The sequence below is a fragment of the Delphinus delphis genome, chromosome 1 (assembly GCF_949987515.2).
Source record: "Delphinus delphis chromosome 1, mDelDel1.2, whole genome shotgun sequence".
Classification (NCBI taxonomy): Eukaryota; Metazoa; Chordata; class Mammalia; order Artiodactyla; family Delphinidae; genus Delphinus; species Delphinus delphis.
In genome coordinates, this window is record NC_082683.1 from 38,988,832 (window position 1) to 39,274,892 (window position 286,061).

Sequence of the window (286,061 nt, forward strand, 5' to 3'; positions counted from 1 at the left end):
CTGGGAACAGGGGCTTAGGTTCCGGTCCAGCCCTCCCCCACTGCCTAGAAGTCCCCCTGCCCCAGGGCAGCAGGCAAGCCTGCCAATTCTCGTCAGGCCCGGCTGGGCTGTTGAAGAAAGCGGGTGGGGGGGGCGGGGAGGTGAGGCTGGACTGATTTCTGGAACGTACTGGCTTAGACAGCCAGGCCGGGTGATTTTTTTGGCTGCTTAGATGAATTTTTGGAAACATAACAATGTTCAAAGAACCTGAGCATTCAAGAGCCGGGAGGGACCGTACCCCACTCCCTTGCCGAGACTTCAGCTCTCCTAGCACATCTCCAGCCAGTGTGCCTACTGCCCCTGTTCATACGCTGCTCCTGACGGGAAACTCAACACTTCTAGGGGCACCTGCCGTCTTCCGACAGCTTTGCCTTTGCGAAGACTATTCCACTAGCAGAGTTAAGGTCTGCCTCTCTTCTTCTTTCTTTCCTTCATTCCTTTCTTCCTCCGTCCCTCTCTACACATCTCTTGAGTGCCATCTTTATGTCTGATGAGGACACAAAGATGAATTCACACGATCCTTGCCATAGAGGAGCTCACGGTATGATAGGAGAACAGAGGCATAGACGGTCTCAACGCAGAAGGCTTCCTGTAGGAGGTGCTATCTGAGTTGATCTTCAAAGTACGAGCAATTAAGGGTAATAGAAGGGCGTTTCCAGGCCTAGGAAGCAGCATGTGTGAAACATCCTGTCTATTCTGGAAATGACAAATATGCTTCAGTCTGGCCAGGCACAGGGTGGGAGAGATGAGAAGCGAGGCTGGCATGGTCAGCAGGGTCTGATTGTGGAGGGTGTAGAAAGCCAGGCTGAGGAACACGTCACCAGCCCCAGTTCTGTTCTCTGCCACACAGAGTACCAGCAAAACTGCAATTCCCAGGTAGAACCTCTCTTGTCCTTCGTGGCATTTTCCTATACTTTCCCTTTGGTGGAGGACCTTTCTTTGGGACCCCTTGTGATCATGGCCCCAGGATGGAGACTGGGCAGGTGGGACAAGGATCCTGAGTCCCTAGGCTAGCCCCAATCCAGCTGAGGCCAGGAATTGGGTGACAGAGCATTTACTGTGAGGAAAATCCGGTCATGGTTTTTCTGTGCAAAGGCAAACTTGCCAGTCGGCACAAGCTTCCATGCTTCACAGACTCTAGATCTTTGACTGTCAGAGCTGGGGGGCCCTCAGGGGCCCTCTGCAGCTCCCTGCAGCTTGACTTATACACCTTTACTGTCCCTGCCTTCACCGGGCTGCTGGTGCTCAGAACAGCCCAGAGGGAGATTAGGAGACAGGGCCATTCTGAGCTGACCCAGAAAACCCCTTGGTCATTTCGTCAGCCATCCTGAGAGACGGGACCCAGGGCCACCACTCACATGCTCGCTCTCAGTCCCTGATCTTCTCTGCCTGCCTCAAGGTCAAATGTAAAAGTCTTAAGACATGGACACGATGCTCTCAGAGCAACAGGGGCATTTTATGAGGCGAGGCACACAGAATGTGCTGGAAAAAATGTCAGCAGTGGTGGATAGATCATCCAAAGCACATGAGTGGCTGTGGATGGGATGACGGTTCCCGGGCCCAGGAAGAGAGAATTCAAGGGCCCCAGCCATGCAGATTTTTGTACATGTGCCTCGGGTCTTCTGCAACATACGTCAGCAAGTTCAGTTCATTTCAAACCCTGGCCAGCGGCTGGTCCTCAGGGACCAGTGAACTTAGGCTGCAGATGTCTGTCTAACTCACACCGTCTCTGGCTGTCCCATCAGCACATGTCTACCTGATCAATTGGCCCATCCACCGGCTGCCCACGTGGTTTTCTTTAAACACTCGAGTGCTTGGTGGAGGGAGCGTTTGAGATCTCCCAACCTGCCCAGAGGAGGGATCTGGGGGCTCTGCCTGTGATCATGGACCTGGACAGAATGACCTTTAAAGTTCCTTCTAAGAACCTGGGATTGGGCTGCTTGTTGCATCTCGATGAGTTCCTCTAGGCCAAGGAAGGTGGCTGTATTTGGCCCCAACGCAGAGCCTGGCACTGTGTGTGTTTGATAATCACACACTACATTAATTTACCTCTTTGGCCCCGTGCCTGGTACAGATCTGGGCATGCGGTCAGATGCGTGGACTGTTTACCAAATGCTTCATCTTTAATTAACCTCAAGCTCCATCTCAATACGTCTCATGCCACCCTCTGCCCTGAACAGTGGGGAATCTGGCCTGTGTGTTTCTAATTCCTTTACACTTATCTCATCCAAATAGCACTCTGCACGATGTATTTGATGTCCAGCAGGCCTTCTGAGTCTGCTTTGTAAGTCAGCTAAGCCCCTTCCTGCTCGGAAATAGGAAGTCACATTTCTGCCAAGGATAAACGGACTCCAGCCTTGGCTGGGGTCAAGTTCAGTTTACAGTGTGGTACCCATGGGGCTGGCTGGACCCTCTGAAGCAGAGCTCAGGGCTCCTGCCAGATCTCAAGTTCAAACACATCCATCTGGGTCAGAGCTAAAAAGAATTCAGCTGCCTGCCAAGATGCCTGTGGGACTTCTGACCATCCAACGAGCTGCCCAGAATTCTACTGTCTCAGAAGGGAGACCGCTGCCAAGCTGGGCACAATGGCCCTGATTCTAATCAGACGCTACCAGGCCTGCCAGGGAAGCCCATGGCGCAATCACGCCGGGGAGCACTGAGCTGGGAGTCAGCAGACCTGCTCAGCTGTGCAGCCTTGGGGAAATGCCTCACCTCTCTGGGCCTTATTTTTACTCTCACTGTTATTATTTGTCAAACAAGGGGCCCTTTCTGCTCTTGGGTTCCAGGACTCTGTAACTGATGAGCTGCCAGCCCAGTGAGGGTTCAGGGCTGGGAGGCAACCAACCTGGGTCCTGTGGCTTCTCAGCCACCACCTTGAGGACAGAGGAGCTGGTCAGTTTCTCTGAGTCTCCCTGGCCTGCTTGCCCCCCCTTTGGCTGCTCTGCCTTACCAGGCCCATCACAGCTATCCTTCAGCCTCTCTGATTTGGCAAGAAAGCCTCTCACCGGCTTCAAGATAAGACAAGTTGGGACATGGGACACGTGGGAGAGCCCGTTGCCAGAGCCCGTTGGCTAGAGGGACCAACATGATCACTGTAACCAAGTGGTCTCTTGGGCTGGAGTAAGAAGCGTGAGCTGGCCCATTTGGGTGAGACCTGCCTCCCTTGGAGATTCCCTGTGCAAAGAGACCACAACAGACTATGGTCTAGGAGACAAGCATTGCTTTTGAATCACACTGATCTAGGGCCACGTCCGGGCTGGGTGACGTTGAACAAGTCTCTTTGTCTCTTATGGGGGTTCAGTTTCCTCACCTGTGGAACGGGGCCAATTGTATCTCACAGAACTGGCGTGAGGATCTGTGATAAAGTGAAAGTGCAAAATGCCTGCCACACTGCAGGCTCCGGACAAATGGCAGCTCTCATTACAAGTATCATTACCGTGGGACTCCTAGAGGCCCTGTCTCTGAAACTGCCCTTCAGTGCCCACTCCTGCCCTTCGGTTCAGCTCACCCCACTTGGCCGTGACTTCAACAGCCTCTCCTGTAAGCCAGGCTGGATTAACGATACCAGAACAGGGAGGTCTGGACTCATGGCCCGGATCTCCCACTTGCTTTGTGACCTGGGGCAACAACCTTACTCTCTTTGGCGAGTTTAACCATCTGTCACGTGGGGCTGTGGGACCACTTCCTTCAGCACCAACATCCCTTCCCCCACCCAAGAGCTTTGGCTGGAACACATACCAAGAGGTCTGGAGGGCCAGTTCACAGACACTCAGGGTGTTCAAAATAGCAGCATTCTCTTTCCTAAAGTACCTTCCCAGCCCTAGGATGCATCCAGGGGAAGGAAGGACCGATAGCGTTCACATCTCTGGCTCCCAAATCCAGCTTCACAAAAGCTAAGCCTGTCTGCCTGCCCCTCCCTCTGAGGTCCCTACAGTGGGAGAAGCCAAACCCGGACGCTGGAGGCTTCTGCTGACCCAGAAGCAAGCCCGTTCAAAGCCACGGTCCCCATGAGGTGGCAGACGCCCTGGCAACGTGGGTTCACCTCCTGGGTTGGCGATGGGGCTAGTTAAAGTGTTATTAACATTGGCCACATAAAAATAGTTTTATCAGTAGAATAAATACATTTTCCTTTTTTAATATGGACACATATTTTACAAAACAGCCCCATAGCACTATGGGAAATTAAGATCCTTCTACAAAAAAGAAGATGTAACTCGGGTACAATAAAGCTCTAGTGTTCTAACAGATCCCGTCTGGACTACCCATGAGGTGTCCGGCACCCCTGGAGGTGGTGGCAGGGGCCGTGGGTGTGGCCGCAGACCCTCCCATCGGTTTCTCTGGCTTCTTTCTCTGCACCCGGCAGGGAGGTGGGCGGCCGAGGTGAGGTCAGGAGAGCCCGAGGGTGTGCAGCAGGAAGGGGGCTGTGATGCCGGCAGCGATGGCGGGGAGGAGGCCCAGGGCGGGCTGTGAGCGGCTGGGCGCTGAGCTGCTGGCCAGCCCCGGCTCTTCCTGCTGCTGCCGCGGGTCAGAGAGCTGGAAGGGGGGCTTGGCTGTTCCGGAGCTGTGCGTGGTCTGGAAGGGCAGTGGTGGTGGCGAGGCGGTGGTGCTGGAGGGAGAAAAATACGTGGAACGTGGAACAGCCTCTCAGCAGCCTTGTCCTGGGCTGTGGTCTTAGGGTTCAGATCCAACTTTTTATTGAATCTGTTTTTTTCCGCATAAAATGGAGAAGGAAACAAAGGGCTCAGACAGGGAAAGTGAGCAGCCCAGAGCCACACAGTCGACCTCAAGGGTGACCACTCAAGAGCACTGGGTCCCAGGCAGAGAGAAGTGAAGTGTTTCAGAGGAGATCCATCTGGGGTCACGCTGCAGCAGGCAGCCCTCTCACCTCTGTATGCAGGTGCCCCTGGCCTCCTGCTGCCCTCCCCTCCCCAGTCTGAAATAAACAGAAAACAAAACGAAACACACAAACAACCGCCCCGTCTCACCCTCATTATCACGGCTATCGTTTACTGAGAGCCCACTGGGAATCCGCACTTTATAAGTAGCATCTCTGGTCCTCAAAACAAACGTTCAATGCGCACTAGCCCCTTTCACCGGATGAGAAAATGGAAGCTCAGCGAGGCTCCCTGGGCCAGGTCACAGAGCGGGTGGGGTGGCGCCTCGGGGGGCAGGCGCCTCTGGGGGCAGGCGCCCTGGTGGCCTCACTCTGCCTAATCACAGGGAGTGTCAGTGAAGGTGGTCCCTCATGAACTTATAAAAATAGAAGCCAATTTGGAGGTCATGGGTGAGGTTCTTGGCTCAAGGAAGCCTACGTGAAAGAGAGGGAAGTACCGAGACAGAGAAATAAAAAGAGATGAAGTGCAGAAGGAATTGGCGGGTCAAGGCCAGCACTTGGTGGCATCGGGAAGTCGAGGGGAGGGCGGGGGCCAGGACCAGGTTACTGGCTCAGGTCCTGGACAGAGAGATAGGAAATGATGAACAAAGAGAGGGGCAGAGGGCAGGACAGGGACTGGGGAAGAGAGCTGACAATGACGGAGGCATAACAAAGAGAGACCAAGGGGAAGGCTCTGGGCTGAAGGAAAGGGCTGGGCCCCAGAAGCGATGGGCTCATGCCTGCCCTGTGCAGCCCCGGGGGGCAGGAGGCAGAGGGAGATGCAGGGGGAGGACCCGACAAAGCCCATCACCCCAGAGGGTCAAAGATGGGAGGGGAAGGCCAGGGGCAGGGGGCGCACAGAGGGGCCCCAACCCAGTGTGGAGCCTGGATGGCCTCCAGGAAGAGGTGACACTGCAGTCAGCTGTGAAGGCCACGAGTCCAGCTTGCACATGGCTGAGGGCGCTCCCGGCGGCGTCTGCGCCCGGCACGTAGGACCCATTAACATCTAATCCTCACGACAACACTACGAGGCAGGTAAGACTATTATCCCATTTTACTTGTGAAGAAACCAAGGCACAAAGAGGGTAAGTAACTTGCTCCAGGACACATGGCAGGGACAGGATCTGAACCGGGCACCCAGGGGGTGCTCACCAGCAGTTGATGGCGGGGCAGGAAGCTTGCCTCTCCCTGAGCATCTGCAGAGTGGGCAGCCTCCTCCACGTGGGACACTGCCTGCTCTGCAGTGCTTACCCTCCCTCCCTGATGGGCTGTTCACTCCCCAGGTCAGCTGGGATCCCCCCGTCCCCGGTCCCACACTGGCCACGTTTCCACATGCTGGGCATGAGGCCCCGACAACTGGCCATATCACCGCGGTGAGCTCTGTAATCATCACCACTGCAGCCCAGCCCCACCTCTGTCCCGGCTGGACCCTCTCACACAGCCTGGTTCAGCCTCGGGCGGTGGTGGGCAGGGCAGCCCGGGGGTCACAAGCACATCCCTGCCTGCATGGGGTCTGGGACACCTGCTCTGGCATCCGTGTCCGTGTGCCCTCAGAGAAGGAGGGGCTTGTCACTCCCTGCCCTGTCCCTCCCCCTCTCCTCTAGTCCTGGTCACGCTGTGGCCACAGGAACCCACACAACCTTGTGTGAGGTCCTTCTCACCCTGGACTCTACAGTTGTGGTGTGTGTGTTCCTCTGTCTATAGAAATTCCCAGAGAACTAATCAGGAGAGGAGGGAGCAGATGCTTGTCACACACCATGGGTGGCAGGAAGGTGTCCCTGAACAGAGATTGTGTGGGAAGCACCGGAAAGGAGGGGGCAGACCAGGCAGCTTCGAACGCCCCTTATGACTCCCCCAAATCCGGCCCGTTGTACCTCCCACCCCACGCTGGCCTTCAGAGCACCCGAGACCTCTCACATGGCCTGCTGCGGGCTGACCTCACCTTTCTGGCCTCTCCCAGCACACACCACCATCCCCAGTCACACCTAATGTCCTGCTGCCATTTTCTGACTCACCTTTGAAGGCCTGATTCAACAGTCTCCTCACCTGGAGGCCTCTTTGATTTGTCCTCCTGCCCCTAAGGCCACCTGGGAGAGTTGAGTCTCCCATGAAGCCTTGCGCATTTCTCACTGATCACACTGTGTCACTGACACCTACTTATGCGCACGAGGTTTGAATGGGTTTCATATGTAAGGTGCAGAACATTGCCAGGCGCACCGGAAGTGCTGTATGGTGTTGGCTATTTTTAGCACTATTATTATGTGTGTGTCCTTGTCTCTCTCACTAAAAGAGAGCACTTTATGGAGCACTTCCTGTGTGCCGGCAGACACGTGTCATCTTATCATTATTCCCATTTTCAAGATGGGGAAACTGAGCCTGAAGACGTGCACCAGGCTGTCTGCCTCCCCGGCCCCAGCTGGGCTGTGGTACCATCCCTAACTGCGCAGACGGAGAGCACGGGAGTGAAGCATGGTTCTTCCCGCCGAGACCTCGCACACCCGTGGGTGGAGGCTTGCCCGGGTCAGAGAGGAGGCCCCCAGTGGCCTCAGTCCCTGGAGGGTATTGTGCCCACGCCCAGCAGGATCACTACCACAGTCCCTTCCCTCCCCTTCTTTTCTAATGAAGGGTTCCTCCCAGCTGCTGCCCCCATCTTTCCAGCCCGAGCAGCTGGGAGGCCAGGAAGGCTGGCCTCAGGAGAGGAGGCTGAGCTGCCACTTGGGGTGCCCAGAGAGGGGCCCAGCAGCCCCCGCCGTCAGAAGCAGGACCAAGTAGGAATCATGAAAACCATGTCTCACAAGGCGCCCAAAGGCATTTGCTTTCACACTTTGAAAACCAAAGATGCAAACTCCCCCTTGGAGCCCGAGTGGGGGAATTATTGCTTGGAAGGAGTCCCAGGAAAACGGGGTGAGGTTAGTGGGGTGTGGACAGAAAGCCCCCCCAAATGCCCCCACCTCTTGGGCCCACTCTGCTCGCAAAGCCCAGTCCAGATCCCAGCCCCACCCCCCAGGCCCTCGCTGGGGAACAGCGTCTCATGGCAAAGTGGCCTCGAAGCCAAACCAAACACTGAGTGTTCCCAGGCTCCGCAGACGGCTGGCACCAGGGGCCGAGTGCGCTCGCAGCCAACAGGGCCCCTTGGTGGGAAGGGGCCCTCTGCCTGGGCGGAAGGCGGAAGCCCGATGTCCCCGTCTGTTGCGTGACTTTGGGCAGGTCCTGCCCTCTAGGCCTCAGTTTCCCCGTGTGTACAACGAAGGAACAGCATCAGACCCTCGGACTTGAAAATGTTTTCTAGCAGCGGAAGCCAGAAGTGAGATCTTAGGCAGAAGCCCAGGTATAAAGCCCAGGAAAGCAGGGCTGGTGCCTAAGACGTGTCAGCTGGCTGCCCCAAGGCTCATCTGTAGGGCTTCCTGGAGTAGGGCCCCAATCCTGGCACTAGGGGGTCTCTAGGAGCCATCAGGGCTGGGGCTGGGGAGTCCTGGAGCTGTGGCTTTCTTGCGATACAAAGGTGGTGGGCTCCTCAGCGGAGTCCGAGGAGACAAAGTGGAGATGGAGCTGGGGGCACGAGGGCCTGGCTGACGGGTGGCCCTGCTGGCCGGGGTGGAGCTCGCGATATGACCCAGCTGGAACTGTCTGGGCAGACGGGTCAGACGCAGGCAGAGATCTAAAGTGACCGGCTTGCCCACAGCTCCCTGTCCTGGTACCTAAGGCCCACACCAGCCTCCAGGCCTTTGGCCACATGGTCTTCTCTGCTGGGAATGCCTTCACTCTCCCCTCACTGGGTCACTTCGACTCTCGGGGCCCCCAGCCCTCCAGCCCCCGCTGGCCGGCTTCCTCGCCAGGCAGAGGCAGAGTGGCCGTGACTCCAGGGCTCTTTCGGCTGCACCGCAGCAGGGAGCCGTCCCTGTCCAGCCATGACCCACGACTCTTGCTGCTCTATCCCCACCAGCACTGGACACGGGCTGGGCACCCGGCATGTAGCCAACTCGCTTCTGTTTAATGATGTGCTCACCCAGGGGCTCATTTAAGCCTAATATGCACTGAAGGCCCAGGAGCCGCTTTCTGCTGGGAGATGGGGCGTGTGGCATCCTAGACCAGACTCAGAGTCAGCCACCAACACTGGGGACAGCTGTTACTGAGCGCCACCGGTGGTCTGAGGCCAGCTCACCGCCTTACAAGCACCATCTTTTTATTCTAAGCCTCCGAGTGAGTACGAGGAGGAGCCGGGGATTCTGCCTGAATGCCTCTGTGCTTTTATCCACTGAGTGACCCTGTTCCCCATTTCTCCTGGGGGCATCGTCCTCTAATCAGACGAGGTCCTGGCCTCATGCAGAGATGCTGAGCACCCTGTATGGTACCAGCAGAAAGCCTGGCTGTGCTGGGGGAAAGGTGAGCTGGAGAAACTCAGGGCAGGATGGTAGGTCAGCGGGAGGCGGGCAGAGCCCTCCCAGGGGCCCAGGGGGAGGGGAAACGGTTCTCTTCCCCTCTGCGGGGGCTCGGGCCATCTGCTCAACCTCTGGAGAAACCAAGGCCCAGGAGGACAATGACCCCCCGTGCACGTGCGTCCTGAGCCCCCGTCCCTGCATGGTGGCATCTACAGGGCTCTGCAGCCCCCACATATAGATGCCCACCTCTGCACCTGGCTTCCGGCCATGCCCGGAGCCCGGGAAACGCTCTCTTCCCTGCACCTGCCCCCTCATGACTGTCCTTCCCGATGGCCCAGTGCTCTGCTCCCTTGTTTATCCAACCCACTGGGGGACTGGGGGAACAACAGAGCTGGCAGGACCCCCAGAGGCCAGTCAAGGCCCTAGCTGTGCAAAAGTACAAACCAAGGATTGTCACAGATCCGACTGATGGGGGCAGTGCCCTGCACACAGTTAGCGTGGCAATGGTCTCCTCCCTGGCGTGCCCCCTGGCCACAGCCCGGGTGCCTCCTCCTGGCTCTCAGATGTGGGGGTTCCCTGAGACCATTCTGCCGCTGCTGCATAGCCATCTGTGGACACATGCTGGGCCCCTTTCACAGGTCCCCATAAATCATCCTGCCACGGGCTGCTGCTTCTCTAAACTTCCTTCGCTGTGTTTACATCTGGAGTAATGAGGGGCGAGGCAAGGCCAGCCTGCTCCAGGTGGCATTTAGGCCCTCTCCCCACTCGCTCCCCCTCTTCTCTCACTCATGCATGCAGTCGACAAACCCTCAGCGAGGCCTCCGGTGACCCAGAGAAGTCCACCCCAGCTCTGGTCCCCAGGGCCTCCCGGCCTAGAAACACAAGCAAGCGACTGCCATCTGTGGACCTGTGCCAGGACAGGGGCACCCACGGGATACCCACGGTCGGCGGGGGGGAGGCTATGGGATGCAGGGGAGAGGGGCACAGGGAACACGCTGTGGGGAGGATGGGGAGAAGGGAGGAGACGCTTGCCAGGCGAGGGCAGCAGGGGCGTCTGCGTGGTGCTGGACGAATGTGACCCTCGCATCAGACAGCCCTGATTCTGTAGGTTCTGACTCCATACCTGACTTGCTACAAGGTCTTGGGCAAGTTACCTGACCTCGCTGAGCCTCAGTTTCCTCCTTGGTCAAGCGAAGCCTACTTCCTGGACTCTTGAAAGGGCTGGGGGATGTGAGGGATGTCAGTGGCTGGCACAGCAGGAGCTCAGCAAGTGTCCACTCACATCCACCCCCCGCAGAGAAAGAAGCAAGGACAAAGGTGGGCGTGGGCCACTGCAGGGCAGCACACAGCTTGGCCAGGACGGGGCCCAGGTATCCCGCAGGAGGAGGGCCAGCAGGTGAGGCGGGAAGGAGGCAAAGGCTCTGCATCCAGGCTGAGCAGCAGGAAGTTTACCTGGTGGGGCGGGGCGAGGGAAAGCACTGGGAATCTCAGGCTGGGGAGGGTAATGTGCTGGGACACGGCTAGGAGCCAGAGACCCGTTAGGGCCCCGCCGTAAGATCACAGGTGGAAGATGAGCTGGGAGAGGGGATGGAGAGCAGGGGATGCATCCGGTGGGATTGAGGGGGAAGCAAATGAGAAAACTCTGAACGGAATTAAAGCTCCAAGGAAAACAATATTGTCAGAAGGGCTACAAATGGGCCCCAGGTCTCCCTCCAGAGAGCTCGCCTCTGCTCCCTCTCGGAGAACCGGAAACTTGGGATTGCTAGGAGGATGGGTGGGCTGAGACCCAGGAGTGACGGAAGCTGTGCCCTGCACCTGGGCCCCTCTGGGACCTCAGGGCCGGCTTCCCTGCGACGCAGAGAAACTTTCAACAAATAGGCTGCCGGTTGGTGGAAATTTCCTTCTCCAGCCCAACCAGACAGAAGAAAGTTATCCAGCCACAGTTTACCTGTTGGGACTGAAAAGGGGTTCCCTCTTGCCAAAGAAAAGCTGTTTTCTTCTCCTGAAACCAGGTTCTGTGTTCCAGAGAGACGTGTTGCGAAAAGGAAACCGTGTGGAGTCATTTGCCGAAATTTACCTTTCAGACGCGGTTAGGGGTTGGGGGTCCGTGGCTGGAGCTGGCAGCCCAGCCTCCTGTCACCCTGTGCGCTGGGCCCACTGCTGGCCGGGTCTGGTTGCCCGGCGGGTTGATCGGGGCCCTGGGGGAACGGTCTGACTGCAGTTCTTTATGGGCTGCCAGTGCCTCCCTGGCAGCCTGCGAGCCTCCCCAGGGCTGAGAAGTGGCTCTTGGTAACTCTGTGCCCTCGCTCCCGGTGGGAAAGAAGCAGCCCATGCAGGCCACACGAGCCAACTGTGTTGAGGCCAGTATAGCCACAGCAGCGCCTCCACCTCGGGCAGGCTGGGCCACTGGGGCCTCTGCAGAAGCACGTGTCCTGGGAACCCAAGTTAGGCGCTTTGAAGCCAACACAGGCCCGAAGGAGGAATGGACTCTTACTTCACTTGCTGGAAGTCTTTTTAAGACAGCGCACACCCTGCACTTTAAGACAGTGGGTTGGACTCTGTCAACTTTTTGTCTATGACTCAGAGACCTGGCTGAGGGAAGGTCATGAAGGGGGTTCCTGTACGACCCTGGACAAGCCCCGATCCCGGGCCTTGGTTCACCATCTATAAATGCAGAGCTGGGTCCGCGTTTCCCCAAGCTGCTCGGAAGACTCCAGTGCACGTTCAGCACGTGGCTTTCCCCAGCCCCTGTGCCACACATTCCAATACACGAGGTCTGTGGGGGGGCCTGGGGTATTATTTAACAAGTACCCGAGGTGATTCTTTCTGGGGATGCTGAGGAAATCCCAGATGATGATTTTTAGGGTCCACGTGGAGACTCTGAGTCTCCGAAGGCCCAGTGCTGGATCACAATATCCAGGGCAGGGCTACTGCAGTGGGCAGGACTCTGTCCTTCCCTGACGGTCACTCCCTGGGTGCTCTGGTGATGCTGTTCACCAGATGTGGAGATTTCTGCCCAAAAGTGGAATCAAGGGAGACCGCTCTGTGCTGAGCCTGCAGGTGGAGGTTGGAAGACGGCATCTGGGTTACAGCAGGGGCTTTGGTGACACACAGGCCAAGGGAGTGGTGCAGGCAGATACACAGGCAGAGGACAGACAGGTAGCAGTACAGTAGGATGATTTCTGCACCTGCCCGTCTCCAGCAAGGTTTTATCGCAAACCCCCCAGCCCCTCCCAAGACAGAGCCCACGCCATCATCTGCCACATCCCTCTTGCACGCAGGATACCTCTTGCAGCCTCCCTGCCAGCGGGTCGGCTGCTCAGGCCGTCCAGGCCCAGAGAGCTCACAGCTTTCTGGCCGGCCTGTTCCATTTCCTCCTGCCTTCACCTTCTGGCCCATGGGACAAACGGGGTCCGCTTCGCACCCATCACGCATCCAAGAAAGCTAAGGGCAAAGCAGACTTTTGTCTACTGCACCTGAAGGAAGCTTCTATTCCTTCACCTTCAAATGGAGAAAACTGAAAAGTCAGGTGTAAGCGTGCTCTACAAACCCCGAAGCATGAACAGAAGGACCCTCTGGGAATGGGGACAAGCCAGTTTCCGACCGAGTACCCAGCTCCACGCTTCCTCAGAGCCAGGCTCGCGGATAACAGAGCGTGTCCGGCCCTGGGTGGGTCTCAGGTAGGCTGACCAGAGAGAGGCCAGCTCCCGGTAGACCTGCCCCTCCCAGCTCACCTGTCCTCGATGCGGACCCAGAGGTCATTGAACTGCCGCGGCCGCTGGGGTTTGTTCTGTCTCTTGTGCCATTTCTTCTGTCGCCCGAACTCCTCCAGCTGGCTGAGGCTGTCAGGTAGCAGGAGGTGCGGGGACAGGGCTGGGTCCTCCTCCTCAGGCGGGGCAGTGGGGGCTGCCGAGGGGACCGCAGGGATGGCAGCAGCTGGGGTCGCCTGGGCGGGGCTCGCCGAGGTCCCCTCGGGTGGAGGTGCCGGGCTCCGGGCAACAGGGCTGGAAAGGGGCGACCGCATGTGAGGCACGCGTGTTGGGGCGTGTCATTCAGGTGCGACGGGGCACGCAATTCAGTGGGAAAGTTGTCACGGCAGGAGAAGATGCCAGGGTGCCCGGCTGAGGGTCACCCAGGAAAAGCATCTCCTGGTGCTGCGAGATAGAGCTTTGGTTCGTCCTTTCATTTATTGATTCAGTAGATATTTATGCAGCATCTACCTGGCACCAGGAACTTTTTAGGTAATGGGTGTTAATAGCGATCAAAATAGACAAAGCCCCTGTCCTCTTAGCGCTTACATTCCGAAGCGGGAGACAGAGAGTAAGGTGGGGGCCGGATGTCAGATGGTGATAACTGCTGAGGAGAAAAATAAAGCAGGGCAGGAGGGAGAGCGTGGGCCGTGGGGGGAGGGGGCGTCGTTGGCAGGGAGGACAGTCTGGTCCCTGTTGGTGACGTGAGCCCAGACTAGCAGGAGTGAGGGGGTGAGCCCTGGGCAGGTTTCTGGGAGCATATCTGATCTTGGTCAGGGCCTCGTTCATTCAACAAGCTCTGGCTGAGGGACTTGAGGCGAGTTACCCAGCTTCCCTGTGTTGTTCCTCAGTCTCCCGCTCTGGAAAATGGGGACATTACAGCTGGTACTTCCTAGCGGCATCACGGTGATTTTGTGAGTTAACACAGGCAAAGCACTCAGAATGGTGGCTGGCAAAGAGCAGCTGAAACATTTCAGTAATTAACTGGTTTAAATATGATATATTAACATTATTGCTGTGCCATGCGTCCAAGCGTCCACTCGTGCATTCAACGCTGGCCTCCTGAGCAGCTTTCCAGGGGAGGCAGGACTGTGTTGAGCAGCGTAGAACTCAAGGTGGAGGCAGACGGACACGGGTTCACATCCTGGCTCTGCACCTTCCAGGCTATGTGACTAAGGGCAGGGACACAAGTGTCCAAGAAACAGCTGGCTATAAACGGAGTTAATACTACTCACTTCATAGGGTTGTCACGAGGATGAAAGAGACGAGGTCTTAACATAGTGCCTGGCACAGAACCGGCCTCTCTTTAATGTCACCCTCGAGCAAACAGAGCTGTCTGCAGCAGGCACTGACGTGCGATTAAGTGTGTGGCGTGGACTCCACATGCCACACGGTGGTGCGCAGACACCCCTCAGCCTGGGAACACCCTCTGCTCCTCTCCCTTTTATTCCTCCCTCTCTGTGGTCCAAACGGAATTCCTTCTGGGGACATCTGACCCTGGGGGAAGTTGGTTCTGGTCCCGAGAATTGTAAAGGCAAACCGGCACCCAAGGGAGGCTGTCCCCCAACTCCGCTCCCGCATGCACGATGGGGTGAGGGGCTTCTCTCTCCTTGAAGGACAGAAGGCCATCAGCTCAGCCTGTCCTCCTCCAGCCCCCACGGCAACCCCAGATTCCCAGGGTCCAGGAGATGCCGCAGCTGCTGGGGAGATAATTCAAAACAGGCAGACAAAAAGACGGATCCAGGAAGCACCTGTGGCTGCTGATGGCTTTTATTGTTGGGGCCTCCTCGGCATCCCGCCCCCCTCACCCCACCCACAGGACTTCAGCCTGCACTCAGAGACTCAGGCTGAGAGCGGGGCCCGCGGGGAGTGGGGGGATACCTGTTCTAATGCCTGGGCTCTGAGATGAATAGGAGCGGAGGCAGCCCCGCCCGCCTGCCCCCCCCGCCCCCCCCCCCTCCCCCCCGCAAGCAACCCGCGCTGTCCGGACCCACACAATGAGCTTTGAGGTGGAGGTCCTTGGGGCTGTGAGGAGGAGCTTGAGGAAGGCCTTGTCCCCGAGGCTACCTTGGGTCCCTCATCCCTCCAACTGACGCCTACCCTTGGCCCAGTACAAACTGATCTGTGCTGGGCTCCAGTGGTCAGGAAGGGCGGTCTGGTCAGGCTGACTCAGGAGATGAGAAGAGGGAGGAGTCCGAGGTGAGAGCGTTTAAGTTCCTCCAGAAGTGTCATAGAGACGGGGGAGGGCATCAGCCTGGAGCTGGGAGACCAGAGGCTCAAGGCCCCAGGCCTCATCTTTGCAGAGTGAATAGTAAGGCTGCAATCATTCCTGAGCGCTCCCACCCCTGAGCCTCGCCCCCAGCCCCTGAGGCAGTACAGGTTGTGGTGAGGACCTTAGGAAGGCCCTAGAGCTAGACTGCCATTAACATGAGCTGTGTGTCCTTCTCCAAGTGGCTTCGCCTCCCTGGGCCTCAGGTTCCTCAATTTTAAGGTGGGGCTACTCATAGTTCCTGCCTCACGGGGTTGTTGTGAGGATTTAACGTGTTAAAAGTGCTTAGAGCCCAACACACAGTGAATGGTCAATAAACATTAGCTAGGATTATTCAAGCTTCTTTTGGACGTTGGATTTTATAACGTCATGGACAGGGGCCGAAATCCCACTCTGGCCATCCCTGTGAGGAAGGTTTCTGCACAGGCTGGTGCACACGTTGCATGGAAGCCCCGGGTTTCAGGATCCTGTTGCTGTCTTCTAGGGCTGCCCAGCACGTGCCAACACCTCTCCGTGCCCGGCCTGGTGCTGGCACTGTGGACCACGGGTGAACCCAGCTGGCCTCTGCCTGCCTGAGGGGGACAGAAAGCCCACACAGGAAGCGAGGATGGCCACTGTATGCAGTCTGTGGCTCTTTGGGCGGAGCGAGTGTGCCCTGGCAAGAAAGTCAGGTGAGGGAATTGCTACCAGGAGGCAGCAGTGAGGAGGCGTGGCCAGAGGAAGGTGAGGACCAGGTGTGGGCAGGGCTGGGACACAGGGAAGAGGCCTGGCCAGGGCTCGTCCTAAACATGGCCCCATCTCGATTCAGGGCCTGGGCATCCACCAGGTCCTCTAGGCAGCAACCCGGGAGTCCTACAGAGTCCTTGCACCCCACCGATCGCCAGTCTCTAAATCTTGAACATCTCTCAAAACTTAACGCTCCTCCCACTCCCACCTTCACTGCTTTCCCACCGCCCTGACCTCCTGCCACTACTGCACACCAAGCTCCTTCCCGGTCTCCCCACCTCCAGCCTAGTCCCCACTCTTGGGTGCCTGGCGAAGGCCAGTCGCTAGGAGGCCCCATCTCACCAGAGGCTCCTTCAAGACTCTGCCCCGCAGGCCTGAGCGGGAAGGCGGGGTGCAGCCTGCCATACAGCACGTGGTCAGCAGGGCCCGTGGACCAGCGTCAGTGGGCCAGCAAGTCCCACGCCCCCAGGTGTCCCAGCTGCTTACCTGTGGATGGTCTGTCCTGCGGGCGTGTGCTCCACCTCCAGCCCTGCCTGCCGAAGGACGTCGATGACTGTGTTGTTCCCCAGAAAGTGACCTGGAACACAAGAGACAAAGTGGGCTCAGCCACATGGCAGGTCAGCAGCAACTGGGGACAGCCTCAGGCCAACGACCTACACCAAAGTCAAGGGCAGGCCTCCCTGAAAGGCAGTATGGTGTAGCTGGAAGATGGGCTGGTGCCACCCTGCCTGGGTCCAAATCCTGGCTCTGCTGCTCATTGGTTGTACCACCCTGTGCCTCAGTTTCCCCATCTGTAAAGTGGGAATGCCTGTATTAGCAGTCTCTAGGGCTGTTGTGAGGACTCCGGAAACAGTGGCTGGCATGCAGCAAAGGCTCACACTGTTTATTTACTGTTGCATCACTGTGCCCCACACCATCAGACTGACCCCAGCCCTGGACTGTCCAGGCAGGGACAACCTCCAGTAGTCAGACAAGGTCCAGCTCTGAGGTCTATGGCTCATCCTTGTCAGTTCCACCAGCAACTTGAGGCGCCCTGCCTTAGCATGGGAATGGGGTTCTGTGTGGGCACGTCTATCTCCTCACCAGGCTCCATGGGGCAGAGACCGCATGGCTACTGCCCCACACGTGCTCAGTATGTGTTGGCTGGATCTAAGACTTCAAAGATTCATTTGCTCACCATCTATCCAACATTTATGGATCACACACTTGACCCAGGCCCTGGGGCGGGCCCTGAGGACACAATGAGGTGTAAGATTCTGGGGAAGGAGTAATAGAACCCTGTGTGGGGCGCAGACGGGGCTGGTCTCCATCTCACTCTCCACCCTTAACCATTCATTCAACAGACATTTATGATGCCTTTGCTCTGCGGCCAGCCCTGGGCTAGACACTGAGAATATAGAAATGAATCATTTGGTCCACAGCCCCAGATGAGACCAGGCACGCCCTCTGGCTGGATGCAGGCTCGAGGTCTGAGAACACGGTGGAGGCTCTCCCAGGCTCCGGTTAGGGGAGGCCAGTCGCTGTTGGGAGTCAGCCCTGGGCAAGCCCCTCCTCCTCGCTGGGCCTGTCTCCCCACTCGTTCAATGCAGGCAGAGTGGTGGTGGCCCCTGCGCCCTCCCAGCCCGTGTCCTTCCCCCGAAGCCCCACTTCCACAGGCAGTTCACTCCCCTCCTGCTCACCATTCATCCCAGAACCTGGGGGGAAATTCCTGCACTATTATTCTAATTGCCTGTGACAGGTGGTGACAGGTGGGAAGCTGGAAGGTCAGCATGTTGACAACCCCAGGGAGGTGGACGAGCTTTTGGGGAGTGGAGAGGCTCCGGCGCAGGGGAAGTGAGGCTGGGAGTGCACAGTGGCTGGAACAGGGGGGTGAACCCCACAGCCCACTGCCGCCCAGCCCTGCACACCTCTGGGCTGGTTTCAAGACTCCCCAACAAGTCCCCCACCCAACAGTCTCTCTCTCGGTGGCCTGCCACAGTCCCTGAAATCCCACTTGTGGATCACTGCAAAAAAAAAAATCACAGGTCTGGGAATGGGAGACTTGGACTAGAACCCACCACACTCGCTCTGAGACCTTGGGCAAACCCACCAAGAGCCTGTATGCTCTTGGTGTCTCTGTGTACAGGGAGGGATTGGGCTGCACCATGGGCTCCCCTCGCTCTCACATTCATGGGGAAGGCATTCGTTTGACTCCAGAGACCCTTATGAAATTGTACTCTCCCTCCCTCCCTCCCTCCTCCTTTCCCTCCCTCCCTCCCTCCCTCCTCCTCTCCCTCCTTTTCTCTACCTATTTATTGCATTTATCTGACGAACACTGATTGAGTGCATATCCAGTGCTGGATGGTGATGAACAGGTAGGGGCTTGTTCTAGGCACTCACGGTCTTGAGAATCAAGGTCTTTTGATCCAGGGTAAGTACTATGCCGAGGGAAGCACACAAGGTGGTGAGCGTGCACAGGAGGCCGCTAATCTAACCTGGGGGCAGGGTGGACTCCCTGGAGGAGGCATCCCTAGCTGAGGGATGGGATCAGAGTTAACTAGGTGAGGATGAGAGTGGGGTGGCACAGGGTGGGGCGGGGGAACAGCATGTGCAGAGACTATGAGGTCAGTGAGGCTCACCTGGGGAGCCAGCTGCAGAAGACACACGGACAACGCCCTCGCAGCTCTGGCCCTGACCCAGTGCTGGCTGTAGAGGACAGAAGACCTAGGCTTCTGCCAAGGCTCTGAGTCTCCCGTACGTGATCCTGAGCAATCAGCTGCCCCGCTGCCAGCCTCAGTTTCCCTGTGTGTCAGATGGGCCTGGATCCCTGTGGCTGCCTCCCTGGGGAGGCTGTAAGGTCCCAACGAGGCAGGAGGAGTGAACGTCCTTTGGAAAAGCCCAGCATGCACACTTGAGTGAGGGGCTGAGCCATCCCTGGCTGTGGCCACGGAGTCGACCCCACTCTTGCCTGCCCCCCGAACTGATCAGGCTGGAACTGGGCGTGGTGGCCTCCAGCGCACAGGCTGCAGGAACTCCCTGCCCACAGCTCTTGGAATGCACTCCTGGCAGCAAAGCAATTCCTTCCCTGCCTCCATGGAGACCCATTTAAAGACAGGGGCCTCCAGGCCCAGCAGTGGTCCGTGCAGATTTCAAGAGCCGTAGGGAAAACAGGCCACCTCAGGCTATACCGGAGTAGCACGAATGTTTACTGATGGCCGTGCGGCCGTTCTAAAAGGAGCATTCCTGGAGCTGGCAGAGGGGGCATTCGGAGGAGCCCAAGCCTTACAGGATGCTGGCCGGACCCTGAGCACTGCCTGGCAACGTTTCAGCGTCTGGTCTGCACCCTGCCCGTTCACTCAACCTCAGTGGTTCCGGGCCCTTACTGTGTATTTTAAGACCCTAAACAGAAGACTTCAGATACTTGGAGAAATGAGAAGCAATCAGCAATGATTTTTCCAAATTCCTATCCCCTCCTTCTCTAAGCCACACTGGCCTTCACCTCTTTCCTTCCAGGGTGGGGAGGTGTCCGCCCCCTGCCAGGGGCAGCTCCTGCAGGAGGTCCCTCCCACGGGGTTCCTGCCCCAGGACTGTCCAGAGCAAGCCCTCACTCCCGAGACCAGGTTCCCATCGCGACCCCCTCTTTGCCCTCTTTGGGACTTGTTTTTCTCAGGACCCCACGACACCGTTCTGTCCTGTTTGCTTCGTACTCCTCTCGGCTCCCTCTCTGTCCTCCTCGTAGGTTCCCCTTTCCCTTGCCCGATGAATGTGGGTGTCCCTGGAAACCCTTTCCACAGCCTTCTTTTCTTCTCACTCTTCTCACAATCCGTGGAATGTGAATCCCTCCATTCATACGGCTTCAGTTACCACTCTGGACCTGCTGCCCCAGCCCAGACCCATTTGTCCAGCAGCCTCCTGGGCATCTCCACCCAACATCCTCCAGAGCCTCCCCCTCCCCTCCTGGATGTGTCTCAGCTGAGTTCCACCATCCAAGTCAGATGGGCGCGTCTTCACTCCTCCTTCCCTCTCCTCATCCTCATCCATTCGGTCACCAGAATACCCTGGATTTTGCCTTCTAACCATGCTTGACCCTGGCCCAGGTCACCATCACCTTCTGCCTGAATCACTGCAGACAGCAGCCTCCTTGCTCTCTCCAGTTCACCCTCTTCACCATGGCTGGAATGAGCTCCCCACACCCTGGAGCTGCCTCTGTCAGAATGTGTCCCCAGCAAGCCACTTGAGGAGAGACCAACAGCTTTTCGAGGGCGGGGGCCACGCCTGATCCAGCTTTGTCCCCAGGGCTAAGATCAAGGCTGGCACAGGGTGGTAGCTTCATGAATGTTTGTTGAATGAATGAATGACAGAATCCGTTACTCCCTGTCCTTTCCATGATCTCGTCTTATCCCCAGGAGACCTGAGCTTGAGGATCCCTTCCCCTCACAGCTGTGGCCCAGCCCCTTGGTGATCCTCCTGCAGGTCCCACCAATCCCAGGAGCTTGGCTGTCAGAGCAGCCCCGCAGTCAGGGCCCAGTGCATGTCGTCCCCAGGGGCTGGCAGACAGGGCTTGGGCTTGCCTCCAAGGTCACAAATCCCGAAAAAGGCACCACATCCATCCTGGAACCTGCAGGGAAGGTGTGGAAAGTTTCCAAAGGGGCCCCTCGCTGTCACAGCTTAGCCTACATGGCTCGCCCAGGCTCCCGGCGTCTCCTGGCCACTGTTCAGCAGCTCCTTCCAGCATTGACGGCTGCCCTCTGGCCAGCTGTCTTCAGGAAGGAACATCCCATTTCATCTGCTGAGGCCGTGTGGACCAGGAGAGGAGGGAAGAGAGGGAGGACAGTGGGGGCGGGGCACACAGAGCCACAGAGTGGGAGAGAGGGACACACGGAGAGAGGCAGAGAAAGAAGAGACGCTCAGAGACAGACAGGGAGGAGGAGAGAGCTCCAGAACACAGGGAGACAGAGAGAAGAAAGAAGAGAGGAGGTGACAGGGGCTGGGAGACAGGCTGCAACAGACAGAGACACAGAGGCAACAGTAAGGAGAGAAGGAAAAGGAGAGATGTCGGGACAGAGAGAAAGAGATACAAGGAGACAGAGATAGAGAGGGAAGGAGAGGAGGGAGAAAGAGAACCCAGAAACAAAAACAAAGGGCACGGGGGCTTCCCTGGTGGCGCAGTGGGTGAGAGTCCGCCTACCGATGCAGGGGACATGGATTCGTGCCCCGGTCTGGGAACGTCCCACATGGCGCGGAGCAGCTGAGCCCGTGAGCCATGGCCGCTGAGCCTGTGCTCCGCGACGGGAGAGGCCACAACAGTGAGAGGTCCGCGTACCGCTAAAAAACCCAAAAAACAAAAAACAAAGGGCACGGAGGAGAGATTCATACACCAAAGACACCAAGGAAGGCTTCCTGGAAGAGGGGCCCAGAAAGGGTGGATTCAAGCAGATAGATTGGAGGGGGCGGAGTTGGGAAACAGGCAAGGGGAGGAGCAAGGGCCTGGAGGAGGATTATAGGTTTGACAAATTGTAAGGCTGGTTTGGTGACTGTGTCCCCTGACCACGCAAGCCAGAGTGCCACTTAAGGGACATCATATACAGGCAGGGAAGGTGTCCTGATCTGAGTGGGCGGAGCCCCATGATGTTGTAGTGCAGAGACAAAGGCTCCCCTTCTTCCAGGCACAAGCAGGCCTGTGCTAGGGCACAGGCTCATCGGCTGGGCGTAGCCCCACAGCCCCCATGTACCCTCCGACATGACAGGTGGGGTAGGACAGAGCTACGAATCCCGTCCTGAGGTTAGGATAGAAAACCTGGCTCGACAGCCAACCAGCTGTGTGACCTCAGGCAGTCTCCTTCCCCTCTCTGTCCCAGTTTCCCTACAAAGGTCTCATGGGTCCTCCCACCTCTGTGATTCCATCATGTGATGACCTGAAGGCAAACTCCTCCTCAGTGAGTCTCCTGGGCACAAGATGCTTTTCAAATATTATTTCATCTCATCTTCACAGAAGTATTTCCAGGTACTGCCAGTTGACAGATGAGGGAACTGGAGCTCAGTGAGAGGACGGGACTTGCTGAAGGTCACACAGCCGGTAAAAGGCAAAGCTTGGGCTTCCATCCAGAGATGTCCTAGTTGGCTGCGTGGCCGGTACATCTGCTCTGAAGTACTGGCAGCTGCGAGTGATCCTGAGCTCACGTTCTGGGGGCAGCGAATCGTCAGAAACGTGTGTCCCCTCCAGCTTTCACCAGATCAGAGAGGAAAGCGTGTGAGTATTCAGCTCAAAGAGCATGCCAGTTAACAGGGCAATTTCAAGACAGTACTGGGGGGCTTAGTGGAGGGGAGGAGGGGAGAACCAGATGTTCCCACAAAAGCTCCAAAGTAACACGGGCTCCCCTTGGCCAGCACACGTTTTCTCTCCAGTGAGTCCAATGGGTTTCCAGTTTTCTCTTCCTGGAAGAGGGAGTCCAAGCCCATATTTATGTTCCGTCTGAAATTAATGCAAGGGGAACTATCAAGTGTTACTCTAGCTGCCAGGTTCAGCCGCTGGGTATCAAGCAACAGCGGTGTTTGTTTACCCGAGGAAGTGTGACGGGAGAGCTAGACAGATGGACAGGTGGATGGAGAATTGGGGGTACCTCGGGGCTTCGAACTCCCAAGGAGGGTCCGTCTGGGAAACTGGCAGAGCCAAGCTTGCTTTCTCCTGCTCTGCCGGCGAGGCAGGGCTGGACTGGGGCTTTTTCAGTTCAGCAAGGACTGAGATGATGTCTCCCCTGTACCCAGTTTTGTGCCGGGAGCTGAGACACATGGTCCCCACCCTGGAGGACATCACAGGGTGGAGGCGAGACAGACATGCAAACAATTACAGGGCAGTGTGAGCTATGCAGTGAGGGAGGGATGCCGGGGCTACGGGGCTGAAGAGGAAGGGACAGGACACAGACTAGGGGTCAGCCTCCTCCTTGGGCCCTGCCCTTGTCCCACAGTGAGGACATAAGCCCTGGGGGTTTTGAGGAACCTATACCCCAGAGGGGTACAGGCCTGAAGCCACAGAGCCTTCCCCACAAGCCTTCACTGGGACCTCCTACATGTCAGGCACGTGCCAAGCCCTGGGGACCCTGAGATAGGTTAGACGTGGGGCCTTTCCCTCCTGGGGTCTGACACCACGCCAGACTCAGGCAATGACTGTGCAGAGTGATTTGAGGTCAGCATGAGGCACTGTGGGGAGAGCCCTGCAGACGGAGCCTGTGATGGGTTCTGTGAACTGCAGGGGGCAGCGCCCAGTGCAGGGCTCGCTGCGGTCATGGTTACCACTCTTTATAACACCCAGAGGCTCCCTTCCCAGAATGTCAGCACCCAGCACCCCAGGAGAGCACCCTGTTGGCCAACCATGCAGGCAGGGACGGGGCCCAACGTCCTGAGCCTCACTGTGTCTTGGAGCTGAGACCAGCCGTGAGGGTCTCCCTGCAGGGTCCCAGCTGGGTCCTCAGAGGCCACCGAGCACTTCTGCCTCATCCCCCGGACAGCCCTGCTCTCCCCTGGGTGGGAGTCCTGTTCTTGGAGGACCGTGGGCTCTGAAATAATACTGACAGCGCAAGAGCTCACGTGCGCCAGGCCTGAGCTGCACGTGTGCTGCCCACTGACACCAGGCTCCTCTTAGAGGGACACTGAGGGCCGAGAGAAGCCAAGTACCTGGTCTGCCCAGGCTCCTTCCTACGAGGACAGGCGCTGAGGTCCTCACGCAGGCAGTCAGGCTCTGAAGCCCATGCCCTCCACCTAGGACACTCTCTCCTCCCCCTGCTTTCCCCACATGCCCAGCAAGAGTGCTGAGCCCTTAGCTGACATTCCAGGTGCCCTAGCTCACAGAGGTCCAGCCTGGTCCAGAGGGCAGGGCTGGCTCCAGTTAGGGACAAGCTAGCAGATGGGACGTTCCTCTGGCTGGCTGGATGCTCTGGGCTGAAACAGGAAGGGTGACGCTGGCCAAGGATCTCAGCCTGGAGCAGGCATGCCAGCTGCCAGATGTGTACATGGTGGGGCGGCCGGGCCCTTTGAAACACCGTCGGAAAACTCTGAAACACTTCTGGACGCTGTGGCCTCATGCCCCAGAGTGGGGAGAATGGCAGGCCATGGGCATTTGGCCGGGAGGAGAGAAAGTGGCTGGGCGTGTGCTATTTGCTGGGTCCCTCGTTTCTAAGGTTACCAGGGCCCTACATGGGCTGTGGTTGCTCTTCTGTGCTCAGCCATGAGCTCTGAGGAGTTTTTGTTCCTGAGGCCCCTGAGTGGAGAACCAGGGCGGGGGAAGGAGGTGGCTGGGGTCTTGCCCTGAGGACTGTGGGGATGAGGAGAGGAATTGGAAGGCAGCTGGACATGCATCAGGGAAATTTCAACCAATCAATTCTCACCTCCTCCAGGAAGTCTTCTCTGACCTCCCCTCCCCTTCCTAGACTAGGAGATGACAGATGTGCTCAGCACGAGCAGAGCTGTGATAGGGAAATCCTGTGGGACTGTGGGATCCCAGAGAAGAGGTCCCAGAAGGCCCAGTCAGGAGAGGGGAAGGTCATTCGCAGGAGAACAGAGGGCCCAAGTAGCAGCTGGATGGCTTTTTAGGGAGACGGGCATCAGAAAGAATGGCCTAGTCAGTGTTGACCATTGTTCCACTCCAGTTCTAAGATTCTCTCACTTCTCATCTCCACCTTGATTTACCCATCTGCCAAATGGAATAATAATACAATCCTGTCTCCCTCCAGGAGGCAATGAGGACGTGAAAGCCGCGTAAGCTGACGGATATGGGTGTTCTTCAAGCAGGATGGTGCCCACTCTCCAAGGAGCAGTCGCTGCTGTTATTCATTTTTAAATGTTACTGGTGTTCCATGTGTCGGGCTTCTATCTCGCCCTTCTCTCAAGTCCGGGTCTTCGCCATGAGTCGACTCCTGTGTCCCAGCCTCACAGGCCTGTTCCTGATTATGGGCCTGTGGCACTTCAGCTGGGGCTCAAGAGGGGCTGGCGCAGCCTGGCTTTTAACTTGTCAAATCCTGCTTTCTGCTTGGACTTCTGCTTACTGCGGGTGGGTGGTGTGGGGGACGGGTGGCAGCAGTCCTATGTGGAGGAATTTCCAGGTCCTAGCGGGCTCTTAGCTCCATACTCCTCCCAAGGAACCCAAGAGAGACTGAAGCAAACTCTGCTAGAGGGTTAGAATTCTGTGATGAGGGAAGGCTGGGATATCAGAACCACACAGTCTTAGAACAGCAGGCTGTTAGGGTCAGAGGACTTTGTAAGGTCAGAAGTTAGAATTATATTCAGGCTGTAGCACACTGGGGTTACGGAACATACCAGTGGCTCTCAGAGTTCAGAATGAATGGGCCCTGCAGGCTAACTGGTCTACCCTTGAGTCTGGCTCGTGTCTCCAGCCCAGCTCAGCCAGCTCCCGCATTATGCCTTCTGTTCCAGGTCTCAGGATGGCTGAACAAGTGAACACAACCTGAGGAAGCCCCAGTTCCCTAGAGCTAGGGACAAAACTGTAATTTTCTTCTAGTGCCTGGGGCTGAGAGCCCCTCTCCCTCCACCCCAGAGGCCTGGAGCCCAAGAGATACCATGTGACTGAATGGAGGGAACTTGTTTCTGGGTGATTTGGTCTAGTACGTCTTTATAGAACATCTCCTGGGTGTTGGCAGTTCTGCGGAGATATGGGCCTGCCCTGGAGTAGTTCACAGTCAGCGGGATGCTTATTGAGCAGTGGCTTCTAGGATGAAATCAGGAAAAGGCCTGGAGTGTAGGTGCATCTGCCTTTACACCCTAGATGTCCAGTGTTGCTGCAGAAAATCTTACAAGCTGGGATTTGGGACCGCTGCAGGTTCACAGGCCCTCAATCACCAATCAGTATGGTCTCTGCTCCCAGCAATCAGAGCAGATATGGGGCAGGAATGTGGCCTAATCCAGGTCCACAGCAGACACCACTAATCAATCAGACCTCTTCTCTGCTGAGCTTCGATCTGGTCTTGTCGTCCTTTATACCGCACTCCAGGTCACCATACCAATCAGTCACAGCTGGCTCATGATATGAAATTCATTTAACTTCCTGTCAATGTCAGTTCTTGTGGCCAATCTCTCTTACATTTACGTCAAATGTTCTCCTGTCTTCAAACCAAGAACCAGCCCCCAGGCCCCTCTTTCTCTGCACATGACTTCAACCTCTACAGAGTGGAGCTCTGATTAGAAGCCAACAGGTCACCTTTCCACCACCAACTTACCATCCTGCCAGCCTTCTCCCTTCTCCAAGTGCCCTTTTCTATCCAAGGCCATATCCTCTACCTGAGCTCTGGCCCCCAGCTTTCCTGCTTTCTTGGAAACTTGGGCGAGTCATTTTCCCCAATTTCTCTCCTGTATCATTGGCCTCACCCCTCCTATTGTATGCTTTTCAGCATGTTTTAGGCTTGCTCGATTCTCTCCTATCTGAAGAGAAGGCGGGTGGGTGGGAGAAACAATACAGTTATCAACTTTTAATTTTGCCAAGTAAGGGCTCTGAAAGCCCAGTTTGTCTCATTTCACCACTATTTTCTTTCTAAAGAGGAAGCTATTTAACTTCAAACACAGTAGAAGGAAGATCATTTCAGAATATAAGCCTGTAAATTTAATACACTTCATTAATAAAAAAATTCACCATCTTCTACTTATTTTTCTCCATTATTTGTAGGCCAGAGGAAATCCGAGGACACACTTAAGATCTGTGAGGACACGTAGGCTCAGCTTGTCAAACTGCATGGGCCTGGCAGTCTGGAATCAGCCCTCCCCTAACCCTGGGCCGGTGCACCCCTCCATGGCAGTGGCCTGGCTCCTTCCAGAACATCCAGGTTTGCACACTGGCCACAGTCACCTCCCAAGGAGGTGGGGCTTCCATCTGGGTCCCCAGCTGTCACCCAGGCCTGCTCAGAGTTGTCACACGTGTCCACACCCCAACTGCCCTGGAACCTGCTGAATAACTTCCAGAAGAGGTCAAACAGCTCCTGAATACAGAAACAGCCCAAACGCTAAGGAGAGTACTCTTCTGTGGGATGTACCAGCTAAAAAGACACTCTCCTGCAAAATCGTCAACCTTTCTGGAAGTATACAGCAAGGGCACCATGTACGGGGGGAAATGGCCAAGACCAGGACCCAAGGGGCCAGGATTCAAGTTGAAGGTCTGCCTGCAAGGCCTTGAGGAAGCCATTCATCTGCTCTGGGCCTTAGTTTTCATCTGCAAAATGAGTATAATAACCCCCTTCTCGTGGGCTTATTGTGAAGATCAGAGGTAATGTAATCTAAGAGCCTGGAATGGTGGCTGGCCCACAGGAGGGTCTCTGTGATAAGGATCCCTCCACCACAGTAGAGAGTGTAATGCTATTATCTAAAGTACGTCTAGCACAGTCTGATGAGGCAGGTGTATGATCCCCATTTTACAGATGAGAGACTGAGGTCCTTGGAGGTGAAATGGTTTTCCCAAACTCTCTTAATTAACAGTGATGGAACCCGGCTTTATGCCCAGGCATCCTGACTGCAAAGCTCTGACCCTTTGCATCAAATCTCCCTGTAGAGCAGAGCAGAGGAGGGGCCGGTCGGCCTGAAGCACTGGGAATCCCAGTCTGTGCTTGTGGACTCTCAGGAAGGGGTTCTGGAGCCGGGGTGGGCTGGGGAAAGATCTGGATGGGCACGGGGGGTGGCTAGGCAGGTGGAGGCTCTTCCTCTCCCTCACCCTAGTGAGCCTGAGGCTGGTCTCAGGCCGGTCTGTTGTAAAGTGGCAGAGCCTCAGGCTATAGAATGACAGGATGGGCAAGGCCAGGCTGTGGGCGGCTGGGAGTCTTATAATCATATTTCTGTCCTAAGCTATTTCCTAGAGACATTCATGAAACTGGATCTGAGAGACTGTTGCACGAACAGACACCCTCTGGGGGATGGCGAGGTGTATTTCCAGGGGCACAGACCCTCCCTCCCTCCCTCCCACAGTGCCTTCTTTGAGGGCCGGACAGGGGATGGGCAACGAGTGAGGCTGACTCAGGTCCCCAGTGCTCGGGGGTCTGGGAAGGCCTGAGTTGGAAAAGGCACCCAGACGGGAACGTGTGCCATGGAGCCTGTGCGTCTGTAGGTCGCATGCTGCCGAAGAGTGCTGGGCCTGTCCCTGCACGTACGTCCTCAGCCTGCCTTTGGATGTGGGACTCAGGAGCTATGTGGCCATAAGGACACAGCGAGGCAGGCGTGGACTTCTGTCACCACGAGTTGTGTGTGGACGTGTCCCATGCTGACACACTGTTACAGGTCCTCTCAGCTGGCTCCCTGACCGCACGTGAGAACAGAGCCCCTGACCACGGCTCTGGGCCCCGGGGACCAGTCCCGGCTCTGTCCCCATCTCGCCATGAGCTTCACCCACGTCCTGGCGTCTGTGGAACTCAGTCTGCCCGTGGCTATGATGAGGTGGGCAGGCTCGAGCTTGGAGGCTGAGTCCAGCTCTGAAATGCTCAGGTCGAGCGTAGATGTGCAGCACCGAGCAGGCCATTTGCTCCAGGTGCTGCTGAGCCAGAAGTGGCATCTGCCGGCAGGATGTGCCCACAGCCCCGGGCCTGTTGCCATAGGACAGACGGTCTCTAAGAGCCAAGGTGGGGCTCCCATTGCCCTCACTTTACTGCTGGGCTGTTCTAAGCTCTCCAGGCCAGGAGACCAGGATTGGAGGATCCGGTCAACATTCATTCATCTGTTCCTTCCTTCACTCATTCATTCTTTCATACCTTCACTGAGCTCAAAACATATTACACATGACTGAAAAACACAGGCATGATGAAGTGAAGCCTGCCTTCCTGGAGCTCAGGACGCTGGCAGGAGACAGAGCCAGCACCCTGCACTGGCTCCACCATGGGGAGCAGCCTGGAAGTGGGGAGAGGACCAGGAGGCTGGAGCTGATGGAGGCTTTGGACCAGGACAGTGGCAGTGGGGATGGACAGAGTAGACAGCGGTGAGGTCTTTTTGGTGGTCTGTCAAAAAAACTGACCAGGCCCGTGCTCTCCGACTGCCAGTGATGGCGGGTCTGGGCCCCACGCTCCAGCGCCATCCATTTTCAGGGCTAGTTGATTCGGCAGAACCTCCAGAACGAACATGATCCTGCCAACATCTTGATTTCAGCCCAGTGAAATCCATTTCGGAGTTCTGAGCTCCAGGACGCCGTGTGGCTGACAGGGTCTTGGTGCTCCAGCCTGGTGTCAGACCTGAGCCTCTGAGGTGGGAGAGCCGAGTTCAGAACATTGGACCACCAGAGACCTCCCGGCCCCACGTAATATCAATCTGCGAGAGCTCTCCCAGAGATCTCTGTCTCAACGCTAAGACCCAGCTCCATCCAACGTCCAGCTAACCACCAGTGCTGGACACCCCATGCCAAACAACTAGTAAGACAGGGACACAACCCCACCCATTAGCAGAGAGGCTGCCTAAAATCATAATAAGTTCACAGACACTCCAAAACACACCACCGGACGTGACCCTGCCCACCAGAAAGACAAGATCCAGCCCCACCCACCAGAACACAGGCACCAGTCTCCCCCCACCGGGAAGCCTACACAAGCCACTGAACCAACCTCACCCACTGGGGGCAGACACCAAAAACAACAGGAACTATGAACCTGCAGCCTGTGAAAAGGAGACCCCAAACACAGTAAGTTAAGCAAAATGAGAAGACAGAGAAATACGCAGCAGATGAAGGAGCAAGGTAAAAACCCACCAGACCAAACAAATGAAGAGGAAATAGGCAGTCTACCTGAAAAAGAATTCAGAGTAATGATAGTAAAGATGATCCAAAATCTTGGAGATAGAACAGAGAAAACACAAGAAACATTTAACAAGGCCTTAGAAGAACTAAAGAGTAAACAAACAATTATGAACAACATAATAAATGAAATTAAAAATTCTCTAGAAGGAATCAATAGCAGAATAACTGAGGCAGAAGAACGGATAAGTGACCTGGAAAATAAAATAGTGGAAGTAACTACTGCTGAGCAGAATAAAGAAAAAAGAATGAAAAGAATTGAGGACAGTCTCAGAGACCTCTGGGACAACATTAAACACACCAACATTGAATTATAGGGGTCCCAGAAGCAGAATAGAAAAAGAAAGGGTCTGAGAAAATATTTGAAGAGATTATAGTTGAAAACTTCCCTAACATGGGAAAGGAAATAGTCAATCAAGTCCAGGAAGTGCAGAGAGTCCCATACAGGATAAATCCAAGGAGAAACACGCCAAGACACATATTAATCAAACGATCAAAAATTAAATACAAAGAAAAAATATTGGAAGCAGCAAGGGAAAAGCAACCAATAACATACAAGGGAACCCCTGTGAGGATAACAGCTGATCTTTCAGCAGAAACTCTGCAAGCCAGAAGGGAGTGGCAGGACATATTTAAAGTGATGAAAGGGAAAAACCTACAACCAAGATTACTCTACTCAGCAAGGATCTCATTCAGATTTTTTTTTTTTTTTTTTTTTGGCGGTACATGGGCCTCTCACTGCCGCGGCCTCTCCCGCCGCGGAGCACAGGCTCCGGACGCGCAGGTCCAGCAGCCATGGCCCATGGGCCCAGCTGCTCCGCGGCACACGGGACCTCCCCGGACCGGGGCACGAACCCACAACCCCTGCATCGGCAGGTGGACTCTCAATCACTGTGCCACCTGGGAAGCCCTCTCATTCAGATTTGACGAAGAAATTAAAACCTTTACAGACAGGCAAAAGATAAGAGAATTCAGCACCACCAAACCAGCTTTACAACAAATGCTAAAGGAACTTCTCTAGGGGGAAACACAAGAGAAGGAAAAGACCTACAAAAACAAACCCAAAACAATTAAGAAAATGGTAATAGGAACATACATATCAATAATTACCTTAAATGTAAATGGATTAAAGCTCTAACCAAAAGACATAGACTGGCTGAATGGATATAAAAACAAGACTCGTATATATGCTGTCTACAAGAGACCCACTTCAGACCTAGGGACACATACAGCCTGAAAGCGAGGGGTTGGAAAAAGATATTCCATGCAAATGGAAATCAAAAGAAAGCTGGAGTAGCAATTCTCATATCAGACAAAATAGACTTTAACATAAAGACTATTACAAGAGACAAAGAAGGACACTACATAATGATCAAGGGATCAATCCAAGAAGAAGATATAACAATTGTAAATAATTATGCACCCAACACAGGAGCACTTCAATACGTAAGGCAAACGTTAACAGTCATAAAAGGGGAAATTGACAGTAGCACAATAATAGTAGGGGAATTTAACACCCCACTTTCACCAATGGACAGATAATGCAAAATGAAAATAAATAAGGAAACACAAGCTTTAAATGACACATTAAACAAGATGGACTTAATTGATATTTATAGGACATTCCATCCAAAAACAACAGAATACACTTTCTTCTCAAGTGCTCATGGAACATTCTCCAGGATAGATCATACTTTGGGTCACAAATCAAGCCTTGGTAAATTTAAGAAAATTGAAATCATATAAGGTATCTTTTCCAACCACAATGCTATGAGACTAGATATCAATTACAGGAAAAAAAACTGTAAAAAATACAAACACAAGGAGGCTAAATAATATGCTACTAAACAACCAAGAGATCATTGAAGAAATCAAAGAGGAAACCAAAACATACCTAGAAACAAATGACAATGAAAACACGATGACCCAACACCTATGGGATGCAGCAAAAGCAGTTCCAAGAGGGAAGTTTATAGCAATATAATCCCACCTTAAGAAACAAGAAAAATCTCAAAAAAACAACCTAACCTTATACCTAAAGCAATTAGAGAAAAAAAAAAACAAAAAAACCCCACAAAGTTAGAAGAAGGAAAGACATCATAAAGATCAAATCAGAAATAAATGAAAAAGAAATGAAGGAAACAATAGCAAAGATAAATAAAACTAAAAGCTGGTTCTCTGAGAAGACAAAAAAAATCATAAACCATTAGCCAGACTCAGCAGGAAAAAAAGGGAGAAGACTCAAAACAACAGAAATAGAAATGAAAAAGGAGAAGTAACAACTGACACTGCAGAAATACAAAGGATCATGAGAGATTACTACAAGCAACTCTATTCCATAAAATGGACAACCTGGAAGTAATGGACCAATTCTTAGAAAAGCACAACCTTCCGAGATTGAACCAGAAAGAAATAGAAAATATAAACAGACCAATCACAAGCACTGAAATTGAAACTGTGATTAAAAATCTTCCAGTAGGGGCTTCCCTGGTGGCGCAGTGGTTGAGAGTCTGCCTGCCGATGCAGGGGACACGGGTTCATGTCCCGGTCCGGGAAGATCCCACATGTCGTGGAGTGGCTAGGCCTGTGAGCCATGGCTGCTGAGCCTGTGCGTCTGGAGCCTGTGCTCCACAACGGGAGAGGCCCGCGTACCGCAAAAAAAAATAAAAAATCTTCCAACAAACAAAAGCCCAGGACTAGATAGCTTCATAGGCAAATTCTATCAAACATTTAGAGAAGAGCTAACACCTATCCTTCTTCTAAAATATAGCAGAGAGAGGAACACTCCCGAACTCATTCCACGAGGCCACCATCGCTCTGATACTAAAACCAGATGAAGATGTCACAAAAAAAGAAAATTACAGGCCAATATCACTGATGAACATAGATGCAAAAATTCTCAAAAAACTGCTAGCAAACAGAATCCAACAGCACATTAAAAGGATCATACACCATGATCAAGTGGGGTTTATCCCAGGAATGCAAGGATTCTTCAATATATGCAAATCAATCAATGTGATAAACCATATTAACAAATTGAAGGAGAAAAACCATATGAGCATCTCAATAGATGCAGAAAAAGCTTTTGACAATTTCAACACCCATTTATGATAAAAACTGTCCATAAAGTAGGCATAGAGGGAACCTACTTCAACATAATAAAGGCCATATATGACAAACCCACAGGCAACATCATTCTCAATGGTGAAAACTGAAACCATTTCCTTTAAGATCAGGAACAAGACAAGGTTGCCCACTCCCACCATGATTATTCAACATAGTTTTGGAAGTTTTAGCCACAGCAATTAGAGAAGAAAAAGAAAAAAAGGAATCCAAATCAGAAAAGAAGAAGTAAAGCTGTCACTGTTTGCAGATGACATGATACTATACATAGAGAATCCTGAAGGTGCTACCAGAAAACTACTAGAGCTAATCAGTGCATTTGGTAGTGTAGAAGGATACAAAATTAATGCACAGAAATCTCTTGCATTCCTATAGACCAATGATGAAAAATCTGAAAGAGAAATTAAGGAAACACTCCCATTTACCATTACAACAAAAAGAATAAAATACCTAGGAATCAACCTACCTAAAGAGAAAAAAGACCTGTATATGGAAAACTATAAGACACTGATGAAAGAAATTAAAGATGATACAAACAGATGGAGAGATATAGCATGTTCTTGGATTGGAAGAATCAACATTGGTAAAATGAGTCTACTACCCAAAGCAATCTACAGATTCAGTGCAATCCCTATCAAACGACCACTGGCATTTTTCACAGAACTAGAACAAACAATTTCACAATTTGTATGGAAACACAAAAGACCCCGAATAGCCAAAGCAATCTTGAGAAAGAAAAAAGGAGCTGGAGGAATCAGGTTCCTGGACTTCAGACTGTATTACAAAGCTGCAGTAATGAAGGCAATATGGTACTGGCAAAAAACAGAAATATGGATCAATGGAACAGGATAGAAAGCCCAGAGATAAACCCACGCACATATGGTCACCTTATTTTTGATAAAGGAGGCAAGAATATACAAAGGAGAAAAGACAGCCTCTTCAATAAGTGGTGCTGGGAAAATTGGACGGCTACATGTAAAAGAATGAAATTAGAACACGCCCTAACACCATACACAAAAATAAACTCAAGATGGTTAAAGACCTAAATGTAAGGCCAGACACTATCAAACTCTTAGAGGAAAACATAGGCAGAACACTCTATGATATAAATCACAGCAAGATCCTTTTTGACCCACCTCCTAGAGAAATGGAAATAAAAACAAAAATAAACAAGTGGGACTTAATGAAACTTAAAAGCTTTTGCACAGTAAAGGAAACCATAAACAAGATGAAAAGACAACCCTCAGAATGGGAGAAAATATTTGCAAACAAAGCAACTGACAAAGGATTAATCTCCAAAATTTACAAGCAGCTCATGCAGCTCAATAACAAGAAAACAAACAACCCAATCCAAAAATGGGCAGAAGACCTAAATAGACATTTCTCTAAAGAAGATATACAGATGGCCAACAAACACATGAAAGAATGCTCAACATCATTAATCATTAGAGAAATGCAAATCAAAACTACAATGAGATATCATCTCACACCAGTCAGAATGGCCATCATCAAAAAATCTAGAAACAGTAAATGCTGGAGAGGGTGTGGAGAAAAGGGAACACTCTTGCACTGCTGGTGGGAATGTGAATTGGTACAGCCACTATGGAGAACAGTAAGGAGGTTCCTTAAAAATCTACAAAGAGAACTACCATATGACCCAGCAATCCCACTACTGGGTATATACCCTGAGAAAACCATAATTCAAAAAGAGTCATGTACCAAAATATTCATTGCAGCTCTATTTACAATAGCCCGGAGATGGAAACAACCTAAGTGTCCATCATCGGATGAATGGATAAAGAAGATGTGGCACATATAGGAATATTACTCAGCCATAAAAAGAAACGAAATTGAGCTATTTTTAATGAGGTGGATGGACCTAGAGTCTGTCATACAGAGTGAAGTAAGTCAGAAAGAGAAAGACAAATACCATATGCTGACACATATATATGGAATTTAAGAAAAAAAAATGTCATGAAGTACCTGGGGGTAAGACAGGAATAAAGACACAGACCTACTAGAGAATGAACTTGAGGATATGGGGAGGGGGAAGGGTAAGCTGTGACAAAGTGAGAGAGTGGCATGGACATATATACACTACCAAACGTAAAATAGATAGCTAGTGGGAAGCAGCCGCATAGCACAGGGAGATCAGTTCGGTGCTTTGTGACCACCTAGAGGGGTGGGATAGGGAGGGTGGGAGACGCAAGAGGGAGGGGATATGGGGATATATGTATACATATAGCTGATTCACTTTGTTATACAGCAGAAAGTAACACAACATTGTAAAGTAATTATACTCCAATAAAGACGTAAAAAAAAAACCCAGAAAAAAACAAAACAAAACTGACCAGGAATCAGCTGGATTTCAGAGATGGGGAAGAAAGTGGAGGTGGTAGGGAGCCTGCGTGCTGGCCTGGTGCCTGAGTGGACATTTGTGCTGCAGTGGACTTGGGGTTTCAGTGTCAGTGGTTGCCTGGGCCATTGTGATTTTCGTCTCTAGGCTCTCCTGTTTCCACACCCACAGGAAGAAGCAGGTATTAGCTACCCCCAGCCCCTGAGTGACTGGTCCTGAGCCCTGCAGCAGGTGGGGCAGGTAGAGCATGCAGAATGCTGGATCCCTTACCGGCCTCTCTCAGTGACCGGGCTCTCTAGGGGCTCACATTAGGGGAGGAGCCTGAGGGCCAGTTGAGTTCCCAGTGGTGCCCCTTTTGTGGTCAGCTGTGGGCCGGTTTAGCACAGGATACACTGCCCAGATGCCCACAGGAGGGAGGGCTGGGGAGCCTGCTGGGATGGTGAGTGAGGGAGAGTGCGTGTTGGGGAGCACTTGCTTCCCTGCATGGTCCCCAGATCTGTTCTGACTCAAGCCAGGTCCCCAGCAGGTGTCCTGCTGTCGAAGTCCTGCTTCTACTGGCTCCTTCAGGCAGCCCCTCCCACCGCCACAGGAACCCCACTCTTCTCAGAAATCTGTTTGAAGAGCTCCTAGAATCACAGATGGCCCAAGTGAGTCCTGGGTCTTTCTGCTCAGATGAGTGAACTGAGGCTGCCAGAGGGGAGGGAAGAGGCCACATCAGGCCGTGGCACAGCTGCAGCGTTAGCCCAGACGTCTCCGTCCAGCTGCAGGTGTGGTCTTATAGAGGCTGTCCCAGAGGTCCCGCGTTTCTGAGGCCCTCCCATACGCCTCTGCCGTGCTGAGGGCCGAAGGGGAGGGAAGACAGGTGCAGACACACACAAACCCTTGAAGTATTTGGGGTTGAACAGTGGGGGGTGGGTGAGGCAGACCTCCAGCAGTGGACACGCCCTGTTATGAATCAGGATGTCCACACAGGCCCTTCTGTGTTAGACAGGCTGCTCGGCTTGATCCAACTCCGCCTGACGCAGGCAGGCAGCGTGTGGGTAGCGGGGCAGGGAAGGGAGGGGAGAGAGAGGACAGCGCCAGGGAGCACAACGCCCACGAGCACGACGCCCACCAGCCACCTCAAGGGGAATTCGTTCAGCCCAAATTGCAAGCAGTGTGAGCAAGAAATACGTTTGTCCTTGTAGCACCGGAGCAAGAGCTGATAAATAAAGGAGGCAAATGCAGTATCTTTGTCCCAAGGTGGACAGCACTGTCATCAGGAGAGACAGTCATGGAGAAAGGAAGACAGAGTGAGGGAGAAGAAGCAGGAGAGGAACAGGGAGAGAGACGCTGAGCAAGTCCTGTACCTGTACCTGCGTGTCTGGACTTCCCAGAGCCCCAGAAGGAGCATCAAGGTCATGGTCCATATGGTGGTGATAAAATTGGTATTAATTGTCACCGTCATAACGATGCCAATCGTTGTGGCTGCCATTTTGAGTTCCAGCTAGGTGGTACTAATCTTTGCAACTATTCTACAAGGTAGGTCTTTTCAATTCATCACATAATTACTGTTATCACTGCCCATTCATAGAAGAGGGACTTGAGCCCTTGAGAAGGTCCCCTCCGAAGCCAGGCAGTCTGGAGGGGGTTGGGCTGGGATTTAGAGCCAGGGCTGTGGGATGCCAGAGCCGCCTTCTCCCCACTGGGCCACGTGGCCCTCACTGACTTGGCCTTGGCTCTGAGGGGTGGGCCCAAGCCTGGGCTGGACACTGGGAGCTGGCTTCAGTTCTGGGCTCTCAGCATGGCCTCCTGGGGCATGAAGGAGCCACAGAAGTTATCCTGGTTTTGGCAGTGGTCCCTGCCCTTGTCCATGGGGACTGTCACAAAAGAAGCCTTGACCGGAAGCAGGGGACCTGTGTTGGATTCCAGCTCTGCTGAACACTGTGTGGCTTTCCCTGCTCATTCAGGGCCTCAACTTTTCCCTTTACGAAGTAGAGGTCAGAAGAGGGTCCAGCAGCCCTCCCAGCCCTTAAGGATCTGGCAAACAATCCCTTCCCCACTCCGGTCCAAACCTGCTCCGAAGGCAAAGAAGCAGATCTTGTCTTCGTTCTCCTGCAGAAGAGTCATGACCCTCTTCCCCATCCGCTCATTCCTCTTGTAGATGAGCTCCTGGCGGAAGTAGCTGTCGATCTCCTGGGCCGTGACCTGCTCGTGCGGCGGAAGGGTGGTGTTGATAAAGTTGGGTAGCTGTAAAGGCAAGACAGAGACTGCTGCCTTCAGTTCTTCCTGGAGCAGAGTGGCTTTCAATAAACACACACAGCCCAGCGTGGGGCTGGGTAACTTACCTTTATTCAGGTAATTGATGCTTTTCATCAGTTCCCAGATGCTTTGAGATGACTGTTGTTATCCCAGTTTCACAAATAAAGAAAGAAGAGCGAAAGATCCAGAGATAGGTGGAGAGCCACACAGCTAAGTAAATGGCAGAGCCAGGCTGGAGCCCTTGGACGCCACCCTCACACACGTATCACTCCCGCGTCTCTGCCTTGTTGAACCTCAGCTTCCGGACACAGAGGTCCTGGGAGGCTCTCACTGTAGCACTGACCCTGTCACTGGCACATACAGGGAATCTGGTTCAGCAAGCAGGTGTGGAGGGTCTGCCTGGTGTAGCGAAAAGGCTGACCTGGGCTTCAGGCCCTGTTCTGATGCTGTGTGACTTTGGCCAAATTACTTAACTTTTCTGAGCCCAGGTTTCCTCATTTATAAGTTGGGGCTGATGGTATTGAGGGGGATTGCATGAGATGATGGGTGTTGTCGTGGACACCTTTCAGCCCACCCCACCCTACAGAGGTCAGAGGAGCGGTCATAACCTTTGATTCTCCCAGTGTATCAGCCCTGGTTGGCCACTTTCTGTTGCCACCACTATCTCTGCATCCCCAGCTCCACCGCTGCTCAGGACGTAACCCAAACCCTCCCTCCCTTCTTGAAAATTTCAACTCCAGGACCAAGGCTTCCTTGCATAACAATGGTTTGTTCAACAACCTGGCTTGGAGCTATCCATATTTCCCAGCTCTCGGCCCCATGTCCACACTCAGCCGCATGGCCTGGGGCCAGCATTTCTGACATGTCTTTGAACGAGGCAGAGAGCTCCCTGAGTACAGGGACAGCACCTCTGTCATTCCTGGGCCCCTGCTGCCTGGCACAAAGTAGGTGCCCAGCACAGGTTTCTGGAGCCTTGAACATAAAGATGTGCCGTCCCTCCTCACCACATCGCCTCTTCCTGTTCTTCTGTTCCCGACACATTACCTCTCTAACCTGCTCCAGTGCTGTGGCCTTCAGCATGTGGGTGGGGTGGGAGAGGAAGCCATGGACCACGGAGGACCCTGAGGCCATGAGTAAGAATACCTGCTCTTTCCCCACAATCCACCGGTGTGATTCTAACCTCCAAGCCCTTGCTCACAAGGGGTGCCGCCTTCATCACTCTGTCTTCACCAACCCAGGCCCAAAGCACAGGACACAAGGCCTAGCTGACTTCTGAACTGGCCAGATGGCGAGTCCAGCATGAGGAGACTAATTTCCTGCAGGTTTTAACCCAGCCACATGGATTCTAGAGCCGCTGACGAGTTGTCAGCCCTCCTTCTGAGGAGAATGGAGGCATCAATGGAGGCTGAACCCAGAGGGACTCTGGGGAGGCTGGGACATCTGCCTCTGCTATCTGTTGGCCAAGGACCAGGGCATTCCCTGAGTGAGAGGGGCTTCTCTGCCAGAAATGCCTGATACGCTGTTCTGGGAGGAGCAAGACATTGATATGACTGGTATGCCCTAAACTTGAGCAGTGCACAACCTAGATAGCTGTATGCAGCAGCTCTGCCAGTGCCCAATCAGGGCCAGCACAGAGTTGGTGCTTGGGGACTGTTTGGCAAATGGATATATAGAGGAAGGAATAGAGTTCTTACTCCCTCCCCTAACCATGGAGGGGATGCTTGGCAGCCCTGATAAAACAGGCCACACGTGGACTTGACGCCACCATAGGAAACACTGCAGGCTTCTGAGTGGGGGAGGAGCACAAGAGAGGCTGTGACTCAGAAGGGTTATATCTGGAAACCTGGCCCTCGCAGGCTTCTCTCCGTTCCTTGGGTGTGGAAGGAACGTGGGACGATGCTGCACTGACAGATAAACATTTGTTCAATGAGTGGACGCACTGATGAATGGGTGGCCCGCAGGCAGCAGCTCTGGAGGTTGTGAATGTGAGTCCTGAACAGCTGGGTCAGCTCGGGTTGGAATCCTCCTTTTGCCACTTACCAGCTGGGTGGCCTCTAACTCACAGGTTACTTGGCCCCTCTGAGACTCAGTTTCCCAATTGGTCATATAGGGGCTATATATATTGTTATAGGAATTAAACAAGGTCAGTTTTGGAAAGCGCTTAGCACAGCACGTGGCACAAAGGAAGTCTTGATGAAACGTCAGCTTTGTACAACGAGCCTGGAGGATGGGGCTGGCTGCGTCATCTTTCCCCTCTGACGGCAGGGGCTACAGTGAAGGGTGGCCTTGGACAGGGGATAGAGATGGAGATGACAGAGAGGCGGCCTTCAGAACCATCAGAGAGCCTGAAGGCAGCATTCTGCTTCCCTTCCCCTCTTCCGAGGGTCCAGGCAGAGGCCTTCTCCCTGGGATGTGTCCAGCCCGCCCTCCTCAGTCCCCTGACCATGAGTGTGCATTTGTGGGTGATGAATCTCCATTCAATATGTAGGGAGCTTGAAAAAAAAAACAAGAACTAGAAAGTTCCATGTCAAAGCCACAAAGAAGCTGGGCTAGCCACTGGGTTCCGTGGGCTGCCCTGCAGCTGGCTGACATTCTCTGCATGTTTCATGCTGATGGGTCCTGGCTCCATGCCAAGGACGAGGCCTGGCTGGATGGAAGCAAATTAATGATGTGATTAGACTTGTTGGGAGTCTTAAATCTCTTGCAACAAGTTCAAGTGCAGGATGTACGATAACATTTTAAAGAGGATACGTTAAGTCCCCAGGACCCTAAAGTGATAGGTCCAAGATGGAGTGATGAGAAGATGGGCCAGGCAGAGCTGGAGTGGGGCCGTGAGGCTCCCCTGACCCCCGACTAGGACTGGGTCAGGTCTAGTGGTCAAGGGCTCAGGTCTGCTGATGTCACAACCTCAATGTCCTCACCCCTTCTCTTTATCCTGTCCATCCAACAGACACCTTCTGAGAACTTCCATGGGTCCAGCCCTGTGTCCAGCTAGGAGGCCCACAGATAACCCAGGGTCTGCTGCCCTGGACGAGGCTCACACCAGTGGGGATCAGGACACTGGGGCACACATGTTTTAGAGGGCAGTGAGGGATGTGGGAGCCTGGAGGAGGCTGCTAATAGGGTGACAACGTGTCTCGGCTTGTTGAAGACAATCCAGGTTCATGGCTATGGTAGATTGCTGCATGGCTATTCATTATTCTGACTCAATTACATTTGACCTTTTACTCTCAATAGTGTCTGAGTGTGGACAATAAATATATGCATTTCTATTCTCCACCTAACACAGGCTGGGGGCTCAGAGGAGTCTTCCCAGGGGAGGGGCCTTTGGATCACCCTGCTGATTTGGGGGCACCGACAGTGCTAGTGACCGGAGAGCTGCAGGAGGCCAGGGCCTCAGCCATTTCTGAAGGTGTGATGGAGGGGGGGTGAGGTGAAGCCGACCAAGGGTGGGGTGTGCCTGGCCCCTGTCCGCCAGTATGATCATCCTGCGCCCTGCATCTGTCCAGCCCCGGCCTCCAGAGGCCGCTCCAGCAGCCTCGGCACTGCAGCCAGAGGCATCTTTCTGACCACGTCCCTGTCTGGCTTAAACACCCCAGGGTTTCGGCCCCTCAGTGAACATTCTCACCCCCATATGGTCTGCCGTCTGCTTTGCAGATCATTCCTCAGGACCTCCCACTTTCCTGTGCCCCTGCCACGCAGCTCGCTCTGCCTGCCAGCCCCTGGCTTTGTCCACACCTGGCCAGACTCTACTCTCAAGCCTGGTCCAATACCACCTTCACCTGAAGCCCTCCCCGGCTGCAGGCGGTGACTGCCCCCTCCAGCCCCTGTGACATCAAGACCTCCAGCCGCAGACCCCTTCTCTGTTAGCACGCGGGCACTGGATTTAGCCTTGCTGCCCTGACACTAGGCTTGTCTGTGTCTGGGGGCGGGGCTGCCTAGTCCCTCCCTCGAGGGCTAGACTCTGCCTGTGCACCCCTGGGCTGCTATTCTAACCTGGGTGGGCCAATCTACCCGTGCCCTCTGCTCTACTTCAAGTACAGGCACTGCCGGGAGACCCCCGACGTAGATCACCTGTCAGAGACACGCCAGTGGTTCTGGACACCGCGCAAAGAAAATCTGAACTTGTCATCCCCCGGGGTCACCCCCTTCTTCCCTCTCTCAGTTTAGTGTCCTACTCTCTGTGGCCAGGGCCCTGTCCGGCACACCACTCTCCCCAGCCTGGCCATTTCATGGCCAAGCCATCCTGAGTGGTGACCGGGTACCCCTCAGGCACACAGCTCCCTGGCTGCTCAGGGCTCACCAGCCTCTGCCCAGCGGAGGATGCAGTGCTAGGCTCTGTCACAGGGTGGGTGGATGGCTGGTGAAACGCCTGTGAGCCTCGTGCTGCCAGGGTTCTCCTCCCTCTCTCCTCTACCAGAGAGAGTCAGGGCACCCAGAATCCCAGCCTTCTGTGCAGGGCCTCCGCACCCTTCCTCTCCCTCACTCTCTGCTCTGCACCGAGCACAGCACACGCCTGCATTTGCCCGTGCAGCATTGCTCACTGATACTCGCTCTGTGCCACGCCCTGCACTGGGCAGCACGACGAGAGTGGACAGCACACCCTTGCCCTCGAGGAGCTTGGGGTCTAGCGGTGTCCCTGGCTATGCCTCCAGCCCAAACTCTCAGCCCTCCTCCTGCTGTCTCTTGCCTCCGCTCGTCTGCGTGGTTTCCTCTGCTGGAATGTTCTTCTGCCTCCTGTCTGTGGCCAATTCAGGTTCTTCTCTGACCTCTCTTATTTCAGGAATCTTTCCTTCTCTCTCCAGCCCTTCCCCACCCCTACCCCAAGCCCACCTAAATTCCTGCTCCTGTCACAGGCTCCAAGGGCATCCTCTACTTCCCCTCGTAGCAAGGACCATGCTTCGGTGCAGTTGCTTGTTGAATCTCTCCTTTCTTCCTATGAGACCCTCAGCCCCATGAGGGCAGCTCTCTCTGGCGCCCCGCCATATCCCTTTCCATAGCACTGTACCTGGCATTTATACACTATTTCCTTCATTCATCCAATATCTACTGAGTCGTGCTCTGTGCCAGGCACTGCTCTAGCCAAGTATCAGTGAATAAAACAGACTCAAAACCCTGCCCTCAGGGAGTTTATGCTGTAATGGGAAAGGACAGACAATAAATAATGACTGATCAATGAATCAAGATATATAAGTGTGTGAGAAGATGATAAAGGCCATGAGGAAAAGTGGAGCTTCATAAAGGGGACAGGTTGGGGGGGAGGGGCGTCAGGTTGCAATTCTAGACCCGATCGGGGCCCGCCTCACTGAGACGATGATACTTGCATTATGTCTTGAAGGCAGAGACGGGGTAAGCCACGGTAATACCTGGGGAAAGGCCTTCCTGGCAGAGGGAACAGCCAGTGCAAAGGCGAAGTGTGTGGGTGGGCTCATGGGTCAGCAGGGAGGCCTGCGCAGCTGGAGTGGCATGTGGCGGGCAACGGGGGAGGCAGAGGACATGGGGTGGAGACTGGGGAAAGACCACGGGACCACGCAGGCCATCACAGAGACCCTGGCTTTATCCTGAGAAAAATCGGGAGCCTTTCAGTGTCCTGAGCGGGGAGGTGGCGTGTTCTGACTAATTCAGCTGCCTCTTGAATCAATGAATAATCAAGCATCAGAAACAGAAAGCACAGGGGGCCTAGAGGTGCCCGGGAGAACATCTAACCCCACCAAGGGTGTCAGGGCGGTTTCGCAGGTGAGATGACACTGGACCACGGCCCGAGTGGGAGGAAACTGGGAGGGAGGAACCTGAACAAAGGCAGAGCTGTGGGAAAGGGCAAGGTGCATGGGGGAAGCGCTACAAGTGGCAGAGGTCAGCAAAATGAGGTCTTTGTGGCAGGGGACCTGGGCTGTGATGAGGTCCATGGAGGGTAGGACATGGAGAGGGGGCCGTGGCTACCTACGAAGTACCTTGGAATTTATCCCGAGGGCAACGGGAGGCCTGGTGGAGCCATGCTCAGCTCCTGGGCTCCCACTCACTGTCTGCCCAGCCTGGGGTAATCTTTCCTCTAGGACTAGAATCGAGGCAGAGAGCCCTGGACTGGACTCAAGCCCAAGCTCTGAGCACCTGTGAGCTTTCCCTTTCCTGGGCTTTAATCTCCCCAGATGCTGGACTAAACCTCAACGAGGCCTCCCTGTTCTTACAGGCAAAGCTTCCAGGGTCTAGGCCCCAGAGTCGCACACACCAGGCTCAAGCACTGCTCTTGACAACTTGATAACAACTAATAAGTGGTGTGGCCTTGGGCAAGTCTCTTCCCCTCCTTGAGCCTCAGTTTCCCCCATCTATAAAACGGGGGTGCCCAAGCTCCTGCTTACCGTGGCTGGAGAGAAGACTGCCTGCGCCTGGCACACAGTAGGTGTCTAATAAATGCCTTCCTATGGGCCTGGCCTTGGGAGCTAGTGTCCTGGAGCCTGCCTGGGCTGGGGGAGGGGAGCCTCACCTGGGATGTGTCGTGGTTGAAGATGACGGCGTTGAGGTCCCCACAGTTGTAGTGCTTGATGAGGTCCTCGGTGGTGTAGGGTGCCTGCAAGCTCCCGGCCCGCACACTCTCGTGCTGCAGCAGGGTCTGGTTCAGGGCAAACAGCACCTGCGCAGAGGGAGGAGAGGCGTCAGGACTGTGCTCAGGGACCCTGGCTGAGGCCCCTGACCCCTCCAGGACCGGCCCTCCTCCCGCTGGACTTTGGGGCAACAGGCCTGAAACGGGGTGTGTGAAAAGATGGGAGGGGCCTGACACCAGCTGGTACCACCCGAATGTTCCATGTCTCCCAGCCTTCACTCACTGGGCTCTCATCACGTGCAGCCTGCTCTCATCTCCAGCCCTTTGCCCTCACAGGTCCCCAGTCCTGCTCTGGGCATCAGTGTCTTATCTAATAATGTGGCAAAGAGAACCTAGCTGTGTCCAGGTTTTGGAATGATGGGCGAGTTTTTCTTTTGATTCCTTTCTTCTCCAGTGCCTAGATGAGTTCTAGAAGGAGCACAGACTCATTTTGGAATCAAGAGCGCCCCCAAACAAAGCAAAACAAACAAATGAACAAAAAACCAGAAAGCCCATTAGATGTCAAGGCTCAACCCAAATGCCACGTCCTCCAGAAGCCATCCTCACACCAGGCAAAGGCCTTAGGAGCTGAGCCCCCAAGTCAGATCCGTGCTGCCAGTCAGCACGCGTTTCCTCCAGCCCCTCTGTGCTCTGGGCCACCGTGCCAGGCCCTGGGGACACAGCTGTGCCCAGCCAGACCTGCCAGGCATCAGGATCACTTGGAGTGCTACACAAAAATCGCAGAGATTCCAGAACTGGAGTCTCTGAGGTGGAGCCCAGGATGTGTATTTTTAACAGGCTCCCTGGGAACTCTTTAGCGGTCCAATTGCTTCTGGCATTTGAGGACCGTGCCTCTCACGGAACGTGCCCTGCCCAAGGCACAAGGCCCTGAGAGATGATCTAAAGTGTCCCATTTTAGATGGGGAAACTGAAGCCCAGGAGGGGAGGGGAAGTGGCCAATTCTGCACGGCTGGGACTAGAGCCAGCTTCACACAGCTGTGCATCTCAGACTCCTTTGGCCAACAAAAGGGAGGAGCTTGACCAGTCAGTCGGTTGTTGAGCACAGATAGAGGGAAAAATGGTTGCAATTCTTGTGCAAAACGCCAGGAGGTGGTCTCGGGCCACCTGTCCTCGTTGTTTTCCCAGCTCCAGCCTCCCTGGCAGTCCTCAGGCCCTGTTCATCCTGTCTGCACACTGTCTTGGACAACACACCCCCAGCCTTAGTCCGCCTGCACCAGTTCAGGCCCAAGCCTCTCTCATTGGGTCCACTGCAACCCATGCTCCTCTCTGCAGACTCCCCGCCCCTTCCCACCTATCCCATATTCTTCTGCCACAGCTATCCTTTAAAAACACAAAGCTGATGGACTTTCTTTTTTTTGCTCAAAACTTTCATGGATGCCTCCTGCCCAGGGGATAAAAGTCTAGCTCTTCACTGGAGCCTGCAAGGCAGCGGCCTGGCCGCTGCTGTGGTCAGTGACCTTGTTTCCAGCCCCTGTGTCTCCAAATGCTAAACTACTCAGCAGTCTTCTGTCTCTGTGCTTTGTACATGCTGTTCCCTGTGCACAAGAAACCTCCCGCCTCCGCTTTCCACTTGCAAATCGAGACTTGGCCTTCCAGGGTCCGCTCAGATGTCTCCTCCATGAAGCTTCTCTGACCACCTGGGGGCTGGGTGAGGCCCCTCCCCAGAGCTCCCACTGTCTCCCTGTGTGGCAGAGTGATATAGTAATGGCCCCAGACCTTAACCCCTCCCTATATACATACCCTTGGCCATGGAACTCTGTAGCTCCTTCACATTCTGACTCTGGACTTGCTGCATTACAAATGGAGGCCAGCATTACAATCCTCCAGAGCCAAATGGGGGCAGCGTTACACACGTGCTGCTGTCTTTTACGCAACCACATTGCCTTGAGAGTAGCCCAGGCTGGCCTGCTGGAGGGAGGGCGAGAGGCGTGCACGGCAGAGCCCAGTTGCTTCCGTTCTCCCACCAAGGCTGTCCCAGTCCGGCAGACAGCCAGCCGGCTCCCAGACAAGCAAGTGAGCCCATCTGAGCCCACTGAGCCTGCCTGCCTGCCTGCAGCTGGGCCCAGACATGTGACGAAATGCTTCACAGCACAGCTGTGGTGAGAGATGAGCTACCCACCCTGCTTCCCTCCAGCAGGGCGTGAACAATAGATTGTAACTGCAGTTTAGCTACCTGTCTCCGCCCTTAGGCGATGAGCCGCTTGAAGACAGGAATTGCATCCTATTTATTTTTGCATTGGCAGAACTCAGCACTGTGCCTGGTAGAGGGTGTCACCCATCCTTCCTTTAGCGCTTTGACACCTGCTGTGGTCAATTCATAGTTCGACGTTGCTCAGTAAGCCCTTCAGACTAGCCCCTAGAACTCTGGCATTCTGTCTGCACTTGGGGCACGCTGCCACCACGTGGCAGAAGTTTCCTCCAAGTGGCATTAGCCACGTGGTTCCAGAGCACATAATCTGAACAAAAAAGCTCAGGCAATAGGTACACAAAGTCTGGCTTAAAATACTGTCTTGGGCGACGGGGCCAAGCTTGTGCTTGTGAGATCGCCTCCACCCATCCCCTTCTACTTTTGTTTCTGGTCGGGCAGGAGAGCTGGATTGCACTGAGCTCTGGCAGCCCAGCCTGCTTCCCATAATGAGCTGGCTGGAGATGAGGTCAGACCCCACCACCCCGACTCTGGGCCTTCTCCAGGCTTCCAGGTTCTAGCCACCACCCCTGAAATCCAATCTGCAGCCACCTGGTACAGGGTGTCGATGGCAGCAGGGTGGCTGGGGATGGATCGCAGCAGGCAGCGGCCTTGTTGCCGTGGACATTGCTAAGGCAAAAGGCACTTCCTCCTGCATAGCAGATGCCTGGGATGAAAGCGTCCAGGCGCGCTGGAGCGCGCTCCTCCTCTGGGGGCTGGGACACACAGACTTCCTGTGTCCACACCCTGTGCTGCACACACCTGCCCTGCTGCTTCTCAGCGCTGGCTCCACCTGGCCTGTGCTGAGGTCATCGGCTCGGGCGCCCAGAAGCCCCGGCTGGGGGGTGGGGAATGGCCCCCCGGACCCTCTTAGACACATGGAGTCACTTCTGCAGTCATGTGGCCCTCATGGAGCTGGGAGGTGTTCTAGTGAATAAAGCACGTCTCAGCCTGCAGGGCGCTCAGAACAGTCCTGGCATGTAGTGAGTGTGGAATAGATGCTTGGAAGAAAAGAGTTAGACCTAAACCTTCTCTGTGGAGCTAGAAGGGCCCAGCAGTTTTTCAAACCTTTTGTAGCCATGGAGTCCTTTTCTGTTGTTATTTTTTCCAGAGGAAACTTACTTGGAAATCAAACTGTGCAGCAGATAGAAACGGGAATTGCCCTCATTGAGGTAAAGGAGGCAGGCCGTCTACCTGAAGTCCCCCGGCTCAATGCCACCCCCGCGACAGGCTCCCAGCGCTTCTCTGTGGGACCCCACAGGTGCCCTGGAGCCTCGTTTGAGAACCACTCATCTCTTCATATGCCCTCTTCACATGGAAGGGGAGAAAAGACAGGGGTCCGGAACAGGCAGGATGAAGCTTGCCCCAAGGCCACACGGCGAGCTGCGGGCAGAGCGGGCTCCCTGTTCCCGGACCCCCAGCCTAGGACCTTTGGCTGTGCTCTGGACCATGTCTGGGGCTGGATTTCCCGAGGTCCACTGGCACAGTCCACGTTCATCCCCCACACCTTGCCATTTTCTTTCAGGAGCCTTGTGAAATAGCCAGAAAACAGCTAGGGAGAATTTATTATTAACATGCTTAGAGGTAGAACACTGAGATCAGATTCTTCAAGAAGCACCTCTAGTGTGGCACAGCTGGGGTGTGTTGGAGCCTGGACTGAAACCCAGCCCGTCCCTCTAGACTCCCCTCAACCCCCATCACAGACCCCGGAGCTTCCCTTGGTTGTGGCACTTATCCCACTGAGATGTCCATTTCAGGTAATTCCCTGTTCCCTGCCTGTCTAGACTGAGAGATTGGTGAGGGCGGGTAGCCTGCCTCTCTGGTCACTGCTGAATAGCAGACATTCAAGAACTGTGAGAGGGAAGGATGCTGACCCTGAATCCCATGACCTTCCCCCTCCACGTCCTGCCTCGTATCCATCCTCTGCAATTTGTGAAGCAGTCCTCATCCATTGATTATTAGGGTCACTATGTTTATTGAGCACTTACTATGCATCAGAAACTCTCTAAGCCCATATTAATTTATCTAACCTTTACAGCAACTCTAAGGTAGGGCTAGTATTAGCTCCATTTCATAGATTGGGGTGGTGGGAGGGGGCAGTCGCAGCAAAGAGATATTAAGTAAACCACTGAAGGTGACAAGGCTGGAGAGGGGTGGATGTGCATTCAAACCTGGGCCATCCAGCCCTGGAACCTATCCTCTTAGTTCACCACTGCCCTCCTTGGGAGAGAGCCAGCAGGGAGGTGTCCCTATTCACAGATGGGAAAACAAAGAAGCAGAGGGGAAGGGGACCCAAGGCCACATGGTTTGTAAAGGACAGAGCTGGGCTATGAAATTACTTTTGTCCAGCTCCAACCAGGTTCCCGTGACCAGGACCTCAAAGTAATATGTGCTTCTTCATGTGCATTCTTGGTGCTTCCAACAGACATAGGGAAGTGACACTCATTCATTCATTCAACAAACATTTACTTTCTGTTGATTCTCTGCCGGCATCTGGGGTTGTTGGATTAATTGGACTTGGTTTCCATCCACACGGAGCACCTTTTAGAGGCAGATATGCCAACGGGCCTTTATAGTAGAGGATGGTTGGCAAGTGGGGCCTTCAAAGCCCAGTGCACGGGCGCGAATAAGTGCCTTGCTCTGATTCCTGTTTCCCTGACATTCACCCTGAATCCTCAAGCCTGGCCCTGCTCAGACTCCCAGGCTTCAATGCCTTCTGCTCCCGGCCACTTCAGAATAACAAACCCTCCTCGCCCGTAGCCTCGGTGGCCCACTCTAGGATAATGTTTATGATAAGGCTTTGACATGAAATAACAAACACGGGGTGAAGGCGAGAGCTACCTCACTTCCCCTGGACGGCCGTGTGTGGAGGCCCGGCCACCAAGAGCCCCTGAGCATCCTGGTGACAGCCCCCCTCACCGGTACTCGCAGGCCCGCAGCGTCTGCTGAGTGTAGGCCTGGAATTTAAACACATCTTCAAACACGGGCCTTGGATGGAGGGAGGCAGGCGCCAGGAGGGTGGGTACAGGTTTATTGTTCCAGATCCGTCTAGTAAACAGTCCTGGATGGGCTGGAAGGGTGAACACCGAGGCCTGTGTTCACTTGTCGGCCCAGCAGCGTCATCGTGAGGAGAAGGCCGGACCCGCTTAGTCAGGAAGGATGTTTGAGACAGGCCTGGCTCTCAGGCTGGGACTGTCACTTCTCACCCACCCCGAACTATGGGGAAGTCACAGCAAAGGCCCCAACCCACTCGGCGGTGCTTACCGAGCACCTGGCATGGGCCACACACTGTTCTAGGTCAGGGGATTTAGTCAGGGACAAAGCAGACCCAGATCCCGCTCTCACTGAGCTTATCTGCTGGGGAGGAAACAGAGAATTAATGAAATAATTAGTAAAATGTTAATATTTAGTATGTGAAAGACACAACAGGAGTTCCACTGAACTGGAAGTTCAGACTGCCCTCTGTCACTTTGGGGTCCTCATGTCTCTAAACCAACAGGCAAAGCTGGGAGTTACTGGGCTGGTTGGGGGCCTGGTCCTGACGACCAAGGGGGAATTGGAGGTGAGGGAGAGCGTGTCTGCGGCGTACGATATCCCTTAGGGCCTCTCAGTATTACCAGGCCCTGTGGGTAACTAATGTCAGTGGGAAACTACAACGACCCAGTGTAGGCAGCCTAATGGCCCAGACCCTTCAGGAATGAAGGTTTGGGTCATCCCACCAGGTAAAGAACCACAACTAGCTGAGGAGCTTGCAGAAGGCAAAGGGAATAGGTAGTGATGGGGGTAATAGAAGAAGGTAGTTATAAATACCAGCTCCGACCACGTGACCAGTTACAGAAACAAGGACTCTCCTTGTCTGGAGTATTTCTTCCTTAATTTGTTAAGAATGTGTGTGTGTTTGTGTATAAAATCTTTGTTTTCTCCTGTCTCTTCTTTTCCGTTTCTTCTCTCCTATCAGGTAACATAAGACATACTGACTTTATATTATAGTGCTTAAGTATTGTTAACTCAAGTACTCTTAAGTATTGCATTTAAGTTATGGTACCTCAAGGAGAAAAGTAAATAAATACCGCCCAAAGACTTTGCATCCTCTTTTGGGGAAGGCACTAGCGCGTTTTGGTTGCAGGCAGACTTGTAATTGTTAGGCATAAGTGTGACCTTGTTATTATCTACTTGGAGATTAAGTGTGATTTAAGGAGATACAGTATGAACGCCAACTTGACAAGGGGTGGACTTGTGATGGTTAATTTTGCCGACCTGACTAGGCCATGGTACCCAGATACTTGGTCAAACATTCTAGATGTTCTTGTGAAGATAGTTTTTAGATAAGATTCACATTTAAATCAGAAGACTTTGAGTCAAGCAGATTATGCTGTATAATAATTGGATGAGGTGGGTCTTATCCAATAAGGTGAAGCCCTTAATAGATAAGACCAACCTCCCTGATGAAGGGAATCTGCCAGCAGAGTGACTTTGGACTTGAACAGCAGCGTCAGCACTTCTTCCCTGGATTGCCAGCCTGCCAGCTCACCCTGTAGATTTTGGACTTGCCAGCCTCCACAATGCATGAGCCAATTCCTCAAAATAAATCAATCTGTACATATATATGTATACGTCTGTCTATCTATCTATCTACACAAGCTATTGGTTCTGTTTCTCTGGAGAACCCTAACAAATACAGTATGTTACAAAGAAAAAAAGAAGCAGAAAAGGAGGGCGGAGGTGATGAGACAAGGGGCAACAGCAGGTGCAAAGGCCCTGCGCATACGCAAAGAGGAGCAGAGGTCAGGGCGGCTGGAGCCGAGTAAATAAGGAGAGTGATAGGAGATGAGGTCAGAGCTCATTGGCATGCCAGGTTCCATGGGCCACAGTAGGGATGTTGAGAAACCATCCCACACCTTTCAGAGAACGGATTGTTATTCCCACATGACATATGAAGAACCTGAGGTCTTGAGGATGGTGAAAGTACTTGCACAAGGTCTCACATTGAAGAACTGGAGCTGGAATTCAAACTCAGGTCCAGCTGACAGGTGCTGGGTTCTTTCTGCTGCCCCTGGGCCTGGCCCACCAAGCTGCCTCCACCCAGCCACTGGTAGGAAGAACAGACAAACAGACAAGTAGGGGCCAGTGTGTGAAGCCCAAATTCTGAGTGGTCAGCTGGGAAGGAGGAGGGGTGCTAGGGCCTCAGTCATGGGGCCTGCCTGGAGCTGACATATGAGGAGAGGAAAGAGGCCGCCTGGCCAAGGAACCCCACCTGGAACATGGCCTCCTGCGCTGTTTCTTCTCTTTGCCCTGCCTCATCGTTTGGCTCCAGGCTCGTGCCGAACTCATCCTCCCAGCCTCAGGACCACCTCCCTTGCTCCCCCTTCTGCCTGGAACCCTCTTCCACCCACCAGCTCCCACTCCCCTTTCTGCAGAGGTTCCCCTCTCAGGAGGACTTCCCTGGACCATGGGCCGGGCAGGTCCCCCAGAGCACTGTCACTTCCTGGACCGTTGCGCTCACCCTGCTTCATTGCTATCTAATGCTCGTTCTTCCTGCTTGATGGTGAACCCTCCAAGGGCAGGCAAATTGCCTTTCTTGGTCGTGGCTGTTTCTCCAGCAGAGGGCACAGTGCCTGATACTTACACAGTAGATGCTTGAGAAATACTTGTAGAATGAGGGAATGGATGGATGGGTGAAAAGCTGGACCACTTATCCCAGGACCCCATCCTGAGCAGCTCCCTGCTGGGACCCAATACCTCCAGGGCACAGAGGTGGCAGCTGAGCCCCCTGGACCCTGGGCCACATGTCTGTCATTCCCGAGGTGGGCTGGGGTGAACGGCAGCTCTGCTTCACAGGAAGGTTTCTCCAGCCTGGGGGAGATTTCCTCAAAGGTTAGAGCCTGCCAGGCTCTGGCTGAGGTTTATTTATTCATCCATTCTCCTTGTTCCATTGACAGCACCAAAGCAGTGCTGACGACTTCCCCGCTTCCTTCTCAGTATGTTGAGTCCCCCCGTCCCCGGCCCAGAATCCTGTCTCCGGACACTGCACCACTGAGTAGCAGGCCACCAAATAAACACAAGGTTTCCTGGAGCCGGGGACTGCCTCTGTGCTGGCAGGTAGGACCAGAGCTCCCATCTCCAACTGAATCTCCACCACAAAGCCCTGGGCAAGCCATTTTCCTTCCCTGGGCCTTGGTTTACCCACCTGCGAAAAGGACCAACTCACACATTCATTGAATAAATACTTATTGACCACGTCTGTACCAGATACTCTTCTACACCCTGAAGGGACAGCAGTAAACACAGCAAATAAAGATCCTTGTCCTAATGGAGCTTTCATTCCAGTAGGAGGAAGCTGACAATAAACAAAAATAACCGGTAAAATATGTTAGAAAGTGATGGCTGTTAAGGAGAAAATAAGGCAAGGGACATAGGAAGTGTCTGTGTGTGTGTTGGGGGTTGACATTTTATATAAGATGCCCGGGAAAGGCACAATGAGAAGTGACATTCGAGAAGAGATCTGAAGGAGATGCGGGAGGTGGTCATGTGAATATCTGAGAGAAGGAAGGATGTTCTGGGCAGAAGGAACAGCAAGTGCAAAGGCCCTGAGGCAGAAGCGAGCCTGATGGGTGTGAGGAGCAGGAAAGAGGCCAGTGTGGTTGGGGAGGAGTGAGCTAAGGGGAACTAGTCGATGAGATCTGTCTCAGGCAGAGACCCAGCAGCAAACAGCTGGTGCACTGCCAGTGCAGTGAGCTCCAATGAGGTAAGTTCAACTGAAAGGGTGATTGAAGCACACTGAATGATGGGAATATTCACAGAGGTGTGGACAGGGCACGGTGGAGCGTGGCAGTGGGAAGCTTTCCTGCCCCTAAGCCTTAAAGGGAAAGGGTGGGGGGGTCAGGGACCTGAACCCAGCCAGAGCCATGGCCGTCAGAGGGGACCACAGCTACCGCTCCACGGCCTGGACCATGGTGGCCAGCAGGGAGGAGGGCGTGGGTGGGGGGCAAGAAATATCCCAGCTTCCTTGCCCTCCTGCCTGTTCATCCCCTGCAGCTTTCCACTGAAATCAGGATAAGGGAGGCAAGGTGACGTTGTATCACTGCAGGGCTCAGAGCTGGAGGAACAGAGGGTCGGTCTGGAAAGGCAAGGGGGATTTCCAGGACGCAGTCAGAAAGGTAGGGCGGGGCTGGTGGGGAGCACGTCCCGTGGGGCCTGTGGGCCTCAAAGGCCTCTGGCTTCCCCCAGGGGGGATGGAAAGTCCCAGAGAGGCTGAGCAGAGGTGGCTGCAGTAGCTATGCTGACATGGAATCCGGGGAGAGAGGCGTGAAGCAAGGAGATGAGACTGAAGATGAGAAGGCAGCTGTCTTCCTCCTAAAGGGGAATCTCTGAGCGCGCTCCTCCTCCCCTCCCCTTACCCTGTCCCCAACCCCAGCCACAACCCAAGAACTTGGACTTGGCTTCTAGCGCAGATGCTGCCTGCTCCGTGGACGCCTACCAGTTGGACGTCGGCGATGCGGCCACATCCTCCAGCTGCCGTGCAGTGTGGGCTGGCTGGCCTTCCGTGCTTTCCTGGGCGGGCAGCGCAGGCTGACTCACCCTAGCTTTCTTTCCTTCTTTTCTCTGGATGCCTAGTTTCTCCACCCAAAGACCACCCTTAAAGATCCCAGCATTCCTCTTCTGTCCTTCAAGTCATGCCAGGAAAGGCTCATAAATCCGGAGCCACCCACAGGAGGAGATTAGCATTCTGCTGGGTAGGGAGGCTAACAGCCGGGCTGAGGCAGGGGCTGGGCTGGGGGTGGGGACAGGCCCAGAGGCTTGGGGTCTCCAGAAAGGGACTTTGTATGGGGTCTGCCCTGTTGGACGGCAAAAGGGTCCCTTGCTCTTCAGTTTTAGGCACAGGTAAGACCCAGGGAGGCTGGAGACCTAGATTCTGGTGCCGCGGGCTCTGACTCCAGACCAGTTGTGGGCCCACGTTCCGGTCACAGGTTCCCCCTCTGAGACACGAGGATGCGGGAGTACTTCTCAGCTCTGCTTGTCATGTTCTATGAGCCCAACATTTTGGGACGGTGACACTCCACCATGTCATAATTTAAACTGTCTACGGTTCTAGGCACTTGGCACATGGAAGCTCACTTATTCTTTTCTTTTTTTTTTTTGGCGGTACGCGGGCCTCTCACTGCTGTGGCCTCTCCCGTTGCGGAGCACAGGCTCCGGACGCGCAGGCTCAGCGGCCATGGCTCACGGGCCCAGCCGCCCCGCGGCACGTGGGATCTTCCCGGACTGGGGCACGAACCCGCGTCCCCTGCATCAGCAGGCAGATTCTCAACCACTGTGCCACCAGGGAAGCCCTCTCATTTATTCTTTATAACAGCCCTGTGAGGCCAACATTACTGACCCCATTTTACAGACAGGGAAACCAAGGCTCAGAGAAGTAGGTAACATCACATGCTCCCCCACTGTTAGGGCTACGTGGCCCCAGCCTTAGGGTGCCAAGCCCTCCCTGACCCTGGGGTCAGCTATCTGTCATGAATTTTTCTTTTGCTCCCCAATAATCACTTCTGATCTCCTAAGTTGAATATACACCGTGAATAGAGGAAAAAACCAAAATGTATCAGAAAGTCCCACAGAATCATCTAGGCTGGCCTATTTCCAGTTATAAAGCTTTGAGGAACTTCAAGGTGGTGGATGAGTTGAAGAGAGAAACAGGTAATTATAAAACCCAGGGGTAAGTTAATGATAAAAGGGAAAACCAGGGGTCTTTGGGGTCGCAGAGGGGGTTTGTGATGCAGCCTGGGAGTTGGTGAAGGAATCAGGCTTTAAGCTGGACTGTGCAGGATGAGTGGGGTTGAGAGAAAAGCGTGTTCAAGGCAGAAGGGCTCGGAAGTGCATGATGTGTTTAAGGGCGTGTCAGGAGTTAGGCCCAGAGGGGACCTGGTGGCGAAGGGCCTTCGGTCTCAGGGGGAGGGCTCCATGCTCCACCCAACCCTTCTCTACTGGATGTTCTGACAGTGGGCCGGTCACCTGTGGAGGCGGAAATAGCTGGGGAACCACAGATGAGCAGACTGAGACTCTCAGAGGGACAACGGTCTACTCGGCAGGCAATCAGTTGGCGGTGCCCATGGTTACCATTATCATCATCATTATTGTGAAGCGGCTGCATGCATTGGTTGGCAGGATGTAGTTTTTATTTTTCCTGCTGTCTCAGACCTGCCTGCTGACACAGCTGCCTAGACTTCAAAAGGCAAGTCTCCATTTTCATTTGCAAAATCAGTATGAAATTCCTAGAGGGCTTGTCTAATTCCTTCTGGTCTGACCACACAGCAATTACCAATTTGCAAGGAGTTGGGGGGGAGCCTCCCAAGCCCTAGCAGGGAGGGGACCTCTGTTCTGCCTGGGGCCTGGGCAGCAGCTAGGGACAACGGATTTGGGGTGGGCAGTTCCAGGTGGCCTGGGGTGGGAGGTCGGGGGCGCCGGCTCCGTGAGCACTCCGTGCCGATGAGTGAAATTGTTTCTCCGCTAAGTCACAGGCTACGAGTGCCTCGGAGGCCAACCACATAGAGCAGCAGAAGGGGCAGGGCTCTGACCCTGACTCAACTCTGGGTCCTGCTACATGCAGGCTGTGTGAGGTTCCCATTCTGGTGATGTGCTGCCTCGGGAACATGGGCTCCTCTCCAGGCCTCCGTTCACCCATCTGTCAAGTGGGGAGAATTGTACTTGTCCGCCCCGCCTAGGGAGCTAGCACTCTAAAAACCTTGGAAAACGTTCCTGTCCTTCCTCAGGGAATTTTAAGAAGCTTCTGTTCCCTAAGCGGCAGTGGGGCAGCTCTGAAGGGGGCAGGAGCCAGTGTATGTGGATTATTCCCATTCACCCCTCAGTGATGAATACGGATTTGTGCCAGGCCCAGTGCTGGGTGCTGGGGCCATGCAGCCACATCAGCACCACTTCTAAACTCAAGGAGCTCAAGGTCAAGGGTAGGGTGGAGCGCGGCAGGAGGCACCCAAGGAAGGCTTGCAACCAGATGCTAACATCACTTGTGAAGCTGGGCACAGGGACGGACACAGGGCGGTGGGAGCCCAGCGGAAGCGGGGCTCAGCCAGCCAGGGGAGGGCCGCACACGGGACTCCTGGAGGAGGTGCTCTGCAGTGATACCTTGTGGGAGCACACGTCTACCACTCAGAAGAGAAAGAAGAGGAATTCCAGGCAGTGTCAAAGCCCACGTAAAGGCTGGGTGGAGCTGGCCAGTTCGGGGAAGTGCCGAGGACCCCCTGGTCCAAGCGCAGCGTGTGTGGCTGGTGAAGGGCGTGAGCTGGGATGGCAGCAGGGAGCTGGGGTGAGATCCGGAGCTCAGGCTTTATCAGGACTATGGGAAGCCATGGAAGTTACACAGAAGGGAGCGACCAGTCAGACTTTCGATTTCGAAGCTGCCCTCTGGCTCCTTCACTGAGAAAGCATCAGAGGAGCACAGGTTACAGGCAGGAGACAGTCTTAGCCCTCTTGGGGCTGGGGGAGGTGAGGGGGCCCCACCTGGGCCTGGGGGGCTTTGGGGATGCATGGAGGAAGTGAAAGCGGGCTAGAATTCCAACTCCTTTCTGGCTTGGTTGTTCTGGAAGCCTACAACTCAGGACTCTGAGTCTCTCCCCTTGCCCACCACTGGCCCATCTCCCCTGCCCTGAATTTTGGGGCTGGGTCCTCACTCTCTCTTCTTCCACTCCAGGAAGCCTCGAGCCCCACTTGGGGGAGCAGCTGGACAGAGGAGGAGCCGGCCCTGAATGGCAGGAGGAAAAGCCTGGGACTGGCACGGGACCTGCAGCCTGGAGGGCCCAGGGAATGGACACTCTTGCTAGAGTACATCAAAGGCAAAGCTGCATAGAACTTGGCCTCACGGACAGAACTACAATACAGTCCCCACCGCTCCGGCTTCTTGCCTGTTTAGTCACAGGAGGCAATTCTTGGCAGCAGGACGGGAGCGTTGGAGACTCTGGCTCTGCCAAGGGAATGTCGGTTGAGGGAGGGTCTTTAGATCCTGCATGGGATCTCATTGTCTAGAGAGGATGCTGTGGCCCAGAGAGGGCAGGAAGGTGCCCAAGGCCACACAGCAAGCAGGGGGATGCAGACTAAGACAGGAATGAGGCTTTACTTGAGCACTTTGGGTCTCTTATGCCCCCTTATCCCTTCCTTCCCCCCGCCACAGAAAAGGAAAATGTTTTTAGACCGGAGGCAAAAGAATGTGAAGTTGAAATCTGAGCCTTGGGTCTTGGGTAAAGAATACAGAGAAGTCAGACATATTCTGGATGAGCAGAGATCTGCTTACCCTGCAGACGGGAAACACTCGGGGCTGTCCAAGGCCTCCTTCTGCGCAGGTCTGACCTGGGAGGGCAGGCCGAGTGTGAGCCGATGGGAACAGAGAATGCCTGCCAACACTGCTAGGTAAAGGGCCGATCTACCACGGGCAGAGGAGGAGTGCTCTGCCTCATAGCTCCCTGCCTGCAACCTTCTCTTGGGGCCTCAGGTCCATGCTGGCATATTCCACTGCCTGGCCTGGACCTGCCACCAGGGCCCTGACCGACCAGGGGCAGGGGTTCTTGCTGGCCCCTGCTTGTCCTCACCCACACCCTTCCTGCCCCGCCTAGAAGCTCACCTCCTCTAAGAAGGCCTCCCTTCAGCTCCAGTCTATGTCTTCTCCTTCTGCGTGCTTCTGCAGTTGAGAAGGGCAGCAATAGGCCAGAGTTTCTTTCTGCCTTGTGGTGTCTGGGGCTCTAAGAGACCGTGGGCTGTGTAAGAATGTGTGTGTGCATGTGTGTGTGAAAGGGAGAGATCAGATGGAGACAGAGATTGATAGATGATCGACAGATTCAGGACAGGTGTATGGACCGCCCTGCGCACTGTGCACGTCAGTAAGCGTCCTAACCTGACTTACGTTCACACGTGTAACAAAAGTCCCCTCTATGCCAGGCACTGTGCAGGACTCCCAGGAAGACTCAAATACATGTGATTTAGTTCTACTCCTTCCTGACACCAAGGCGCCCCGTCAATCATTCTCCACGGTTCAGTCTTAATGCTGGTCCACCAAGGTCCTCTGGGATCTGGCCCTTGCCATTTTGGGGGCTGCACCCTCACCCCCCTGCACTCTCTTCCTGTTGCTTTTATTTCCGCTTGCTGTTGGAGGGCACTGCAGAGGACGATCTTGGACCTTGAGGCTCAGGATCCGGGCCGTACCTGGTACGTTGAGCATCCCTGACCTGACGCGTGCCCACTGGTTCTGGGCCTAACGGGGAAAGGGGATGCTGTGTGTGGGCGTGATCTTTGATAACCATAAATGAGGTCACAGCTCTCCCAGGCTCAAATCCTCCTTGGCTCTGCTCTGCTCTAGGCATAACCTCTGACTCCTTCAACAAGCCTCCCAGCTCTGCATGGTGGTCCTGCCTGCCTCCTCGGACTCACCTGGCTTCCTGCCCTCCCCGCTCTGTGTTTTCCATATGCTGCCTTGACAGGTTTTATTTGAATGTGTTCTTTTGTTCCCCCTTCAGGGCCTTTGCACAGGCTGGTCCCTCTGCCGGGTGTGCTATTCCTGTCGTCCCTCTCTTTTTTGCCCCATTAACTCCTACTTATCTTTCAGAGAGTGGTTCAAGTGTCACGTCCTGAAAATGTCTTCCCTGATGCCCAGATCAGTCCAGGGGCCCCCATTCAAGTCTCTGCTACGCCCTGTACTCTTTCTTCAGCATACGCATAACAGTCTGCTTCATATATTGACATATATAATCATTTGCTTAATGTCTGCTTCTCCTAATAATAATTTTAACTACCACTGATTAGCCACTTGTTCAATACCAGACACTGTACAAAGCTCTTTACAAATATGATTTCATTTACGTCCCCAACAACCCTCGGAAGTAGTTACCATTTTTATCACATTTTACAGATGAGGCAAAGGAGGCACAGAGTTGCTAAGTGACTTGCCTGAGGTCACACAGCCAGTAAGTGGTGGATGAATCAAGACAGTCTGGCCATTTTAGCCACGTGCCAGTCTCCCGCCTGCTGCTGTGGAGACATGATGAGGGTGAGGACCATGTCTTCTCTGATCATCTTCACATCCTCAGCACCTAATCTGGGACCTGGACTCGCAGCCACCCACGAAAGGGAAGGAAGGAAGGAGAGGCTGGGGTGCCAGCTGTTGGAAAGCCAGCCAGGAGCAGCCTCCAGAGGCCACGTCTTCCCTGCCTCCTGGCTCCTGAATCAGGGAGAGCTAGTGTTCAAAACCAGTAAGTGCGTTTTTGCAAAAGAGATGGGGCAGGCAGAGAATGGAGACGTGGAGCCAGAGCTGGGCAAAAGCCCAAATGTGGACCAGAGCCTTGGGGTTTGGAGGGGCCTCAGAAATCGTGCAGCCCCGGGCTTCTCAGCTGCGGGGTTTCTTTTCAAAGTCCACTCCCTCCAGGGAGTGTCTCCCTGGGGATGTGCCGCAGGTCCAGGCAGAGGGCTTGTCGGTGTAGTGGCAGCGGCTCATCTCCCGCCCACAGGCCAGGCCATCGCAGGGCGCCGACATGGACCGTGGAAAGGGCTCTCTTCTACAGTCCTAACGTCTGTCTCCTGGAGGCTTTCCCTTCCGCTGGAGGAGCTGAACTGCTTCTGAGACTGGCATCTGTTCTGGAGATGAGGGCTCAGTCCCTTCAGGGGACACAAAGGGGGCCCCTCGCCATCCCCCCTTTGGCCGCACCCAGGCCCTAGCAGCCCGCAGCCCAGGAGCAGGCCTGGGAGGTCAGTAAGCCTGGGAAGCTTCCCCCCAGCTCCCCGGCCCCCCTTTGAAGGGGATCAGGTTCCCCCACAAACATAATTGAACAAAAATATGAGAGAAAAGGTCTTTGTTCTCCCATTTACAGCGTCAGAAAATATGTAACAAATTAGCTGTTTATGAGGTAAGAGAACGGGGTTGTGCGCTGTGGCCAGGAGGCATGGCTGCCACACAAGGGGCCCTTTCAGCACACTGAGTGCAGGCGGCAGCCCAGCTGGGAAGGACAGCTCACCGGGCCTGGCACCGGCAGGGCAGACGGAGGCCCCACCTGACCCCTGGCTTGGACGGGTGAAGCTTGGTGAGTGGGCACAGGGTGCCAACCAGTCAACAAAGAATGTGGCCCTGGGAAGGGCCGGGCAGCCGGGAACCCTGGGGAGGCCTGGCTTCCCAACCCACCTCTGACCGGCTCCCCCGAGTGACCCCGCTGACTCCCTCCCCAGCTGGGGACCTGCGTCTCCACCCTGAACAGGAGGGCCTGTCCGATGCTCTCGGGGCACACGTCCACCTGCAGAAAAGCCTGGCTGATGGCTTCCCTGCCCGTTCCTCTGAACCTTAGCGGTGGGGAGGTGGCTCTTGGCAATGTGCAGGAACTAAAAAATCAAAATATCTTTGATTTTTCTTCCGGGGTTGGATCAAAAATTCCATCTGAAGCACCAAACAGAGGATGTCATTGAGGCCAAGGAGAACCAGTGAAGGGGTGGTTGGTGGAGCTGGAAGCAGCCTCCTCAGCGGGGAGAGGGGAGAGGGGAGAGCGCTTCTCTCTTCAACCTTGCCTTGGCCGTTATTTGCTTCACCAGCGTGTGGAGAACAGCAAGGGGTGGGCTGAGAGCATCTGGAAAGAGCTTCTCCGGGCTCTCCTGCTTGGTGATTCTTGGAGTTGCGATTTCACACGCCTTACTTGTCCTACTGTGGTCTGATGCCCTATGACCTTGGCTTTGGCATCTCCATCTCACGATTCGGTATTTCTGATTCTGTAGTTACCATGTGTTCCTGGGGCCTGTGTTTCCCCCATGTCCTTCACGCTGCTGCAGGGCTAGGCACATGGCGGGCCAGTAAACACCCTGCAGGAGTGCGGGGCTGGCGTCTCCCCTGCTGCAACCCGTGTCTGGGACCCTCAGTCACACTGTCTGTGCTCACGCTGGCCTGTACTTTCCTCTCCAGCCTCACAGGGGTGGGAGGCTCATGACGGCCCCAAGCCTCTAAGAGCACATGCCAGTGAGATCATGGGTCCATGCCAGTCTGGTGTAAGGAATCCCCGCGAAAAGCGGGGTGCTAATCTCCGGCATGAATATCCTGCGTGTTTTGTCTGCAGGCACAAACACATCGCCTTCCTGGATCTGATTTTATTTATTTTGATTGGATCTTAACAGTTCTTCACAAGGCTGAAACCGAAGCTGCCTGAAGTCCCTGGGAGACTTGCTAAAACTTCAACTGCACCCAGTTTAGCAGAGCAACTTGAAAGTCAATCAGCGGTGAGGGACAATCTGCCTCATTATTTCCAGCCCTGGAATCCGGCAGCAGATGGAATTCTGGGTCTGGTGTGGACGCGGCCCAGGGCGAGGAACACGGCAGGGTCTGTCGCCTCCGGCTATGTCTGTGCAGGGTCTGGGGCTGGCTGGGCTGACCTTCTCTCTGAGTGTGGGTGGTGCCAGGAAGGATTTCCCACTTGGGGAAACAAGGGCCATAAGCCTCCCAGACTCCAGGTTCAAGGCTGCTCCTCCGGACCTGGGTGGATCAGTCCTGTAGATACAGGATTCTGAGTACCCATGTGGGCTGAGCCCTTGCTTGGGTTCTGAGGAAGGATGGATGGAACTGGACTAGTTGCTGTCCTCCAGGAAGCAGCTGGGAGACACTGGGGCAGATTCTTATAGAAGGGAGCCAAGGGGCCTGGGAGCACCCAGGAGGGAACACCTGGGGCTGACGCCTTCTCCATCAGGCCTCACTTTCTCTGTGAGGTCCACGCCACTCCCGACTTAAAGAGGTCACCGCCCCCCCCACGCGCTACCATTTTCTCCACTCGCCACCTTTGAACACATGACGTTAGTCACTCACTTATCACATCTCCTCCCACTAGAAGGTAAGATGCTCCATGAGGGCTGGGATATTTGTTTTGGTCACTAATAGCTCTCCAGCCCCAGTACAGAAAATGTGCTCAGTAAATGTCGGCACATGAATGAATGAATGAACCTGGTGGCATTTTAATACCAGTGACCGTTCCTGGGGACTCCTGTGCAAGTCCAGTGCCCCAAATCTCTATCCCTTCAGCAGCAGGGTGCTGGTGCCGAGGAGAAGGGAAGATGGGGCTTATATACCACCGCATCCAGCTGTTCACTTGACGGACAAAGCTCAGAGAGGGGTGGGGGCCTGTCCAAGGTCATACGGCACAGGAGCACACGTTTGGACAGACCTTAGGATGTGCCGGTGGTTCCTTCTGCTTCCTTGCCGGCCCGTGAGGGCCTGGCCCACTCCAAGCTCACCAGGGCACCAGGAGAGAGCCCGTGCAGGGAAGGAGGACCAGAGACTCTTGGCAAGGCCGGCAGCGTGGGCCCCACCTTGCTTCCTGACCATCCTCCCCTGTCGGTCTCACTTCCTGCCCTCCCTCCCTCCCAGCGTGGGAATAACAGCAAGTCAACTGACGCCGTGTATCACACACTGAGAACTTTGTACACGTGCGTATAAAATCTCAATGAATCCTCTCCCCAGTTCTGTAACAATGACTATTTCAGCTTGAAAAATAACAAAACTAGGCTCAGGGAGGTTGAACAACTTGCCAAGGTCACACAGGGAGCGGGGGAAGTTTTGACCCAGGGCTGTTGGGAGTCGTCGTGGGTGACCCGTGGGAGCCTGATCCTGCACAGGACTCGGCTTTGGGAGCAGGAACCACGCATGGCTCCAGCTCTCGGGACGGGAAGGAGCCCGCCTGTCTCCCAGGCCTGGAGGTCCTGGCGGTGCTGCTGCCCGGCCAGCAAGGGGCTGGGGGGGCCGTGGCAGTGTGCCATGCCTCTGCGCAAGAGTGAGGGCTCCTGAGCAGCTGCAACCCACCCCAGACCACCGCAGCTTCTAGAAAGTGCTTTTCACACTGAACTGGACCCTGCCCGCCCATCTCAGTGCAGCCTACCAGCCCCCAGAACCAGTCTATGCTCTGTGACCTTGGAAAGGCTGCAGAGGTTTGGGGTGGTAACCACCCCCTGTGTGGTCAGCCTCCTCCAGATGGATGCCTGGCCTTGAGAGCTTGTCCCCTCCGGGCCAGCACGGACTGCAGACCCCCCGACCCCGGGCACCCTCTCTGTACACCCTCCAGGCTGTCAGCATCCCACCCAAAAGCAGATGCAGACATCTGAGGAAGAAAATATTCTACAGGGGTGGGAACAATGAGGCGCTGCTGATTAACTCTCAGCCAGCCAGAAAACGTAATTAACCTCACTGCCAACCCCAGCGCTGGGCAACATGCTCTCTCTCTCTCTCTCAGACTTTCACACGGAGACGCACGCGCACACACACACACACGCACGCTCCCACTCACGTCCATACTCCAAAGCACACCACAAGATCCTGTGTAAAGTCTCCCATAGACACACACCTAGATGGACACAGGTCCCCAGGCACACAGAAACAGAGTCTCACACACACACACACACACACACACACACACACAGTCACACACACACACAGACACACAGTCACACACACACAGACACACAGTCACACACACTTATACACACACACATGGTCACACTCATACACACAGTCTCACACACATGGTCACAAACACACACAGTCACACACACACCCCTCGGGGAAGATGCTGCCTGACCCTAGGCCTGACCCTAGGCCTACTATGCATTGTTGTGGCTTCTCCTCCTCCCACACACCTGTGGGCTTGCCCTGGGGAGAAATCTCTGTCTCTCTCTGCTCTGGGCATCTCTGATCTCCCAAACGAGGTCGCTGCTTAGGTGTTCAGGTTGTGGCGTGAAGGGCAGATCCCAAGTCAGCTCTCTTGAGCTCGAATAGCCCCCTTCTGGTACACGCCCCACCGAGCTTCCTCATCACAGGCAGGATGTCGGGACAGGATGCACAGACAGACTCCTACTCACTCAGTGATCTTGGGCTGGCCCCGCCAAGGCGTTTCCTCATCTGTTTCCTCATCTCCCCTCCCAGACCAGCAGTGCCCCTGCTCCCTCTGTACTAGCAAACACACGCTTTCGTTCTCAAGAACCAAGCACGTGCACCGGAGACCCATCCTCCCTGAAGCCCTAGGCCTTAGTGAGCCCCCCGTCACAAGGGGAATGCAAGCAGAGGACATCTTTCTTGCAGGGTTGCTGTGAAAGTTAGAGATAATGTACAGACTACACTTTGCGTTTAATTCTTTTAATTCCCTTGATGATCTTATGAGATGGGTGCTATTATTATCAGCGTTTTAAGGTGAGGAACCTGAGGCACACACACCTTAAAAAGCAGACACGCTTGTGACCATTATCGCAGCATTACCCGTCCCCGAGATGCCTTTACGGTTTTGTTCTGGCGCCGAGGGTCAGGAAACCAGTAAGAACACGCTAGTGGGCACTGTTTACCCCTGACCCAGGTGGTCTTGCAGGAGAAGCCTGTGGCCCCTTCAAGCACATCAGACAGAGGGAGCGCCACCCTGGGCTACACCCTTAGGTCCTGGAGTTGGTCCCCTGGGGCCCTGGCTTCCCCGGTGTGGGTCCCAGCCTCATTTCCCTATGCTGCCGTTAGGGCCATGTGAGGGACCAGGGTGGGTCTGGTTGTGGACGAGCAACGCCGGTGAGGTCTGTGCTGTGCTGTCAGCTTATCAGCAGAGACGGTCCTGGGGCACAGGGTCTGGGGACACCTGTGACATCAGATCCTGGGGCTGGGACACTTGGCCCTCCCTGAGTATCTCCAGGGTGTCTTCTGCCCTGAAGCCCCTCATCCTATGGGCGGAGTCCTCCATCCTGAGGGAACAGTGACTGAGGGGACACAACGCTGGGAAGGTTTTCAGGAGTGAAGTGAGAGCCGGGGCTGGCCTGGCAGAGCCATCACTGTATGGGTCTCGTGCTGTTCTCGCATCTCCTGGGGTACAGGGTTCTCCCTGGGGCCTGCTCTCTGCCAGCTTGCTGCAGGCGGGCAAGCAGAAGTCCTGGACGCGTAGCTGCATGGAAGAAGCAGGCGGTGGAAAGCTGGCCAAGTTGGTGCAGCGTCAGCACATTCTTGGACCAAGGCACTGAAACTCTCATCTTCTGACTTCACTTCCAAGCGGGAATGGAGGCCTAGCTGCCCCAGAAGGGTCATGCCCAGTCACCGCTTGGGGCTGGAGGCTTTGCGGGGTAGGGAGAGCCTTGGTGGCCCCTTCTGATCTCCCTGACCCGGAGCACCAGCCTCTGCTTGCATTCCTCTTGTGACGGGGGGCTCACTAAGGCCTAGGGCTTCAGGGAGGATGGGTCTCCGGTGGACGTGCTTGGTTCTTGAGAACGGAAGTGTGTGTTTGCTGGTACAGAGGGAGCAGGGGCACTGCTGGTCTGGGAGGAGAGAGGGAGGCCTTGCTGCAGCCTGAGAACAGGGTGGTGGGAGAGCCCTTTAGCCCGGCTGGAGCAGCATCAAAGCTGCAGAGCCCTGTGAAGATCTTCCTTCTGTCCAGCCCTCTGGGTTTTCACAGGGTGGGATGGACGTCCAGAACCGAAGCCGCTGAGTTCCTGTTCAGAACTCCTTCTGCTGGGAAGCCACGTAAAGGGTGAGATCAGAGGGGCACCAAGATTCGCCACCCCCCCCGCCCCAAGGAGGGCTGCCCAGAGCTGACTGAAATGTAACGTTGATCCCTCTTGGGAGGATGGCTGGTGTCAATTCATGTGGGCAGCTCCCTAGGCTGCCCCCTTGGGTGGGCAAGTCCTGTCCTGAGGGCCTGGTCCCTGCCCCGGGCCCTGGGAGGGATGTTGGCAACTCTCTCGTCCTTCTTGCACCTGGCTTTCCTCACCCGTGAAGTGGAGGCTGTTAAACTGCCTCACCGTGAGCGTCAGCGGCACACAGGGAATCAGCCGGCGTGGGATCCGACGTGCACGACCGGGTGTGGGTCAAGGACCGAGAGCAAGGGGGCCGCCCCACAGGGTTTGCTGTAACTGGGAGAGAAGGGGCTCCAGGCCCGGTCATTCTTGGTCCTCTTGCCTCAGTCTTCCTGTCCACCTGCCCAGGCAGGAGGCCTCCTTAGGCAACACAGATCTGTTAGGTCCAAATCCCGCCAGTGCCGCAGAGGCAGGGCTGGTGGGGGATCCTCCAGCCATGAGGATTATCAGCTCTGCTCAACATTCCGCAAATTCAGTCCTGGATTCTGGTGAGCACCTACTGACCACCCACTTTGTGGGGTGTGTGTTCTCCAGCCCATGATCTTGTTGGTCATCCCTGGATCCTATGGGTGGACAGGGTTGCCTCCCCATTTCACAGATAATGAAACTGAGGACCAAAGAAGTGCAGTGATGCGCCCAGGCATACAGCTCACCAATAGGTGGGGGAAGTGGCACTTAAACTCACGTCCAGAGCCCAGGCCCTATTCACTCCCTCCTCCAAATTGCTGGAAGCAAGGACAAAGGTGAAGGGCTGTGTAGCAGAGAGGTCCCTGAAACTAAGAGGGACAGCGCAGGTGCAAGGGACAGGATGAATTCCTGCAGGCGACATTCGAGGCTCCTGGACCTTTAGTAGTTTCTTCCCTTCCACTCTGATCCATCATCCCCAGGCCCTGGAGCTGCCTGTGGAGTGGCTAATCATGGGCAGTTACCACACCGGCACATCGTAAACAGTCTGTAAAAGGCCTGGGAGCTCAGCTCACACCACACAGAGCCACAGAGCACCCACCCCCCCGCCCCGCCACCACACACACACACACACACACACACACACACACACACACACACGGCTGCCCATGGGAGGAGGCCAGCCCGGCCAGCACCGGCCCTGGACTTGCCGTGTCCTCACCTCGGAATAAGGCCCCGTGAGGAAGATGGATGGCTGGCCCAATTTTTCCTCTGGGGGTCTCAGGCTCAGAGAAAGGGGGTAACTTTTACAAGGTTACAGAGTGGGCTATGGGCGGAGTAGGACTAGATGTCTTCGTTTCAAAACAAATGAGAAGGAATAAAGACTGACCCCACTGGTCATTTCCAAAGCACTTCCAAATCTGGGTTCTCATGAATTCCCAAAGTAGCTGTCTTGGAAATGCAGAAAGTGAGGCTCAGAGAAGGAAAGCCATAGTCCATCCCCAGCCCAGTCACTGGAGTGACCTTCCCACAGGACAGGTCTGACCACACTGCCTCGCTCCAAAGCCCAGCGTGGCTCCCCACTGCCCCCTTACCCACACACCTGACACTTCCTGCTTTAGATTCACCTCCCACTCACCCGCATTATGGTTCTGAAGAGTCAACTAACTGCTCATGAGTCCCCAAGACACCATTCTCTTTCACACCTCCACACTTTTGCTTAAGCTATGCCCTTTGCCTGGAAAATCCTCCTGCCACTCCTCCGGCTGGCTGGCCCCATATGGATTGAGCATCTCATCTATTCTTTACGAGTTTCCACTGAAGAATTCTTGGATCTCTGGGACTGGACGCTGAGATCTGCAAGGCCAGGAACACCCAGCCTGGTACAAAGCAGGTGTATAGAAGGGCTCTCATTTCTGGGAGCTCTGTCTATCCTCCCAGGAAGCGCCCAGCCCCTCAGCCCCTACGAGAGGACTCCCCATGGGCTCAGGGAACCCTCTGGGGGCACTAAGTGGGAAGAAGCTGCTGAGTTCCCAGCATGTATCTCCACCCCTTCAAGGGAAGCCCTCGGTCTGAGGCTGCAGTGGTGGGCGGGGCCTTGGGCTGGGAGACAGGAGGCTAGTTCATGTTCTGCCTCCACCACTGACTTCCTGTGTGGCACTGGGCCTTGGTTTTCTCGTCTGTTCCATGGGGAGAGGTCTGAGGCTCCCAGAGAACAGAGATTAGGTCTGTGTGCCCCTCAGCGTACGCTTGGCGCCCGGTGGGTGGCAGAGTTCAGCAAAGACCTGGTAACCCACCAGCTGGGATTCTCAGTGGGGTCGGGGGCGGGGGTGGTGGTGTCGGGCTCTTGCTGGGGGTTGGGTGGAAGGTCGCATGTACTTAGGGTGTTAAGCAGTCCACCTGGCTTCAAGCGGCCTCCGGTGGGCTTCATCCATCACGCACAGGACACGGCAGAAGGGCAGCTGGAGCTGAGCCCAGCTGACTTAACTGTGGTTGACGGAAAAGTACTTGTCTTTCTAGATGAAAAGACATTCTTAATTTTACAATTGCTTTTGGTTGTGGTTGAACTCATGATATATAATTTAATATAAAATGTATTTAACTCACGATATAGAATGTAGTTTACAAATGTCATTTATTTCAAAATATATATTTAGCTTGAGTAAATAAAAGAGGGTCTGAGATGGTCGTGTTGCGTTAGAAGGAGGCATGGTGTTCAAACTGCAAAGAGTTGAGCGACACTGTCCTGGATGAAGGGATGCTTCTAGGAGGACCTTCCAGTAGAAGGTGCTCAGGAAGCCACCAGGAAGCGTTTGGGCAGGGTCGCTGAGTTATGTCTCTGGCGTGACCTCATACGCTGGGAGTCCCTGGGCAAAGCTGGGAAAACCTTGGGGCCTCATCGTCTCACTCACGGGTCCAAGCTCCACGCAAGACCTGGCAGGATGGGTGTGTGACTACAGGGTGGGGAGGGAGAGGGTGGGGCTGCCCAGGCTTCTCGTCCCCCTTTATCCTCCCAGGAGGCTCCCCAAAGTCAGCCTCGTGATGGGAGAGGCAGCCAGCGGATTCTTCAACCTACTACCTCGGGACTCGGAAACCATGAAGGGATCAGGGAAACCTGCTTGGTTTCTCCAATCGGCAGGCATATTTGGAGCCTCTGTCTGTGCTCCACAGCCAGACCTCTGGGTTCAGATGCCCACGTCACCTCCTCTGTCTATGTGGCCCTTGGCAAGTCCCTTGGCCTCTGTGCTCTGCATGCATGGCCCTTAAGTTGCCTGAACAAGAAGCAGAGGGGGTGGAGGTGGCTGACGGCATTCCCAGGGGGTCCGGAGCCTGAAAGAAGCATTTCCCTCTCCTCAGATTCCTGAGGCACCTGACTTGTCCTGTGGTGGGGAGGTCAAGGCCTCTCGCAGCCCAGAGGAGACAAAGGGCAGATGGAGAAGGGGCCTGTTAGGGAAAAATCATCCCAAAAGCCACTTATCATAGTTCAGAATGGGAGCTGAGGCCCCAGCAGGGGGATAGCCATCAGCACTTTGGCCCGCAGACTGGTCCCCTCCTTTTATAATAGGAGGAATTTATTTATTTTAAAATTAGTTAATTAATTTATTTTTGGCCGCGTTGGGTCTTCGTTGCTGCATGCGGGCTTTCTCTAGTTGCGGCGAGCGGGGGCTACTCTTTGTTGCGGTGCACGGGCTTCTCACTGCGGTGGCTTCTCTTGTTGCGGAGCACGGGCTCTAGGCGCGAGGGCTTCAGTGGTTGTGGTTCGCGGGTTCAGTAGTTGTGGCTCATGGGCTCTAGAGCGCAGGCTCAGTAGTTGTGGAGCACAGGCTTAGTTGCTCTGCGGCATGTGAGATCTTCCCAGACCAGAGCTTGAACCCGTGTCCCCTGCATTGGCAGGCAGATTCTTAACCACTGCGCCACCAGGGAAGTCCAATAGGAGGGATTTAAATAAGTGATTTACTCAAGCTGGGGTCATCACTACCTCGGACAGTCACTCCAAAGGTGCCACTTCAAGGCTTCATCAAGACAGGTGGCGTGCTGGGGCTTAAGGAGGTGGAGTCCCAGCAGGGTCAGTCGGGCTGTGACCCAGCACAGGGCCTCTCTGGGTCACCTTGAGCCAGTCGTTCTCTCTCCAGGCCCCGGCTTCCTCAGCTGTAATGACCCTTATGCTCAGACATCAGGACTGACGTGGCCTTGACTTTCCAAATTCTTATAAGAAGCTAATTTTAAATATCCCGGGGCGGGGCAAGACACGAGGAATGTGCTGGCTTCTCAGACCTCGAGGCTGTCCATAGAGCCCTATTTGGCCTCGAGGAGAAGCGTCCGGTTCCAGGCGGAGCTCTAGGCATCACTCACGCCCTCCCTGGGAGAGAGGCCCAGCTTGGGCAGGCTGGGAGGGGAGTGGGAGGAGCTCAGGGGCTGCGGCTCCAGGGACTGGGGTCTGCAGCTCAGATCCTGCCCCAACTCGTAGGGGGATGTTGGTGTATCGCTCCTCTGTGCCTCAGAGCCCTTAGCTGTCACACGGGGCTCACGATCCCAATCTACCTGCAGGAACAGATGCCCTGGTCTGGGGGTCAGCCTGGTCACCAACCCCCACTGGATCCCCAAGTCCACCTTCCAACTCTTCAACCCACCCCTCCTCTCGGCCTCTGCTCCCCCGTTCAGGCCACCTCTTGGGTCCTCCCTCCCTCATCCCTATCTGCTTCACTTCATTCTCCATCAGTTCTAAGATCCTAATCAGAACACAAACACTGATGGTACAGTCCATGAATATTCTATGAATGAAACCCTATATGACACTTAAGACACTCCTAAAACACACTGACAACAAAAAGTCATTTGCTGTACCCCATCTTTCTTAGGACAAAGTCAAGTTGTCACCCAGCGTCAGGGACCCCGGCCTCTCCCTTCTCGTGTCTCGCCGCTGCTCACCCCACGGTTATGATCTGCTGCTCTTTTGAAACCTCAGGCCCTCTCTGGCCTCTGGCCTGTGAACCTGCTTTCCTCTTCTATGCCTTCTGCTTAACTTATGACCATCCTTAGAAATCCCAGCTGAGCATCAGGCCTGAGGCCTTTCCCTGCCTGGTCAGAAGTCCTCCTGTGCGCTCAGGAGGACTGGTCTTTCCGGGGTCTCACTGGTTCACCCCGGGCCAGCCCTCTCCCTGGACCGGACCTCCTGAAGGCAGCCGTGTGCCTCCCTCATTCACCCCGACCTTGTTCCCAGCCCCAGGGATGGGCCTGGACCAGAGCATGCCCTCAATGCATCTTAGAGGAACAAGTGAAAAGATAGATCTCTTCAATGACATCAAATACGACACTCTTGGTGGACAGCAGGGACCAGGGAGCTCAGGCGTTCACACACACCAGGCATTTGCTTTACTACTGATAAATGAAGCGGCTGAACACACTCTCTTGGATGAGAAAACCCTCCAGGCTGGCAATCAGAAGGTGCTGGGTTCGAATCCCAGATCTGCCTCAAAGCCAAATCGCCTCCTTCCTCCAGGGCCTCAGTTTCCCCACCTAACATAAAGGACATGACCCCGCTTTGCACTTTCTTGAGGATCAGACAAGATAATGGTGGTGAAAGGGGCTTTGACAAGTACAAAGCTCTAGCTAGACGTATAGGGTGATGGACATTAGTCAGGCACAAAGACAGGGTTCTCTAAGGCCTGTTATCTCGTCTTTATTTTCTTTCAAGGAAATCAGACCAGCCCGCCTGCATTATTGTTGGCACTGTGCACCAGGGGAGAGGGAAGCAGAGAGGGAGAAGGAATCTTTAAGAGAGACTCTCTGGGGGACACTAATATTTTTAATAGCGTGTGGGTTCTGAAGCAAATCTCTGTTCTCCGTATTATATATCTCGGCCGAGCCTGAAGAATGTTTCCAGAGTCTTTAATGAAACTGAAGCAGTAACCCAGCAGAGAGAGAGAAAGGAAGAAAGAGGAGATTTATTTGCAGAGATGTTTGCTCAGAGAGAGGAGAAAGCAGCCGGAGGCAGGGGCCCCACCTCAGCCACATGCCCCCACCGTCCAGTGCCCCTATCCTGTCCCTGGCCGCCGCCAGATCACCTGTCCTCACCTTTGAAGAGCATAGGCGGCGGCCGCGAGCATGGTCTCCTCTCTCCAGGGCTGGGGGTGGGGGGGGCGCCTTGCTTTCCCCTCTAATCTCTGGAGACGAGGGTGAGCAGTGGGGGTATTGGCTTCTACTGCACGTAAGAGAGCCGGCTGCTGCAGAGCCTCGGTGGGAGAGCGGAATTATTAATAGGTCCTACCGAGGCCTCGGGAAAAATGCAGGACTGTGTGGAGTTTAAAAGGTCAGCGTGAATAACAAAAACAGACTTTCTGGGGAGTCAGAATGGATTTAAAATACACTCAGAGGAGCCTGGGGCTCCTCTGCCACAGCGGGCGCAGCCTGACCGGCTTTGTGTGTTTGCAGGCGTGTGTGCACACCTCTGGGTTCTTGGAGACGTTTGTCAGCTCCCAGGGCGCTGGCTGGAGGTTTCTCGCTCACAGGGTGTGTGCTCTGGGCAACTTCTGAGTGCCAAGAATGGCCGCTCGGCGGCTGGGGTGGCCGCTCACCTCTCTATAAAGTGAGGAGAGTGGATTAGCTGGGCCTGAGAACATTCCGCACATGGATAGTCAAAGCTGTGGAGGACGGTAAGGACCTGGTCCCGGCACTGCATGGACCAGGGTTCAAATCCTCAGCTGTCACCTAACTGGTTAGGGGACCTGGGCAAGTTGGTTCCTTCCCTTTGGCCTCTGTGTGTCCTTCCCACCCACAGGGCTGCGGTGGGGATGAAGTGAGCAGAATGTGGGATGTGCCTGGCACTCTGAGGTGCTCAAGACATGTGGTTCTGTGGTTCTTTCTCCTTGTGCCAGGCCTCTTCTTTCAATCTGTCATCACCTGTCCTCTCTCTGCATTTTAGAAGCTTCATTCATTCAATTACCAATATTTATTGAACACCTAGTATGCTCCAGGTGCTGTTTGAGGCCCTGGGATATGGTCAAAACCTCCTGTCCTCTGGAGCTCACGTTTTAGGATCACTGGTGTCCGCCTGTCCTGGGTTGAAGGAGTCAGACTCTTACAGAAGGGGCTGGAGGTGGGAGCAGAGACTGGGAACCCCAGGACTTGGGTCCAGTCAGACTTACCATACCGTGATCCCAGGTCAGCAGGGAAGAGGACACATCACAGGTGAGAGGAGGATGCTAGGTTTTAAGGTAAAGTCTCAGGTCCTACCTGGCTGAGCAAGTCAAAAGGTACAGCCTAGGAGAGAGGCTGAAATTATGGAGATGGAGCAGTGGCATTTGGTTGAGTTCAGATAACCAAGACCCCAGCCAAAGGTCTGGCCAGTCAATGAGCACTGGCAGAAGAGGCTGTCAGGTGACAGAAGATGCTGGGATGGGTGATTCCCTCTTGGCAGTCATAGCAACCCAGGATCTCAGCTCCTCCTGAGAGGAGCTCAGTCTAGCTCAATCATACCTTTCTGAGGACTCCTATGACCCTCATTATAAACATTGCCTTTTGGCACCAGGTAGACCTTCAGGATATGGCCTTCTGTGTTCTCCTACACCCAACTCTCCCCTCATGCTCATGGATCCTTCGTCCAGGCAAACATGCAAGGAGTTGGACATCAGTGAGCCATGTGGTGGAGTAAGGACTCCTCAAAATTCTCCATTCCACAAAAGCAACAAAAATACTGGAAAAAAAAAAATGAACAGAATCAGTGTTTACAGAACTCTGGAAATTAGCCAAAGGCTTGCAGCAATCCAAGGAGCATTTATTCAAGAAAAACAGCTTAATTTTGGTAAGAATAGCAAATTTTCTGGCCTTTTAACTTTCCCTGTTCCCATCCCCTACACTCCCTTGGTGGTAACCTTGAAAATCAACACCTGCAATCACAATGAAAATTAGCAGCTTGACAGCCACTGGAGGGTACAAAACGGTATCAAGGGAGCTCCTTTACAAACCTCCTATCTAGAGAACTGCCACTCTATGACCTGCCTGGCAATTCCTTTGCAAGGCCCCACTCTCAAGGCTGTCTGTGTTTGACCTAACTTGGAGCACCCCTAGGGACACTTTCCCCCAGGGATGTTTGTTAAAAACAATCAGAGGCAATTGTTTAACATCAAAGCACCCTGAGACAATGATAACTGTTGGGACAAACAAGAGCTTATTGGCTGACCATTAAAGCTAACTTGAGCAAAGACTTCAGTTGACTACACATGACAAAAAATATTTATATTTTATATTATATAATTGTCTCAGAAAAGCCACCAGGGAAACAGTAATAACAACAGACAGGAAAAACATACCCTGAGGAGGGGGGAGAATCTGATTTCCAGAGTTGTCACCTTATATTATTTTAAATGCACAGTTTTCAACAAAAAATGATAAGGCACACATGGAAACAAGAAAGTATGGCCCATAAACAGGGAAAAAAGCGATCAATAGAAAGTAACCCTGAGGAAGTGCAGTAGTTGTACTTACTAGACAAAGACTTTAAATTAGCTGTTTTAAATATGTCTAAAGAATTAAAGAAATCATGTCTAAAGAACTAAAGGAAAGTATGGGAATGATGTCTCACCAAATATAAACTATCAATAAAGAGAAATTATTTTTAAAAAAGAAACAAATAGACATTCGCACACTGTATAGTTGAAAAGCACAATAAATGAAATGAAAAGTTCACTAGAGGGACTCAACAGTAAATTTGAGCAGGCAGAAAAAAGAATCTGCAACCCTGAACATACGTCAATTGAGATTATTCAGCCTGAGGAACAGAAAGAAAAAAGAATTTAAAGTGAACAGAGGCATGTGGAACACCATCAAGGTACCAACATAGACTTAATGGGAGAGTCCCCGAAGGAGAGGGGACAGAGAAAGGGGCAGCGAGAATATCGAAGAAATGATAGTTGACAACTTCCCAAATTTAATGAAAAACATTAATCTATACATCTAAGAAGCTCAGTGAACTCCAAGTAGTATAAATTCAAAAAGATTCACACTAGACATATCATAACCAAATTGTTTAAAGCCAAAGACAGAGAATCTTGAAAGCAGCAAGAGAGAAATGACTCATTATATATCTGAATAAAATTAATAACTGACTTCTCATCAGAAATCACAAAGTTGGATGATGTATTCAAAGTCCTAAAAGGCAACAGATGTCAATGAAGAATTCTATATCCAGCAAAACTATCCTTCAAGAATAAAGGAGAAGTTAAGACATTTACAATAAGATAAACAAAAACGAAGAGAATTTGTTGCCAGCAGACCTGCCCTACAAGAAATACTAAAGGGAGTCCTTCAGCCTGAAATGAAAGGACACTAGACAGTAACTTTAATCCACGTGAAGGAACAGAGGAATGGTAGGTAACTTTATAGGTAAATATAAAAGGTAGCATACATTATTTTTTGTAACTTTTTCCTTACTGTCTGATTTAAAAGGCAACTGCATAAAACAATGATTATAAATCTGTGTAGATGAGCTTTATAATGCCTAAGGATAAAATGTGTAAGATAGTAACAGCACAAAGGAGAGGGGAAGAAGCTATATAGAACAAAGTTTCTAATACTACCGTAATTTAAGTTGATATTAATCCGAACTAGGTTGTTATAAATTAAGATGTTAATTATAATACCCAGGGAAAATACGAAGAAAATAACTCAACATGCAAGTAGTCTTAGACCTGGGTTGTATGATCAGGCCACCTAAGATGGCTGTTCTCTTGCTCTCTGTACAGCCCCTGCTCAGCCAGTCTCTGCTTCACCTGCACCCTTACTCACATGACTGACCTTCCCTGTTAATCACAGAGCCTAATCAGTAAATGCCTATATACTTGCCCTGGCCCCAGCTAGTGACTGTTCTAATTATTAGATCAGGAATATCTCCACTATGATAGTTTATCAAAGGGGCGATGAGGGATATGCCCCTCTGCTGGTTTCCCTGGTAACCAATGAGCCACTGTGATGTCAATTCCCTCTGTAACTGGTAACCTCCCTCTCCTCCCCCAACCTCCCTCCCCTGCCAGGGAAGACTGCTGCTGTGTCCTGCTTGCTGTCTGCTGCACAGGGTGGGCTGTCACTCCAGAACCTTGCTTCAGTCATGTAAGATCCCCCTTCTATTAAACCACTGATGTCTCTGTCATGCCTCCTGGCTCTTTCTTCCGTCTTGAGGCTGGGTGAGTACAGGGCTTGCAGGCCTGTGGGGTACAGTCCAAAATGGGCTCACACCACAGGGCTGTCATTTCATTGCTGGATGACCTTGGGTAAGTTACTTCCCATTTTAGAGTCTTAGTTTCCTCAACGGCTGTAGTTAATCCACAGGTTTATCCATTTCCCCAAGGCTGTGGGGATGTGCTGTGCATATTGAAGGGAAGACGTTGATCCCTTCCAGTGGATTGTGGGGGACACGCTGTAGCCAGGTTGTGACCTTGTTCCTCAGCCTTCTTAGTTGTATGACTTTGGACAAGTTATTCAGAGCCTCAGTTTCTTCTTGTGTACAGCGGGGACACAACAGTCTATATGGAATTAAATGGGGCCACGCACAGTGTCCTTATTCGGCAGAGTGCCTGACATACAGTATTACAGGTATCCAATAAATGTTGGCGATTATTCTGAACTGTGAACAACCTAAGGGCAGGGATGCTCCTTAATCAGCTCTGGGTCCCCGAAGCCTGGCATAGAGCAACTGCCTGGTAGATGGAGTGTTCAATTCAATGGAACTGTAATTTGCTGTCCCTTCTGTCATCCAGACAGAAGCCCTGTGACAGTTCACACCATAGGGAAGAGGCCTGGGGCTCACAAGGCCAGGGTTGGAATTAGGAGAGAAAAGTCACTGGTGGGATCCATCTCTGTCCCCTGCTGGGCTCTGGGAGTCCAGGGCCAGGCTCAGCAGGACCTTAGCAGGAAATGTGATAACCTCTGCACCAAGAGGGGGCGGATTTGCGTTTTTCCCACATTAAGACATCTTGCTAAGAATGGGCTCCAGGCCCTGAAAGATATTTGGGATTCAAGGGTGGCCAGGCCCATTTAAAATTTCTTAAAGGGACCACATCCTCCCTCCTCACAGTCATCCTTCCTGACAGTCTCCACTTGCCACCCCCCCTTCTCTGGCCATGTCACTCGGTCTTCCTCCCCGGGTCTCCAAGAGACTCCTCATGACTGAGTCCAAGCCAAGAGCCTTGGACCCACCTCCAGTCCTACTGTATCACCTGTACTGTCAGGTCTCTGCAAGTCCTGGAGAGGGGCTAATCGGGCTTCTGGGGAACTCTCCCTCCATGGGTCGAGAGTCCCCCTGGAAGCTCTAAGAGTGATGAATTGAAAAGCATCCCAGAGGGCAACAGTGCTCAAGTCTCACAAGGTGGGCAAGGGAGCAGGGAAGCAGGAATCACACTGCTCATGATGAGCCCCTTCCAGGCCCTTCCCATGGTGTCCGCACTTACTACTCAGAGGCCCTACCAGGCTCATCATCCCTTGAGTAATCTGAAGCCCAGAGAGGTTCAATACCGAGCTCAAGGCGCAGAGGGAGGGAGTGGATCCGGGACTGGCACCCACGCAGTCTAAGGGAGAAGGTCACACTCTCAACCAGAACCCATGTAGCAGCTCAAGGTAGGATATTGGGTCCGAGCAGGCCAGAGAGGGCACCGGGGCCCTTGCCTTTGCTTAACTTAGGGCTAATTCACAACTTGGGATTGAGTTTCAGGAAAACAATCAGCTTCAAAGAAAGCAGCAGCAGGAGAAGCAGAATGAGAGAGGAGGGGACGGTGCAATTTGTTTGCAACTGTCCTTGTCCTCCCTTCCCACCCTACCAGGGACACTGGTTTTCCTTTCTAGAAGGCATTCACCCAGGGACCTGGAGACGTCTTAGCAAGAAAGCATGTAAACTGTCCTGCTTGGGTGATGGGACTTGTGTGGGGAAGGCTGAGGCCTCTGAGGGCATCATCCAGTATCTCTGAAGGGGGGTCAGCAGTCTGCACGCCTAAGGAGTGAGCCACAGATCGTTTCTGGGTTCCTGCTGGCGCTCTGGGGCTCCCAGTGCCTGCAGCTTACTGGGTGTCCTCGGGCACTTCATTTACCTCTGCTTGCTGCTCAGTAACACGAGGGTGTTAAAAAATTCTTTCTCGGGTCACTTACAGCTCATAGGGTTAGATATTCACCCCCAAGTCATCCCCTGGAGAAGATTAAATCCCTTGGTAGCACTTTTAAGGAGACACAGTGTAACACACAAACCAGCAGCACCGGAAGGGACTTGACTATCTGCTGGTGCGACCCCACAACCGACAGATGGGAACAGAGGCCCCGAGGGACAAAGGACTGAAGGAGGGCCATGCAACAGGCTCAGCACGTTGGGACCATGACTGAGTGTGGGGGGAAAGAGACGGAGGAATGAGGGACTCAGTCAGAGAGTCAAGACTGACCCCCAAGTGCTTCCAAAAGGGGAGCAGGCAGGAGAGCAAACCGGGGGCTCCAGCGGGTAGGGCACGCGGCCTGCTGCCCGGGGCAGGTCTCTGGAGGCCCCTGATACCCTCGGAGAGCTTCATGGGGTGGGGGCACTGGCCAGGCATGGAGGCCACCTGTCAGTCCTGCTTCTCTCTCTATCTTGAGGGGGCCACCCTGGGCTTCAGGCCCTCAGAACGGGCTGGGCTCACAGGCTGGTACGAGATCACGGATGGGAAATGCCCTGGTGACAGGACACGCCACACAACGTAGTAGGTGTTACCGAGAGCCCTCAACCCCACCAGAGTCTATTTTGAAAGAAAAGCCCACTGCATAAAGTGCAGGGCTCTGACAGGCACAGCAGGGACCAAGTGCAGGGGTGGCAGGGGACACGGGGGACCTCCCTACTTGGACCATCCTCCACTTCATGTGCCAGGAGCCTGGCTTCTCCTTTAATCCTATCCCCCTACATACACTCTCTCTCTCTCTCTCTCTCTCTCTCTCTCTCACACACACACACACACACACACACACACACACACACACACACACTTGCATTCACACAGCAGAGCACTGACATACACACATGCACACACTCATGCACTCACTCACACACACATGTGCACACACACTCACTCACCTAACCAGTTTCCTAGTCGGTCTAAGCTGGCCTCTCTTTTTTTTTTTTTTTTTTTGCGGTGCACGGGCCTCTCACTGTTGTGGCCTCTCCCATTGCGGACGCAGGCTCAGCGGCCACGGCTCACGGGCCCAGCCGCTCCGCGGCATGTGGGATCCTCCCGGACCGGGGCATGAACCCGTGTCCCCTGCATCGGCAGGCGGACTCACAGCCACCGCGCCACCTGGGAAGCCCTAGGCTGGGCTCTTAGATGTCTCTGGGTGCCAAAGCTGCTCCTGTCTGCTGCCAGACTTCCTCACTGGGTCCCTGCAACCCATGCTGCCTCCAACCTGCAGCCGGAGGGAACTTCGTGGAATGCAAATCACACCTCTGAGGGGAAGGGGAGAGAAAGAGAGAGCTAAGGACATTCAAACCCGACAGCTCGACAGCTCGGGAACAGGCCCAGCTCCTGCGTGAAGTGCTGGGTGACTCGGGGAGGCCGGCAGTTCCCCCCCACTCCACGACTCCGACTGCCCGGAACTCGACTACTTACTGAGCACAGGTGAAGGGCCGTGTGCTTAGCATCTGTAGCACTACTGAACCTCTCCTGGACTCTGCACAGCTGTGGAGCAGAGACCCTGTCTACCTGGTGGAATAAGGCGAGGATGAAGAGCCGACAGGTGGGCAGTGTGGAGTGTGGTGTCTGGCCCTCCATCCGTGGCCAAGCTTGTTTCTGTCACTGCCATCACCCTTGCTGTAAATCTCGGCCGGTGTGGGCTTTCCCACTGTGGACTGTGAGTTCCAGGCAGGGGGGTTACCTCCTCAGATTCAGTTCTGGGCCCTTGGGTTGCAGCTTGAGCCTGGCCAGAGATCAAGTTTACTGAATGAAGGAGCCTCTGTCAGCTCCTCAGAGCTCAAAGGGGCAGAAAGTGACCAGAGGGCTAGGTTGGCAAGTCCATTTCACAGATGAGCAAAGTGAGGCTCAGAGATATTTCAGGATGGGTGTGTGCTTCCCCTAGCAGTTTATCCTTATAGAGAGGGGTTGCTTTATCCTTTTACATATGGGTGCTCTCATGCTGGGAATGAGGAGGTTAGGTGGGCCTATTCCAGGGCTGTCCTGTCATTCACCGTGGGCATCCACTGTGCCCTGAGCCCTTTCACGGACATTGTCTCAATTAGTCCTCAGCATATCCTCTCCATTTTCAGAAGCACAGACTCAGAGGCTCTGAGCATTTCAGTAATGTGTTCAAGGTCACATCAGCCAGGCTGGAAGTGGTAAGAGCCATGATTCAAATCCAGATCCCCCGAGCCCAACCTTCTTTGCTCATACAGACCTTATTGCCCAGCTCCTTGGCCCTCCTGAAAACAGGACAGGGTCTAAAGCCGGCCCCAGACCTGGTCCCCAGCATTCCCCAGAGCGCTCATGTTTGAAACAGAATTTGGCAGACCTACTGGGATTAATTAATTACAGGCCTATCTCCAGGGTGGCCCTGTCGGCTATCGCAGCTGTTGCATACCTGTTGATTGCATAATCCATAAATACATTTGACATCTTTAATTGGAATCAGGCCCCCCAGGCCCTGCCCGCAGTTGAGTTACGAGCTCCAAACTCCCTGTTGGCAGCCTTGAGCTTCTGCCTGAATCAGGGCCCAGGGAGGAGGAATCAGCTTGGGGTTTGATGACATTTCTCCGGGATTAGGAAGCAGAGAAAAAAATCATGGCTCTAGTGTAAGGAAGGGGACCTTCCTCCAGCTCTGGGGCTGAGGATCACCTCCAACTCCATCTCCCCACATCCAGGAAGCCCTCCTGGACCTCCTGCACCCTGGGCTGCTGGACCCACGTGATAGAACAACCACATGGGGTTAGACATGTGGGCTTTTGGGACTCTTGCGCTGGAATCCCACAGCGGTCTGCATTGCCCATCTCATCTCCCAAGGCAGGCCCAGCCCCATGCCTGCCCCACATACAGAGGCTGCAGCCACAGAGTAAGACGCCCTGTTTGCCCGGACACCGCAGGGGTGCCCAGGCCAGTCTGAACCCTGATCTGTCACCTGCCTGGTTTGTAACTTTGCACAAGTGACACAACCCCTCATAGCTTTGTGCACTCCTTCATTCCCTCCCTCACTCAGTGTCACTGGCTGCCTATCACCTGCCAGGCTGTCTGAGGGGTGTGACATAGGGGTGGAGGGGAGCTGGACTTGCTAGGCAGAGCCCTGTCTGGAGGAGTCCACAGCCCAGAGGGCAGAGTGTGGAGAGAGGGACCGGGTGATGCAAGGCTGAGGCGACCACCTCAACTTGGGGAGGGCTGGGCAGAGGCAGGGACTCGAGCTGAGCTGGCCTTCCCGGACAGATCTTGCAGGACCTGCCCCACCGTCTCCTCTGCCTTGCTATCTCGATAACAAAGCAGCTGTTGTGAAAATTTAAACAAAAAACTTGTAGAAAGTGCCTGGTACAGTACAGCTGTGTTGACATGGGGCGCCAAGATTTTTCCCATGTCTTGTGGAAAATGACAATACGGGGCACACTGGGATAAAAGGTGGGAGCTCTGGTCACCCCAGACCTTGCAGCAGCACCCAGAGGGCTCACCTGTTGGGAAGTTCTGCCTCTGGGCATGAGGTCACACACCCCCAGTCTGCCTCCAAGAGTTGACCGCCCTCCCCAGAGCATTGCTCAACCTCCTGCCTTGCTTTCTCACTCTGCTTGGTCCCCCATGGGGGCTGGGACCTCCCAGAGGGGACTGGTCCTACAGACACCATCTCTTCCTCTCCCTCGGCACCAGCCACCGCAGAAAGCTTCCAGGTGACGTGGTGTGGAAGCCCAAACTCCAGGAAAGAGAAGGTGTGTTCCATGACGGGACATGGGCAGCCAGGGCTGGATTTAGCTCCTGCCATGGCTGTGTGCTGGCTGTTCGAACCCGGGCAAGTAGTTTACTTCTCTGAGCTTCATTTTCTCCTCTCCAACCCTTACTAAATGGTTAGCCAGGTGATTCATTCATAGGAAGGTGTCTGCTCCATTCAGAAACTGTTTTAGAGCCCGGGGATATGGCAGTGAACAAAACACTCTCCAACAGCTGAAATTATGTTCTAGTGGAAGAGGCAGGAATTAACAAACAAGTAAATATCTTGGACGGTGGGCGGTGGTAAGCACGGAGAGAGCACAAGGCAGGGGAAGCGGGGCTCGGAGGGCGCGTGGGGGCTACTTGAGTGAGTGTGGTCATGCAAGTCTTCCCTGAGAAGGGGACGTTCAGCAGAGGTCTGAAGGGGGTGCGAGAGCAGCCATGGGGAATATCTGAAGAACATTCTAGACCGAGGGAGTCTCCAATATGAGGACAGAGCACCACTGGCCCGTCTGAGGTACAGCAAGGAGGCCGGTGTGGCTGAAGTGCAGTGAAAGAGGTGGGGAGGAGGGGCGTTAGGTGCGCTAAGCACGGAAACGTGGGGTGATTCTAGGTAGGACCTCAGGCCATCCTGAGGACCTTGGCCCTTCCTCAGAGCAAGGGGGAGGCCCTGGAGGGCCTTAAGTCAGGGGCGGGGAGACTTGACTTGTATTTTAGAAGCTGGCTGACTGCTGTGTGCAGAACAAAACGCAAGGAGACAAGGGCAGAAGCAGGGAGCCCGGCAGGGGGGCTACCTCACAATGGGGCTGGGGCTGGGGTGGGTTCAGCCCCAGGGAGGTCGAGGGGAGAAGACCAGCGGTGGGTGCTCTGGGCCCACCCACCATGGAGGTAGAGCCAATGGAATGTGTTGACCAGCTGGACATGAGACGTGAGGGGAAAGGATGTGAGTTGAGGATGACGCCAGTTGTTTGGGCCAGAGCACCCGCTGGAAGGAAGGGAGGTTCCATTTCCTGAGACGGAGAAGATGGGAGCAGGTGGGTGTGTGGGTTTGGTGTTGTGGCTAATTTGGGGGCGCCTGCCAACAGCCAGATGGAGGCATCAGGACACAGCTGAACACAGGCTCTGGGGTGGAGGAGGGACGTCTAGGACGGAGATAGACATTGGGGAGATGACTTCAGAATCGAGTAGATGGAGAAGAGGTTTGAGGATGAGCCCCACCCAGGGCCCTCGATGTGCAGAGGTCAGACCGTGAGAAGAAGCCAGGCCGCTGGGAAGGAGAGCCAGTCTGGCAGGAGGCGGAGACAGGGGCAGCCTGAAATTCAAGTAGAAACTGCTACAGAAAGAAGAAATTATCAACAGAGTCAAGGCTGCCGACAATTAGACACCCTCACAGGGGAAGACGGACGAGGCGTGTGTGGACCTGAGAAGCAGAGGGACCCAAACTCCAGGTCATTCACCTCCCTCCCAGGACCCACACTCAGAATGGGTCTTTCTGGAAATGGAACGGCAGGGTTGTCGAATCTCTCTAGATGGGCTCCCGGCCCCAGGCCCATAACTGTGGAAGAAAGGCCCAATAGAGGTCGACGCGAGCCCTGACTCCTGGAATGCCTTGGAACCCCACAAGGAAAAGCGGGAGCTCGGAAGCCGGTAATTTTAGCCAAGTGCACAGTGTTTGCTTAGAGTTTGGGGGCAGCAACCGGTTAATTACGCAAGTAAATCATGTCACATCCCTGCAGCCGCCGTGCAATAACACCGTGCTGACCACACTTTTAAGGGTGATGGAAGCCTCTGAGTGCGAGCTAAGAGGTCTTATAGGCCGCCCTTGAATGGGCCTCTTTCTCACAGAGCTCACAGGAGTCATGTGAGTCCATGCCCAGCAGTGGTGCCGGAAGGGGGCTCTTGGGGGCCACCTTCTTAGACAAGGTCCATATGACTTGGGGCCAGCCTAGGGCTGGCTGGTAGCCCAGCCGGGAGGTGGAGAAGTCCATCTTGTGTGTCCTCTGCTCATGTCATTGTGATGTGTTCCTCCCACTGCCCAGACACCACTCAACCCTCCAACTCAAATCCGTATCAGGTCAACAAACATTGAGGCGGCCTGGCCCTGTGCCAAGTGCCTAGAAGCCAGGAGCCCAGCGAGGTATGTCCTCACCTCCAAGCCAACGCAAGAGATGGGCAGCAGCTCTGCTCTGAGGGGACAGCAGAATGAAGTCAGTGGAGGCAAAAGCATAATACCACGTGAGCACCCAGGAGGGGGCGCTGGATTCTGGGACATCTGTTCCTACAAGGCCCACAGAAATAAGATTCCAACAGACAGGATTCTGGGATAAAGGACTTGCAGGCGGGAAAGCAGCACGAGCAAAGGCCCAGGGACAAGCTTAGACCCCTTGACTCAGACACTCAGAATCAAAGGCTCTCAGGTTGCTCCATGAGTCACAGACTGACGGGACCCTAGAATGCAGGAATTTCAGCTCCTTGAGGAAGACAGAGGCACACCTGGTCGGATCTCTACCCCCAGGGCAGCAGATCCTTTCACCAGTCACCAACAGGTGACACCTCCCAAGATGGGTAGACACATGGGTCAGGGTTCCATCCTGCACAGGCATCCGCTCAGCATCTTTGTCCCCATCCATCAATCTCCAGACACTGACCAGGTGCGTGCTCACGAACAGATGTATCCCACGGTGTTCCAACATCTCTGCCCTGACCCTTCCTCCCAAACGCGAAGCTCCCCTTCCCACCAGGGCTGCTGCAGGTCAGGGAAAGGGCTGAGTCCATTAGTGTGCTAGTAACTGGTAATGGTCTAGGACCTCGGTTAGAAGCTAGGTCTCTGGTCTAACAATACCTTGATATATTTGACCTCCTCTTCCTTAATATTAGGATAATAGTGGGCAATTATTTTGCTCTAAGTAAGTGTTTGGCACTGGGTTAAGAGCTTTACAGGCATGATTTCTGCTAAACAATCTGTGAGAGGGGCACTATTATTCTCTTCTTTCATATTGAGAGACTGAGGCACAGAGAGGTAAAGTAATTTGCCCATGGTCACCCAGCTAGTAAATGGTGGAATTGGGATATGGACCATGGGCGTCTGACTCCAAAGCTTGCTATTAATGGTAATAATATTAATAATAATATCCTTTCCCAGGGGTACAGTGGGTGTTTGAAATCTGTCTTTAGGGGGTTTGGATATAAAGTATATAAACATATAAGTATATGGCCCGAGGCAGTGTGACTGCTGAGAAACTGTTATTTTTTTTCTAGTGAGAAATATATTTTTATAATCTGAGTAATTTCCTTTTAATGTGTTTATTCCCCATTAAACTGTGGGCCTCTTTGGGGAAATAAACACGCTGTCGTCAACTTGAAATCCCCAGAGCAATGCCCAGCGCACAGTAGGTGCCTAGTAGACGCTTTTGCCAAATGAACTGAGCTTCCTCCCAGACTCACACAGTGGGTTTCCTTTCTCTGGCACTGAGCTGCATGCCCGGCATGTCACGGGGTGGAGGGAGCACATCTGTCCTTCTGCATTTGCACCGGGGGTCTGGGTGCCTGGCCAGGCATAGGAACCTCCCATGTCTGGCTTTATGGTGATACCTTAACAGCTGCTGTGCAAAGACTCCTAAGCCTCTCAATGCAGGAGTGAAAAAAAAAAGACCCAATATATAGCTAAGATGTGGTTAATACATTCAGCATGCCTCCCCCTCCAGTTAATTAGAAAACTTTAGTACAGGAAAGTTGAAGTGGCTTTTTTTCCAAGGGAAAGGTACCGACTTCTGAGAAGCGGGAAAGATGGATGCCAAGAGCCGCTCCATCATCATTTCGATCCTGTGCTCCCCTGGGTTTGCTGACGCTCACCCAACCACCCGTCCAGTCCAGCTCATCTGTGAAATGGGCTCCGCTCGCACCTGGACCGTGAGACGGAGCAACCTGGTAGAAATGATGTATGCCCACCCGGGAATCAGAAAGCCTGCGTTCTGATCCTATTTCTGCAATTTGTTGCATGGCCACAGCAGGGGCTGCAACCGTTCTGGGCTTGGTTTCCTTACCTGTTGAAGGGACTGAGAGCTGCCCCTACCTTTGAGGTGCCTGGGAGGTTGAGTAAGATGGTGAGTGAGGTGCATGAAATACGGACGCTGGGTCTCAGGGATGCCAGCACATCTGGTCACTTCAGGGAACGAAAGAAAAAACTCCCTGCAGGGGCTCATTAGGTCCTATAGACTAAGCATCGGGGAAACTCACTGGGTTTTTCACAGTTCAGACCACTGTTGAGCTGGTACAATGACAATGGGTGATCAGAGAGGGCTGTAACACCCACCTAGACTGGGAATGAGTCCCATCCTGTAAGACATTCTGGCTTAACATAATGCAGGCTAGGTTAGGTTAAAGCACACACACGCACTCAAAAATGAGGGCTGGGTGCCCTCTGATCGTCAGTTCAATAGCTACCTCCCGGGCAGTGATCCTCGGGAGATAGGAGCATCCACATCAAAGGATGGAGACGGGCAGATTTATGGGTGTGCAGGGGCTTCTCCCAGGTGTTTCTGCTCCAAACCCCTCCCCACCGGAGCATCTGGAGAGGAGGCGTTGGCCTTGGGACGGGAGACAGAAAAGGGCTTTTCCTAGAGCCAGCCCCTTCTCTGGAGTGTCGCAGGGGACCCTGGAGGTGGTCCTGCACTCAGCGAAGCTGGGCCCACTACCAAGGGGACATCACCTCAACTGACAAAGCCTGAAATGGGTCCTTCCTGGCCAGGCAAAATGCTTCCCCTTCATGCTGCTCTCTGCAAACGCCTCCCCCATGAAGCCTTCCCTGGTTCCCACAGAAAGGATCAGTCAACTCCGTGTCCTCAAAACATACAACTCCTTTCATAGAGCTCCTCTTGGAGGGAGGCCCGTATTTAATTTATCCTAGTGTCTGCAACGCCCAGCGCAGTGCCTGACATGGGGCAGTTACGTGTGAAGTAAGTGTGGGGCTGCAGGGAATGCACTCGTTCTTGACGTTATTATGGAGACTGACCTAAATAGTGCCGTCTCGCTGGAAAGATGGGGAAACTAAGGCCCAGAGGGGGGAAATCACTGCCTAAGGTGGCTGCCGGGAGTTAGCAACTGATGCAGGACAGAGCTCAGGACTCCCTCATGCTTGCTGCAGCGCTGGGTAGTTCCTGCACTGATCTGGGTTTCAGAAGAGACTTCTCCCTCCTTGCCCCGCCTTAATCCGCTCAACTAGGCTGTGCACAGCCCTGCCAGGAGGGGGAAATGTCCACATTACAAAAATCATACGAAAGAAATTATGGACGGAAAAATCATTACCTTATAAATCGGCTGAGCTGTTCAGAACGTGTAGGAAACAGGGCATATAAAATTCATATGGTACATTGGGGCTTTGACAGAGCCTCATTACAGCCCTCAGACGCCAGTGAAATACGTCCTCACCCAGAGAGGGCTAATTTTCCTTTATTAATGACACAGGACGGGGCTGATGCCATAAATTTCAGCTACCTGAGGGCCCTGGAGCTCGGGACAAACTCTTGTGAGCGATGTATCCCTCAAGGCTGTGCTTCCCACCACACCCCTTGCCTCTGCTGCACCCACAGGAAGCAAGATGGGGAAGACGGCCTCCCGCCGCCCTAGGTCCCTAGCCCAAGGGCCACAGAAATACAATGGAGAGAGACAGAGGTGTGGGGCTATCTTTTCTCCGATGAGGGCCCGACTCGAAGTGTTAAATAAATCAGCCCCTTAATGGGAAATGCAGTGCTGAGAAGGGGATCCACATATTACCCCCAATTTTAGGTGTGATTCCTATTAATGGGACGCTATCTGCACTCCTCACGGCCAGGCTGTGACCAGGGTCAGGACTCAGGCTGTTTCAAGTGGGGCAGAACAGCGCTCTGGTCACAGGCCCACAGGGGATCCAAGAATATAGAGTCCTAGACGTAAGATCAGAGAACTGTCAGCCAAGCCTGGTCTCTGGAAGCAGACTTGGCCCCTAGCCCGTGGTTTTGCCTTTGTTACAGCTGTGGTCAGCACCCAGGCTTACACAACTGAGAAATCTTCTAGGTCAAATTCTCTCCTTGCTCATGATACAAATGAGGAAACGGAGGGCCCACCAATATTCCCTGAATGCACAGCGGCCTGCAGGGCCAGGGAGGGTGAGCCCAGGCCACCTGACCCGTCACCCCCAGCATGGTTTCCCGGCGGCCCACACTCCCTCTGCGGCAGAGAATGATGGTAAACGCACAGTCACAGCCTGACCCACAGTCCTGGCTCCTGGCTTTTCTTGACCCTGTGCCCTGGGGACAAAAGGAAAGGGAGAGTTTGTCTGTCTTCCCAGATAATCAATCACACGTCCCCAAACGTCTCCCCTATGGCCACAGCTTCCTGAAACGCCCCAGCTGCCTTTGCCCCTTTGGGTCCACAATGAGCAACCTTCACACCTGTATGTGGTGGTCACAGGTTGCCTAGTCTGAGCTCTAGAGCAGTTTTAGACCTGGGTTACAGGTGGGAAATTTGAGGAGCAGAGCGACTGGGTGGATGTTATGGGCTGACTTGTGTCCCCCCAACTTCGTGCTGAAGCTCTGATCCCAGTACCTCAGAATGTGCCTGTATTCGGAGACAGGGCTTTAAAGGAGTAGTTAAGTTACAATGAGGTCTTTCGGGTGAGCCCTAATTCAATCTGACTGGTGTCCTAGTAAGAAGAGGAGATCAGGACACACAGAGAGGCAGCACACATGCATGCACGCAGCACGCATGCATGCACAGAGGGACGGCCATGTACAGAGACAGCAGCAGGGCAGCCCCCCGCCAGCCCAAGGAGAGAGGCCTCGGAGGAGGCCAGCCCAGCCAGCACTCAGTGATCTCGGAAAATCACGGAAAATAGACGTCTGTCGTGGCAGCCCGCAGTCTGTGATATCTGCTAGGGCAGCCCAAGCTGACTAAGAGTGGTTTACCCAAGATTTACCAAGATGAGACCTGAACCCAAGTCTTCTGACTCACGGTTCTGATTCTTCCCTACTGACAAGGAGGCACCTCCTGACGCCCCAAGTAGCTGGAACGCGAGTTCTGAGATGACAGACGTTGCCTCTTTGCTTTGGTGTCTCCAACACCTGGCAGCAGGCCCGACGGGCAGCGGGGGCTTTGTGGGTCTTTGCTGCTTTGTTGAACCATGTGTGAGCCTGTGAGGCTGGTTTGCTGGGTGAGGGGATGGATGAGGCTGCCCTGGGAGCTGGGGGGAGGGAGGAAGGACAGGGCACGCATGGCCCCTGAAGGCAAACTTGCCCCCGCCCGTTGCTTTTGCCTTTGCTACAGTTGTGGTCCGCACCCGGGCTTACACAACCACCCTCTCGCTCAGTGTCCGCCCCCGCAGCAGAAAGCAGAATCCCTTGATGGGACATTTGGCACAATGTGGGGTTTCACAGGCCTGTCCCTTCCAGAAAGTGCTGCAGACCCGGCCGACGCTGGCCCACAGACTCACAGGAGAATTGCAAAACCAAGGCGTTCGCTTCAGATCAAATTCCCGGCCTTGGGTCTCTGAGCTACTTGTTTATACAGAAGAAAATCTAGTTCCCACCCTCAGCGGGGAGGCAGCTGGACACACACAATTGTGTCATTGGGCCATGGCAAAGGAGGCGTGGCTTCTCAGGGGATCTTCTGCCATTGCAAGTCCTCAGAGGACGCTGCAGGCTTCTCCCCAGGGCTGGCCCAGGCCCCTGGGCTGGGGCAAAGGACAAAGGCCCGGACACAGAGTCAGTGGACACAAGTGACAGTGATGAAGGACTCTCTCGCAGTCTAAGCTGTCTCACGATGGAGCAGGCTCCCCCGGCAGTGCTGAGTTTGCTGGCAAGGTGGTAGGAAAGCAGCTGCTGGAAGTTGAAGAAAGGACCAAACATCACATGGCAGGTTGGCCGAATGATCCCAAAGGGAGAGAGAGCCCTGCCTTGAGAGAGTACGAGGCCAAGAATCTAGATTCATCCGATCAGTGAACATTCATCCAGTACCCAAGCCCTGCGCTGTGACAAATGAGACTCTGCCCTAAGGAGCTGGCGGGAGAGAGGGAAATGGACGACTACAGTCCAGAATCATGTGTGCGGTGGCAGACGTCCAGGACATTTCCATGGTAGACACTACCCACGGCTCATCACATCCCCTGACCCTTAAGCTCTCCTGGCCAACTTCCAACATAGAGCCCCTGTGTTTCTTTGCCTGAAGCCTTCTCTGACCACCAGATCCCCCTCCCTCTGAGCCGGCCAGTGCTGGGGGAATGAATGGTGCCCTCTGGGCCGGACAGGATGGACAAGAACCAGGTAGCGATACCTCAGCTCCCCTGCATCGTGGGTGAATAATTGTGAGACGTGTGTCCTATGCCATTCCCAGGGTGTCCCAGCCTATTAGGCTCCCTCTGACAAGCTCACTTCCCCACCCCCTGGTCCAATCTCAAAAAAATGACTTGTACTCAAATCCTTCACTCACAGTCTGCTCAGAGTTTAGAGTCATAGATCTGGGGTGGTGGGGGGCAGGCAGGGAGGGGAAGACAGAGAGAGAGAAAAGATGCTTTTTGACGTTATGCTCAGCAAGAAATGTAGGTCTTCTTTTGAGTGACACTTAAGCTGGAGAAATATCAAACAGTTTTCTAGAGTCAGAGGCTTCTGGTCAAGTCCTTCTCTGTTACTTGCCAGGTGAGTGACCTTAGGTGATGACACTTAACCATAATGGGAGTAATACTTCCAACTCCACAGGGACACGGAGAGAATTAAACGAGAGGAGCATGTGTGTGTGTACCCCACAGACGCTGGCTAAGTACTAGATATGAGCAAATTACTCCGCAAACACTGCCTTCCCGACTCCTCTCGTTGACCCTTCGAGGCAGGGGCTGTTATTATCACCATTTTACTGATGAGGCAGCTGAGGCTCAGAGAGATCAAGTGACTATCCCAAGATAACTCAGCTAATATGTACTGGAGGTGGGATGGGAAGCCGGGCCAGGCGGCTCCGGAATCTGTGCTCTTAATCAGTGTGATTAACACAGTAGGTCCTTGAAATGACAAAGGAGCGACCAGAGCCGGCCCAAGCCAAAGCACGGGAAGCTGTCAGGACCCATTTCAGAGCCCTCTGCTAAGGGCTAAGCTAGGAAAGCTAAACAGAAAGGCGGAAACGGTCCAAAAAAATAACCCTGAACCCAAACACCCACAAGCCACGATGGTGGTCCCTGGCATGGCTGGGCTCCCCAGAAACCTCGGGGGCTCTGGAACTACAGCTGGACCCAGACTGTGGCCCGAGTCAAACGGGAGGCGGGGGACAGGGCAGAGCTGCTTGAGGAGGCCTGAGGGGCTCTCTGCCCCAGCGAGCCCCACTCCTTGGAACTGGAAGGCCGCCTTTGTGCTGCTGGAGACGAGGAATTCCAGGCCAGTGCGGTCTAACTGCCTACGAACAGAGTTGAGTTGCGGTCTCCCCCCACCTCCCAACCCACCATGGGATTCATTTTCACGATGCCCTCGGAATGGTGTGAGCTGGAGAGAGCTGGAAATGGGGCCCCTGGGGGCCCACAGCACTAGGAGTCAGCACTGTCCCTGTAGCTCACCAGGGCCACCACTGCCGGACAAGTCTGGCCAGACTCTCCGGGAACTTAAGCTGTCGGCAGGCCCAACAAACTCTCCAAGCACACTGTGACTGCCCTTAGCTTCCCCTGAAGCAATCCCTTTCTGCTTATCGAGCGCCAGCTATGTTCTGGACAGTTATTATAAATTACTTCACTTAATCTCACAGGAGGAGGTACTATTGTTATCTCCACTCTGTTGATGAGGAGATGGGATGGGAAGTGATGGTGTTAAAGTTAAGTAATTTGTCCAACGTCACTTTCCCAAGTGTCTTGGACTCAAAGGCTCTTAACCAGCACAACACCTGCCCCAAAGCTGAGTGGCTCAAAGTGCATTGGTCATCTTCAAAATGGGGATGAGGGGACTGATACCTCTCTGAGGGCCTGGCTGGCTTGTCACGCTCTCTTTGATGTTTAAGCGTTTTACTTCCATGGCTTCGCAAAGGCAGCCAGTACCGGGTGGGGCAGGTAAGGGGGGGGGCTGGGTGGGAAAGCCCCCCGCACACCCTGGAAACACACCAAACAGAGAAAAGCCTTTTCTAATGAATAGAGGCTAAGCAGAGCGGCCCCTGTGCAAATACCTTGAACGGGGGCTTGCTTGGGGCTGGGGCCGAGGGCCGCTCACCGGGGGTGGTCGAGCCGGGGACGTCAAGCTCCGGGGGATGAGCAAACAGATTCCCGCAGAGTCCACATTCCTCGGCCTGCAGCCTAGGGCCCAGACCCACCAATGCGCCCTGGCATTGTCTGGCAGTGGCCCGGTTTGGGCAAGGGGCAGAATCCATATTTGCTGGTACATATTGGGTCCCACCTTCGGCAGCATCTGTGTTTGGATAGCCCTGCCTCCCACTGCCCAGCATCTCCTTCTTCACATACTCTGGGCCCAGCAGGTCCCTACAGGAGGGTGGAGGGTGGGCTTTAGACTTGGAGCCTGTGGGTTGGGAAAACTCTGGTGGGATTTCCTACAGTGTCTGACCTCTAAGTTGTGCAAGGAAGAGTCTAAAAGGATCTTGGGGAGCCTGGCTCAGGGCCTGCTTGCAGACCATGTTATTTAATATGAGATATTCTTCTTCTCTCCTTCCAGACCTTACCATCTGTCCATCCATCTATTGGTCCATCCATCCATCCATCCACCCTTCCAATATTTATTAAGTTCTAAATAGCTCTGAAAGTCTGTTTCTTCTCAATTGTCACAGGCCCTGCCCAAGTCCAAGCCCTTCCTGCTTGGGTAACTGTAACCACCTCCTACCTAGACTCCCTGCTTCCTGCTTCCCTCCCTGCAATTTTTTCTCCAGGTGCACCCAGAGGGGACTTCTGAACCACCAGGACGATCACGTCTCTCCCTGCCTAAACCCTGCAAAGGCTCCCACGCCTGCAGGGCAAGCCCAGCCTCTCAGATGGCTTGCAGAGATCTTCATGCTTTCATTACTGCTACCTTCTCTCTCTGGCCTCATTCTGGTCTCCTCTCCACAATAATATGATGTAACGGTTATGCGTGAGACTTTGGAATCAGAAAGACATGGCTTTCAACCCTGCCACCTAGCCATGTCCTTTTGGGCAAGTCGCTTAAATTTCTGAGCCCCTGTAAAATGGGGATGGATTCTTGGTATTTCAAATTCTTAGCACAATGCATACCACCTACAGAGCTGGCTACCAGCCAGAGAACAGGGAAGGGGCTGCATGACAGTGTTTGAGCAGTTCTCTCTGTGAAAGGAGACTTTCACAGCCCGGTTCTCTTCCTTCCTCTGATCTCTCCACTCCAGAGATTCTGGTTCACTTTTGATCAGGGAAGGAAATTATCAGGGATGATGTGTCTGAACTAAGATTTCCTTCCTTTGAGGTTGTATAGTCAATATGCAACAAGAGCAGAAATGTTTTATCCAGCCAGTGAAACGGAATCATTTTGCTAACTGTCTAGAATAAGCCACAGTCCTCTATGAATTGATGGCGAGGGTCTCAGCTCTGAGTGTCAGGCACCACAAGCAAGCGCTTCAACACATATTAACAACATGGACGAGGGCAGTTTAGGTTCTGCTATAGGGAAGCCACGGAACAACTTGCATTTTGCCCCGAGGGCAAGTGAAGCTCCAGGTGGAAAGTAGTTCTCAAAGGTCACAGCCAGCAGGTAACAGAGGCAAGGTTCGCAGTCAGGCCCTGAGCTGGTTTTCATGGTGTTTGATGGTCAGGCTCTGAGCTGGTTTTCATGGTGTTTGGTGTTTGTTTGAGTTGAGTATATTTTATTAAGAAAGGCAGTTCGTATAGGCGGTGAGAGGTGGAGGAGAGATAGCATGGCTTTGGGGTCACATTATCAGAGTCTGACCCTCAGATCTTCCACCTAATAGCTGTGTGACGTTGGGCAAGTTGCTTGCCCCCTCCGAGCCTATTTCCTCATTTGTGAAACGAGGATAATAAGCCCCTTCTTGGAATGACGGGCAGATTAAATGTAAAAAGGGTTAACGGAGCACCTTGCACAGGCCTGGCTCTTCAGAGGTCCTTAGCCTGTGGTTCACGTGGGTTTTCGAGTCAGACTGTCTGGGTTTTGTTTAAACTTTTTTTTTTTTTTTTTTTTTTTTTTTTTGCGGTACGCGGGCCTCTCACTGCTGTGGCCTCTCCCGTTGCGGAGCACAGGCTCCGGACGCGCAGGCTCAGCGGCCATGGCTCACGGGCCCAGCCGCTCCGCGGCATGTGGGATCTTCCCGGACCGGGGCACGAACCCGTGTCCCCTGCATCGGCAGGCGGACTCTCAACCACTGCGCCACCAGGGAAGCCCAACATCTTTATTTAAAATGAAATATTTCAAACCAAAAGAAAAGTACAGAGTACCTAACAAATACCTATGTATTTACCACTGAAATTTCACACACATTGATCTTCTACCATCTTTGCTTCGCATATGTTTTAAAATAAATAAAATATCAGAAGTCCCCTTGCCCTCTCCTTGATCCCATTCACCTCTCTTCCCCCCGCCAGAGGTAAACACTTCTGAGGTTGGGGGTGTATCCCTTTTGTCTGCATTTTTATTCTCTTATTACATGCATATGTGTGCATAAACAATGTGGAATGTTGTTCTGTTTTTAGATTTGCATAAGTGGTAGGAGACTGCACATATTGTGCTCTGATTTGCCTTTTTAACCCGATATTATGTAAGTGAGATTTACCCGTGTTGACACAGTAGGTCATTCATTCTAACCGCCACGTACTGCTCCGTCACAGGGATAGAGTATGCTTTATTTATTCACTTGACGGACAGCTCCCCAGACTCCTGCCCAGGCTGTTTTCACTAAACTATCATGAGGAGGAGAGATGGGAGAAGAGAAGCCACTGTCCCTGGAGAATGGACAAGCCACTTTCTGAGCGTGTGGCTTGACACAAATAAACAAGGTTCCCTTAGAGGCTGACCAGTGTCGTGAGGGTTACCAAGGCAGCACCGTTTCTCCTTCCACTGTAAACACAGGCTGTGGCATCGTCTGCTGGGGGGACAGAGAAGAACGGACAGGACCCCTGCCCCCTTCTGCTCATGCCCCCTCCACACACTGAGGAATGCTCCTTGCCCCTGCGCTGAGGTCTTTCCCATGCTCCCCATGGACCCCAGGGCCACCCTCTGCTGCCCTGCCGCAGGCTCCGTGCTTGGCACACAGTAGGTACACAGTAAATGTTAGTGACGGGTGCAGAAGAGAGGGAAGTAAAAATGAATGAATGTGTGAATGATGAAGGGACTAAGGGGCTGAGTGCCCTTAGTTCTCATATTTGATTTGGGGCTTAGACAGCTGTCTTCATTGACCTTGGGAAGGCAGGTTAGAGCCGGCTGAGATTCCATCCTCGGTTCTAGGCCCGGCTCTGCCACTGATGGCCAGCACTGCCCCACACAGCACGGCACCCAGCTGTGATGTCCAGGGCTCTGAGCCGTGTCCCTGCTCCAGCACACCCACCACCATGCCCGGGCTGCACTGTCCTGTCTGCACTCTCTGTTTTCAAGAGCACGGTCTGGGATGAATTCCTTGCTCACCACCGACGGTAAACGAGATTTATTACCCCACAAACTCTTTGTACGCTCCTCCTTCCCAGAGACTTTGATGGATTTCATCTTGATAAATGATGAGGCCTGGGCCCTGCGGGCGGGGACAGAGGTGGGCGGGGAGCTGTGAGCCTGGAAAGGAGAAGGAAAAGTCAAAAGTCCTGGAGGCTCTCGCTGTTGATGTGCAGGAGGGACTGTCACTCAGAGCTCCTCCAAGGCTGGGAGACGGTGCCTGAATAGAGTGTTGGACAATTCTGGCAAAGTTCCAGCAACTTGTGGGGCGACGACCACAGTGTCTTCCTTGTTGGCATCCTTTGTGTTGGACTTGAACGTCATAAAGGCACCTTCTGCATCTAAGTCTTGGTGCAAGGCAAGGATTTTCCTCAAGTGGGCTCTCCTTCTATCAGGCCTGGGCCTTATGCTGAGCTCGAGGCCAGACCACCGTTGTAGCTTCAGCCCCACCCTACTGTGTGTACCCGCCTGGCACCCTCCTACCTGTCCTTCCAGGCACAGGGCTACAGATCCCTCCTCAGTACCTACCCTGGGCATCCCTCCAGGTCCCTCCTGACCACTCTGCCTGGGGCCTGACCGTTCACCTGTCTGTCTCCTCAGGTGATCTCCTGGGGCATCAGGGCTGATCCACGTCAGCATCCCGGGGTCCGGCACAGGCTGTGCAAAGAGAAGGCCTCCAAGAATGCATAAAGGAGGTGAGGGCACGAGAGAACTCTCCCTGGGATCCTGTCCCCACCTCTAGAGGGTCAGCTCCCTGGCCTTGGGGAACATCCTTTCCTTCTCTCAGTATCATGTTTGCCCCGTAGGTGATATTCAGTCAAAGGTAACTGCTGCTATCGGTGTCTGTGCGTTAGGCACTGCCCCAAGCACTTTAGTTCTCATTTAACACTCTAATAGCTGGAAAATCAAGATTTCTCCTCCCCAGCGACAGTCGGTGAGGGTGAGCCTGAGCAGGGGGAAGCGACTTCTGAAGTTCACACAGCTCGGAAGTGCAGAGTCAGGTTCAAACGTGACAACCCCGGCCCTGAAGGCCCTGGGCTCTTCACTCTGCTTCATCCTGCACTGGTGGGCAGTGAGTGCCGAGCCCTTCCAGAAGCCTGCCAGGAAAGAAGGGCTTGCCTTTGCCTTCCTGGACGGGCTGAGCCTGCAGATACCCTGGAGAAGGGCCTCAGGCCGGTGGCCTGGGGGGGACTGGAGGGGTGACGGGGCACAGCGGGGAGCTCCTGACTGGGCATGGGGACCGCGGTGGCCCTGCCTGCTCCCCAAACCAAATGCAGCCACAAATACCCCACCCCCGGCCCTCTGTCCACATACATATGCTGTCCCCCTCACCGCCAACACACACCGCTCCTCGAGACTGTCGGGAGGTGGTCTTTACAACCAAGCAAAGCTCGGTGACGAGCCGTGGGGCTCCTGCTGGGAGTTCAGCATTTTCTCAGACACGAGGCTGCCCAGCCCATCATTCCAGCAGACCAGGCTTTTCGGGCCTGACCCTGTTGCTTCCCACCCTTCCTTTCTTTCTCCTCCTCCTGCCCTCTCTTCCCCATCTGGCCTGCCCCTCCCACCTCCGGATGCCCCCCCCACTGCCAGCCCTGTGGTTCTGGTGGTTACCTAGAGCCGGCCACACCTGGCGGGGACATGGATGTGGTGACCAGGGGCCCATCCAGCCCAGCTGGCCCATGCGAGCTCTAGTCAGGCCCCAGGCCCTGCGTCCAGAATCAGCCCGCAGTCCGGTCTGCCCCCTACCCTCCATTTATAATACCTCCTCCCAACAACTGTGTCTGAGAATAGGCTCCCGGGCCCCCGGGCATTACCTGCCTTGGTTTTGACTTGTAAACCTCTGGCCATGGAATTCAGAAGTCTTCCTGCAGCGGCCCCTTTCTGGCCTGGCCCTGGGGTCACGGAGGCTTCTGCGTGCACCAGCAGGCACACGGGCAGCGCCCAGGCAGGGCTAGAAGAGCGGTCCACGTAGGTGGAGAAGCAGGGATCAGTTCCCCACCATGCCCACCTGCCCGAGTGGGACAAGGTTTCTCCCAGCTGCCCCCCCGGGAGGTGAAGTCCTCAGCACTTTCCAGTCCTGGCAGCCCTGTCTCAGGGCTGATCGCATCCTACGTGGTATGATAAAGATCATTTCTCATGCCGGGCAACTCTTCGTGGTTAACCAAACTCTCAGGGGCCCCTGAGCTCACTCAGTCCCACACATCCCTGGGGCGCCTGTTGACAGGTGGAAACGCAGCTCAGGGAGGCATGGCCCAGCTGGGGAGGTACTGGGATGAAGATGTGAACCCACCTGGTCAGACGGCATCCCCGTGAGCGCCTGTACATCCCGGCTCAGGTGCCGGGGCCGTGATGCTGCACGAGGCCCTGGTCCTTGCTGCCCTGCGGCTCCCACTCTCCTGGAGAGCTAAATGCTAGGGGATCTGAGCCGACGCAAACTGCTGCCTCCACTCCTTCGTTCTTGCCGTTTCCCTCTCCTTGAACCCTCCTGCCTCTTCCCAAAGGCTCAGCCTAAGTCTCCTTTCTCCAAGAATTCTTTTCCACAGCGACCCGAGGCCCCGCCAGGCCCGCACAGCCGCACAGCCTGTGACCCACGCTGAGCTGAACCTCCTGGAGCAGCCCCGTCTCCTCCTGTCTCTTAACCAGCGCCTCCCGGCATCTGGCACAGGGCTGGGCACCTGGAAGAATGCCCGATACACTAGTCAGGCACTTGAGTCTGTGAGGGAAATGGTTCCAGCCGCTGCATCCTTGTGACGAATGACTTGGAGGACTCATGAGTTCCGGACTCCTGAGTGACAGCAGGCGCCCTCCCTCCTTCTCTCCCCTGGGTCCCGGCATCTTTTTAGTAAACCGAGCGTCTCGTAGGGGATGCTAGCCTTGGTGAGTAGCTCTTTCAACCCTCCCGTGCTACAGCTGGTCTGACCTAGGTGACCCCAATAATCCCTTCCAGGTTTAAATTCTTCGATTATCTTCAGCCGCGCTTCTCAACCTGCCTCCAACCCCCAGGAGACGTTCAGCAACGTCTGGGGGCATCCTTGGTTGTCATAATGGGGGAGGGAGCGCTACCGGCATCAGGTGGGCAGAGGCCAGGGATGCCGTACAACATCCTACAGTGCACAGGACAGCGCTCACGACAAACAATGATTCAGCCTAAAACACCAGCAGTGCTGAAGCTGAGAAGCCCTGGTCTACACTAAGGGAAATTACATGATTTTCTCAAGCTTTTCTCCCTCTTGTATCTGTGGCTTTTTCCCAGAGTGCTTTGAAGCACTCTCTGTTTATTTCTTAGGAACAGATGGTGCCTCCCTGGATTGTTTTTCTTCCGAGGAGCCTCATTCAAAATCCACACGGCAGCATCTCCTGGTGACGTGGTGAGGCGACCCAGACCGAGACACAGCGGTGGGGAGAGGCCCTGCTGCCCGAGGACCACTTGCCAGCTGAGAGGGGGCAGGACTGGAGGCACTGACGGGGGCGCCTCACGAAGGCAGTGAGGAGCCGGACCTGTGCTGCAATCTTGGCTTTCCCACGCGCAGCTGTGTGTCCTTTAGCAAGTCCTCGACCTCCTGCAGCCTCAGTTTCCTCATCTGCAGGTTGGGGATGATAACATCTGCCGCCCGGGGTGACTCTAAAGGTCAAGTGAGATGCCTGCGTGTGTGCACGGCAGGGGTGGCGGGGTGCCTGACTTAGCACCTGGCCCTGAGCAGCTGTTCGTGTGAGTCACTGACCTCCAGCACCTCCATCTCCTGTCCTCACCCCACTCAACACTCCCACCCTACCCCTGCCTGGGTTTTCACATTTCCCACTGAGTAAAGAATTTGCAAAAAGGTAGGAACCAAGGCATCACCTTCGCCTCTTCCCTCCCTTCCTGGTCTCCAGCCAGCTCACCAGCAGGTTCTGAGGGTTTATTTTTTTCAGAAGTGCTGTGTGGGGTTGGTCTCTCCTCTGCTGTCCTGTTGCCACTGTCCTGTCCAGGCCCGTGTCACTCTGCCCCTGGCTGGGAGCCCTAGACTCTCCCTCCCAATTAACTCGCAGGCCTTCCTCCCCACTCCCACCGTCAGGCTACGCTCTGAAGGCCCATTCGCCTTTCCCGAGAAGAGCTCCCACCCCGCTCAACAGCCTCTGCTCGCCAGCCCCTCAGTGCCTGCAGGAGAAAGTCCAAGGGCTCTGCTCGGATGGGAGACTCTGCCCTTCTCCTTCAGGTCTCATCCGCCCAGCCTGAGACGCATGTGAACACCGCCCTCCTGCGTGTGCCGGCAACTCCCCTAAACACCTTTCACGTCTCCCGGCACTGTAAGCATGCAGCTCCCCTGCCCGGAGTGCCCGCCCCACTGCCCACGGTCAGGCTTCCGCTCACCCTGCAGCATCTGCTCCAGGCTCAAGGATGCTGTCAGCCCACAGCCCCCCTCAGGCCCACCAGGAGACACTATCGTCACAACGACCATTCTGTGTCCTGAAGGGTCTAGACGGTGAGTTTTCCAGGGCACGGGCTGTGCCTTGGGTGTGTCCAGGAACCATGGAGAACATGGCACAGAGCAGGCTGGACAAATGCCTGTAAGTGGCCTGAGTGAGGACGTGAGCCATGAGTCACACGCTCCACCGTGCAGCAAACCACCTTCCATCCATTCTCTCTGACCCTCACGAGAGTCCTGTGCTGGGTGTTCGTTACAGAAACGACACCAAGGGGAAGAGCCAGGAACTGTTCCCAGAGATCAGAAGTGATGCTTCTGTTTTGTATCAAACATAGCTCTCCAACAAAGCCACCCAGGAGGCCAAGGCGGCACTAAGACCTGGCATCGTCTGGCCAATAGCAGTAGCCAGCAGGAGCCCGCTTCCTGAGCCAGGCACCCTGCGTCACCTCATGGGCCCACGTGATGGCCCTAGCAGGTAGGTAGCACTGTCTCCACTTTGCAAATAAAGAAGCTGAGGCTCAGAGAGGGACAGAGATGTGCCTGGGGTGACACAGCACATGGAGCTGAAGGGTCAAGGGGAACCGCCCTTTCCACTTGGTACCTTGCCCCCAGAGTGGCAAGTCTGCCAACTCTGGGCAGAGGATGTCACAGACTTGTCCCAGGTGGCCTTTACCAGAGCAGGGCGTGTCGCTGTAGAGGCATCTGGCCATGCCGTCTGCCCAGAGGGCCCGCCTTTCTCCTCCCTCTCCACGAGCTGGGCAGATAAGGGAGGTGCAGGCACCTCAGAAGCTTCCAGGCCTCCCCTTTCCTGTCTAACAGCCACTCCTGAACCCCACCCCCATGCCCCATGCATATTGCCTGGGGCCAGACTCCTGGCCTTGGCCTCGATGTTCTCAGATCACGGTGTGGGGGGCGGGTTGGGGGAAGCAGGCTGTGTCTGCAGGAAGGCCTGACTGCTGAGGGAGAGGAGGTTGTAGGGCGTCCTGGGCACAAGGCCTAGCAATCCACTCCCTTCCCCGGAAGCGGCTCTCCTGAGAAACACTCCTCTGTGGGGTCCTGTGGGGTCCCAGCCTGCCCTCAGCGGCACACTCTGTCCCAGGCATCCTCTCCAAGAGGTCATCCCCTTGGCCTGCAGTGGGGACCAGGAAGCCAGGAGGGGGAAAAAGGAGGCCCGGCATCCTCCTCGCTGGTGGGCTTTCCACCACTGCCAGGCCTCCTTTGCTCACTACCTCTCCTTCTGTGAAGTAACCTGAGGGCCTCTCTCTCCGAAGTTTAGGTTTATAGGGACTGAAGTCCACTCGATCACTGGCGCTCACGGCCTGCCGATGGACTCTTTATTTACTAACGCTCACAACAAAGTTTCACCGAAGGTTTAATGATTAAATGGAATTTCGTTGGACGTTTGATGGTTCACCTTTATGGGAAAGAATAAAACTTTATGGCGTGGGCAGTGTCCCAGAGTTCAGGAAACATGGCTGGAACTTTAGAAGAGAAGTCAGTTCCAGCTCTGGTCCCCACCCCCGCTCTGAGCCTTATTTTCTCACTAGTAAAGGAACGAGTTTGCACCAGTTGGTTTCTAACGGCCCTCCAGCATCCTGGGCCCCTGTCACTTCCTTCGCACGGTGGTGATAATTCTGGCCAGACCACTGCTCTGAGATAAACACGCAAACTAGTGAGAGAGGCAGACGCTCCTGGGAGGGAGAAGGACATTACTCTGCACACAGCGGATTAGGAAGCCGTCAGGCCTGGGGCTCAAATCTCGACTTTCCACTTACTGACGGCTACCTATGCAGGTCTCTTCACTCCTTCAGTCTCCTCGTCTGTAACGGCAGATGCTAAGGACGGTGTAAGGACTAAGAGTCAAATGAGGTCTGGACATAAAAGGCCTGGCACAGTGCACGAGTTATTACCACTATGATGATTGTTAATCCTCATCACAGGTCAGGGAACTCATTCACGTTGGCCCTGCACTGGGGCCCTGCGCGCAAGCAGGAAGGTGAGCCCTGCCCGCGTGCTTGGGAGCTTCTAGTCCGGCAGGAGATCAGCCTTGACACAGGAACCATCAGGGAACTGGCAGGACTGTGCAGACCCAGTTCTAACTTCAGCATCTGAAGTGCTTTGTCCCTCTGAAGTCAGGCTGAGGGAGGCAGACACAGGCCAGTAAGCTCAGCTCAGGGCTGGCTGAGACTGTCGAGAGCAAAGAGAACAAATTTCTGTGTGAGTCCCAAAAGGGAGCTTTAATTCCTAGGAGATCAGAGAAGGCTCAAGAGACATAACTTGCCTCTGGGAGTCTTGACTGTGTCCCTATACCTTACTTCCTTCTGGGGTACTTTGAGGCAAAGGGGGGCCCATCCTGCCTGCTTCCCGGAGATGAGGGCTCCTGGTCTGGGATAGGGATGCTGGTTCAGTTTCCATGAGACTTCTGAACCAGTGAGCGGCCCAGACGGGACAGCCAATCCCACTATCACCAGCACAGACCTCCCAAACCCTTCCTAGTCCAGGAGAGTCCTGGAAAATTCCCAAGGCATGTGCTGGGATGAGGGTGAAGGATAAGCCAGAGGAGGCCCCTTGGCTGTATTCCTCCTGTGCTTTAGAACTTGGCTGTGCCTGTGATGCGATTCAGTGGACCCCTCTCCACCCCACCCTTCCCATCCAAGCCTGTTATTCCCTGACTTTCTAACAAGCGCCCAAATGAAGGCAGGCTGAAAGGCCCCAGGGGCCTCGACGTCCAGAAATGGGCTATTAGTGGATTTCAAAGGCCCAGATCTGCCTGCAGGGCTGCAGCCAGCTAGACCCTCACTCTCAGGCCCTGTCGTAGCCAATCGGCCCCTCACTAGCCGGTAAGAGGTTTCCCTACACTCGGCTCTACAGTCAGACTTCGGAGCCACCTGCCTGCCTCCTGCTCAAGGAAGGAAAGTGTGTAACGACAACTGCGTTCACAGAGCTGCCCTGGATCGTGAGCCCAGATGCTCTGAAATCATTCTTGGCTGTAACGTGTGCAGTGGCACATCCGCTTACAAATGAGAAGACGTAGTCTTTAGCCGAGAGGGAAGGAGAAAATGCCAGTCCTTTTCTGGCTCATACCAACATCCTTTTCTACAAAATGGAAAAAAAAATGGTGTGGCATCAGAGTGTCAAACTAGCAGTCACTGGTGGGAGTGAGGGAGCAGCAAGATAAAGGTGCAGCAAAATGAAGGCTGTGTCTGGCCTTTCCTGGCTGGGCAACCAGGGTCAAGTTCATCAGCTTGTCTGAGCTCAGAAGGGGCTGTTGGGAGGATTAAATAAGGTAATGTTTGTAAAGCACTTAGCATGACAGACACTGGCTTCCTTCCATTTTTCTGTAAGGAAGAGGTAAGGATGGAGGGAGTGAAGAAAGAAAACGGTAATCTCTTCCAAGGACAGGCGAACGTGCCCAGTGGATATCAGAAGTGTAAAATTGTGCTCTTGCCGGCTCCAGAATAACTTTCCTGTAACATTTTGGGTTTTAATGGATTCCAGAAACCTGAAAATGTCTCTACAGTCAGAACAGGATGTTTAACTTTTGTGCTTCATGAAAAAAAACAAAAAAACCCCCAATGCACTCTCTAATCCCCTCATTCACTGGAAATATGTGGGAAACAACAAGAAATTGGGCTTAAAAAAAAAAGCCAACATGAAATGTTCTGTTTTTAAATACGAGCAAACAAGAGCGTTGCAAAGCGTGGCTGGAATCAATAACAAAACTTTTGGAGATGAACCATTGAAAGCTGATGCTTTATTAGGGGCAAAAGGCTTGGGAGGCTCCAATTCTGGAGGCCTTAAATGGAGTCTGACTTCCTTCAGTACCTCAAAGGCAGAGAGAGGAAATGCTTTTATCAGAAGGGGACTGGAGGTGAACTGGCTCACCAAGAAAACACCATCTCCTTGCTCCTTTCTCTTAAATTCCTTCCTAATGGGAAATGGGGAAAAGGAAACTAGTTCTCAGAAAACATCAATGTGGAGAAACTCAGCTGTCCCCAGGCACTGTTGGCATTTGGTACCTAGAGGGACAGTATCACTGTTTAGTTTAAAATAATGTGAATTCCTGAACTAGATGCTTTATGAAGCCAAGATGTGTTGACCTTGCCCGTCACTGTTCCAGAGTCTAACAGCACTGGACACGGGGGTGGTGCTAAGGAAATGCTTTTGAATGAAGGACAGAGGGAAGAGGGACTCACTGAGATCATGGGTGGGACACTGCTTTGTAAACTCGAAAGCATGACCCAAATTGGGGGACCTCGCTCTGCTCAGCTGCAGTCGGCCTGGAAACAGATGGGGATTTAGAACTGCGGGGCTTCACCTTCCCCAGCTTGGCAGAAGTTCTCGGTCACTTTTGGAAAAAGCCAAATGCCCATTCTCATTTGCTGGTAACCAGGTGACCCGTCCTCATCCTTCCCAGTCTCTGGGGTCTTGCTCTGGACTCTGCCCGTGAGCATCACACAGTGGTCAGGGAAAGGTTCCATGCCTCTGGGAAGATTCCTGATTGGTCCCCCTTCCTCTTCCTTCCTTCTCTATTACCCCCAAATGAGCTAGGTTCATCCTCTACCTGTGCCTCCCCCAAAAGAACTCCACTCGTGGAACTGTCTCTTGAAACATCCATTTCTCCCCCTCGAGGACAAGAGCTGTTTTATCGCCATTGCCCAGAATTTAGTTGCTTCTCAATTAAAGTTTACTACATAAATAGGCAGATATTGCTATGATCAGCAGGAGAAAGAAAAGGAAAACTCTCAAGATCTGTCAAACATAAAACACATCAAGGGGACTTCCCTGGTGGGGCAGTGGTTAAGAATCCGCCTGCCAATGCAGGGGACACGGGTTCGAGCCCTGGTCCGGGAAGATCCCACATGCCGCGGAGCAACTAAGCCCATGGGCCACAACTACTGAGCCCGCGTGCTGCACCCACTGAAACCCGCGCGCCTAGAGCCCATGCTCCACAACAAGAGAAGCCACCGCAATGAACAGCCCTTGCACTGCAACGAAGAGTAGCCCCGACTGGGCACAGCTAGAGAAAGCCCGCGCACAGCAGTGAAGACCCAACGCGGCCACAAGTAAATAAATAAATAAATAAATAAATTTATAAAAAAGCCCCAAAACATCAAAATGTTTTCTGATTTTGAGCCACAGACCCACCATGCTCTGGAGAGTGAACCTGTCATAACCACCAGGACAGTCAGCCAAGACAGGCGTGTTCACCGTGTCTCCAAGAGAAAGTGACGCTGCCCTGGTGTCACCCTGGTCTCCATCCTGGATGCCCACAGCCTCCTAGGCTCAGAGATCCAGCCGGGGCCGTTTTGCCAAGTCTTGGGGCTGTAGAGTTGAACCATTCTTGGCCACGGCCGCTTCCTCTTTGTCAAGGGAGAAGGCAGGGAGAGAGCAGGAAAAGAAGGCTTGAAGAACATATTTCGGAGGCTCAAAGCCCATCAGATATCTCTCCAATCACACTGCCTTTGAGCACAGGGGAGCTGAATCAGAAACACATGGCACGCATTCCCTCCCAGTCACATATGGTTTGAGAAATCAAGGCAAACCAAAGAGTACTTGGAGGCCACGGAGGCAACTAGAGCTGGGCCCCAGTCAGTGGCTGTTCTAGGGAAGGAGGGCAGGGTGTGGACCTGACCCATCAGACCAACGAGAAACGGGGCCCCAGCATATGAGTCAGGGTCCAATCCGGAGACAGACACTGCATGGACTGAATGTTTAGGACCCTCCCCCAGATTCCTATGTTAAAATCTAATTCCCAGTGTGATGGTGTTTGGAGGTGGGGCCTTTGGAGTTGATTAGGTCATTAGGCAGAGGCTTCAGGAATAGGACTGGTACCCAGAGAGCTCCCTCACCCCTTCCACCAAGTGAGGACACACTGAGATGACAGCAGTCTCTGAACCAGGGAGCAGGTCCTCACCAGACACTGAATCTGCCGGGGCCTTGATCTTGGACTTCCAACTTCCAGAATTGTGAGAAATGCATTTCTCTTGGTTAAAAGCCCCCCCGTCTACGGTAGTCTGTTGTAGCAGCCCGAACTGACTAAGACAGAACCACACGGAAATTTGAGCAGGTGTAACCGGCACACGGATGAAAAGTCTATACTAGTATCTACAGAAGAATTTACACTTTTAAAGCACTTTCGTAAATAGCTGAGAGACCACCACAACCTCAGGTCGTCCTCTCAGTTTCCTACTTCTGCCCTCTCCAGCCTCAGTCAGGATGAACCCTCTGGTGAGTCCCCAGCTCTGTCCGTCCCTCACTGTGCCCTTCGTCACCATGCGTTAGAATCACTTGTGCACACGTCCCCTCCCGTCTTCCAGCACACACGTAAGGAAAGAAACGAACATTGCTCACATCCCGTGCCCCAGGCCCCGTGCTTATGTTAGAGACACAGACGTAGGTGAATCACTCTGGAAACAGGCAGGTGAGGAGGTAAAGTACCAGCCCATACGATATACACCCAGTGCGATCCAGGTGCAGCAGGCAGCACGATCAGGACATGGTCAACGGATCCACTAAGGGTGTTGGAGAGGACGGACCAGCTTGCGCTGAATCCTGAAGGGTGAGGAGGGGTTTTCTAGGCAGATCAGACAAGGAAGGGCGTTTAGGCAGAGAGAACAGCGTGAAGTTCTCAGAGTGTCAGGACAGCAGGGGGATGTTCCTTGGGGTTAGAGCGCACGGCACACGATAAGCGTAATCATGGTAGTAATGATAGCTACACTCGGATATTCTGCATATTGTTTTCTACATGCCAGACAGGATTCTACGTGCCTTACATGTGTTAACTCTTTTAATCCTCATAAACAAGTCTATGAGGTAGGCACTATTATTTCCGTTTTACAGTTGAGGAAACTGAGGCACAGTTGCTCACCCAAGGGCTCACCAGTGGTAAGGGGCCAAAGTTACCAGGGCTGAAGCTAGAGAGGTGGGCAGGAGCAGGGGGATGGGGTGGGGGTGAAACTTGAAGGACCCAGGAAGCCCCTGCACACCTGCTGATCAGAGGGACCCCCCCCCCCACTGCAACCCCCACTCGCTCTCCCTGCTCTAACCAGGACCAAACCTGGATCAGGTTTGAAATCCGATCAGAGGCAAGATGGCTTGGGGTCAGCACGGAAATACATTCACTTCCAAGAAAATTACACTGTTGTTTAACAGGAAAGGAAAGAACCGCCATCCCGCCCACTGCCCCTCGCCGTGCCCCAGCTAACACACGCAGAAACTGACGTGGCTCACAGAATGACTCGCGTCCAGGATGAACTCGCGGGCCCCCAGGTGAGGTCCTCTCACCCTAGGCGGGCTGCTTCCCGCAAGCCTCACACAAGCTGCTCCGACAGTGGGAGGGGGGGTGGGCAGGGCAGGTGGGAAGACACGTCACTGGGGGCGGGTGCTGCACCCTTGCTGCTGCTTCACAGACGGGGAAAGTGAGGCCTGGAGAAGGCGGTGGCCCCCATGGGCCCGAGCGGGGTCACAGTAGAGCCTGCCCCAGGGGCCTGCTCCTCGGACCTGCATTCCAGGCTCTTTCTTTACCTCGTTCATCCATTCCCTCCTGGCCCCTGGAAGTCAGCTCTCGGTACCAGCAATCCTGGATGCTGGTACAAACAAAGGCGAAATGACCTCTGCAGGGGTCAGGGCTTCTCTGAGGCGGGGGTGGGGGGGCGGGGGGGCGGGCACCCAGGGGGCCGACAGGTGCCGGTGCCTCGTGCACTGCTGTGCCCTCAGGGATGCTTGGGAGGTGAATCGACCATGTCCGCCTCTGGGGGAACCGGTGTCTCCTCAAGACCCTCTGGACCGTGGGTTCTGGGAGGCAAGGCATCTCCACGTTCTGGGCATGTTATACCTGTGATGCACGGGCGCTGCGGCCACCACAGGGAGGAGAGAGCGGCACACAGGGGTCACAGCAGTGCCGTTCCCATCCTCTCGGGGGGACGCTGTCTCCACTGGCTCCTGTCTATTTTGCCACGTACTAGCTGGCTCCAGTCCAGCTAGGCCTGCGTCTGCTCTCCTGGGATGACTCAGGCTCCTGTAGCTTCGGACGACCGCGCTGCTGACCTCATAGACCCCACCGGCTGCCAGCCTCCCTGTCACCCTAGGGAGATTTGGAAAGAATAAGGAATGGAGGGACGAATGGATGGATAAGGAGATCAATGGCAGGTCCAAGGCCCCACCAGGAGCGGGGAAGTCAGCCAAGGGTCCCGGCTCCTGGCCCAGGCACATGCTTCTCCTCCCCGTGTGCGCTCCGGGGGCAGCTGAGCGGGGGGGGGGTGGGGGGGTGGTCAGTGTGGCTGGGGTGAGAGAACGGAAGGGGGGCTGAAGGAGGGGCTAGGCTACGGGACAAGCCAGGGGAGAGTCGCAGAAGGACTGAGGTGTCTGCTAAGAATATTCTTGGAAAGCATTCGGCCTGGTGTTAGTATCGGCCTCAGCGGCCAGGCTGCCGAGGTTCACATACCAGCTGGTGGTTAGCAAGTTACTTGACCTCTCTCGGTGTTTCCATTTCATTTGTAAATTGCGGATAATATTGCTGCCTACCTTATGGGGTTTTTATGAGGTTAAATATGCTGATATATTTTAAAGTACCAAGACAGAGCCTGGCACCTGCGCCCTACGGGCACTCGCTCTCATGATTAGCAAGGAGCATCAGTGCCGAGTCTCTGAGAGGGTGAGTGTGAAGCTCTCAGTCCACACCTGTGGTCCCCACGTGCTGAGCAGGCCCCCACCCCCCACCCCCAGCCTTGAGGACTGCTCTCAGAAGGCCACACTGGCTCTGGGACCGTCCCCAGCGTGCCTCTCCAGGGCTGGGATGGGCTGCACAGATGCCAGGTCGCCCACTCTGTCTGCTCTCCGACGTCACGGGTAACCACAGGCATTTGCATTCTTACCTCCACTGGTTTCCCAATGACTCCATGAGGTGGGCAGGACATAGTGCCATTTACACAAGAAGAAAGTGAGGCTCTGGAAGGTCAGACAACTTGCTCAAGGGCAGCCGCGCTATAAAAGCTCAGCGAAGAGTGGAGGAGTTTTAGCGCAGCTTTGAAGGGCCCAGGAAGACGGCACAGAAGTCTCATGTGAACCGATTCTTAGAAGTTACTTTCCTGACCTCCAAGTAAGATGAAGCTTGGGGAGAATCTGGCTCCCTCAGGGAACAGAAATCCTTGAGAAGCCTGAGGACTGGAGGAAGGAAGGTCAAGGGAGGTGTGTGAAGGGTCGGGGGGCCTCAGGGCTTCTATGCCTGCCAGACCACGACGCTACTCATGTCTGAGCCCAGGACCTGGGACGGGGAAGAGGGTGGCGTGTGGCTTGTCCAAACTCCACGAAGGAAGCTTTCCCAAATGTCTGCGACGCTGATGCCAGACACAGTCTTCATGTGCCGCTCTTCCATTTCTGGCTCACTGTCTAAAGAGCTCCAAACACACACCCTTTACAACCCAAAGCAGCAGGGGAAGCAGCGGGCACGTGGCCAGGGGGAGAGGGGACCCTGCTGTAGGAGCAAGCGCACAGGGCCGGGACCGTGAGGGAAGCGGTATGTCATTGTGATTCAAAACACAGCATCGTCTTCCAGATGTGTCTACACCACCAGATTTTCCTGTCTAGACCATGAGACTGCTTTCCCACTCCCAGTGGAAAACTGTGAGAAGATCTGAACACATTTTAAACAGTGCAAGGCCTCCATGGCCCAGTGGCTCCTGAGAGAGCGCCACACCAAACCCTACTGTGTGCCAGGCCCTGGGACTCGAACGTTCCCTGGCACACGATTTCACTAGGTCAGACCCTGCAGGGACGGATGCAAAGGGCAGAACCTTGGCACTGTGCTTGGGAGCCATTCTGCCGCTAAGGCTTGTCTCTGCGTCTTTCCCTTTTTAAGATAAAAGCCTGAGTTTCTACAGAAGCACATGGGCTATGAGAGGATGCTATGCTGGGGCAAGTGTGATGGGAGAACGTGCTGTCACATGTCTCAGAACAGGCTATGGACAGGCTGTGACCTTGTCTTCGAGAAAGAAGACTGCCTGCCTAGCAGAGGTCACGACAGAGTTCACAACTTGTGAAACTGGAAACTTGCCAAGACAGAGCCCTTGTCTAGTGTGGGGCAGGGGGTGCAGGGAGGGGGGCAAGTTCCCAACGGGCAAAATGGATAATGAGTGAGCAATTCAGCAACTCACTGGGCAAAAGAGGTCAGAGGAAGAGGACCTGTGAACTGGCCTTTACAAGACAAAGGAATTTACCAGCAGATAATGAGGTGGACCGGGGACTAGGCCATTTGCCAATCAGTGTGCACTTGAACGAGAACCCTCACAGGCTTAATGCTCGGCTGGATTGAGACAAAACCACAAATTCTCTCAGCTGGAGTTTTGACTTCTTGATGCTTGAGATGGGTACCCAGGTAGCCTGGCAGAGTACAGAGGGCCAGGACAGTCAGGCGGCCGGGCACCAAGCCCAGCTGCTGTTCAAGGAGCTGCTGGGCCTAATGCAGAACCTCAGTTTTCCCAACCATAAAATGGGAGTACAAGTTCTGTCCCTTACACCTCATAACCCCTATAGGGTAAACACAGCACTGCAGAAAAAATAAAAGGATAGATATAAACCCTATAATAGGAGATCTTTGCAACACTTAACACTTGCTATCCACAGCAAGTGTTAGTTGGAGTAATTGAAAACCAGAGCTGCAAAGAAAGCTAGAGAAAATAGTTCAATCCTACTCACTTTCCCTTTCAGAGCTGAGAAGGCTGAGGTCCAGAAAGGAAAGCGGTTATTCTTGTCCTCACTCACCGACCCGGGAGCTCCTCACACAGATGTTCACAGTGACTTTCTGCACTAAGGGGAGGTCAGTGCTGAGGGCTCAGGGCTCAGATGGAGAGGTTTGGAATGTCTCTAGGGTGGGCTGAGCCTTAGGCGTTAAAAGGAGATCAGCTCCTCCCAGATAGGAAACAGTCTCCGCTCCAAGTTGTTAAAAGCCTGTTAGCACTCCACCGAGATCTCTTTCTGAGTTCAGGAACTCCCGACATCTTCCTACTATGATGAGGGCAGTGAGCGCTCTTCACCACTCCCTCTCTCTCGCTCTCTCTCTGTCACACACACACACACACGCACACACACGCACACACACACTCACACACACATACAGGGCCCTGGATACACTGCCCATGAAGCCTAACGCTTACAGCTTAGACGCCACCAAGCTTTCTCTTCAGCTAAGGAGCACAGTGTGACTGATTCTGTCCCTCGGGAGGTCACCATACCTCCTCAAGGTCCCAAGCCCCCTGAATGTTCTGATCCCGACCTGCGGCTGAGATGTGCACCCAGTCACAGACTAGCAGCGACTCTGGCCACAGTCTCGGCCTCTACATGCCTTCACATCTAGTCATGTTTGTGTTTCCCACCGAACCTTCTACCATGTTCTGTATCTCATAACACTCTCTCTCTCTCTATATATATACATATAACATGTTGAAAGGAAAGGTCACAAATCGAATCCAGGCCAGATGGACATGCTCTCCCACAAGACATATGGAGCGCCCAAAGGACGTGGCGTTCTCTCCAGCCCGATAGAGCCGCAGGAACTGAGCTCATCCATTCACTGACCCTATAGTAGCAGTCATGAAGAGAAGAGTCTGCATTAGACACGCCCCATTTTGACACTTCATAGCTGTGTAACCCTGAACAAGCCAGCCGCCCTCTCTAAGCCTCAAGCAGGGAGAACAGCCCTGAGATCTTAGGGCTGCTGGAAAAACGCAAATAAAATGACCCTTAACTCAGAACAATGTGACGTCATGACTGCCATGAGCACGAGCCCACAAAGCACAGATCCAGAGAGAGGGAGCCCAGCCCAGGTGACCTCAGAACCGTAACTATTCCTGCCTCCTGGCCCAGGGCACAGACTCTCACGTGGCCAGGGGGTCCTATCTCTGGAGCATTCAGTCATTAAGTCAGAGGGTCAAGAACTCTCGTGTGGGAGATGCGCTATGCGTGGAGGCCTTGTGTGGGGTGGGGCTAGGGGGTACAAAGCACCTGGACCCCCAGGAGTCAGACCACTCAGTAGGAGGCACAGGGACATGAAGCTGTCATCCTGCCTCCTAGAAAGACCCCCGACCCAGCACTGGCCTACGACGTCCAGCAAGGCTGGGAGGGTCGTGGGGGTCAGCGATTGCTGCGTCCCTTCAGAGAAGGCTGATGGGGGGCGCTCGGGCCTTTTTCTGCTTACTCATTACATACGCACACACGAAACATCAGCTATGTGCCAGGCGCTGGGCTACACGCTCGGCCATCCTTCACCCATTCGTTCACCTGTCATTCCTTCAATACCAAGTGTCTGTTGAGTCCCAACTGTGTGCCAGGTACCAGGCCAGGCACTGGGGATCTGGTAGTGGATAAATCATGCACACCCTCTGTGCACACTAAGATCACAGCCGGTAAACATACATGGTGATGAATGTACAACATGGTGACTATAGTTAATATTGTATATTTGAAAGTCGCTAAGAAAGTAGATATTAAAAGTTCTCATCACTAGGAAACAAAAGGTGTAACTATGGTGGTAATGGGTATGTATTAGATTTACTGTGATGGTCATTTCCCAAAATATACAAGTAACAAATCATTATGTTGTACACCTGAAACTAACGACTAAATGTTGCATGTCAGTTATATTGCAATAAAAATTTTTAAGTTAACTTGGGGGAAAAAAACCTTATCTGGTGAAATATGTCAATTACTTCACAAGAAAAATGCGAAAATATTGAAAAGATTACAGTCGGGAGGAAGGGAGACCAATACACGCTACAAATTGTGATAAGTATTGAAAAAACAGACCTTATTAAAAAATACACATATATATATAAATATATACCCATTGGAAAGGGATAGGAAAGCAGTACATCAAAATGGTAATAATTATTTCAGAATGATTTTATAGAATCTGTACCCTTCTATTTCCATAATAAATTCATATCTTGTAATTAGATTTAAAGAGAGATGGCCAATCCAAACACTATAACTTCTTAGGGAGCCCAACAAGGGCCAGGCATGGGAGTGGGAGACCAGCCCCACAGTCCAGAAGGTTGATGGGGTGGGGCTGATATTGTAGATGGAGAGCCACGGGGAAGCACCCCTCAGCTCCAGGCTGGACTCCCCTCTCGCACTTTTAACCTCCCATTTCAGGTACTGGTGTCTGTTCCATGTCCAACTGTCTCACATCTTTCCCTCCCCTCAGCCTCTAGAGAAAGGGAGGCTCCTTCAAGATGTGAATAAAGAAATGAATAGATTAACCCACCCATCAATCCCTCAAGAGATTCCATTTGGGTGAAAGTTGTTGTTTTTATTTTTAAATTGGGAAATAATACAGGCATACCTCGTTTTACTGCACTTCACCTTACTATGTTTCGCAGATATTGCCTTTTTTTACACACTGAAGGTTTGTGGCAACCTGGCGTGGAGCTAATCTACCGGCACCATTTCCCCAACACCTTTGCTCATTAGGTGTGTGTGTGTCACATTTTGGTAATTCTTGCAAATATATTTGTTATGGTGATCTGTGATCAGTGACCTTTGATGTTACTCTCGTAAGTGTTTTGGGGCACCACCAGCTGTACCCATATAGGACGGCGAACTTAATCCATACATGTCGTGTGTATTTTGACTGCTGCACTGACTGGTTGTTCCCCCATCCATCTCCTTCTCCTCGGGCCGCCTTATTCCCTGAGACACCATCACACTGAAATTAGGCCAATTGATACTCCAACAATGTTCAAGGGACAGACATAGTCACATGTCTCTCACTTTAAATCCAAAGCTAGAAATTATTAAGCTTAACCAGGAAGGTATGTCAAAAGCCAAGACAGGTCAGAATCAAGGTGTCTTGTGCCAAACAGTCAGCCAAGTTGTGAGTGCAAAGGAAAAGTTCTTGAAGGAAATTAAAAGTGCTGCTCCAGTGAACACACAAATGATAAGAGAGCAAAACTGCCTCATTGCTGATGTGGAGAAAGTTTTAGTAGTCTGGATTGAAGATCAAATCTCCTACCACATTCCCTTAAGCCAAAGTCTGATCCAGAGCAAGGCCCTAACTCTTCAATTCTGTGAAGGCTGAGAGAGGTAAGGAAGCTGCAGAAGAAAAGTCTGAAGCTAGCAGAGATTGGTTTATGAGGTTTAAGGAAGGAAGCTGTCTCCATAACATAGAAGTGCAAGGGGAAGCAGCAAGTGTAGAGGTAGAAGCTGCAGCAAGTTATCCAGAAGACTCAGCTGAGATAATTACTGAAAGTGGCTACACTAAACAACAGATTCTCAATGCAGATGAAACAGCCTTCTATTGGAAGGAGCTGCCATCTAGGACTTTCATAGCTAGAGAGGAGAAGTCAATGCCTGGCTCCAAAGCTTCAAAGGACAGGCTGACTCTCTTGTTAGGGGCTAATGCAGCTGGTGATTTTAAGCTGAGGCCAATGCTCATTTACCATTCTGAAAATCCTAGGGTCCTCAAGAATTGAAAATTAAATCTCCTCTGCCTGTGCTCTGTAAATGGAACAACAAAGCCTGGATGACAGCACATCTGTTTACAACATGGTTTGCTGAATATATTAAGCCCACTGTTGAGACCTACTGCTCAGAAAAAAAAAAGATTCTTTTCAAAATATTACTACTCATTGACAATGCACCTGGTCATCCAAGAGCTCTGATGGAGATGTACAATGAGATTAACGTTGTTTTCACGTCTGCTAACACGACATCCATTCTGCAGCCGTGGATCAAGGAGTCATTTCGACTTTCAAGTCTTATTTTTTTAAGAAATGTATTTCATATGGCTGTAGCTGCCACAGATAGTGATTCCTCTGATGGATCTGAGCAAAGTAAATTCGAAACTTTCTGGAAAGGATTCATTCTTCTAGATGCCATTAAGAACATTCATGATTCACGGGAAGGGGTCAAAATGCCAACATTAACAGGAGTTTGGAAGAAGTTGATTCTAATCCTCTCAGATGACTTTGAGGGGTTCAAGACTTCAGTGGAGGAGGGAACTGCAGATGTGGTATAAATAGCAAGAGAACTAGAATTGGAAGTGGAGCCTGAAGATGTGACTGAATTGCTGCAATCTCGTGATGAAACTTTAACAGATGAGGAGTTGCTTCTTAGGGATGAGCAGAGAAAGTGGCTTCTGGAGATGGAATCTACTCCTGGTGAAGATGTGGTGAAGATTATTGAAATATCAACAAAGGATTATTTAGAACGTTACATAAACTTAGTCAATAGAGCAGTGGCAGCTTCCAAGAGGATTGACTCCAATTTTGAAAGAAGTTCTACTGTGGGTGAAATGCTGTCAAACACATTGCAAGCTGCAGAGAAAGAGTTCACAAAAAGGAAGACTCAATCGATGCAGCAAACTTCATAACTGTTTTATTTTAAGAAACTGCCACTGCCAGTCCAACGTTCAGCAACCGTGACCCTGATCAGTCAGCAGCATCAACACGGAGGCGAGACCCTCCACCAGCAAAAGGATTACGACTTGCTGAAGGCTCAGATGATGGTTAGCATTTTTAGCAAAAAAGTCTTTTTAAATTAAGATATGTACATTGTTTCTTTTCAGACAGAATGCTATTGCACACATAATACAGTGTAGCGTAAACTTGACTTTTAAAGGCACTGGGCAACCAAAAAATTCGTGTGACTCGCTTTATTGCAATAGTTGCTTTATTGTGAGGGGCGTTCCGGAATCAAACCTGAAATATCTCCAAGGTACGCTTGTACTCACACAGACATTGTGAGGGAATCGGTGCTGGGTTGCGTCACTCAGCTGTGGTGTATTGTTACACAGCCTAGGACACTGATGCAAGGTCAGAATTGGGGCCAGGGAGGGACGGAGCAGGGGCGGTGCACAGGGAAGAGGGGTTACAGGGAAATAGCCTGTGCACAGGTCCTCTGCTCTCCATGCCCTCCACGTGGGGCACCTGGCCCCCTCCAGCACTGTCTGGAACTGTATGGGACCCATTCTGCCCCATTCTGGGACCCAGTGAGGAGGCCTTTTTGCCTCTCACAATAAGCTGTGAGCTTCAACCTGAACTTTCCCAGCATCAAGATGCTATTTGGCCCCCGTCTTCCATCATTTCCTTTTGTTTCTCAGCTGTTTAAAGCGGCACCGCTTATTGGGAGCTCCCTCGGAGCAGTGCGGGGGTGTGATGCAGGGAGAGAGGCAGAGGCAGAGCGTGGATGCCCGTGAATTTCAGTCTCTGGAGGGGAGATTGGATCATGGCCTGAAGGTCCTGGGGAGCCACGGAAGAGTCAGTGTTTTAGCAGCTAGAAACCACACCCGCCGCATGTGGCGCTTCAGCTAAGGAGGCCTTTGGTTGGCCTCAGCTCTGCATGGCGTGGTCATGTGCTGCCATCAGCTTGGGCCGGGCTGGTGGCGGTGGGAAGAGAGAGCGTGTGAGCTCGGGTCAGGCCCAGGTAGGTTTATTCGGGAGCCCCAGGGGATGCATCTGTGGCCTCTCTGTGTTCCCACGTGTCACTTGGTCCATTTGTGTCTTTGTGTGTCTGAATATATACGTGCGCACGTTTGCATGTGCGCCCACGACGGGGAGGATGTTGAGAGAGACTCCTTTCCGCTCGTGTTCGTAGTGGGCTTAGTGAGCACCAAGAGCTCTGCTGAGAGCTTCCGTTTGTTTTCTCATCTTTATCCTCACAGTGACACCATGAGATCGGTACTGTTGTAATCCCACTTGACAGCTGAGGAAACAGAGGCACAAACAGGTTAAAAAAACAAACCTCAGGGGCTTCCCTGGTGGCACAGTGGTTGAGAGTCCGCTTGCCGATGCAGGGGACACGGGTTCGTGCCCCGGTCCAGGAGGATCTCACATGCCACGGAGCGGCTGGGCCCATAAGCCATGGCCGCTGGGCCTGCGTGTCCGGAGCCTGTGCTCCGCAACGGGAGAGGCCACAGCAGTGAGACGCCCGCGTACCGCAAAAAAAAAAAACAAAACAAAAACCTCAGGTCACGCCTCCGCCAAGAGGTAGATACAGGAGCAGACTGAGGCTTTCTGATTCGGAAGCCATGTGCGTGCGTGTCCCCACGAGTGTGGGTGTGTGACCATGAGCCATGGGTCCGGAGGGGCACACGTGCCAGGTTTATCTGAACGTCAGTGCCGGGCTGCGCTTGCTTCACCGAGTGTCCGTGAGCACCCATGGGTCCGTGTGTATTTAACCGTGTGCGTCTCGGTGGGGCGATGCTCCCTCACGTGAATTGGCTCGTTTCTGTGTGCCTCTGGCCGTCTGGATGCGCCCATGCGTCTGCACACATCTGGTTCTGACACGGTGTCTGGGGAGAGTGGCAGCAGTACTAATCCCGCCGTGTGTGCCTGCGAAGCCAGGAGAAATCTGACAGACGCAGGCAGGCAGCGCACTGCTGGGGGCCTGGCTGGGTTTATTTTCAGCAACCGAGGAGGCCCTGCGGCATTCAATTAATTCCACTCCCTGTGTAAACACCAGCAAACACAGGGTTCCAAAGGCAGAAGCATGTCCCGCCTTGCACCCCCTGCGGCTGCCACTGCTCGGGGACGTCGTTGTGGGGACCGCACGTGTGTGCCTGAGTGCCTGCCAAGAGGATCTCAGCGCTTCTGCCGTCGCATCTCCTGGGGTTCTGCTCCCCGAGTCTGCCTCCTCACCCCGTCTTTGCGCCCTGGCTCGGGACCCCTGAAAAATCTGGGGGGGCTGGTCTCTGTTGCCAGCTGCTTCTGGTGGTCTACCCTCCTCAGAGGAACCCAGAAGAAGGAACCAAGCTTTTAATATGCACATTCGTCTGGTGTATGGTTCAGACGGAACAGTCTGTTGACCCTGATGTGCACGTGGGGAGCCTGCACGCGTGAGAGTCACTTTGTGTGTAACGCAGAGCACCTACGCCAGGAGAAGCAGACAGGGGCCCGCCACAGCCCCCAGGCCCCGGGCCCCAGCGCTGGCTTCACCAGGGCGAGCTCTGTGAACGCTGAAATACTGTGCAGGGCGGGAGAGCAGGGTTGCACAGATCTCTAAAACTTGAGGAAACCAGTCAGTGGGTAGCAGTGGGGAAATTTTTCTTTTGACGAGTGAGGAAGGTGGGAGTGAATAAAAAGGCAGCTGGGGAGCCAAAGCCGAGGTGGATATCAGGAAGGAGACGGGTGAGGGGTCCCTTGTGGGGGTCAGGGACCCAGGGGTGGAGAGGAGAGTCTCAGGGAAGAAGCTCTCCTTCTCAGAGCGCCCGGCAGGTCCTGCCCCGCCAAGAGCCAACAGTACAGCCTTGGGCACGTCGCTTAGTAACCTGGCCTCTTTCCCCAAGTGTGCGTGCGCCTGACAAATGTATAGAGGGTGGCTCTAACCCTAGCGGCGCTCACTTCCTGAGACAGAGCCGGTGCTCTCTGTGCTTGTCTCCCTCACCCTTCACAGCATCCCTATGAGCTCTCTGCTTCCATCCCCCACGTTGCAGATGGGGACATGGAGGTTCAGGGATGTCAACTCTCTTATCCAAGGCAACGGATTTAATCCCAAGCCAGGCTTCTCCTAGAGCCCCTGCTCTCACACTGCTTTAGTTCTCTAGTTCAAAATACGAGTACTTTAGACTTGTTCATGTTCGTGTTCAGTCATCTTGGGAACTTTAATTCCACCGATACTGAGACCTGTGGGCAATAAGATAGAGACATAGCTAGTGGGTAGGGAGTAGCAAAGGAAGGCTGAGAGAGGACAGAGACGAGAGAAATCATGGTCTAAGAGGGAGGTGTCTTGGGGCTGCTCCTCTGAGATCCTGGAGGGACCAGGAGCCTGAAGCCCTTGGCTGTATAACAAAATTAGGACATCTGGTTGGTCAGCCAGACCCAGAATAAATAAAATGCCCCGGGGCATATGTGTATCTGCACCGAAGCAAAACACTTTAACAATCATTTTGTTCCAACTACAGGGAGGCCGAATGCTCAAACGTCTCTGACAGAGGGATGCAAATGAAAACCCACTGTTCAGTCTCCCCAGTGTCTCACTTAGATGTGCAAATGCCGTCGGCTTTCTCTTTATTTAGCAAGTTGCTTTTATTGCTCATTTTAATGAAAGTAAAAAATATGCATGAAGCATGAGGGATGTCCATGCCCACCCCAACTGTCCCAGAAGCTCTGAAGTTCCTGAACCGTTAATTCTCTCTCCGTGGGGATTTCAGGGAGCTGAGCCTGGGGGCTTGGAGGGGATGACTGTGCGTGTCTCGCAGGACCGATGGGAGCATGAAATGTGACGAGCTACATGGAAATAAATTCTAGAAACAGAGGACCAATGTTTGTGACAGTTATATAATGGGGAAGTCGCAGAGCCTCCAGCCTCAGGCGCTGGTCGTAGGGCCAGCCATAAATTGTCTGGTCCTCCAGCCTTCCCAGAGTGGGTGGTACTTTCCTACCCTCTTTGAAAACAGAAGCGGCCATTGCTTTGGCCAATGAAATGCGAATGGAAGTGGTGTGTGTCACTTGTGGATGGCAGCTTGAAAACCAAGTGAAATCTGCCTGTTCTCATTCTCTCTCCACATTCCACACAGCGGCTGCTCTGAGGCCCCCAGCTGACGTGTGACAGTCATGTAGTACGGTGAGAAAGAAGCCTTTGTGGTGTGAAGCCACTCGGAGCTTCAGGGTTGCTCGTTGTAGCAGCAAAACCTAACTATCTCGACTCTGACCTCCTGCAGCCCACACACCTGCTGGTGGTCCCCAAGCATGGTGTGAAAGGCATCTTGTTCACCCTAGTCCCTCTGATGATGTCCACTCTCAGCCCTACTGTCCATTATCCACACAGCAGCCAGGGTCACCCTTACTCTCCAGGCCACTCAAAAGCCCCAAAGAGGATAAGGTTCAAGGACTTCATGGAAGTAGCTCCAGCTCGCCTCTCCAGCCTCAGCTCCTGCTGCCTCCTGCTTCATACTCCAAGCCTCATTCAGCCCACAGTTATTTCCGTGATTCAAACGTGCCACGCTTTCTCTCCCCTCCACAACTTTGCATATGCTGTTCCCTACACCTAAAGCACTCCTTCCTGTCCTCACTTAACCAATTCCTACACATCCTTTGGGCCTCAGCTTAGCTCCCGCCTCCTCCAGGAAGCCCTCCCTGACTTCCAGGCCAGGCTAGGTGCCTCCTTGGTGCCTCCACTCTTACAGTTTGGATCACTGTGTACTGTCTACTTACTTTCAGTTCCCTCATTTCGGGCTGTGGACTCGCTGAAGGCAAGGGTTGTGTCTGTTTTGTTCCCCACGGTATCCCCAGCACCTGTCACAGTGTTGGCCACTTGGTAACTATCAAGCGATATTAAACGAATGGACGATCAGTCCCCCACCATGTGCAGGTCCTCTGACTGGGGGAGCGGGCAGCCATATAACGATGCAGGGGAAGCGTCCACGTGCACCCTGGCCCTCCCTCCCCGTCCCCCACCAGCTTGAAGGGGAAGGCAAGGAGTCCATGTGATAAACAGAGGCCTTCCAAGGGGCTCAGCGGCTGAGACACTTGGAGGGCAGCAGCCTGGGGAGTCATGGCTTTCAGGAGCAGTTTAGAAATGAGTCCCCAAAACAGCAAAACAAAGCATAACCTCTCCAGACCCCCTCTGTCCTGAGTGCTCAGCTCAGAGAGCGCTCAAAGCGGCTTAATGAATTATTACGTCCACATTTCTTGCTGATAAATGACAGTCTCATGCTCCATTACCAATTGCTGGTTGTAATATTTAATCAAAGTCTAGTTTCATGCATCAGTTGGTTTTGGAAATAATATTTATGGGTCTGGAATGCCTTCAACCTTCACGCATATGGCCAAAAAGAATCATTGTGTTGTAGCTACTGGTCAAGAATATAAGAAGTGAGATAAAGAAACTTCCAAAGATCACTGTTGCCTGCCCAGTGCCAACTGCTCTACTGGATGTCGGAGATGCCTAGATGGAGGCAAACTACTAGTTCCTTCGCACTCAGATCCAAGCCTTTGCCCTTAGGTGCTTCCATCATCTCCCAAACCCAATTCTTCATCTAACCTATCGGTTCAAGCCCCCCTCCTCCAGAGAGCCCTCCATGACCAGCCAATCCCCCAGAGAGCTCCCATCCTCTCAGCTCTGCTTGCTCTCTGCCAGCCACACAGGCAGGTGCACTGTTCTGCACCCTGGATGAAGTTTACCCGGGAAGTCTTGGCCATCCCACTGGACTGCAGGCTCCCTCGGGGCAGGCAGGTTTGCTTCCGGTACCTCTCCACCTCTCCTCACGCTGGACACCTACTGGTGTTAGTGAAAGTCCACTTGATTGGACAGATTGAATTTATAGCCTCTGGACCTTGCACGCAAAGGAAGTTATCTGATTCTATTATAAATCACTGTCTGAAGTTTGCTCTTTTCCTTGTGCTCCCTATTTCAGTGAATGTGCCAAGCCAGACACCTGGAAGTCATCTGTGAGTCCTCCTTCTGTTGCTTTTAATCATTCATTCATTCATCCATTCACTCATTCCTCCATTCCTTCAATGATTACAGGAGAAAAAATGTACTATATGCTTACTCGCTGTCAGGCCATGTGCTAGGGGCTGGGGGCCAACTATGGTGAATTAGCCAGAACTGGTCTAGTGGGGATATCACCTTCTAAAGAGCTATCCAAGTTATTTTTCTCCTCTACATCCCGAAGGCCACTGCCGTGGTCTAGTTCTCTTCACCCCTAATGGGCTTCTAACTGGTCCCCTGCCTCTTGTCTCCAGCCTTCTCCATCTCCACACCATTATCGTCATACCTGGTCAAAGTTTCGAGAACATGGAGGTGGAAGTAGGGTAGGGTGAAGAAAGCACGGAGTGAGGGCTCAGGAGGGCTGGCTTCTAGCTCCCTATGTGAACTTGGATAAGCCTTTCCCTCTCTAAGCTTCAGTTTCTTCCAATGTAAAGTGGACTAATAACCTGTACCTTAGTGTGGACCTACCTTGGAGGCAGGTCTGGAATCACAGGAACTCTTTACTGAACGGGTCAAGTACATTACATGTATTAACTCACTCCTCCCAACAATCACGGGTGAGCAGCAGTTCCTATTACTACTATTTCCATCTTGCAACACAGAAACTGAGGCTCAGAAAGGTTAAGTGGCTTACCCCAGGTCACACAGCCGTAAGTGCTACAACTGAGATTCCATACACAGGACTGAGCCAGAGCCCCCAGCTCTTAACCCTGAACATTTTACTAGCTCTCTCTGCCCGTGAGGCTGTGAGGGTGTACTTACTATGGCTAAAGGCTTTACCTGCAGCTTTGAGTGGAGTGGGGTTTGGGAGTCATGACTCAGTTTCCCCTAAATAGAGAACTAGAGATATCCTGTCTTGGGAGGTAATCATACCTAAATCTATGACTTGTCAAAATATTTTCAGATTCTTCACCATTAAGTGAAAGGTGGGAAAGCCCCAGGGGGTGATTACGTGATAAAGCCAATGAAACAGCCTTAACCTGAGCAAAGCATGTGAATCTTGCCAAGGTCGCAAAGTGCCGAATGTTATCACCGCAGATGGACGCCGGAGAGCGGTCCAGAAAGGGTCAGTCTGGAGGGGGAGGGGGCCAGCTTCCTGTCTCCCAGAACTGCCTTTAGGCTCCTCCCCCCAAACCAGCCCAGGGTGCTCCCCGCCGCCCCACCCTGGCAGCTTCCTCTCTCATTAGGATTTCTCTGACAAGCCCAAGGATTTACAACGTGAAATGTTTCCATTTCCCTGACATGATGTCTCCGCTTCAAAGCGCCCGCGCCTGCCCTCCGGAGCCCGGGATGGAGGTGATTTTGAGAGGGAGACAAATGAATCAAGGGGCTGACACCCATCCCTTTCTTTTCTCCCCATAATACATCTGTTTATTATTGAACAGGGGCTTGCATCGTCCGTGATGAATCGTCTTCTCCTCCGTAGCCGTGTCCCCAGACGGCTAGGCAGGCTGAAGTGTCTTCCAGGAGCATCTGCTTTTGATCTCTGGTCCTTTTAAATCTCAGGTTAAAATCTTTAGCCTGACGGGTCTGAAAGGCAGCTTCTAGAAGCAAAGGAGCTTTAAAACCCTCAGAGAGGATCATCTGGGTTCTCTCCAGAGACAGCCCCCCAGGATTCCCTCAGATAGGCTGAAAATAGAGTGAGGGGCCTTTCTGCTAGCAGGGAAGCCCTGGCTTTGGGCTTGAAGGCGCAGCTCTTGTCTGCAGGCGCTGCGCCCCCTGGGGCGCCGGCGGGAGAGCGGGGCTCAGGCTGCTCTCCCACCTGGGCTGGGTGCTGCCTCATGGAGAGAGGCTGAGCCTGGTCCCCTGGACGCCTCTGAAACGCCACTTCTTTAGGGAAGTTGCACTCGACTGCCTCCAACTGGCCACCTGCCCACCATATCATGCCCTCTCTGCTGGGCACCAGCTAGACTGCCATTCCAGCCTCCCCTGCAGGTAGGCGGGGCCACGTGGCTGGCACTGGCCAATGGAACGTGGGCCACTTGCAGGCCTGGCCCTAAAACCTTCCCCTGTGTCATCCCATCCTCCCTTCCCACAAATGCTGCCTGGGTGTCCCCACCCAGAGTAGAGCCTCTGTCCACCTGGGTCCCCTGACTTTTCCCTCGGATCACTGCGAATACCTACACTGGGGCTGTGAAGCCACTGAAATGTGGGGTTTGTGGTCACAGTGGTTAGTGTCAGCCCAGGTTTGGTCCCTATGGTAACACGGTGCAGCCCCCTGTGCTTCCTGGCTGTGCTAAGCACTCCTGATACCATTTCATTCTCTGGAGGAGTTTGTGTCATGTCTGTCTCTTCCACTAACCCGTGTCTTCTCCCAGGTGGAGACCACGTCTCTCCTTCACCACTGAAGATGCAGGCCTAACACAGCGCCTGGCACACAGCGAGAACCCAGGAGGCCACGTAGGATGACGACTGATTGGGTGATGGTAATCCTTCCAAGACCCACGATACTCTTTGGTGTCGGAGTCGGGGTATCGGTGGGAGCTGCCTGGAATGTGAAGCCAGGGGCCCTGGTTTGAACCCCAGCCCTCACCCGCAGGAGCTGAGTATCCTTGGTCATTTCGTGTCACTTCCCTAAGCCTCAGTTTTCCTTATCTGTTAACTGGGAACAGGCAATATCCTCACCTCCCAAGCTTTTGGGGAGAATGAGGGATGGGGAATGTGTGACTCAAGTCACATCAGCACGGGTACCTGAATCTTAGAATGCCAGGGGTAGATGGGACCTTGAAGGTGACCTGGTCTACTGTTAGTTCTCTCATAACAAACAGTGCAGAAGGTAAGGCAGGTGTTATCAGGAGGCAGTCAAAATAAGACCCAAAGAGGCTGAGCTACTAGGTCAAAGGTCCACAGCTGATGAGAATCGGTGACCAAGGATTCAGTGGGAGGATTGCTATCAAGGTCTCCAGAATCCTGGACCAGGGCAATTCAGCATCAACACACCTTCCCTGAGCCCTGAGGCATGGACTCTGGAGCCAGGCAGTGCCCTGCCTCTGACCAGCTGGGCAACCTCGGGCATGACCTTTACACTCTCTGGGCCTAAGCTTCCCTGTGTTAGAAATAGGGGAGACGATAATTTCATCTTAAAGTCATCACGTAGATTAGATGGGTTAAAATTTGTGAATGTACCTAGCACAGTGTCTGACCTGGAGGAAGCCCTCCGTAAATTCAGTTATTCGCTCGCTTTGCTCTCTGAGTTTTTTTATGACCTGGACGGCATCATCTGAGCTGCTCGACGTCTCTGTCTGAGTCTCCTTTCCCTCATCAGTACAAGACACACTGCGCACCTCACCACCCTGCTGTGACTGTCAGAGCAAACATGATGTCACTCTGTTTATGAACTGCACGCTATCCTACATGCGTTAGCTGTTAGGAACAACAATAACTATGAGTAGTAGTGATAATAATATTAGCAGCTGGGGGTAGAATGGCAGAAGTAATTGTACCGGAGTTGGGTTACAGCATCAGTGGTCGGGGTGGTACCAGCAGCAGTGGTTGTGACAAATAGAACAGCAGTGAGGGTAATAAACAAGGGCTGGAGCAATGAAAGTCCTGGAAGGAAGTGTCAGTAGCAGTGGGGGTGGGGGTGTGCTGTGGCTGGTGCAGGTGATGGAGGTGGCAGTTCCAGTAGGAGTGGCTGCGGTGACAGGCTGCTGGCAGAGGTGGTCACAGTGCTCAAGCCACACTGGCTTCCTTTCTGTCACCAGGCCGCTGGCAGCCTGCTCTCCTGGGAGATGCCTGGGGCCCTGGGGCCCATCCTGAGGGTCATTGCTCTACAGTGCGACCGGGTGGTAAGAGAGCATTCCTTCAGGCTCCCACTGCTGGGGAGCCCAGGTGCCCACGGGTGACTGAGCGCCAACAGGTGGGCCCACGGGTCCAAGGGTCTGTTGCTCCAGGTCTCTGGTCTGCCAAACGCCTCCTCAAATGTTCAGCCACAGGGACCTCCTCTAGGAAGCTTTGAGAATCCCCCAAGCAAATTTACATGTTCTCTTCTCCACGCACAGATTCATTTAATAATTATTCACTGGGGCCCCACCATGGGCCCTGGAGAAGAACAAGGTGGGTGTAGGTAGCTTTAAACCGACCACAGTCTAGTGAGGAATCTCGGTGTACTTAGGTCCGGGAAGTGGGCTGCTGCATTAGGGATGCTTACAAGGCTGTCCTCGGTATTCTTAGAGTCTGGTGCACAGCAGACACTCGGTGGCTGCATTTCTTTCATCCAACAGATATTTTTGGAGCAGCTACTGTGAAGAGGCGTAGGGTTTAGTGGTTAAGAGTCATCACTGGATCCCAATCCTGGCTCTGTATGACCTTGGGCAAGTCTCTTAATCTCTGCCTCAGTTTCTTCAACTGCAAAATGCAGATAATAAGCGCACCTGGTCCACAGGATTGTTGTGAGGACTAAGTGAGTTATTTTTACGAGTAAAGTATTCAGAAGAGTGCTTAGTGCTCATGGTGATGCTGTAAGAGTATTAGCTGGAAAAAGGTGGCAGCGACCATGCTGGGGCACTGGTCACAGAGCAACGAGCAAACCCAAGTCCCAGCTCTCATGGAGCTTACAGCTTCGTGGTGGAACAGGTGATAAACACACATATGTATATGTTAGGTGGTAAAAGGTGCTACGAGCAATAAAGCAGGGTGTAGAGATGGAAAGTAATGGGGGCCGCTATGTAGGTAGGGAGGGCTTCTCTGAGGGTGTGGCATTTGAGCAGAGGCTTAGGTAGGGTATAAGACATATGACTAGCTGGGGAGAAAGGGCTCAGGGCAGAGGCCATGACAAGTGCAAAGGTCCTAAGGTAGGAATATACTCTGTGTGTTCAAGGAAGAGCAGGGACCAGTGTGGCTGGAGTGAGGAGGGTTGGAGATAAGGTCATTGGGGTAGCTGGGGCCACATTAGGCGGAAGCTTTCAGGCCACACTAAGGATTTGGACTTTTTACTTGGAGTAAAATTGGGAGCCAGCAGAGAATCTGGAACGAAGAAGTGTGAATGTATCAGACTTAATTTTTCAAAGGATTGCTCCAGCTGCTGTGTGAAGCGTAGACTCTGGGGTGGGAGACGGGCAACAGGAGGGGACCAGTTAGGATGCTACTTATTACGTGGAACCGGGCTTGGTGGTTCGGCTGTGGGTCTAGGACAGAGAGGCGGTGGGAAGCAGTGGGATCCCAGACATATTTAGAACATGGAGACAACAGAATCTGCCAGCTGATCGGATGTAGGCTGTGAAAGAAAGGGAGCATTCAAGGATGACTCTAAGCCTGAACACCTGGCAGAAGGGAGCTGCCCCCTGCTAAGCTGAGAAGCCTGGATGAGAATCAGGCCCGGAATGTAGTGACAGGGAGAACACACTGCTTGGTTTTAAAGCTGTTGGGTCTGAGATGTGTGTTTGCCATCCAAGTGGAGATTTAATCAGATAGTTGGACATCTGAGTCCGGCGAGTACAGATGAAGGGAGAATTCAGGCTGAAGATATAAAGGTAGACCTTCTCTGTACCGACATGAGAACAGGGACATGCAGATATAGAAGAGAAGAGGGCTGAGGATTGGGTCCTGGGACCCAGCAAAATTCAGAGATCAGGGAGAGGAGGCAGAAGCAGCAAAGGCAATGAGAAGGTGAGGAAGGAGGAGAACTAAGAGAGGGTGATTTTCTGGAAAGTAAGAGAAGGAAGTGTTTCAGGAAGGAGGGTGTGCTGATAGGCTGAGTAAGATAAAGGCTGAAAAATGACCACCGGATCTATCGGTGTGAATGCATGGCCAGGAGGTGATAACAGCTGGAAGAGATATCAATAGAAGCCGTGACGGGAACGCGGCTGTCTCGGTGGCTCCTGGAAGGCCAGTGCACTGAAACAGCAGGTACGAGCCGCATCTCCAGCTTTAGGGCCCTGGGAAGTGCTGTCTGACAGGCAAAGCTTTTAAAAGTTTATGAGGCCACCCGGAGGAATAGGAAGGGGAGAAGAGGTAAGCTGCTGAGGATTGATTTACGCTCACTGCGGAACCACATAAAAGGTGCCGGGGGTTCTGGGCACCTTGCACGAGCCACTGCGAGGTCAGCGGTGGAGGATCCTACGGAGCCCATGCGGAATGGCGTCTGGCCGGACAGCTCCTCAGCTGGTGGACGTGTCTCATCTCCCCGGGGTTACCAAGAGGAGGGGATAAAGTTATTGACTTTATTATTTTCTGCTTCACGATTTGATTCGGTTGATTGTATATACAAGTTTCAAATACCTAAGAAAACTTGTACTCCTCGTCCCAGCTCCTGGCTTTACACAGGACAAGTGCTTCTACACGGGCCGGCCAGAGGGAGTGGCCAGCGACAGGTATTTTCTGAGCACCTGACAGGTGTCTAAGACTACCGGGGCTGGTGAGGACTCAGAGGAGCAGGACAACAAGGGTCTCTGTCATGTCTCCAGCAGAGAAGGCAGGACTCCCGGGTCTAGAGTTTGAATTCCAGCTCCACCACTTCCTCAGTGTGAGCCACTGTGTGTGACACGTTCCTTCTTTGGGCCTCAGTGTTCCCATCTGGAAAATGGGAACAATGATAATTCCTGCCTCAAGGAATGGAGGGCTGACAAACGATGATAACAGTGACACTGCCTGTCCATATCTGCTGCAAGTGTGACAGCCTTGTGCAAACTTTACAGGCCATTGGCCCAGATGTGTATTACTGAGCAAAATGACTCTGGGGACAGAGACGTCAGTTCCAGATCCAGCCCTACTGTCTGCTAGCTGTGTGTTCTTGGGTTGGTCACATCTTATCCCTGAGTCTGAATTTTAGCATCTGTAATGTGGGCTCTTGGGGCTGCTGGAAAGATTGAGAACCAAGTGGGAAGTGCTTCTTCCTGAGCCATGAAGCGCCGCATGCGTGTTAGCGGCTATTACTATTGTAGCGGAGCATCTGACATAATTGACAAGAGCGGCTAATGGGGCTGCTCCCTCTGTCAGGGGACAGATGCTGGGACACTGAGGCACTACCAACACAGCACAGTGCCTGTGGGATGTAGGTACCTCCTCGTTTAGGAATTAGGCTCTGGGGCAGGGATGGGGGGGTACCTGGCACTAGGAATATTTGAAGTTCTGTGTCATGCTGGCTTTGCACGAGACACGTGACCAATCCTGCCCCTGCAGACAAGAAGCACTATGGGCACACAGAAGGAGCTTATGTGGGAAGGGAAGGGAAGATGTAGAGAATTAGAAAAAGAAGTGTGTCTTTCTAGTTGGTCAACAGATATTTCTTGGTACCTGCTAGGAGGAGACAATGTGAATGGCATAGATGGAGGTCTAGAGTCTGCCTTACTTTGGGTTCCCCCAAAACAGACCCTGAGAGAAGGACTCAAGGAGTTAATTTGGGACACGAAACCAGGCATGCTGGCAGAAAAGTGAAGAATTGAGGTAGCGGAAGGGAAGAGCCAATAGAGGGTCCATTATGAAGCACTTTAGTCCCACTGGGTACTCAGGGAGCCCGTGGAGAACGTGAACCCCCAAGTTATCTTACTCTTGGGGCCAGGGGGCGGGAGTACTCACTGGCCAATCCCCCTCAGTCACTGTGTGAGGGCATTCCTGGGGGGCCTCTTCCCCTGGCACCCCCAGCCTGCAGCAGCATGTAGCAAAGCAGACTCTAGTGGCAGAAAAAGCTCGCAAACAAAGAAACGCAGGTGGAACAGTTGGACATCAGGTCAGAATGTACAACGGGTGAAGACAGGCCTTCTCCACGGTCTTCAAGGCACGTACAGCTTACACAAGTTACAGAATACAGTGACACAAAGCCACCATGGAAGACTGCTGGCCAGTGAGCACGGAATCAACCATACGTCAGGAACCCAGCCCAGTTTCAGGGTAAGGGCAGACTCAGATACCGTGTATTTATTATTTGTGGTTTCTCTCTTAAATCTATCACTTTTAAAACATTGTATTGACATAGAACATACATAAGAAATATGCAGAAATCATAAGTTACAGCTGGATGATGACATTAAACCAGTACCAAGATCAAGAAACAAAACATTAGTCCCCCAAAAGCAAGTTTCCCCAAGCATAACCACTATCCTAACTTCTAAAGCCATTGATTAATTTTTCCTGTTTTTAAATTTTATATGAATGTCACTGTAGAGCGTGTATTCTTTTGTACTAAGCTTCTTTAAAAAAAACCCAAAAACCTCAATACTCTGTTTGTGATTTATTCATATTATTGCATGTAACCATGGTTCATTTGCTCTCATCCCTGTATCATATCCATTGTGAGAATCTACTCTACTACTGATGGGCATTTGGGTTTAGCTATTAAGAACAGAGGTGTTAACAACATTCCTGTATGATCTTTCGGTGAATATACGTAAGTTTTTCGTTCTGAGGAGTGGACACCCCAGGCTGAAGGGGACACTTAGCTCGCCTTTGGTAGATCCTGCCAGTTCTTCAAAGTGGTTGTGTCAATTTGAACCCAGCAGCGGTATGTGAGAGTTCCGGTTGTGAAGGAGGACATCGCCAGTGGGAGAAATAAGACAGGAATAAGGTATGTGGGTGTGGAAGTGAGCACAGCATGTCACTCATTCAGCAAAGAACCGGGGGCACTGCCTTGACCGCACCCTTTGACGTGTGCCAAGGGCACAGCCGTGGTTCACATGAGACTCTTAAGCTCAGGGTGATGACCAGACATGACCGCAAAGAAGCAGAACACCAGGTAGGAAGACCTCAGGGCAAAGGGCTGGGTCCATGGACTATAGGAATGAGGCTCCTGACCTCCTGCCTGATCTTCCGGCAGCCTGGTCTAGTTCAGGTTCTTCCTGTCTTAGGAGGCATCTAAAAAAATACACCTTAAAGAGGCGGGCAGACACTCAGAGAGCCCTCAGACAAAATCAGCTCCTGTAGCCCCTGCCCCATGCCAAGGCTGGCGATCTGACACTCTCCAGGGAATTCTCAAGAGAGGGAGACTTGAGTTTCAACGGATAATCCTCATCACAGCTTGAGCCCTGCACCTGGACACAGAGGATGAGCCCGGGAGAGCGGATGGCCTCGTGCGGTCCACTCACCCCACCCCAGCCTGGAGGCCCAGCCCAACACCTGCTTCTTACTGGAGTTACCATAAAGCCCCACCTGTACCCCGCCACTCCACGCAAGCGCTGCAGGGAGCTGTCGGTTGCTCTGTCGAGCTGAGGGAAGCACACGCACTTGCAAGTTCAACAACCTTGCTGCCTGACAGCGGATGCCCTGGGACTGCCTGGCCCTGGACCCCACCGGCCCCTCGGCCACAGTTAGAGAAAGGCTCCTTGAGGAGAGGAGCTGGTAGGGCTGCCTCCATGTCTCGCTCCCCCGAGGCCCAGGTGTTTTGCTCGGCAGCAAAGCAGACCTGTCCTGGAACCGACCTTCTCCAGACTTTGTCACCCCAGCCATCACCCTGGCTTGCCTGCAGGGCTCAAGCTGGCAGGAGGCGGAGTTCTCTCCTCATTTATTTTCACAATTCCCCTCTGGGAGGCTGGAGTCAAAGTCTCTTGCAGTGACGGTGTCAGAAAGCCCTCGGGTGACCCTCTCTGCTGATGGGGACCCAGAGGGCAGAGACTTCCACAGGTCCCACGGCTGGGGAGAGGGCAAGGATGGAGCTGGAGGAGAACCCGTGCTCCCCCCCACCACTTTCCAGCCCTGGCCCCTCGTACTGTGTTTGCCTTTCTCCAGGGTCTGCCCATATTCCCCATTGCTGGGCCTTGCCACACCAGTGGAGGGAGAGAAGTTACCTGGTGCCTCAGCCCCAGGCGGCAGGACTCATTCCAGAGACGGCGTTTGGGGCACAGCGCCCGGCACTAGGCTGCACGTCGTGATCTCCAGCCCCCAAACCGCAGGCCGTCCCTGCATCTGTCAAGTGCGATCTCTCCCGGGCTGCTGCTGGCCCCTCCAAATAAGCTATCTTTATGAAATGAAACGACTGCCCTTCATATATTAAAATTACACCTCCCCAGGAAGGACCTCGTGTCAGGGCTGCGCACAAAGGGACATTCACAGGCTGGCAGAGGGAAGTCGGTGGAGGCTTGGCCCGGGGCCCAGAGGGAAGAGAGGACGGGGTGTCGGGGCTCTGGGGTTACAGACAGGAGGGCGGGTTAAGGGGAGGCAGGGCTGGGGACTCAAGGCTAACAAAGAAACTCTGGGTTCAGCCAGGCGGCGCAGCTCACTCTGGGCCAACGGGCAGGCCAGGGCTCCCTCTGAGCGTGACCCTGGGCACGGCCCTTTCCAGACTGGTCCCTAATGCCACGGTCTACATTGCCTACACTGCCCACAGGAATGCAAGCAGGGACCCTGGCAGAGCGATGGGGTGGATGGAAGCAAGTCCTCAGATGCCAGGACTTGCTTCCCAAAGATGCTGTAGCAGGAGTGGGCACAGAGGCCAGCCTGTGGGTCCACAGAAATCAGGCGGACTTGTCTGCATTCTGCCCACGGGCTGAGCTTGCCCTCTCTGAGGAGCCTCCACCTCTCAGCCTGGGAATGCAGCTCTAGGTTCAGACTGATCTGGGTTTCGGTCCTGCTACTGCCTCTTCTTGGGCAAGAAATTCAACCTTCCTTGGTATCAGTTTCCTCATCTGGAAAATAGGGATCATGGCAACTAACTGAAAAGATTCGTTGTGAAGGTTAAAGAGCGTGCAGTGAGAGTACTGCACGCAGTAGACCCTCAATACTGGTTTTCTTTCCTTACACACCCCCATGGGTCAGGATTTTTAAATAAGCTGAGATATTTAATTCTGCTCCCAGAGCTCCCAGCCTAGAGCTAGTTAGCAAGATTGAAAAGAAAATTTAAGACACACACACACACACAGCATTAAAAACACGGAGAAGGAAGGCACTAAATAAAGTTTCTGAGATATCAGAAGAGGTATCATACAGTAATTCAACAAATATTTACTGAGTCCCTACTGAGCTCTATTCCAGGTACTGGGATATTCAATGTACAACAGACCCAAATCCCTGTTCTCCTGGATCTTACAGTCTGTTGTGTGTCAGGGGGTGAGACGGTAAACAAAAGACAAAAGTAAATCATATAACATGTTAGAAGGAGAAAGTCCTATAGAAAAAGGGAAAAGTGGAGGAGGAACAGCAAGGTTACAGCACTGGGGCTACAGTTTTCCATAGTGTGGTCACTGAGATGATGACATTTGAATAAAGGCAGGTAGGAGATGAGGGAGTTGGCGGCGCCACTTTCTGAAGGCAGTGCTTTTGAGCAAAGGCCCCAAGGCAAGACTGAGTCCACGTATTCAAGAAAGAGCAAGGAAGCCAGTGAGGCCGGGTAAAGCCTGCAGCCGCAAGAGGAGACCATCAGAGAGGAAAAGAGCGCTGGGGGCAGCTGAGCATTCGGGGCCTTGTGGACCACAGTGCAGCTTCTTACAACCCCATAGAGGGACGCAGAATGGCCTTTGATGGATAAGGAGTTCACGGGCCAGGAAGCAGGGAAGCTCAGAAGTGTGCCCAGAGAATAGACTTTTCCACAGGTGGAAGTCCCTGGAGGGAGGCTGGCGAGATGGAAGGTTTTTGATATAAGTTCTCATAAATGTCAATTTGCATCTGAGGAAGAAATAGCGCTTTGTCTTTTAGATGAGGTGGCCCACCGCCTCTCAGATGCTACATTCGCTACTTTGCTTCCTAAGTATACCCCTGCCCTCACCTCCTTCACAGGCTTGTTGGTAAGGATTAAAGTAACACTTGCAAACCACAGTATCCTATACAAACAAAAGTGTGAGATGTTGACCTGATATAAGAAAAAAATAACTGAAATTTACCTTTCTCCTAAAAGGGTTTTCCTTCAGTATCTATACTGCCCCAATTCACTGAACAGTCACAGCAATACCCAGTCGAGTGGGCACATAGTACACGCTCAGACATTTTTGTTGAATAAGCAAATAAGTAAAAGAAGGAAGAGAAGAATCCATGTGTAAAATCATGCAGTCTCCTAGCCTGGGCAGGTCCACTGGTGAGGGCTGTGGACGAGGTCATCCGTCAACTGGGGCCTAGGATAGTGCTGAAGCCCTGAGCCCTGACATGGCTGGAAAAGCAGGCACAGCTGTCCCCCACCCCTGAGCCCAGGCTGCTCTGGCTCACCCCCTGATAAAAGCCACCGCCCTCCCACTTAGCAGGTGCCATTAGAGTGCTCATGATATGTGATTAGACCTGGTCTGAGGCTCCCATTTCTCTGCCCTCAGGATGGCAGAGATTTGCCCTGGAGGTAGGGAAGGAAAAACACTCAGAGAGAGGAAAGACACAAGGAACTGGGGCCCAGCCCAGGGTCTGAGCGCAGCCAGCGAGGCATGGGACAGTGCAGGCAGCAGTGAGGTTGGTGCCCTGCATGTTCAGGAGGACATTTCTGAAGCCGGGAAGAACCTTGCTGGTAATACAGCCCTCACTCCCGTATTGGCAGCTTTGGAATCCAAGAAGCTCTGAATCACCACAGGTCTTTGGCAACTGGGCCTGAACCCACATGAGGCTACGTGAACCCACATGAGGCTACAGAGTCTTGACCTATCCCATTTTTCACGAATGTTCATGTTTTGCTGCACAGCTATTAACGTGTTTGATCATGGGTGCTGATGCAGGCCCCAACGGGGTGTTAACTGATAGATGGATATGCACCTTCTTTTGCCCTCTAAAATCCAAAAACTATGGACTTTTGAAACAAATGTGGGTTTTGGATACGGGGTTGGGAATCTACTTGGTTGCTTTAGTTCTTGAATTGCTTGTCCATTCACTCACTCACTCACTTATTCACTCATTCATTCAGCAAGTCTTCACCATGCACGTCTACCCCTTTGCTGCTGAAGACAGAGGTCCTGACCCTCCACTCACTCAAGCACACGCTGAACCAGCTGCGGGTGAGCCCCTGAGATGGGCCCCAAGGGGCTCAACTTGCTCTTCTCTCTGTTGTTGGACTTGCCCCACTGAGCTACGGTCCTGTTTCCATCTGACCTGCACTCTAGGCCAGAGTTCCTACGCTCACAGGGCTGAATCTTCTTCTGCTTTGCCAACCAGAGTGCGGCACGCACTTGGATCTCAGCAAATGAAGTGACCTCCCACAGAAACGGAGAAGGCTCAGGCCCTGCTCTGTAAGGCTCACGCACGCCTGGAGAAGCAGGTCACCCAGAGCGGAACCTGGAGGAATCACAGACCAGCGGGGCAGGGAGTACTGCCGAGGTCACTTGGACACTGCCGAGGCCCACTCCATTACACACGAGGCCAGTGACAAAATGCTCTGCTATCTGGTAAAGGGAAATCCACCTTCCTGGCATTCTCTCCATGAACCTCAGGAGCAGTGACAGATGCAACTTGTTCCAATAGGTGGGGGGAAGGAGAGAAACCGAGGAAGGCTTTCTAGAGGAGGTACTATTAGGGCATTTTGAAGACAGAAAGGATTTTTTTTTTTTTTTTGCGGTACGCGGGCCTCTCACTGTTGCGGCCCCTCCCGTTGCGGAGCACAGGCTCTGGACGCGCAGGCTCAGCAGCCATGGCTCACGGGCCCAGCCGCTCCGCGGCATGTGGGATCTTCCCGGACCGGGGCACGAACCCGTGTCCCCTGCATCGGCAGGCGGACTCTCAACCACTGTGCCACCAGGGAAGCCCCGACAGAAAGGATTTTGACAAGTCTGATGTGTTTGTGTGATGGTGGTCCTGTGTGTGTGTACGTGTGTGTCTACGTGCTGGGTAGATAGAGTATTCTAAGGGAAGCACTTGGGGATAATCATCAGTCCTGGTCGTGGAGGACGAGGGTGATGCAGCGCCCAGACCCCACTCCAGGGAAGGCCTTTTTGCCCAGCTGCCGGCATTGCCGTTGGACAATGCTGTCTGTGACAGCTGCAGCATTCAACTGTCAGCCCCTTCAGGGCTTGCCTCAGCCAAAGAGGCACCTCATTCGAGGTCCTGCTGTTCTAGGAGCACCACGTTCAGTGATGGGTCGAGGCACGTGGATGAAGACCCAGGCTGCTATTTCAGATCCAGGCTTCCCCATGGGAAGGCATTCAGACCTGCATCTCCTCTGCCCAAGTTGCTTCCTCCCCATCCCCTTTCCTAGACAAAGGTTGATCCCAAGGGCCTCCTTAATAAACACTAGGCACACGAAACTGTCTCAGAGTCTGCTTCCTGGCGACCTCAACCTGTGACACTGGGGGACTCAAAAGAGGGTGTATGAGGGCACTGTCGGAACCTAAGCCTGGAGAGTCAGGCAAAAGGGACCCAGACAGCCCATAATGCCCCCATCTCCAAGCAAGCTTAGGGTTCTTAGCAGAGGGCCAGCCTGCTCTCTCGGGAATTAAGGGGCTAGTCTCACCCTGTGAATTGGCGGCACTAGCTAAGCACGTACTCTTTGCCAGGCACTGCACACCTGTTAGTTAATGGGATCTTCACAATGGCTCTACTAGTAAGTATTGTAACTCCTGATTCTTTTTGTCTTTTATTATTTTTTTGGCCGCGTCTCATGGCATGTGGGATCTTAGTTCCCCGACCGGGGATCGAACCCACGTCCCCTGCAGTGGGAGCTCAGTCTTAACCACTGGACCGCCAAGAAGTCCCAATAACTCCTTATTCTTAATAGATGAAGAACCTGAACCCTGGAGAAGTTCAGTAACTAGGCAAATCATTGCAGCTAGAAAGCGGCAGGGCCTGGACTTGAATGCAAGTCTGATTCCAAAGCCTGTGTATTTCCCCAAAGGTGGTCTCCACACCTTGCAGAGCAAAATCACTGTGGTCTCTAAGGTCCAAACCTGTTCTAACAGTCTGTGTTCACTCTCTAGGGATTGAAAACCTAGTTTTCTTCTCCTGGTTCTAGGAGTGCAGACTATGGCCAGGGTCAAGGCTGAGACTGTGGCTGGTCAGGGTTCAGTGCCTGACCTCGGGCTGAGCCCAGGTGTGTGTGGGAGTTCAGGTTCAGTCTGAGACCACAGGACAACGTTTTTGCCTCTGTAAAATTAACAAACTGTGACTCTACTGGAGCTTCCTGCTCTCTCATCCCAAACACCATCTTTTAAGAGTTAAAGAAAGCAGAAAGGGGTGGGAGTGGGCACTGAAGAGTAAGGAGACAGATTTGAAGGGACTCTATTCAACCTTTTATCCATCATCAAAACCCTCTGTCATTAGGATAGCTGTGCCCGTCTGTCCCATAACATTTACAGACAATCATAAAAGGGAGGGTAATGACTGCAATTACAACTGAAGGACTGGTTTAATGAATATTAAACAGCTTTGAACATCAAAGTATTGACTGAAGTGGAAACCTAATATCTCTCCTCCCAGCCCCTTCCGCCCTGAGACAGGGCAAGGCAGATGGCCTGGCCTTCCACGGGGCTGTCAGGAACAATTTGCGAGAGTCACCAAGTGGCACTTTGAACAAGCCTTTCTACCTAGAGGCCAGCCCAAGAAATAAAGGGATCTGCCATTATCTTCTCCGCAGCACTCCAACAGCAGGGGAAGAGAGGGCCCATCTCACAGAGGAAACCTGGAGCCCGGGAAGCAGATGGGGTGCCCCCTCCCAGGGGAGGCCGCTCAGGTGGGACCAGCGGGGCTCAGCAGCAGGGAGAGGGGGCTGCGAGCCTGGCTGGCCTCCTCTCAGCTCCACCTGCCTGCCCAGGCTCCTTCCTGGTTCTGCCTGCCCAGAAGTCCTCTGCCTCCGGGCAGGGCTGCCACAGAACCACATCCATCCTCCTGCTTTCACTCATTCATTCGGGCAACTAGGGAGCTGAACTAGACAGACAGGCCCGGTGCTCAAGGAGTTCATAGTCTAATGGTGGACACAAACAGGTAATTCTGATGTAGACAGTAGCAGTAGGGGCAGATTCATGGGGAAGAAGCATGGTTGGGCCAGGAAAGGAGCACAGTTAAGGCAGGTCTGGGTCCTCAAAGCACCCAAGGTTAGGGCTTCCCTGGTGGCGCAGTGGTTGAGAGTCCACCTGCCGATGCAGGGGACGCGGGTTCGTGCCCCGGTCTGGGAAGATCCCACATGCCGCAGAGCGGCTGGGCCCGTGAGCCATGGCTGCTGAGCCTGCGCTCCGCAACGGGAGAGGTCACAACAGTGAGAGGCCCACGTACCGCAAAAAAAAAAAAAAAAAAGCACCTAAGGTTGAGTTAAGGAGACGGACATGTCAGCAGTCTGTGAGACAAGTGCAATGTGCAAATCCAGGAGAGGGGCAGTTGGGGCTCTTTAACCAATCAGGGAAGGCTTCTTGGAGGAGGTGACCCTGAAGGTGAGCATGGAAGATGATCTGTGGGGCAAGGAGGCATAGGGCACCCCAGGAACAGGCAGCTACTGTCCCATGCTAGGCCTCCTGCTCCTGATCACTTCCACCCACTCCCAATCCCCCAGCACACCTCACACTCGGCCAGCTCCCCACAGCTGCCCTGGTGTTTGTTGTCCATGAACTGCCGTGAACTTCGACCAAGACTCCCACAAGCTGCATTTTCTGGTGTTGGCCCTGACCGGCCTCTACCAAGAGGTTCTCGGCAGGGGTGGTGTGATGGACAGGTGTTGTACTTGCTGCTTTCTTACAGGCCCTGGCGATCCCCTAGCCTTGCCATCACTGAGGAAGCATCTGATCCTTCTCCAGAGGCCGGGTTCCTAGGTATATGCCACTCTTGTAAACCAGGGATACAGGACACAGAATAAGACTTCATAAAAGGTTGTGGAATGAAGGAGCAGCCTCTGTATTCCAGTGCACGGAGGTCCAGGGAAGAGCTGACACCCTCCCTCCCCCGAGAAGGAGCCCGGAGTCCTTCACAGATGACTCGAGGCTCCTCGCTCAAGTCTGACCCCAGTGACCCTGCAGGCTCTTTGCTGTGGACCCCTGGCTACTCTACACTAGGGCCAGTGCTGGACAATCCAGCTTCCTCTGATGATGGAAATTCTTTAATACATAGGCACCACTAGCCACACCTGGTTGTTGAGCACTTGAAATGTAGCTGGTGCGACTTAAAGACTGAATTTTAATGTTGTCTAGTTTTAATGAACTTAAATTTCCACAGCCACATGCTGCAAGTGGTTACCATACTGGATAGCATCAGTGTAGCCACAGATTCATCCTGGTCTCTCAACGTGCCAGATTTGTTTCTGTGTCTCTGGGCCTTGGTATATATCAATCCCTCTGTCTAAAATGTCAGTTCCCTCCTCTCTGTTTGGTTTCACAATGCAGCCCAAGATGGCCTTCTTGCAGAAGCCTTCCCAGGCTGAGTGAGGGGCCCCTTCAATTTCCCGCAGCCCCTGGGCTTCCTCTGGTCACAGCACCTGCAGCACCCACTTCCTCCGTGGGCAGTGTTGTCTACTTATTTGTCCGTCTCAGCTTCTAGCCTTGTGACGTCTGCGGAAGGCTGCCCTCTGAGAGTGTGCATCAAATTACCTGGGGGATTCCGCACCCCTACATCTGGGGCTTCTGCACACCCCTGTGCCCTGCCCTTCCACAGAGATCTGGATGGGCTCTCCTCCTCCCCAGTTGAGCCCCACGGCCTTGATGACTAGCTGGGAAGTGCTGGGCAAGAAAAAGGGCTGGGAATCATTTCTCAGGGTAGAAATGAAAAGTGAGGGGACTGCTTGGTGGGGAGGAACTGAGTCTGTGCACGTTTGTCCCCAGGCCCAGCACAGAAGCAGGCACAGTGATGGAGTGAGGATTTGGTGAAGAGGGAGGGGGGGAGGGACCGGAGCTGCCTGGGGTAGAGTCCGTACATGAGAGCCCAAGAAAATAATTAGAAGCCGAAGCTCCACCTCCAGGAGGTTTCTGGGGCTTCCTGATCTGCGCAGTTGAGCCTGGTGCAGCGTGGGGCTCTGAAACTCGTCTGAAGGCAGGTGGAGGGAGTTCCCTCCCCAAATCCCCCATGGTAGTACATGCCTCCCATTACCATAAATGAGGATGGCTGCTAAATCCTGCATTAGGCTAAAAACTTAACACCCAGTAAATATTTATTGGTCACATGTACCCCAATTAACCCCGGCTGCACCAGAGGCTGCAGCGGCCAGGCTACAGGGTGGGCCCGCCTCCTCAGGTTGCTCTCCTTCACCCACACTCACTGTGCACACCCTCTGGGCCAGGCCTGCTGTGATGAACCCGTGAATCAGAGCTCCCTCAAGGAGCTCACTCTGGGGAAGGAGAGAGATGGGCTCAATCCCCCCTAAACCTAATTTAAGCATAAAACAGCACAAGACACGCAGAACAAGTTGCAACAGAGCACTGAAGGGAGGTGGATGTTTGCAGTGGGGAAATGAGGGAAGGCTTCCTGGAGGAGGAAGTATCTGAGTCTGACCTTGAAGGATGGGGAGGATGGATGTGGTAATGGGTCAGGGTGAGAGAAGCCATTAAAAGAGATGGGAACAAGGTGACCCAAGGCTGGGATGGGGGAAGCACAGGGTGTGGGGGAGGGGAGGGGGCAGGAGGAAATGAGGGTGCAGTGGTTGGCAGGGTCCATGTCTGGGGACATGAGGCAGAGGAGTTTAGACTTCAGTCTGTAGGTGAAGACACCTCTATGTCGAGTCCTTTCCCATTCCGGGAAAACTCTTATGGAGCAAATCCCCACCCCCTGCAGGAAGCCTTGTTACTGTGGTCACAGCAGTGGAGCAGGAAACAGCTGCTGCACAAAAAGTCCCCCAACCAAGTGCCTAGGATGTGTCATCACCTCTCTCCTCCAGGACAGCCTGGCACAGAGGGAGAAGGGTCCCAGAAGCCATGTCCACGCACACCCCAGTGGACGATTCTCTCCCAACATGCATCCTTGCTCTTCCCTCCGACAGAATGCTCCCCCCCCATCACTCCTGCCTCGTGCCAGAAGTCCCACTGTTAGTGCCAATCTTCCACTTGAGTAAGCATTGCTCTCCATATATTATACACTGTGCTTTCAAAATTTAATTTCCTCCCTCCCCTCTTCCAGCAGAGCTGACTCTTAACTCTGCAAATCACATAAATTAAATTTAGTAAGCCTCCTTTCAGATTAATCGGATTTAACTCAACATAATTTAATTCAACAGAAATCAGTCAACATGCTGAAGCCAGAGCCTTGGGCTTGGAGGGCACAAGGGGGACCAGGGGCTGAGCCTGTCCTCAAGCAGCTCACAGTCAACGGGGAGGGGAGGGGCAGGGCTCAAATAACCGTGGATCTAGAGAGAAATCGTGAGTGCCAGGCAGAGATGCATGGAGCAAGGGAGCTCGAAAGATCAAATTAGGTGAGACGAGGTGTGTAGGAGTGCCCAGCTCACGCCTGGAGAGGGTGAGGTTCTCAGTAAATCCTTGCTAAGTTTAAACTCCACTCCTTGTTTTCTCAAAGGGTCCAAGTCTTGGGGGAACACGATGGTGGGAGGAGCAATGAGAACCAACTTCCCAGAGGAGCAGGCCTGGCCAGGGCCTTGGTAGCTGGGGACAGGGGAGGGGGCGCCAGCTAGAAGTCTGAAACACGAAGATGTCTGCGCATCCCCCTAGCTCAGTCTGCCTCTTTGAGCCTGTTTCTGGTGGGAGTTCTCTGGGGAGTAGTGCCACTACCCCTACCTCCCTGTCCCAGGCAGCAGAAATGAATCAGCACCCTGCATCTATGCGGTTCCCCCGCCTCTGTGGCTCTCTCTGCCATGGGTGCGTGAGACCATCAGACAGCCATGTTTGGGAGGCGTACCTCCCATTGCTCCAACACTGAGCCAGTTTCAGGGGTTAAGAGAGGGGTGCAAGGAAGGGCTTTATTTCTGGGGAAGGCCTACCTACTGGCCATCCAGTCCTACCTGGAATCCTGCCAGTTCCCACCCCCTGCACCTGCCACTCTTAGATCCAGGCACTCCCAGTTACTCCCGGGCTTAGAGGTCTTCATGGCACTACGGCCATCTCTCAATTTTCTGTGGCCAGAAAAGAGTTAACGATGACAGTTCAGAGAGTGGTCCACACTTGCCCGAGGTCACACCAGGGACTGTAGCAGAGCTGGGATCAGAAGCCAGGGGTCCTGACTCCCAGCTGTGAATGCTTCCTACCCCCAAGGCCCCGCCTGTGACACTAAGATCCCATGGAAGGAACATCTGGGTGGTGCTCGCCATGTCCCAGGCACTGAGTTCAGTGCTTTGCATCAAAGAAACTCATAACTCAGTTCATTCTGAAAACGACCCTATGAGGTGGATACTATCATTTCACCCATCTCACAGAGGAGGAAGCTTACGCTCAGCAAGGTGAAGGAACTTGCTAAAAGTCAACAGCGAGTACGTGGTAGAGCTGGATTCGGCACAGGCCACCTAACACCAAGCTCCGCGCCCTTGGCCATGGTGCGCTAATACCTATCTGATCACGGTCTCGAGCTGCCCTTCTTCCCCAGCTCTCAACTCTGCTCTCCCCTGACGGGCTTTGAGTGTGACAGGGCTCCATCAAACCTCCCTGTGGGGACAGGACCGATTCCCCAAGTCTGGACCTGCTCTGCTGCAACCCCGCTTGGTAGCAGCCTGGCTGCAGGGAAAGCGGGATTTCTCCACAGCTGCCCTTGCAGTTCAAAGGAACAGGGGCCCAGAACCTTGGCTAAGACGGCCTGTATTATGACAGGTCCTGGAAACTCAAAAGCAAAAGACAGCTTAATAATGCAGCAAAGAAAACACGTCTCTTGACCTGGCTCTCGAGGGCAGCCAGGAGCTTGCAGCAGGCCGGGAGGCGGCTGCCAGTGCCAATCCCTTGCGCTGTCGGTCCCCCTCTGGCAACAGGCACGACTGCCCTGGGAACGCAACACACAGTGCCTGCTTCGTTTCAGCCCCTGGAACAGGCTTGCAAGTCTCCAGCCTGCACAGGACAGGTAGCCCACTCGAGCACCGGCCAGTGCTGGTGTGGGGAGAAGGTGGCCGGAGTCTGGCTCCAATAACACGCATGTTCCAGGCACAAAAGTGTGGCTCTTCAGGCAGGGGCGCCGTAACCTCCGGCAGCTGATGCTGCAGGGCCCAGGCTGCCTTGGCAAATACGCGTTCATGCTTAGGGGAAACACTTTCTTTCATGAGGGGGGATTTGTTCATGAGTCGGGCTGGGCCACTAACACAGCTTTTTACAAGGGAATCTATGGTCACCGGATTCTGATTTCTAAGCTGTCCTCAGCCACTGAATAAAGGGGACATGTAACCAAGAACAAGTGGCCCCACTCCTCTTAGAGAAAATTCTCTGGTAGAAACATGTACGTAATTTCAAAAATTATCTGTTGAGCACCATTCTACTTGTTGCCATATGCCCACCAACCACACTTCAGCTTCCCACTTAGTGAAGGATGAGGAAACTGAGGCCCAGACATGAATCAGGGCTGGAAGTTGCCCTGTAAGTATGGAGGGAAGGGATTTGAACCTGGTTCATCTGACTTTCGGGCCGTTACACCGTGTCAGGGCGGGAGCAGCTGGTGCCCCGGTGCATTCGTGTTTGTTCTCACTCCTTATCCACCTGAAGGAGGAGGATCCCAGGCCCCCAGAGACCATGAGAAAAGCAGAGGAAGGAGTCCTTATCACAGAAAGCAAGTTAGTAGGAAAAAACGCACGTTTTGTTTGAACACGTTTGCCTTCTGTGTAATAACTGATTGAAAGAAATGAGCTTAAAGAGTCCTTCCAGCAATAAAGTTAAATGATTGCAGGATTCACTGGAGACACATGCCTTAGAACACACCTGGCAGGTCAGGTCGGGGTGAAAGGTAGCTGGGTGTGTGCGGGAAAAGGAAAGGGACTGGTTAGAGTTTTTGCCTCTTCTCTCACTCCAAATTTTCTGGATTTATTTTCCTTTCTCATTGAAAAGTCACCTTGATAAGTGTTCTCTCCTGGGTGACTGTGGAAGCTTGGGAATGACCTAAATGTGTTCTGTGGCCACTAAAACGATATCATGGATATATTTTGACTGGAGTAGAAAGATGTTCATGATATACGATGAACTGGATAAAAGAGGTTTCTGAACAGTATGTCTAGTAATGATCCCATTTTTATAAATAAGTATTCATCTACATGCACATACACAGAGACGTAGATGGGCATGGGGAGAAGTCTGGAAGGATACTCATCAAATGTTAATAACAGCAGTTAACCCACCAGATGGTAGAATTTTATAATTTTTTGTTTATGCCTTTTATGAACACTACATACTCTGTAATAATATATACATACTAGGATGATTTTTTTTTTTAGAGCAGAAAAAGAAAAAAAAAAACCTTTGGAATCAGATCACTGATTGGGTGGACTTATGCAAGATACAAAGTTCTCTGGGCCTCAGCTTCCTCATCTGTAAGTGGGGCTCATACCCCCTACTCCCACAGTCGGTTGCTTCCATCTTGAGGATGGTCTAAGGGGTGCTCAGAGTGTCCTGGCTCCTGTTCTTGGGCTCTAGGCCCTCCCTGTGTTCCATTTCTAGTTTCTTCCCACCTCTTCCACCCTGGTTCATCCTATCTGCAGCCTTCTCTCCTCTGAGCCTCTCTGGCCTTCCCTCCAACTGCTGTCAACTGCCCCTTCTGAGACAGGCTTGGGCAGAGCAGTCCCTGCATCCTGGAACACTGCCCCTTGCTGCCCTTTGCTGTGCCTACTCTGAAAGGAGGCCATCCCTCGACTGGCTCCATCCTGAACTGCAGCTTCCGGATGTGAGGAGCAGACTCACTTTACAGTAAGTCCCCTACCTACAAACCTTCAAGTTTCGAACTTTCAAAGATGTGAATGTGCATCTGGTTCCAGCAAGGAACCAGAACCTGTGCCATCAGCGTCAGGCGTGAGTGACATTGCAGCTCGCCCTCCGTGTCCTATCGCTGACGATCCTTCAGCTCTGCCATCTCCCACCTCCTCTCCCTCCTCCAGTCAGTAACTCTCCTTGCCTGTTCACTCGATGCCAGCCCCGGTATGCAAGTAGTATGCTGCACTACTGTACTTTTCAAGGTACTGTACTGTAAGATTAAAAATGTTTTCTTTATTTTTTATGTATTATTTGTGTGAAAAGTCTTATAAACCTATTATAGTACAGTACTACATAGCCGATTGTGTTGGGTACCTAGGCTAACTTTGTTGGACTTACGAACAAATTGGACTTACGAACGTGCTCTCGGAACAGAACTCGTTCATATGTAGGGAACTTACTGTGCAAGGCCAGGGGCACAGCCGAGGCCAGCAGAGAGGGGCTGGATGTGAGGAAGGTCTTCCTAACCCCTCTGCTTCCTCTCCTGCTGCCTCCCACGCCCCATCTTCCAGTCTGGCCTCCTGAGGGGACGGGGCCTGTGCGTTTGTCACCACTCTGCCTTTGCTCCAGCCATTCCTTCTGCTGGGTATGCTGAGTAATAACTGACATCTATTAAATGGGAATGGGTATTTGTTCTAATCCTCACTTTCATATGTGAGGTGGGTACTCTTACCAGCCCCATTTTACAGATGAGGAAACTGAGGTTGACAAGTTAAAGGGTCAGGACATACCTCCGATTCATCCTCTTAAGATTGATTCCCCAAAAGCGTGACCTCCTCAGAAGGCCTCTCCTGTCTCCCCAGCCTGGGACTGGACTCCTACTCTCAGTGCCCCCAGCTCTGTCCAGGACTGTCTGGTCAGTATTTGCAGAACCCATAGGAGCAATTAAGAACAACGTTGGTCTAGAATGGCCATGGGAAGCAGAGGGTATCCTGTCACTCAGAGAGGACAAGGATGAGTTAGGAACCCTCAGTCACCGCCTTGCACGGAGTGCACACGGGTGGACGTACCTTCCCTGCCCGAGCCCAGGAGCCTCCTTCCTGAAGCCCAGACCCCGGGAGCAGGAAAGTCGTGTGGCACACCGAGAACGCCCAGGCCTGCGGGCTGCACGACCTGGGCAGAGTCATTCCTCTCTCTGAGCCTGTGACCTCATCCATCCAACGGAGATAAAAATACCCACCTCCTGTGGCATAGACTGCTCCTTCCCCCCTAATACCTACTCTCTCGTTTTTTTCAATAGTAATACAGCTCCTAATTTTTAGCTGGGCACGTGGCCGCCCATTTCCCAGGATCCCTTGCAGTGAGGTGTGGCTGAGGTTCCTAGCTGAGGCTGATGGGACGTGACAGCACTGACGGGTCTAATTCCATGCGCTGCCCTTCTCCTCGCCCAGAGGATCTGGAACTCTGGCGGCAGGAGTGTTGAGCCTCCGCGATTCAAGGCGGTGCCTCGTGCTGGCGGAGCATCAGAGGCGGCCGGGCCGTCTGCAGCTTCCTGGAGTGGAGCGCCCACCAGCTAGGGCTCTGCACAAGAGAAGACGCAGCTGTCTAACAAAATGCCACTACCCTAAGGTTGTCTCCATATGGCTTCTAACATGGAGCCTTATAAGCTCATCGTGACAACTTAATGAGATAATGTACATCAAGGGACACCTTAGTGAGGTGTAATCCGTGGGCAGCATTCTGATGGTTAAGATGAATCTTCTCCATTGGAGTGACCCCAGGTGACCCCCTCTGGACAGGCCTGGGAGGGACGCCCACCGACATAAGTCTCCTCAGAAATTAATGTACCCGTTACCATTTACATCTCCGGGCCATTTTAGGATAGAAAGATACAGACACTGGGGGACAGGCGTTGTTTATTCCTAGGTGGAAAAAAGGACAAAGAATCCTCTGGAGTCACACGGGACAACGCACCATCACGTCTCTATGGGCAAACATGCATCTGACAAACTCCAGCCACACGTGGGCAAAGCCCTGGTCTTGGGTCCAACATGGACCCTGCCCCAGGAAGAGATCAGGATTTCCTGTGAGTGCCGTATGTCCCCTAGAAGGCCACACGCTCCCAGAGGGCAGACCCACACCTACTCTATCCCTTGTCTCTCCTCCAGGACTGGCTGCCCAATGTGCAGTGTCCAGTGCAAAATGAACATGTAGGGCCCCTCATTCATAAACTATGAAGAATTTCAAAGCAGGGACAGCAGAGCATTTAAACAAGCAGGGGCCGGTGGGAGGGTCTCAGGCCTGTGGAGCTGGCCTGCCCCACTCAGTGCCCAAGTCCCTGTCCTGCACAGAGTAGGCAGTTAGCAAGCAAATTGTCCATGGAAATGAATGGAACTTGTGTGGCTTGTGCAAACCCAGAGCGCTCTGGCCTCCTCGTCAAGGCAGTTGGGCTGGAGGTGGTTTGAATTCTCTTTTTCCCCAGTCTCGATTCTTTACATCTCTTGGAGGAGGGGGCTGAGGGTACAGTTCACACAGAAAACACACTTCCCTGGATGAGCGAGTGGGCAGGAGGGAGCAACCAGCATTTCTGAGCCTCTCTCCTTCTTGTTTCTTGCCACAAGATATAAACTAATCTACTTAGTTAGAAAAACATGGTTTATTGCAATCTAAGTAATTTGTATTTCTTTTTCTACCACAAGATGTAAACTAATCTAGTTAGCTAGAGTAAGTTGGTTTAACTGAATTCAGAGTAATTACACTGCAAAGTAAAGCGATGTGTGTGTTTTTTTTGGTTTGCCGGGCTTTTCTTTTCTTTTTTTTTTTATTCCCCTTTCCAGTATTCAAAGGTTGAGACGTATATGCACTTATGATTAAATAAAACCCAGCCGTCTTTTGGTTTGCCCGGGCCTTGGCCTCTCTGGAGGGTCTCAGCCCCCATCACCACCACCTGGGATTTCCCGAAAACATGCTGGAGGTGGCATGGAAAATCTAGTATGTGTTCTGGTGGAAAAACAATTTGTAACAACATTTCCTGGAGCAGTCGAGTTCCAACTCATTGGGAAGGTATTTACCATACGCTGGGAGGGCTGACGGGGCAGCTCAAGGCTGGGGAGAAGGGACACTGGGCTTTGTCCTGGTCACTTCAGGTGGCGGTAGGGGATCCCAGGCAGCCCCTCTGGGTGCTGGGCCCTGAACTCCCTCTTCCCAGGCCTGCCACGTCCTGGGCCTGGCCAGGGCGCACTTCAGGCTCGCTGACCGTTACCCCCACCATGGGGCAGGGAGAGGATGGAGGCTCACAGCTGGGAAATGACCCGTTGGAGGCCACAAAGCCAAAAGCACAGGCTGACCAGGCAGCACTGCTAATCCCAGAACCCCCAACCCTCCTAACAGGCCAGGCGACCCATGCCCACCAGGGCACCCTCTGTGGGAGGCTGCTGACCAACGCCCTGAGGGGCTGGGCAGCTTGGCCGTAAGAAGTTCTTCCTTGCTTCCATTCTGCCTCCCCACCAGGCCCAGCTCCGGCTTCGGTGACCCGATCTTTCCCCTCTGCTGCAGGACAGCCCTGCAGGTATCTGGGGAAAGCAACTTAGTCTTCCCCAAGCATCTTTCCTCTGTGCTGACTCTAGGCTCTTCCGGGTCCCTGTGGCTCCCCCGTTTCACTCCCACTGCCTCCTCTAGACACGGACCCCCTCTCTCCTCAGTACCCACAAGCGCTGGAGAGGGCACAGCCTTTGCTCCAAACTGCCCTGTGGGCTGGAAACAGGATTTGGCTGGGATAAGTCAAAAACGTTTCCAGTGGTTATCCCATGGGAAGAGGAACGCTTGGGAGTGACCCAAGTGACACTGTTAACGGTAGGAGAGACGCCCGATAAGATCCCTTTGGTTCTAGCAGATCCAGCTGGTGGCTTACCCGGCGTTACTATGCCCGTCATCCTCTGACCAGGTGTGCCCCTTCCCCACCTGACTTTAACAGGTGAAATTCAAAGGGGCTGCTTTTTGTCCCTTGAGGCTCCAGCACAGACCCAGGTAGGAACACACAGGGTGGCCAGCACCCCACGGATGTGAACCCTTATCAAAGCAAGTGGTGTAGCACAGAGTTCCCACTTCCCTCTCCCCTTCCTCTCCTCCATCACGCTGCCCCATCACCTGGCTTCAGGAGCAGAGCACATATGTCCTTTCTGGTTGAAAACATCTGGAGAAGAGCAGTACACAAGTAAAGGAACACAGGGAGAGGAGGGGAAAGAGCCTACTGTGTGCCTGCACAGGCCAATGTTCTCTCTTAATCATCCCATCATCTTTGCTGCCGTTTTAGAGACAAGGAAACTGAGGCACGGTCCATCAATTTGCCCAAGTTCGGCGAGTGTGTGAATGGCAGGGCCAGGCTGGAACCCAGCCTGCCTGTCTCTATATCCTGTGTCACCTCCACAGCCCCACGTGGCCTCCTGCCTCTGGAAAGTGAGAGAACTCCTGACTGTCTCCAGGCTTCTAGATTCTTTGGATATTTCCAGTGTTTCCAACACACCCTACAGCAGGGCTTGGATAACCGGAAATGGGGGGAAGTCACCCACCTTTGGGAAAACTTCCAGCACCTGGCAGGTGAGGTTGTGAGCCCCGACCCCGGCCCGTGTGCCTGAAGGCTGGCCAGCAATCACAAATGCCTTCCTTCACAGTCACCTTGGCAAAATGACTCCTGGCCCAGGCCTCCGAAGACCAGAACTAGCCTCAAGAATGCAGGCGTGAGGCCGACACCAGAGGATCGGGGAGGGGAGGGATCTGATCCAAGACCTCTCACAATCACAAAGGTTTTTCTTAGGGCATTTCCTGCCCTCAGCTGCTTCTCTCGGGCTCTTGTCCTGGTGACCTGGACAGACTCCGCTGAGCTGGCGGCGGGAGGGGAGCTGGCTTCCTCGGGGATGGCGAGGGCGCTGGGCGCAGTGTGATGGACGGTTGGAATTAATGAAGGAAGGGGCCCGGAGCCAGCTTGTTTGCCCAGGGGCAATTTTAGCAGCAGTGTGCAACTGGATAATTGAAATCAGGGGTGAGCGCTGGTATGCACGGTGCCGGCTTCCAATACAAATATCGACAACCCCTCCGGCACCTACCCGGCCTCTCTCCTTCCACTGCCAAACCTGCCAGGGTGTCTGGCCTGAACCCCTCCATGGAGAGAAAGAGCTCCTGTGTTGGTGCTGATGAGGAGGCCGACTCAGTGGAACCCTTGGAGGGAGGATGGAGATGAAGTTACCCCTCCAGCAAGGGCCGTCGGGGAGCCGAGCCTGCCGGGAACCTCCAGGCACTGGCTGGGCCTGAGCCTACCAAGCCCTCGGCTGGATGCTGGGGGGGTCTGTGGTGAGCCAGGCAGATGTGGCCCGCTGTGCCCCGTGCTGAGGGCATAGACCTGATTCGACATGGTCCTTGCCCCCACCCCCACGAGCTCAGTCATGGGGAGAACAGACTTGCAAACAATGCCCCCAATACAGTGACATAAACCACGAGGCAGATTTGGCCAGAACAGGGGTGCCTGGGGCAGACAGGGCCTGTGCGGCCGTGTACTCGAGTCATCAGAACACCACCCGGTGCAGAGCAGCTGCTCAGTAAGCACGTCTTGGGACCGAACGGAGTGAGACATGGGAAAGTGTCCCAGGCAGAGGAACATCACACACAAAAGTTGGGAGGTGCCAGAAGCCAGGTGACCTGTGCCGGAGACTAGGAGCGACTCCCTAGAGCCGGGCCTCCGGAGGTCAGGGAAGTGGGTGAAGGCTACAGACTCTTCTTAAAGGCCCCAGAAAGTTGAAAATGCCCCTCCCAAGTTCAGACAGTCCCGTAGGGATGGACTTGGAGCCAGAGGCACAGGGCTTCCTTTTAATCAACGTGTATCATACTCCAGTCCAGGCCCTGCCCTGGGTCACTTGCACACACGCACATACAAGCCGCCTCTCCCTGTCCCATTCCACGACCCACTGAGAGAATCGTTACAGACCCATTTTACAGGTGAGTCAAGTAAGGCTCCAAGAGGAAAAATAAGGTCCCTGGGCTTACACAGCTTGGAAGAAGCTAAGCGGGGATTCAGGCCAGGTGATTAGGACACCTGCACTCTCACTCCCGGAGTGGAGCTGAAACTGAGACAGCGCGGAGGGAACCAGGGCCAGGACTTTGTCTCTCAGGGCTCTCCTAGCCGGGACCAGAGTTCCCTGGCTCCGTTGGCTTGGGAGGGGGCAGACTTGGCAGTCACAGTCTCCTGGGACCAGGGCATGAGGTGGCTGCTATGCCCCGTGATGGGCCCTGGGAGCTGAACACTCTGGGGGCGGGGGGTGGCTGCAGTGCCCCCACCCCTCCCCTGCCCTCACGGCGGTGACCCCGAGCTGCTGCACAGCCACGGCTGACAGGTCTCTGGGAGACACCTGTTTTTCATTGCAAGCCCCTGTGGCTCTTTGGCAATGACCGTGTTTGTTTTGGTGGGGGGCAGGGTGGGAGGGGAGAGCCGTTTCTGCAGGTCTGCAAGGCCCCGGGGTTGCTGGGGAGGCCACAGCCGGCCCTGAGGAGAATGAGCATGGGGAAGGCATCCCCGGTGCAGCACAAACCCTGGCCTCGCTCCCGCCCTCCCTAGCAGAGGGGCTGCGGACCTGGGGGGAGCGGAAGGGAAACAAGACCGCGGAGGCCAGGCCCTTAAAGCAGCCTCCCCTGTCTCCCCTCACAGCCGTCCACTCAACCGGCCATTCAACACTGGAACATCCACTGAGCCTTCACAAGGAGCCCACTACTGTTTGGAGCCCTGAGTCACAGGTCCCTGGCCTCAAGGGGCGCACGGTCTGTCCGGTGGGGGGACAGCTAAGCAAACAGACCGGCTGTGTGATGAGTGCTGTGAAAAGGGAAGCAGCTCAGGGCGCTGGGAGAGGCATGCAGGGCGGAGGGGCTCAGGGGCAGCGTCAGTCAAGGAGGGCTTTCAGGAGGAGGGGGCACTGTAGAGAGCCTGGAAGGTCAAAGTTCAGGGGAAAATGACATCTCCTATGGGGTGAGGAGCACCGGCTGAGGGAATGGAAGTGAAAGAAAACTTTGCACAAACGGCAAGAAATTCCTCATGGCTGGAGAAGAGCCAGGACTCAGGGCCAGAAGGAGAAAGGGGGCAGGTTGGGGGGCTTTTTATCCCCACCTTTAATGCCCTTCCATCTGTCCCCATCTCTTCCCCTAGTCAAACGCACTTCCCTATTTTCTTCTCTTTTCTCCTATCCATTCTCTCTCTTCAGTTCTCTCCTCTGCCCCATCCCAGCAGTGACAATCAGTCCCATCTTGAAAGCTCCTCCTGTGTTGCAGGCACTGGCTGAAGCACTTTACAGAGTTTAATGTTTGCACTAAAACTGTTTTACAGATGACGACACCAGCTCTAAGAGGCTAAGTCATTTGACCAAGATTACCCCACAGCTTCTGCAGAGCAGAGTCGGGGTCGCATCCAGAAGCCACAGCTCAGGTGTCACAGACTAAGTCTAGCCCACAGGGGACCAACCCCAAAACTCTCCTGGAAGATTGTAGGACAAGAGGGTGAGAAGAGAGAGTTCCACAGGGCCTGGGCCTGATCCCACGATGAGCACACCGGCCACACAGGAGACGATCCAGGGCCGAGAGCTCCCCAGGTGCAGCCCATTCACTGGAAAGGAGCAAGGGCCCTGAAACAGTGCCCAGCCAGGGCGGGGCAGCCTGGGTGTGGCAGGAGGTTGGAGCCTAAGCTTTCATCTAGGATCTCCAAGTAGGGGCTGGGGGAGGTCAGGGAGGGCTTCCGGGAGGCAGCGGCACTGGTGCTGGACTCCGTAGAGCTCAGACGGTGAGCCCGAGATGCTAGGTGTGCATGTCCCAGATGCTCCTCTGAGTCTATCTTTCCTGCCACAATGAGAATCCATTCCCTCATGGGTGAGAAACCAGTGTTACTGCCTCCCTCCTGGCCTTTCCCAGGCAAATTCTCCTGAATTCCTGTTACGATCTGTGACACGCGTGTTGGCATGTACGTGTGTGCTGTGGGGAAGAACTTTAGGGTCAGGATGAGTAGATTTGGTTGTTTTTTTTTTGTGTGTGTGTGTGTGTGTGTGTGTGTGTGTGTGTGTGTGTGTGTGTGTGTGGAGAGTAGCTCTTTCTCACTACGAAGGCTGTTAACATGCATTGTCCTGCTTTGTTCTCATGATAGTTATTATTATTCCCATTCTGCAGTTAGAAGAACTGAGTCAGAATAAAGTAATCTAGTAGTCAGAGGTGCTGCTTGGACTCATAAAAACCTCCTACTTAACTCAGCTTTCAAGTCCCAGTCAGCATGTCACCTTCTCTCTAGAGCCTTCTGTGGACTTCAGACCCCGGCTCTACCAGCCTGCATGGAAAGCACAGGTTTGGGGGTCTCTCCCAATGGCTGGGCTGTGAATACTTTCTTTATCTGGATCTGCAGCACCTTTCAGGCAAACTAACACACAGAAAGGGCTTGACAATCATGTAGCAAGTGGATGCATCATAAGACATTAGCCACGATATTGTGAGAACCCATGGTGATTCAGAGTGGGCATATAAATACTGCCATCAGTCCTGCAAGTTAGACGCTCTTACATTTACAGAGAAGGAAATGGGCTCAGAGGAACCCATCCAAGGTAGTAGTTGAGCAGAATTTGAATCCGGGTTTGTCTGATTCCAAGCTTAGTGGCCTTGACTGCTATCCTCCCAGATGAAGACACCGCTGTTGACTTTACTAACACCCCCTTCCTCTCTCCTTCTTCCTTTCCAGTGGTAGAGGAGGCCACGTGGAAGTGTGCACCCCAGATAATCATCTGGAAGATGGGCCATAACCGAGAGGGGCCGAAGAGAGAGAAGATCAAGCTCTTCACACCCAGTCAGACTCACCACCTCCTGCATCTCCACAGCCTGGCGAAAACTGGTGACCTCGGCCACAGATGAGCAGATCCAGGAGCTCGAGTTCCTTGTGCCCAGGCTGCCCAGGGCAGAGGGGTTTGGGCAGCTCAAGATCTAAGCGGCTCCTCGTCAGGAGCTAAGGGACAGTCCTTCCTCCTCTCTCACCTGCACATCTCCTGCTCACCAATTGGGGGCCACCTGGATGTCCTCTGCTGCGGGGGGGGGGGTGTCTCCTCGGAGCCCACTCTCCCTGAGCCAGTCACTCCCTCCAGGCTGCCCGCTGTCTAAAACAATCATTTTGTGTTTGGTTACAGTTTTTATATCAATTTGATTATCAGTCTCCCTGTGAGCACAGACTTACGGCTCCATGTTTGCTTGTTAAATGAATGAATGGGTCAGTGAGTGAATAAGTGGGTCCGTGAATAAGTGGGTGAATAAATGAACTAGTGAAAAATGAAGTAAATATGATAAATGAGAGATGGAAGGGTGACTGAAGGAGTAAGTGGCTGGCTGGGTAGCGAGTGAAGGGCACGCACTCTGCCGTCCCCATGGCAATTTCTCCGAGGAGACCAGAACATCTCTCTGCCATAGACAATCTATGGCGAGCCACACGGCAAATTCTTTCCTGAGGCTGCCTGAGGCTGTAGGCCTGTCTCGGGGAAGTAGCAGGAGGCAGAGAGGAGCTTCCTAAAGACCCTTCCGGGGAAGTGGGGAAAGCAGCTCAGCTGCTAGCCAGGCTCTGCTCTTACCTGCCAGGTGACCTCGGGGAAATCAGTGCCTCTCTCTGGGCTTCACATTCCCCACCTGTAAGATGAGAGGACTGGACTGGACAGTTCCTAAGAGCCTTTGCACAGGGCAAAAATTCTAGAGAGGATGCCATTCACATCTCCGTGTTGGTCCCTGTGCCCAAGCTGGGTCACTTCTTCAATCAGCTCCTGTAATCAGTCCTTCCAACACGGTACACCTAGTGCACAGCACGTGTCACCACGTGTAACTGACTCTCAAGAACTGGGGGAGCACAGAAGTGGGATATCAAGGAGGGCTTCCCGGAGGAGGTGGCGCCAGTGCTGGGCCAAGAAGGCTGGGAGAATTTAAATGGGTGGAGAGGTGCTAAGAAGGCTCCTGGGTGTGGTGAAGAGCACAAGCAATGTCTGGAGGAAGAATGCTTCTTTAGGTAATGGGAGATGGAAAGGGAGCTAAGAACAGACAGGCCTCAGCCTCCTGAACAGCCCTTTCACAGAAAGCTCAAATACCTTTGAGACCCTGGTCTGCTACTTTCTAGTTATGTGTGAGACTGTGGTATTTTTACAGTAAAATGGGAATAATCATGGTTCCTGTATTTATAGGGTTTTCCTGAGGACTAGGTGAGGTCATGCATACCCAGTACCTGGCATAGTAAGAGCTCAGCCTTCCTTGGAGGCAGGCAAGGCAGTGTTACTGTCTTTCTTGTACAGTGAAGGCAGTGAGGTTCAGAGGGGAAGCAATGTCCCCAGCGCCACACAGCAAACCGACCCTAGGTCTCTAGATTTCCTGCCCCCAGACCTAATCCCCAGAAAAATCTAAGGTCAAAGGTGCCAGAGGTTTAAGACACTAGCCTCCCCTGTCCTCAGAAATGATGCATGACCTAGACCTTGTAACTCTGCATCCGAGCATTTTCCTCCACAAAGAGAGCTGCCCATCCAAGGTGGTCCCTGGGGAAGTGGGGTGATTTCCCTAGAAGGCTGCCACCCGCCCTGCTCTGGAGGCTGCTGCCTCTTTGGAAGGCACTCTGGAAGCAGAAGAGCATCCTCAGGATGGCTCTGAAGAGGGTAACTTTGGTCTTGTGAGTGTGGTATCTGGAAGTAGCCGAGACTCTTGCAGTCGAAACTTGGAGAGAAAAAGAATTCAGCCCTGCGTAGAGGTCCCGGCAGCACCTGTCCCTGTCCTAGGCTGTCACTCCCTGGAGAACAAGACCCTGTCTTCTGCAGTGCTGAGCACACGGCTGTGTGAAACAGAAGGAAAAAATGAACAAATGACACTGGGGGAGGCCTGGGGGGGGGGGCGCCTCGTAGACACCACTAGGTCTACCTCTCTTATACGGATGGCCCAGCAAGGGGCAGGGGCTTTGCCAAGGTCACAGAGTCAGTGCTGTATGCAGAACCGCAGGCTACCCTCTCGGACTCCAAGCGTGGTGCTCCTTCCACTGCACAACCCACGCTGACCGTGGGGACCCTCCTTTTATTACAGGAGCCCAGCAAGGCCACTGAGGTTTGCATCCCCAGCACACTGCACCGCACTTGGCTGGCCACATACTTGCTGAGTGCTCGTCAAACTGGACTTCAGCATTTCATCTGTGCTTGGAGCTTGTGAAACCTCTCCCTTGTGGTGTCTCTCCCCGTCCGGACTCCCCAGGTATGACAGGTAAGGCGGGACTGATGCCTGTGCCAGGCTGACCTATGAACTTCTAGAAGTGGAGGCATTTCCGGGCTGCAGATGACGACCTCTAAAGATGCAAAAACACAAGTTCCCTCTGCCTCCAGGGCTGGCGGTCCAGGAAGACAAACCCACGGTAGGACTGGCGGGATGAGCAGAAGCTTGCTAAGCCCTTCCTGGACTCCTCTCAGCACGTGCCGGAATGACACACACAGCATTCATCACAAGAGAGAAAACAGAGTCACTGTCTCCCTCTTGGTGTCCCAGACTGAGTCTCTGTGATGGGGGCTTTCTCCCCACCCACCCATATGGTGCTGTGTCTGCTCCATTTGTCTGCACTGGGTCTTTAGTTGTGGTATGTGGGATCTTCATTGTGGCATGTGGGATCTTTTAGTTGCGGCACGTGGGGTCTAGTTCCCTGATCAGGGATCGAACCTGGGACCCCTGCATTGGGAGCTCGGAGTCTTAACCGCTGGACCACCATGGATGTCCCTCACTCCATTTTAAAACTGACTGGATGTTATATGTTGGATGTGTCCACTTGATGTTAAAAGTGATTGGATGATGTATGTTGGATGTTGCAAAGAGGCTTCTGACAACCTGACAGTACGGGGCTCAGTGAAGCCAACTGTCTGTGAACCGCTCTTTGGTTCCCTGACCTTCATTTGCAAAGCCCTACTATGTACAAGGGAGTGTGCTGGAAATGCTGATGCAATGCCAGGAGATGCTGGCTGTCCCCTCTGTATCCCCAGCATCTAGTAAAGGATATCATATCTATAGACATAGTAGCTGCTCAAGAAATGACTGTAAAAGAAGATAAAGGACTTGTCATTTACTGAGTACCTAATATATGCTAGATTCTATACAAACAATATCTCTAATACACACCTCAATTAGAAAAGTAGGGCCTGGGATCCCCAGTTGACAGTGAGGAAATGTGTTCAGAGAGGTAAGGTAAGCTGCCCAAAGCCACACAGCTAATAGAGCTGGGTTCAGACCCAGGGCAAAGCCACGCCCTATCTGCTATCTGTGCTGCTGCAGCCTCCAGCTCTCTGTTTAGCCAGCGAGGTGACTGGCATCTACACTCTCTCTTCTGGCTCCCTGGCTACAGGGCTGGGGCTGGTGTGTGTGCCCAGCCTAGTTCCAGGTACAGAGCAGCTGCTTGCTATCCGTCTGGAGGATGACAGAATCAAGAGGCCTTGGGCGGGACTCCACCAGAGGCCAAGACGGGGATTGAGTGGGTGGCCAGGGTCAGGGTCTGGTCTGGGGCCAGGTGGGAATTGCTCAGTCCATGGCCGGGGCCAGGGCTTAATCCCAGGGTTAGGGCTGAAGCCTGTGATCAAGACTTGGAATGAACAAGACGGATCACAAAACGGAACCTAAGCCTTGGCTTTATTAGCACCAGAAAGAACCCAGCTGCGTGGAAGAAACCCAGCCAGAAATGTGCCAGGGGTGGAGCGCAACAGGCCTGGGCTGTACGGCTTCGCACAGTGCTGGTCGGGAAGCTCGGGCGAATCGCTGGTCCCTGACCCTCAGTCCCCTAATTATAAAGTGGGGATAATTGCATGCATCTTTGATTGCTCCCTGCTCTTCACCTCCCAGATCCACACAAACATGACGTTTCGTGGATTCTACCTCCTAGATGTTCCTCAAATCCATCCTCTTCTGTCCATCCACATGGTACTTCTTTGGCTTAAGTCACTATGGTCTCCCCCCTGGAAGTCTAGAATCACCTCCTGAGGTCTCCCCACATCCACTCTGACCTCCCTTCAGTCTCTTCTCTGCAGTCCACTGACGGTCACTTTCTCAAAAGGACCCATCTGCTCATGTGACCCCCTTGCTTCAAGCCTTTCAGGGGCTCCCTAGTGCCCTTTGGCTAAAGGTGGAGATCCTGAAAGGGGCTAGAAAGCTCAAGGTCCAGCCTCTGCCTTCCTCTGCAGCCTCAAACAGGACCTCCCTCCCTTGCACGGTGCACAACCTGTGCACACCACCAGCTTCCCTCTGGGTCTCCAATGTTCCAAACACTTTCCCACCTCATGGGCTTCACACACATGGCTCCTTGGCCTGAAACCTTCTCCTCCACCATGGTCCCCACCCATCCTTCAGGTCTCAGCTTGAACCTTGAAGTCCCCTCCTCAGAGGAGCCCCCTCCAATCCTGACCCTGGGCCAGGTCCTATCTCAGCTGTCCCACACACCCTGTCCTACTTCTCCTCTATGGGACTCACCACCTGGAAATTAAACAATGATGGATTTGGGTAACTATATATTCAATGTGTGTCTTCACCACTGGATTCTCAGGAGGGAAAGGATTAGAGGTGACTTGTTGTACCTAACCTAGTGCCTGGTGCAAAGTCGGACTTCAATGCAGCGTGTTTACAGGATGAATCAATGAATCCCAGCCATCTGACTATTCCACAAGGCTGTCAGAGGATGGTGTGACAGGATGGCTGAGAAAGGAGTTTTTCATTGTCACTGATTCTTCAGATGTGAAGTGGTGTGACGGTTAATTTTATGTGTTAAATTTTGGCTGGATACTCAGATATTTGGTCAAACATTATTTTTATATATTTCTGTGAAGGTACTTTTTAGATGAGATTAACATTTAAATCGCGGACTTTGAATAAAGCAGATTACCCTCGATAAGGCTGGGGGTGGGGGGGCTGCTCATCCAATCAGCTGAAGGCCTTAACAGAAAAACCCTAACCTCCCTGGAAGAAGGATTTCTGCCACAGACTGCCTCTGGACTCAAACTGCAGCTCTTCCCTGCAGGCTGCAGACCCACATGCAGATTCTGGATGCGCACCTCCAATTCCGTCAAAAAAAATCTCTCTCTCTTTCTGCCTACAGACATACATCTGTATATGTGTTTCTCCAGAGAAACGGAACCAATAGGGTTCCGTTTCTCTGGAGAACCCTGACTAATGCAAGCGGTGCCTGGGATTTATGGTCTAGAATGTTCCTGAAGTTTACTCAGTCCTCAGACACCCACGCAGAGGGGCAGCTGCACAGACTGTGGCCCGAGGACCTGCGGTGAAGTCATCACTGTGCTACCGAATGTATGGGGGGCCTCGCCTGCACCAGAGCTCCGTCTAGGTTCTCACAGGTGAAAGGGGTCCCAACGACACTGGCCCTGCTTACTTGCTCCCCAGTGACCAGGATCCAGTATCAAAGCAGGAGACGACAGAGCGGTGCTTTGTGAGCTAGGAGCTTCTTCACCCCAGCTGACACCCCATGTTCAGAACATGGACTCCCGCCCCGGAACGTGGTCTGCAGCTTTCTCAGAGAACAGGAGGAGCCGTGCTAATGATACAAGATGATCCCATCAACCGGGACAGATGCCCCCGGCCCTTCCATCCTCTGGCCGGTTCCCACCTTCTCCCCCTTGACTCTCAGCTGGGGTGGGTGCTAGTGCAACCCCGGACAAATGGTGCCTTCGAAGCAGTCATTTTACCTGCACTTTTCCAGCAAGAGGAGGGGAAGCAACCAAGTACAGAACACGTAAATTCAAAACCTCCTCCCGCTGTTCTGCTTTCAATGAAAGAAGTTTCTTCTGAGTCGTGGCAGCGGACTGCTGCTCGCCTGCCTGGCGGTGGGAAGGGTGCGGGGAGCGATCCCCACCCGTTGTTATTCACGGTCCTTTAGTGAGTAAGAACCTTCAGTGGTGAAAAGGGCAAGCCTCTGCCTGAGACCAGAGGCAGGACTCGGGCTCAACTTGGGGCCAGGGTCAAGTGTCAGGTTGTGACCCCAGACGCCTTTGATTCCTGAGAAGTCATCCAGCCCAGAAAGTAACTGAAACATTGCCTTCATATTTCCAGCAAACTGATCTAGCCTTTTTTGAAACTCAGTCCAGAAATGTCAGCCTCTCTACATCATAAAATAGAACAGAAACCTCTCTTGATTCCACTTTTTATTGGTCCCACCTCCAGTTCCTTCTTACTTTCCCTCCAAACATCGCTGTCCCATCCTCTGGTCTCCTCACACATTCCATGAGAACAGTACTGAAACAGACTTCAAAGACATATCAGCACTTCACAGAGGGATTTTTCCTCTTTAAACTAAGAAGTATTGAAAAAGCATCAGGGGATTAAATTGAAAAAGGAATGAGAAAGTACAGGGGTTTGAAAGAAGAATTTTAGTATTTTATATTCGGAATAATGCTGGTTAATACTTCACTTCATGAGATTCAAGCATCGATCTCCGAGTGAATGGGGAAAATACCTGCACTGTAACAGCAGTAGCAGCAACTAACGTGCACTGAGAGCTAATAGCTTCCTAAGTTCTATCTTATGTGAGTGCTTTCACTGAATCCTCACTGAACACAGCCCAGAGACATAGCTACCACCATTGTCCACAGTGCAGACGAGGCTGGAGCCTCATGGCCTGGTTTGGTTTAGATTAGATCTCAGAGGGCACAGGAAGTCTCAGAGCCCCACAGTTTGTTCTATGGAGTCAAGTCTTTTCTGGGGGTGCAGGAGGTGGCCTTGATGTTTCTTCGAGCATTTACTACATGCCAAGCACATGCTGAACTGCTGGCATTGTTTTGTCGAATTCTCAGGTCAAGTTATGAGGCAAGTATTACCCTAGGCGCAGACTGAAGAGGAAGGCTCACCACACCATATCCCAGAGGAAAAGGCACCCAGGCCCCGAGGACAATGGGGAAGTAGCATCTGAGGCCACCCAGCCGCCCGGCGCCGAGAGTGCCCGCGCTCTCCTTCTCTGCGACCCTGCCCTGGCCAAGGCACGGCACGTTGGCTGCAGGAAGCAGGAAGAGGTGTGCCCACCTCTGGAGAAGAGCAAAGGCTCCCAGGAGCTCTGGCTCCCGGTGCCGAGTGCTTGTGCCTGGACCCTGCTTGATCTGCCAGGGTGTTCCCGCTTGGCAGGACTGCTGGTCCCTGCAGCCCGAGGCCAGCCTGTCCTTCTGTGACCTCCCCGCCCCCGGCACACCACACACACCGCCTCGGATCCTGCCACTGCGCAAGAAGCTGCCGGCTGCCCTCGGAGAGGGGTGGCAGGTCCCTTTCAGGTTTGCCATTGCTACCCCATGGCCTTGTGTACAGGGGTACTGGGGAGTGCGGGAGGGTGAAGGGTGGGTCACAGCTTCCAAACATTCTTATAGAGGAAGCAGGCCAAGGTGGCTTCCCCGGGACGTGCAGCACCACCGCCTGCTGGTGCAGACCTCTCAGCCCCACCCCCACCCCGCTACCCGCTGCGCTTCAGAGAGCCCATCCTAACAGCCTTTTCTAAGCGCTGATGGTGTGCTCAGCTGAGAGACACAGAAGCAGTATGAATACGAGTTCCTAGGTTCAGGCCGTGGATGGAAACCAAGATGCAACCACAAGCAAGTCCACGCAGCCCATATATACGCAAGGTACAAGTGCTGGACTGTGCGACGCAGGCTGAGCTCGCAGAAAAGAAAGATGGAGGTGGGGGGGAAAGCCCCCTGGAAGGGCGCTGGAGGGCCCCGAAGGACAAAGGTTGAGAACAGCAAGAAGGTGAGAGGGCATTCCTGGAAGGGGACCAGCACAGGCTCTGGTGGGGGCAGAGGCAGAGCTGGCCTTGTCAGAGGCCTGGCGCCCGTGAACAGTGGTCCCGAGGGCTGGGTGGGCTCAGACCACCAGAGGTGTCAAGGGCAGCCTTCCGCTCGGGGTGACTCAGTCCCGCAGCCCTGTTTCCCTGACGATATGGGTAAATACGAGGCCTGAAAATCCATTCGCAAACATCCACTCTTCCGGTGCCTTCTACCTTCCAAGTCAACAAGCCCAAAGCCAAGGCAGGAAGTGTGAGCAAGGCTGTGCCCGGCTGGCATGAGAACAGCCTCCCGGGAGGAAGCCGACCCCTCCTCTTGAGCCCCTCCCTTCCGAGAGCCCATGCCCTTTTCAGGCCCAGCAGGCGGCAGGGGAGGAGCAGGCTGAAGACCCAGCAGGCACTTAGGATGCTGCTTCCTTGTCGGGAGGGCCCTACCCATTAGGGGAAATGTGGGGTCGTCCACGTTGGGAGGGGCCTAGAAGAAAAGGCCGCCAAAGGGAGAAGCCCCCTGAAAGAGAGCTGCGGAGTATGGGGCAGAGCACTGACCAGGCATCGCCGGGGGCAGGCAAGGCCGGTGCCTTCTCTGAGCCTCTGGTTCTTCTTCTATAAAGGAGGAGACATTCTCCTTGCCCTGATCTCTGCCCGGAAGCTGAATGGAACGAAAAGGAATTGCAAGAGTGATCCTGGTTTGAGAAGTGCGTCCTCTCCTCTCCCCGGCAGGCATCAGTTTTCGTGGATTGGTGGACCCTTGGCGACGGTCCAGCGCTTGGTACTCCAAGGGCCAGAAGCATCAGCATCTCCTGGGAGCTTGTCAGAAAGGCTGCCTCTTGGGCCCTACCTCAGACCTTCTGAATTAGAATCTGCATTTTACCAAGATTCCCAGGGATTCATGGGCACAGTAAAGTTTGAGAACTGTGGAAATAGTTCATGGAGCCAGCCCCTTCAGGTTACCAGTGAAAAAATTGACACTCGGTGGGAACAAGTTGCTTGCAGGAGGTCACATGGTTCCTAAGTGTAGACATGGGCCCCAGCAGCAGTGTGATGCAAAGGAAGGCTTATGGGACCTGAAATCAGGGCAGCCTGGGTTCAAATCCTGCCTCTGCCGTAATATGACCTGGGTGAAAGCTAGCAAATTTCTCTGAGCTTTAGTCTTTCCAGCTGTAAAATGGGTATAACAACAGCTACCTTTAATGAACGGTGAGGGTTAAAATGAGATGCTGTATCAGGTGTGTTACGCCTGGCATTCACAGTTTTGCCTTTCCTACCCTCCACTACCTCCAAGTCCCATACCCCGTGACTACCAGGCCCACGCGTCTGGGAAAAGACTGCTTTTTCTACCCCCAACAACACAGACATGGTTGCTGAACTGAGTAGAGGAGAAAGGACAGGTGGGGGCGTGGGCAGCAAGGCTCTTAAAGTTTAGATCCCCTCATCCTTTAAATTCTGAAAAGTTCCCAATCAAATCATCTAGCAAAAAGCCAATCTGAAGACAGGTGCCCATTGCTTAGTAAGAGCTTCCAGCACACAGCACTGGCTCAGTCAGTTTAATGAATGTGGCTGAGCGGTCCCTCAGGCCCTCACTCTGCTCAGGAATTCTCACTTCCCCCATTCTCATCTGCCTGGGTTCTCCGCTCACCCAAACATCATCGACCCCAGGAAGCTCATGCTGATCCCCCTGTGACACCGTCTCCCCAGGAAAACCCTAACTGCTTTAACCTAAGTTATGAGGCCCTGGCTGCCTCTCAGCCTCACTCTCTGACCCTCTGGCTAGAAGACCAGATGACTGGCAGGTACCTGAGCACAGGCGCCTCTTGCCTCAGGGTCTTTGCACATGCTGTTCCCCCTGACCGGGAATGCTCTTTCCGCAAAACCTCCTCTTCACTGAATTCCCACTCAACCTTTATGTCTCAGCCTATATGTTAGTTTAGACACAAATCTTCCCCTGTTGGGCCAGGACTAGGGTGAGGCAAATGAGGCACCTAGAGCACAAAAATTTACAGAGGCCCTGGCTCTTAGGTGCTGACTTTGCACATGCATGACCCTGACACAATGAATCTCCTTACATTGGGCGTCCCAGGTCCCCTCGCCTCTCTCTAGTCCCCTCACTGTTTCCTGAATCTCTGGCTATTTCCGTGCCCCTGCTCTGTGCTATATCCTCATCGTACCCTTTCCTGAACTGAAACACCAGTGTCACGGCACCTGTGACCACCCCTTGCCTCCTGGTCCATAAAGCTGCCCTCCTCTCGCTGGATGCACTCCTGGGGGCCGGCCCTCACCTTTGCATGCCCGGGACCAGCACAGGGCCTGCCTCAAGGGGGTGCTCATGAGTGGGCTGGACAGGGTTACGCCACTGGAGTGATGCTCTAGTGCTGGCACTCCGGGCGCTGTGAGCAGCTGGGGCTGGACTCGGCCTGGGCGAAACCAACTATACCTCACCTATCTCCTCACCTCCGGTCTCTCCTTGTCCAGCTCTTCTCCAGCCAGAGGGGCCCATTGGAAATACACATCTGTCTGTAGCTCTCTGTTGCTTAAAATTTTGCAACAAATTTCCACGTCTTTTTAAAAAAAGTTTTATTGGACTATAGTTGATTGACAATGTTGTGTTAGTTTCAGGTGTACAGCAAAGTGAATCCGTTATACATATACATATATCCACTCTTTTTTAGATTCTTTCCCCATATAGCCCATTACAGAGTATTGAGTGGAGTTCCCTGTGCTATACAGTAGGTCCTTATTAGTTATCTATTTTATATATAACAGCGTGTATATGTCAATCCCAATCTCTCAATTTATCCCTCTCCCCCATCCCCTGGTGACCATACGTTTGTTTTCTACATCTGTGACTATTTCTGTTTTGTAGGTAAGTTCATTTGTACCCCTTTTTTAGATTCCACATATAAGTGACATCATACGCTATTTGTCTTTCTCTGTCTGACTTACTTCACTCAGTATGACAATCTCTAGGTCCATCCGTGTTGCTGCACATGGCCTTATTTCGTTCTTTTCTATGGCTGAGCGATATTCCACTGTATACCTGTGGAACAGAACTCAAGCATGGCATGCCAGGCCCTCCGTGAGGCCTGCCTCTCTGCACTCACCTCTGCCAGTTCCTGCCGGACTGCCTTCCCCACTGGCTTGCCGACTCCAAACTGCTGGCCCCTTCTGTTCCTCCCCTCCACACACACACATGCACACACACCTGTGGCATTTCACACACCTGTGCCCTTGTCTACTTTAATCCTTCTGGTTGGAATGCCCTCCTCCCCAGGCCTCCTATTCAGACTCCGAGTGGGTACCTTCTCTTCCAGGGAGCCTTCCCTGGCACTCCTCTTTTGCCTCTGGGCTTTGGCATACGCTATTCCCTCTACTTGTATACTCTTTCTGCTGCTTTTCATCTAATTGCTTCTTGTCCTTCAGCTCCCTCGAGCCAAAAGTCCATCTCACTGCACTGACTCCCCTATGAAAATGGCTGGTTATTGTGCAGACCTCACTCCCTACTCCCCCCACCTGCACCCCTCTCACATACTCACCGCCTCTATCAGACTGCAGTGTTGAGTGGGACCCATCCTCCTCTGTCTCTGATTCCCCAGCACCCAGCCAGGTGGGCACTCAGGCGTGGAGTGTAGGCTGGGTGAGCCCCAGGCCCTCCCAGGTCCCGGAAATCACACCACGACCTTCCCCTCCTCCCTGCCAGAAGGTGGATCCTGAGCCACGGTCAGCCGAGGTTGAGGGTCCCACTTCCTGAATGCCTTTTGGCGTCTGACGGAAGACGCCAAAGAAGAGAAAGAACAGGAGGCCGGTGATTTATGAGGGAAGTGTCGGCTCTGACAAAGCCTGAGCCCCTGAGATCAGCACAGGCAGGAGCAAAGTCTGCGGCCCCTTCCTGGCGGGGTGGGCTTTCTCTGGGTACCTACACCCGATCCCTCCAGATCAGCGCTTAGCTCCCCGCTGCCTCCAGCACGGCTCCGGCCCCAAATCCTGAGATGGAACAGGGCCCTGGCTGTTTGCAAGCGCGCGAGGGAAGGGAGCCTTGGTCTCAGAGGCGGTTAACCAGCTCTGCTTTGCCCCACCCTCCTGCTCCCAACTCTGCCCGCAGAGGAGCCTCCCAGCTAGCGGAGTGACAGGAGATACACACAAATCTTTGCTTGAAAGTTGGCGGCATACGGATGGAGGCTAATGTCCCTTTGTCCCCTGGTCCCCCCTCCCAGTATCTCTTATCCTGAGAAAAAACATCTTGAGGCTTCAAGTCACCCAAGTCCTTCTCCCGCCTGACAGCCCTTGCCTCCAGGGCTCGAGGTGATTAGAATGTGATCTGGGGCCAAGTCCCTCACTTTACAGATGGGAGCACTGAGGCCCAGAGAGGGAAAGGAACCAACCCAGGGTCCCACAGCAAGTTTTGAGCACAGTTGGGACCAGATACCACGTCTGATGACTCAGGTGCTCCTCCAGACCGCACCCCATGGGTATTCTCAGCACACCTGTCCGGGTGGAGAAAACAGGTGGGGTGCGGCCACTGGTGGGGGGAAGAGAAGGGTCTGGCCTTCAGAAGGGCTGAGCTGGAGGCCCTCTGAAGTTCTCCCTGCTCTAGAACACTCTAGGACTCCACAAAAGAGGGCAAGGCAATTTGTTTTTTCAAATAAGGAATCAAAACCTACACAAGGTAAGTGGCTTGTTCTGCACATAACTATTCATTCATTCATGCATTCATTCATTTATTCACTCATCCATTGTTCTGAGCCCTCCCATGTGCCAGGCACTGTTTTAAGTGCTGGGGATAAAAAGAGAAAAGTCTCAGCCCTCAAGAAGCCTGCCTTCTGGTGATTGACACAGGACAGGTAAGAGTAACAGGTGATACATGCTGGGATGTCAACGCAGCCAATCGAGGGCGGCCCCCAAATCTTCACCATCCCTCCCATCAACAAGTGGGTCCGCGTCCCCGCTCCTTGAATCTTGGTGGGTCTGGGGCTGTTCTGACTAAGACACAGGGGGGAAGTGCTGCTGTCCCCTGTGCCGCTCTACCCAGAATGTCACTCTCTGTCTTACGTCCTTCAACTATGAGCTCAGGCATTCTCCGGAGAACCTTCTCTGACCCCCTTGAGGCCTGCTTAGGTGCCCTTCCTCTGGCCCAGCCTCTTGGCATGTCTCACACCGTCTGCCCATCTCTGCTGATAGCGCTCCTTGAGGGCCGGGACAGAGTTTCCATCGTCTTTGGAACCCCAGGGCCCGGTCCAGTGAGTGGCTGCTGGACCTCACTTCTTGCAGGTAGCAGATCGTGGGCAGCCCTGTCCAACAGAACTTTCTGCAATGATGGAGATGCTCTGTACCTGTGCCGCCCACTACAGTGACCACTCCCTTGAAATCAGCTGGTACAACAGAGAAACTAAATGTTTAAATTCAGTTGAGTTTAAATAAAATTTAAACAGTCACAGATGGCTAATGACTGCTGTACGGATGGCACAGATAGAGGGTGGAAGGAAGAAGTTGGGGGAGGACTGATGTTACGAAGCATTTATTATGTGCCAGGCTTTTGACTTTCTTTAACACGTTAATCTTCATTGTTATCATGTGAGATGGGGAATAATATTATTCCCATTTTACAGACAAGAAAATTGAGTCTCAGAGAGAGGGAGGGACTCACTGTGATCCCTCAGCAGGTCTTCCGATTCCCAAATCTCTGGTTCTTCCCACCACCCTCCAGGCTGACCCCACACCTCTCCAGGGCCTGGCCCTTAAGGTGCTTTACGGGAAGACCCCTCCCACTCTGCTGCCCCTCCCACAGTCCCTGCAGCGCCCGTGCCTCAGGCAGCACCGCGGCAGCCCGCTAACTTGCAGATGTCTGAGGACACAGCCTGAGCGCGGTGGGGCAGGCGGGCCTCGGGCCTGCCAGCATTCTGCTCCTTGGATTTCCACTCTCGGGAGCAGCTTTGGGGAGTTCTCTCGGTGCTGTTTTAATTTATTGTTTCTGCTCTAATGATTGCTCCATGTCTGATTATAAATGCCTTCTGGCTGGGGGCCCAGATTCAGAAAATTCCCATGATCTGCTTCCACAAACGGGACTCAAGTCTCTGTTTCGTCATCGGCCACATTTCCAAGGTGGCTGGGGGTAGGGGAAGATCAGGGCCAGACACAGGGCTCAGAGTGGAGCTGCAAGAGGAGGCATCTGGTGGCCTGGAATTCAAATAAGAGTCCCAACGAGGCAACGCCTGTGTCCTGAAGAACCTTCGAGGTGGCGCTCAGATAAGCCCGCTGCCCTTCTCTCGGAATAGAAGGCAGAGTCTGAGTCAAAAGCAGCAGAGGACACAGCTCATAGTGAGAGGGGCCACTACCAACACCCTTCTCCATCACCAGCTGGCAAATCCCCACCTATCCCTCAGGAGGCAGCTCTGGTGTCACCTCCTGCAAGAGGCCTCCTCAGACACCCCATCCCCCAGCGGTTAGTTACTCTCTGCCCCTAAGCACAGCACACAATCATCATCATCACACCTGCTATTTATTGAGGCTCTTCTCTTTGCCTGTGGCTGTGCTGAGTACAGTATGTACCTTATCTCATCTAATCCTTATTCCATCCTTGTGGGGCAGGTGCTAGCTTTATCCACATTTTACAGAAGAGGGAACAAAAGCTCAGAGAAGTTAAGTGACTTGCCTAAGGTCAAACAGCTGTCAAATAATGGAGTTGGACTTGAAGTCAGAAGATTCCAGCTCAAAACTTTAAACTCACGGTGTGTCCTTTCAGACCTGTCATCACCACACTGCACTGAGCTGTTCATTTCTCTTTGCTGGAATAGAGCTTCTGGGGGCGGGGGACAGGTCCAACCCCACACAAGGTGGGGCTCAGGAATTGACCGCTGAGTGAACTTCATGTGAAGAGAGCCCTGCGGTACAAAGTAGGTAATAAAATCAGGGTAGGTATCTATGGCTGGCGGCACATTTAAGTAGACTCCAAAAGCAGCGGACCTGCTTAATGAGACGCAGAACATGACTGCAGAGACAAATGCTACATCTCAAGGGGGACTGAAGGACCCGAGTGTTCTGGGTTAGTTCTCATTTCAAATGTCATATCCCACGAGCTGCTTATGTCACTGGAATGGCCTAGAAATCCCAACATCTAGGGATCTAAACTGTATCTCCTAAACGATTTCTCACGTCCAGAAGAGGCATCCCAAAGGGCCCAGCACATCTTGTAATTTTTCGGTTTGGGACATAAAGCCACGGAAGGAAAGACATCGACATTAGAGGCGGGCAGACCCACGCTCAAATTCCACTCTGCCAATTATTAGCTATGCAACCTTGACAAAGTACTTCCCTTCTCTGAGCCTCAAACGCAAAAATGAGGCTAAGAGCTGCTGCCTTGCAGGGCTGTTAGGAGCAGTAACAGGAGAACATATGGGAAAGCACCCAGCAGGGCCTCGGGAATTACAAGGTCTCTCGCTGTCTCTCAGAGGAGGTCAGAAAAGAGTCATTCTCAGCAACAGACTCAGCTGAACTCAGAGGTGCGATGCTCTTGTGGACCAAGGGGCACAGAGAGAAGATTGGCTTACCTGGGGCTGAGATCATGAATTGGATGCTTCATCATTTATAGATGCACGAAGAGTGTGGGTCAAACGATAGTCTACCCTAACACCAGCCCTAATCAGGGCGGAGGGGGAGAGAGAGAGACGGGCAAAATCTTGCCTCCTTCCTAGCTAAGAGCTCATATGTGCTGGAGTGGAAAGGAGAACAGAGGACACGGCAGGTGTGAGGGTGAAGGACAGGCAGACAATGACGGACCCAGATGCTGACGAGGAGCTCTACCAGGTCTGGAGAAGTCAGGGGAGGCTCATGGAAGAGCTGAGTCTTAAAGAATGGGTGGAACTTGTATGAAAGGGTGTCTCCAGTGACAGAGGGACAGCACATAGACAAAAGAGAAGGCATGAAAAAAGATAAGAAAATTTTAAAGTTAGATTGCCATTACATTTTAGACTTGGAAGGAAGTTTAAAAAATCCACTGCACTACCCTTGTTGTCAAAGGTATTCTGCTCCTCTCATTTATGAGCTGTGTGATCTTGCCAAGTTAATCATGCAATGCCTCAGTTTTCTCATCTGTAGAATGGGGGTAATAACGGTACTCAACACATTGGAATGTTGTAAGGAATACGTACGTGAAAACCATTTACAATATATTGATCAATAAACAAGGACCATCATCATCGTCACCACCATCCTCATTACCACCAAGATGAGGAAACTGAGGCCCAGAAAGGGAAGGGATTTGTCCAGGGTGACTCAGAGGGTTAGAGGCAGGTCCCAACACTTTTATTTTTCTAACAAGGGCAGGAATTTTAAAAACAAGCTTCCTGTAGCAAGTGGAAGCCCAGAGGTCCCCGACAAGGGAGGAGGGGTCATGGAGACTGGTCCAATGTTTATGCCAAGGTTCCTTCTCTCAAGGTCGATCTCTCTGCCTCCTGCCCTGCTGGTGCCAACTGTCCTTCAGCCGTGCTCTCACTGTCTTCAGTTGATGGCCGAGGGCAACATCCCAAACGCAGATGCCAGGGAGAGGAAGCATGTGCCCCAGACTCGGTGAAGGGCTGCTGGTGGGGGCACACATCTGTCGTGACTTCCTCATTCCAACAGGAAACAGGAAAACCCCCAGCTCCCACCCCAATCACACAGCGGTCACCAAGAGCATCATCATTCTCCGGTTCTACCACTCATTATATGTTTTGCCAGCCGCAAATGGGGCCAAAATTACATATCGTCGCCACCAAACCTCGGGCGCGGGTCTGCAGAGCACGGCTGGTGGGCAGTTAGGTGAGGCCAACGGGAACTCAGGCCTGGAAGAGGCCAGAAGCCAACAGAAAGGGACATGTGGTCCACTCCCAGGATCCTCCTCTCCTTGGGGTGTTGTGCGTGTGATGGGGTTCTGGCTACAGGTGTGGAGGGAGCAGGGCAGGTGAGGGAGAGAGCAGAGAGGACACCAAGAGGGAGAACTCAGGGTTACAGAGTCACAAAACCTCTGGGCCACCCTAGTCCCAGCTCTACCCCTCCCTGGAACATGGCCTTCCGCAAACTTTTCCCTCTTCCCCTTGTTTCCCTGAAAACCATGGTCCCTTCTGTCCTGAGTCCTGGGTAAACATACATGGCAGGCGGGTGTGGGATGGGGGTGGCGTGCATGAAGACGCAGGGTTCAGGCTGTCTTCTTTCCGGCACCACTGCTTTCCGGGACTGGGGAAAGGGAATGGCGGGGTCTCCCACCTTCCTTTCAGTGGAACCCTGTGTCCCTATCTGTAAGACAATGGAGTTGGGCCGGATCCAACTCAAGTCAAGCATGAAGCACACAGCGCTCGGGACGTGCTGGGTGGAGGCGACGCACACAGCTGCAGAGAGCACTTGTAGTGGACAAACAGTGCCCTGTGAGGGTGCCGAGGATGAGAGTCACTCCTTCTGGAAGCAGAGATCTGAGAAGGCTTCTCGGAAGAAGTAGGATAAGAGCTTGATATTGATGGAGTCAGAATCCCACACAGAGAGAAGAGTAACAGTGTGCGCCTTTGTGCCTGTGTGTGCACATGTGGGAGAAAGAGAGAGAGAGAGAGAGGGAGAGAGACAGGCAGATGGACATGGGGTGTTGGGGGAAAACCACTTAGGGAGCTATTGGGAGGCAGGAAAGAGCTTCCCAGCCCCGGTGCCCAGGGTACCAGCATTAAGGAAGAGAACCAGGACGAAGACCCCTGAGATCATAGTGTGAGAGCCTTGAACGCCTAATGCCCCCCAAGATTCTCTGATTACTGTTAATTAATCATTTCCACTTTGAATGCGGTTTGGCTTGGGAAGATGGGATAGAAAGAGCAGGCAGAGACGTTTTATAAGTTTTGTGAGCCCAATAAAAGCCAGTATGACAACGAAGAGCAGACACTCCAGCAGCAGCTTAGAGCACAGTGGACAAGGGTGCAAAGATGGGTATTGTGATCTAACTTAGGGAAGATCTATTTAAACATTTCATCATCATGGAATGGTAGGAGAAGATTCTAAATGACGATGATGATGATAATAATAATAAAAGTTAGCAATAAGCAACAACGATGAGAGCAGCCGGTTGTGTAGGTTTGCTAGCTGCCAGGCACCGAGCTGTGTTCTGTCCGGATTCTCTCTTTTAATCTGCTCAACAACCCACTGAAACAGGTAATACTGTTAAGCCCTTTTGTGGATAAAAATCACGGTGGCTTTGAGAGGTGAAGTAACTCACATAGTGAGAAACCAGGCTGGGAGTCTAACTCTGATATTAATCAGGAGACTATTTCAGTGTCTTTGTTTCAGATGGAAAAATTGAAGCCCCCAGCGGGTGAGTGACTTACTCAAGGTCACACAGAGTCTGTCTCCTCCTTTCCAAGTCATTCATCTAAACTTCTATTCAGAGCAGCTTCTGTATCAAGCTCTGCCTAGCTCAGGCCTTCAGGATCCCTCTTCTGGACTCTTCCACAGCCTCCTCCCTGGCCTCCCTGCCTCCAGCCTCTCCTTTCTGCTCCATCCTCTACACTACACCCAGAGTGGTCCTTCTAAGACCCAAGCAAAGTTTAAAAATCTGGCAGGGCTTCGATGTCTCAGGAAAAACTCTGGCATTGAAGGCCCATCACAATCTGGTCCTCATTTTCCAGCCTGTTCTCCCACCTATCCCTGATGCCCCCTTTATCCCAGCAACATGTGGCTTCCCCCGGCCCCGAGCACCATGCACTCCCCCAGGTGACTGTGCTAGTGCTCTCTGCTCCTTTGTTTACAACGTCCTGAGGCCTCTTCACTGTTCTGTCAACTCTGACTCTTCAAGGAGCAGCCTTGGAGAAGCTCCCCTGGCTCCCAGGGGGAACGAGTGGTGCTTGCCAGCCCCTGGCGCCCTACAGGACTCTAGTGCAGCAGGATCCCAGTTGCCTTGTCGCACACGTAGCCTGATGGGATATGTTGGGGGTTACTGTGGACAGGTACTATTATCTCATTGACATCTCATTACTGTTCTCATTATTATTTTCCTTACTATTATTATCTCACTTCTCATTCATAAGAAAATGGAGTCCCAGAGAGATGGAGGTGTCTGCCCAGCTTTGCACACCTGGAAAGAACTGAGCTGGGGCTGACTGTGTCTATCTGAAGCACAGGCCACGTGCCAACCACTGTGTCACCGCGGTCTCCCAGGGTGACAGTCACTGCACGTTTCCTCTAGTGAACTGGAGAGCAGCAGTGGCAACCCTGGAAGCCTCCTGTGCCCTGCTCCTGTGCCCTGTCCCCTTATGCCACAGGCTGGCTCCCTGGGCTGCTGCCCAGTGGTGAGCCGAGTCACACTGCCCCAGTCACATGTCCCCGACACAGACAGCAACAAGACCTGAGCCAGCTCTTCCGTGTGCAGTTAAGGGACGGAGGTGGCGCTCAGGAATAAAAATACATGGGCTTTGTCAGAGAGAAATAAAGTGAGCAGTGTGGGAGGGGAGCTTGGGGGGCATGGAGGTCCAGGAATTTGGAGGAGAAAAATGCCCATAATGGCATATTTTCCAGCAGTGAAAAACATTAAGACCCACTTTAAAAATGTAGTTCTCACCACAGCTATTCCTGGACTCCAGCCCAGGAGAGCAGTTGGGCGCATGAATGACACTCTCTGCCCACACTTCCCTGCTCCGGCTGCCTGTCTCGGCCCCAACATTTTGATCTGGGGGCACCTCCTCGGTGCAGCCTCCCTGGGCCCACCCCTCCCTGCTTACCATGGCCTCTCAGCAGCAGAGAGTGCCAGGGAAGGGCAAAACCTCTGAGGCCCTCCTTGCCCATCACTCACCCTAACTCTGGGGCTGGGGAGAGGGGAGAGGGGAGGGGACCTGGTACGGTCCCAGAATCCCGGTGGCAGAGCCAGGATGCATGCCGAGGTCTTCAGGTGAGAAGCCTTCACAGCTTCCATCAGCCGTCCACCCCCTCCTAACACACATACACACCTGCACGCATGCACACCCATGCACACAGAGAAACGTGTACCTGCAAGCACACACACACATTCATGTACACACCTGCAGACACCTGCGATCACACACAAACACCCAGGTACACACACAGGCAGCTTGGTGCAGGAGAAGATAAACCACCTTGAGAGCCAGGAAACCTCAGTTCCAATTTAATCTGACCATGAACTAGATGCGTGAACCTGGGCAGGTCATTTCACTCTGGTCCCCCAATTTATAAACTAGGCCAGTGATCCTTGCCTACCTCTCAGGGCTGTCGGGAGGCCGAAAGAAGGCATGAGAGAGGGCTGATGAACAGGCCTGGCATCATCTCCTGCGAGGCCGGTGGCGTGGCAGCTCTGAAGCCCAGCTACCTGGATTTGAGTCCCTTCTCTGCCACGCACCATTTGTGTGACCCTGAATGAGTCATCTCACCTCTCTGTTTTCCTCATCCACAAAAGAGAGAGAATCCTAGAATTCACCCACTGGGTTTTAGTGTGAGGATTAAATGAATTCACAATTAGGAAGTTTTTAGAACGGCGCCTGGAATATTACAAGTGTTCAACGTTAGTCAATAGTATACCATTGTCAAAGTAATACTTATTAACTCTGTATGGCCTGGTGCAAAACAGGAGCTCAGGAAATGTTGGTCCAATGAATGAAGGAACACTATGTGGGGAGCAGGTGATGCAACCAGACTTAGCCCCACCTGTGCTGGAGAACTGGTCTGAAATGACTTCTTCTGGCCCCTTTTGTCCTCGGACTCCCCGATTCACTGGGGATGCCAAGAGCTCCTGCTATGCCACTCACGTGTCACGCTCTCCACCTCCGGCTGAGCAAAGCCCCCTGCTCTCCTGGAGAATAAGCAGGGCATTTCCTGGGCTCGGCAGCCCAGAGCACTTAAGCACTTAAGACAGAGCAGGGCCAGGGCTGGGGTGAAGGGGCCGGAGCAGGGGAGGCAGTGTCTCCACAGCTGGGGTGTTTATACATTTTCAGGGTCCTGCTCCAGCAACCATCAAGCACTACTCCTGGAAACTCTCGTCTCCCAGGCCAAGCAGGGCTCAGGCACTAACGTCGTTCCTCTCCGTGAGTTGCATGGGTTGGACTGCAGCCTCGCAGCTATGGCGACACTCTCCAGGAGGACATCCCTTGCCACCCACCTAGTGCGCTCCAGAGCAGAAGAGCCAGCAGAAATCCACCGGATCCCAGGCTTGGGTGGAAATAACTCTGACAACGATAATAATAATGATAATAATTCCCAACGCTTATTGCATCTTTACGAGGTGCCGGGCAGGCACTACTACAAGATCTCTATGCAAATTAACTTATTTAATACTTATAACAGCCTGGGAGGTAGTTACTACTGTTACAACCATTTTACAGATGAAGAGATGGAAGCAGAGGAGGTTGAGGAACTTGCCCAAGACGGGAAGGCTAGTAGGGGCACAGGTGGGATTTAAACTAGGCGGGCTAATTGAGAGCTCACGCTTCTTACTTTCTATGCCCAAGCGTTCACTGACTTGTCGTTTCTAAGTATTTTAGACATTTTATTGGGTTTTTGTTTTCTGTTTTGAAATCCTGAAGGCAAAAGCAATTAACCTAAAAGCAAGAAGAGCACAAGCTTTGGAGCCAGGGAGCAGTGGCTTCAAATATCCAATCATTTGGTCGTTCCAAGCCTTTGGGAAAGTTTCTTCCTCTCTTTGAGTCTTGGTTTCCAAGTCAAAAACATGAGGATAACTCTGGCTACCCCAGAATGGGGTTCGTAAGGTTCAATGCAGACATGCACACAAAATCTCTACACTAGGACCCTGGCACACAACCGGTGATTAATACATGTTAGTTTTCTTCCCCCACTTCTGGCAAGAAATTTCAAATGTGCGTGAAAGATACCTAGGTTCCCTCACAGGTAAACTGTAAAATGTAATTAATATCAAGTTATAAGGTGTTTATTGAGCACCTGCCTTCTGCTATTACAAGTCAATCTGATGAACTCTCAGTTTTCCTGGAGAAAGGAGGTGGGAAGTGGAAAACGCAAAACTAATCTCAAAACAAAAAGCAAATACAAGTTCATTTCTATCGGTTCTGGGCCTTATTGCAGAACCTTAGTTCTGAAGGGTTGTGGAAACTAGAGTCTGATTCTCTACTACAGATGGTGAAACTGAGGACCAGAGAAGGACAGGATCGATTATCAAGCTATTGGCAGGGCCCCCGGCTAGCACTTAGGTCTCCTGAGTCCAGACCCATGTGTGACCACCCATGAGGCTTGCACAGCTGTGTCCTGAGTCTCAGGAGAGACATAACACAACGCAGCTTTCACCGTCTCTTTCTTTCCCAGCTCTACGTGTGATGCATCAGGGAAAAAAAAAGTCACAGAATACCATAGAAGGGAACATCAGCTCCAATTTGTGAGATATGTCATCAAATGGAATTTACTGAAAATTAACCACGCTCATTTACCACGCACCTACTGCCTGCCAGGCCGCATGCTTGTCGCTTTACACACATTACCTCTTCTAATCAATCCTGACAGGTCACATGAAAGTCACTCACTCAACTCATAATTTCTGCAGCCTAACATATGCTATGCACTGTCGTGAGCCGTCACCGGGGGCAGGTGTTTCTCACCTAGGAAGCTACCTAGGGTGTAAGAGATGGCATCACAAGACCCAGGAACGCATGTGCCGGGAATGAAGGGGCCACAGGACTTGGAATGGCTGTGTGTGACTGTGAGGGGTGTGAGGCAAAGGCAGATAAGGAAGATGCAGCTGGATGTAGAGGGGAGGGAGCAGCCCTGGCACTGAGCTGTGGATGGTGGGCCTCGAGAAGTATCTGCGGAATGAATGAATAAATGCATGAATTAAGAGCCAGTGGAGGAAGAAGTAAAGCCAAGAAAAAAAGAATAACCAAGAAGTCCTCCGGGAAACAGAAGCCAAGTCAGAGGCAGATGCTCTGTCCTAGCACAAACGCTGTGCTCTGCTGACTGGGGCCGCCTGGCAAGGGCGCAGACTCAGCTTCACGGGGCAGATCCCCAAGGCGCTGCCGCTGGAGACCTGGAGGCCGTCAGGGCTCTGCGCTCCCTGGCAGCATGGCCTCCCCTGAAGGCTGCCGAGAGCGGCGCACGGCCGTGGCCCCCCACAGTCAGAGATGGCACAAGTGGACTGACAGAACGCCGAGGAGGAGGCGTGCAGCTCTGTCCCAGGAGGGCTCCTCAGGAGGGAGCGTCTCAGGGGGCCTTGGAGGTTGAGAAGACAGAAAAGAGGGGGCTGGAATTCCTGGAAGAGGGAAGAGCCCCCAGAGCCACCGAGGTGGGCCCAAGTCTGACTCGGGCAGCAAATACAAAGTAGCTCAGTGTTCTGGCTCTTAGGAAGGGCTGGGGGAGTCGGGGGTGGAGGAAGCTGATGCGGGAGGGCCCTGTGGGCTATGGGATGGATTCAGACCTCACAGCACAGGCCAGGGGGAGCCTTTGAAAGGAGGGGTTCTGTGTGTGCGTTTCCATTTTAGATCCTGGGGCAGCATGTGCAGGGGTGGAAGGCGGGAAGTCAGGGAGGGCAACCAGGAGGCTGCTGCCCTGCTCCAGGGAGATGATGAACTCCAGAGCAAGATCTTGGATTGAACAGGGATGTAGTCTGAGAGAAAAAGGGTTTGGGAAAAAACCTGAGAAAGGCAGGATTTACCAGGTCCAACGATATCTGCATGCCATTCGCCTCCTCTAGAGACCTTAAAGCTTTACTCACCTGGTCTTGGGGCTTTATTTTTTTCATTATTAAGACACAGTTTACATACAGTAAAATGCACCCTTTTACGTGTATAGTGTGTGTGTTTTGTCAGACCCATACAGTCACGTAACCACCCAAATTGAGACAGAAAACAGTTCCAACACTCCAAAGAATTCTCCTGCATCCTTTGTAGTAACCCACCCCACGCCTACCCCAGACAGCTGCTGCTGTGTTCTGTCCCTCTGGTTTTTCCCTTTGCAGAATGTCACAGAAATGCATCACACAGTCTGCAGCCTTTTGAGTCTGACTTCTCTCACTCAGCATAACGCATTTGAGCTCATCTGTGTTGTCTGCCTCAGGAGTTCTCTTCTTTTCATTACTGAGCAGTATTCCATCTTGTGGACATACCATAGCTTGTGTATGAATTCCTCAGTTTAGGGACATTTGGGTTGTTTCCACCTTGGGGTTATTTCAGATAAAGCCACTATAAACATTTGTGTACAGTTTCTGTGTGAAGAGAGATTTTGATTTCATTTGGATAAATACTTAGCAGTGGGATTTTCGGGTGTGGCAAGTGTTTAACTTTATAAGAAACTGCAAAACTGTTTCACGGAGTGGTTGTACCACTTTGCTTTCCCAGCAGCAACATATGAGAGCTGCAGTCGCTCCATAAACTCGCCAACCCGCCAACACTTGGTATTGTCAGTTTTAATCGTAGCCATTCTAATCAGCATGCATTAGTACCTCACTGCAGTTTTAATTAGCATTTTCCTAATGACTAAAGCTGTTAAGCATTTTTTTTAACGTGTTTATTTGCCATCCATGTATCTCAAGTATCCAAATATTTTGCTCATTATTAAATTATATTTGTTTTCTTATTACTGAGCTTTGAAAGTTCTTTACGTATTCTGGATACAAGTCCTTTTTCAGATATGTGATTTGACTAGTTCCTGATCTTAGGGAAAAGTGTTCAATTTTCACCATCATGTTTGATGTTAGTTGTAGGTTTTCTGTAGATGTCCTTTATTAGATCAAGAAAGCTCCCTTCTAATCCCAGTTTACTGAGAGTTTTTATCATGAACAGTGTTGAAGTTTGATAAAGGCTTTTTCTCAGTCTATTGAGATGATCATACCAGGGTTTCTGGTTTAGTCTGCTGATGTGGTAAATTACGCTGATTAACTTTTGAACATTAAACCAGCCTTGTAATCCCAGGATGACCTCTCACTTAGTCATGACATATTATCCTTTTTATATAGGCTGGATCTGACTGGCTGATATTTTTGTTGAGAATTTTTGCATCTGTCCACATTCATGACACAAGAAGGTCTGCTCTATAGTTTTCTTGTAACGTCTTTGTAGGGTGTTGGTATCAGCATAATAATGGCTTCATAAGGTTAGGAAATGAGTTGGGAAATGTTCCCTCCTCCATCCTCTCAAAGCTTTATATTTTCCCTTTCATTCCTCTTTGTCTTCTCTTCCATCTGAGTTATCAGTTTTGCTAATTTGATTCACTTCAGAGGTCACATTGTGCTATAGACAACAGCCCAAGGGGGTGCAAAAAAAAAAAAAAAAAAAGACTAGGTTTCTTCCCTAAGGAGGTAAAGAGAAACAATCATAAAAGGTACCATTTACTGAGCGCCTGCTCTTTTCCGTGCATTTTACTAATATTAGCACAAGATGTTGCTGCAATCCTGTTATGCCAGTTTGAAGGATTTTAAGGATGAGAAGGTTGAGGCTTGGGAGAGTTAAGGAGCCTGCCTGAAGTCACACACACTCAAGGGGCACAGCTGTGGTTGGAACCCAGGTTCAAAGTTTATGTTCTCCTCACCTTACTTTGCCATCTCTCCTAATATTTATGAGTACCTACTAAGCGCCAGCTACTTTAAATGCTTTAAGCCTAGTATTCTGCTCATTGCTGATCAATGCAACTCTATGAGGTATGTGTTCCTTTCCCCACGTTAACAGTGAGGAATTAAGAGTCAGAAAGGCCAGCAGCCTGGTCGGAGGTCAGTCAATGCTGTTAGACACCAAAGACCCACGAGTGACAGGGGACAGGAGGTAATTGGCATAACAACATAGTTAACACACAGAGGTGTAACTTGCATACAGAGCAACTGCGGAGAGGACCAGGATAGAGGCATGAATGGAGGGGGAGAAAGCAGGGAGGGATTAATCCTGACTTGGGCACTCTTGGAAAATGCACAGGAAAGCAAGGAAACAGTGAAACCAGGAGAGAGGGCTGGAGGAGCCAGGGAGTAGATTGAGTTAAAAATCTCAGTAAACAGCAAGGGTGGACATGGCCCACGGAGCAAACGAAAGCCAAGACAAGCAGGGCACGTAGCTGGATTTTCCAGTGTCACGATGCTGACACTGAGCAGGGCTGACAGGCACTGAAACAGCAATAGCTCACATCTGCGAAGCACTTTCCTTTCCAACACGTTATCTCCCCAGTCCTCACAAGCACCCTCTGGGTTGTTTGTTACCCGAATTTCATAGGTGAGGAAACCGAGGCTCGACCAGGTGAACAGCTTGTTGGTGATTATGCCCAGTTGACCAGAAGTCCCGGGACCAGACCTGATTCCTGGTCCAGGATTCTGCCCGGGGCAGGAAGGCAGGGACCGGGCAGACCAGAAGGTATGGATGTGAAGTCAGATAGGCACCTGAAAGGCTCTGGGACTTTAGTGACATAGGCTTTAAAAACTGAGGCAACCAAAATTCTGGAATTTGAGGGCCATGGGCCTTGGAATCTTGAGGTCAAAAGTTTTGAAATCCTGATAACACAGGCTCTACAGTCTTGGGTCAAAGACTATGAACACTGGGGGAGGGCTCTGGGGTAGTGGTGACAAGGACTCAGGACTTGGGGCAAAGGTTATCCTAAAAGCCTTCCCTGGGTGACGGCCTACCAGGCACGTCCCTCAGGGGGAGCAGATAGACCAGCTAAAGGCCGGTAAGCAAAATGGCATTGTGAAAGGTAAAAGGAGTTGAGTCCAACATTAAGCTTCCAGAGCTGTTGCCCCAGGCAACCTGCAGTCCCTGGAGTACCAGGTGGTGAATTCACTTCTCTCAGGACATCACCCTTTCACCTCCTGATGTCCCTGACCCTAAGGGCAAGGGGACAGGAGTCAGGTGTAGAGGACAGCCTTCAGATTTAAAACCCAAATATGTAGCCATCCCTGACTCTCTCTCTTTACTCCTTGGATTTGAAAAAGGGAACCATACTTGGATTTTCAGGAGCGTGACAGAAAGGAAGCCCAGCTCAAAGACCTCACCCCAAATTCTTAGCACTTGGTCTTTTGGGAAGAAGAATGCAAAATTCCTACTCCTCCAAAAGGTTCCAAGAGCGCCCCAAAGTGACAGAATAAGACGGCCTCTCTCCCTTCCCTCTTTTCTGGCGCCTTAATCTCTGTATTCCTCCCTCGAAATTTCATGATGTTCTCCTTCTTCTTGGTTACTTGTGCCCCCCGTTTCTCTGCCTCTAAATCACTCCCTCTTGTTGGCCCCATCCCACCTCCGGCCAAGTCCCCTCCCCGCTCTCTCTCACCCTGAGTCTCCCTCCTTCTGGCCATTAAGTGTCCAGCTCCCATGACTTGACTAAGCAGTTGATGTGCATTTTTTCATTACATCCTCATGACAAATCTATGAGGCTACTAGACTACCATTAACCTTACTTTATAAGTGAGAAAACTGAGGCTTAGGGAGGTTAGGTGACTAATATAAGGATACGTGAGTTATAAATGTCAGAGCTGAGCTCAAATAATAACTGTACTACGACTACTACTACTGCCAGTAAAAACAGCTAATAAATAATAGCAACAACAGTAATAGTTGATAATACTAATACTAATATATTATAATAGAATAATGCCAGGCATTAGTCTAAGTGCTTTTTATGTATTAAACCATTTACTCCTTAAAACAGCCCTTGAGGGCAGTACTATCATCAGTCCCATTTTACAGATGAGGAAACTGAGGCAGAGAGCCTACAGTCCCACAGTCCATTTGACTCTGAAGACTGGTCACCTAACTTCTCTGCCCAACCCTGCTGCCTCTCCCCAGCAGTCTCCCCATGACTATATCTTTCTAAGCCACGGTTCTTCAGATCTGTGTCCCCAAGGTCCCAGAAATGTACTAGAGGCAACAGTAAAATATTCTGAGAAAAAGCCCCTGCGAACCAAGACACAACATTTTGGATTTCATTCCTTCATTCAAAAAAAACATATACTTGGGGACTTCCCTGGCGGTCCAGTGGTTAAGACTTCCCCTTCCAATGCAGGGGGTTTGGGTTTGATCCCTGGTCAGGGAGCTAAGATCCCACATGCCTCAGGGCCAAAAAACCAAAACATAAAAATAGAAGCAACATTGTACCAAATTCAATAAAGACTTTCAAAATGGTCCACATCAAAAACATCTTTAAAATATATATATATATATATATATATTTACCAAAGCTCCTGGAATGGGCCAGGCATGGGGCTTACATCATAGTGGGAGCGACAGAAGTACAACAAGCAAACACATCAACACTGCGATTCCAGGAAGGGACAGATGAGACAAGGGAAGGGACAGGAAGGTAAGCGGTTAAGGAGTGTGGGTGGGGGAGACCATTTAAACCCAGCGGCCCCCTCACATGTCAAGGACCAGCCACGTCAACACCAGCGGAGAGACCTGCGGGCAGATGAGCTGCAAGTGCAAAGGCCCTGAGACAGAAATGAGTTTGGGGAGCTGAAGAAACAGCAAACACGGAGTGAGGACAGAGAGGGGAAAGCAAGGGAGGAGCATCTGGTGAAGCTGGAGAGGCAGACGGGGAGCAGATCAGGTAGGGGCCAGGTCTGGTTCTATTCTGTGTGTGATGAGAAGCTTCACCAGGTCACAAGAGGAGCGAGAGAAGAAGGCTGCAGACAGGCAGGAAGGCGACTGAGGTCAGCTGCAGAGGCTGCCTTGGTCACCCTCAGCCTCTGCTGACCCACCCAGAGTGGCAGAAAGACACCCCCCACAATCTAGCCACCAACACTTGGATGTGGGAACTTGGCAAGTTGTCTACCCGCTTAGAGGCTCCGTTTCCCCATCTGTGAAATGGCAGTGGCGAGAGGGGTGCTGGGGCTCACCTGAGACCTAAACCTCGGGCCTCAGTCCAGCGGGGAGGAGGGCATCACTTCTGTGGGCACAGTTCCTGGCACAGAGCATGCCCTCAACACACATCAATGGCCAAGGGCTCCAAACAGAAGATCTGAGGGATCACAGGGGCATGGCAGCCCCAGAAGACGTGCGGGGCCTGCTAGGCTGGTCTGGACTGATCAGCCAGGGCCCCAGGCGTCTCCTTCCCTTCCTTCCTAGCAGCCAAGTCAAGCGGGCAGCGGCAGGCCCACTGGACCAAGGGCAGACAGGCGGGCGGGCACGGGGAGAAAGGAGGGCATTGTCTGCCGAAACCCAACCGAGGGGCCAGGGTCACAATGCGGGGGATTCTTTAGGGAGAAACAGACATGGCTTTCTTTCCACCGACTGCTGCTAAAACAGCCCACTGGATTTGATTCTCTTCCATTTCGCCCCAAACAAATGATAAATAAATAAACCTCGGTGAGCTCAGCTCGCCAGAGCCAGGACCCTGGGCCCAGAGCAGACTGGCCGCCATCCTCCCAGGGCGAGCATCTCCCATGCCAGGTGGGCCCGCCTGCGTTCTCACTGCCAGGTGCGTGGACGAGTCTGCAGGGGGCAGGCTCTGGGGAGCGGCCTGAGGAAGTCCCTCCACATGTGAGGCGGAGCTGGTGGGCTGTGCTGTCCTCAAACCCGAGGGGACCAGTGGTGGAGAGGGTGGGGAAGCACATCACGGGAGGAGGTGGGGCCTGGCTGCAGGAAAGCAGATGGACAGTCGCCGGTGGGACCAGGTCAGAAAAGGTCCCAGCATCTCCTGACCCTTTGCTCTGGAGTGATTTCACCGGCACGTCTGCACCATCCTCCCAGACGCTCAGCTAGGTGACAGAGCAGCAGGGCTCCATTCCCCTCACTTGATAAACCAGGCAGCTGAGTCCCAGAAGTGACGTGTCTTGCTGAAGGTCATAAGGCAAGGTCATCACAGGATGCCAGAGGCCTCCCCAGCATCCTTGTTTTCCAGGCATGGAGCAGTCACCCTACTCAGACACTCAGCACGACAGGAGCCTTCTCTTGACCCCAGGATTTCTCCCCTGTACTCACCGCCCCTCGGAGAAGTCAGCTACAGCCTCATCGGAAGGTGCCGGACATTGTGCCACATGCCACCATGAGGTCCCCCCCAGTCTGAGGCCCCACCATGTCTGTGTTCCTATCTGGCCCTGGTTCTATGCTCCTATCAGGTGCCCGCCCTGCTTTCCTTCCTACTTGTCTAAACGCTTCCCGTCACTGAAGCCCCAGGTTTACCTCTGCCTCCAGGAAGCCTCCCAGCTCACTCCCGCCTCCCCAAACCTAGCACTCCTTATAGTCTCTGCTGCCCGTCCTGACAGCTGGGCTCCACTTAGACCCCGGGCAAAGACATGAGGCGGCCCTTAGGTGGGGTGCAGAGGGCAGCCACACCTACACTCGCCTCACACCAGAGTACATCGGTCAGCTCCAGGCCTCTGGTCCCGCCCACTCATTGGCTGCTGTTCCCTGTATCTAAGACACTTTCCCCTCTACTCCTTAAGTCAAACTCCTCCTCCTCTAGGACTCCTTCTGGGCACCCAAGGCCCTCGGGCACACTCTGTCTCCGCACCCACCACCCACCCTGGGACTCATGTGCATGTCTGTCTCTCCCACTACCCGGTGAGCCCCTCCAGGACGGGATGCGCAGTGCGGAGGGCGGAGCCATCCCCAGGGATCCTGCAGTCGGCGCCTGTCTGTGCTCACTCAGGATTTGCTGAGACCCTGATGAGTGAGAGAATGACCCTACTCATATATTTATATAACTGCTCTCCCACATGACTTGTCTCCTGCCTGGGGGACACCGTGACCTCCCCAAGGGCAGGTCCAGTCTTTGTCTTCTGGGCCTTTTCTGCTGTTAACTCCGAGGGGGACAGCCTGGGTGTCCTCTCATTCCGCAGTGACAGCAAAGGGACTCTGTCGGGTCCTCACTCCCTTCCCCAGGTTCCTGCTCCATCCACAGGCCACTCAGCAATCCCCTGCTATCATGCAGGGCTGGGGCAATGTTTGCTTTGCTCTAGTTTTCTTAGTCCCTGACCGTGCGTAATTGAAAAACGCCACAGAGGACAGCCCTAAGAGCCCAGGAAAAACTGGGACAAAAGGAGGCGGGCACGCAGGACTTCTCCCAGTGCAGATGAAGCACAGAGGGGCCTGGACCAGTTCCAAGGAAGAACCAGCGGCTCTTTGAGAGAAATCAGGACAGCTGAAAATTGAATACATACGTATGTGCAAAAGCCTAATTCCTCTCTTGGAGTTTTGGAGAGACACTTTCATAGCTTTTCATGACATCATGTCAAATGTTTCCAGGCATCCGAGACCGAGTTTGGCCTAATACTGTGTATTCAAGTCACACGGTCCTTTGCTCTTATAATCACAGGACACAGGACACTCCTTCGCACTCTAGAAGGCTCACTCTTGCCTCTTTTCAGACAAAAGCAAACCTCTTCTAGTTCCAGAGGCCTCCAGGGCTGTGGGATGGCCAGATATGTAACGCAGCTCTGCCCTTACAAGAAAATCAGTCTCATTGACATACAAGAAACATACAATCAGGCAACCTGTAACCTACCGGCTTGAGCTAGTTACTTCACCTCTGTGAGTTGCCTGATATTATTAAAGAAAACGAAGCTGATGAATCAGTACATGAGTCAGTATCCCAAGGTTGCTCTGTGGATTAATGAAAGAAAATGCTGTTTGTGAAAGAGCCAAGCCTTATGCTTGGCTTCAGAAGACACTTAGAAAACTGAATTTCTTCTTCCCTTACTTAGTCTGGGGTCGGTGGCTGAGTAGAGCTGTAACCCTGACTTCATTGCTCTTTCCAGTAAATGGCTCAGCCTCCCTTTCGGTGTTCAAATGACTGCAGAGGCTTGGACAATCTGAGTTCCATTGGAAGGAGCTCTGAGCAGTGATCGGTTTCTCCTCTTTCAACAGTCCTCATTTTACAGATGGCTACAATCTATTCAAACAGGTATTTTCTGGGACCTACCAGTTATAGGAGACATTCAGGTCACAGCTACAAAAGATTGCAGAAACCAAGTTAGAAGGAAAGTCGGGTGAGGGTCGCAGCCTAGGTACGGGTGGACAGAAAGTGATGGGCAGCTTGGAGAGCAGGGTGTGGTTCCGGCAGCTGGTGTCATGGGGGGTGTCCCCTCCATCACACTTCCTCTCCTCCCACCTCCCACCCAGGCTGCAGCCTTGAAGGCCACGGCCGAACAACCAGGTATCTGTCCCGGCCCCAACTCCCTTCTCATGGGAATTCTCCTCAACCAGCTGACACCAGTTCAGTGGCCCTGTGTGCGATCCAGGGCACCACCGGGGGAACAGGTCTGCAAAGCTCACGTCTGGTGGGGAGACCCTCCACAAAGCAGGTAATTGCTATCTCATCTGAGAGGTGCGTGCAGAGGAGGGGGAGGGGCTGCAGGGATGCAGAGGAGGGAGGAAGTGAACCGGCGCTCGGGGCAGGGAGCTGCCGAGAGTTTTCCAGAGGAGAGAATACCTGAGCCGGCACTTGACGAAGGGCATGTGGCTGCACTGCGGCGCTTGCATGTGTGTGTGCACACTAGCACGTGTGTGTGTGTGCGTGTGTGTGTGTGTGTGTGTTGGCGACAAGGATTGCAGCAGAGGGGCCGGCCTGGGCTGAGCTGCAGACGCCCTCCAGGCTGGGCACAGGGGGAAGCTGTGCTCTCCTGTTTGCCTCTGATGGTACTTCTGGCCACTACGAACGCATCCTCTGAGGTGCTGCGCCTCCTCTCCCTCCTCTTGGCCCCGACGATGGCTGTTGTCCCAACTTCTGTCACTGGTCTCCTCTCTTTCTCCCTGTGCTTCACCTCTTCCCCGTCCGTGGCTTCAGCTCTGCCCTGAGGCCTCCTGAATTCTCCTCTCTAGCCCAGGCCCCACTCCCTAGGGCCCCTGCCTGATGGCCTGTCCACTGGGGCCCTTCGCACTCACCTTGAGTCCTATGAGATGGAAATGGAACTCACTTCTGCCCTCAGCTGGCCTCCCCTCCAAAACGGGGACCGGCCCCATACGCACGTCTTCTGTGTCTCATCAGACACTAGGCCCCAGGTCTTGTTGCTTCGCAGTGTTTCTCCCATCTCTCCTTCCCTCACTGCTCCTGCTGTGTCCACCCAGGCCTCTGTACTGTCCAGGCTATTCCCCTCAAGGGTCCAGTTAAGCAATCTCCTCCCCCCGTCTCATGCTCCTTCTGCCACCCCTCCTGAGCCTCTCCTTATGACCCAATTGTCTACAATGTGGTCATCCAGAGACTCTAGCCGCGTCGGATCACTGACAGTGCTCACAAAGTATCCAGGGCTTTTTATCAGCAGCTCGGTTCCAAGGCTCCCCTGCCCCGGCCCTGGCTCCTGAGTCTCCTCCCAGGCTTCTCCCCTCCACGCACAGCCTCCACTACGTTCCAGGCCCACACGTGTGCTCAGATTCCTGCATCTCATCAGGAGCAACCCCACCCGCATCTTCACTCTGTTCTCCCCCTCTGCCCAGAATGTCTCAGCTCTGGTCACCCAAGTCCTGACCATCCTCCCAGGCTCCATCTCAACTCAAGGCCTTCATCAAGCCCCTCTACACCTCCCTCCTATTCGGGATGTGGGTGACTCTGCTCCTGTGGTCCTCAGACCAAGCCCCGCCAGGCTGGAGTCTGCTGATCAGCGATGCCAGTAGCAGGGGCTTGTGGCCTGGCTGTGAGAGACCTGACTTCGGTTATGGCTGCCAGGAGCTCTGGGCAACTTGTATCTACTAGGCTTTTGCCTCAGTTTCCCTACAAGGCGCTCAGATAAACCCCTGAACCCTAGTAGGCTCTGGACTGCCCTACCTGATCTTGCCTGTTTCCTAAACTCCCACCCATTCAGTAGGAGTGTGTGTGCGCACGTGTGCGTGTGTGTGTGTGTGTGCGCGCGTGTGCGTGTGTGTGTGTGTGTTGGGAGGGCAGGTGTTTGTTCCTTAGAACCAGAACCAGGAGGAAGCTGCTGGCCATCCGATTCCACCTATGACCTCCTGCCTCTACTTCTGTAGAAACCCACCCACCAGATAAGACCTGAGGGCTACAGAGAGGCACAGATTCAGAAACCCACTCTAACTGACCACAGCCCTCTGAACGACCTACTTCCAACTGCAGCTGCCCCTCTCCTCCCACCCTTCACCCCTCTAGAAACTGAGCTGTCCTATAGGTCCTGACAACTCCCCCCTCTCCAAAATAATAATAACATGAAAAAGAGCTAATATTTAATTAGTACTTACTCTGTGCCAGGCCTGGTTCTGAACAGTTTACATAGATTGATTCACTCAGGCCTCACAGCAACCCTTTGAAGTAGGTACTATTCTTCCTCCACTTGATAGACGAGGAGATGAAGAGGTGACGTTAGTACGGGAGCCTAAGCACGCCAGCTTCAGAGCGTGGGCTCTTTATCTCTGTTTCTCCCCATATCCCATCCCAACCAGCAGGGCCACCGAACACACTAGTGCAGTCTGAGCCCTGCCCAAAAGTTCCCAGCCAGGATGAGCCATGCATCCAGCAAGGGCCCCATGCATGCAGAGGAAGGGCTGTCCGCATCTATGCCACACAAAGACACCATGCAGGTGGGCCTGCTCCTTGGCCGTGAAACGAGGTAAGCCTGGTTGCTGCTCTACCTCTGAGTTAGAAATGAATTTCTGTAATTCCAGTATCCATTCATTCACTCAATAAATACTGATTATATGCCTGCCACTGCTTAGGGCTAGCTGTGTCCGTCTCAGGGCAGTGAGCACAGACTGACTGAAACATTCGTATGCGTTTACCTGACGGACCCTCTCCAAACAGGGATTAACAGGCTCCTGAGAGAAGGGGCCACCTCGCAGACAGGAGCCTGGCAATACGCATTCACTGGCCGTTCAGGGCACATTTGTTAAGGACACGGACAGACAGCAGGTGACATTTGGATGAGGCTTGGATGGTCTCTACTGCCTCTGCCCCCAGGTGACAGGTGATAAACAGAGAGCCCAGAAGGCTGGGGGCTAGAACCCATCCCTCCTGACTCCCCACTTCTGGAGCTGCCCTTTGGGGAAAAGGAAAGTCATCGCCCCACCCAAGCACTTCAGAGAAAAGGAGCAGGTCGGTCCTTTAAACAAGGGCATGAAGAGCCGTGAGAGCAGCTTCAGTTAATCCCAAATGTGGGAAGAATTCTGAAGGTCAGAGGAATGGAAAAGGTAGGTCAAGAAAAAGAGTTGGCATTTAGCAGTGGAGATAAACTGAGTTGATAAAACGGCCTTTGAACACACGGGTTATTTATTTATTTGCTTCCAGTTCTTATGCGGTTGTTAATTCCAGCTAAACTTCCCCAGTGCCCTGCTCACATGTGTGGTACATTATGTACCCAGCTGGCAGCAAAACAGACACCTCCCCTAGCAGCTGTGCTCTGAGGTTTCAAACACACTTACATGTTTGTGTCACAACAACAACACAGAAAGGAATACCCCGGAGTTTACTGCACTCGCTCTCTGGCAGGACTGCTAGTTAACAATGTCTTGTCTGCAGTTAGGAGTTCAACAGACTGGAAGCAAACTGGGGCCAGGCCCAAAGCTGGGCTAATTGAGGTACCGTGTGAAGTGAAAGGGACGAGGCAGAGTCAGGGAGAGACACGGCCGGGGTAACCGTGAGGCTGCCATCTGAGGTCCCCTTTGCAAGATGAAGGTAATTTGTTCTGGAGGTTTTTTTCACATTCCCTCCGCTTGAACAAACCCTGCTGAAAAGAACTCCTGCTCTGATTGTCCATGGAAAGGTTCCCTGGAATGTTGGACTAAGTCTCTGGAATGTATAGATTTAACGAGCCAATTTGGAAATTAACAGAGATGGAAAGGGAGCGTTCTGGTTACATTGCACACAGAATTACTACCTGAGTAAGCGCAAGGGGGCCAAAGACACCTTGGAGCTTCCAGTGAGCGGGCTTAGCACTTTCCAGACCTGCATCTTGGCTACTCTTCAAGTTTAGGGTTGGAAGATCACCCTTCACCAGGCACAGATCACCCACAGTGTTGCTGAGAGAAGGACACAAACTTCATTAGCAACTCTGAAACGCTGGAAACATGGTTTCCAAACTTTTTACTGAGCAAAGACCCTCCCTTCCCACCCATAGCCTGTTGACCATCATGTTCTGCAGTATTTCCCCTGTTGAACAAACGGCATCCCTGTCCCGAATGATTTCGTCAAAATGCTGGCCCAGTCTTCTGACCGGGAAACAGAGTTTGAGCCAAGGATACTGATGTACTTGGGGGTTAAAGACTTGACATTTGAGTTATCTTTGCAGTTTTGCTTCCAATAAATATTCCTTCACTTGTTTGTTTGTTTAATATTGAACAGCCTTCGGATTTCAACCAGCACCTTCTACACAGCTGGGGAACTCGGGGCCAGCCTGGGCTTGGTCACTTTATCCCGTTTCACGTTGCAGATGAGGCGATGGGAGTGCTGGGAAGGAAGACAACACAACCACCAGGTACAGAACAGGCGGGGCACCTCAGAAGCCCTGCCCGGGCCGGGACGGGGGGTGCTGACCCCGACCACAGGCAGACACCATCTCTCTTCATCCCAGGGCTCTACCTAACTCTTTAGAGCTTTTCCCTCCATGCAGGGCACCGAGCCATCTGACTCAGTCTTCAAAGAACAAGTCTTTTTGTGTGGAGTTGTATTCAGGACTATAAGCACCTCACATGATTCTTCCTCTATAGCCTTTGATTTTTCTTCCAGGACTTGATCAAGTGGGTTCAACTCAAGCATCAAGGCCAGGTTGTGGTTTCAATCCAAAGTCCCTGGGGGGGTCGGGGGGGTGGGTGCCCCTGACAGATGGGGGTTGGGCATGATGAAAGGGGTTCCAATGAGGGCACAAGTCTGACTTTTCTGGGAACTTGGGGGCTATGCCTCCGCATTCCAAGGTGACGGGGGGGCTTCCCTGGCGGCACAGTGGTTAAGGATCCGCCTGCCAATGCAGGGGACACGGGTGCGATCCCTGGCCCGGGAAGATCCCACATGCCGTGGAGCAACTAAGCCTGGGAGCCACAACCCCTGAGCCCGCGTGCTGCAACTACTGAAGCCCGCAGCCTAGAGCTCATGCTCCAGAACAAGAGAAGCCACCACAATGAGAAGCCCTCACACCGCAACAAAGAGCAGCCCCTGCTCGCCACAACTAGAGAAAGCCCGTGAGCAGCAACGAAGACGCAAACACAGCCAAAAAAAAGAAAAAAAAAGTGATGGATGGGATATCTGGCAGGGTCCACGACCAGGTTACAGAGCCAGACTTGCAATTAAGCATCCCCCATCCTTGCAAAAGACCTCCTCTGAGACCAGAAAGTCTAGTGAATGCCTGTGGAGGATGTTGGGGCAGAGGGAGGGAGAGCCTCGGTGAGAGCTGACATCTGCCTGTGCTCTCCCTCCCGCGTCCTGAGCATGGCTGCCCAGCTGACCCTGGTCCTGCCCCTTCCCCAACCCAGATCCAACTCCTAACCCTGTCTGTGGTTAGGAATTCAACCAATTGGAAGCAAACTGGGGTCAGGCCCAAAGCTGGGCTAATTGAGATACCATGTGAAGTGAAAGGGACAAGGTAGGGACTTGAAAGGGACAAGAAAGGGACTTCTGGGGGAGTCTGTTTCAGCAGGGCTTCTGACAAGGTACCTGATACCTAAATGTGACCTCACACCCTCTTCCTACTTCAGTCCATGGGAAAATGGGATCCCACCTTCCTTCTTGCCACGATGTGATCTGGGGTTGGCTTGGGTCAGCCTGAGTCCCTCGCACTTCTAACTGCTCAGGGCTTGAGGTCATTGAGAGCTGGGGTTCTCAAAAATGGCTTTTGGAAACAAGTGGCCCCCGAGTCACGAGGAACAGAGCAGGGAAGGAAGAATTCCCCTCTCTCAGCTCTTCCCATCCTGCCAGGAAGACAATTTTGCAGGTAGACACTCCTCTCTGTTTATAAAGGGGGGAAGAACCCAAACAAATAAAGCCCGAGCTGCACTTTGCATCGCAGCCACGCGGAGCTTTACGTGTCGCTTGAACAACTGTTTGGCGCTGTTTACAAAGAGGCCTATTAAATCCTTTTGAATGCCAGCACAGGGTCCTAGGCTCTGAGTCCCATGTAGTGACTTGGCCGTAAATAGTAGGGAGGTGGCAGGGCTGCACATGTGACATCTGGCAGCACCACCCAGGCCACGGGAACCCAGGCGGCTGCTCCCCAACGCAGACACCAGCAGCCCAGAGCCCTGCACATGCCTTCTGGAAGGCAGTGGCCTACACTTGTCGGTATTTATGGCCTTACAGCTGGGCTCTTGTCTTGCCCGGCTGTCATCTGACACCAAAGGCAATGTCGCCCATTTCTAGCTGTTTAAGATGAAGGTCTCACCTTGGGAGCCACGGAGGGACACATAGGTACTCAGCTGTCAGTGTGAAGGACAGAAGGAGGCGCTTCCCAGACTGCCTGATAAACTCGTGGCAGAAGCCTCAGTAATTCAGACACACCTGCTACGAGGGTGGCCTTCTTAGTCAGCTCGGGCTGCCAAAGCAAATACCATAGACTAGGGAGTACAAACAACAGAAATATGTTTCCTCACAGTTCTGGAGGCTGGAAGTCCAGTAGGTCCAGTATGGCTGAGTTCCAGGGAGGCCTCTCTACCTGGCTTGCAGACGGCCACCTTCTGGCTGTGTCCTCATGTGGTAGAGAGAGAGAGAGAGAGCAAGCTCTCTGGTGTTTCTTCTTAAAAGGACACTAATCCCATGACAAGGGCTCCATCTTCATGACCTCATCCAAACCTAATTGCCCCCCAAATGCCCCATCTCCAAATACCATCACATTGGGGGTTTAGGATTCAACATACAAATTTTGGGAGGATACAAACATCTAGTTCACAACAGTCACTCAGGTGAATTGCAGGATGCCATGATGTGTATACTTATATTTTGATAACACAGCCCTGTCCAGTCTTAAACACAGATTTTAAAAATCAACCATGTCGACCTTTCAAATGTATACAGTTCCGTATACATCGACTATACTTTAATAAGTTGAAAAAAATTTTTAATTTAAAAAGCAGGTCCATCACTTGACAATGTTTAAATCCCCTCAACTGTGTCCTTAGATGTGTAGTTACCTGGCCTTCATTAGAACAGTTCCAGCACTAGGAACTCACAGCCCCCAAGGCAGGCGTCCCAAGACTGAACCTCTCTATTAGCAAATTCTTCCTTTACTGAGCTGAAACGAGCCCCCTAGAAGCTTTTATCCATTAAGCAGGGCCATAAAGAACACACTGGATCCCTGTGTCAAAAGAAAGCCCTTCAGAAACTGAATTAACCGTCCCACCCCACCCCATGGTTCATGTGGATAAACACACACACACACACACACACACACAGAGTAATACTTCCTGCATCTATACGTCCCATATCTAGTAACTTCCTGTGTCCAGAACACATGTTCAAACAACAAAATTGGTCCCACACCACATTCGAGCACTTGACTCCTAGAAGAATGCCTCAGCGTCTTCATCTTCATCTGAAATTAGTTTAGCTTTGGACGCACTTTTAACAAATCTGGTTCTCTGGCTTCCTAGTCCATGAAAGATTAAAAGCAACCAAAAAGTTGCAAAGGATGTTGGCTCCAGAAAGCAAGTCAAAACCTTCAGCCTGACTCTAATGGAAGAGACAGAGAAATGGTCAGCAAGACTCCCAGAAAGGAGAAAATGACAGCAACCGAGGGTCATCCAGCACACGTCATCTAGGCCACCACGGATGACCCTGAGTCTCTAAGCAAAAGGTGGACCAATGAAGAGACTGCTCTTGTGTGTGACAAACATACTTTTAAAAGCTTCCCATCCAAAGTGGGTATGTCGGCTAACATCATGACCTAAGGGTTATGATTTTATTATCTAGATAATCATCTGTCTAAACTTAATTATCTAGATAATTCATTTTTGGTGGAAGAGCCCACAAAACTGATGTTGCCTAAATGAGGTGTCACTGTGTGTTATCTCACAGTGCAGCAATGTGGTTTTCAAGGACAAACAGTACCGATGATTATAATGCAGAGTGCGGTGATGGGACCGTGCTGGGAACCACCCTGGTTGACTGATTCCCATGGTAACTGGAACTAGGCAAGAACGTACTGCCTAGTAGAGCCGCTTACACTACCTGCTTTCACAGAGATAAGAACTGTTGAAATTAGCATATTAATATTTGATTCAAAACAAATAACATTCTTGCCTTGTGATAACTGCATGCTCATGACCCATATGCATATTTCCTCATGAATATTTATTTTAAATTTTAATTAGCTCAGTAAATCAAGCCCAAGAAGGTAAACCACAGGCTGCTCCTATGACAATAACTGTGGTTTTACTTTCTCCACCACCCCAGTCCCCAAGCCCCCAAACCAGCTGCCAGAAGGCCAGGACTTTGGGCGTGAGTGGCCACAAAGGGACAATAATTCTTAGTTGTCTGGGCAGCTGAAGGAAGTACAGCTAATGCCAAAATGGTTAATCCGAAGTCATTCATCTCGGGGTCAGGAACACAGGATCAAACCCAGGTGTGCACATGCACGCACGCACACACACACACACACACACACACACACACACACACACTCCAAGACAACAACACCCCTTGGAATCACCTCAAGTACTCAGCACGTATGAGCCACGGTTAGGGGTCATATGCTGCTCTGCGGGTATTAAACAAGACTGTCTCTGGGGGATGGGGTGCTGGGCACATCAGAGCCTCTTTACCCTGTCTTATTCCTATTTTCTCAGCACACATTACCTTCCAGCCTACTATTAGGTTTACTTATGATATTTATCATTTGCCCCTGCCTGTCCGCTCTAGAATGTAACGTGCACAAGGGTCCTGCGCGTTGTTTTGTTTCTGAGCTGCGGTCTCAGCAGCCAGGACACTCCCCCACATAGAGCAGGGGCTCAGTAAGAATTTGTCGAACGGATGAGAAATTATGGGTGACCCTGCGGCCTGAAGAAAGAGGTCAGCCCTCACAAGCACTTGGCACACGTGCCACCTGCAGTTTCTCCTGTGAGCATCCTTAAGCGCTGTGTCCCAGTAAGTCCAACAGAGCCTCAGAATCATTCTCAACCCAAGACTTCAGGAGGCCACTACAATTAGCTCCTCTTTAACGCAAGAAACAGGCTCTGGTACCGTTCCTGGCCCAGGCTATTCTCACTGAAGACTGGGGGCTCTGTCTGCTTGTTTGTTTTTCTTTCCCTAGTGGATGCATGGGTGAGGGTTGATGTCTCCTGACCTGGGCCACGTGCAAATAAAGTTCCTGGGGTGAGTGTGCTCACACAAGCAGGATGCAGCCCTGCATTGGGGGCTTATCTTCATCTCAGCCAGCCTCGGGCACGTTTTGAAAAGCCGCTGCTCTCTGAGAGTTCACCTCGGCCTCTCTCCCATGTGCCATCCCACAGGATCCTCCCATCTTGCAGGAAAGGAGGGAGGCCACCTTTCAGAGCCTCAGTCAAGTAGCGACTTGCTTAAGGCCACACAGCCAGTAAGGTACAGACTTGGGATTTGAACCCAGGCCTCTCAGTGGCCATTTTACAGATGAGGAAACAGACAGGGAGAGGGCCAGGCTTTGCCGAAAGTCACACTTTAGAGATTCAACCACTGAACTATGCGTTCCTCTAAGCAAGGGACTGCCTCTTAGTCTTCAAAGCCTCCTTGCCACCCAGCCTCGGGCTGGCCCAGAGCAGATGAGTGAATGAAAGTGCAGACACAAAGCCTGAAAAGATTGGATAGCCCGGTCTAAAGGAGAAAGTCAAATATAATTGATATTCCCAAACCTAGTAACCCCTGTAGAACCAGCCACGGGTATCAGAGAGAGGACAAGAGACACTGTCTTGGTCCCAGGTGAAGCCAGCAGAGATGACATTCATCCCCGCTGTGTCCCGTTCCAGCCCTACCTCCTGGTCGGCCTTTTCAAGAAGGTACGGGAAGGGTCCCTCCTCAGGCTCTGAGCAGCCCTGCCCCAGATTCAAGTACTTACCTATTTCAAGGGCTCAACAAACACAGGTGAAAAAATAAATGGGTAAATAAGTGAGTTATCAGAGACTTCTGTGGTCTAAGTCTTCATTACCAAACCCCTGGACAATTTTGTTACACGTTTACTCATTCACCAAATATTTATTAAGCACCTACTGTATAAGAGGCACAGTGCTGGGCTCTGGGATACAGGGGGCAGCAAATAGTAGCAGCTTTCCAGCAGGTCCTTTGGCCTTTGTCTCCTCCTCTCTCCGTTTTAACCATTCTGCACTTATGTTCCAGTTTACCTTCTATAGCTGGTTTGGATCTCATCCCTCTAAGCTCAACAACTTTCAATGTCTCCCACTGCCTACTGGAAATGATCAAATTCCTTACACTGAAATTCAAGACCTGAGATTTAGCTGGAACCTCTACTCCCAGGCTCATCTCTGCCCCTCACTCCCTCTTTCCCTCCATTACATGTTATGGGCCAGCCCCTGCCTGGGATGCCCTTCTCATCTCTACCTGTCAGCTACCGCTGTGTTACAAACCACCCCAGGACTCTTGGCTGAAAGCAACGATCCCTTCTTTTCCCTGTGGGTCAGCTAGGGGTGGGCTGATCTGGGCTGAGGGAAAGCTGTGTGTCCATCCGGGCTCGGCTCTTCACTGTCGGCCGGGTTCAGGTCTCCTACGTTCATTGCGGGATCCAGGTCGAGAGGCCAGCAGCCACATGGGGAATCTCTTCTCATGGCGGTGGCAGGCACACGAGAGCATGAGCCCGACTAAGCAAGCACCTTAAGGTTCTGCTGGCTTCGAGTTTGCTAACGTCTCATTGGCCAAAGCACGTCACGTGACAGAGCCCAAAGTCAAGGAGGCAGGACGCATACTCTGCCCAACACGCCAAAGCAAGGCACGTGGCCAAAGCCTGCATCACGGGAGGCTGGCAGAAAGGGGAGGCTGGGAGTGAATATTTCTGAACACTAATCTAACATACCATCTCTGCCTTAATGAAATTGGGCAGTACAGTAAAAGGAATCAGGCTTTGAAAATGGGAGGCCTGAGTTTGTATCGTGGCTACACATCCTACTTTCTGAAGCCCTCCAACACAGGATGTTCCCAGAAGACTTCACTAATTCAATGCACACACCCTGAGATACCACTGTGTGTAAGCGTACCACCTGGACCCTAAGCCAGACCGGTGAATAAAGAGGCCCCCCCCGCTCTCCTGGTGGTATGAATGAAGCTCTCGGCCCTCTGAGTGTGGCTCCTTCATCCACAAAGTGGAAAGAAACAACCTTGAGATACATGAGGAAACTATGGGAAGCTGGCCGGCCTTGAATGCAGTTACAAGTGGGGAAAGGCCTGCAGCAAACACCACCTCTTCCGTGATGCCCAGGCTAGTCTTGTTGGAAGCGATCTCCCATCAGCCCGAATCCTTAAAACAATTAAGTACCATGTGGTTAAAGGCTCACCCAATCTATGAGAATTTGTTGAGGTCCACCCTGTGCCGGGTAGGCCTGCCTAGCCCAAACCCCCGGCCCTCACCACAGACACTACCTCCTGATGGGAAGACAGGTACCTTCTTCCTGCCTCCCAATAACAGCAGGCCCACCACAATCGGTGTTCCATCCCTTCCACTGACCAGGACTCCAGAACGTCCTCAATCACTTTTCTCACTCTTTCCTGGAAACAGCCTCCAAGACTGAGATTTCCACCAAAGCCTTCCCATTCACCCAGAAAGAAAAATGCAGTTAATCAAAGCAATCTGGACTTCTCTTTCCATTCCCACCACTCCTCCACTCCCACCCCACAGCGAAACCTCCCTAAGTGATTAAATGTTAAAATAAGGATTTGGCATAGTTACCTTGTCAAAGATTGTGCTTTTGTGGTATCTCATGGAACACAACCAGATTAAAGAGCCAGCAGTGAGATGGACTCTCAGCAGAGACCAACGAGGAAAGAAAACAACAAAACCTCGAGATAAAAAAGTCCCTCCTGCTCTCAGTCAATAAGCTCTAATCACACACAGACGGGGCCAAGCACGAAACTAACAGTTCCTTTCTGGCAAAAATAACGCTAATTAAGTAGTTAGAAAAATTATTGTTATTATTAGCAGTATCATTATTATTATAAAAAATTAAATACTGGCTAGAAATTCAAAAGTCTTTCTTCAGGATATGGTTCCTTCCACTTTTCTTAGACAGTGGTTCCCCGTGGCTCATAGGAGACAATGGACTCCTTCATCCTCACATCAGAGGCCCTCCAGGCAGTGGTATCAACCTACTTTCCAATCACTCACCCCTCCAACAGATAGTTTTTAGTTTTTAGCACCTATTCTGACACCATGCTGGTAGATGGGCCATAAATTTACCTCTCCAGCCCTTTCTACCTCCAATTCCCTAACAGAAACCCTGGCCACGTGCCCATTCCCCTCAATGCCCTTCCAATGTATAACTCTGTTTCCATCTCCTCCAGGGAGCCCTCCCTGATACCTCCATGCATCCCTGGAGACTCTCCTGTACATGGATGGTGGTATACCTTTCACCAAATATGCTACCTACACTCGGTCCCTTTACCGCGTTTACGTCTTAAATTTCCACTGAGGCAGGGACCACAGCACCACACAGTAATTGGTGTTGAATCAGTACTTGTTGACTGACTTTACTGTGGACATAATTCAACACAAACCAACGTATGCTTACTTAGTGGCAGCTGGGATGGAAAAAAACAACCTCCCATGGGCTGGGCACGGGGAGAGGCAGGAAGGCGTCCTGCTCAGTGCCTGGCACATGCCCAGCAGGGTGTGGCAGGCAGCCAGCCCCCTCAGTAACTGGTCCACTCTTCACATCCGGATCGCCTTCCAGGGACATCTGCCCTTGGCACTCAGCCCTCAATAGTGTGGACTGCCAAGGAGAAAGGTGGCAACTGAATCAGCAAACAGAACACCGTCCCGATCCCTCCAGGTATGTGGTGCAACCCAAAGGGGCTACTGACAGCGCTGCTGACAAGTGGGATTCTGAGGGAGCTACTCTAATGCACCTGAGTGTCTGCATGTTTACCTTCTTTTTTTTTTTTTTTTTTTGCGGTACGCGGGCCTCTCACTGTTGTGGCCTCTCCCGTTGTGGAGCACAGGCTCCGGACGCACAGGCCCAGCGGCCATGGCTCACGGGCCCAGCCGCTCCGCGGCATGTGGGATCTTCCCGGACCGGGGCACGAACCCGCGTCCCCTGCATCGGCAGGCGGACTCTCAACCACTGCGCCGCCAGGGAAGCCCCACTTTTACCTTCTTAACGTGATTCTCCTCAGCCTCCCCTAACTTCAGTTAATGGTACCACCAGAGACCAAGGAGTGCGAGCATGCACGTTTCTTGATCTCTCCACAAGCAACTCAGCAGATGCCTTGTCAGCTCCACCTCCAAAACGGAGGCAAACCTACCTCCGTCTGCTCCCCCCAGGTCCGAGCCACCGTCATTCACGCCGGTGTCCCAGCTTCCTCCACTCTCAGCTCCAGGAGAGCCCATTCCGCACACCACACCCAAAGCCATCGTTTATACATGAAAGCAAATCCGGTATCCCCTGCTTCGAACCAACGGCTTCCACGGTTGGAATAAAACCCAAATGCCTTCTTGGGATGTGTAGGTCTCTCGAGATCTCACCCCACCTCCTTTTTGTCCATCTCCTGACACCGTCCAGCACACACAGGGCTCTGATCACGACATCTTTTCTGCTCCTTAAACAGGCCTCGGTGTTTGGCATCTGCTGCTCCTGCTGCCCGGAATTTGCTTCCCAGGTGCTCATGGCTGGTCCCTCCTCACCCCTCTAGACTCACCTCAAAAGCCACCTTTGCCTGAAAACCCAAGGAAACAAGCAGCGGTCCCTCTCCCTCCTTTACCCCCTAGCACCCAGGTCCCTCTCTGGCCCATTGTCTTTTTTTCTTTATACAACTTATCATGCTCTAAAACGATTTAGTTATTATTAAACCCTCACTTGGATGAAAGTTCCATGTAGGAAAAGAATCTTTTCTGTCTCATTCACAGCTGTATTTTCAGCATCTGTAACAGTGCCCAGCACAGAGCAAGCATTCCAAACACATTGGTTGAAGGGAAACAACTCCCCACGCCTTAGGTATGGGCCGCTCGTGGTGACTTCTTGCCGAAGTGGACAGTATGGAAAGATGGGGGAAAAGGAGTCACTTTTAGTGGAGAAACCTGACACAGTGCCTCAGCCAGGTGATCAAGGTTAATACCAACAGCGGTAAATCAGGTTGGCAGTATGTGTCCTTGATACGACGTGATGAAAATGGCCCTTAATCTCTGGTCTTCCTCCCCCAAAAGCTTAACCCCAGTCTAATCATAAGAAAAACATCAAAACAAATCCCAATGGAGGGACAAATATCTGATCAGTACTCAATGTCAAGGTCACCAAAAACAAGGAAAGTCTGAGAAACTGTCACAGCCAAGAGTCATGGAAGGAGAGATGACAGGTAAATGTAATATGGGATGCTGGAACAGAGAGAGGACATGAGGGGAAAACTAAGGAAATCCGAGTGAAGTACAGACTTTAGTTAATAGTAACATATCAACATTGGTGCATTCATCGTGAGAAATGCACCATGCTAATGTGAGATGTCAGCAACAGGGGAAGAGAACTGTCTGTACTATCTTCTCGATAATTCTGTACATCAGAAACTAGCTACAATTTAAAAATTTATTGAAAAACCACATTTGTTAGGTGAATGAATGTACAGCAGTAAATGCTGGAAAGATACTTTCATGTCTTTTTGTAAGAATTCACTGAGCACAGGCTCCAGTACGATGCCAGGAAAGAGACAAATTCCTGGAGTCTGTTAAGCACTGGGGCTGCTCTGTTTATAGCACTAGTTTGCTAACAACACACTCAGAGAAACTGTAAAGGCAGACTTCATCCCTCTCCTAACTGGACTTCCAGTGGTTCTAGACAAGGAGAGTTTAGGTCAATGACAAAAATAGCAAATGCTGCCCTCTTCGAAGATGAATGACATTTTTCCAGTGCTCTCGAGTCCATCCAGCCACAAGCACTGCTGAGGGTCTACTGTGTACCTAAGGCTAAGTTCAGCTTAGTAGCCAGCTCCTGCCCCAGATGGAGGGTCGAGTCCCACCCACAGTGAAGCTGGTCGCTCCTCTCATAAGAGGTCAAACAGTGCAATACAGACTACAAATGGCACAGATGTTCAAAGACAACAGATCGTGGGAACTAGGGCAATCAAGGAAGCCTTCCTGCAGGAAAGGCCAGGCTGGATCTGGAAGAGGAAACAGGATTTAGAAAGACAGAGAGAAAGAGAGAGGCGGGCAGGGGTCGCAGCATCAGCAGAGCCGGGGCATCCAGAACTAGCTACAGGGGGCAGTAGGAGTAGAGTTGCCGGGTCCCTAGGGGAGCCATGTAAGAGGAAATTGGTTCGCTGAGCTGGGGCTGGACCAGAAAAGGCCTGGAGATCCTCCCAGACTTTTCAGACCAGGAATCAGCACCTCGTCCACGAAGCCTTCCCCAAGCACCCTGCCCACAAGTGAGCCCTCCCTCCTCAGCACCCCTCCCCCAGCACTCTTACTTGTCTCACACCAGCTTCATTCTTCCTTGTCATGTGCTGTTTCCATTCCTGTCCCAACTCTCCTACCCATCTCCTGGGGGCAAGATCCTTTCCTGCCTCCTCTCTGCCTGCTCTACAGGGCCCTGCACATAGTAACGGCTCAAAGAAACATCTGGTAAATGAATAAAAAGAAGAGTGAATTAATGAGTAGATCACAACCTAAGAAGCCAGGACTTTACCCCTCACACGACAGGGAGGCCTGCCAGATTTGCAGAAAAATACATGATCAAAATGACATTTCCTCCACCATCTCACCCTCCCCTTCTCTGCTTTCTTTGCCTTTAGTACTTAGCCCATCCTGACTTGTTTCTTATCTGTCACCTCTCAGCCATTCAACAAACTTTAGCTGAGTGCCTACTACATGCCAGGCATGTTCTAGGTGCCAAGGATACAGAGGACACAGACAGAATACTCTCATGGAGCTGACATTCTAGTGAGAGAGTAAATAAAGGGCAATAAACAAAATAAGTAAATAAAATATACAGAATGCCAACTGAGGACAGGTGTATGGAGGAAAAGGGCAGGCAAGGAGGACAGGAAGTTCAAGGGAGTGATGTGCAATCCTAAGTAGGGTGTCAGGGAGACCACCTTTGAGCAAAGACCTGAAGGAGGTAGGAAAGAGGATTTTTCTTCTTTCGTGTCCACTGACACACGCCTAGTACCTGGAGTAGTGCCTGGCCTGCAGTGGGCGCAGAAGAATGAGTGTGATGGGAAGGTTAATCCATTTTCCTCATTAAACTTTTTATTTTGAGATAATTATAGATTTACATGCAATTGGGAGAAAGAATACCCTTCACCCAACTTCCCCCAACAGTGACATCTCACATAACGGGAATTCAATATCAAAACCAGGAACATGACATTGACACAATCCACTCATGTGATTCAGACTTCACCAGTTTTACATGTATTAACTAGTGTATGTGTACGTGGTATACTTAGTTGTATGCAATTTTAAGTAACCATCCCTTTCTAACAATTAGGAGGCCACTTGAAGAGTCCAGAGTTGAAGGAAAGTGGGACGGAGCATGCTGGGCATTTCCACACATGGGAGCTGCATTTAATCCTCACAGCCATGTAAGAGGGTAGGTGTTCTTATCCTCATTTTACAGACGTGAAGACTGACAACTGCAAGGCTCGGAGAAGGAACTTGTTGGAAGCCACACAGTTGACAGGTGGAGAAGCCAGAATTCTCCAACCCATGACTGTCTGGTTCCTTCCCTGGGGCACTCTCCTAAACACAAGAATGGCCTGAATTAAAACATAAAATAAAATTAAAAAAAACAGAGGAAGCAGGGACCCAGAGGAAGGCCTGGCTCCAGGAAGGGAGAGGAAATAAGGGAGGAGTTGATGAGGATGTCGCTGGGATTCTGAGTGAGGGAGAACAGAACTACCATTCATGAGAAAGGATGGAGAGCTAGAGGGTCCTCAGGGAGGAGAGAAGAGGTGTCCTGGCTCAGCCGGACCTGATGTGTAATCTTGGGCAAGTTGATTTACGTCTCTGGGCTTTGTGTTCCTCAACGAGACAAGGATGAGAATGGCCACCCAACCCGTTTGCTCTAAGTGGGACACACGGAAGGCTGCCTAGATGAAAAGGTAGCCCTCCGCAAAGCCAAAGTGCTAGACCAGCCGCCCAAGCCAGGAAGAAGACGACGCAACCCAACAGGCCAGACTGCCTGCGGTCTCCCAACTACAGTGACTGGCTGGCTTTCCAAAAGATGAAAATGCAGAATTTAGGTCAGCATGCTGAGAGAATCTCACTTTGTTTACAAGAGATGGAGAGCGTGTGTTCCTATTAAACGCCTTTGAATCCCAGCGATGATGAGAGACCCGGGGCTGTTTACCACTTGGGATATTTACTTTTCTCATATACAAATCAGCTTGGGTGCCGTCAGAGCTGCCGCCACCTCACACTGCAGCCCTCTGACGTCTCTGCACTTCCCCAGTGCCCACACATGGTTTGAATTTATCGGTTTTAGCAGTTTTCATTTATATTGTGTGAGAATCACTGAATGACCAGCAAACAGAAGCTCTGATCCGTGTCCTGGAAAAAACACAGAAGTGTGAGGAAGGGGGTTGGAGGGAGGGCTGGGAAGATGTCTCCAATCCCAGGAGAAGCCCTTAGGGCCCCTGTGGGAATGAAGGATCAGTGGGAAACCACAGCCCCAACTGGGGTGAGAAGGGGCTCAGTGGGCACAGTCACCAATGCCGAACACCTAGGTGCCACAGTGGGACACACGGAAGGCTGCCTAGATGTCTGACCCCCTGGCACCAAACATCTGGAAATCTGGGAACAAAGCGGGGGTAGTTGGGGACTTTCCACCTGGATACTCAGGCCATAATGTGTAGCTACAGCTGGTAATTTTACAGCTACTCCCAGCATCCCTGAGTGTGAACTTGGAGCCAGGCCCTAGGCAAACTCAAGTCATTAGATGAGGTTCCTGCCCTCAAAGAACTTCAGTCTATGGAGGAGACAGACATGTAAACACATAAAAGACAATAAAATAAAAAATGCTCTTTTCCAATGAGGTCGGAGCCAGCTGAGACAGTGGCTTTGAGGCAGCAGGGTGCCGTTTATGGTTTACCAAGCACTCACACCTGTCGAGAGGGGTCAGCCAGTGAGGGACCTGCCCGGGCTCATTCTGCCGGACTCCTGATCCAGTGCTCTCATGATCTACGGACCATTTACGAACGGCAGATCCTCCCATCCCCCACCTCCACTTGGTGGGCATTCCGGAACCGCCTGCCTCACACCACTTCCACTTCTAACAGGTGGAATCCCCCAAATGGGCCACACGAAATGCAAGGCCATGTTATCCCACAGTAGCTGTTTTACAAATGGCGATCCGGGTCTCAGGCTCCTCACAAAAGGCTGATCTTTAACTACGGCTGGTCTCATTGAGCCGCCAGACTACTTTTACGAACCAGTTTCTAAGAGAAAACACACCCGCCTTCCTGTTCCAGAAGCTGAGCGTCCTTCTCCTCTGGCCCAGCAGTGGGAACATCCTGGATCTGATGAGGGAAAAGACCTTCACACGGCAGCTCCTTCCTCAAGCCAAGGGGCTTGAAAACTTCCAAGCAAGTTTGGGTGCGACAGATGCTCCAGCTTGACGAATGAGTGAATTACAGAACACAGGAGTGGGGAACAATGCCCCCCACTGCACCCAGGATCAAGCCCATGCTTCTTTTTTGTTTGTTTTTGCGGTGCACGGGCCTCTCACTGTTGTGGCCTCTCCCATTGTGGAGCACAGACTCCGGACGCGCAGGCTCAGCGGCCATGGCTCACGGGCCCAGCCGCTCCGCGGCATGTGGGATCTTCCCGGACCGGGGCACGAACCCGTGTCCCCTGCATCGGCAGGCAGACTCTCAACCACTGCGCCACCGGGGAAGCCCCAAGCCCATGCTTCTTAACGTGGCTTACAAGCCCTCCACTGTGTGGCCCGTGAGCCTCTCTGGCCAGTTCCCTGGTCTCCTATTCCTCCAGCAAGCACTCTCCACGACCATGAGTAAGTACAGTCTCTCGGTCTGAATCAATACCACCATCAGCCCCCGCTCCCATACCTGGCGCTCCTCCTGAACCCCGGGAACACCCATGTGTCCTTCGATACCGAGCTCAGGTGGCATTGTACTGCCAAGTTTAGTATGAGTAGATGTATGCGTACTCGGGACAGCCAGGTACTCGTAAGGAGGGGAGGTCTGTCTGTTGTATACGATGAGCATCTCATCTCACCAGCAAAGAAAACTACCTGGACAGCAAGGATGCAGTGTCATCCATCTTGGTAGCATCTGCAGGGCTTCCAGAGGACCCCAGGGCCTGCAGAGCCCCAGCCACCATGGGGCGGGGGCTGAGGGTCAGTGCTCAACCACGACAGGCAGGCAGGAACTGCTACCCAACCCAGCAGGGACTCCTAGGGCTTGGGGATGGGGGTGGCCCTCTGTCACACTTCCTTACTCCTGCACCCACCCTAGAGAGTTACACAAAGAAGCGTACCAACCATCCAGACTGGTGCAGTTACAGATTCACAGCTTCCACTTCTATTGGGCCCTCAGCCTGCCCTGCCCTTCCTTCACCTGCCAAGGGCAGCTTCTGCTCTCAACCTGTACCTCTCTCCTCACACCCCCTCCTCACCTTAGGTCCTGGCCAATAGGCCACCTCACTCTCTCCTTCCCAAAGTGTCAGCCTTTCTCAGTGGGGAACATCAGAAGTCTATCAACTCCCTGGCTCTCCCAGTCTTTCATACTTCCAGTCCAGAACACAAGCTAGTACCCTACCTTTCTCCCCCCACCCCCCATTGTCAGATTTCAGTCCCTTTTCATAGATGCAGGGAGGCTCTGCAGCCAGACCTCCCGAGTTTGAATTCTAGATCTTCCCCTCAATGGCTCTGTGACCTCAGGTAAATGAAATAACCTATCTGTGCCTCAGTTACCTCACCTGTAAAATGGGGTTGAATAATAGTATGTACCTGAGAGACTGTGGTGAGGATTCAGTGGGGCAGTGCATATAAGACTCAGACCCATTCTTGGCACTCTGCTGTGAAGCACCTCTCTCTGGGGTCTATTCAAACCCTCCCTCCCTCAACAGCCCCAGATTCATGACCTGGAACTAAGCCTGGCACAATGGAGTTCCCAGTAGTGCTCAGTGAACAACTGAAGGAAGGAATGGATGGGTGAACAGTTTCATAATAACTAATTCAATTCACTAAGTATGTGCAGGGTATTTCTCTGGGAGAAAGGGAAGAGGAAAAAACCTCACATACTGAGTACCACAAACAGCACGGCACACTTAAGGGCTAATCAAATCCTTGCCAGGCTTTATCCCCACTTCTCCCCATCACTCTGAGTTACTGCTATTAACATCCCACCTACTTGTATGCAATAGAGGAAAAGGACCCTCAGAGAGGGAATCGCCGCAGGTCATGCATGGGTCTAACCCATGGCAGAGCTGGGCCTGAAGCAGGGGGCCTCCAGCCTAAACTCTTTTTCCCTCTTTTCGATGTGTCCGCACTCCAGGGAGCAGCAGGAGATTGTAGGGAAGCTGCACTAGAACGAGTATGGCCAGACGGTCAGAAAAAAATAACCACGCTCCGGGTGGCTGGGTGGCACGGTTCCCAACAGGCCGACCCCCAAACCTGCTCTGGGTGATGCTTGGTGAGTGAGAGACTAAAGGATCAAGAACCATTTTCTCTATGGGATGGGCTTCACCTCGAGACACAGTGTGAAAATGGGCCAATAACAATAATTAAAATGACCACGACTCAAACCACCGCAATTAACATTCATTACCTCTGAGTGTGTGCCAGGCAGTGAGCTATGCGGTTGACACGCATTACCTCATTCACTCCTCACAACACACCAGGAGGTGAATGCTGTTATGAGCCCCGGGTTTTCAGATGTGGAAACAGACCCTCAGTCATCCAGCCCGAGTGGTGGAGCTGGCATTCCACTTCCAGTTCAGTCTTTTTCTTAAAGTATCGAAAAGATCTAAGTAGAAATCCTGGCTCCGTCATTTTGCACAAAGCACTTGGCCTCAATTTCCTAAAATGGGGGAAATAATACTTACCTTTCGGGATTATTTTAGGAATTTACTGTGATAAACGTGAGGCCTAGCACATAACAGGCACTAAGTAACAATGGCTGTCTTGGGAGCTGGAGAGGAAAAGGAGAGGGTACAGTCAATGGAGGGAGGGGTAGAAAGACTTTTCTTTGCGAACCTGCTGCATTCCCCATCCCAGCACTTCTGCCCAACAGTCTCCTTCCTCTCGGCAAGGCCTTTTCCACTCCCATCTCCACGGGCCCTAGTACTGTTCAACCTGCAAGGTCTCCATCAAGAATCCTGCATTCCTTTCTCACAACCCTCTCCACAAAACTATACTGATGGAAGCAGAATAACATAAAACTCACCTGCAAGACCACCAGCAGGCCTTGGCATGGGGGTTAGGTAGTGCTGGGTCAACTAAACATTCCAGTCAAGGTCAAGCACAGCGACAGTGCATTATGGTCACTGAGGTGCCAAAGTGACTCAGTTTACCCATCCATGGCCCATCCATAGCTCTTCAAGCTGCATCTCAGCCCCAGTAGAGGGTCTGGAGCTCAAAAATATCCCATAATCCAGCAGACTCTACAGCCAAAGGGAGGGGGGCCACCGGGGGTCCAAACAGGGGAGGTTGGTGGGGGGGGGTAGACAGGAAACTGGTCCAGCTCCCCTCTAGGTGTCCTCCTGGGGGGGCCAGGAGGAAGAGCTATCCAGCGGTACCGCATGTGAAAGACTGTGGAAACTGCAAACCGCGATGCAAATGGTTGAAATTATCATTGCCAATTAGGCTTTTGTCTCTCCTCAAACTCAAAGCAGAGAAGTTCAAGGAAGGGAAACCGTGTGAACTAGGGCTAAAAGATGAGCCAGAGAGATATCTGAAAGGCGTTCTCTGCCCAATCTTCCTTTCTAAAAAGGGGTTTCAAATGGGGCCTGAGGCTTAAATTACAAACCACCATAAGTCCCCAGGAGATAAAACTGGTCAGGACACTACAGAACCTTCAGAGGGAGGAAGCAGGTAAGCCCTTTAAACAGAAGAGGAAGTGGAAAAGGCCTGGCCTTTTATCTTTGCACTTTGGCTTCCCCGGGTAGGGCTGGCCAGGGGACGCGGGGCGCTGACGCCTCCTGTTTGGTCGCCAGGGCTGGCCAAGGGTCAGGAGGGGCCGCGAGCAGCACTTCTAGGAAATGTGCACTTTCGCTCTCGGCATCCCGTCCATTGAGGCGGCTCGAGCAACGCCGACTGCGCCGAGCGGCGCTCCGAGCTGGGCTGGGGCGAAGGTGGGCAGGCCTGGGAAGTGTGCATCTTCTGTGCCCCCACAGGACACCGCGTTACCTGCCACGGCCACACACCCCCTCCCCCCCACCGCCCGCCCCACAGTGTAGAGGCACTTCTGTTCCTTCCCCTCCCCACCCTGGAAGGGAGCACAGGGAAGAGCATCATGGTTCTTGGTCACTTTCGTATCTCCAGCACAAATGCCCGCACCTGGCACACAGTGGGAGCTAAAAAGCATTTCTTGAAAAATTATACGATGATGCTAATTTAAAGACGCAATAATAACTATGTGTGTCTGGCACTTTTAATCAGTTAATCCTCACAGCAAGCAGATGAAATTTATAGACAGGAAACTAAGGTGCAGGAAGGTTACCCCAACTAGCCTCAGGTGACCTGCACTCCCAATGAGTGCAATGATTCTGGGCCCAGAAGGAGCACCGGCCCGTCCTGGGCCAGTGCCCCGAGTCCTAAGGGACTTCTGAGCTGAGTCTTGTGCTATGCTATGTGAATATAGACTAATTCTTGGTTCTGAAGGTTAAATCAGACCAGGATGTCCCTCTGAATGAGGGAGGGAAGGAGGAAGCTTTATGCAGAGAAATAGGTTCACAAGGTAAGAGAAGTAAAACTGAGTGCTTTCCCCTGCTCTTCCTGACCCACTGGGGAGAAAAGGGAGAACCCCAAGAATAAAAGATGATATAAAAGGGTCTCAGCACCCAGGGCCGGGGAATAGATGCACTGCCGACGGGGGAGGTGGATGGTGGTCAGGGACCAATCTGAAAGCCTATAGGTTCCCCCAGGGAAACTACCTTTGTCTAGTCAGGGAGGAACACAGGCTAGCAGCAGGTGCCACTGAAGAGAGACTGCACAGGACCTAGGCCATTACCCAGAAATGGCCCCAGGGCCCTGACGTGTGTGGGCCAAATCTGACGACCTTCTGGCTCTTTTCAAGGTAGCCAAGCATTCAGAGTGACCCCGGTACAACTCACCCACTGTTAGGGACTGAATGTTTGTGCCACTCTATCCATATGTTGAAGCCCCAAACTCCATTATGATAGTATTTGGAGTTGGAAACTTGACAAGGGAATTAGGTTTATAAGAGGTCATAAAGGTGGGGTCTCATGATAGGATTAGTGCCCATCACCAGAGCTGGCTCTCTCTCAATCTCTCACTAATATAATGTGATGTCAATTAAGCCTCAACAAAAAAATCAGAAAAGAAAAGGAAAAAACCCACAATGCTCAAAACCAGTCACATCACTGCACCTAAACTCAAACTGCTGAGTTACGTATGATCAGGTGGTATCAGCCCAGAGGGTTCAGTCCAATCTGGTGACCATGGATGAAAGTCTGGATCAGACTTTCAAGGATCATTTGCTTGAAGAGTCCAGGCTTTTCAAATGACTGCCCTCAGGAACCTTTATAGCCAGACAATAAAAACCGGGAAGGGCTCTCAGGTAGAGGGAACAGCACAGGCAAATGCTTGGAGGCCTGACCATGGATTGTGTGACAGAGAGAGGAAGGGAGAGAGAAGTAGAACAGGTCAGCAGCACTGCAGCCCCAAGCAAAGTAGCAGGTAATGGATAAAATTAAACATTTTTCAATGAAAATTAAGTGGGGGATGGAGTGAACCTGGAGAAGCTCACATGAACTCTGGGTAGAGAAGAGGAGAACAAAAGAAGGCTTTGTCTGCAAGGAACAGACGAGGAAGAGAAAACAACAAAGTGTTCCAGGAAGGAGAGGGAGAAATCCAACAGTGACCTGTGGATGTTACAAAGTCCTCACCAAAGGGACCAGCGACAGCACTGAACTGTCTCCGTGTCTCAGGTGGGCAGGCTGAGGCTTTCTGTGGATACAGAGGCCGAGACGCAGCCCCCTGTTAGCATCCAGAGCTGACAACGCCTCAACCACAGGATACACCACAGGGCCCCAACTTCAGAACTGGAACACATCCAGTCTCATTTTGTAATCAATTGTGAGCATATTTTGAGCTAGGTTTTGAAGCCAGGTTGATTAGGAAAGAAAAGACTGTCTCAGTAATAATTATAACAGAATGTAAAATATGTAAGTGCCGAAAGAATATTATAAAATGCCCTAAAAAATTCCATGGAGGGAAAGCATAGATGTGGCTGGGACTTGCACAAAGTCTTCCCAAGCCGATGAGATTTAGGAGCATTCTGGGAAGACTTCCTGGAGGAGGTACAGCATTGAGCTGAACCTTGGATATCTCATAGGAATCAGGAGTAGAAGAGGGAAGGAGGAAATTCCTGCAGAGGGAGAGGGCCCAGCACAAGCAACAGCATTTCCAGGCTTGGGGCAACGTTTTGTGTTCCAGCGGATATTCTGCGCAGATTGAAAAGCCTGCGGATGCTGGAGGAGCTGCTCAGCCAGACGGCTTGGCAGCCCCTGAGCAGAACTGAAGGCTGGGCCACCGGCTGCCTGTGGATTAAGTGGGCGGACAGAGAGCCAGTGATGGGAGATAAAAGGGAGTGAAGTGGATAATATTTAGAAGCAAACTCGAGGGGGAGAGAACGCGGCAGCCCGGCTGGCAGGCAGCAGGCTTGTCCCATTCTTCAGTTTCCTCCCTCGGAAAGCTGTATTACCAGGCGACCTCTTCCTGGCTTTGAGAGATGTCCAAATGGGAACTATTAACAAAGGCACGGGCACGCTCCCATTTTTATCTCCGTCTCAAAGGGCTTTGCCGCTCAGGCTTTTCTCTTTGGCCTGGGATCGGCTGGTGGGTGAGCTGCTGCGGGACGCAGATCACTGTGTTTGTGGATGGGACTTCTTGGAATTCTTGAGAACTGGTCCCTTCCAACTCTAAGATTTTAGAAGTCTGTGTGTATGAGCTGAAAAAATGTCTTCAAAGCTAAGGGGCTAGGATTTCACGATGTGAAGATTCTTCGAGTCCAAAAATGCCTCTGAGCCTGATGTTCTAAGATTTCCCCATTCTTAGATTCCCTGAGCCTCCAAGTCCCGGCTCAGGATTCGGAGATTCTGTAAATCAGGAAGACGTCATGCTGTGTGACCTTCTGATTCTGAGACTAGAATATTTCATGACATCTTGGTCACCTCCGGCTTTATGGCCTCACTCTCCTTTGATGGAGGTACCTAAGCCATCCTGTGCATCTGCTCCTGAGTTTGTTCCCCCACCCCCACCCCATGTTGGGATAATATATTAAATGCTAAAGTCTGAGTTAACCAAGTCAGGGGGAGAAAAAAAAAAAAAGGACAGAGCCTGCTGTGCTGGCAGGAGCTCTTTGCAAACAGCTCTCCGGGCACACGAAGAGTCTGAGAGTACACACGCCTAGGGGTCAGTGCTAGGGGTCCCCCAAGTGACTTCCACACCGTGTGACAGACATTTGCTGAACAGCTCCTAACCACAGGGCTCGGTGCGGGAGCCACGGTGGGTGTGGCAGGCTTCCAGAAGCGCAGCGTGAAGGCGGGGCCAGAAGCAGCTTGCTCCCAGGCCAGGATCTGGAGTTACACGTGCAGACTAGGCCAGCCTGTGCTTGGAGCCAATACTGACCCAGGGGCTCTCGCTCTGTGGCTGTCTTCTGGGGAGAAGAGGGCTCAGCATGGTCGGACATCCTTAGGGGTGCCCAACGGTCTTAGGGGAGGTGTCTGGCCCCTTCACTCTGGGGAAGGCACATAGATCTGATGGGAAGCCAGAAGTAGGGACGAGTACTGAGGACTTGAGGGACCAAAGGTCGGTGCTGCTGTAGCTGCCATGGAGGCTCAGGTGGGGTGTAGGACCCAGCAATAGCCATTCTTGGAGGATGGGAAGTGAGAGTGGGTTCTGTAAGATGGAGATGTACAACAGCAAGAGAAAGTAAGAACAGGCTCTCCGCGTGACATGTGGAGACAGGACACAGGGGAGACTAATGCACAGGCGCTCCCTGCCTCAGTTTCCACGGCTGTAAGAAAGGACTAATGATGCTCACTCTCCCTGACTTGGCAGTGAACTCTCCAGGGGAAAACTCTAGGCTGTTTCCCAGTCTCTGCTCCCAGCATTGTCCTGGGTGACACTAAGGCACTCTGGCTGAAAGAGTGAGGGAGCCAGTGAGGGAGAGGGGTCCTGATGACGGGCAGGCTCCAAGGCTGGGCAGCTATCCACCAGACTGTGCCATGATGGGCTGGGGCTCTGTCTGCCCTGCAGGCTGGCAACAAGAGGCAGCAGGTCACCCACCGGAACCAGCAGGCTTCCGGATGAGTAGGTATCGGCAGCAGCCCACCACAGACAAGCCTGCCAGCCCCTCCCAACGGTGGAGAACTCAGGCTCGAGATCTCAGGGTGGCCCGGGGCCTCCAAGATACAAGGACCGAAGATGAAAACCGCAGAAGTCAGAACTGGGTCAGGCCTGGAAATCGTGGGACAGAGGGGCAACCTAGGCCCAGAGAGGGACAGGACAAGCCCAGAGTCACAGCCAACGTAGGGATGGGGTAGGGCTAGAGCCTACTTTGTATCCAGCTACCCACTTCATGATTTCCACATTTTGTGTCCTTGTAGGATGGTGTGGACCCATTAACGTTCAGGGAGGAGGCTCTTCACTGTGGCTTGTGTCATCTTTCCTCATTCATTCATTCATTCATTCATTCAATCGTGCTGGATGAAGGAAGGAAGGAAGGGAAGCAGGGATCGTCATATCATGGCTTCTGACCATTCATTCATTCATTCTCTCTCTAAATACTAACTGAGCACCCAATAATATGCGGCATAGATATAGGACCTCTGACTATAACCAAGGACACCATTTATTCAACTGTGCTGCCTAGCCTGTGTTAGGGGCGCCGTCTTCACAACGGTCCCTTGGAAAGCTGGGCATGCCTTTGGGAACTCCTAGTTTAGAATAAGATTCAATTTCTAAGCCAGGGAGAAAATCAGTTCCAGCACTTTTCAATGATCTCTTTCTATACATTTTTAATATTTTATTTTATTTTTTAGAAAGATATGGTGATCTCCCTCCACTCCAATACACACACACGTCACCAGATAATGCCATCTGACTCTTAAAAACAGAATTACGTCAGCTCTCGGAATCTTGAAAAACATGCACTCCGGCATCCGACACTTGAGTTTGAATCCTGAGCCCGCCTCACCTGGCTGTATAATCACAACCAAATGACTTAACCTTTTTAAGCCTTAGTTTATTGTCTGTAAAAGAGATATGACACTCTGCCTTGTCGTATCTCTGTGAGGATTAGAGATGATGTACTTACGAGGTCTAATGTGGCACCCTGTACAGAGATACAGCTCAATAAACGATGACTTTGGGGTTTCTAACTCCCTAGAGAGGGGGCTGTAGAATTTTACAAACATTTCGGACGCCCTTGGCAGCCACGCCCAAATGTTCAGGCTCTACGCACATTGGACGGATGGCATCGGCATGTTAGCTAAATCCCAGCCAAGTACAGAATGGCAGTCTCCCGTTTTCTTATTTTGCCTCAGAGAACCACATAACTTAGAGGTCTCCTCATCTAGTGCCTCCACGGTACTGAGTGGGGGGGACTGAGGCCCCCTAGAGGGAGAAGGAGGTCTCCGAATCAGCCCAGTGTGTTCGTGGCAGCTGGTACCAGTCCCCAGAGGCAGCCGGCAGAGCAGACTGAAATCTGCAGGTCCCGAGATTGTCACAAGATCTGGACTCAAAGCTCAGGCATCCCCAGGCCCCCGAGGGCAGGGGCTGCCACCACGCCCTATGACTCCAGCTTTACTTTGTTCAGCAAAGCATGGGCAGTGGACAGGGCTGCTGGCAGAAGGTGCCAACAGGGCAGAGCTGACGCTTCCCAAGCAGCCTTCTCCTTTCCTTGTCCTGAAGCCGCCCGGACTCTTTCCCAAGCACAAGCCTTATACCTAGGTAGTCATTTTACCCTCTAGACAACCTCCCACAGGTAGCAGCTTCTCACGTCCTCACAAAACCAGCTCAGCTGTGAAAGGCTGGTCACTACTGCCCAATTCGATTGCTAGTTAAGAATACCAGAGTTACATACAAGTCATCGGTTTTAGAGCCAGAGCTGGGGCTGAAACCTAGAAGTTGGTCTCCCATCTCTCAGCCCACTATGCTGAGCTGTCTGTAACACATCACGGAAATCTTCAGAAGACCTGCCTTTACCATCCCTGCTCCAGCCACACAGCCAAAGGAAATAATTTCTCTAGAAGTATAAATTCTCCAAGAAGTAAAAATTTTAAGCCTTTAAGCTCTAAAGGAAAGAAGAAAACAGAAGAAAGGACTGAAGGAAGAATTGCAGGACACGAACTACCTACATGGAGGAAGTCTAGAGAATGCGCATGGGGCAGCAGGAGGAGTGCATCCTTCCTTGTCAGGCAGACCGGCTCTGTTCCATACTAGCCACGTGACCTTGGGCAAGTCATCCAGCCTTTCTGAGTGCCCACCTTAGAAAGTTCCAGGGTTGTGAGACTCCAACAAGATGAAAAAGCGTGCGGAGCCTCCTGCAAGGTGCCTGGCACATGGCGTTGATTATAATCGTCCCACGGAAGGTCAGGGCTGGAGTGGCTTCAATGATGACCTAATCCTGATGTCTCATTTCACAGGTGGGAAAAACAAGGTCCAGAGAGGTGACGTGACTTGCTCAAGGACACAGAGCAAACTCATGGTGATGTTGGGTCTAGTACCCTCAGTTTATATTAAAATCAGAGACCACGGCCAAGACGCTGGATCTTTCAAGCTGTGCGATGATGGAAGAAACTTTTTCAGTCATTCCTCTAGCCCAGGTAGCTTTCTTTCTCCATTTAGCAAGGCAAAATGTGGTATTTCTGACCAGAAGAAAATATAAAATTTTGAGAAATACTAAAGTTAAAACTAAAATCGGGCTTCCCTGGTGGCACAGCGGTTACAGAGTCTGCCTGCCGGTGCAGGGTACGCGGGTTCGAGCCCTGGTCCGGGAGGATCCCACGTGCCACGGAGCAACTAGCCCCGTGCGCCACAACTACTGAGCCTGCGCTCTAGAGCCCGCGAGCTGCAACTACTGAGCCCGTGTGCCACAACTACTGAAGCCTGCGCGCCTAGAGCCCACGCTCTGCAACAAGAGAAGCCACCGCAATGAGAAGCCCGTGCTCCGCAACGAAGAGTAGCCCCCGCTCGCCGCAACTAGAGGAAGCCCGCGCACAGCAACAAAGACCCAACGCAGCCAAAAATAAATAAATAAAATAAATAAATTTATTAAAAAAAAAACACACACACTAAAATTCCAGTCTTAACAAACAGGCGCTCTCTTTTAAGGCTTTTTTTCCGTCCTTCCTCTCTCATTGCTCCCCCCTCCCCAAATATTTTGCAATAACAGTAATGCTGGGAGGAAAGAAAAAATAAAAATCTGATGCACTTAACAGATATTTCAGTACAATAATGCATCACAGATGTTCATATCAAACTGTGCATGCGTGCATACAATTCTACTGAGAAGGCTGTTGCATTTCTGACTTTGGGGTTGGGGATCCCTAACAACCCCAACTGCCCAGGCTCTGGAATCCCTCCCTTCACAGTTAGCCCACGGCTGCCCACGGGGATGGAGGAGAGATTTCATCACCTCGCTCCAAAATGATAACAGGACAAATTGGCGGGGTCAGGCACTCTGGCAGGTGGTGAAGGGTGTGCAGATTAGGGAACCGAGAGGAGTCCTGTTTTCTTTTGTTCAGGACTTGCTTCCTACAGCCCTCTCGAGGAGCTGGACCCAAGAACAATTTTAAGAGCGGGCCCGGGCTGGTGATGGGTGGGTGCGTTTTTGAAACCAGAGGTTTGAGTCTGTTTGATCTTCAAATGTGGGCTTTGGAGACTGTCAGCGGGCTCCTCGCTGGCCGATGAATGGCTCTCAGGAACTTTTCCTAAAACATAACCTCACGCACTTTCCTGCAAATGTTTTCAACCTACCAAAGCCGTCCTTTGGTTGAACAGCAGTGTTTCCAGACCTCGAAGAAAGATAGTTTTGTTGTTTTAAGAGAGACAGATTAAAGCCAGGGGCTGTTTAACCAGAGGGTCTGTGTGCTCCCTTCGCCCCTGGTCGGATTCCTCTGTGGTTGGTACAAAGAGGGTGTTGAGAGTGACGGTGGATCCCCCCACCTCCCCAGCCTAAAAAAGATATCAAGGCCAGACGTGAGGGCTCTGAACAGAGAGGCCTCCTACAAACCTGCCTCCAAAATGAGATGGGCGGCGAGCGCTGGGGAGCCCAACGCAGATAATATCAGCTCCCGAGGCTGGCAAGGGAAAAGTCACTTCAGAGGGAGAAAGCCGGTACGTTCAGAGGAATCAGCACTGGGCCAGAGAATGCACAGGATTTTTCCCCGCAGAGAAGGAGTCAGGCGTAGTCAGAACCCTGCGGGGCGTGACTAACTGCCCCAATATTCCTGCCACCGGGGCCCTCTGGGTAAGGGCTCCACAATTATGGGAGAGCCAGCAGGAGAAGCGACAAACCCGCCTTTCATTTGGCCGGCAAATCAATCTGGCTTCTTACCTCCCCGGGGACAATATTGCATTTCCCCTGGAAAAACAAAAGCCAGAGATCTCCGAAGGGGGATCAGTTTCTGCCCCTGTTTCCCTGGTGAAGAGCTTGCAACATCTCAGGGGCAGCCAAGCAGGTCTGGTTCCAGTGGTAGAGTTTCTAGTCTGGCCAATGTACGGGGCTGTCTCCTTACGGGAGGAGTATGTCTTGGGGACCACACCACGCTTGGGGCATGGGCCCGGCCTCCCTGCAGGCGCCACCAGCCCTGACTCGGGGACTGACAGCCCGTTCTCAAGGCGCAGATGTGAACCCATTGTTCCCTGGCCCTCAGAGTTGAGTTTGGGGCCAGTGAGTTGTGAGTGACCTCTGACCACGGAGACGGGGCTTTTCATGACATTTTGCTGGATCAGGTCTCTGGCAGCCAGAGACTTTAAACCTCCTAAGCTCCGCCCTTCTCCCGGCCCCTACACCTGAGGTTCAGAAATCAGAACTGTCAACCTTGAAGTGAACACATTTCTCTGAAATTATTAACCCCAGAACTATCCTTGCTGACTTTCTCCCAGCCTAGGGGAGGCAGTCCGAGGGTCACCTGGAGCTTTGCAGAGGCCCCGGGAAATCTGGCAGCGCTTAACAGCAAGCCAGGGTCACTAGAGACCAGGCCCGTCGCGCTTCTCCTGCCCCCCGCCCCCAACCCCACCCCAAGGAGCCCGTCTCCCTCTATTCGTCCTCCGTACATACACACAGCCGCCTGGATGCACCCATACAACAGCCTCAAGACAGCCTCCTGCTCTCGAGACCCCAGGGTCTCAGGGAAAGTCAGGCCCAAACTGGAAACTCCTTCTTTTTGTTTTTCATCACTGTGATGCTCCGAGGGAAATGCTTTCTGCTCGGGGGAGCACAGCACGTGGGGAGTGCGTATCCCCAACAGGTAGCACCACTGAGATAGAAGAAAACACACAAACTCTTACCCCCAATTCCAGCACATGCCAGTTTGCCCTCATACCACCACAAAGGCAGCTCAAGAGCTGCCCCACAGCCCCGAAGACCCTCTCCCTTTCGGGGAAGGGCAGGGTTCTGCCTGCCGAGGGAACACCATCAGAGAAGAGGACCAAGGCGCACGGGGGCTGCCGGGCTCTGGGGCGGGCGCTGCGCGCTTACCTGGGAGAAGTTGAGCCCATTGAGCGGATGACACTGCTCCTCCACGCGCTCCACGGCCCCGGTGCTCTTCTTCATCTTCTCGGCCCGCTGGGCCAGGTAGAGGTCAAGCACAGGCACGCCCCGGGAGCGCACGTCGGTCTCCGTGAGCGAGTTCACCATGAGCATCACCCACACCGGCCTCTTGCGCTCCCAGTTGCCCGCGATGGCGTTGAATAGATAGTCGGCGTAGAGCCCCTTGCCCCGCTGCGCGGGCGTCATCCACGACGGCATCATCAGCTTCACGTAGTCCAGGTGGCGCTTCAGGCGCCAGTAGAGCTCACGGGGCAGCACGTCCTGCAGGTTCTCCCCGTGCGGCAGCAGCTGGCAGCTGGCCAGCGCCGAGATGGTGTAGGGGTCTGTCAAGTCCAGCTCAAAGTAGACGCGGGCGCTGGCCTGGAAGGCCGCCTTGGAGTTGTCCGGGATGAAGTCCCAGACGCGGGTGTAGGGGACGTGGATGGTGCCAAACAGGTAGGCCGGCGGGTCGCGCCGAATAGTCCACAGGAAGGAGTTCAGGTCCCTCTGCTGCAGGGGGACAGGTAAAGGAAGGCAGTGAGGCTGAAGGCAGCAGAATTAAGCCAAGGTTAGAACAGAGGGGGCAGGTGGAGCTGGGGATGGAAGGCAGAGGGCTACATGGGGCCACGGGAAGAAGCAAGGGCTTTGGAAGCTGAAAGACCCATATCTTAGCTGTACGATCTTAAGCACACTGTTTCACTTCCCACAGACTCAGTTTCCCCATCTGTAAAATGGGAGCTGAAAGCAGCCACCCCAGGGATTGTTGGGAGAATGAAAAGACACAATCTACGTAAATAAGCCCGAAGAACAGTGCCAGGCACAGAGGGAGGAGGCAGTGAAGGAAGCTCTCATTATGACTGGCTCTCACTGTGAGTGCCAAGGACCGCCACACCACCTGAGAATATTCGTGCTTGGCCAAGCCAAACCTTCACCGGTGGTGTTTCATGGGGAGGGTGGCAAGAGGGGGACCAAGAGTCCTGCTCTGGCAAGAAAGGAGGAAGTCATATAACTTTTAAATCCAACCGTTAGAAGATACATGCCAAGAGCACTTGGAAAGCAGAACACCTATTAAAAATAGCACACCTATTTAAACAGCTACTTCCCATTCAGCAGGGCGGATACAATTTTCTTTTTGGAGGGCAGGTCTGGGGTGTCAGCTACTCTCCTCCACCAGCTGAAACCACAGATGAGAAAGTGCTTTAAAACCTGCAGGCTAAATAAAGTCTCAAGGCCCTGATTTGGGAGGGAAAGATTTCACAGAATTAGTCCCAAGAAATGTACATGCTTTCTGGGCTCCTCCCCTCCAAAGGTGTACCTGGTCTCCAAGTCCAATTCTCTGCCATCACCTAAGCTCTGAAGAGGGATGTGTGTGTCTGTGTAGAGGTGAAGGACGGGCAGGAGGACATGGCTCATTTCTCCAGATCCAGTTTAGGTCCAGGGGTTAAGGGGCATGAGAAAGGGACTATCGTTTCTCTCAGGCATTTTCAATCCAGAATACCCCCTGGACTGTCCACTGCCATCCACCGTCTGCAAGCTTTCGGTCAACTCATAAAATTCTTCTGCCTGATTCTAGCACAAATGAGAAGTATCTGTCAGGGAGGGCAAAGGGAACAGTACCTTACTTTACTGACAACCCAAAATTGTAAATCCCAGCATACTGGAGAGAGACGAGCTCTGAGCACCCTGCCTGTCGCGGAGCTCCCTGTTTCTGAGCAAGTCACGACACTGGAGGTGCACCTTGCCCAAGGTCAACTAAGAGCGCAGCCAGTGAGGACCCTACACAAACTTTTCCTGGTCCCTGGCCTCCAATTCAGAGTTATCTTCCATGCGTTAATTTACACTTTGAGGGAGAGAGACTGAGGGCAATCAAGGGATTCCTGAGTTTGGAAGAAAAATGAGGAGAACTAGTAATTACTCAACCCCCCAAGGAAACATTAGGCCAGCATGTCCTGGCACTTCCCTTCCTCTCCTCTGGAATCTTCCTCCTTTTTGTGAAATCGGGGCACTTGGGAGAGTGGGTGCTGGGGCCTGGGCTGGAGAGGGAGAAAGTTTGCCTTAGGTCAAGGGTGGGGACCAGGGGGGAGAGGGAAGCCTGCAAGGGGTCTGAGCGTGTAAGAATGAGAGGAAGGGGCAGAGAAGAGAAGGGCAAGGAATGGTAGAAACAGTCAGAAATGAGAAGAGAGGAACCAGAGGGTAAGGACAGGCTAAAAGTAAGAAAGAGGGGAGTCAAAAAGGGCACAGAGAGGAAAGGTCCAAGCAGGACCGAAAGTCGAGGAGAAGCCCGAGAGCGTCAGCGTTTGGAGAAGAAGCTGGAGAAGGAGCGCCCCAACTCGCCTCCCCGGACGGAGCTGGAGCCCCGGCGGCAGAAGGCAGGGAAGGGCGCCCGAGGCTGCGCCCGGCGGGCGGAGGTGGAGCGGGTGGGCCGAGGTGGGTGCGGAAGGTAGGACCCCCCAAACCATCGTCCCCGCAGGGCTGGAGTGGCCGGCCGGGAGAGTGGCCGGGCGGGCGCTCGCTCACCGATCCGGGCGGCCGGCACTGTCCTGCGTCCGGGGGCTGCGGGCGGGCGCGGGCGGTGGCGAGGAGGGCGGCGAGCAACGGCCCCGCCAGGGCGGCGTGCATCCTGCCGGGGCCCGCGGGGCGCGGGGGACCCTTCTGGGCGGCGCCCCTCAGCTGGGCGGGCAGCCCCCGGCTGGGCACGGAGGTTCCTCTGGAGCGCGGGGCTCCAGACACGGGATGCCGGGAGCCCTCTGGGGCGTGGCTGGATGTCCCTGCCGGACCTGGGGGGGTCCCTCTGGGGCGGGGCTCCGTCTGTTGCAAGAGGGGGATCCTCTGGGGCGGGGCCCTTTGGTCGGGACGCGCAGCCGGGTTGGCCGAGCCCCAGGGTTGTGAGAGCGCGCGGGGTTGCCGAGGCGCGCGGAGGTCCCGGAGCTGCGTCGCGGTCCAGGGGCGCGCGGTGTTCTCGGGGTAGTACCGGGACGGCGGTCGCGCGGGGTCGCGGGGTTATGCTGGGGACCCGGGGCGCGCAACGGTCCCAGGGGTGCGCGGCGCTCCAGGGGGCGCGCGGGGGGACAAGTGCGGCGGCGGGCGCGGCGGGGTCGGGGGTCGGGTCTGGGGCGCCCGGTGGCCCCCGAGCGGGGCTCAGAGGGGCGGCGGGCGGCCGCGCGGCCGTTGCCCGGGCTCCGCCATGCTGCTCCGCGGCCGGGAGGGAGGGAGAGAGGAGGGCGGGAGAGCGGCGCGGAGCCGGGCCGAGCGGGGGGCTGGGGCCGCCGGGGCGGGGGGAGGGGAGGACCCGGCGCGGGGGGCGGGGGGCCGGGGCCGCGCCGGGCCGGGCCGCAGGGAGTCGGGGAGAGCTCCGCGCCCGGGCGCGGCGAGGCGGGGTCTGATGGGCATGGCAGGCGCTCGCTTGCTCCTCTCCTGCTCCCTAGCTCGCTCCCTCACACGCGGGCGGAGGGAGGCGAAGCCCGCAGCAGCCACTTCCCAACTTTCCAAACTTCCCAGCGCAACTTTTTCCTCTCCTCCCCTGCCCGCGCCTCCTCCTCCCCCTTCCCCTTCCCCTTCCCCTCTCCAGCTCCCCGCGGGCCGCAGCTTCAGCGCGCGGCCGCCAGAGGGCGACCGGGCCGAGGCCCGAAGGGCCAACTTTAATCCGGCTGCGCGTTGGATGCGGACTGGCCCGGCAGCGACAAATGTGGGGAGATGGACCAGACAGGTCCTGGAGGAGTGAACAGCGAGAGAGGAGAAAGGCAGGCGTGGACAAGCGCTCCCAGACTGGCTGGAAGGCAGCACTCAAAAGAAACCCAGGGAAGCTGGTATTTACAAATTTTTATCAAGTCCCTGTTCCCAACGCCGGCATGCGGTTTAGTAGGTGTTCTGCAGACACTAGGTGCATTGAAACAAAACAACAAAATAATCTTCCTCAGAATTCCTTGAGACTTACCATTTAAATAATCTATTTCTTTGGACCACACAGGATCCTGGTGAGGGGTCCTGGAAGGGCAAGGATTCATATCCCAGTTCCTTAGACCATAAGAATTGAAAGAGCCCTTAAAACCAGCTTCCTTCTGTTCTGGAGAGGCAAATGAAACTTACAGAAGACCAAGAGGCAAGATCCAAGCTTCTGGACCGTTTCCAGCCAATGGGGAAACTGAGTCATGGGCACCACCGCTTACTTGTGTTGCGAAGAGTTCGCTGACTCTTCCTATACTGATGATAGAGACTGAAGGATGAACGAGGTAGGATTGTTAGAGCCCAGAGCCCACAGAGGCAGGTAGACGGGGACAGACATGCAAAGAGGTGATTCAAATATAGACGATGAGTGCCAGGAGAGACGGAAGCACAGAGAAATGGGAACAGAGAGGGAAGTCGCCTCACACAGCCCTGGGGCCCAGGGAAGACTCCCAGGGGTGACCCTGAAGGATAAGTCAGGGCAGCTGAGGAAAGGAGCAGCTGCCCGGGCGGAGAGGTGAGAGGGTGCGGGTGCCTGCAGGGTTCTGCTAGCAGGTAGGCATGGCTGGAGCAGAAACCCAGCAGCAGGAGCTGAAGTTGTGTCTTCTGGACTGGCTGGAGTGTTTGTACTTTACAGGTACTAGGTGATGGGGAATCGTTGCAAGATTTGAAGTAGAGGGTGGCTGGAGCCTTTTAGGAGCCCTGGATTGGAGGGGGCAAGCTGGAAGCAGAGACCAGTGGGGAGATGGGCGGTCAGTGGAGAGGTCCCGGACTCCCAGGTCTCCCAACCCTCCCATTCAAGTCTTCAGGCAGCAGATGGAGCAACTGGAGAATGGCCACTGGAGAAGCTGGGCAAGGATGACCAGCTGGGCTGCAGGGGCTGAAAGGCTTCCAGAGCCTGCAACCTGGGTCTTTGAGGGGAACACGGAAGGAAAGGAGAGGATACCAGAGACTTTCAGGCTGACCCTGAGATTGCCATTTCTGCAGGTCAGAAATAATGACTGTGCGCAGTTTCATCTGGTTCCACCTGCTGGGTGTCCGCGCCACCTCGACTCTTTGCTATGCACACTTCTGGTGACAGATGCAGATCAGGCCAGTGGGCCCAGATGGTGCAAGAGGACAGTGCGGCTCCGTGCTTCCAACACACAGCGCTTTGAGAACTGCAGCTGTGACCAAAGAGAAGTCCTTTAAAGAGCCTCCACTCCTCAAGGCTCCAAAACTCCCTACAGAGCCACCACTCCCCATGATGACGAGGTGAAAAGCTTGGGAGGTGGGAGGAGAATTTAACTCCACTGAGAGGGAGTGTAATGGTCTTCATGGGGAACTAGAACATAAGGGAGACAGCGGGTAAGAAAGGACCTGATCAAATTAAAAACGAATCCATATAATTAAAGTGATGGTGCACGTGACTATGTGTATGATTTTTAAAATGTTCCAGGCCTTTGTTCCTGAAGTTATAAATGTTTCATCGACTAACTTTCACAAGTGCCAGCTATGACTTCCTCCTCCACGGTCCTTTCCTATGGCTGTGTGACCAGTGTCCAAACAGTTAACCTCTCTGTGCCTCTCTTGCTTCATCCAGCTTCCTGTCCTCACTACTTTTCTGAGTCAATGTGTGCAATAATCCTTTAGAATCTCCACCGGTATGGTTACTGATATTGTTAATGAGATGCAAGAACAAACAGGTTTTTCCACTCGTGGGTACATAATACCCAAGAGAACTGAAAGCATCCGTCCACACAAAAACTTGTACACAGATGTTGATAGAAGCACTATTCAGAATAGCTAAAGGGGAGAGCCAACCCAAATGTCCAGCCACTGATGAATGGATATATAAAATGTGGTATATTCATACGATGGAATACTATTTGGCCATAAAAAATAATGAAGTGCTGATACATGCCACAATATGGCTCAGTCTTGAAAAGATTATGCTAAATAAAAGAAGCCAGTTACAAAAGGACATATATAATATGATTCCATTTATAGGAAATGTCAAGAATAGGCAAACGTATAGAGGCAGACAGGCGGTCAGTGGTTGCTTAGGGCCAGGAGGCATGGAGAGATTGGGGACCGTGGCTAAAGGCGATTGCATTTTTTTGGGTAATAATGAAAATAGTCTAAAATTGATTGTGGTGATGGTTGCACAACTCTGTGACTATACGAAAAAAAACATTAAATTGTATAGTTTAAATGGATGAATTGTATGGTATGTGAATTATATTTCCATAAAGTTGTTACCCCAAAAAAAGAACAAACATGTTTGAGGCCCCTGGAGAGGGTGCTCCCCAAGAACAAGGGTTTCCGTGTTTTCAAAGAATTTTTTCTCCCACCTAGTATTATATCGAGAGCAGCCCCTGACGAGCAGTCTTAAAGTCCTAGAGATTCCCCGTGCTGCTGCTAACAGCTTCTGAGCAGCTTCTGGTAGTTCAGCTGTCCTGGCTGGACCTCAGTTGCCCTGTCTTCAGATGAACAGCTCAGGGAGCAGATACCCTTAAGGTCTTCTGCCCTCAACACTACAGTCCAGAGTTCCATGGCCTCCACCTGCCCAGGGGCCTGTAGGCAGGATGGGAAGGGGCACAGGGCTCAGGAGGCAGGCGGTGGACTCAGATGCCTGTCTTCTCTCCCGGATCACATCCGGCCCACTTTCCTTTTACTGCATTTTAATTAAGTTGTTCAATCAGACGGGTACCAGGAATCTGTAGGCCTTAACAGCCGGGACAGGAACAGAAGCCTTGTTGCGGAACTAAACCAACAAAGTCTGCCTCTTGGGCAGATCCAGGAGCCCTGGTTCTGCCGAAGGGCATCTCTCAGGCAGGGAGATGAGGGGCTCCCCAAAGGAGAAGCTTTGTTCTGGGCCTGAAGGCTGCCTTCTCGACCGGCCATAGCCTGGGCTGTGGGCCACACTGGTATTTTCCAGTGGACCTGGCCTGGCCTGACTCCCAGCTTCCACTCCTGTCCCAGATGTGCCGACCTCCCACCCGCGCCCAGGCTCTGTCTCCCACCGCCGCTCCCCCGGTCTTAGTGGGTTAGAAGTTAATCCTTGATGGTTGAAGGTCATGATGTCCTTGGGGGGTGGGAAAGAAGGGAAGAGGATTCTAGGACCATGCAGAAGTTAGTAGTGCTTAACACAGTCTAGAGTGATGGAGAGAACCAGAAAAAAAGGCATCTGCTGAGGTGATTCCTAAAAGGACATTCCCTTACAAGAGTGGGGAAACACACACGCCATCATAGAAGTACAACAGAGGATTAGGCTTGCCATACAAGATGGTATTTGTTAAAAACAGAAAGTTCTACTAGATCCAGCCCAATGGGAGAGGAGGACACAGAGGAATCAGCCCAGGAGTCTGTCCTCAGGGAGCTTGCCACCCAGAGACTGAGACAGAGGTACCCACAAACAGGGTGCTTTGGGAAACAGATGGGGGGTGGGGGAGAGCAGCAACCTTAGGAGAGAAGAAAGTGGGGCTTAGGAGAGAGAAGGTCAGCAAAGGTCTTTGCCAAGAAGGTGACGTTTGAGTTGGTCTCTAGGGATGAGCAGGACTTGGACAGGGAGTGTGAGGAAAGGAAGGTCGCTTCAGACAGTGGGAACAGTGTGTGCAAAGGCAGGGAGTTGTGTTTGGCCTACTGAGAGCTCTGTAAACAATGATGGGGGAGCTAGAACATGAGAGCGATTGGGGAAGATCAGAAATAAGACTGCACCGAGAAGGGCCATGCATGACCCTTAGAAAGCCCTTCATCTTGCCCTTCAGAGGATATAATCGTCTTAGCTTGCTCTCCATAAATGGTGCCAATGGAGGGTGGCTGGCATATCAGTTTCCAGATGAGGCGTGTTCACAGCCTGATGTGTGCAGCCATCAGTGATAGAACAGTGACATGCATTGACTCTGCCAACTCACAAATACTTATGGGGCCCCATGTGTATTGTAGTGTCTAGGCCTGAAGGAATACAGTCCTGACCTCTGCCTACTTGCAGTTATTGAACCATATTCAGGTGACTAGTTAAAATGCATTTCAGTGCCAGGTGAGTCATGCAGTATCATAAAAGTCCTGGAGAAGCCAGTGAGAGCTGGACAAGGGCATTAATCCGGGAGGAGTGGGATTTGAATTTGGCTGTGCGGGAAAGTAGGATTTAAATAGGTGGAAAGAGACTTGCTTGCAATCCAGTGAAGGGGAATGATGAAAGCCAAGGGGTAGAGGTGGGTCAGGACCTAGGAAATTCTGACTGAAGAAGAGGGGTGATATAAAGAATGGGCTGGAGTGAGGCGAGGTGGCACGGGCCAGGTGTTGGCAAGTGAAGGAGGAATGGGAACTGGGGATTATCTTAGACCAATTCGGTGCCAGACCCTTCAGCTAAAGGATCTCAGCAACACTGTGGGACATATATTTTTACCCCCATTTTATTTATTTGTTTGTTTGGTTGGTTGTGCCCAGTCTTAGTTGCAGCAGGCGGACCCCTTCGTTGCGGCTCGCAGGCTCCTTAGTTGCGGCATGCACGTGGGATCTAGTTCCCTGACCAGGGATCAAACCCGGGCCCCCTACATTGGGAGCCCGGAGTCTTCTCCACTGCGCCACCAGGGAAGTCCCTCTACCCCCATTTTAAAAATGAGGCAACTGAGTCTCAGAGGGGACACACGGCACACTCAAACTACACAGCTGATACTTAGAAGGCCTGGGTTGTCTAGTTCTTCCTACTAAACCACTTGGTTCCTTTAAGACACCAGTGGGAAGGTGGCGCAGGTTGTATGGGCCAGACTGGGTGCGTCCTGGGAACACACACGTGCAACCACTGGGGGACACGTTCACACCACACATGGCGCATCCTGGGCTGTCTCTCCCAGTCTAATTAGGACAGTGGGACGTCTGTCATTTAAGGAACTTTTGCCTTTCACTTTAGCGCAAGCTGTGTGAGGCTCTGTTCCTCCATTTAGGCGTTAGTAGAAGTACAGAAAGGGAAAAAAGAAATGTGATGCTTGAAACAAAATACCCCGTGGGGCTGACCACTAAATAGCATTTAGACCCCAAGTATACACACAGCTGCTTTATGTAATGAAGGCTGTGGACCATGTTCCCGGATATAAAATAACAAACCACATATAACGTTTTTCATGACTGTGTAATTAGCACGGATCTGTGAGTGTGTGAGCTGAGCAGGCCGAGGGACGGGGGGCTCGGACCTCTAGCACAGCGAGCTGGAGGGAAGAGCATGTGCTGTTGGGCCAGGAAGATGGGAGTTTGAATCCTTGCTCCCCACGTGGTAGCCCTAAGATCTTGGGCAACTTATTAAAACTCTGAACTTTCAATTTCATATCTGTCAATAGGAGTAAAAGTATATGCCTTATAGCCAATGGCTTGGCCCTTCCCGCCCCCACAGGAACATTTGGCAAGACATCTTTGGTTATCACGATTGGGAATGTGCTACTGGCATAACACCTAAGGGCCCAGTGGGCAGAGGCCGGGATGCTGTTATGACGCACAGAACGGTTCCTACAACAAAGAATGGTCGTACCTAAAATACCAGTCGTACTGAGATTGAGAAATCCTGTCCTACAGAGTTGCTGTTTCGAGGCTATAACCATTACTAACTTTTATTGAGCATTCACTGTGTGCTCAGCACTGTTCTATCACTTTATTTAAATGTGCTGCCTCTTACCTGTTCATAGTAAATCGATGAGGGAGGTACTATCGTTAACCTCACTTTACAGATCAGGAAACTGAGGCCCCAAACTTGCCCAAAGTCCCCCAGCCAGTCAGTGGTGGAGCCAGGTCTGAACCCAGAGGGTGTCACAAGCTGAACAGAACTCATGTGACTGCTTCAGTGCCTGGCATGTGGCAGTGATGGTAAAGTGGGTGAGAGGACTCGCTCATTTGTTAATGTGGCACATATGTTTTGAGAGTCGAATTGATGCTAAAGAATTGGTGAACAAATAGGCAGGGATCTGTCCACACAGGCCTTACTTTCTAGTTCACGAAGAAAAATAATAAAGAGGTAACCCAGACCAGTGGTAGAGAGGGTCTGGTGGATGCTAAAGAGTCTGCCAGGAGAGGATCTGGGGGAAGAGCATTCCCAGCAGAGGGGCTAGCCTCGGCAAAGCCTGGAGGGAGGGACCACCTTGGTGTGTTCAGGAAACAAGAGAAAATTCCAGCAAAGTCTGCCTCTTAGGGCACAGGGGGGAAATTCTAAGAGATTGCATTGGGGAGATGGGAGGGGCCAGGTGAAGTAAGGGTTTGAAGGTCAAAGTGAGGAATGGACTTCCAGCTTTACTGAGAAGCCATAGGAGGGTTTTAAAGAAAAGTAACACAATTTGATTTACATTTTTAAAAGCTGGTGCAGACTTTGGTGTGGAGGTTGGCGAGCTGGAAAGTGAGGATTTCGAGGAGCCCAGTAAGGGCACTAGGGCAGTAATCGGGGTGAGGATGGCCGTGACTCCATCCGGGGTGCTTGTAGTGAAACTGGAGGAAAGTGAGCAGATTTGGGCGGAGGACAGAGAGGGACGAGAGGAGGTGGACATGGCCAGTTCAGGCAACTCTTTCTCGGGTTACTGTGGGAAAGAAATAGAGTGGTGTGAGAACACGGGTCAGTGGAGAGACTTAATATTACGGTCATAGAGTGTCTGTATGCCGATGTGAAGGATCCGGCAGAGAGAAAGGAGTTTATGATCCCAGAGCGAGAGGAGCTCTGTGGAGACGCCCTTGAGAAGTACTAGAGAAAGCAAGAGGCTTGCGATCTAGAGACGATGCGGGGGATCATCCTTGTTAGGACAGTTCAATCTGTTATTACAGGAGCTCGGGCAGCAAGTATGTGAATGTTGTAAATAGTTGAGAAAGCTGTTCTGAAATACTTATTTCTACTTTCTCAGAGAGAAACACCAGCGCCCTGACCTGGGCCACTGGTCAGCCCCAGCCCTGACCACCAGTCCAGACGGAGCTCTGGCCCATAGACTGGATATCTATTCCACACAACCATCTCCCTTTGTTCATAAGGGAGACCTTGGGAATGACCATGGATGACTCAATGTAACCCATCTTAACAGCTGAAAAGGCAACCTGAAGCAAAGTTCTGCAGCACCAGGACAGATCAAAAGATGAGGGCTGCCTTCAAGACAGTATCCAGAAGGGGAGTCCCCAGGACCTGTGAGAGGAGACGGTTGTTAACAGTAGAACCATTTGTGGGGAGTGTCTTAATGGGAGGAGAGCCAAGAGGCCATCAGAATGGGTCAAAATTTGGGCTTCATCAGAATGAGAGGCCCAGACTGATATAGGATGGAGAAATACTGAGACTGTCAACAAGGACTCAGCAGAGTGAAGTGTAAGTGGGTTAAGTGGGGTTATCGGTGGTTCAACTAAATCCGGGAATGCTGGGTGCTTTTGCAGGTTTTGCCTTTTATATGGGTCCTTGTAGGACCAATGTCATTTGTGCAATTAGATTTATACATTTATATGGTAATTAAGAGTTTAGAACCTTAAGATATATGCTGTATAAGAAAAAGCTTCACAACTCTTAGCCGAATCCCTCAGACCTCAGTTTCCTCATTTGTGAGGTAAGAGCAGTAGTAATGCTCAACTCACAAGACGGTGGATGTGAAAGCACTTTGTGTGCTGCAAAGGGCGTGAATATTACTTTTATGATCGTTATTAATGACATTGATAAAAAGAAGCCTCAAACATATCTCCTCTCCCTCGATAAGCATTTTCACGCTCTTCTAAGAAGTTATGAAAGAGCACAAGTCATCTGCAACACGGATGCCTTATGCAAGAGGTCATGAGCGTCCAGGGCGTGGTGGCACCCAGGGCCACTGCACGGAGCATTTGGGCAGGTCGTGCCTTGCACAAGGGCACTCTCCTGAGGAGGTAAGTGGGCAGTGAAATCCAGGGGCAAGGGGCTGCATCTCTGTTTGATTCCACAAGGCACGGTACAGGCTGGGAGTGGCTCTGATGACACCCACCTGAACACTTCCTAAACTATTTCGGCTTGCTTGGCCTCAACGTACCAAATTCAGTGATGGGGAATCAGCTGACTTTCTGCCTTCAGCTACTGACATTTTCATGTTGACTTTCCAATCTGTGTCTCCAGATACAGAGGGTCCCTCCTCTACTTGAGTGCCCTGTTTTTCTCTCAAGCTCATCACATCCAAATTCAAACCTCCATTCTTCTCAATTCAGAATTTGGGCTGGAATCTCTACTTCTCACATTTTATGTTTGAAAGTCTTTCCATTAATCTTATTTGGATATTGCTTGTGACATTTCGTGACAAGAAGCTGACTGCCTTCTGAAATAGCCAACTCTACCTTTAAGCATCTCTTAACATTTAGAAACTTCTATGTATTGAGGCTGCACCTGCCTACCTGCATCTTTTACTCACTAGTTGCTGGTACCCACACTTGGGATCACACAGAACGTCTTCTCCATTTTCTTAATAACAGCGATTTATAGATTGACAGGGACTAAGTTACCCTGTGTCTTATTTTCTCTCTTCCATTCCTTCTAGAAAAGCTTTTGCTTCTTTCCACTCTCCTGATCTTCATTTATAAAATTCCTGTGTCTAATGGAAGCAGCCTAAGTGTCCATCCTCGGATGAATGGATAAAGAAGATGTGGTACATATATACAATGGAATATTACTCAGCCATAAAAAAGAATGAAACAATGCCAAGTTCTTAAGAGGGTCAATTACAAGGAATATCACATATACAGGGAAAGGGTAGGTTTAGACAGAAGCTTCATGAGGATGGAGACCAATGGAAGTGTTTTTCATTTAACATTGTGCATTGCTCATATTCATAATAGCTGGTCCTACTAGCTGCTGTGACTAACTGATGACATTGGAGCACTTTCTCTGTGCCAGGCATTTAGCCACGTGTAGAGTTAGGAGAGTTCCAGTTGTTCTACCTCCTCATGAACACTTGGTCTTGTCCATTTTTATAATTATAGTCATGCTAGTGGGTATGAAGTGGTATCTCACTGTGGTTTCAATTTGCATCTCTTTAATGACTAATGATGTTAAGCATCTTTTCCTGTGCTTATTTGACATTCTTATACCTTCTTTAGTGAATCATTTGTTGAAATGTTTTGCTCATTTATACCAGGCTGTTTGGCTTTTTACTGAGATGTGTTAGTTCTTTAAATATTCTGCTTTCCAGTCGTTTGTGAAACGGTTTTGCAAATATTTTCTCTCAGTACATGGCTTGTATTTTCGTTTTCTTAATAGTATCTTTTGAAGAGCAAATTTTGAAGAAATCCAAGTTATCAATTTTTTTGTTTTATACTTTGTGCTTTTAGTGTCTTATTTAAGAAATCTTGGCCTAACCCATGGTCATTAAGATTTTCTCTCCTTTGTTTTCTTCTAGAAGTTTTATAGTTTTAGGTTTTACACTTAGGTCAGTGATCCATACTTAGTTGAATTTTTTTGAAGTGTGAGGTGAGGATCAAGGGCTTCTTTTTCTTCTTTTTTTTCCTTCTTTTTAGAAATGGATATCCACTGTTCCAGCACCACTTGTTGAAAACATCATCCTTTCTATATTGAATTGCCTTGGCACCTTTATCAAAAATCATTGTTTATTTATGCATGGGCCTATATTTGGACTCTGTTCTGTTCTGTTGATATAGATATCTATATTTATAGGAATGCCATACTGTCTTTATTACTATAGATTTATAATTGGTCATGAAACTGGGCAGTGTCAGTCTTTGTTCTTCATATTCATGTTTGTTTGGCTACCTTAAGTCATTTGTGTTTTCATACAAACTTCAGAATCAGGTTGTCAATGTTTGCACAAAAGCTCGCTGAGATTTGGACTGAGATTGCAATGATTCTCTAGATTCACACCTTAATAATACTGTCTTATGATCCACAAGCATGGCTAATCTCTCTTTAGTGTTTCTTTAACTTCACCTCAGCAAGCTTTTGAGGTTTTCAGTGTATACAACCTGCATATCTTTTGTAAACTTTTCCCCTAAGTACTTCATAATTTTTGATTCTCTTATAAATAGCCTTTAAAATTTTTCAGTTTATGACTGCACTTTCCAAGTGTATAAAATACAATTCTATTTTGTATATTGTTCCTATTTCCCATAACATTGCATTTTCTATATCAATTGAAATGATCGTATGGATCTGTGATGATATCCCCTCTCAATGGCGAAACTCATCTGGGAATCACAGGGCAAGGGAGTATCGTTGATGCAATGCAGGGAAGCCAGCCTCTCAGAGCAAGAGTAGAGTAGAGAAAGGTGGGAAAAGGATCTGGAAGGGCAAACCAGCACAACACATGTGCGTGTGTGAGGGGATGTGCCTCTGAGTTCTCTATTCTATACCAATGGCGTATCTGTTCATCTGTTCTTATGCCAGTACTGTGAAGCATTAATACCATGATTTTGTATCATGTCAGTACCTGGAAAGGTGAGTTCTTCTCTCTTCATTTTTCTTTTTTCAATATTTAAAGCTTCTAGGTTAAATGTATTTGTATTCCTCCATGTACATTTTAGAGTAAGTAGATTGAGTTCTCAGAAAATCAACTGGAATTTTGATTGGCCTTGTATTAAATGTTTATATTGATTTCAGAGAAGAGATATGTTTTTAATATTAAGTCAGCCTGTCTAAGAGCAGTAATGTGTCTCTGCTTGTACAGATAATCTTCTATGTCCTATGTTAGTGTTATACTCTTTTACGTAGTGGTCCATTGTATTCTTGGTTAAATTAATTCCTGGTACTTTCTGTGTTGCTGCTACAACGAATGGTGCAAATATTTAGTGAGTGCCTTCTATGTGCAGGCCCTGTTTTGGATGCTACGGATACAGTAGTGAACATGACCTTGTCCCTGGTCTCATGGAGATGACACTACAAAAACAAACATCACACGTGTAAACAGACAAATATATGGCCACACATTGTGAAGAGCTGAAGCAAAGGCCCAGCTTTCCACCCTGGCCCTCTGCCTTCCCAGTGTCATTTCTCAGTGCTCTGTGTCACTGCTCTTACAAAGATCCCAGCTAGATGTCAGGAAAGCAGGATTTCCAGCTCCAGATCTGATTCTATCTAGCCAGTTTGTTCATCTTTAGAACGAAGAGTTGCACTACACAACCTTTTAGGACTCTTCCAGCTCTATACATCTTCTTTTGTTTCTTCCTCCTCTCCCTCTCTTGTTCTTTCTCTCTCTTTCTTTCTCTTTTTCCCTCCCCACGCCCCATCTTTCCTTCTTTCTTTCCTTCTTTCTTTCCTTCTTTCTTCCATGATTGAGTATGAAGGGAAGAATAGTATTACCTTGGGAAGAGAAGCTGCTTAATTTTCTTAAAACTGTCTAGTTTTAAGTTCCGTTGAAATGCTCAGACCAAATGCCCACAGTAGAACATGCAGGCGTGGCTCTTAGGAGTAGAGTCCATGCTAGAGATGGACACTTGAGAGATACACTGAAAGTCGTTATGCGAGTAAGGCCGCTTAGAGAGTGTATAAAATAGGAAAAGAGGAGGATTAAGACTAGAAACCAAGGACTGAGGCATTGAAAGTAAAATTAGAGAGAGGAAAGGTCTTTCAGAGGAAAATTGCCATAGCTTTACTTTTATAAGACAAAGGTTTTTAATCTCCTATGAAGACACTTTGGAAGGAAGTTTGATCATTCATAATCAATCTTTTAGAATCCTTTTTACATCATCCTCACTCTGGAATAAAACTGGTCAAACCGATGGCCTTCTATGATTCGAAAGTATAGCACTTACTTCTAATGATTTTGTTAACAAGATGTTGGAGCAAGCCATCTCATTGCTCATTGCCTCAGTTTCCTCATCTAAAAAATGGGCATGACAAGGCCTGTTTGATGAGGCTGTGGTGAATGTGAAATTTGAGTCCAGGAAAGGAGGAAATGTCTATAGAATTAGGAAATATTAGTGTAACCATTCTCTGTGATAACACCAAGGGTTAAATTTGCTTTCTGTCTTTGACCTTTTTTTCCCCATCCAGTGGTTAACGTTTTTGTAAACTAGTGTTCGTTCTATTCTCACATATCTTTTCCTTCTGTCTCAGCTCTTCTGGGCTCCCCACACCCAGCAGTTGGGAGATCAGAAAGACACCATCTGCTGCTTAATAAACAGACATGTATTCGTTTATAAGCTGATTGGATCAGGGTGTCTTGAAGTCCGTGTTCTAAACGTTCATACATTCCATCACTTATCTAAGGTCACACCCAGAGGCTCTGTGGCTGGGATGAATCACAGCTGAGCTGACCATCCTTCCTGGAATCCATGGGCTGCAACGGACGTGAGTTTAGCCAAAGTGGACACCTGCCACCTACTCGGAACAGAAATGACCCCTGGGCATCACATCTTAGCCGAGTCCTCTTAGACCCCCGATCAGCAAGCGCTGAGGATCGTGGGTGGAGCTTCTACTGAGCATCTTCTGCATGCTCAGTACTGGGGTGCGGGCTGTGGGGATGTGGAATTAGCGTAAATCAAGAGACCTGGAGCTCCTCAGAAGGAAGGAGGATAGCCGGGGATGGCGACAGGTTTGGGACAGAAATTGAAGGCATTTCTTGGGCAGCTTGTAATTTATCTAGACCAGATTGGGATCTAGCAACCCATAATTTCCCCCAAATGAATTAATACGCTGCCTAGAGATCCAGAAACCTCTTTAGTGTCTCTGAGCTTATTGACTTCCGTTGGCTCCCCTCTTGCCCTTAAGTGTGTTTACTTCTCTGGGAGTCTCCGGCTCTCGTGTTCAGAGGGCTTGGCGAGGGCCTTGGCCTGTCCTCCTCCAAGTGGAGATGAAGAGCTGCAGACTTCTCTGGGCTCCACAGCCATCTTCCTTGCATTCTTTATCCCCCAGCTGAATATCCCAGAGACGTTAATAGTTGAAGGGGAGATCGTTTGCTTTTTTTTAAAGAAGAGATGTTGGAGAAACAGAATGAAGTGCAAAGCCCAAAGGACTCAGTCGTCCCACCACCCAAAAGTTTACAAGAGCAAAAAATCCTATTGTGAGAAAGGCACCCACAGGCCCATCGGTTTGCATGGTACTGCCATTTTTCAGAAAGGTGCTCAGACCCCCAAATTTAAAAGCACTTACCCAAAGTCTTATAAAAGTCCCTGGCAGAACTGAGAGTAAAATTCACGTGTCTTTCCCCCAGTCTGAGCTTCCACTGCGTACTGCAGGGAGGACTTAGGACAGCCGAAGAAGGAGGCTGTCACAAGAGTGGCCCAGTGTGGGCGGTCCAGGACAGAGCCCGGAGCCCACGGTCACTGTGCCAGGGCCTGCATGTCACTCACGGGTCGCTCAGGCCGGTCCTGCCTTGCTTTCTGTCTTAGTCTCTTCTCCTAGGAGGTTGGGCTTTTCAGATGTTCTCCCCTCGACACAGCAGGGCTGATCTGGTGGCAGGGGCAGAGGCACCCAGGGCTGTGTCTGTTGGGATGTCTCACCTCTCCGGGCCCACTCTGAGCTGCACACCCACCACCAAAACAGGGTCTGAAAGCCAGCGGGCGGTGAGTGGATATTGGTACTAGAGATGGAATGTGGACTCACAGTCCGACAGATTGAAATTCAGGACCCAAATCTACCAATGCTTAGTTGTACCAGCTGACACAGGCCATTTTCTGAGCCTCAGTTTCTGAATTTGATTTTGCCACCAACCCAGGCGAAGAACGCATATTAGAAAAATAAGTATCAGAGAGGTGGAACGGCGGCCCCAGTGTAACACTAATCATATGAGGGGGTAGGTCCTGGCCGAGTTAGCCCACATCCATGCCAGGCACTATGTAGTAGTCCTCACTCCAGCTCTGGGAGGGAGGTACCATGCTTATCCCATTTTATGGATGAGGAAACTTCTATGTTCCTCACGTGTTCCCTGAGGCAGGTGAAGAAATTCTTCCCACTTTGTAAGGGAGGAGCTGAGGCGCGGAGAGGATGATACAGTGCGCCCGGGTCACCCAGTAAGGGGTTGCTGGAGGAGCTGAGTCTGAGTCCAGTTCTCCAGGCTCCCAGCTCAAGGGTCTCTCACCACCCACACTTGCTGGGTCCCACCAAGCCCCAGGGAGGGCATCCCGCCCTGGCATGCGCCCTCCTTGGCCAGCTTTGCCCCTCTTGCCTGGGAAGCACTGCCCTCATCCCCTGCCAGACAGACTTTTTGCCCAACTTGTGGGCAGGACCCAAGCCTGGCAGCCTTTCGTGGTCATCCCAGTCGAGCTGCTCTTTCCTGCGCTGAGTGTAGCACACAGCACGACTTCATCATCCAAATATGTCCTGCCAGACAGCTTCAGCTGCTGGCTGGCAGGGCACTTGGCGGCCCAAGAGAGCTTGGCACTAATTGGACCCAGCGGACGTAAATCAGGCCTCTCGTTGAGAGGAAGTCCAGCCGTTCCCTGGCAGGCAAGGGGTGAGAGGTCAGAAGGCTGGTAGGATGAGAACCTCTCCCTAAAAGGGGTTGAGTCCATGAGGGCCCAGTGACCTTAGCAAGTGTCCTGAACCCTCTGGTGTCTCCATCCATCTGAAGTTAAGAGGTTGTACCCAATGATCTCTGATAGTTCATGCCAAAGTGTAGAGCGGTCCTGTTGCTTGTGTGTGTGTGTGTGTGTGTGTGTGTGTGTGTGTGTGTGTGTGTGTGTGACGTCTTTCCTTTCTGCTTGGAGCACCGTCAGGGATAAATCTCATTATATCCTGTGGAGCGGAGGGCTGAGTGCTTTCACCTGACTCGGGGGAGGTAAGAGAAATTCCTTCCCATGAACGCAAGATGTCCCAAGGGCTTTCTATGTCCGGAACCTTTGTGGCAGAAGGCTTGGATACACCTAGAAACAGAGCAAGGCCCTCTAGGAAGGGAGGGCTTCCCAGCTAAGCTGGGTGGCTCACCGACAGGAGGGTGGGAGGTTGCTGTCAGGATCTGTCTTAAGAGCAGACTTGAGCTGGAAGCAATCTGTGGTCAGCTGTGCCGAGATGAAGCTGGAAAATGGTGGGTCAGGTTTGAAGACAAATTATAACAACTCTACAACCTGTGATTTTGCCAAGCACACATGCGCTTAACCAGCCATGCAGTCACTAGTGCATCTACTCACACACTCAGTGTTTAGGAAGCGCCCACCATGTGCTGGGTGCTGTGCTGGGCACTGGGAATGTCGACGAATCGGGCTCCACTGCTGCCTTCTTCAAAGTCACAGTCTACAGGGAAGGACACGCATCGGAAAAATTGATGACAAGATAGTGTGATGAGTCCTTTACCGAAGATATGTCCACGCTCCTCTGAACGCAGAGGAGGGCGTTAGGGACTGACTTCGCAGGGGTGGGGGTGGTGGAGGGGGCAGACAGGCTGCCCAAGAGAAGGTGGCATCAGCAGCAGCTTGGAGAGTAAGTTCAAAGACCTGGAGGGGAGAGTTAGAGGAGGGGAGAGAGCATGAGCAAAGCTGAACAGAAATACCAAAGGGATGCTGTGATCAGAGACCAGCAGAATTCCATGTAGCTTGAGGGAGGATGGGTGCTCAATGGAGGGTAGGGGTGGAATAAAGGCCAGAATTAAGGCTGAGCCTTGGTCAACTCAAACCATGCCCCAGCTGGGGAGGGGAGGACCTTAGTTTGCTCCAGTATGTGTTTTATTTTTTTAAACAGCTGTTCCTAACTCTGCCTGTGCATCAGAAACACCTAGAGAGATTTTATACAATACAAATGGTCCACACCCTTGAGATCCAGACTTAGCTGGCCTGCTAGTTCTAAGGTAGCTAGCTGAGCAGCCTAGCGTTTCTTAAAAGTGTAAGATGCTGCTAAGCGCAATGGAGGAAAAGAAAGCAGAAAAGGGGGTCAGAGAATGCTGAGGGAGGAAGGTGGCACAACCTTAAATAGTGTTTTAAAGAGAAGACCTGAAGGAGGAAGCCGTGGGAAAATCTGGAGAAAGACCCCTCCGGGTGGAGCAAACAGCAGGTGCAAAGGCCGTGAGGCAGGGCTGACTTGTCTTAAAGGAAGAACAACGAAGTCAGTGTTGCTGGAATGTAGATGAGGTCAGAGAGATGATGGGGGCAGGTGGGTTGTGTTGGGCGTATACCCTGGCCTTTTTGAAATATTGATTTAGTCCATCTTATCCATCATCTGGTGAGGAAACTGGTCTGGAGAAGTGACACTTTACTAGATACGTCTTTTCTGCATCCCTCTTTCACACAAGACTCTGAACTAGGCTGTGTGTCTGGGTGGTGTAGAGGAGCATATTGCTGAGTAGAATACAGGCTCTGTTTCCCCAAAGATCCCAGTCCGGGAGGAGAGGCCCAGGCCCATGCAACCCTTTCCAGCAGAAGGCAGATTTCAATCCATGCTGCTATCCTGATTTCAACTGTAGCAGAAATATCGTCACAGTTCAGGGTGGTCTTAGAGAGAGGGGGCACGTGCAGGGTGGGTAGTGCTGCAGCAGGCACAGCAGGAAGCTCTTGCCCGACGAAACAGGACAAGTGCATGGCCGAGATGGAGCCGGAATGGATGTCCGTGCTTTGGGGGAGGCAGCTTGAGAGCGTGGAGTCGGTAAGTCCCAGGTTTCAAGTCTGCTCAGCCTTGAAATTTGAGACCAACTGGTTGCACATGGCTTTACGTCTTTGTGTCTCCCTGGTCTCAATTTTCCCATCTTTTCCATGGAGGTAATCCCGTCTCTGAAGATTGGCTGTGAAAATCGGTGAAGTAATGCGTGTGCACGTGTCTACCAGCTCAGGGCCTGGTGGGGAGCGAGTCTCGGGAAGTATCACATGGTCCCTGTTAATGGTGAGAGCCTCTTCTCTTTGGCTGCACTGGGCTGCTTCCATCAACTGCAGGGGCGGGGGAAGAAAGCCAGGTGGCGAGGGCAGGAGAGCACAGTTTGGTTGTTTTCCTCTCCACATCCAACACCTCCTTCTGGCTTTATGGAAGCCATTATGGGCAAGGCGCCACCCGGCAGTACCCATGGCGATTCCCATTGCCCATCCCATTGACCGTTGTGCTCCATATGTCAACCGCCCCAGAGCTGCCATCCTTATCATGATTGCCTTATTTCGTGGGGTGGGGGCATGGGGAGGGGACAGCAACATCAGGGAAGGAACCAGGGCTTCTCTGTGTGTGTTTTCCTCCCTACCATACTGACCTTCACAGCCAGGCCATACGGACCTCGGAGGAACCTAGCACACCAAGGTGAGCTGTGAGCTGTGGAGCAGGTGGCGGAGCTGGGGACACCCCCCCGCCCCCCAGCATCCATCCTAAGTCACATTGGTCATTTGGTCCTGTCCCCGCTGCCCTGCCGGGACTCCCAGCTTGGCCCTGCCTCAGCTCTACCCTCTGGCCTAGGCCCCCTTCTAATCTGATTTAGGTTTCTGGGGAGAGGGGCTGGACTAGGGAGGGGTAGGCTCACACCTACAGGTTAACCCTCTCTCTGCCAAGAAAGGAACATTTCTGAGGCAATTTGTTTAGATGCAAGTTCTTTGTTCTCTTGATTATTCATTCTTTCAATAAGCGTCTCTCGGCACCGTTCCCCGATGCTGTATCCTCAGTACTGAGGATAAAGAGGCAAGGCAGACCGAGTCCCTGCCCTGGGTATGCTTACCACTTCTCGGGAGGCAGAAAGGGAGACCTGTAATCACTGGGTACGCTGAAGGACGTGAGAAAGATACTTGCAGGATCCAGGGAGCAAGAGATTGATTCTAGCCCGTCTCTGTCCGGTGGTCATTCACTCATTCATTCATTCACTGAGCCTGGGCCCTGGTGGGGTCCTCAGAACTGGTGTGGGGCTGGGGATGGGCAGGCCCAAATTTAACTTTGAAACAGGCCATTAAAGAGACAGTGTCAGGGAAGTGAGGGGGGTGGGAGCAACCTCTTCAGGAGGGGAGGGTTAGAGTGGGGGGCAGGGGGCAGGTCCCTGGACGAGGGGGAATTGACTTCGGCTTTGCAGAAGGGAAAGCGTTTGGCTTCTTGGAGATACAAAGATGGGCTCCTGGAGACCCACATTTACCACCTGCTGGATGTCCTGGGATAGTTCTTATTTAAACTACCTGGATCCTATTTGAAACATCAATTTGGGGCTGTTTTTTTTGTTTTTGCAGTATGCGGGCCTCTCACTGTTGTGGCCTCATCCGTTGCGGAGCACAGGGTCCAGATGCGCAGGCTCAGTGGCCATGGCTCATGGGTCCAGCTGCTCCGCGGCATGTGGGATCTTTCCGGACCGGGGCACGAACCCGTGTCCCCTGCATGGACAGGCAGACTCTCAACCACTGCGCCACCAGGGAAGCCTGGGGCTGGTTTTTATCCACATATTTATGTAGTAGTAGTTTCATTAAAGGCTATATGTGCTCACAGACCTTTTATGATGTAATTGCTTTGATCAAACTTTTCAGAGAAATAAATTAATCAAATAAGAATAGGCCATTCTCTATATCACGTGTCTTGATTTCTGGTCCAGAAATATCAACTCTGTGCTTATATCCACCAGCTGGGGTCTAGTTTGACCTCTTAACCCAACCACAAGGTGTCCTCAGGAAAGGTTCTGCCCTCAGTCAGCTCCCCTGAAGTGGAAGGGGTAGTAGGGAGAAGGAGATGAAGGGATGAGGGCTCCCAGGTCCTCTCATCAGGGGCAAGGTGGGGGAGCATTAGCACTCCCAGCTTGAAATGACCCTGAGCCCCAAGAAAGGAAGTTCAAGGATAGAGAAGGTGTGGTTCTCTTACTGGTTAAGCACAAGGGATTTTGAATCAGCTCTGTCTCTGGGCTAGTCAATTACCTAATGTACCTGTGCCTGGTGCGTCTTCCGCGGGCTTACTGAGGGCATCGTATGGGATCATGTAAAGCGCTATCAACTTGTATCTGGCGCTTAGTAAGGTGGCTGATTTAGTAGTCGCAGCGATAGCACTGGGAGCCTGCAATGGATATGACTTTTGGGACCAGAACCTTCACAGTCCTTGAGATCCTGTTACCACCAGGACTGTTACCCAGCCCTCCCTCACCACTTCTAATTCACACACATCTGAGCAGGTACCACCAGAGGCCAGAGGTGGAAGTGCTCAAAAATCATAAAACAAAAGAATGAAGATGATGACAGCCCTAAGGTTGTCACTGTGGGAATCGGGGACCCCCCAGGCCCCCAAAGCCAGCAGTTTCTCTTTGGATACAAACTTCAGAAGAGCCCGGGGCTCTGTGCCTTTCCGAGGCCCTTTATTCTCCTCTGCATTCTGCTGGGTCTATCCATTACCCCTGAATGGAAATGGAAGCTTAATTTTTCTCTCTTGAAGCCATTAACACTCTGGGCTCTTGACAGGAAACACAGCTCCGCTTTAATTAGCCACAGCAAGCTCCCTGATGAGCTTCTGTCACAGCCCGAGGACTTCAAAGATAAAGGCTTCTCCATCTCTCTAATCACAGCTATTAATGAGCCAATTAAGGCTTTCTCTGGGGCCAAGGCAAGCAGCTCGCTTAGCACCTTGGGCACACAGCTCTGCCCTGCTGCCAGGAAGCGTGAAAATGCCTGGGACTGGGAGCTCTGGCTCTGTAGCGTATCCGCTGTGGGTCCTCGGACGGAACAAATGTCCTCCATGAGTCACTTTCCACAACAGGGGAGAATAACACTATTTCTTCCAAGGAGCAATTCTTATAACAGGAATAAGTACAGGTCAGTGATTCTCAAATTTTAGCATGCTCCAGCATCACCAGGAGGCCTTATTAAACCTCTTGACTGGGCTCCATTCTGGGCTCCTGACTCAGCTGGTCTGGAAGGGGTGGCATGCAAGAATTTGCATTTCTGACTTATTCCCAAGTGATACTGATACTGCTGGTTCAGGGACACATTTGGAGAAGTGCTGCTCTAGACAAGTGTGAGGTATTACGTGAAGATTTTGACTGCACTCCCATCTATAAATGTCCCCCGACCTCTTTCCTTCACCTGTGCCTCACCTGACAGTTTCCAGGGGCCTCCCACTTGGCTATCAACACGTGGACACACCGGTGTTTATGGCGGTGAGGTGGCCAGCCAGAGAGTACTCCAGGTGCTATCAGTCCTGGGCAGAATTTGGCAGGACCACTTCTTTGCCTAATCTCGGCACTAAGATTCCAGGTCCCGATGTCGATCAGAAGCCAGTGAAGTCTCCAGCATCTCCTTCGGGAGGGGAAATGCGTCAGGACTTCCTGATTCCAGAGAAGGCAGAGAGCATGGAGTCTTCAAAGTCTTCTTGACAGATGCACAGCCTGGTGGACACCGGCAAGGTGGAAATGAACAGGAAGGAGGGCAGCTCAGCATGGGAAACACAAGCAAAGTGGTGTGGCAGGATCACGCATGTGATTTTAGGGGACTAGTTAGATCTTCTACTGATGGCCTGACTGAAGTCTAACTGAAGTCCCTCGGGCTGCATTTTGCCTGTTTCCTTAGGCAACAGAGACAGCCTCGTACTCATTTCAACTGCTGCCTTCTGCTTGCAGTGGCCGAGAGTGTGACTAGTATCACCCTGTGCTTCCGGCTTTAAAGACAAACTTTCATTGTCAAAGATGTTACCAGTTCAGGTACTTAGGGTGCTGGGTTTCAGCCGGGGCTGTGGCCTCCGTGTCCAGACCCTCGTGATGCTCACTCCCACCAGCTATGCCGTTCTTCATCCCCCACCCCACCCCCAGGTCTAATTCAGCCTTCGCCGCCCACCTTGAGTTCTTCAGAGAGCTCGCCCCTGAGCACGCCTGCTTTGGCGGTATTTGCTTTGTAGACAGCACGTCCCAAAGTGTGTGCCCACGGGCCTCAGGGGATGTTAGCAGCTATAATGTGACTGAGGTGTCCCTTGGGGAGTGCTGGACCGGGTGAAGTAAGTCAGGTATCTTCTCTGTAGGACCTCTCAGAGCCTTGACTATACTAGTGGAGGTGGGTTGGAAGACTCAAGAGGGATGCTTAACAAGCAACATTTGCAAACTCCTTTCACCACACAGTGTATACTTTTCCCACAGAAGAGTTAACTGAGCTTCAGAGTCCAGTGGACTTGGTTTCCCCATCCTGGGACTCACACCTCTTTATCTGTAAAATGGAGAGTTGTCCTTAGCTTGGAGGGCTGTTGGAATGTTTAAGTGAGGTGACATAGGAAAGATGCACAGCCCAGGGTGAGGTATACAGTAGGGGCTCAATAAATGTGAATTTTCTCCTCTCCTTTTTGCTTTTCTGGCAGAAACTTACCATTTGAGTCAAATATGAGCTGCACCAAATAGGTTGTGTGGCAAGTACTCGGCCTGTGAGGGTGAAACCGCACTCGAATTCACAGGGTCGGAGGAGTGAGAGCTCAGAAGGGACCGGGCCATCCAAGCAAGCTTCCTGGAGGAAGCTGTCTTTGCTGGGCCAGACTCTTAAGCTAGTTCTCCAGCAAAGGCCTGGGGCAGGGGAGGCAGGAGGGGGAACCTTTAGAACTGCATCTCTCGGCAAGCAAGCTCCAGTGGGAATCCTTTTCTTTATTTTTCTTTTCCACCCTGGAGGCCCGTTTCCCCACCAAATCCAGCCGACACAGCACTTGCCTTCTCCTCCCACAGCCTGAACTTGGCCAGCATCTCAAGTTCCAGAGGTGTGAGCCTCGGAGTGGGGCCCTCCTGGCTTGTGGAAATTCACTGGGCCCGCTGAAGCCTGTTATACTGATGCCGTCAGGAAGCTCAGGGCAAGCAGGCCACCAGGACCCGGGGTGCTGGCCCGGAGCCTACCTACGCCGACCTTGGCCACAGGGGTGGGTGGGAGGGGTTCGCTCAAAGCTGAGGAGGAAGCAGTACTGGAGATTTTCTCCCCCAGACTCTGCATCGCCCCCTGAACCCTGACCTCCACCAACCAACCATTTCAGGAGACGCCACTTTGAACCAGGCATATTTCCTCCTGAGGTCATTTAATCCTCCTAAAGTATCATTACAGTTTCCATTTTACTGATGAGAAAACAAAGACGCAGAGTCAGCTTGAAACTAGGTCCATTTGGTTCAAAGTCCAAGCCTTTTCTACTAGTCCTATGGAGCCATTATTTCCCTTTGTGCCTTTCCTAGTTTGTCTGGCATGTCACCACCTCCAGAAAGCCTTCTTGGTCGTCACCCGAGGCCATGCTTATGTTCCCTTCTGAGTGTCTACAGTTGGAACCACAAGGCACATCTCCTGTCAGTCCATCTTTCCGGGCAGGGAAGGACGGGGTGGGTGTCCTATACTGTACCCCTGGAGCCTGGCACGGCCCACATCATAATCTCTGCTGAGAGAAGGGGTGAAGAAGTATCATTTTCAAGCGTATGCAGACCTATCAGGTGCTTTGCATCCCCGTCCAGTTCTGAGGTGCTCAGCGTCTTTGAACCCCGCCACAATCCTCCACCCTTCCTTATACCCGACGGGCTGGCCTCACAGATACCCCCTGACTCGGCTTTCCAAGGCATCGTCTGCTTCACCTCCCGTGACTCAGCCGGCTTCCTGGACTTCAGCAGGACCCCCAGGTATTCATGAGCAGACTCCTGTGGCTGGACACCCTCAGGAGGGCTCTGTAAGATCTCGGCTCCAGTTCTCTTCCTCCAAACCAGCCGTGGTCCAGCACGTCTGCGTCTGACCCGGAGCTCACCCTCCACCCGCCAACACCCGCTTCAATGATTAGCGGAGGTGCCAGGGAAATTACGAAAACCATGTGACAGGTAAATGGCTGTTCCTGCAACTTTCTTAGGTTTCAAAGGGAGGACGGTTTGCTCCAGCATGTAGGCTGGGAATTCAGGCTTTGCAAGCGCTTTCCAGAAGGCTTGGGCAAGGCAAACCTTGCAGGATTCTGCTTTCCCTTCAGTGGAATCCAACTGGGCCTCTCGGCCCCTGGGACTGAGACCAACCATGAACCAGGCTCCATCCAAACACTGTGGCTTTGTTCCCCCGCATGAAGAGCAGACATGCAAATGGGTTGTGAGGAGGAAGGGAGCAAAGTAAACAGAGGGTGCCAGAGCTGGAGAACACCTTGGGTCACTAAGTGCAATCTCTTCACTTTCAGGACAGGGAAACTGAGACCCAGAGCAAGGCGTTGGCCTAGTGTCCAACAGCTTCTCGGAGACTGAGCCGTGACTGCAGGGAACACATCGGTGTCTCTCTAAAATCTTGGGAAAGCTAGAGTGATAAATGAACGTCTGGGAGGCATTGTGTCCAGAATCTTCTCTCTGCACTGGCTGGTATAAATATCACAGGCACATGGGTCGTGCTTGTCCCATCTGTGGATAATGCTGGGCACGGGCTGCTGAGGTGTATAAGGACAGTGAAGGCTGGTCGGGATGTATAGCCAGACGCTTGTCTTCCAGCCTCTGGCCACCTGGTTCTGTCCTCCAGGAATCTGGATGCCCATAGAACTCACAGGCAGACTACATCCTGCAACAGAGCTCAACTTGGGCACAAGTTGCCTTTGGCCTGGGGAGACGAGAGTCTGAAGTTGCCAAACACCACACTGTTTCTATAGGGTCCCAAGAAATACCTGTGAAAGCAACTTCCACACGTCAGTACTGGAGCGCCTACGGGTGGTCCTTATGCAAACATATATTGAGCAACTCTTATGTGCTAGCACCTTCAGTAGCTCCCTATTGCCTACAAGAAGTGGAGCCTAATCCCTTCCCACAATGCTCAAGACCCTTATGGACTTATCTGTCCTTTTCGTCACGTGTCATCTTTGAAAATTCAGCACATACCGTTCACAGCCATCATTCGGAAAGCACCATCCCCTTTTTTCCCTCTGAATCTTTTTAAAATACTGCCTGGGGTGCTCTTTTCTCTTTCTTTATCTGGAGGACTCCTTATCCTTCTCTCTAATCCAACAACACGACAAAGAAAGTGACACTTCTCCATCAGGCCTTCCCTTTCCCAATCCCCAGGCAGTTGTACCTTCAAAATATATCTCAAACCTGACTCTTTTCACTATCTGCACTGCCAACTCCCAGCTCCAAGCTGCCAGCAGCCCTTGCCTGGTCTACTCCGGTAGGCTCCTAACTGGTCTCCCTGCTTCCAATCTTTTACCACCACAGGCTCTTCCCTCTGCAGCATCCAGGGTGATCTTTCATACATCATAGATCAAATCACTTCTGTGCTTAAGACCCTCAATGGCTGCCCGTTGCAATCCGTACCATGGTTGACATCATCTCCCCTGCCTGTCTCTCCACTGCCATGTCATCCATTCTCCACCTTTCCCAGCCACAGTGTTCCAGCCACGTGTTCCAGCCACAGTGACCACCTTCTTGTTCCTTGAACAGCCAAGGTTATTCAGGAACCTTTGCCTTCCTATGTCCCTGGAAGGCTCCCCCACCCCAGCTCCTCTCTCACGGTGAGCTCTTTTCATAATTTGGGTCTTAGCTCAAATATCACTTCTGAGAGGGGTCTTCCCTGACCATTCTATCCAAAGTAGCCTCCCTTATATCTCCCGTTTATTGTCTTTGCAGCAATCATCCCTATATTAAGTGACTTTATGTATTTCTGTGTTTGTTTTCTGTGTCTCCTGCTGCAGTAGAGGCTCAATGATACCAGAGCTGTTCTTGTCTTTAGTGATGTATCCGCAGCATATAAAACAGTCCAGGTGCTGAGTGGGTGATTAATAATAAACATCTGTGAAGGACTGCCTTAAGCAGAGCCCTGGCAGACAGAGCCTTACGGAAGAAGGAGACGTTTGTGGGCTTTCTATAGGAAGGGAAACCTGGATGAACCATAAAAAGACGGCAGGATTTATGTAGGCAGAGAGATTCAGAGATGGTGTCCCAGGAAGTGGGTCCCGCCAGGAGCATAAGCTGAACGGTCGGAAGGAGAGAAGAGGGCAGGGGAGAGTACGGCTGGGGCAGGGAGGCTGAGTGCTGAGCAGAGGAGGTAAGATCAGCTCTGTGCCCAGGCAAGAGGCTTGGGGTGGGGGAGTGGGGCAGACTCTGGAGCTCTTGAAGGCCAGACAGGAGAGCCCTTTTCCCTTGCTCACCTTTGCACTGTTTCCCTGCAGCCTTGCTTTGCGCGCACACGGTATTATTTCTAATTGAAAAGGTAGACAGGAGCCACAGGACCTTAGGGCGTCACATAATATCCTCATCAGTGAATGGAAATGAAACTCATGCCTGCTGGGACTGAGCAATGTCTGTGCCAATAGGGGGCCTCGGAGAGGCTGGGGCAGAACTATCTGGATGGGCGGGAATAGCAAATTATAGAGACTTTGCCGGCAAATGGGCTCAAATGGGATCCAGCCACAGAGTTTTAAAACCACAGATGTTCAGCACACACTGCCCTATAGGCTCACAGAGGCTCTCAGCCTCCCCTCCAACGTCCTTCAGCCTCCCGTTCCAAAGGACCTCAGTGACTCCTTGAATGCCTCCAGGGATGGAGAGCTCCCCACTCACATGCTGGAAAGGCTCTGACTCTCGGAAAGCTTTCCTCATATTGCGGTGGCTCTAGTCTCCCTGGAACACCTTGACTGGACTTCAGTCTGCCGCCCGGACGGTACAGTGGACACACAACGGCAGCCGTCACACCTCCAGGGCCTTCTCACTCTGGGCCCTTCTACCCCTTCTCCGTGTAGTTCCAGTTCCCTCCACAATTAAAGCACCTCCTCTGGGCTTGCCCCGGTTTGTCACCACTCTGCTTCCAATGCTTTGAGGAAAGTCTCCACAGGAGGGTGCCCTGGGTGTCCATCTCACACCCTTTTAACTCCTCCTTCAAGACCGTATGGCATTGCTGGTGGGAATGTACAATGGTGCAGCTGCTGTGGAAAACAGTATGGTGGTTCCTCAAAAAATTAAATGTACAATTAACTGTAGGATCCAGCAATTCCACTTGTCAGAATAGACCCAGAGAATTGAAAGCAGGGACTTGAACACTTGTATACCAATGCTCACTGCAGCACTCTTCACAATAGCCAAAAGGTAGAAGCAACCCAAATGTCCATCAGCAGATGAATGGATAAACAAAATGTGATCCATCCGTACATGTTATTCAGCCTCAGAAAGGAACAAAATTCTGACACATGCTACAACATAATGAACCTTGAAAACAGAATGCTAAGTGAAGTAAGTCAGATGCAAAAAGACAAATACCGTGTGATTCCACTTATATGAGGCACCTAGACTAGGCAAATTCATAGAGACAGAAAGTAGAAGAGAGTCTGCTAGGAACTGGGGGGAGGGAAGAAAGGGAGAGTCATGGGTACAGACTTGTAATGGTTACAAAATTTCTGTTTGGGATGATGAAAAAGTTCTAAAGATGGGTATTTGTGATGGTTGCACGACACTGTGAAGGCGCCTAATGCCGTTGAATTGTACGCTTAAAAAGAGTTAATATGGCAAATTTCATGTTATGTATACTTTACCGCATTTTAAAAGGCCACATACATCTACCCTCCATTCTCTGCCAAAGAGCAGTCAAGCACCAGGCATTTGCAAAGTACCTACTAAGTGCAGGGACTCTCTGACGCGCTGTGGGCCATTGGCAGTAGAGAGCATCCTTGCTCATGACGACACTAACAGCCAAGCGCTAGCTTAAGCAGGTACCATGAATTACTTTATTTAATACACATTGCCTTCTCAGGTAACTATTGTACAGATTTGACAACTAGAACTGAGACTCAGAGAGGCTGAGTAGTTTGCTCAGGGTTGCACAGGGACGGGCTCAGGATTCCAATGTGAATGTCTGATTCCAGAGGCTACGTTCTTAGTCATGCTACTTCTTGAAAGAGACTTGGGAAATGCTTAAGAGCGAGAAGATACACACACACACACACACACACACACACACACACACACACACACACCCCCTCTGAGATGGTCTGCTGGGTGAAAGGTGTGCAAAGACCCCTCTTGGAAGGGAGCAGCCTTAAACTCCATGAGTGGCAGCTGGTCTCACCCTCTACCCTCCATCAGCATCTGTTGAATGAGTGCCCATCAGTGTGTCCTGAGAAAATCCCGAAGGAGGTGGCATCTCACGTGGGCCCTGCCGTGTGGGCAGAAGGGAGGGAGGAGGACCTCAGCGTCCACTTTGTCTGGGAGCCTCCGCTGACCTCGGGGCTGGGCTTCTGGGAGCCCGTGCTCCCCTGCCCTCCTCCACCCCCCTACCCTCGAGCTTCCAGTGATAGTCCACTGTTTACTGCTGGACCAGATGGGCTCTCCCGGTGGGCGGGGCCCCATCTAACCCTGTCTGTGCCCGGTGTCCGGCCAGGAGCTGGCCTGGGGCCGGTGATCTGGGGTTTCTCACTGGAGAGAAGAACAAGAGGAGAGTGCTGGAGAAACCCGACAGAAGACTTCAACCTTGAACCTTGTTCAATTCTCCTTATTTCCCTGTAATTAGAACAAATTCCCTGTTAGCTCAGTTTCCATTCCCGAAGGTGGAAGGAATTCAGGAAACTTCTTCCAAGATGCCGAGCCCCGTTCTCAGTCTGACTGTCTAGACATATGACCCTGAGGCTGCCCCCACCGTGATCTCGCAGAGCTGGCGGGGGCTGCGGTGGCAGCTGGCACACATTACCTCTGGGGCTGGCAAGGCCTCCATCCTGGGCCCAGGAGTCCTTACCCTGAGAACAGCAGCGCTGACTGAACTGCAGAGGCCCACACCTGGCTGGCAGTCGCCAGTGCAGGTGAGGGCCGGGCTGCTGCTGCATCGCACAACATTGGGGGCACACTTCACAGCGAAGGCAAAGCGAATGGGCTTCCCTGGAGATGCACAGCACGGTCCCCAGCGTGCGAACCTGCTGCCCTCAGAGCTTGCCTGCCCCGACCCCTCTGCCCTGGGGCCTGATCCCCTGCTGCCAGCACTGCAAATTACTTGGACTTAACTTCTCTCGCCGAGCAACACGGAGTAGAGTAAGGAGTACAGGACAGACCTGGGTTCAAACTGAAAGTAGTCACATTTTAGTAGCTTTGAGGCCCTGGAAAAGTTATTTCATCTACTGGCATCTTAGCCTTCTCATTTGTAAGTTGGGGATAGTAAAACCTACCTTCAGGGTTCTTAGGAGGATTAAATGAGATCATAATTATAAAGTGCTTAGAACAGTGGCTGGCACGTGGTTCATTTTATGTAAGTGTTTTTTAAATGAATACAAATTTATCTCAGTATGCCACATTTTAAAAGGCCACATCCAGTCTTGGAACTTGGAAGATGGTTTTAAAAACAAAAAGACTGTGGGGTAAATGAACACCTGAATCGTGTATCCGAGTCCTCAGCTCACCACAAACATATGGTGTGACTTTGGTAAGGGCTCTGCCCTCTCTGAGCCTCACTTTTCTGTTTGTACAAGGGGGGCGCATGACACATTATCCTGATGGTCTCTTTGGGCTTGAACATGCTAGGACCCAAAAGCTTGCGACACGGGAGCCCGCCATCCATCCTCAACTGGCTCTAGTCTTGGCTTACCTTATCCTCCGGTCCCTGGTGGATCCAGGCTTTCTGAACTGCCAAACTCGACCCCTTGGAAATGCCAGGTCCAGGGGTTGTCAGCATGGATTAGTTCTGGGAAACACTACAGCCAGCAGAGTGTCCCCAGTGAGGGCGCTTATCCTGCCTGGCCACGGAGGGGGTGAGCTGAACATTCCGAACAGCCAAGTGGCCTCAGGGGAGCATTAGAGAAAAGGACAGCGGGAAGCTGGTGTTGGAGATCTCTTAATCCTGGGGAATTTAGAGTCACCGCAAAGTGGACTCCTAAATGAGTAGGGATTTGCTTCTTCTCCCAGCCTCGACAGACTGCTTCTGCGCAGGGAGAGGTTTTAAATAGCAAAGGTGACTTGGCTTGATGTGGCCAAGCTCACAGTTGGACACATTCCTCCTCTGGTTCCCAGGGTTCAGAAATAGTCTGGTGGGGGCACGGAAGTGCCCTGGGAGAAAGGAGATGTGGTCTTCTCAGGTGTCGCTGAGAGAGGACATAGGCTGCGTCAAATAAATGTGGAGGGGGCGTCCTGAACTACCATGGGGCATTTTAGGTTTAGTGGGCCTCGGAGCTGTCTTATGCGGTCCTCCTAGGTGGAGACACTGAGTCCCATGAAAAAAAAAAGATCTGCTCAAGGTGCCCCTTGAGCAAAAGAGCGCATGGCAGAGCCAAGGGTCAGACCCGGGTCTCCGGACCCTAAAGTTGGCTGACTCCTACTCCTTAGATATACAGCTTCTGCACCAGCTACAACCAGCACAAATCAGTGCAATGTTTTATTCAGTGCATGTTTACCAAGACTTTGCCGCACGCAGGTCCTGGGCAAGGCACAGGGATGGGTGGGGCTGGGGTGGGACAGAGATGAGCCAGGCTCCACCCTTGTCCTCCAGCTGCTAAAGCAGGGACTTTAGCAGCCTGAGAATAGATGCTTTAGGAGGGAGGAGCTGAGCGAGGGCAGCACATCTGGCTGGAAGGAGGAAGGGGCTGGGAGCTGGAAAGCTGCTCCTTTTCACTGGTCTCCTCTCCCCTGTCAGTCCGAGGGAGGGATGGATGAAGGCTCCCTCCTTAGCTGGGGCGTTCCCTCTGGTCAGTCCGCTAAGGCAGCCTCTCCTCTCCCAAAGTCCAGCACGACTGCCCTGGAGTCTCCCTTCCAGCGGCCCTCTGGTTTGCCCCAGCCTGGCTCTAGCTTGCCTGAGGTGAATCATCTCTCACCTGGCGTGTTCCAGCCCACAGTTGTCGCATGCTTCCTGCTCTTTGCTGCTCCAGTGGCCTCCCTGCAGCAAAACAATCTTTAGGAACTGAGCTTTGTGGGAACCCGATGCTGCCTCCAATTCTCTCCAGGGCTGTCCTGGGACAAGTGCAGCCAGACAGGTTCCAGTAGCCCCAGAGGTCAGAGTCAGGACCAGTGGGAGAAGCACAAGGGCAGATTCAGCTCCGAGGGAGGCAGCATGGTCTGTTAGCCAGAGACTCTGGTGTTCCAAGGGAGGGCTCTGGCGGCAGGGAGGGGAAGGGGAAGGAGAGGGAAATCTCCCACCTTGGGAGGTATATGAGCAAGGGCTTGAGACCTTGTCACTTGCTCCGATGTTGTAGAGGGTGTTTAAGCATCAGATATAGGCACCACATTCCAGACCAGGACCTAGGATTGTAAGCAGTCCAGCGCGCTGGAGTTCCATGTCTGCATCCTTTCTTGGGCCGGGCACAGTTTGAGAGCATTTGTGGTTGCAGATAAGCATGTGGGTCAGATTCATCTCAGCCTCCTTAGCCTTCAGCATGGAGCCTGGCGCTTGCTAGGGTCAGACGCGCTTGCTGAGTGAACGAATGATTTGTGAGTGCCGAGATCCCAGAATTACACTAGGACTGGGCCCAGTCTCTCCAGCTGAGGGATGGTTGGGGACTTGGGTGTGGAGCAAAGGCTCCCCTCTGGCTGTCAGTGTCTGAGAGCTCCCCCACTTCAAAGGACTTGTAGATAAGGAGGGCTTTCTGGGCTAAGTGAGATCCGGCCCTCCCCTAGCCTCCCCTCCCCCCAACCCCACACCAAATGTGCACATGAAAATCTAGCTTTCTTATCTGCCTAGGCTCAGATTTGGCACCCTGGGGCTTGAAAGGCTGACAGAGCAACTGATGGTGCATCCAGATGTCCTTAAAGACCTCCAGCTGTGGACCATGGGGCATTGTTCCTTCTGAGGTGCCAACCCTAACTTGCACCTGCATGAAGGTGTGAGGACCTGCTTGGCTAGGAATGGTAGAGGCTGCACTAGGAAGGCAGAGGAGCCCAGTGAGAGTGCCGGACCTGGCTGGAAGGATCCCAGGAGAGGAAAGAATGCTAGAGGACAAAGAAATCGGAGGATGAAAGCCTCCAATTTGAAGGTAGAAGTCCCTGCATTAGACAGAGTCCTTAACCTCACATTTGAAGAGTGGATGACTGGATGGCTGAAGGATGGCTGGCTGAAGTGGATGGCGGTCCATTCAAAGATTTATTGAATGCTTCCTTAGACTCCACGTGACGAATCAGACCCAGCCTCTGTCCCCAAGGAGCTCACAATACACAGACGATGACACCACGGTTGTAATTCAACTTGGAGACGGCCTTGAAAAATGGAGGGGGGGTGTGGTTACATGCTGAAGACAAGATTGAGCAGAATTCTCAATGAAGTTCCGGGTCACTCCCCTGGGATCTGAGATGTCATGAACCACTTTGAGATGAAATTCAAAATGAGCAAATATCTCGGTTGAAGTTTATGCCTTCTTAAAGTGGATTTCAGTATGGTTAAGATATGGTGGCCATAAAAGTTCATGAAAAGCTTATGGAAAAAAATTAAAAATTGAGAAAGCTGTATCTCTTCATGCAGGTTGTGTGTGAATTGACAACTCGATGGGAGGACTATTCTCTCTACAGTCTTTTATTTAATACAATCCAGAAGGTTATCACACACACACTTTTCAGATAAGAACGTGTGGGTTCAGGGAGGTTAAGGAACTCATTCAAGGCCGCACAACCAAAGTGGCAGAGCTGGGATGTGGTACCATGGCTCTGACTTGAATGCCAGCTGACCTTTCTCATATCACTGGATCTTCAGTTTTCCCTCAGCAGAAGGACCCACGGTATGACTCCTGCAACTCCAGAGCCTACAGAAACAAGATCGAAAGGCTTAGTTCTGCACAAAGTCCTGGAAGCAGGAGAACAGGGTCAGCTTGATGGAGAAGTGGTTACTGTTCAGTGTGACTGAGGAGAGCCTTTGCTCAAGGCAGAAGAGGGAGATGGGTGAGGGAGGGAGAGCAGACCCCTTTCCAGGGGGCTTTGAACCCCAGACCTGGAGCTGTCCCTATGTAGAGTTGATGCCCAGTAGCTGTTGGTTGGAGACCTTTACAAACCAACACAATGCCAAAGAAGCTTGGTAGGGTAGGGGGAAAAGAAGGTTTGAGTTACTTGAATTCAGTTTCTGCTGCTCCTTTGAACAGAATTCATGGCAAGGACTTCAGCTATTAGTAACGTGTATTAACTACTTACTTTGTGCCAGGAACAGTTCTAAGAAAATTACATAAATTAACTCATTTATCCTCACAGTGCTCCTGTGAGGTGGATACAGCTATGAACCCATTTTACACATGAGCAAGTAGAGGCAGTGCTTGTGCACCTTGAGCAAGTGACCCATTCTCCAGGTCCCAGATTTTACACTTAGAGCATAGAGAACTGAGCTAAATGAGATAACTCGTGTGAACATAGCCCCGCCCCCACAATTGGTATGCAAGAAACATTTGTTGAATTGTAGTCTGATGTTACTAATGAAGTGACAAGGCCAGTGTTTTCTGACTCCAAAATCTTTGGTTCCTTTACCACTCCATCCTCCATCCCAAGGGTCCAGCACGTAGTAGGTGAGCATTCAATGTCTCAGAAGTGGTTGACGAAATTTTTGTGAATTCCAGGGCCTGTCTTGGACCAGCTGCTTCCTTGTACTCCACCCATAGAAGACATGGGGTGTGTTTTCTTGAGGTGGGAAGTCCCACCCACAGACACTGCTTCCCTGACTCACGGGCCTGGTCTCAAAGGGGAGCATGTGTGGGCAGCCTCAGGGGAGAGGTGGCGGGGATCCCCTGGCGAGGTTATGCTTCCCTTTCTGCTGTGTCAGCCCTTGGGCAGGGTGGATCCCCACTCTCTGGGTGGTATGTGCAAGACTGCGTAGGCCTGTCTGAGAGCCAAGGGTGGATGGGGAGCACGTGTGCCTCCCACTGCTGGGTGTACGTGTTTGTCTTAGTGTGAAATGATCAATCTTCGTGCCCGTTGCCTTCAAGAAGTGGATTATCTGGTCCTTCGGAAACAAAATCACTCAATTAAGGAAATGAGAGCTCAGCAATGTCAGGCTGGAAGTTCTGACTATGGGTGTCAGACGGTGGGTGTCCTGCCTGTGCTCTTTGCAGGGAGATCTCGCTGCCTGCCTAGGATCGCTACGGAACTGGTGACAGGGCCCTGAGGACGACAACACCTGCTCTTGCACGGGCCCTGGAGGGAGGAAAGTGGGAGATGAAGCTAAGGAGAAAGGTAAGACTGTGGGGCAGAGAGAGGCTAGAGAGAAAGGTGCAGTGGGCCGGGGAGCAAGCCCGCAGGGTTCCCAGCTTCTGTCTGTCTCGTGGCTACGGCGCAGTGGGAGGCGTGTGACCTCTGATGTCACGTACACCTGGGGCTTGTTGCAAGACCTGGGGATTTGCCCGGAGTCCAGTCTGTGCAGAGCTGACCAGGGAGGGTCCTCACGGCACTTGGAGCAGGGAGGTGGGTGGAGTTATTTTTTGAGTCTGCCTGCAGGCTGAGATCACAGGACCTGGAGTCAGTCCTCCCCCGAGCCTGCAGAAGGATGCATTCTAGCCCACCTTGGCTTTCTCAGGAAAGCCCAGCTCACGATGACCTGTCAGACCTGCCAGACCCTCTCCCCAGCCCTCCTTGGAACCTTCCAGCTGGAGTCTGTTTGCACAGCTGGGATGGGGTTAAACGGCTGCCCTCTGGGTCCTGAGGCCCTGGCCAAATACCCTTAGGCCACTTGGAAGTAGCCCAGAAGGATGAAAAGGGGCCTGCAGACCCGTGAATGGGGCTCGGAGTCCTGGGCTGCTCAGCTCCAGCTGCTTGATCTCTATCGGGTCCTGGGGCCTCTATGAGACTTCATTTCCTTATCTGTAAAACGGAGAGAATAAAACACACAGCAGTCTCTTGGGAGAACTAAGCCTGATCGTACACATGAGTAACCAGCCTAATGTCTGACACATAGTGGGGGGGGCTCAAAATGTTAGTTCCCTTCCGTTTCTTCTCTATCCCTTTTCTCCTGTTTTCTCACTCTGCAGAGTCATTCATTATTATTCTGATATGCATTCACTGAATACCATTGGTAGCAGGCACTGTAGATGCCATGGTGAGTGAGGCAGGCCTTAGCTCTTGAACAACGTACAGCCTTGAGGCAGAGACAGACAGACAAGGGCAATGCCACACAGCAAGTAGGAACAGACCGCCTTCTCAGAAGAGGTGCTGCTGGGCTGATCCTAAAGTCTCAGACATTCCTGAGTGGTCAGATGCCTTCCTGCTGCCCTTCATCCTTTAAGCACTGCCTCCTCCATGAAGCCATCCAGGTTTTCACCTGGTCTCCCACAAGGTGTTGTACTAAATACTTTACCGTCCAATGCTTGGAACAATGCCGTGAGATGGGTAATATTATTGCCTCAGTTTACAGATAAATCGCTGGGACTTAGAGAAGTCAGGTACAGTGGCAAGATGTCATCTGAATTCAGCCCTGAGTCCAGGGTCCAAGCTCTTTCCACAAAGCTAACTTGCCTCTTCCTCAGGCCTTCCTTCTACCCTGGGCTCCATCAGGGCCTCTCAGAGGAGTTATCACTGGCTTTTAATGATCTGTTGACTGAGCTGTTGTCCCCACCGTCTAGAAACCCTTCAGGAGCTGGACCATATCTGATCCCGTCTGTGACGAGGGGCCCAGCGTCCAGTTGGCACAGAGCAGGCATCAATGCACATTGGTTGAGATGGAACCAGGTCAGAAGCACATCACGACTGTCTCCCCAGTTCCATTGGACAGCGTCCGTGATTGGAACGGTCACTCTCCACTCTGGATTCCACCCTGGCAGCATGACCTCACACCGTTGGCCCGGGTCCCTTCGCCGCTCCCTTCTTCCTGGTCCCAGGTGCTCTGGGGCTGGCAGGATGCAACAGGATAGGATGTGTGGTGGCCATACACGTCCAGCCAAGCAGGCCGACCCAGGAGTCAAGGACGAGAGTTCCTGACTCACACCAAGGTGAGGATGAAGGCCAGGGGTGAAGACACGCCTGATAAGAAGTCACACCTCATCAAGCCAGTAAGCCTCAGCAAGGTCTTGCTAAGGAGCTTCGGGAGTTGAGGGTAGGACAAAGGGCTCCGAGAATCAGCCCCCAAAGCAGGAAGGAGATCCGGCCAGCTCCGCAGACCTGGGTCCCTCTGGTGTTGGCGTCTGTCCGAGTGGCTGCTTCTCTTCCCCATCACAGGCCAGCTATGCTCAGCCCATTTGCTTGGGTCCCAGCAGACCCCGAGGCCATGGGAGCCTGGGAAGGAGCTCACCCGGGGGAGTGACTGACAGGTTGTCAGGCGCCCGACTTTTGGATGGGAACTCGGGCAGATCAGACAGCAGCTGAGATCCCAGGGGGAACTGGCCCTGCTGATGGATGCTCTGAGTCTCTGCCGTCTGCTTCTGCTCTGTCTCCCTTGCCCACCCCCCAACTCCCATCCCGCCTTCTTGTGCTCTCCTTGGTCACTGGCCAATGGTGCTGGGGGTGGCAGAGCCAGCAGGTCCATCAAGCAGGGGATGCAGGGAGGCTGGAGCCATCAGTTCATGAATCAGCTCAGCTCTGGTGCTCCTGTCAGTGGGAGACAAAACAGCAGCATCTGGAGTATGTGCCCCAGGGGCCCAGTATACGCAGGGGAGAAGGAGGCCTCTGAGACCAGACGGACCTGGCCTCAAACCCTGATGCCACCACTCACCAGCTCTGTGACCTCGGGAAGCCACTTGACTTCTCCAAGCCTCAGGGTCCTCCTCCGTAAAATAGGGATAGTAGAACCTGTCTTGCCTAACTCACAGGTTGTTGAGAGGATCAGATGAGAGAGAGGGTTTCCAAATTGCTACCAATGGACATTCCCATTATCGCTAAGCACACAGTGGGCCAGTGGCAGAATCCAGCTCGCACCCACTTCTCCGCCTCCCTGACTTTTGTTCCTACTCTGTACTAGCATCGGTTTCAGCTTGGTTTGGAGGCAGAAGAATAGACTTGATGACCTTGAGAGTTGAGCCCCTCTGGGTCTGCTTGATTCAGTTCCAGGGGCACATGAGAATTGGGCCATTGTTGTGTTTGTTTAACTGATTAAATGACTGATCAGTGAACGTGGCTCATGAAATTGTACCTTCCAGTGAATTCCTAAGCTGATGGCTAGAGACTCGCGAAGGCTGTGTGATGGGGAGGAGGCCTGTAGGAGCTCCAGCCCCTGAGAGACTTGCAAACTCTTTGGGGAGGTGGGACACCCATGCAAGAGCTATTAGCTAAAAATACAGGGCAGAGCATCCAAGATACCACGTCTGGTCTGTTAATAGTAGCATCCCCAGTGCCTAACGTACATAAGCAGCAGTCAGTAAATCCCTGTCAAACGCAGGAATAAAGAACGACCGGCACAATTTTTGTATGTTACCCAAAGCCACGTGGCGCTTCCACGCTCCTGGGAGATGTGGTGGAAACCTGCTCTGAACCTCAGACTGCTCAGCTGTTCCACGGTTGTTTGTCACGCTTCTCTGTCCCTGCTCGTGAGAGGGCAACCTCTTCCATGTCGTGTCAAACCACTAGACTCACACGCTGTTTTGCACTTCCCCTTTTTCTACAAAAATGTAATCGCCCTGGGAATTGTGCCATCACTTTACTGATGAGGGTGTCACAGAGGAGGGACCACTGGTTTTGCCAACTTTTACAAGTTGCCCCATTGAACTCCCTGACCTTGGCTCCCTCCCCAGCCTTCAGAGAAATGTAGTTCAGGGGGTGTCTCCATCCCCTTCCTCCCCCAACCCACAGCTTTTCCTGCAGGTAGGAGGGCTGCCAGTCTGCTTGCCCCAGTGCCAGAAATTCCAAAGAATACAATATTCTCTTTTCTTTCCTTCCACATGAATCTCCCAGGCCCTGTGAGTCCCCAGAGGACCATGAGGCAGGTTTGGACTCAGGGCAGAGAAGCCCCTTCTAAAGGGGCTGAGAGCTATCTAGACTGCCGAGCTCCCTGCCAGGGGAGGTGAACCAGCACAGTGCAGCTGCAGAAGCTCCTCTGGGGTGCAGATGTAAATCCTCAGGTATTTATTCAACTTGGGGGCTGGATATTACAGCAGGACACTTGTTGATTCCTCTAATCGGAGGGGCACCTCTAGCACTAATAAGCATCGGCACTGCTCCAGCTTTTATTACATTCATCATAGGTAAGGATATGAAGCTGGGAAGAAGGGGACCCAGGTTTATGGCCCCAGCTCTTTTACTGACTCTCAGTGTGGGCCTGCTCAAATCTCCCTCCATCAGTGGGCCTCAGTTTCCCCATTTGCACGAGGCAAATTCTCTAATGGGGACTGGGTGCTTCCCTGGGGCCCTGCAGCTCTGAGACACTGTGATTTCCTGGTATCTCAAGAATAGAAGGTGATGTGTTTTTTCGGCAACAGGAACGAGTGTCAAGTTTGTGGGGAATTGAGAGTGACTGCATCTTCTTATCGCTCTGGCTCTGGGCCCAGCTGGGGCTCTGTCTGGCTGCCACAGAGGAGGAAGGGGCGCCTTAGACCCTCCTCTGGTCTGTGGAGAAAGTGAAGCTGGACCTTGGTGTTCTGCATGCAGTGGGCCCAGCCAGGCTTCTGGCCTCCTCAGCCTGTGCAGAGACAGAGCACGGTGGCCTCTGCCCCGGGAAGGGGGATGGGGAGCATCTCTCTGCATCTCTGTGCTGCTGGGGTCAGCTCTGCTCTTGGCATGGGGCTGGGATCATGGAGGCCACTCCTGTCTGTCTTCCTCTTGCAATGCAGGCTCCATGGGAGGATGTGGGAAAGCATGGTTCTTTCTGGCTCTCATTGAGATTGGTCCAAATATTCCAAAACTTTTCCTATCTAAGTTCTCAAAGACCTTCTTAATTATTAGTAACATTTGAAAGAAAATCAACTCCCACATGCCAGGTTCTGTTCTGGGCACTGAGGTATAGCAGCAAGTAAGAAAGAAATGGCCTTCGGCTCCGGCCCCAGAGTGTACCCACCCCCCGCCTCTGCCAGCGTCTGGGACCCCAGCCAATTGCCATCAAGCCAGAGCGCAGGCAGCTTGGTCAGGTGAGGCGAGATCATCAAGTGCTTCAGGCAGAAGGGATTCTGCCTTGTGGCCAGAAGTTCCTTCAGGCCTCCGAGGAACATCTAAAGCAGCGCAACATTGACCTGAAAGACCACCCTCTCTTCCCGGAGCTGGAGAAATGCATGAACTCAGGGCCGGTTGTGGCCACGGTCTGGAGGGGCTGAATGTGGTAAAGATAGGGCGAGTGATGCTTGGGGAGACCGATCCAGCGGAATCTAAGTCAAGCACAGTACGAAGGGACTGCTGTGTTCAAGTTGGAAGGAACATCATGGATAGCAGTGATTCAGTAAAAAAGTGCTGAAAAAGAAATCGACCTGCGGTTTTAAGCCCGAAGAATTGGTGACTACAAGTCTTGTGCTATTGGCTGGATCTGTGAATAACAGGGGAGCGACGCAGCAGTCTCCTTCAGCCCCGCTTGATGTGTCCCTGGGCACGGCTCTGCATTCCGTGGACTTGGAAACAGTAGGATTAATCTTTCTTTCCTAAAATACTTGCCAGGAAAGACTTTGGAAACTGGGGAAAAGAAAAGAAAGATTGATAGAAGGAAAGAAAGGAAGAGAAATGGAGGGAAGGAAGAAAGAGAAAAGGAAGGAAGGAAGGAAGGGAAAGAGACAAGGGTTATGATATGAGGCAGTCCGTTCTCTGACAGGAGCTCACAAAGGGCTATGGGATCATGGTGGGACTGAGGGGGCTGGTACCAAGATGTGGTAGGTCCAGACAAAAATTCTGAAGTCTAAGCAGGAATTTGCTAGACTAAGGGAATGTAAGGAGGAAACTGGCCTCTTCCAGGGAGAAGGAGCAATGCCTGCAAAAGCCTATCATGGGGAGAGAGCAAGTTTCATTCTGGGCCTTGCAGTGGCTGTTTCTTACATGTGAATGACTGGTGAAGGGCAAGGAGTAGGAGTTGGGAAGGGGAGTACAGGGCATGCGAAGGAACTGAGGCTGGCAAGAGAGGGCCAGGATCAGGCAGGGTCAGAGCCGTGAAAGTGGAGGAGGCTGAACATCATCCTGGAGGCTGTGGGAGCCAGGGAGGCCTTTTAGCTGGAGTGACGTGGTTGCATACGTAATTAGAGAAGGTGTCAGTGACGCTGTGTGGAAGATGGACAGGAGGGAGAGGAACCTGGAGATGAGTTGGGAGACTGGTTCTGTGAACCAGATGTGGGATGATGATGGATGGGCTTCAGTAATAGAAATAGGACTGGAGATAATTTGTGAGACTGAAGAGGTGGAATCAACAGAACCTTGGTTCCCATGAACTCCCATGAATTCTGAATCATTTCGTTTTCCAAATCCACTGTATCCTTTAAGCGATTCAAGTATCACATCCACTAACACAGTAATAATAAAGGAACTAATATGGAATTGTATGGGCTTTATTTGTGCAGCTTTGGAAATGGGTCTTATCTACTCACCACCCATCGTGACATAATAGGAAATCAGAACTCTGGATCATCAGGAACTGAATAACTTCATCTCACTTAGTCAATGTAATCATAGCCTAAAGCAGAGAAACCTGATGTTTTAGTTACCTGAGTTGCAGCTGGTCACCAAGATCTGGTCTCTCTCGTCTCTGGCATCACCCTGCACATAGCTGTCCACATTACAGTCAGAAAGATCTTTCTAAAATGAAAGTCGGATCTTGCCTTCAAATCCTGTGGGAGTGCCAGAGTTCCTCTCTCCCCTCTCAGCACCCTCTCCCTCAGTGGGCCTCATCCACCTCCAAGAATACCACCTATATGCTATTTATTCTCAAATACATCTCACGGTCAGAATGCTATCCTGATCTTCAGACTCCAAATCCTACATGACATCAGCCTCCCATCTACCAACCCCCGCCTCTTCTAATGCTTCCCAGCGCTGTAAATGCTTCCACCAGCCATGTGGGAATCATCCCTGGTCACCATCTTCCCTTTCTCTTACCTTCACGCTCAAGTCATTCTGATTTACCTGCTTCGTTCCAACTCTGCTGCCGAGGCCCCCGGCCCCCGAATCTAGACCCCTGTGTTCTCTTGCTGGGATCCCTTCAGGAACCTTCTATCTGGAATCCCTGTTTCTGTCTTGCTTCTCTCTAAGCCATTCTTCATACAGCAGCCAAAGGGACCTTTTAAAACATAAAATGGAATATGTCATCCTCCACCATTGCTCTGCTTAAAATCAAGTAGCACTTCCCACTTCTCTTAAAATACCATCCCAAGATGACAGGGCACAGCATAATCTGGTCCCTGCCTACCTGTGTTGGATTTGTAGCAAGTCAAGTTACCTATGCTGGAACTACATTTCCCAGAATCCCCTTCACTGCATATCCCAGGTGTGCAAGGGGGCACAGAGAGGGTTTGTGGGAGATTTGGAAGGAGGAAGCTGAACAGCAGTCATATTCTTTTACACTCGAAGTGCAGGATTCCGGGCAGTGACTGGTGCAGCCGCTAATACGGCACGGGGCAGGGCTAGCCTGCAGTTGCTCCATCTCCTGCCACACCGTCCTTTGGCTTCTTCTTCTCGGGCCCAGGGGGGTGCTCAGCTCCACGATGAAGGGCCCCGCTTCTCCTGCAGGCCACCGGCATAACCCAAGGAGGAGTTTTGGAGGCCCTGAGACCTTCAGGATTCCATCTTCACTTCTTTCCTCTTCGACTCTCTGCCCTGGTGACTTCAGGCCCCAGCACAGACACAAAGACAACAGGCTCAGATAGACAGTTACGCCACCTGTTACAGCTACAGAAGGTCAGCTCCCTGTAATGAATCCCTTGTTCTTACTCCTACCAGTTCTGTTTCTGGGACTGGACCGTGCCGTGACCAATGCCCTGCGTCTCCAGGATCATCCTGGGCAACGCCCCCTCATGCTCACTGCGGCCAGCCTGCCTGGCCTTCAGTTTGTGTTTTGTTTTCTTGAACATGTGACGCGCCTCCCACTCTGAGCCTTTCTGTGTGCTCTCTTCTTCCTTTGTGTGTATAACGCTCTGCTTCACACTCTCTGCCTGGCCGGCTCCTGTGCTTCCTGCGAATCTCAGGCCTGTTACGTTTTCTCATGGCACTAAGTACTTCTTTGTTTAATAGCCCTTAATGGTTTGTGGGTTTTTTGTGTGTGCATGTATACATGGTGTGACCATTTCTATTAGGTCCGTCTCCCCAGCAGACCATGACCTTCATGTAGGCAGGGCCACATCTGATAACTTCACCTCCTGTAGCCCGGCCTAGCCCTAGTGGAGTGGGCGCTCCCTAGTAGTTCTTTCGTGATGATTTGTCTAACAACTGAATGAAACAAAGAATGAGCAGACAAAGGGAAAAAAGAGAGAAAGGGAGAAGGAAAAAAAGGATGAAAGAGAGAGAGGGGGAGGAAAGAAGGAAGGAAGAGAGAGAGAGACAGAGGAAGGAAGGGAGGGAGGGAGGGAGGGAAAGAAAGAGAAGGGAATAAACAGAGGTCTTATTTGTTGTGCAATTTTCAGCTAAGTTACCACTTCCCCAGGAGGTTGGGTTAGAGGCCCCTCTGGGTTCCCTGCTATCACATCCCTTCCCACACTGGATCCTGAGTGTCTCCTGCTTTCTCCTCTCCCCCACCAGACTGTAAGGTCTCTGAGGTGGGGGCTGGGTGGGAGGAGCACAGGGAACCTGTGGCAAAGGTGCTGGATTCATGGGAAGCCCGAGGTTCTCAGCCTGGCGCTCCTTCCAGGTCTTTTACCATAAACTCCCTGCTCACCCCCTGGGCTCAGCTCTTCCTCTCCCCAAAGTCTTCACTGTTACCTGAACAGTCATGCTCCCCTGGCCTCCAAGCCTTTGCATACGCAGTTCCTTGCTTGGGCTGGCCTCCCCTCCTCTATCCGACAACGTCTAGATGCTCTTCCCGCCAGCCTTCCAGAGCAGGCTCCACCCGGCCAGCCAGAGGACCGGCTGCCAGGGGCAGTGAAGGCTCACTCAGGCTGCGGGGCTGGCTGATTTTTTCCAAGGGTTTTCTTCCTCCCAAATGCTTCCCCAGTGATTGAAAGTTTTGCCTGAAATAACGAAGGTCACTGAACCAAAAAACCCACCAAAACTGAAGGGAGGGCTCAAGTCAATCCTGGATATTGTCTCCTGGGTTCTGGGGACCATAACTCCCTTCACTGCCAACACTCTCAGCTCTGCCCCTGCTGGGGTGTCCTACAACACACCCTGCCCTCCACCCCCTCCCAACTCAGTGCCTTTCCCCCTGCGCAGGCTGTGGAGTTAACTTGGGATCAGTAGTATGGCTGCCTGTGGTCCAGAGTTCCAGTCCTTATGCTTCATTCATTCATTCATTCATTCATTCATTTATTCACTCACATGTATTCCTTTTGGGCCGGGCACTAGGGGTACAAGATTAAGAGTCTCTGATTAGGCGAGAGGCATGTAAACAGTCACAGCCTCGTATGACAGATGGGATCACAGGGGGCCAAAGAAGAGAGGACATGGGGGACAAGGGAGCCTTTTCCGAGGAAGTGACATCTCAGTGGATACCTGAAGGATTATAGGATTTGGCTAAGCAGAGGGGCAGGTGCTCCAGGCAGAGAGAACAGCAAGTCAGGCCCTCAAGCAGAAGTGAGGGCTGAGCGGCTGACTGGAACGACATCACAAAGGGACTTAGAGGGTCACAATGACAAACTTGAACTTTTCCCAGGGGGCAGTGGAGAGCCACTTATAGGTCTTTGTCTATCCAACTGTGAAATGGAACGAACCACCTTGCATGTGATTCTGCTGAGGAGGGAGGCCTTCTAGTGCCTCCTCTGCTCTTATCTACCTCACTGTGGGGCCTGGGCCTTTCCTTCCCTGCCCGTACCCCAACCTGCCCCACGCCCAGGCCTCTTCAACTAGAAAATGAGGCACTGGGACTAAAAGCTCTGCCAGCTCTGAGATGCTCCTATTCTAGGATAATCTCTTTAATTAGTTAACTAATCAATTAAATAAGATTTTTCTGAGCACAAATGTGATGGCAGGCATTTTAGAAGGAGATGGGGATCCCCGGTGCTCTCCTGCAGGAGCTCACGGTGTGCTGGGGAGGAAGATACCAGAGCCGTACCCATAGCTCGAAGCAGAATAAGTTCAGAGCTGTGGGGGCCAAGTGGAGTGAGCAATTCATTCTCCCTCAGGGATCTGGGGGCAGCTTCAGAGAGGAGGTGGCAGGTGATCTGGGCCTTGAAGGCTGCCCTGGGGTATGAAGATAGGGCCTGCTTTGTTCTGGGAGAATGAGTCACCTGGGGGGCTGAAGGCAGGAAATGAGGCCTGGAGACAGGTAGCCACCCGGCCCCTGGAGGCCCTGAGTGCTGGGCTCAGCTGTGCTCCACCTTCTGCAGGCCCAGGGGAGCCCAGAGGAGCGGGGTGAGCTCATCCGCTCTGTCTAGAGCTGACTTTGCTTCAGTGACTGGAGTCAAGATCGTGTTGTGCAAACGGGAAGGGAAGGGTCATTTTAGAGCCCCAGCTATCGGCCAGGCTGGGAGCCAGGTGCCCGAAACACGGGATCTTCCCTGTTTTAACCCTGCTGAGAACTCTCTAAGGCAGAAAGGCTAATTTAGCTTCCACGGGAGGAAACTGAGGCTCAGAGCGGAAGCACCCTGTGTGAGGTCACACAGTGCGAAGGTGGTGGAGCCACTGTCCCTGAGCACCTGACCCCAGAGCTCTGCCCTACCCCCGCCCCCCAGCCACCCCTGACTGCTCGGTACCAGCCCTGGGATCCGACCGTGACTTCTACCAGTGCCAGTGCCTGTGTCCAAGGCTCTGTCCGAGATGTTTCCGGCTGACCTCCGGGGACGGTGGGGTGTGGAAGGGAGTGAGTGTTGGAGGGCATGGGGAGGAAGTGTCCCCCATCTGTCCTGTCACTGCACACCCTCCAAGAATGGGCACCAGGCTCCCCACTGCCCTGGGTGGGAATAAACTCTTGAACTCTCCACAGAGATAACAAGTGCTATCTCCTCCCGGGCCTGAGTGTCGGCAGATGGGGCCTCTCGGGCCAACCTCCGGCTGCTTCCACCCACAGCTGTGAGGAAAAGCTGTCTGAAGATGGTGGGGGGCCCTTCAGGTTCTGCTCTCCCCTGGAGATGCCCCATCGCTTGCTTTCTTAGGGTCCATTCAGCACAGCCCCTGTCCTGGAGAGCCTAGAATGAGTGAGCAAGACCCAAGGGAGCTGTGGGGTCACATCCCAGCTCGGCCACTTCCCTGAAATGGGGTTGTGAGCAGACTGCTTCTCTGTGCCACAGCTTCTTCATCTGTAAAATGGGGATGAGAACCCCTCCCAGGGGCCAAGTGAAACTGATGCCTGAAACAGCGCGCTCTTCGCAAACAGACAGTTACTACAAAGCAGAGACAAAGTGAGCCGCACAGCCTGGTCCGAATGCCCAGCGCCACCCTCTCCAGCTGTGAAATTTGGGAACTCTGGGAAAGTTTTCTTCAACTCAGTGGCTCGGTTTCCTCTTCCAGAAAATGAGAGTTGTGAGTATGACACTGGTTAACTCAGACGAAGCACCCAGGACCGTGCCTGGCCCAGTGGCAGGTGATATGTAAGTATCAGTTACTTATTTTTGGTGTTCCTCTCTACTTCACCCTCTGATCACTGGTCCTCCTGGGCCCTCCCTGCTCTGGAAAGCGCCAATGTCTCTCACTCTCCTTTTCTCCCCCTGGGCAAACCTCTCTCACACCCACACTCTCTCTCCCACTTCAGGGGGAGGGAGGCTGGCAATCCCTTTCCAGCATGTGTGGAAGGACTGAGGCTGATGGGGACACAGGCTTTGTGGCCCAGCTTGGAGTGCGTAGCCTACATCACTCCGTCTCCTACAGTGCCTGCCTAGTGCTGGAGAACAGACCATCCTTCTCCTGACCCTACAGACAAAATGCCACTGTAGTGATTCATGGACTCAGGATCCCAGAAAGCCGGGACTGAAAGGGGCCAGAAGGGGTAGCCCACCTGTTCCACATCCCTGCCCCTTGCCCGCGCTCTCCTAATAGAAGGCACCAGACCTCCAATATAATCTCAGGGTAGCAAGCCTGATCCAGTGTCCCCTGCTGCTGGAACTAATGCCCAAGGAACCCTAGGTCTGGGTCTCTCAGGACTGGGGGTGAGCCTGTGTCCCTTCGCAGTCACAGCTGGGCAGACCGGCTCTGAGCCTTTGCTATTTGAGGGCTGTTTTGATAACCTCTTACCATTCCTCCCCTCTTGCTAAGCCCCACCTGATCACCCCACACCCTGGGCCTCCTCTTATCTCCGCACTCTAAGCTCCCCATCCATTACTGTGCACGAGTTTTATCTGAGTCTCCATGGAATGAGATTGATTTCTATGAATAATTGGAATAGCTGGCTGGTGACCCAGTGTTGCTGCCACCAGGGTGATTGGGGCTTCAAAGCTCACATCCAGCTCTTCCCCTCTCTCCATTCCCATGGCTGTTATCTGGTCCAGGCCACCCTGACCTTTGGCTTGGATCACGGTTACAGCTTTCCGACTACTCTCCCTGCCTGGTTTACTGCTCCTTCCCTCCCACCCCCTTCTTCCACTCCCGCCCATCTCCTCTAGAGCAGGCAGATCCATCTGGTAAAGCTCGAACCCTTCCCTAGGCTCGCCAATTAGGGCCTTTCTGATCCAATCCCAATTTAACTTTTTGGCCTTATGGTAAAGATTCACCCTCGTGTTCCCTAGGCATAATCAAAGAAGGTCTTCTCCCAAGTTGCTCCCTCTGGGGGTGTCCATTCATTCATTCGTTCATCAATCACTGTTGAACACCTACCTTATCCAGGACTTGCACGGGCACTAAGAATGCAGACAGGAATAAGGCATAGACCTGTCCTTAGGGAGCATGTGGGCTAGTGGGAGAGGCAGATGCATAAACAGGCGATCTGTAATGGAGTGAAATAGGTGAGGTGTCTAGGGAAGCACAGGGTTGGAAGGGGTGGAGGAGTGGAGTTGTGAGACCCTAGAGAGTCCTAACCCAGCCTGGAGTTAGTAGGGAAGGCTTCCTGGAGGAGGGGGCATTGACTGTGGTCTTGGAGGACGAGAAAACTGACCAGAGAGACAAAGGACATTTTCCTGTTAAACAAAGCTTACTTCTTGATCCAGACCAATTCAAATACTGCACCCTCTAAGAATTCTTCTTTAATTGGCAACACCCACACTGCCCTCCACCCAGGGCTGGCCTCATGAGTGTGCAGCTTGTGGAGTCCCTCAGAAGAGCCCACACTTAGAAGAGCCGCATGCTTGGTTTAATCTTCTGCTGTTGCTGTCTGAAATTATTCAGAATTTCAACAATTTGCATTTTCATTAGGCCCCTCCAACTTAAAGAGCTGGTCCTGCCTCCCTCAGCTCTTGGCACTTTCAACCTTGTATTATGCTTGTACCCTCCTCCCTGAGGAGCATCTACAGTTCCTGGTGGGTCTGACTCATCCCTGTCCTCAGGGTCCAGCACAGAGGTGGGCACCCAAGAGCCTCTGTGAAGATTTTGGTGAATGCAATAAGACCCCACTGGAACCCAGCCATTTCATCAGAGCCAGGACAGCAACCCATGGGAGGGGGCAGAGTCCAGCTTGCACATGCTCCAGGAATTCAGAGACAGGAGAGATGGCTGTGGCTGGAGGTGGCAGGAGGTGCTCCCCAGAGGACCCCCCACTGCTCTCCTGTCAAATGTCCTTTCTCAGCTCTCCCCGAGGTCTAGTCTCAGTTCTCACTGCACTGATCCCCTCCCCTGATCCCCTCCCGCTTCTGGGCCTCTCCCTGGGCCTCTGGGCGTAGCAGAGAGAAACTGGGAGGTAGGATGACAGCATCTTAATTTCCCTGCTAATTACAAGTGCTGGGAAGAGAGGTGCTAAATGCCACGTAATTACCCAGGAGGAGACACGTGCCAGACTCCTGGCTGCTCTCAGCCCCAGGAACTTCACTTTAATGGTTTTCTTTTCTTCTTTCTTAAAAAAAAAAAAAGATAAAAAGAGTTAAGGCCTGGCTTTCTTTCTCCTTAGGCTTAGGAGTTAAAGAAAGCAGTCCCTTTCTTAAAGCCCTGTCTTTATCAGGGACCTAGATCCAGACCCTCCGCATTGGGTCTGGGGAGAAGGTCTGAGGATCGCAACTGTGTTTGTACTTGAGTTAGGCTGTGGGTGTGGGAGGGGGTGGGCGGAAGGAGGAGCCCCAGCCTTCTCCTCCCTGCTTGCCTCCTGGAGACACACACACACACACACACACACACACACACACACACCCCATGGCTTTACCTTTTTTTTTTTCATTCGCTTAAATATTTTTTTTACGTCTTTATTGGAGTATAATTGCTTTACAATGGTGTGTTAGTTTCTGCTTTATAACAAAGTGAATCAGTTATACATATACATATGTTCCCATATCTCTTCCCTCTTGCGTCTCCCTCCACCTTTGAGAAAGGGAAACTCGAGATGCAGTCTTCTTCAGGGTTGCAGGCATGAGGAAGCAGGGAGGGGTCCCCTGCGGGCCCCCCTGCATGGGCTCCGCCACTCATCCCGAGGGCAGGGGTGGGTGCAGTGTCACCCAGTTGCTTGGCCTCACTCCTGTGCCCTGATGCCTGCCAGCTTCAGGCATAGCTTGAAAGGCTCCCAACAGGAAGCTATTAAGTTGATGGGCATTCTTGTGGTCCTGGATTGATACAGCGACGCTCTGTTTCGTAAAGCTGTTGTAATTTCCATAATAACATTTTCCTCTTCTTAAGTAAACTTGGACCCCAGCCCGAAGAATGTGGCTGGCTTTGCCTGGGGAATTCAGGACCTGAGATCGTGGAGGGAACACTCCCTGGAAAGGTGGGAAGGGGAAGGGAAGGCCACAGCTCCCGGAGCCCAAGGACTGGGACTCACAGGGGCCTGTGGAGTCTGGCTGAGCAGGGATCTCTGGAGACTCATAACTCAGCCCTGGGCTGGGCCATGGCCCCTCCATCCTCCTGGATGTATCCCTTTTATAACACAGGGAGGCAGCCTAGAGCAGTGGTCAGGAATATGGACTCTAGGTTTCAATTATAGAACCACTATATACTACTTGTGTGGTCCTGGGTAAGGCACTTAACCTCTCTGTACCTCAGTTTCCTCATCTGAAAAATAGGAATCATAAATGTACATAACTGACAGGTACATTGCGAGGATTAAATAAGATAATATGTGTAAAGTGCCCAAAAGAGTCCCTCGTGCAAAGCATGTGCTCCACACATTTTTCAAAGAAGTCCACACACATCACTGTGTCTCATAGGTAGTTTTATAATTCTAAGTTTCTCAGGTGCTGGAGTCAGGGAATAATAAAATCTTGACATTTTTGAGCCAATGAGTTTAAAAACTTCTAAGATTCTGTAGTCATGGAATCAAATAATAGTTAGCAATGTGGAGTCTTCGATTTACAGAATCCTGGACTATGAAACAAAATGCTGTTCACATCCTACGGTCTTCAAGATAAGCCCGACACTGACGATTCAGTGTCTGCTCCCACGTCGCCATGACCATGAGTTTACTACCTTCAGAATTTGCCTCCCGGGAAGTTAGTACTGAATACAGATCTCTCTCCTTTGGCAGCCGCACTTGGTCCTAGTTCTCTCTGAGCCACCACAGTGCATCTGCTTCCTCCTCCCAGGAAAGCCCTGAGAGACTGGGAGAGATGGAGACATCAGGTTCACCCAATGCCTGCTCTTCTCCTAGCTGCTTTCTCTTAGAACAAGGCTCTCCATTGTGTCACTGATAGGCTGCCTTGGTCTGACCGAGCCCTGCCACCTAAGGTCCCACAGTGAATACCATGTGAACTTGACCATGGTAGGGCTCAGAGGGACATCTGTCACACTCCATTATCTTTTTCTGTATATATTTTTTTCTTCCAGTTTTATTGAGATATAATTTTTCCAGGTTTTAAATATTTAATATTATTTTCAGGTAATATATATTCATAAATTTCCCCTGACATTAAGAAAAATCTCAAACTTAAAAATCCAAAGAATTATACAGTGAACACTTTCACATCACCGCCTAGATGCACAAAAGTTAATATTTTGCTAGATTTGCTCTATCAGGCATCTGTCCATCCATCCCTCCCCCCCATCCATCCATTAAGACAACTTATTATTGTGTGTGTGTGTAAAGTTTATTAATGGTACACACTTCCAAACTATTTTAAAAATCTACTAATATCATTCTATTTTTTTATGTCCCTTTTAAGAAAATGGAAGTAGAGTTGATTTACAACATCATATTAGTTTCGGGTGTACCACAGAGTGAGTCAATATTTTTATAGGTTGTACTCATGAGGTCTAATTGGCACACAGCACGGTATGAGAGGCAGGTGTACAGCATAATGACTTGACTTCTATACATCATGAAATGATTATCACAGTACATTTACTGAACATGCATCATCTCGCACAGACACAACACTACAGAAATAGATAAAAAACGTTTTTCCCTTGTGATGAGAACTCTTAGATTTACTTTCTTAACTTTCATGGATAACGTATAACCGTGTTCATTATCTTTATCATGTTGTACATCACATCCCTAGCACTTATTTATCTTATAACTGGAAGTTTGTACCTTTTGACTGTCTTCATCTAATTCCCCCTTCCCCCAACCCCTACTTTTGGTAGCCACAAATTGGATCTCTTTTTTTATGAGTCTGTTTGGTTTTGAGGTATAATCCACCTACAACACTATGTTAGCTTCTGGTACAAAACATAGTGATTTGATATTTCTGTACATTTTTTTTTTTTTTTGCGGTACGTGGGCCTCTCACTGTTGTGGCCTCTCCCGTTGCAGAGCACAGGCTCCAGACGCACAGGCCCAGCGGCCATGGCTCACGGGCCCAGCTGCTCCGCGGCATGTGGGATCCTCCCGGACCGGGGCACGAACCCGTGTCCCCTGCATCGGCAGGCGGACTCTCAACCACTGCGCCACCAGGGAAGCCCTTTCTGTACATTTTTAAATGACCCTCTATCATCTTTTGACTTGGTCCAGGATCATGGTCTTTCTGGCAAGTGAGCTTCTCTGGAGCTCAACTCTTAGGGCCCATTCCAGTGAATAATTTCAGGGGTGAGCATGTGTGTATGTGGGCGTGTGCATGTACGTGCCTTTGTGGGTGCAAGCGTATAGAAGTTGGGAAGGGAGCCTTGAGGCCGGATCTCAGATGCTGAGAACACGAAGACTAAAGAGGGAAAAGAAAGGAAGTGAGATGATTGAAAGTCCTTCCTTGGGGACACTGGCCCAGCCCTCCCCAGGAGCAGCACCCACTCAAGTCGTGGCACGTGCTGCAGGATGGACAAGCCCCTGTCTTACACACCTTGCAGCTGTTGTGCAGAACATCCACAGTTCCCATGATTGTTTCATCATTTCCCCATACCCACTTCCTTTTAGAAGAAGCAGTCTGCCAGTGGAAGGCCTATTAGCCCCCGTTGTTAGTGTGACCTCGAGTTGAGGGTATTTCCCCAAATATAACTAGCAGGGTATCTTGGTAGGGGTTGGGAATGATACATATGACTGTCTGGTGTGTCCTGCACCAACGTGTCTGAACAAGGAGCAACTGGGGCCTAGATCCAGTCTGCTCACAAGATACACACCTTGGCAAGGGGCTGCGTCCAACCGGAGGAAGGGGCATCTTTTTCTAACACACACACAGGTGTCCTAAGGTCTAGCAGCAAGCAAAAGGGTGGTGGAGAGGGTGATGAAATAATGAAAATTGCAGGCCCAGGGATAAAGGAACTGAGAAGGGTAACAAATTTGTTTTGCCGTGAGAGGCACAGGGCTGATTCAAACGCAACTCCTTTCCTTGTTGAGCTTCAGTCTAATCAGGAAACATCCAAACAGACCATGATGAGAGGCCATGAGAGTCTGGAGGAGGGCGGGGATGAGTCTGAAGGAGGACCGTGCTCTGAGTCCTGGAGGTTAAACAGGGACACACAGGTAGGAGAGGCTGGGAGGGGAAGCCTAGGCAGCATGGAGATGCTGGAGAATGGGGAACATGATACTGTGATTTATAAGAAATAGGTATTTGGTCATTCAGATGACCAAAGTATATTCCTTGTATAATTTTGGTCTTCATCCACTGTTCTTGGTTCATAGCTCCGAAAACCCTTGGGATTTCCTGGAGGATAAGAGCAATGGGAATATCTTTTGTCATAATATATGGTTTCTTGTCCTCAGTTCCAAATGTTTCAGAGCCATCAAGGTGAAATGGGTGTCTTGTTATTCAAGATGCCTTGTTTCACGATAACTGGGTTTATGTTAAAAGGTGGCTGTTGGAAAGCACCTCAGGGTGGGGGCTGATTGCCAAGGGAATCAACTGTGTGATTACAGGGTTGGAACTTTCAGTCCCACCCCCTGATTCCTGGGGAGGGAAGGGGGCTGGAGTTTGAATCTATCTCCAGTGGCCAATGATTTAATCAATTCTGCCTAATGAAGCTTCCATAAATACCCAAAAAGACTGGGTTCTTAGAGCTCCCGTGCTGGTGAACCAGAGCACTTCCATGTGTCACTGTGTCCGGTGCCAAACTCCACGGAGGCAGAGAAGCTCCTTTGTTCCAGACCTTGCCTTACATATCTCTTCTTCTGGCTGTTGATTCATATCCTTTAATATCCTTCGTAATAAACTGGTAATCTAGGGAGTAAACAGGTTTCCTGAGTTCTGTGAGCTGTTCTAGTAAATTAATTGAACTTGAGGAAGGAAGTGTGGGAACCTCCGGTTTATAGCCGGTGGTTGGAAGCACATGTGACAACCTGGGCTTGCGATTAGCCTCTGAAGTGGAGGGCAGTCTTGTGGGACTGAGCCCTTACCCTGTGGAATCTGCCACGACCTCCAGGCAGGTAGTGGCAGAGCTGAGTTTGATTGTAGAACACCCACCTGGTGCTGGAGAATTGCTTGGTGCTCCGGGAAGCCACCCGCCACCCCCCAGCATGTTGGAAATGGGTGTTAGAATCATTTTAGGAGTGACTCTTAGCACCCAGCGTAGGGCTTAGCATGAAGAAGTCCTTCAATACATATTGGATGAATGAATAAGTGATTAAATGAAGCTGTATGCGTGACAGTGAGGAGACTGGATAAAGCTGGGGAGACGGGCAGAGCCTGAATCTGGAGGGCTCCCGCAGCTATGCGTGAAGATGCTCCCATGTTACTCTTGTCGATGATGGGGAGCTATTGGGTGATTCGGTTTGTTAGAACGATCCTTCTGGCAAAGGGGTGGAGGTGGCCCAGAGGGGTGAGGTTGCAGCAGGGTCGCCATCAGCCACGCGTTGTCACCGCTCTGTCTTTGAGCTGGAAGCTGGGTGCGTGGGGCCGGGCAGAGCTGGCGCAGGCGCTTACTTCTGGGGGGCAAGGAAGGTAGAGCTGGGCGCGTGGCTGAGCTGCCTGTGCAGCTGGAGGAGGGGCAGCAGGCGGAGGCACTTCCGGGCGCCCCTCAAGACCGGCCCTCGTGGGTGTGGGGCTCCTTCTTCACTGCAGGAGCATTGCCTGCCCAACCTGAGCCTGCAGGTCAGAAGCAGCATCTGGGGTCTCTCCCAGGATAGACATGAGACAACCTCCCTCCCCGTTCCAGAGCTTGGAATCCAGTGACTGCCTAAGTTGCCCAGCCACAGCGTCTCTGGACCCTCAGGAACTCCCTCTGGGAAAGCAGTGTCATGGTACTGGGTTCCGTGGACAAGGAGCTGGAGACGATGGGAGCACCTAGAACGGGCTCAGAGGGGCAAGCCTGACAGTGCTGGCAAGCAGGGATGGGCAGCTGGGGTCTGAGAAACGAGCAGAGCCTGAGAGAAGAGGATGCTGTTTGAGCCCCAGCTCTGCGAAGTGACCTTAGCTGGGACACCACCCCTCCCCGCCCAAATCTGGAGAACTCATATAGCACGGGTCCCAGGAAGGGGCCGGGAGCTCTGCAGCCCTTCACTCCTCTGATGGGGACCTGAGGCCCAGGGCTTTCTGGCTGCTTTGGAAGAGGCAGGGGGAGCGAAGGTGTGTTTGGAAAAGGAGAGAAGCTGAAGCTCGCTGAGGGCTGTGGGGTGCCTGTGTCCCAAGAATGAGGAGCGGTCACTGAGCATGTGAAGGAGGCAGGGCGGAGGCTACCCAGCTGCTCTTTCTTCCTTATTTCCTGCAGCCCCGCGTTCAGAACTCCTTGATCAGCCCTCACTTGTGTCTGTGGCCACATCTCTAACTTAGACTCCGGCTCCCTGCCCTTCTCGCCTCCCTCCTTCCCTGCCTGCACCTGGTTGCTCACCCCTGTTCCCTCCTGAGCAACTTTCCCGTCTGCCTTCGGAATGCCCACCGGCCCTCAGCTCGAGTGCTTCCCCTGCCCAGCAGCCCTTTCCCTTTGCTGCCCTCCCTTCCTGCTTCACCTTCAAGCCCGGAGCCATGTCTCTCCCTTCTTCTCTCAGGTAACTTTCTGTTTCACCTTGAATCTTTTTTGTGCCCGGGAGATTGGAGTCCGAGGGCCCGGTTTAAACCCCCGCTCTGAAGAGGGATGTAAATGTGGGCATAGTTCGTATCCTCCCAATGCCTCCATTTCCTAGTTTCTAAAGTAAGGATATATTGGGAGTTCCCTGGTTGCCTAGTGGTTAGGATTCCGGGCTTTCAGTACCGTGGCCTGGGTTAGGTCCCTGAGATCCCTGGGTTAGGTCCCTGCTTGGGAAACAGATCCTGTGGCACGGCCAAAATACATTTTTTTTTTTAAAAAAAGGATCTATGCCTTTGAGATGGGGCATCCATCTGTCCTGACATGCCTGGGATGGCCCCGGTTTATGCCTCTTGTCCTGTGTAATTAATAGCGCCCCCTCACTCCCAGAAGTGTCTCTTTGTATGATAAATTATACGTTCGTCCTACTCCTGAAACTCTTATGAAGATCAAATTAGATAATCCCCTGAGATAATCCGTGTACAGTTTCTGAGCAGAGTGCCTGGCATAGAGTAAGTACTCATTAAATTCACTTTTCTTATTTTGTTCCCCACAGACTGAGCTCTTTGAGGGAGAGACTCTGTCTGATTCAGTTACAATTACCAAATGAGAATGGCCAATTATCTGAGAATTTAGAGCATAGTCAAGTCCAATAAACACCAAAGTGATGCTGAGGGTGACCTTGTCTCTCTCTCACAGCTCAAAAGCCCGTCAGCAACGTTATCAAAACCTCCTTTGGGCACCATGCTGTGGCCTGGGAGCAGGGGAGAGCCACACTTCCTGTGCACCTACCCTGCGTGCTCTTTCTTTGGGGTGTCAGTGCATCCTCACGTTCATTGGAAAGGTGGGTCTGATGCTCCAGGACTGTGGCCATAAGAGTATCTCTGTTTTAGGGTGATAAGACAGGGCTGGGAGTGGGGAGAGCTGAAACCGAGGAGTTAGCAGAGAAGAGGGGGCTCAGGGTTTATGAGCCCCAGCAAAGGAGTCTGTGTGGTGTTAATCTGGCTAGAGACGTGGGCACAGTCAAACCTGTATTTTGGCAAGATCACTGGCCCTTTTGTGGGGGATGAACTGGAGGGGTGCGAGACCACATAGGAGATGATGAGGGCAGGGCCAGTGAACTGGAGAAATGTCTAAGGACGTCTAGGGTAGTGTTCAACACGATGCCTGACACACACTTGTTGGTAATATTGATTAGTAATAGTACCATTCATTATCAACATAATCATAGGAAGAAGAATAGTAACACCTATTTATTGAACATTATGATGATGATGTAAAGGGATTTACCCACATCGTTTCCTTTAATCCTCATAACTATCCCATCAGGTTGGTGCTATGACTAACCCCATTTTACAAATGAGGAAATTGAGGCCCAGAGAATTTTGATATCTGGCCCAAGGGCACACACAACTGAAAAGAAACAAATTCAGGATTTCAAGGCACAACTGTTTAACTCCAGAGCTAATGCTTTCTTCAGCCTCCACACCAACTGCCTTGGAGGAATTTCTCAATTGTCCTGAGCACCGAGGAGAGAGACCCAGCAGAAGCCCATGTCAGCTGGCCCTGGAGGAGAGAGGGAGGGTAGTTTATAACTACAGGGTCGCTGAGTGAGACGAACTCTGAGGGAAGTATCCTGGTAGCCTCTGTCCTCGAAGTCACCCTTCCACCGATACAAGCCAAGGCTGACCCAGAAAGGGAGGGAGAGGAAGGGATCTCCCTGCTGCAGGCTTTGGTTCCCTGAATGCCTCCAGGATCACCTGTCTTCCAGTCCCAGCTACAAGCGATGGACCCATCCAGCTGCCTCCAGAGACCACCATCTCTCTTCTAATTGGTGGAAAATTGGTTGCTGTCAGGAAATCACCGATTTTCCACCCATTACTGGGGGACCAGGGCTGTGTAGCTGTGGGGGACTCTGGGTGGGAAGCAGATGCTGATTAGGCCTTGCAGTTAACGATCAGGTTTGTGGACCTCCTCAGGCAGTCCTCCCAGACTGCTTATTAACTCCCTGCGAAGACCCATTGGATAGGAGATATTGGTTAAATGGAACGCAGGGTCACAAAAGAGTTACTATTCATTAGGCTTTGGTTGTGGGAAGGGAGGAGAAAGGGAAAAAACTGTGGCCTCAGTCCAGGAATGTTAAACAGCCCCATAAGTTGGCAGAGAACTTTATAATTGCTGCTATTAAAATATATGTATTTATATAGGTGATTTGTTGGAGGAAAGAATCTCAGCATTCAGAGGAGATCCTTGCTAAGATCTCACCCAGGACTAAGTTGTTAGGGACTAGATATTAATTAAGGCTGAGGGCTCTGATCCCTTCCTAATTAGCTCACAGAATATAATTTGCCTACAAATGCTACTGTTTCAATCAACTTGAGTTTGTCTGGGGCTTCCCTCCGGCTGGATTGGTGAGCTTTACCCCATCATTCGAGCAGAGGGAAGTGGAGGGGCAGGAGGTCTGGGTTCCACTTCCACCCCTGTCCCTGACTTGTGAGGAAGGGGTTTCTTTCTCCGGTTTCCTCACCTGCAATAAAGGGGTAGAAAGGGAAAGGGGTAGCTCAGGGATACGTCTGAGAAGCTCTTCTCACCAGAGACATTCTGAGACCCACAGTGTCGGTAAAGATGCAATACTGGCCTGAGCTTGAGAGTACATTGATGCCAAGCTCCTGCAGCCTCCACAACCCAAGAAACACAAAGGCCTTGCCTAAGGCAAGTCAGGGAGCACTCTTACGGGGCCGGAACTTCAACTGCCAATAGGGCTCTTTTCTGAAGATTGGGAGATGAGGGCATTTGTCAGTCTCGGTGACAGGCAGCACTATACAGCCAGCCCTCTCACCCAGGTGGACCCCTCTGTCCTCTGACTGTCCATCTCTATTCCTTGAACACTGTGCCCATGCTTTCCCTGCTCCAGACATTCTTCCCTTCTGCTCACCACCTTCTCTAGCTGGCAAACGCCTGTTCATTCTTTAGCACCAAATTCGCGTCCCTTTTTATTAAACCTTTCCTGATTGTCCCAGGCAGAGCTAGGTAGGCCCTCCCCTAAACTGCTTTTCTTGAATCCTCTAGTCAACTCTTCAATTAACCTCGCCTTGCAAGAGGTCATTGTCTGCACCTTGGTCTCACCTATCAGGCTGTGAACTTCTTGAGGCTAACCACACCATGTCTGATTTGCTTGAAATCTGTGTAACTCATCCCAGGGTTGGTATCGAAGTTGGCTGAGCTTGGTTTATGTTCCTGGCTTCTGCAGTGTCTTTGAGAAAGGATTCCCAATACTTTTTTTGCCTCTGGTTTCGAAGAGGAAAACGGGCTTTGAGAGAGGGTGGGGCCCTGGTCCTTGGATGGTCTCTGGGGCTGTGGGGTCTGGACTTTGTTCTCAGCTCAAATACAGGCACTTGAGAGGGGGTCCCATATTCCTACCCTACCGGGGACTTCTGGGCATACAGGGTATGATTAGAGGGGGCAGGGCCTATATCTTCGTCTCTTTCTTCCTGAGATCCCTAACACAGACCCCTAACGGGATCTGGGGGGAGGAAGTGAGGCTGTATTGCACTGAATTCAGTTGGTGATGATGGAACCCACCAAAGAGACTTCAAACCCGGGCCCCTAGGCAGAGGACTTTGTCTGTGGCTCCCTCGGTTGGGGGCTGAAGATCAAAAGCAAGAGAGGTGCTGCTGACTAGAAATATAAACAGGTTCAAGAAGGGCTTAAAGAAATTCCTGGATGACAGATCCCTAGCAGGTAACAGGTCATTAATAACTGAGAAAGATGATGAGAGTAATAATAATAATAATTAATAATAATACTTTCAGGAGAGCTTTTATACTTTTGAAAGCTTTTTTTCTTGCCACTCTCTCATTAGATACTCACCACCTGCTTGGGGGAGGTTGTGGAAGCTCAGAAAGGTGAAGGGACCTGCCTGAGGCCACGCAGATCATTCGGGGCAGAGCTGGCGCTGGATCTGGGGGGCATTCCTAACTGCCTCCCCAGGACGTTCTTAACAGAGGGGACACTCTTCAGAGGAGGTGTGGGATATGTCCTGAGCCCAGAGCCCCATTTCTGTCCTTCTCCCCCGATTTCAATGGCTCTGGTCCTATATCGTCATGCTGCTTTGGTAAGTTCTTCACTCCAGGCTGTACACAGGGTCCTGTCCAGCTCCATCGGTGACATTGAACAGGAGTCTTCCACTCACTCGGTTTCTCCATTTGTGCAAGTGATGGTTAACCTCTTGGATCCACTGTTTCCTCTTTGTAAAGTGGGTGGCAGGAGCGCCCGTCGCGAGGGGGAGATGGCCCAGTACATATAACATGCCCAGCAACCTGCCAGACACATAGAGGGCACTCAGCAAATAGGAGTTTGGGGCAATGCCTGAGGAAAGCGGCCCCTGGGGTGGGACACTCCAGGCTGGCTCGGAACAGACTGAGGGGCAACGTGCTGTCTGTCCGCCGTTCTCCACTCAAAGGTGTTCCACCTGGGTTCTGTGGAGCCGGATGCACTTCTGGGGAATTGCCTTGAGTTTCATGGACCCTTTGCAGTGGTTCTTTAGAAAGTTATTGGTGACCTGTGGTATCTCGCTAGAATCCTGAAGGGGCTATTTCATAAGTGGAGTGAGGCTTTGGGAGTTTCGTGGCTCTGCCAGATGTGCTCACATCTCAGCGGGTGAGGATATCTGTTCTGAAGCTACTTCCTCCTATTTTATGCTTGCTTTACCCTGTTCTTTGGAGCACTTGTTCTCAAGTGAAAATCCTGATCCCCCTTGAGGAGTGAAAGGAACCCGTGCTGCCATCTACAGACAGAAAAATGATTAGATTCACTTCACGAAGAGCCCGGTTAAGAGCGACAGAAAAAGAGGAAAGAATCAGTCACCAATCCCAAGTGCCTCTCTCATCTCACTACCCTAATGTTTTAAAATCTGTCATTGTTCACCACTGTTGTCTTCAGATGTCTCACCTTAATGGAAATTTCTGGTTGCAAACCAAGATACATACGGTGCCACTTCCATTTGGGACCACCACCGGAGCCCTGGCACCATCGGTGCCTTGTATAGAGTACAAAGAGTTTAGGTATCTGATCATCGATTGGTCATTATCTACTGTGTCACTGCTTTGGTATTGGATCAAAATTTGTGAAGATCCGGGCAAAGCTTTGGTTTAGCAGATCCCATTGGGATGGGATGATCCAAGAGGAAGCACCAGGAATTGGCCAAATGGGAAATTTTTGTTCTTGTGGGATCAGCGGGACCAGAAGAACTCCCGCCAGATACAACTTGGGCCAGTGCCTGGAGAGCAAAGAGAGCATGTTCTGGGGTCAGAGATCCATCTGGCTGGTGTGGGGAGCAAGGAGGAGATACGTGAGTCCCCGCACCCCAGGTCTCATGGTGGAGTTGTGATCTACTGCCAACTTTCCACGGCCACAGAGATCGTGAACGGTAAGTGAACTTGCACTGGGCACCCTGGGGGTACAGAGCTATTCTACAGAGAAGAGCAAACACGTATGGACTAATCTTAGAGCAACAGATGCTAACATGTCACAAGGAACCCAGTGGAATTTTCTCCATGTGTCAGAGGAGGACTTGGGAGCTCAGAATGGAGAAGTGTCCTGCCCAAGGTCCCCCAGCAGGTGGAGAGCAGAGCCAGGGCTCGAACCCAGGCTCCCTGCTGCTCACCACAGGCTCTCCGGGAAGACTTTCACAGGAGACCTCCCGAAACAGGACCTTGCTCTCCACCCAGAGCTCCCCTTCCCTGAGGGCTACGGAGAAGAAGCTTAATCTTTAATGAACTGGCTTTCAGTTTAACTTCCCCCTTGGCAATGATTAATACCCAGTGACCTAGTCTGGCGTCTGGTGATCCTGACCAAGACTGACCCAAGAGAGTGTTGGTGGTCTGCAGGCCCACGTGTGGGCTTGTGTGCAGCTGGGCAAGGTTGAGGGGTGCTGCACTGGCCTTCTACCTAAAAGAATCGCTTCTGTCCTGTGCCAGGACTTCTATCATTAGATGTCACTGCTCGGAAGGAGGACATCACAAATGCCCCTGGTCAGGGGAGCTAGGAATAGAAGTTGTGTTTAAAGTCCTCATTGAACTGTTGATTTGACATTTCTGGTGTCCAGCGGCTTAGAGGAATTACACGATTCACGCTTTTTAGTCAAAGGTTAACAAGCTAGTGTGACATCACCGGCTCCACAGCACAAGCAGACTGGAAGCTTTGCATGGGCAAGGGCAGGGTCTGGAGAGCAGAGTTGTGTGGGGAGAGAATTCCAAGATCTGGAGCTGCAAATACCTCAGTGCTGAGTCTAGCTCTGCTTGGCATTCACTGTGAGAAGCGGGTAAGCCTCTCTCAGCCTCAGTTTCATGGTCTACCAAGTGGAGAAAGAATACTTCTATCAGACTCTTTACAGGATGAAAGAGAAAATCCACGTAAAGTATCTTATCTAGAAGAAGCACGGACTACACGGTGTTTCTTCTCCCGTTTTCTCCCTTCTCTGGTTCACCTTGGCCAAGTCCCTGCAGTGGGAGAGGAAACCAGGTTTATCCATGGAGGAGGGTTTTCCTCATGTGCTCTGGGATGCTTACAAGGACTGCTTCTCTCCCTGTGAGACCAGACAGTTGGCTTGACATCAAGACTCCATCCTTTCCTGCCTCTGTAGGTACCGGAACCAGTGAGCAGAGCTGGGCCCACTTCCCTCAGTTTCCTCCTGCCTCTTCTGATGGTTGTAAGTGTGGCGAGCTGAGAAAGTGTCTCCGTCTGAGTCCGTCACCGCTTCTTGCCTCGGTTTTGTTTCTTAGCACCAGCTGGCACCAGCTTTGAGTTCGGCAGCAGCTCCCTCCCACTGCTACCTAACGGGTGCTCTTGCACGCCAGCATCCGGCATCCCCGGCTTGGTTCAGAGATTTGGTATTTCAGTCCCCTGCCCAGGCTGCGGTACGCTTGTTCCCGGAGTCATCGTGAGAAGCGTGACCTGACAGCACCACTAATTGCAACAATGTTATCCTTTCCCTCTATGCTCCAGCCCCTGCAGGACTGCCCTCGGCTGCCTAAAGATGACTTCCTTCTCATGTCTCCGTGCCTTCCTCTTTGCTCCTCCCTGGAACGCCTTTCCCAGAAGCTCTGTCTGGAGACCTGCTTGTCATTCAGCTGGAGTGTTGCTTCTCTGATCCCTGGACTCTGGGCCCTCCAGTCCTTGGCTTCCTCGGTCCAGCTCTCACCACTCTGCATGGCATCGATGTGTCTGCCTGTCTCTTCTACAGACTGGAGCCTCCTTGAGTAGTTCCCGAGTCCTGGCCTGGGGCTCAGTGCCCAGTGCCATTTTCTTGAGATCACTGAGGTGAAGTCCTGTGTGAAGGCAAGCCGGAAAGTGGCTCCTGCCACCTCCCAAGGGAGGATGGATTGGGAGGCCTGGGTTGGGGGTCAGGCAGGCCGAAGCAGGGAACCATGAAGCCCCCAGCGGAAGCCATGGCTCCTTCTCTGTTTTGGTTTTGCTTTTGCTTTTGTGGGCTTTTCATTTCAGAAGTTAATCTAGTTAATGCCAACAATGTCATTTCAGCAAAGCCAGCAATTTCCTTTTTCCCCTTATTTAATGAGCCCCCGCCCCCACCTCAATCCCTGTAATAAAAGGCATGCAGGTGGGTAATTACAGAGGTGTGAAATAGGGGTGCTGGGCCAGGGCCAGCTAAGCATTCTGGAGCATCCATTGGGAGGCTTCTGGGGAAATAGCCAGCCCCGCTATTCAGTTTCAGGTAGGAAAATTGAAGCTTAGAGAGAGTGAGGAAACTTATATAAAGCTATATAGCAGGTGGAGGGCAGGGCCAGAACAGGAATCCAGGTCCTTAAACTCCAGCTGGGTTCCTTTCCACTACTCAATGCCAGTCCTATCCCCTTATGTGTATCCTGTGGAGCATGCCATAGGAGTTCCCACCTGCCATCCATCCGTCTATCCATCCATCCAACCATCTGTCCACCATGTACTCTATAGATACTCATTGAGTACCTACTACGGGCAGGCACTGTGAATATGGTGGAGATGAAGGCCGTCACAGCCCTGTCCTTGTAGAGGTTGTCATCTCAGACAACACTTAGCCTGTTGGAGACACACTATGTGAACAGATGGTTTCAATATAGGGTGGTAAATCTATGTTTATTGTAAGCACTGGGTGCCTAATTCTGCCCTTGGGGCCGTAGAGAACTTCTCAGAGGAGGGAATAAAGCATTGCAATGAGTCCTGAGGACAGGAAAGAGTTTGCAAAAGGTGGTATGCTAGGGCATAAAAGTTTTTAAAAGAATCTGGAAGGATATTTACCCAAATGTTAACAGTGTTTATCTCTGGAGAATGGAATTTGGAGGGTAGTGGGTAGGAGAGGTTAGAGAACAAAATTTTACTTTCTACATTCCACCATCGGTATTATTCGAATTAGAGTGTATGTGTATTAGCATTTTAATAAAAAAAGATATTTCTATTTGGAAAAAATGCTAGAGGGTATTTAAGGAACATCAAGTGGCTCAATGTGACAAGTGCAGAGTGCTGGAGGGAGAGAGGGAGAACATGAGGCCAAGGAGGTGGGCTGGGGTCAGTCTGAGAAGGTCCTGAAATGCTGGGCTAAGGACTTTGGATTTTAACCATAGGGACCCATGGAGGGGAGAGCAGAGGCCACGCCCACAGAGCCTAGCAGTGCCTGGCACATTGTAGATGCTCAGTTAATCTATACCTGATGTGGAATGAATGGGGACGGGCAGATAATGAGTCACCTACGGTTTGAAGCGGAGTGTTGTGGTGTGGTGCGTTGCTGCCCTGTGTTGGTGGCAGTGATGGGCAGTGGGGAGCCCCCTGTGGGAAAATGTGTACTCGCAGAAGGGGGAAGTGGTACGTGGAGTCCTATAGGAAGAGAGAAAAGGATGCTGTGGTTTCTTCTCAGACCAGAGGAGCGTGGAACGGGGCCAGATCCATGGGCTTTGGCATAAGTCGACAAGCATGGGGAACACTTTTTTATGTAAGAAAATTCTCAGGACAGAGGCTTTTCCAGACCAGACAAGGGTTTTTGGTGTCCTTTGTGGCCACGAACCATCACTTTCGCCTTCCAGATGTGTCTACTTCAGTCTCTCGACCCTTCAGTACATCTTCAACACTACAGCAGTGATCCTCCTAAAATGCAGTTCTGACCACATTGCCCCCTTGCTTGAATCCTTCAGGATAAAGTTCAGTCCCCTCACTTTGGCTTGGCAGGGCTTTCCGACCTGACCCTTGCTTATTTGTTCATCTCCCAGCATCTTGCTCAGACCCTACTCTTCAACCAACTCCATTGCTCTCAGTGAACTGAGCATCTTCCTGCCTCTCTCATGGCCTGGATCAACTTGGCCCTCCTCCTGGGAATGACCCTACTTGTACTCCCTCCCTCTACCTCCCATTTGCCTGATGAACACCTAGCCCTCCTTTAAGGTTCCATTTTTGGGTTATCTTCCCGTTTGGGGTTATCTTCTCCGTGATCAGAAAGAAGCCTTTTCTGATGCCGTCCCCCATTACTACCAGCGTTCACTCCTCTGGGTGGACTTACTATGCCCTCCCTGTGACCTCAGGCCCAAAGTGCTCTGTAATATTAACTAGATTTACTAGTAAAGCACCGTGGCGCCTCATGAACGTAGTATTTGCATATCTGCCTCTCTGCTGCCACACACCCCACTTCCCCCTTTTCTCCAGCTATGAGCTCCTCAGTGGCAACGGCTATTTTCTGCTATCCTTAGCACCGGGCACAGAGGTTGGAACATACTAGGTATCCAGTAGGTATTTGCTGAACCAACGCATGCATGAGTAACATGACACCTCTGTAATGATTTCTCTTGTAAAATAGAAAATCAAAGCACACTCCTATCGTCCCTTACCTCGAGGTGCCGTGAGGGTCCAAACATCCCTGCAGCAGACAGCCTCCTGCATTGGAAGGCTGCCAGGCAAGGAAGCAGGAGACCCGAGCTCTCATCCTGGTCCCTCTGCCCTTGGGCCATTCCTTGCCCTTCTCTGGCCTTTAGTTTCCCCACGTGCACAGTGAGGATAATAATCCTAGTGTTACTTCCCCATAAAAATGTTGTGAATCTCAAAGATGAGACCAAAACCACTTACCGTGCAACTGCAAGCGGGACTGAGGTGTCAGCTGGGAAGACGTGGTCGTCCGCCAAGCAGCCATGGCCGGGTTTTCTTGGGCGGTGGTGGGGTCCTCTCCCACCGCTGATGGGGGCTGCTAAAAGACTCTCTCCTCCTCCAGCTCACTCATGTTGTGCGGCTCAGAGAATGTTCATTATTAGGCCCCGGCCCGCCGGAGAGCCTCAGATGAAAGCAAGCTCAGAGTGTGAAGTCTAATCGATGCCCTGCGCCGGACGTCAGGGCCTCTGCTCGCTCTGCCTGTAGATGGATCATTAATCCAGGCACTCCGGCCTGGAACACGGGGCCCAGGAAGTCCTGAAACATTCCTGACCACCCACGGCTCAGACCAGCAGCCCCACGAGGCAGCCAGCCTGCCACCGTGTCTCAGATTTCTACAACCGCAAAGTTAGATGCGATGCAGAGAACAGCTAGTCCACGGGCAGAAATCTGGGCTCAGTCTGTACATTCGCCCGGACTATGCAGAGAGGAGCTCCTTGATGAACAGCCTGGACTGAGGGGACGGATCTGCGTGACTTTGGGCCTTGTTTTCCCCTTCTGTAAACATGGGAGAAGGATACCTACCTCACAGGACCAATGTTAGGGATAAATGAGTTTGTGTGAAAGCTTTATTTTGAGATTTATGCGTGATACTCACCTTTGAGCTGTCATTATCACTGTTAACGTTATGAACCCCTGTCCCTGGGATGTGTTAATTCTTTATCCCTAGAGCCTTCTTCAACTGACAAGGGGTTGCTTCTCTGTTTGAAAACGTTTATATCCCCGGCGCCTTGAATATAAAATCAGGACCCTCTTGCCTTGTGTCCAAGGCTCTTCAGCCTGTAGCCGCGAGCTTCCTTCTCAGCTGCACCTCCTACTTCTCCCCACCTATCAACTTTCACCCAAACGCAGAACACTAACCTTTGATACCCACTAAGCTTGGCACATCCGAGCTCCTCACCCCTTTTCTCTTGGTGAATTTCCACCCATCTTTCAAGGCCCTGTTTAGCCGTCCCCTTTCCCGAGAAGCCTTCCTGATTCCCTATTACAAACCTCTGGTGAACTTAGTTTTTGCTTCCCCTGGGTCTCTGTAGCATGTTGTAGCTCTCACTGCCATACTATAGTATTAGAATTGTTTGGGTTTTAGCTGTTTTTCTTCTTGAATGAATGAGGCATATTAAAATACATCTTCCCTGGGAGGAGCAGCTCTCTTATTATGGCTAGTTATAGCAATGACAGCCTGGTCATTGGTTCCTCAGCGTGATTTTTTTTAACAGCTGCGTGCCTGGGTTCTAGACAAAATGGCTCTAGAATCAAACAGACGTGGGTATGAATCTATACTCAGCCACTTCAAATACGTAAACTTGCCTGTTATTTTGACTTTCTCAGTCTGTTTCCTTGTTTGAACAATGGGGATGTTAACGAGGCCTACCTCTTAGGCTTCTTGTGAGGATTGTAAGAGGTGTCTACACTGAAGTGTAGCCCTTCCTGCCCTGAGGCTCAGAACTAGCAGTCTTACAACCTGCGTCACAGTCCTGCCTCTCTCTGCCTCTCCGTTTCCTCATCTGTAATATAAGGTGATTCTACTATCAGAGTTTTTTAGACTTGGTCGTATGGCTGCACCATACAGGGCATGGCCTTCCAGGTGGCGGCCATTCTTTTTTTATCGATTGATTGATTGATTTTTGGCTGCGTTGGGTCTTCGTTGCTGCGCATGGGCTTTCTCTAGTTGCAGCGAGCAGGGGCTGCTCCTCGTTGTGTTGCGCGAGCTTCTCATTGTGGTGGCTTCTCTTGTTGTGGAGCATGAGCTCTAGGTGCACAGGCTTCAGTAGTTGTGGCGCACGGGCTTAGTTCCTCCGCGGCATGTGGGATCTTCCCGGACCAGGGCTTGAACTCTTGTCCCCTGCATTGGCAGGCGGATTTTTTTTTTTTTTTTTTTTTTTTTTTGTGGTACGTGGGCCTCTCACTGTTGTGGCCTCTCCCGTTGTGGAGCATAGCCTCCAGATGCGCAGGCTCAGCGGCTATGGCTCACGGGCCCAGCCGCTCCACGGCATGTGGGATCTTCCCGGACCGGGACACGAACCCGTGTCCCCTGCATCGGCAGGCGGACTCTCAACCACTGCGCCACCCGGGAAGCCCGGCAGGCAGATTCTTAACCACTGCGTGGAGGCCATTCTTTATCTGCATCCTTTATCCGTATCTTTATCCACACAGCTCCATTCTTATGCATTTCGTAGATTGTCTAAGGTTTCCTAGATTGGTCTCAAAGGGCCCTTCTTGCTCTGACCTCCTAAGATGCCGTGATTCCAGGAGTGAGGCAGGTGAAGGGGGAGGACTTGTGATGAGGGCATGAGGTGGTAGAGGCTGAGAGGCCGGTCCAGTCATGTTCTAGGGTCCCTGGCGCCTGGGGCAGGTGAAGGAAGCAGGGCTGTGTCTGCCTGTGCACCTCCCCTTACTCACGCCTTGCACAGTGTCCAGCACAGAATAGGTATTAAATGAATCTGTTGAATGGAGAAAAGGAGGGTCCAGAGGAGTGCTTCTTCAGATCAGGTAAATGGAAGTGATGCCAGCCCGACCACTGCTGCCTGCCCTGAGTACGCTCGCAGGGAAATAGCCACTGAACACACTCATGCAGCCTGGAAGTCTCCCACGTTCCAATTTCTCTG

The 286,061-nt window shown here is 52.3% G+C and overlaps 1 protein-coding gene and 1 long non-coding RNA gene across 2 annotated transcripts; one reads left to right on the forward strand and one right to left on the reverse strand.

The window, feature by feature from the left end:
• Nucleotides 1-4,221: 4,221 nt before the first annotated feature.
• TRABD2B (TraB domain containing 2B) lies at nucleotides 4,222-219,196 on the reverse strand. Its single transcript, XM_060004944.1, has 7 exons — nucleotides 218,873-219,196; nucleotides 216,305-216,865; nucleotides 43,975-44,121; nucleotides 37,307-37,481; nucleotides 16,522-16,612; nucleotides 13,026-13,295; nucleotides 4,222-4,645 (listed from the first exon to the last, which is right to left on the reverse strand). The coding sequence occupies exons 1-7, from the start codon at nucleotides 218,972-218,974 to the stop codon at nucleotides 4,426-4,428; spliced, it is 1,566 nt and encodes a 521-aa protein (XP_059860927.1). The 5' UTR covers nucleotides 218,975-219,196; the 3' UTR covers nucleotides 4,222-4,425.
• An 844-nt stretch (nucleotides 219,197-220,040) lies between these two features.
• LOC132420482 (uncharacterized) lies at nucleotides 220,041-221,931 on the forward strand. The gene is made up of 3 exons (XR_009518375.1): nucleotides 220,041-220,161; nucleotides 220,323-220,584; nucleotides 221,285-221,931. It is a non-coding gene; the product is annotated as an uncharacterized lncRNA (long non-coding RNA).
• Nucleotides 221,932-286,061: the final 64,130 nt, after the last annotated feature.

Excerpts from the sequence above, each read along its gene's own strand:
- TRABD2B (XM_060004944.1), bottom strand. The coding sequence starts at position 218,974 with ATGCACGCCGCCCTGGCGGGGCCGTTGCTCGCCGCCCTCCTCGCCACC. Across the intron at positions 37,482-43,974 it reads TCAACCACGACACATCCCAG|CTACCCAACTTTATCAACAC; the intron begins GTGAGGCTCCCC and ends TTGCCTTTACAG. Across the intron at positions 4,646-13,025 it reads TGGGTCCGCATCGAGGACAG|CACCACCGCCTCGCCACCAC; the intron begins GTGAGCTGGGAG and ends TTCTCCCTCCAG.